General features: G+C 51.3%; 3 protein-coding genes across 8 annotated transcripts; 2 read left to right on the forward strand and 1 right to left on the reverse strand.

Moving 5' to 3' along the window:
• The first annotated feature begins 9,057 nt into the window (after positions 1–9,057).
• On the forward strand, positions 9,058–154,264 carry PRKCZ (protein kinase C zeta). Of its 4 annotated transcripts, none has more exons than XM_049877647.1 (18): positions 9,059–9,397; positions 16,302–16,423; positions 18,408–18,497; positions 20,150–20,200; positions 102,674–102,759; positions 106,540–106,671; positions 109,983–110,064; positions 111,282–111,334; positions 113,592–113,780; positions 118,704–118,801; positions 137,896–137,982; positions 138,859–138,994; positions 139,154–139,241; positions 140,731–140,850; positions 141,645–141,724; positions 142,337–142,426; positions 152,669–152,784; positions 153,373–154,260. In XM_049877647.1, the coding sequence occupies exons 1-18, from the start codon at positions 9,327–9,329 to the stop codon at positions 153,458–153,460; spliced, it is 1,779 nt and encodes a 592-aa protein (XP_049733604.1). In that variant the 5' UTR covers positions 9,059–9,326; the 3' UTR covers positions 153,461–154,260. The 4 variants fall into 4 exon arrangements, with proteins under 4 accessions (XP_049733607.1, XP_049733604.1, XP_049733605.1 ...); XM_049877649.1 differs by lacking the exon at positions 9,059–9,397 and adding an exon at positions 11,541–11,898; XM_049877650.1 differs by lacking the exon at positions 153,373–154,260 and having other exon boundaries at positions 9,058–9,397; positions 152,595–152,734.
• A 1,601-nt stretch (positions 154,265–155,865) lies between these two features.
• On the reverse strand, positions 155,866–163,178 carry FAAP20 (FA core complex associated protein 20). Of its 2 annotated transcripts, none has more exons than XM_049877652.1 (4): positions 162,750–163,178; positions 162,237–162,381; positions 161,728–162,029; positions 155,866–157,272 (listed from the first exon to the last, which is right to left on the reverse strand). In XM_049877652.1, the coding sequence occupies exons 1-4, from the start codon at positions 162,821–162,823 to the stop codon at positions 157,200–157,202; spliced, it is 594 nt and encodes a 197-aa protein (XP_049733609.1). In that variant the 5' UTR covers positions 162,824–163,178; the 3' UTR covers positions 155,866–157,199. The 2 variants fall into 2 exon arrangements, with proteins under 2 accessions (XP_049733609.1, XP_049733608.1); XM_049877651.1 differs by having other exon boundaries at positions 162,237–162,402; positions 162,750–163,167.
• Positions 163,179–195,509: 32,331 nt separating this feature from the next.
• On the forward strand, positions 195,510–283,214 carry SKI (SKI proto-oncogene). 2 transcript variants are annotated; one of them, XM_049877653.1, is made up of 7 exons: positions 195,510–196,549; positions 275,167–275,292; positions 275,399–275,514; positions 276,418–276,686; positions 277,069–277,376; positions 279,007–279,237; positions 279,580–283,214. In XM_049877653.1, exons 1-7 carry the CDS (start codon positions 195,575–195,577, stop codon positions 279,766–279,768), a joined length of 2,214 nt encoding a protein of 737 aa, XP_049733610.1. In that variant the 5' UTR covers positions 195,510–195,574; the 3' UTR covers positions 279,769–283,214. The 2 variants fall into 2 exon arrangements, with proteins under 2 accessions (XP_049733610.1, XP_049733611.1); XM_049877654.1 differs by having other exon boundaries at positions 276,418–276,680.
• The last annotated feature ends 767 nt before the right edge of the window (positions 283,215–283,981 follow it).

Below are 283,981 nucleotides of genomic sequence, written 5' to 3' on the forward strand. Positions count from 1 at the left end.
GCCCCCAGCCCAGCCCCCTCTCAGCCCCAACACAGCAACTCTGCCTCTGGCTCCCCTACCTCTGCCTGACGTGGCCTCTGCTAGCACCTCCCACAGTGCAGGCACACTGAGTTAGAACACATCACAGGTACACACACACAGATATACAGACACACATAGATACACACAGACACACACACAAAGAACTTGCACACAGACACATGGATACCCACAGACATACACGTAGACACACATACACACCTACACACGCACAGACACATGCAGAACAGACAGACACAGACACACATAGACAGGCACACACAGAGCAAGCACACCATGCACACACACAGAGAACTTGCAGACAGACACGTACACAGCTACATGCAGACACACACAGAAATACACACACAGATACCGCAGAACACACAGATATGCATGTGCACATGCGCGCGCACACACACACACACAGACTGAATCTGTCTGAATCCAATCAGGAGACAGAAGCCACACAGCAATGTAAACATATTACATATTAACATTTAATATTATTACTGTTACGAATAGCATTAATTAATATATTAGTGAATATTATTACTATAGGGAAAATATTTAATTATTCCACTGTGATAAGAGTGACTATAGGTAGAAGAAAACACTGGTGGTGCCCTGGGCTGAGTGAAGGTGCCCATGGAAGGACACACTTAGGTGGGCCCTCTGCAGCCTGGGGCTCAGGCCTCGATGGTGAAGGCTTGGCCCGCTGGATGGCAAAGATGTTGGCTGGGTTGTCTGGGCCAGAGCTGGTGCAGCCAGTGGACAAGCAGATGCAGCTTGCTGGGTGCAGATGGGGGCTTGGAGCTTGTGTATCTGGATTGGGAGGTGATCACCAGGCAGGTAGTAGAGGGTCCCTGTGTTGTGGGCAGTGGCTGGGCAGAGCACCCCCAAATGTCCTCATGCCCACACTTGAACCGGCCACCTGCCAATGCTGGAGTCAGCAAGTGGAGCCCTTGCTCCTGCAGTGTCCCCTCAGTGCCCTCTACTGGGAAAGCTGAGCACCACGCTCACTGTAAACCAGAGCTGCCTGATAACCTCCAGCATCAGTGGGAGGGGACCAGGGATACGCTCAGCACCCCACAGCACACAGGATACCCCCACCACACAGTGCACAGGATGCTGGGGTTGTGCTCAGCACTCTACAGTGCACAGGACGCCCCCTCACATAGTCATCGGCCCCACTGTCAACAGTGCTGAGCCTGAGCAACCCTGGCTTGGAGGAATTCCATCTATTAGCCAGATATTGAATGGTGAACTTGGAACTGTGAGGTAATAACTTTGTAACTGGTACACAGACATGCACAAATACACACAGACATACAACCAAATACAGGGACGCACATGGACATATGTCTGCACTCGTACACACATAGACGGTTACCTGTTGCCATCAAGTCGATTATGACTCATAGTGACCCTATAGGACAGAGTCGAACTGCCCCATAGGGTTTCCAAGGAGTAGCTAGTGGATTCGAACTGCTGACCTTTTGGTTAGCAGCCAATGCTAACCACTGTGCCACACACGTGTATATATACATACAGGCATAGACACATGTACATGGACACACACAATACACTGAACAGACATACAGATACACAGACATATGGTCACACACACAGGCATTATGACATAGGCACAGACACACAGACATGTACATAGACATGTGCCCCCAGACACAGAGAGACACAGCCACACGTCTCTCCTCTCACCCTAGGCAGAACCTAGTTCAGCTGGGATGGAGAGGCCCTTTCTGACGCTTCTGTGGCCATGGCACCACTCCCCCTTAGGATGAGGACCAGCCTTGTCAACATGGCCCACGGGGCCCTGGGCTCTGCTTCCAGAAGCTTCTACAGCCTTGCCAGTTGCACCCCCTCCCTGCTGCCTTTCCCTTTCTCAGATCACCCTACTCCCTGGGGTCACAGGGCCTTTGCACAGTCATCCCTTATGCCTCCCCTCCTCTTTAACGTTACAACACACTTCCTCAGGGCCCACTGCCACCCACAGCCAGCCTCTTTCTGGGGACTTTCTGGACTTTCCTACCGTGGGCAGACCTGCTCTCTCCTTCCCATATTCAGCAGACCTGCCGTTTTGGACAGTGGTCTGTCTCGCCTTGACTCCCCCCACCTCCCAGGATGGAGGTTCCATGAAAGGCTACTGTGTGGTGACTCATTGCTGTATTCCCAGCACTCTGTATAGTGCCTGGCATGATATACAGGCATACCTTGGAGATATTTCAGGTTTTATTCCAGACGACCGCTATGGAGAAAATATCGCAGTACAGTGAATCACACAAATTTTTTGGTTTCCCAGTGCATATAAAAGTTATGGTTACACTATACTGTAGACCATTAAGTGTGCAATGGCGAAAGAACAGTGTACATACCTTAATTTAAAAATGCTTTATTGCTAAAAAATGCTAACCATCACCCAAGGCTTCAGGGAGTCATAATGTTTTTGCTGGTGGAGGGTCTTTCCTCGATATCGATGGCTGGTGACTGACCGGTGGTGGTTGCTGAAGGCTGGGGTGGCTGTGGCAATTCCTTAAAATAAGACAACAATGAAGTTTGCCTCATTGATTGATTCTTCCTTTCATGAAAGATTTCTGTGTAGCAAGCGGCACTGTTTGATAGCATTTTATCTACAGGAGAACTTCTTCTGGAGTCACTCCTCTCAAACCCTGCCATTGCTTTACCAACCATGTTTATGTACTGTTCTAAATCCTTTGTTGTCGTTGCAACAATATTTATAACATCTTCCCCAGGAGCAGATTCCATTTCAAGAAACTACTTTCTTTGCTCATCCATAAGGAGCAACTCCTTATCTGTTCAAATTTTATTACGAGGTTGCAGCAATTCAGTCACGTCTTCAGGCTCCACTTCTAATTCTAGTGCTCTTGCTATTTCCACCACATCAGCAGTTACTTCCTCCATGGAAGTTTTGAACCCCTCAAAGTCATCCATGAGGTTTGGAATCAACCTCTTCCAAACTCTTGTTGATGCTGATATTTTGACCTCCTCCCATGAACCATGAATGTTTTTAATGGCATCTCCAGAGGTTTTCAGTTTACTTTGCCCAGATCCATCAGAGGAATCACTATCTACGGCCACTATAGCCTTATAAAATGTATTTAAGCCCTTGATCCATGGGCTGCAGAATGGATGTCGTGTTAGCAGACATGAAAACAACATTAATCTCCTTGTATGTCTCCATCAGAGCTCTTGGGTGATCGGGTACATTGTCAATGGGCAGTAATAATTTGAAAGGAGTATTTTTTCCTGAGCAGTAGGTCTCAGCAGTGGGCTTAAAATATTCAGTAAACCATGTTGTAAACAGATGTGCTGTCATCCAGGCTTTGTTGTCCCACTTATAGAGCACAGGCAGAGTAGATTTAGCACAATTTGTAAGGGCCCTAGGATTTGCAGAACGATAAATGAGCATTGGCTTCAACTTAAAGTCACCAGCTGCATTAATCCCTGACATGAGAGTCAGCCTGTCCTTTGAAGCTTCAAAGTCAGGCGTTGACTTCTCTCTGGCTATGAAAGTCCTAGATGACATCTTCTTCCAATACAAGGCTGTTCTGTCTACACTGAAAACCCGTTGTTTAGTGCAGCCGTCTCCGTCAGTTACCTTCGCTAGATCTTCCGGATAACTTGCTGGAGCTTCTACGTCAGCACTTACTGCTTTTCATCTTGTACTTTTCTGTTATGGAGATGGTGTCTTTCCTTAAACCTCAGGAACCAACCTCTGCTGGCTTCAAACTTTCTTCCGCAGCTTCCTTACCTCTTTCAGCCTTCACAGAACTGAAGAGAGTTAGGGTCTTGCTCTGGATTAGGCTTTGGCTTAACGGAATGTTGTGGCTGGTTTTCTCTTCTATCCAGACCACTAAAACCTTCTGCATATCAGCAATAAGGCTGTTTTGCTTTCTTATTGTTCCCTGTGTTCACTGGACTAGCACTTTCAATTTCCTTCAAGAACTTTTCCTTTGCATTCCCAACTTGGCTAACTGGCACAAGAGGCCTAGCTTTCAATCTGTCTTGGCTTTTTACATGCGTTCCTCACTAAGCTTAATCATTTCTAGCTTTTGATTTAAAGGGAGAGACGTGAGACTCTTCCTTTTACTTGAACGCTCAGAGGCCATTGTAGGGCTGTTAATTTGCCAAGTTTCAATATTGTTGTGTGTCAGGGAACAGGGAAGCCCAAGGAGAGAAAGAGAGATGGAGGAATGGGTGGTCGGTGCATACAACATTTATTAAGTTTGCCATCTTATATGGGTAAGCTTCGTGCCCCCCCCAAACAATTACAATAGTAACATCAAAGATCACAGATTGTAGATCACCACAACAGAGATAAAAATAATGAAAAAGTTGGAAACATTGTGAGAATTACCAAAATGTGACACAGAGACATGAAGTGAGCACATGCTGTTGGAAAAATGGTACTGATTGGCTTGCTCAACACAGGGTTGCCACAAACCTGGAATTTGTAAAAAATATAGTATCTGCGAAGCTCAATAAAGTAAAGTGCAACAAAACGAGGTACGCTTGTGCACAGATACACACACATGCACACACAGATGCTCCAGTACACACAGGTACACACATGTACACACATGCACACACAGATACTCCAGTACACACACGTACACACAGATACTCCAGTACACACAGGTACACACATGCACACACAGATACTCCAATACACACAGGTACACACATGTATACACAGATAGTCCAGTACACACAGGTACACACATGCACACAGAGATACTCCAGTACACACATGCACATGCACACATAGGTACTCCAACACACACAGGTACACACATCACACAGAGATGCTCCAACACACACACATACACACACAGACACTCACACACATACACACACATATCTGGCCTTGACGGCAATGGTGAAAGTCAGCCTGCTGGGTAGAGATGTTTGCTGAGTCGCCTGGGCCAGAACTGATGTATACCCTGGAGAAGCAGATGCAGCTCACTCAGCTGTGGGAGGGACAGGGGAGCAAATGATAAGCAGAGGGAGGCCTGGAGTGTGTCGGGGTTGGGGGCGGAGGGAACCAAAATAAACATTAGCCAAATGAATGAATGAGTGCAGTGAATGTTTGTTATACCAACTCAGTTTCTCCAAACTACATGGTCCGTGATAAAGAAGGGAAACATCTGCTCCCCCATCTCGTCCCACAGCTGCGTGTGCCAAGGCCTGTTGGCAAGTGTTCTATGCTCTTCCTGTGACCCTTGGGTCAGCCCACACCTGGAGGGATAACATGCCTGACCCCAGTGGCTCAGCAAGCCCTCTTCCTGGACAGTCTGCACCATGAGCTGGCCCAGTGTAGGTCCACCAGCCTCAGTGAGAAAGGTGGCTCTGGAAACCAGGCATTGGGGTCATGGAGAGGTCCCTGGTCCCCACAGGCCTGTCTGCTGAGTCACCTGGAGCATAAACACTGTGTGCATTCTCTCATCTAAAGAATCTCCAAGTCCTTTGAAAGGATCATCACCCGGCCCTTTACAAAAGAAAATCAGATGGTGACCAATACCACCTTCCACAGCCACACTCCCAGGGGCTGGCCAAGGCCCTGTGTCCTCTGCCGCCACCAGGGCTCTCCACTTCAGTGCAGCACCCTTCTGCAGGTGGACTTGGGGAACGCCGGGGCTGGAACCAGGCCTGGCTGGCCTCCTGAGGGGGCGGGGCCAAGGGGCTTCCCACCTCTCTGCTCTTCAGTGCTGTTGAGGTTTTATACCAAGCCTGTGTTACTTCCATAATCAGTTAAAAAAGTATTTTTTTTTTCTATTTGGAGCTAACAGGTGTTCCAAACCAAAACCAGACCCACTGCTGTCCAGTTGATTCCAACATAGCAACGCTATAGGACAGAGCAGAGCTGCCCCATAGAGTTTCCAAGGTGTGTCTGGTGGATTTGAACTGCCGACATTTCGGTTAGCAGCTGTAGCACTTAACCACTATGCCACTCGGGTTTCCAACAGGTGTTAGTGATTACAAAATATGACGTCTTTGTGGGAAACTTGGGAACTGCAGAAATGTCTGGAGGAGAAAATGACCCTCCCGGATCCTCCCCAGGGCTCTGCATTCGACCTGCCTGCGCCTCCTTTGGGGGTTCATCTCAACTTTCCATCCCAGGAGGCTGCGTCCTCTACACCCGTTTTTACTCCGCAGTCTTCGCCTCCCTGCAGATGTGATCTTCTCATCGCTGACTGCCTGCACCGCCCTGGGGGCAGAGAAGGGGCGGGGGCCGAGGAGTGGCAGGTTCCCCCTCCAGGACCTGGCCAGGCCTGGGCGCACAGGGGCTCGGTTTCGTGACACGGGTACACTGGGTGCGGTGAGGCGGGGTGCGAGGACTGTAACCTGTCTCCTCCCCATCGACCCTCTCGGGTAGGTCACCCCTCCTGAGGGTCACACTCAGGGTTCCCTTTGGGTGGAAATGGCTCTAGTCGGCTACCCTCTCCCTCCCCAGCCCTGGGGCCTGAGGTCCTAGGAGGCCTACCAGGTTCCAGCATTCAGGAGGACCCGTTTACCTACTCATTCATGCATCTGTTCATTCCACTGCTTGTCAGATGTCTGCGGAGATGGCAGGGGATCCAGAGGGGTCCCAGGCGAACAGAGCCCCACCCTCAGCTGACACCCGAGGAGAGTGGTTGGTGAACGTGGAAGCAGATACCCTGTGAGGCTTCGCCATGGCGCCGCTTGCAGGAACCCTGAAGCCCCTGGGCTGGACACCTACTGGTCTGTCCGTCTGCCTGGGGCCCTAATGGGTGTGGGCCAAAGGCTCGGCACTGGGGGGCCCGGGGAAACTCCCCAGGGCTCACCCTCCCTCCCTGGAGTGGGATGACAGGACGGTTTGGCCTGCTGAGGAAAGCAGATGTCAGATACCGCCCCCAGGAAGAAATGTCTAGGGATGGGCGGGCAAACGACCCCAGCAAACCCCCAGCCCCACCCCGCCGGAGCCTGTGGGACCACTGACTGGATCTAACCCCAGCTGGGGGCTGGACATGGCCAGAGGGCAGCAGAGGAAGAGGGCTAGCTAGGAGTGTGTGTGGAGGGGGGGAGGGGCTACAGTCAGCAAGCCCTGGAAGAGGGGAAGGTACCTCCCAGTGAGGCCTCCCACCTGGAATAGGCTCCTGACCCCCTCTCCCCTCCCCTAACCCCGCAGAGCACAGCCACTTCAGGGTCACTAACGGTCCGTCAACCTCCCACTGTGGCACCCAGCTGGGGGCTCCACGGATCTGAACCCTCCCCATGGTGCCCAGGTCAGGCAGCTTCTATCCTCCTCTAGCTTTGTCCCATGAGGATGGGGGCTGGCAGTGGCCCAGGAGCCACCTTCCAGGACAGAGTTCCCATCTGGAGGTCTCACCCCAGCTACGGCTTCCTATTGGTAAACGCCTTCTGGGAAAGGTATGGCCTTTGGGTTTGGGTGGGGCCTTGGGAGGGCGTGTCCAAGAACTAGAATGGAGGGGGCCTACCTGCCTGCAGTGGGAGGTGAGCCTCAGGCCAGGGCTTCTCCCTGACCTCTCTACCCTCCTTCCTTGCCTGGGCAAGCTTTGTTCCAGTGTCCCTGAGGCAGGAAGCCAGAGGCCTGCACGGAAGCTGGGCTTACTGACCCCTCCTGGCTGGGCACCCTTCACTGGTGCACTCAGCTGATTCCCCTCTCATGACGGCCTCTGCACCCTTTCACCCCCAACCTACAGGGATGGAGCTCAGTGCGCCCAGCTGAGAAGACCGGAGGAGGGGGGACATTAGGAAGAGACTCAAATTACCTGTGGGTTTTGGCCTTGTAGGGGTGCTCCTGGCAGAGGGAACTGCCACTGCAAAGGCCCTGAGGTGGGGCAGCAAGGAGGCTGGAGTGGAGTAAGTCACGATGAGGTGGGGGAGATGAGCGTCTGGATACTGTAGGGCATGGTAGGGAGGGGGCACATAAAGAGGTGGCTTTTCCTCCCAGTGTGATGGGAACCAGGTGGGGGGGGCTTGAATATGAGATGGACACAGCCTGATTTATGTTTTAAGAGGGTTCTGATGCTACCATGTGGAGAACTGACTGGGGTGGGGGGAGGGGTGGGGCATGGGACGAAGTCCGAGGCTCCTGCAATAATCCAGGCAAAGGTGCGGCTTGGACCAGGTGGTAGCAATGGAGGTGATGGGCAGTGTCTGGATTCTGGAAATATTTTGCAGATGGCGTGATGAGGGATGTAAGAGGCAAGAGTATCAGGTGTTTGACATAGTCTGGAGTTCAGGAGAGCGCTGAAACCTTGCAATGGTATTTGGGGTTTTTTTTAAGCCTACGGGGCAGTTCCACTGTGTCCTACTGGGTTGCTACGAATCGGAATCGACTGTAGGGCATATAACAAGAAGCCTATACGAGAAGCTGCAGGGCCCGAGAAGAGTCCGAGATCAGGCACCGTTCACGAGCTGAAGACCAGGAGGAGCGAGAGGAAGAGCAGCAGGAGCGGTGGGAAGGTAGGGTTTCTAGAAGGGACCTGTTGGAAAAAAAAAGCCTGAGAATTGACCACTGCGTTTAAAACATGTCACCGGCGCACCGCTCCCCGCTGCTCCTTAGACCGGCGGCAACACCCGGGGGGTCCTGAGGCTTGCTAACCCCGACTGCTGGAGTTTCGATTCCATAGGTCTGGACGGGGCTCGAGAACTTGCATTTCCAACAAGTTCCCGGAGGCGCCCGTTTCCCGGAGGAGCCTGGCGCCGAGGGGGCTCTCAGGCCCCTCCAGCCCGGCCCCCAGTCTCACGTTGCCGGGCAGAGCCGGGCCACGCGTGCTCCCATTGGCCGCAGGTGGGGCCGCGCCCCGCCCGACAGGTAGTCCGTCCTGCGCCGCGGCGATTGGGCCGCGGCCGCGGAATCCCCCGAGGATTGGCTCAGGTGGCCGCCCGCCGGCGCCCTCATTGGCCGCAGGTGCCACCGCCCCCGCCCCGGGACGACCGCGCCCCGCCGATTGGTCGCCGGCTCGGTCTCGGGTCGGCCATGTTCGGACCCCCGCCCCCGTGGGCCCCTGACGCCCGCACTTCGTGCGCGCTGCCGCTCGGCCGCGCGCCTCCGCCCGGCCGCGCCCCCATCCCCGCCCCGCGCCCAAGTTCCAGCAGAGTTGGCTGGGCCAGCGTCCGTCGGCGGCGCGTCCCTTCGTCCCGCGCCGCGCACTCCCTTCCGCGTTCCGCCGCTGGCCACACCTGGCACTGCTGCGCCCCCGGCCAGGTGCGCCCCCAGCCATGGCCCGAGCGCCCGCACCACCCGAGGCGCGGCCCTGACGGCCGTCGGGAGCGCCATGCCGAGCCGGACCGGCGCCAACATGGACGGGAGCGGCTGCCGTGTCCGCCTGAAGGCGCACTATAGCGGGTGAGTTCGCGCCCCGACGGCTGGAGGAGTCGGAGCGCGAGCGGGCGGCGGTCGGGGCGCGGAGACCGCCGGAGAAGCCCCTGCCGACCCCGGGCCGGGAGCTGCGGCCGCGATGCGGGAGGACAGCGAGGCCCTTCGGTCCCAGGTGCATCCCGGGAGGTCCCGACGGGCAGCGCCGAGAGGCGGCCCCGGGAGCTCTGGAACGTCACCCGCGGGAGCCTAGCGGACAGGGCGGGGTTGGCCTGGCTCCGGATGGCGGAGCCCGGCTAGAGAGCGCTGCTGGGCGAAGGCGGGTCCCTGGCCGCCCCGGGTCCGCGCCGTGCCGGCGCCGCGCTCCAGCACTTGGGCTTTACCGACTCGTACTGGCCGGAGGACCCCGCGGGGCGAGTGCAGGGGCGGGGGAAGCTGGCGTTGCTGGGAGTCTGGCAACCTGGCCACATTGCTGTTGACATTTCCAGTGGAAATTTGGCTATGGACATTAGCCTACAAACCTTTAAGGGCTAAAATTTTTATAGAATTGTGAACACTTCTGGAAGTTTAAAAAAGATCGCGATTTTCTAAACTTCTCCATAGTTTACGGGACAGCTCAGTTAAAAAAAAAAAAAAAGTGTAATACGGCCGGTGAAGACAGGTGCAGCGAGCGTGCAGATGAGTGCGAGAACCGAGGGACCCTGGCGGGCCGAGGCGCGGTCTGTTGGGGGCCTTTCCAGCAGACAAGACTTTCGCGTCTTCGTCCGCCTGGGACGGCCTGGACTCGACCTGGGTCTCTGAAATGGGACTAGTGGGCGCCTCACAGAGGTCGGTGACCGAGCGCGGGTCAAAGGGCTGCCCCTGGCGCTGGGCAGCCCCTGGCGGAGTGAAGAGGCATTGTGCCCAGATTGCCGGGCTCCGTGGCATGGCAAATGGATCCCACCGCCGCCTTCCGCGCGGCGGGGACACCGGGTGAGGGAGGAGTGGGCGCATTGGATCTGTCTCCAGGAGCCCGGAGCTCGAACCTGGGAGCTCCCGGAGGTGCTTCTCCATGTCGGGAGGGAAGTGGAGCCAAGCCGAGGGCCGGCCTTGCCCAAGTCGGTGAACCTGGTAGTCCGGCTTTAGCAGCTTCCCTTTGCTTCAGGGCGGTGGCAGCAGGTTCAGGCCATGGAGGCCTGGGAGCGAGGGGTGGCTTCTTCCCGAGGCCGGGCCCCGTCCTGGGTAGCCCTTTGGGGGTCCGTGATTCCCGCACCTGGAGAAGGGCCTGCCGACTCCTGACCTTGAGCGCAGCCTCTTCTGGTCTCTAGTCAGGTCCCGAGGGCGAGTTGGCCCCAGGTTTGCTGTCCAGACTCCGTGGTCTTCATCTCTTCTCTGAGGCCACTTGCTAACCCCCGTCTCTTCTGCTGGCCTCAGCCTGGGCACCTGAAAGTTTGTGGGAGGGGCGTTGGTGGCTACAGAGCAAGAAGGAAGTTTTCTTGGGGAGGGCCTGGCCCAGTAGCTCCCTGAGAGGTCAGAAGGTGCTGTCATCTGACCCCAGAGAGTGGGGGCTGATTAAAATGTCGAAGTTCTGGCCCTGGGACTTGTCCAGCGTCCTGGCTCTCCTGGTTCTTAAGCTCTCTGTTGAATGTCTCATCAGAGGTCCGAGAGGCTGCCCCTTCCCAGCGAGAAAACCAAACCCAGCATGGAGTAGATTCTGACTCATAATGACCCTATAGAAGGACACAGACAGAAGGATCCCGCAGATCTAGCAACAAGTAACATTTTTAAAAATTAGCGGGAGCAGAGGGTTGACCCAGCGCACCATGATGAGAACACATCCACTCCGGAGCTGCCCCTCCACCATGGGGCATGCAAGACCTTGAGTCTTTCGTCAGGACCAGTTCAGCTGGCACAGAGATGAGACACAGGCACCCAAGTAGTCCTGGGCAGAGTTGGAGGGCAGTGCCCCAGGGATTTCTCAGCTGAGTGCTGCAGCAGCTCCTGCCCACCCCATCCCAGCGCTTCAGGCCCCTGGGGAGCGCTTTGGTTTCTAAGCACCCTGTAATGAGACCTGCTGACTCCAGTTTCAAGGCTGAGAAGGCCACGCCCCCTTCCTCTTCCTTCACCCCGTCCCCTCCCCCTCCCCTCCCCAGCCCCTTCTAGTTCCTCTCTCCACTCTCAAGCCCCTTCCTTCTCTCCTCTTCCCTCTCCTCTTCCTCATCCCCCCTTCATCTCCCTAAGTCCTCTCCTCCCTTCTCCCCTCTCTCCCTTTTCCCATTCTTCCTCTCGACTATCCTCCAGGTTCCCCCTCTCCCTTCCCTGTCCCTTTCTACCCACTTTCTTCTCCCTTCTCCTTTCTGCCTGAGGCCTTCCCCAATCCCAGCCACTTCAGCCCTCCCAGCACCTGCTTCTCCTAAAGCTTCTGCCTTGGTGTCTCTTTCTGGGGACTGGAAACTCTGAGACCTGGGGCACTGGGGATGGGGAGACCCGGTACCAGAGCTCAGCTACTGCAGTGTTCTGGAAAGTGCCCACCAAGATGAGGTGGCCACCAGGTGAGAGGCTGCCACTGGGATGGAGGTGTCCTGGGGACACTGCTGTGGGGCTCCACAGTCAGGAGCTGAGGATGGTACACCTCAGAGACGCTGGTCTTAAAAAAGGGAGTGTTTTTCAGCCATCCGCATGGTGATGGCCCCCCTGGGTACCCTCCAGAAGCTTGACCCCCCCTCCCCAGTTCCTTCAGCAGGGGGGTCCAGCGGTACCTGAAAGCTCAGAGAGTTTCCAGGTGATTATAGGCGCTTGCTGAGTTTAGGCCCTGCTCTGTTGGTTGGAGTTCCAGATCAAACTTGTTGGCTGTCGAGCAGATTCTGACTCATGGTGACCCCCTGTGTTACAGAGTTGAACGTAGGGTTTTCTTGGCTGTAATCTTAATGGAAGCAGATTGTCAGCCCTTTCTTCCGTGGTATTTGTGTGTTCCAGAGGCCTGTTTTTTTCTTGTTGTTTGCCATTTAGTCAATTTCAGCTCGTGGTGACCCCATGTGACAGAGTTGAACTGCCCTAAAGGGTTTCCTAGGTTGTAATCTTTACGGAAGTGGATCTTCAGGCCTTTCTCCTGCTAAAACCCAACCCAATCCCATTGCCGTCAAGTCTGACCCATAGCGACCCCATAGGACAGAGTAGAACCGCCCCACAGGGTTTCCAAGGAGTGCTGATGGATTCAAACTGCTGACTTTTGGTTAGCAGCCGTAGTCTAAGTAGTATAGGGTCATAGAGATGCTTGGTTGCTGGCTCTCTCCGGCTCAGGCTTTTATTCTAGAGCTTTTACTGAGACCCTCCTATGTATACAGCTCAGAGCTTGGTGCCCAGGCTGTTTGGGGCCTCGTCCTTCTCAGGGCCTGGGGGAGCCATGTGACCACGGACCCTTGGAGGGGCATGAGTGGGGGTTGTTGGCCATTGGACAGAGAAGCATTGGGCTTGGGGGGCAGAGGAAGTTGGAATTACCCCCAACTTGCCCTTGGTTGGTGTGGGGTAATGCCCCTTGGGGCTGGAAGGCAGAGCTGCTGCGCTGGGTGAGCAGGTTTGGGGGTGGAGGGAGTTAGCAGCCATGATGAACTTGAGAGGACCTTCTGACATCCCTGGAGAGATGTCCCAAGGTTACCAGAGAAGAAGGGGTCAGAGCAGGGGCCCCTTCAATTCTGGGGATCTGGGGCTGGGAGGTCTGGGGGGCAATCAACGGCTGCAGACATTCTAACGAGAAATGGGAGTGGTAGCTGCAGAGTGATGGGCTGGGGTTGGAATTTCCTTCCTGGAGAGGGTATGTGAGCAGGTGTGGGACTGCTGAGGGAGATGCTGATGGTCTGGGGAGGAGCTGCTGAGAGAGAAGCAGATGGTCTGGGGAGGGGGCTGCTGAGGAGAAGCTGATGGCTTGGGGAGGGGATTGCTGAGGAGAAGCTGATGGTCTGGGAAGGGGACTGCAGAGGAGAAGCTGATGCTAGAAGCCAGGCCCTAGGGGGTCCTCAGTGACCAGACCATGCCAAGAGGCCCTGTTGCATGCTTTTTGGGTATCAGTACTCTCCTAAGCAGTCTCGGAATTCCACAACAGCTCCCCAGAGGTAAGTGACCTGCCCTGGCCTCCCGGCCAGGGGGTGTGGAGAAGCTGGCCAGGGGGTGTGGAGAAGCTGGCCAGGGGGTGTGGAGAAGCCAGTGGAGGGTGTGTCAATGTGGACTTGGACTGTGAGGAAGTTCCCACAATGCTTTGGAGGACGAAAGTGACAGCTGGGAGGTGGTCAGGGTTTGGCCGAGGGAAGTTCTGTTATTGTCTATCTGGGCATGGGAAGTGGACTCACGTGGGCATGAGTCATACTGTGTACTCCTTTGCACTCTGTGGCCATGGTTTTAGGGTGAAATCGGGTGTGGTTGTTTTCTGGGAACAGTTGGGCATCTCGGTCACAGCACCATAGGTGGACAGTCAGGCTCAGTCAGGGTGGTGTGTTGTTGGGTAAGTGCAGTGGACAAATGGTGCCGGGGGAGCTGAGGGCATGTTGACAGATATAGAAAGGACAGCCCTAGGTGTAGGCTGGAGGAAGGGGGTGCGAGGATGGGAGGGGGTGAGGAAGTGGGAGGGTCAGTGGACTGGACATGGTAATGTGGCCGGAGCGTGCTTCCAGAAGGAAGGGCCAGAGGGTTGGTCATGTGCCCCGCTGATTGGATTCAGAGTTTGGATGTGATTGAGAGTGGTGATGGAGGTGTGGGGGGTGGGCAGGATGGATCCCAAATCATCAGGATTGGGTGACAGAGGAGTGGGCGGTGGTACAGGTTGGTGTCAGGGACCCCCACAGTGCCAGGGTTTTTACCAGAGCCATCCACCTGAGGAATTAGGGGAAGACAACACCTTTCACTGGGGCTGAGGGCTGTGAGGGAGGGGAGGTGGGGGGACCATTGCTGAGGATGACTGGCCTTAACTCCCAGAGGTTACAGAGGTAGGAGGCCTGGCTGACCTCAGGGTGACCCTCTCTGTGCCTTGGTTTCTTCATCTGTCCCTATTGTGAGGATTAGCTGAGTTAATCTCTGTAATGAGCTTAGAGCAGATGCTGGGGTCCCTGAGCAGAGGGTTGCTGGTTCTGGTGGGCAGAATTGGGCAGTGGGAGGACCCCCTCTCCTGGTGACGATGAGTGAGATCTCTGCCCTGGGCTGCTGTGCTGGGGCCTGTGGTAGGCGCTAGGCTGGCCACAGTCGTGGCTGTCCTAGTCTGTGTTCTCCTGAATGAAGACTTTCTTTGTAAGCACTTGTTGGGAGCCATAAAGTTGGTTCTGACTCGTAGTGACCCTGTGTACAGCAGAACGAAACACTGCCGGGTCCTGAGCCAACCTCACAGTCATTGTTGTTTACAGGCACTGGTGGGATGGAATACAGATAACCTCGATCAGAAAATCAGCCATGTTACCCTCAAGCAGAATTTGTGCTTGTGGAGTTTGGGGTGACTGGGAATCACTGTGCCGTCCCCAGCGTGTTAATTTCCTAGGACTGCCAGAACAAAGGACCACAACTGGGTGGGTTATGAGAATAGAAATATATTGTCTCACAGCTCTGGAGGCTGGGAGTCTGAGATGTGGTGTCTGCCTTGTCCATTCCTTCTGAGGCTCTGAAGGGAAATCTGTTCCTAGCTCTGTCCGAGCTCCTGGTGGCTCCAGGCATTGTAGCTGCATCTCCACATGGGGTCCTTCCTCTGTGTCTCGCCTCTCTTATAAGAACACCACTCAGATAGGATTGGGACCCACCCTGCTCCAGTACCCACCTCATGTTAACTGATAACATCTACGAAGACCTTATTTCCAAGCAGGGCCACATTCACAGGTCAGGACTTCAACATATTTCTTTGGGGGATACAGTTCAGTCCCTAACACCCAGCTGTTGAGGTTCGGTATCCCATGTTTGGGTGAAAAGCTATGTGATTACATCCTGTGACTGAGTTTCCAAAAAAGTGCCTGAAATTGTGTGGTTGCCACTTGGAGGGAGTGTGAGCAATCCCTCCAGAGTTTTAAAAAACCCAGCCTTCCATGATTGAATTCCTCAACTCCTCCCCCCAGTTTCCACTTCCTGTTCCTCCTCAAATTTCTCGCTTGCACAGATGACGCCTCATGTCACTGTTTGCAGTAGTGAGGTTTGGGGCGGCTTTCATCAGGTTTTTTTAAATCGATAATGCAGATGGTCTTGAACACTACCTGGCCCTTCTCCCCGGCTCCCTTTGGTGTAGAACTTGAATCTGATGCCTGGGCAGACGCCACTGCCCAGCTCTCCACTGGAGGGAGGGGCTTTCTGACCCAAGGATTTCCCTCTAGGAAACCCTGGTGGCATAGTGGTTAAGTGCTGCTGGCTGCTAACCAAGAGGTTGGCAGTTCAAATCTGCGAGGTGCTCCCTGGAAACTGTATCTGGCAGTTCTACTCTGTCCTGTAGGGTCGCTGTGAGTCAGAATCGACTCGACGGCAGTGGGTTGGCAACACAGAATTTTCTGTGCAATCTACACGTATTAATGCGGTGGATAGATATTTCATGTCTGTACAAGGAAATACAGGGTGGTAATTTTAAAAAACCATGGTCAGTGGTTTTATTTTGTAACATGCTCTTTGGGGGAAAAATTTCATTTCATTTATTTAATCCATAAAAAAAATTACCGGTTGCTGTTGAGTTGATTCCAACTCATGACAACCCCATGTGTGTCAGAGCAGAACTGTGCTCCACAGGGTTTTCAATAGCTGATTTTTCAGAAGTAGGTTGTCAGGCCTTTCTTCCAAAGCACCTCTGTGTGGATGCGAACCTCCAACCTTTCGGTTAGCAGCTGACCTCGTTCACCATTTGCACCACCCAGTTCTTTGATCAATAACCTGATCAATCCATAATGAGTATTGCACTTGGTTTAGTTCTCCCTGTGGTGAAACGTATGGTGTCCTTTCTGCCCAGGGACATTCTGATCACCAGCCTGGACGCAGCTACCACCTTCGAAGAGCTCTGTGAGGACGTACGGGAGATGTGCCGCCTGCACCAGGGCCAGCCGCTCACCCTCAAGTGGGTCGACGATGAAGGTAGCCCTGCAGCTGCCCCCTCCCTTCCCATCCCCCACCATCGTCAGCCTTCATCAGAGTGGCTGTCCGTGCGGAGTTTGAAAACCATGGAGTTTGACTTGTGCGGACAGCTTCTCCCCAGCAGGGACCATTGGAAATGATTTCCTGGAGGGAGATGGGTTGCTGGTGATTACATTGAAGCTGGGTGTTGGGGCAGGGTTGTGCTGATGGGGTGTCCATCGGCCTGGGGAACCTTGGTCCTGAGCACCAGGAAGAGCGCTACAGGGGTCTCCCAGCCCCACCTGGGTGGATCCTTTCCCTCCTCACCTGACCTTCCTTCCTCATATTCTGTTTTTTTCCAGTGGGTGATTGGGAAGCGGGGGCTCTTCATTTTCTCAGGAAACATGGGGAGGGAGGGCGAACACAGCCAGGGCCCAGTGAGGTCTCTCTCTCCCCGCCTCTGTCTTTCTCTTTTTCTCTCCCTTTCTCCTGGCTCGGTGTTTCTTTTTTTTTTTTTTCCTCTCTCTCTCCCTCTCTTATCCTCACTATCCCTCTGTCTTGATCTCTTTCCTTCTCTCTCTCTCCCTCCCTCTCTTGCTCATTCACACACACAGACACACAGACACACAGACACACACTCTCTCTCTCTCTCACACACACACACACACACACGGACACACTACTATAGTTGGAAAGGTGGTGGCTCCAGGGCCTGGGAGAGACATCTGTGGTGCTGGCTTATTTATTGGGACTGGTTCAGCAAGATGCTGGTGCTCTGTGGCCCAGAGGCCCACAGAATACCTCACTGCTGTCATGTCATTTTAACCCATGTACCCTCTGGCAGGCTGCAGAGACTTGGTTTTGAAATCAGAGCCTTTCATTTCTTTCCCTTCCAAAAGCTACATTGATATGTATTTTTAATAGGATAAGAACTGGCCCCATCCATCTTCAAAGAAAAAAAGTATTTCCTTCTTTCTCACATAGAGCACTGCTGTCCTCTTATGGTGAATGTCTGCCCTGGCAGGAACGCCCATCCCCCAGGGCAGGGGGTGGGTGTCTGCATTTCACAGGCTGACAGGGGACTGGGGGTGGGGGTGGGGGTGTGGCCTCTTGGGAATGTCGTCCTGGGCAGTCAGAGCTCCTGTCACCCTAGAACATGAACTTTGCTGATCTAAATGGGATTCCTGAGGCTGAGATGTTGACATAGGGCTGGAGGGGCTCAGGGTCAGGGATGGAGGTTCGTGTTCTCCAAGCAGGGCTGGCAAACAAACGTCCTAGGCAGCCAGGTGCTGGAGCAAGTCCAGCAGGGACCCCCTCTCCCACACAGCTGTGGCTAGTAGTCAAAGACATGCTGGAGCCTCAGTGCTTCTCGGGGAGGATGGACAGACTGGCCTGGCATTTTCCTCATGGTGAGCAGGTGGGGTGGGCATCATAGCCATCACACAGAGCCACTCTCCACACAGGGGTGCTTCTTCTCCAGCTGTATGTTGCATGGCTCCATATCTGTAAATAGGCACAGGAGCGCACATTTACATAAATTGATATAAAGTAATGGTCTTCTCAATATCCATCTTTCAACAAAGTGTCAGGCACCTCAGCCCCTCCTGCCTCCTCTTTCTGTTGCAAGTAGACACCTGTGGTGTTGTTTCTAGACACTTCGACCTTCCTGTCTAGTGAGAGAGCCCTTTTTCTCCTGTCTAAGACTGATTGGAGGAGAATGTTCTAGTATTGTTGGCTATGTGGGCCAGCAACACAGCATTTCTGGGCCCCCCATGGCAGTATTCCCAGGGTCCTGGGTGGACTCACCTCCCTCTTGGGGCCGACTGCCTGTGATAGGGACCTCAGGCTGGGTGACATGCGGGGCTGGACGGGCTGCTCTAGGACCTGCCTGTAAACTCTGGGTGGCTGGCCTGAGCCGGGAGACTTTGCCCGCCTGAGCTCACTGTGATGCAACAGCATGGCGGCGCTTCTTGGCAGCCTCAGCAATGTCTCCTGCCCCGCCCAGGTGACCCCTGCACTGTGTCCTCCCAGATGGAGCTGGAGGAGGCCTTCCGCCTGTCCTGTCAGCGCAGGGACGAAGGGCTCATCATTCATGGTGAGTGACCGCCTGGCAGGGAAGGGTCACCCATGTCTGCCCCCTGTGGCCTGTGGAGGTGGGAGCCTGGGTGGGCAGGGGGCAGAGGGACCCTCCATGGCCATAGATGGGCAGCTTTGTCGGGGCACCTGGGGCCTGGAGGCCACACAGAGGAGATCGTGGTTTAAAATGTTGTGAAGCCAGAGAATTTGAACATGTTGACTCCAGTGCCATTTGGTTTTGTTTTTTCTCTAAGATTTTATTGACCTAAATAAAAATTACTCTTACTGGGAAAGAGTCCATATGACTGGGTACAGCAGAGGTGGCTTCTCACAGGACGCAGAAGCATACCCTTCGTTCTGATCCTGGCTCCTCATGGCTATCCTCTTTGGGAGCTGGGACCTGCTTGGGTTGGCAGGATCAGCCTTTCTGTACCTTTCACTGGCTCACAGCTCATCTGTTTGGCACATGTGCTGGTGGGTGGGGGAGCGATGGGCAGCCCAAACGAGTTTGTGTCCCATCCTGATTCCCCTCCGGGCTTTCTTCAGGTCTACGGTGTTCGTTGGTTTTTTAAGCTCTGAGTTGGTTTATAAAATGGATGATGGGAAAGGTAAACCGTGATCCCAGGTGGAATCTTCAAACTGTGGTTTTCAAACTGTGGTTTTCAAACTGGGTCCCCAAATGCTTTTCGGTTCTACAGGGTGTCTTGGGGCCTGACAGAGTCTGGTTCTGGTGGCGTCGGCTCTTTGCCAGGGCTGGACTCAGACCACCACCCAGCAGCAAACCATCCCATTTCCTGTCAAATCAGTCACTGTCCCTGACACTGGGCCAGTGGTTAAAATACAAAATTTTTGGCATGCTTAATGAAAATGAGGTTTTTTTCCCTTATTTTCTTTTTTATCGTAGTAAGTATATATGTAACAGATCATTTGCCGTATCAACATTTTTCATGTGTACAATTCAGCGACACGATCTGTTTCTCATATTCGTCAACCATTGCCATTATCCATTACCAAATCTTCCCATCACCCTTACCAGAAGCTCAGTGGTAAAATGAAGTTTTTAAAGTAAAGCCGGCCACAGTGTGCTGTAGTTACTGTGACGATCAGCACACTGGTTTTGCCTCTCCATTTTGAAGGCTCTGATGCTTTAAAAATCCCCTTTATTTTCTAGACTAAGAAAAAATTTGTTGTAGCTAAAAGTTTTAATATTTTTGTAGCTTCTATTTTACTAATTTATTGTGGAAGCTCAGGGTATATTTTATAACATTTAATTTTGAACTTGGTCTTGAGTCTAAAGAAATTGAATCTAATGTGGCTTTTAAAAATTCTTTTTTCAACGTAATTGCAGTTCTTTCCTGATTTTTGTATTCATTTATTCTTAGTACAAGTCAGTTTGATAACTTTGTTATCGTGACTCCTCCAATTGCTTTTCCCCTGAAGTTTTTAGTGTATTTTGGAGTCTTATAAAATGCAATTTGGCATGCACAGATGATCTGCTTGGGTTTCTGACACACTACCTTAGTGAGTATCTCCCAAGAGTGGTTCTCACTGGCACCATAGAGCTTCATATGAACGTGTTTCTGGTCGACCTCACGGAAAGTGGGCTTGTGATGAGAGACTGGGCGCCCACCGGCCACTGCACTGGTACTAACTCCCTTCCTTTGTGCGCAGTGTTCCCGAGCATCCCTGAGGAGCCCGGCATGCCCTGCCCAGGAGAAGACAGTGAGTACCTCGGCGTTCCTACCCTCGTATGTTGTGTGCTGTGGGATTGGGCTAGCCGCTGCTTGTGTTGAGGAGATGAGATGGTGCTTCCTGCAGAACGTGACTTGGGGGCCTGGGCCCTGTGGGAAGTCAGAGTCTTTGAGTGGATAGGCCCTCAGTGGGGTTCCCTGGGCCAGGGCCCTGGTCCTTTTCCTGTGCATGTCTGTTCTGGTTGCTGAGCCCCTGCATCGGGGGAGGGGACTGGCCTGGTTAGTTGGTGGCTGTCTTAGTCATCTAGTGCGCTGTAACAGAAATACCACAGGTAGATGGGTTTAACAAAGAGAAGTTTATTTCCTCACAGTAAAAAAAAAGTAGGCTAAAAGTCCAAATTCAGGGCCTAAGCTCCAGGGGTGGGCTCTCTTTCTGTCGGCCTTCTCATCAGCCTTCCCCTGGTCTAGGAGCCTCTCTGCGCAGGGACCCCGGGGCCAAAGGAGGTGCTCTGGTCCCAGCACTGCATCCTTGGTGGCATGAGGTCTGCCTGTCTCTCTACTGGCTTCTGTCTTTTATATCTCAAAAGGGATTGCCTCAAGACACAATCCAATCCTGCCTAACACAGCTGCTGCCCATCCCCCCTTATTAACATCAAAGAGGCAGGATTTACAACATATAGGAAAATCACGCAATACCCAGAATTGCGGCCCAGTCAAATTGATACATACATTTTTGGGGGGACATAATTCAATCCATGACAGTGGCATAACGAAAACCCAGGAAATGCCCTGATCCCTCTCCTCCAGAACAAAAGGCCCAGGCTGGAAGTGCTGGATGCCCCTCGAGTCATCCTGCCCCAGCTTCTGGTCCCCCCCAGACCTGGTCGTCTGTAGTCAGTGACCACAGCCCTTTCCTCAGTCCATACAGGTGCCCCCAGGGTGGGGTGGGATGATAGTGTCTCTTCTGTTTCTATGGTGGTCCCTTGGCAAGAGATGGAGCGAAATGAGTCCAGCCAGGTGCAGTGGGGTCAGAAGCTTTGAGGTCAGAGAATTTCTGACCTGGCTTCTGACTGTATCCCAGAGGCCCCTGGATCATGGGCTTTTGGTGGAGAGAGCAGTTGTGCCCCGTGCCATCCTCCAGGGCAGAGCACCGAGCCTCACATCAACCAGCCAGACACTGCTTGGCCTCTGACCTCGGTGCTGTAAGGCTCCATCTGGTGGGCAGGGAGTCCTGGGACTGTGATGGCCACTTGCTTGGTACGGGGACTTGGCTCAGTCCCTCTTCTCAGCAGGAGCTCCCTAACTTGGCTCTCGGGTGGGCTTTTGGCTCCTAGTCTGCCCCTCTGCCCGGCTGAGGTGCTGCCACTGGAAGCCAGGTTTGGGGCAGAGTGAGCCTGAACTGCTCACTGGACGCCTGGTGAAGATGCTGCGTGGGCAGATGGGTGTGGGTCTTGGATTTGGGGGAGAAGTTGGGGCTGAAGATGTTGCTTCGGTAGCCCTTGGCATAGAGGTGGCCGTCGAAGCCCCGAGATTTTACATACTCTTGCAGAAAGAGTACCTGATGATCAGTGGCCCGGCCTAGGGTCCCCAAAGTGAATGGGCAACCAGGACGGAGTGTTCAGTGAGGCCACAGAACTATCTGGAGAACGTGGAATCCTGGGTGGGAGCAGTGGGGGTGCCCTGGGGCTGCGGGGAGGAGATGTAGAGGTGGCTGTGATGAGGGTGGGAGAGGGATTAGGTGCAGGGGAGCACTAACCCTTTGGCCCTGGTGTGCCTTCTCAGTGCCAGGGGCTGCCGGGGTGGGGAGGGGGCGCAGCAGGAGCCCCAGTCCTGGTGGGAAGACTGATCGCATGCAGGATAGATAAGTAAAACACGCACCATCAGTGATGACAGATACGGCCTTGGGGGAAGGGTTGGATTTGGTGCCAGGAAGGTGCGTTGGGAAGGCTCAAAGTGGGGGGGGTAAGAACTTTCTGGATCAGGCATGTCCAAGCTGCCCCAGGCGCTTGGGTGTGAGTTGTGCTTTGAATGCAGGTGGCTTGGGAATGTCAGGATTTGGGGCTGGGGGTTTGTTTATAAGGTGGGTCCTGCAGGGGGTGCCATGGAGAGGTGGGTGGGGCCAGGCAGGTGCTGGGCTGGAGGGGAAGCTGATCCCTGTCCCAGGGAGCATGCAGGTGCCCCCAGGCAGCAGAGAGGAGCTGGATGGGGATGGCCTCAAAGTCAGTTGGGTTTCAGGGTCCTCATCCCTCCAGGGCTGCCCCTTCCAGTGACATTCCTGTGTGAGGAGCTGCCTGGGTTTGCAGAGCCGAGGTAGGGGACATGCCTGCTGTTCTAGGAGCCGCCCTCGAGATCCCCGAGTCCCAAGGAGAGGGACGGGCCCCTAGAAGGGCATTGCTGTGCTCTGACAGCTCACATGTCCTTGTGGACACGGAAGGAGATGAGACAATCTCCCCGGTAAGTGTGGTGCCCCTCTACTGCACTCTGTGTCCCTGACATGCTGAGGTCATGGAGGGACACCTGGACAGCCCTTTGGCTGCAGTGACCCCATGTCTGTGTCTCTTTGCCTCACCTTGCGCCTGGAACTGCATACCCCAGAAATGTTGCCTGCCAGCCACGCAACCAGTGGCTTCTGAGCCTCAATCTCTGGTGCCGGCATCCAGGGCTGGGCGCTCACTGCCATCTGCTTGGCCGGGCCTGGCTGTGTCACCTAGTGTCCCAGTTTGCACTCACTGTCTGCAATCTCCCTCCTCCTGCTCTGTGCCTGTGGGTTGGTGGCCACGCCTACCTGTGTCTCAGACCCACACCCAACCTCACATGCAGCTGGCCACCTATGAGGTTCAGACTCTGCAGAGAAGGAGTGGGCCATGAGAGATCACAGGATGCCCCATGAGGGGTCTCTGCCAGAGGGCAAGCACCAAACGTGTGGGTGAGGCATGTGGGTGAGGTGAAAGCACCGGGCAGGAATTCGAAGAATGTGGGTGGGCCTGGAGAAGGATTGTCTGTCCTAGAGTGACCACTCAATGTTGTGGAGAACATTCCACCAGACGGTAAGAGACGGGGGTTGGGGGTGCTTGGCAGGTGTTTCTCTACCTGCTCCTCATGGGGGTCCCCGCCATGAACTAACGTGCTAGGCAGGATGGTGCTCGAGGGTGAGGGAGGGTGCATGAGTGTCCCTGGGCTGCGGCAGCAAAGTGCCACAAAGCAAGCTGCTTAAAATGACAGAAATTTATCGTCAATACATTCGCAGGTTGTGAGTTCGAATTCAGGGTGTTGGCAGGGCTGTGCTCTCTCCAAGGCTCTGGGGAAAGTCCTTTCTCTTCTCTGCAGGCTCTGGTAGTCCCAGGCCTTCCTTGGCTTGCAGCTGCAGCGTAACCCCATCATCACATGGCTGTCTTCCCTCTGTCTGTCTCTTCTCCCCTTTCATAGGACACCACTCAGATGGGATTAGGACCCACCCTCTTCCAGTGTGACCTCATCTTAAGTAATAACGTCTGCCAAGATCTAATTTTCAAACAAGGTCACAGAGATTAGGAATTCAACATTGAATTTTTGGGAGACATGATTTCCCCGATACCAGTTGGTCTCACTGAGCTGGAATCTCTTGTGCAACTCTTGCAGGGCTGGCCAAGCTCCTGGGGCTGCTTCTCTGATAGTTTATGTTTTTGTTTTATTGTAATGCTAATTGTAGACACGTTAATTATAATGACGGTCTTCTGGCCTCTTCTGGGACTGGGTGGGCCTCTGTGTTTATGATTCCTATGGCCTCATCAGTACTGCCCATTGTGCAGGGCTGGGGCAGGGGTAGAAACTGGCAGCGCGTACTTGGCACAGGGTGGTTGAGATGGGACTCAGTGGTGAGTTGTTAATGAGACATCGTTTTTGAGGGCGCTTACCTGCTGGCCCTGTATTGGTGCCTGAGGGGCTGGGCCTGGCCTGGCAGCGTGTGCTGGGAGCGGGCAAGGAGGAGCACAGAGGGCCTTTGTGGCCGGTGAGCTCATGGGTGCCCAGCCCTCGGGCCTTACTGGCTGCTGTGTCTCTCCTCTGTGCATTGTCCATTCATGGCCTGCCTGTCCGAGCTGGCCGCTCTTCACCCCACTCTGATAGTGCTGCGAGATTGTCTCTCAGGCTGCTCCTCTTTCACGAGGCTACTTGTGCCTCTTGTTACATAGAGATGCTAACGTTTAATTTTTGCATGTTCAAATCCATAGGTATTTTCTTTCCTGCTCCCCAAATGGTGACATTGCTTTGTCCACCTGGAGCCTCCAGCTGTGCTGGGGTGATTTTGGCCCTGGCTGGCTGCACCCCATCACGGGGTCTGTGCTGGCCATGGCTCCTTCCTCGGTCTCAGGTGGACACAGTGAGGCCCCAATATCTAGCAAATCCGTCTCCTGGCTCTGTTTCCTTGGCCGTGGGCCCTCTCAGTCAGAGCAGTTTCACCTGTGAAATGTGTGAATGTCATACCTGGGCAGGGGGAGGTAGAGGCAGGGTCCATGCTGTATGCGGGTCTCCACACCTCAGACAGCAGCCCTTCCAGCAGGTGTTCCTGGTGACCAACGCAGATGAGTGAGAAAGGGCACAGATCTTACTGCCCAGCATGACTACTGCTGACCATGACAATGGGGCCCCACCTTGGGCCATCTCTGGGGCCATGTAGGCTGATTGCCCTCAAGGACTCATTCTGTCTTTGACCTCCCCTCACCAGGTGGCCCCACTGCTGCCATCCCCACCCCACAGACAGGAGCTAGGGTGGGCTTCTGTGAGCACTGAGCCCAGGGCGAGGGCAGAAATCCCTGAGCCTTCCCCCTCCTTGGGCTCAATTGTCCCCTGGTACTCAGGGGTCTCAAGAGGCACCCAGCTGAGGAGAGGAGGCCTGGGGAGGCTGGTGACTAGGCAGGGACTAGGTAGGTCATCGGGGAGTGGAGTCTGTACCCCGACCTGGGCTGGTGGCCCTTCTCAGCAAGTCTCTTATGCATAATCTCCTGAGAGGAGTGGTTTGGCTCCTCTGGTACTTTTCGTGGAATCTGTCCCAGGAAATGCTCTCTGGGTGGGGTCCCTGTGGCTCTCTTGTGGGGAAGCCTCATGTGGGGGGCTGTGGAGCTGTGTGCAGGGCTGGGGTGGTGAGGGACTCTGGTGGGAGGGGGGTTCCTTGGGTCCCACTTGGGTGCTACACAGTCCTGGGGAGCTGCCCTCTCCTGATGAGGGTTGCTGGGGGAGTATGGGGAAGGAGCAAGGAGGCCCTGCCCTGTTGGAGGCTGACAGTGGGCCCTGGTTGGCTGGGCTGTGGTCGCTCTTACCTGCCTGTCTGGAGCTCCCCCTTCTTTGGGTCTCCAAGCTCTTACTCTCCAGGAATGTTAGGTGTGGGGAAAAGCTCTTTTCTCTGTTGTCACCCCTGCATCTATACTCTGGGACAATCTTCTCTTAGACTCTAGCAGAGAGAGACTTTCCATGGCCTAGGATGGCTCTCTGGGCCTGGCTGTGACAAACAAGCACTGGCCTTTGAGGGAGGGGGGAGGGGAAGACTGGTGCTCTGTCGCCTGGGGCAGACACTCCGAGGGCCTGTACCCATGTTGGGAGGGAGACTGCAGTGACACAGGGGAGCCGGAGTTGGAGGAGCCCCAGTAAGTTCCCCGAAAAGCAGGGACTGAGTTGGGGCTGGTGGGAGAGAATCATTGGCTATAGGGGCGAACATGGTTGGAGGAGAAGGGGTATCCTGGGCCTGGGGCCATGGGGAGGAGAGAGGGGCCTTGGAGCCGCGGGGCCATCTGGCCACAGAGTCTCACGTTGAACAATAGCAAGATGCCCAGGCTCATCCCCCAGCAAACCCATTTCTTGGCCCCCCAGACTGCTTGTCACCCTGCCCACCTGTCCCCACCTCCCCAAGCTTCACACTCACACCCACACCTGTCTGCCTGCTGGCTTGAGGTCTGTCCCCTCTGTTTCTAAGCTGAAGCTTTGTGCACACACCTCTGCCATTGACTGGAGCATGGTTCAGAGCAGAGCCTGGTGGAAGCGGCCCTGCCCGGGACGGCTCTCAGGCACCTCCACATGGCTGCACTCTGGGTCCGGTGTTCCATGGGGCCCTGGCCACCTAGATGGCCTTGTGTAGACACGTGTGTGTTAGTGAGATGGCAGGAGTGGGGAGAGTGAGATGGCAGAGGGCCCTGGGTGCACCAGGCTGCTCATCCAGATCTCAGCTGCATGACTTTGGGCAGGTGGGGAAGCACCTCGTACACTAGTTTCCCCCTTGTAAAAAGGAGCTCTAGTAGTACCCACCTCATGGAACTGCTGAGGAGTGGTGGAGATTAGTGGGCTTCTGGGTTGCGCTGAGGGCCAGGTAAGCCCAGCTTGCCAGCTCCCCTGCCAGCCAGCCAGCTGTCCGCTGTGGGACAGGGAAGCCAGCTTCGCTCAGGCTGCGTGGTGAACTCTGGGCCCATGAGTCCAGCTGGGCCCTTGGCGGTTGAGGAGTGTTGGGGAATGGCCCCTAGGCATGTGAGGGGTCCCCTCAACCACCAATCCCATCATAGGCTTCTTCTTTGGTATTCGTAGGTATGTCTATTGTTTTATTAAACATGGTTTTTTTTCAGCTTTGTTTCAAATTATTTGTAACAAACTGGAAGATCTAGTTTCCTGGCTAAAGTAGACTTCCAGTCAGTTAGCATCTGCCTGTTCAGCTTGCATTTTCTGCTTCTGCAGAACGGGATGTTTTGGAGTGGACTGGAAGACAGGAGCTGGCCGAAGGACAATGTCCTGATGTAAGCAAAATGTGTCTGGATTTTTGCTTGAATCCAGGGCAAATTCGCGTTTCTCATCGAAGCCCAGCATAGATATGGTGGTCCAGTTATTTTCTGAATTTACAGTCTTTTTCAGGAGCTGGCAAATACTTTTTGAAAAGGGCCTGGTAGTAAAAATTTTTAACTTTGCAGGCTATGTGGTCTCTGTTGAAATTGCCCAGCTCTGCCACTGTAACACGAGGGCAGCCGTGGACAGTATGTAAAGGAACTTGTGTGGCTGTGTGCCAATAAAACTTTATTCATGGGCACTGAAATTTGATTTTTGTGTCCTTTCCACGTGTCATGAGATATTGTTCTTTAATTTTACTCTGCCATCTTAAAAATGTAACTTCCATCCTTAGCTGGCTGCCCAGTGGCATGGAAGCAAGTGGTGGGCTGACTTGGTCAAGTGCTGTGGTGCGTCCGCCCCCGTGTCCAGGAGATTTTGGAGGACCTTCTATAGGAATGATGAGTTTGGGTGTTACGTTGAAATGTTTTCTGCTTGTGAACTGCCTTCGGGTGGTCTATGGGCAGCCTTGGGGGAGACCCACTGCCCTGGGAGAATGGAACTTTGGCCACATGGCCAGTGAGAGAAGGACCCAGAATCTGAACCTACGCCCTCGCACCCATGCCCTGAATGTGAATAAATAGAGGTTAGAGAACCTGGTGCTGTTTATAACTGACGAAGGAGGGAGGCCTTTCTCCTGCGTCTGCCCCCCAGTGTGGTGATTATTGATCAGAGCATGTTTGTTGGAGGAGTGGGGGATAGATGTTTCCTGTAACTTCTGATTCCAGATCCGACCCCTTGCGCTTGCCCGTGCTGGGTAGGGTCAGGCCCAGCCCCCAGGGACCCCCAGAGAATTCTGCAGAAGGAACAGGCTCAGGCCGGGCAGCTGTGTTCTCCCATGTTTTTCAGAATTTGAGGGAAGTGCCCAACTCTTCTTTCAGCTGACAATTCTTGGGTGCCTGGGTCTGGTGGAGGCTCCAGGTGAGGTTGGGGGATCAACCTGGGCCTACTTGGAAGACCAGCCTCACTGCACCGCATGGGACAGTGGACAGTAGCGAGGCCTGCGCGTTGGGGTTGGTGGACGCTTCTTCTCTCATTGGAGATACCATGCATGGGGTGGGTCCTGAGTTAATTGAGCTCCCCATGAGTTGAAACCCTTCCAGCAAGCTTAGTTTTCTCTATTCCTGCCCTTCCTTGTGCCGTTTGTGTGACTGATGGGGCAAGGCCCTGAAGGGGCCACCTGGTCAAGGGGTGGCTGATTCTGTGACCTGGCCCTCCATTCCCACAGTCTCCTTCTTTTCTCTTCCCTTCTCTACCCACTCTCAGCCCCCGGTAGACACAGGCAGGGCCCCTTGCCCATGTGGTGGTCCTGTGCCCCTGCCTCCAGCCCTGGGGGTGGGCTGGGTTTCCCTGACTTAGCTTGGCTGTGTGTGGAATTTGCATGTCAAAGCCTGGCTGAGGCTGGGGCTCTTGGCTGCTGTTCCTGGTCCTCCTTTAATGCGGAGATGCTTGTTTTTGTGTGACGTCAGCTCCTCACATCCATGCCGTGTTTTCGTTTGTGCCTCAGCTGCCGGCTGCACTTCCCTGGGGAGCCGGGTACCACCCGAGCCTGGAGACATGCGGAGGCAGGGGTGTGAGAGGCGGGGGACCGGCCGGCCAGCCTGCCAGTAGACCCGCTCCCATTGTGGGGCCCGGCGCGGACGGCATCAGCGCGGTCGCGGGAGGAAGATGCCGCCCCGCGCGCCCCCTGCTCCGTGAGCATAAAGGGCTCTGAGCTGAGCAGGAGGCAGGAAGGGAAAACCCGGTGAGTAGCTGCCTAGATGGATCTCCTGCGCCTGGAGGGCCGCCCGTGTCCACCGGGTCGTGTGCAGGCGGCAGCGCGAGTCGCATCTGGCTCTGCCCGTGGATGCTGCAGCGCAGATGCCGCCGCCAGCGGCCAGGGACACGGCCTGGCGCCCAGCAGTGCCGAGAGGCACGGAGCAGGCGTTGTGTCCACTGGGGGCAGGTTTTTGGGAAGAGACACCGGGAGCATGCTGAGGGAGTGAGGTGGCCGGTGCAGTGGATTCAGGGGGGCCATGTACCCCCCCAAAACGGACGGTATGTGTGGGGCCTGCAGGGGTGCGGCATAATGTGGCCCAGAGAGGGCCCCCTGCCCTCCTTGATACCAGGCCTCCGAGAGCCTGCGGTGGTCGGCTGCTATGGCTGATGTCCTCACGGGGGCTGCTGAGAGTGCGCGTGCATATTGCATCTTGCTTTTCAGCCTGCATTGCTGCAGGTGGGCGCCGTGGTCTTGGACACGGCTGGCTCTTGGGCACCTGCCGTGACAGCTGGTACCTGTTCCCATAGACTGAGCCCGTCTGGAGGTGTTGCTCCGCCTTTGTAGCCTGGGGATTGAAGGGGCTTTTCATCCTACCCCATTGGCCCTGTCTTTGCATGGGCGACTGTGTCACGTTGGAGCTTGGCCGGCAGGGTGATGTGCAAGGCTCCTGCCATTGCAGCCTCTCCCAGCCATCAGAACCAAGCACGGCCCTGGAGCTCCATGTTCTGCTCTGAAATGGGACAGCATTTGACGGGGACACTGGAATGTGGGTGCTCTCCTGACGTCCATTTTGCACGGCCTTTTTATAAATACAAAAACAAAAACAAGCAGGTCCCATGACGGCGGGCCGGCGGGGGCCGTGCGGCCTGGCGGCAGGATTCTCCTCGTTGGTATGGGATTGGTGGTGATGGTGGGGCCCTTCTGAGCAAGAGCAGCCCCTCCCCCAGGAGTGGAAGGAGCCATCACAGCTACAGGGACCGCTCTGTGAACTCAGCACTGGTCGTAGGGGTAGCTTACTTGTATGGGATCCTTGAATTAGCAAAATGATGGATGAGTGGACAAGGAGGAATGGAGCCCAAGGTGCCTGTCCACATATGTGTGCTCACAAGGAGAAATTAGCTGTGTCATAGTTTCTTTGGAAGGTCTGGGCACCAGGGCCTCTGTCTTTTCCTGGGGCCATGTGCTGGGGGGGCATGGCTGATGCCAAGCTCCCAAATGCAAAGAGGCTGCCTGGGAGCCTGCATTGTGATCAGGACCAGGACTTGGGCATCTGCTGGTAGATTCCAGCCCTGTCCTCAGTAGGGCTTGAGCAGAGTCATGAATAGAGGGCAGATTGGAGGAGCGAACCCCTCCTCCCCCCTGCAAAAAAATCCAGTAGTGATTCCAGATGGGGCTGAGGCTGTGCTTCACTCGTGTTTGTCTTTTGGTCTAGCCTACATTGATTCGCCATACCTGGGTCTCAGCTGCATCAGCTGTCACTGAGGTGCCCTTCCCTGGCGCCTTCACAAAGTTCAGATCTGCTCACAGTTATGTAAGGGGTCGTGCGTGCTGTTTGCCAAAAATCGCTTCATCAGTTCCGACCTCCCAGACCCCTGGACCCTAAGGCCCCCGGGCTGGCCCCCTCCGTCAGAGTCGGCAGGCGTCCTAGGGCTTGGTGGGTCCAACTGAGCATGCCCCATGGGAGCTGCCTTGGGCTCTGAACTGCCTGCCGCCGTGGGCACTTATGGTTAAGAACCCACCAGCCAATGCCTGTGATTGGGTGGGGGTCGTCAAGGCTGCCTGGCTCAGTGGAGGGAGACACCCTGTTTCTGAAGCATCCCTCGTTTTCACTTCTTGTCCCCTTGAGCGCTTCTTGTCCAGGCGAGCGCTGTGTCTGGTCGGCTGAGTGTTTCTGATCCCCAAGAATAGCTGAACATGTCAGCAAGGACCATTCTTCCCAAAGCTCGTCCGGTTGGTGCTGTGAGTCAGACTGTAGACTCCGCTGTATGTTAGTAGGAGTGGGGTAGTGGTTGTTTCCTTTACTGATTTGAGCTGTCCTGAGGAGGCAGTGAGTGGGGAGGGTGGCCCTAGTCCCAGTAGGGAGAAACCTTCTTTACAAAGGTTTGATGTCTCCTTGGTGTTCACATCTGAGGAACAGAGGAAGTCCCTTTCTGTGCCTCCCTCTCATCTCTTGAGTTTAGAGTCTTGGGCCCTCATTGTGCCCTCACTGACTCCCTGCATTCTGCTCCATCTTGCTCCACCTCCTGCCACAGGTGTTAGCCCATGTCTTAGTCACTTAGTGCTGCTGTAACAGAAGTACCACACGTGGGGGCCTTTAAAGAACAGACATTTATTTTCTCGCAGTTCTTAGAGGCTAAAAGTCTAAATTCAGGGCACCAGCTTTAGGGGAAGGCTCTCCCTGGCTCTGGGGGGAAGGTCCTTGTGTCTTTCAGCTTCTGTGCTTCTATAGCCCGGGTGTTCCTTGGTTCCCTGGTGATCTTCATGTGACGTGTATCTTTCCTCATTTGTGCTTGGTTCTGTGTCTAATCTGCTCTTTTTGCAACTCAAAAGGGATTAGATTTAGGACCCACACCACACTAATATGGCCTTATTAACATAAAGAAAGCCCTACTTCCAAGTTGATGTTTTTAGGTGCCCTAGAGTCATTTCCCGTTCGTAGTGACCCTATGTACAACAGAAGAAACACTGCCTGGTCCTGCACTATCCACAGCAATCATTGCTGTACTTGAGCTCATCGTTGCAACCATTGTGTCAGTCCTTCTCATTGAGGATCTTCCTCTCTTCTGCTGACCCTCTACTTTACCAAGCATGATGTCCTTTTCCAGGGACTGGTCCCTCCTGGTAACATGCCCAAAGTATATAGGATTATATAAACAGGTATAGGGTTAGGGGTTAGGTTTTAACCATTTAGGGGTTAGGGAACCTTGTGGTGCAAGCAGTTTTTGATCAGCTGTTAACTGAAAGGTTGGTGGTTGGAACCCATCCAGTAGCCCTGTGGAAGAAAAGCTTGGTGATCTGCTTCTGTGAAGATAACAGCCAAGAAAATCCTATGGTAAAGTTTACTCTGAGTCGGGATGACTCGACAGCAGCTAACAACGGGTTAGGATTTTAACACCTATTCTTGGAGGACACAGTCTGTGCTGTTCTTGTTGCTCCTGGTAGGGTAGGCTGGTGGCAGTCAAGGCCACCCTGTCCCTCAGGCTCTGAGGTGGCCTCACACTCCCATTGCACCTCCCTGAGCTGCTCACCAGCTGCCTCTCACACCACTGTGACCCAGCTCCCAGCCCAGGGGCCTGGCACGAAGCACGCCCTTTACAACGTTTGTTGCTTCTTATTGAAGGGGCAGAAAAGGCTCTGTCTAGATAAGCCATTGAGCCAATTATCCGTCCAGTGTTTCATTTGTTTTTGGTAATAAAGTTATGGCTGTTATTCATGCGGAAACAGCACAGTGGAACCCCCACGGCAAACTTGAACATGGTGTTTATTTTTAGGACTATCCTACATACGTAGAGTAGGGCACCTCGTTTGTGGTCGGCTGCTTCTTCTGCTCACATCTCGGAGAACTCCAGGCTGCCCTGGCCCAGTTCTGGCCCTCTGCCCCCAAGGCAGCCCAGCTTTTGAGCCGGTGGCTGTGTCAGCCCCAAGAAAGCTTCCAAATCAGAAGAGGTGGGAAGGTCAAGTTGATGACAAACAAAATTCTTTCTTAGTAGTTATTCTAAAGGTGTCACAACCGTGGGCTGGTGTGGTGATACAGGGGAGGGGGGATGTCTTGTCTTCATTTTAACCAGTTGTCGAGCTGACCCTGACTCATGGTGATCCCATGCGTGTCAGAGTAGAACTGTGCTCCATAGGGTTTTCAATGGCAGATCTTTTGGAAATGGATCACCAGAATTTTCTTTTGATGGGCCTCTGAGTGGGTTCCAACCTCCAGCCTTTCAGTTAGCAGCCAAACGTGTTCAGCATATGCACACCCAGCATATGCACACCCACTCCGGCTTCATTTAAGCCCAGGCTAATTTATTAGGTGCACAAGAGAGTTTACACGCAATGCCAGAGGGCGGAGGGGTTCCTGGCTGTACATTTTATTGTTTAATTTGGTGGTCTGAATGAGTCTGATCTTTTGAAAGTTTGTTGTTTCAATGTCTTTTTTTGTGCGAAGTTAGAAAAAAGTTGATTTTGAAGCAGGAGGAATAGCCGTGCATCTGGGGAGGTGGTAGAGGGTCCTCCAGGCTGTAGAGCTAGGCTGGCCGGCACCCTCCGCGGTCCTGGACGCGAGGTTCTGGACTATTCCCTTAACGCTGCACTTCCGTTTACTTCCCTGCCTAATGGGACAGTTATAAGAATCAAGTGAGACAGTATTGAGCATAGACAGGCTGGGCCTGGTGCCTTGTCTGTGGTCACAAAGTCACGTTGCTATTACTGCTAAGGGCTTGTTTATAACATTTGCATTTTATATTATTTTTATGTCTTAGATTTAATTTCGAGTTTTATTTCTAATTTAAAGCACTGAATAAATAGCTGCATGCCCTCATCCCTACTCACGTTCCCTGGAGAGCCTCATTTTCAACTTTTAGCGATTTCTTCTTGTACTTATTTCCAAAGTTCCAAATAATACATTTATACTGTTTAGGAGATTACCTGTTCACCTCTTTCTCTGGAGCTTTACCAGTTCATCTCACTTCCCTCTTTCATTCTCCATAGGGTTATATCACCGTTTATTGTTGGATCATTGAGTCTTTACATCATCATGGATTAGATAAGTTGTCATGTATTTCTTTTCTTGTGGAACTTTTGGTTTTCCTTGGAGTTAATACTTGTCTTGATTTTCTTTCTCAGAGTTTTCTAGCAGCTCTGTCTCAAATTCACCCTGCTTTTTCTACCAGAGGGGCAGCCCTCTCTTTGGTGCCTGCAGCCATAGCCCTCCTAGTGTACCCTAGGCCAGTTGCACAACATGTTTTGGGACCTTACTTTGCCTGTATTCTCTGCCCGGTTTCCCTGTCTTCCTCTTCCTTGGCTTATCCCCTGGTTAAGATCTCCTCCAGAGGCTTTCTGAGAAAGAGGACTTACGAGGTAAATGTCTTGAGATCTTGTTTGAAAATGTTTTTACTCTAGCATCACATTCAGTGATAGTTTAGCTAGGTATAGAATTCTGTATTAGAAATAATTTTCCCATCGTATTTTGAAGGAAATGCTCCATTGTCTTCCGGCTCCCAGTGTGATTGAGAAGTTGGATGTTATTTTGATTTAGTTTGTGGGTTTTGGTGTATGTGTTTCTCTTAAAATTTTTCAGGATCTCTTTTTAAGTGTTCTTCAGCGTTCTCAAAGTTTCATGATGATGTGAGACCTTTTTTGTCTGTCGTGTGGGGCACATTCAATGTGAAAACGGAAGGCATTCTGGTGTCAGAATCAGTTATTAAGTTATTTCTTTGAGAATTTACTCTTTTATCTTTCTCTAGAGCTACCGTTGATAATTTGTTGGATCTCTTGATTGATCCATTAGATTTTTGTTTTTCTATTTTCCATTTCTTTTAATTTTATTTTAATTTCCAAGAGATTTTTTTCTTTTAAAATATTTTAAGTTTGAAGTAATGTCATGCTTACAGAACAGTTGCAAAAGTAGTACAAAGAACATTTTTCCTGAACTTGAATACTTTAGTGTGTAATTCCTACAAACAAGGACATTCACCTACATAATCGTAATACGATCATTAAAATAAGGGAACTAACATTGATACATTACTACCATCTAACTCTCAGATGCCATTCAACTTTTGACAATCAAATGTTTGTTATTGCAAAAAGAATTGGATCACCTTTTGGATTTAGTTGTCACATCTCTCTAGTTTCCTTCACTCAAAACAGCTCCTCAGTGTTTTCTTTGATTTTCATAACTTTGACACTTTTGAATATTACAGGCTGATTATTTTGTAGAATGTTCCTCAATTTGGGTTTTTTTGATGTCTCCTTTTGATTAGATTCAGGTTATGCATTTTTGGCAGGAATACCACAGGAGCGATTCCCTCTTCTTCTCCTTGTATCCAGTCACATAGTATAAGATTTCAATTTGACCCATTATTGGTGATGTTCACTTTGAACACTGAATGAGGTAGCATCTATCAGGATTTTCCATTGTAAAATGACTTTTTTTCCTTTTGTAATAAATAAGCATTTTGTGTGGAGATACTCTGAAACTATATACACTTCTCATTCCTTTTCAAACCTTCTCCCACTAGCTTTAACATCTATTGATTTTTTTTCCTTTACTAAAAGGCAAGAACTTTGTCTTTTAAAAAAAATTTTTTTTTTTTTTTACTTTAGATGAAGGTTTACAGAGCAAGCTAGTTTCTCATTAGACAATACACCTATTGTTTTGTGACATTGGTTGCCTACCCCACAACATGCCAAAAACTCTTTTTTGTTACCTGAAGCTTTCTTTTTAAAATATAGCATCTTTCTCTCATTTCATAGGTATACTGTTACACCATTTCTGTGCTGTTATTTATTAATCGTGGTTGAGAAGCACTTTCGGGTAATAAGTTATCGATCACTTTTATGGTTTTAAGGTTTTGTGTATGTTAACTCATTTTAATCCTGATAGCACCCTGTGAGGAACATACTATTATTTTCTCCATTTTGTGGATGAGGTACCTGAGGTACAGAGAGGTCAAGTAGTTTTCCCAGATCACACAGCTTGTACGTGGTAGAGCCAGGACTCAGACCCAGCAGGCTGACCCCAGAGTCTATGCTTTTTGCCGCAATGCAAGGCAGCAGACCACAGGATGAGCTAGGGCTAGAAGCCACAATTCCTTGGTTGGACCCCAGCTCTGCCACTTACCTGCTTAGCAACCTTGGACTCTCATCTACCCTGTACCTCCATCCCTGATAAATTGGGAGTGATGACGATAGACTTGACTGCTTGGGTTTTTGTGAGGGCTAAATAAGTAAACAAAGCACTTAGACCCAGCACCCAGAGTTAGCTAGTGGTGATAGCAGGCATATTGTAAGATAATTGATACAACGATATTGTTGATAGGTGATTGTTTCTTCTCCTTCCTTCCTTCTTCTTCCTTTTCTCTTCCATCTTCTTTCTTCTGTTTTCTTCTTTCCTCCTCCTCCTCCCCCTTGTGCCTCCCCTCCTCTTTTTCTTTTCCTCCCTCCTTTCTCCTCATCTTCCTGTTGCTCTTTCCGCCGAGTTTCTTTTTTCCAGTTTGTTTTGACCTCGGAGGCTTTTCTAGCCACCCAGTGACCCTTGGTTGTCCGCCCACATTGATGTGTGAGGTACCACGGAGTTGGTGGTAGACATCACAGTGTGGTGGTCTTTTCCCTGGGATCCCCCAGTGGGGTGGGGGTGTCTCATCATTGGGTAACTAGATGACTGCCTTCTCTCCCATCCCAGCCCGTTCTTCTGCCAGTTGCTTTGGGCGAGGGGGGGGTCCTGGAGGTTGACCCGTCCTTCAGAGATTTGGAGATAACGCCAAGCGTACCCACTTCCCTGGCATGTGGAGCCTCCATCTCCTGGGCCTTTCCAGGGTTCCGCCTTGCTTGGTTGACTGGACGCCTCTGGGCCTCCTGCTTTCCAGCTTCCAGCATGTGTTGCTTCCCCCTGCTCCCTTTTCTCTCCTGCTGTGGGCTTATCCATGGTTTTTCTTCCTCTTACTGTGACCTTGGGAGAGACTGTAGGTGAATAGTAGTGTCAATGGTGCTGTGTTTACCTGGGAGCCATCTAGGTTATATTCTCCTGAGGCTACATCATGCAGGCAAACTGGCATCTGGAAAGGTCTTTGGGGATGGACATGGGCATTCATGGATGCCATGTGAATCAGCCCATTCACAGACCCTGATCATGAGGGGACAGCGGGGGGCAGCCTGAGGGGACAGGGCTGAGGGAGATGGAACCACAGGAGATGGAGCAGCGGTTTAAAGGTGATGGGCCTGGCGTTTTTTTTCTTTTGTTCTTGCTCTTCTCATCTCTCTGCGTGACTCACCCACAGCTGGTAGTCAATTTTGAAGGCATATGGTCACACATAGCTGTTGGTTCCCTTACTTTCCTGATTTCAGTGGTGTTTTAAGAAGAAACGTCACCAGTAAAGCCAGGTTGGGCCAGCTCTGCTGCTTCTTAGGTTTACTAGGTGGAGATTTTTTTTTTTAATAGACTTTATTTTTTAAGGATAGTTTTAGATTTATAGAAGAGTTGAGAAGATAGTACAGAGAGTTCCTATTAACGCAATGCTCAACTTCTCCTGTTATTAGCATCTTACCTTACTATGGTACATTTGTTAAAATTAATGGACCAATGCTAATATGTTATTATTATTATTATTTATTTTTTGCTGCTGTTGAGAATATATACAGCGGAATATACACCAATTCAGTAGTTTCTATGTGTATGATTCAGTGACATTGATTACATTCTTCAAGCTGTGCAGCCATTCTCACCCTCCTTTTCTGAGTTGTTCCTTCCCCCATTAACATAAATTCACTGCCCCCTAAGTTTCCTGTTAATCCTTCAAGTTGCTGTTGTCAATTTGATCCCGTACAGATAGCTCTTAAAAGAGCACACTGCTCAAGGCAGACATTCTGTATTGGTTAAACTATACTATTGTTTGGTTTTAAGAAGACTTCAAGGGATATTTTTGGTTTAAGGTTTAAAGATTATCTCAGGGCAGTAGTTTCAGGGATTTATCCAGCCTCTATGGCTCCAGAAAGTCTGGATTTCATGAGAATTTGAAATCTGTTCTGCATTTTCCCTCTTTTGATCAGGATTCTTCTATAGACTCTTTGATCAAAATGTTAAGTATTGGTAGTGGGGCACCATCAAGTTCTTCCGATCTCATGGCAGAAGAGGTAGTTGTTCATGAAGGCAATTAGACACATTATATTTTCACCTCCTATTCCTAACGTGCTTCCTCTGTTGCTCAGGTGAATAGAAACCAATTATTGTGGTTTGGTGGCTGCTTGCAAACTTTTAAGACCCCAGGCACTTCTCAGTGAAATAGGAGTTAAAACAGAAGCACTAAACACATTATCAGGCCAATTAACTGGGATGTCCCATGAAACCATGGCCCTAAACCTCCAAACCAAGGAACCAAATCCTGTGAAGTGTTTGTGCATAAGCAGCCTCAGCAGCTACTTTTGTTGTTGTAAATATATCTATCACACAATTTTTGCCAATTCAGCTTTTTACAGGTATATAATTTATTGACAACAATTACATTAATTGGCTGTGCAACCCCGCCCTTAATGCGATTTTTCCATCACTTATTAAAAAAAAAAAAATTTTTTTTTTTTTTTTGTAAACCAAAACTCAGTACTCCATAAGCAACAACCTTCCCCTTCTCCCCTCCCACCCACTCCTGGTAGCCAGAAGAAATTTTGGTCTTTATACAGTTGCCTATTCTTGTCTTTTTATATAGGTGAGATCATGCAATATTTGTCCTTTTTTGATTGACTTATTTCACTCATCATAATTTCTCCAAGCTCCATCCACATGGTAGCATGTATCAAGACTTCGTTTCTCTTTTTGGCTGAGTAGTAATCCATTGTATGTTTGTACCACATTTTGTTTATCTGATTATCCGTTGATGGGGATTTAAGTTGTTTCTACGTTTTGGCTATTGTGAATAGTGCTGCACTTAACATTGGTGTACATATGTCTGTTCGTGTCGCTGCTTTCAAGCCTTTTGGGTGGATACCAAGGAGTAGAATTGCTGGGTCACTGATACATTATTATTAACTAAAGTCTGTACTTTATTCACATTTCTTTCATTTTCTCCCAATATTTTTTTTCTGCCCCAGAATCCCATCTAGGGTGGTACATGACATTTAGTCATCATGTGTCCTTGTTGTTAGCTACTGTCCGAGTAGGCCCGTATGCACAATGGAATGAAACACTGCCTGCACCATCCCCATGACTGGTTGTCGATTGGACCATTGTGATCCATAGGGTTTTTGTAGGTGATTTTTGGAAGCAGATGACCAGACCTTTCTTCCTTGCATGTGTGCCTAGGTTTCTATTCCTCAGACTTGCCTTGTTTTGTTGATCTTGACAGTTTTGAAGAGGACTGGTCAGGTATTTTGTAGAATGTCCCTCAATTGGGTTGTGTCTGATATTTTTCTCATGGTTAGACTGGGATTGTGGGTTTTTAGGAGGAATTCCACAGAGGTGAAGTGCCCTTTTCGTCATATCATATCATGGGTACATACTGTCAACATGACTTATCACTGCTGATGTTGACCTTGGTCACCTGGCTATTTGTCAGGTTTCTCAATTGTAAAGTTGCTCTTTTCTCTCCCCTTTCCACAGTATGCTTTTTGGAAGGAAGTCATTGTACGCCACCCACACACACCATTGTGCAGAATGATGTTTCACATCCTCGAGGGTGGAATATCTACATAAATTATTTGGAATTTTTCTGCTTGGGAGGTTTGTCTCCCATTTGTTTATTCAATCTTTTTTTTTTTTTTTTTAATGTCAGTATAGACTCATTGATATTTATTCTATAGTTTGGGTTATAATCCAGTATTGTTCATTTTGTTGGTCAAGTTGTTTGACCATTGGAAGCCCTTTCAGTTGGCTCCTGTGTCCCTTTGCTGTACCCCTATTGTTGTGTTTATATATTTATACTTTTTTTTTTGAGCACTTTCTCATTCTCTGACACTACAAGCTGTGCCAGGCTCATCTGGTACTTCCCAGCCCAGCCCCAGCACCATATTTCTCCAGTAAACCTGGTTTCTGTGACTGGAGAAGGTGTTAGAAGCCAATATCTGGGTTCCAGGTGTACTCATTGCTACTGGGGTATTGGGTCAGAGTTTTGCTGTTTACTTTGAAAAACCGTAGGGCTTTGGGTTAGTATTGGATTTTTTTTTTTAAATCTTAGAAAGAACATCATTTTGCCTTATAGAATCAGAGTCACAAAGCCTGGTCAGAGGTCTGCAGTACCAGAAGCCCCTGAGTCTTTTTCCTTCCAGGCATTGTCGTCGTCATCGTCATTGTAGACTACACTAGGCCAGGCATCTGCTCACGCCTCTCCCTGAGATGCTGCCATCTCTGGGACCTCCAGTCCCCTCTACCTCCTGTCAGTTCCTCTCTCCCTAGCCCACCTCTAAACACGCCAGGACCCCAGCTCCATCCTCAGCCAGCATCCCAGGAGACCCCGTCCTATCCCAAGTGCTGGCTCTAAGTTTATACTTCAGCTCAGACGTCTCCTCCAACTTCACTTCATTCACACAGGGCTCTTGACCTCCACTCCACCCACACCTGCCCATTCCCATGATGCCCCATGTCAGTAAAGGCTCCCTGGCCCACCAGCTGCTCAGTGGGGAACTGGGGAGCCATCCCTGAACCCCGTCTTCTTTCTACTCATGTCCGTCTTGTTGAGGCTGACCCTTTATCACTCCTGCTGAAACTTGAGAGCCCTCACCGTGCCTCAGCTGGTGTCTGCCTGAACACCTGCCCCCTTCTGCCACCCAGCCCTCATGGCCAGCACTCCAGAAAGCAGTCAGTGGTGTAAATCAGTCACGTGAGGCCCCTGCCTAAGCCCCCTACTACACTCAGGCCAGATCAGAGCTCCGTGCTCAGCCCTGTCTCCTGGGCTACAGCACTGGCTGCCTCTCCTTCCCCCCACACCAGGCTTGTCCCAGCTCAGGGTTGGTCTCATTTGCTGCCTCATGCCTGCAAAAGAGATGCCTGAAAAACATGTGTCACTTGCATCAGACAAGCATGGACTGGTGCACAGAGGCCAAGAGGGGTGGTGTGCGACCAAGGCCCAAGGATGCTGCTGTGTTGGTGGAGGCGGGGAGGGACTTGAAGGTGTGACTAGGGTCAGGGAGCGGGTCCCTGACTTTGGGAGGCTCAGAAGCACAGAGGCCACAGTGACGATGGCTTTTCCCCTGCGTGCTGAATTGCTGGAAACAGAGCCTCAAGTGGGAGGGGCTGGGGGTGGCAGGTGCTAATGCGTCAGTCGGAGGCATCCTGGGAGTGGGTGGTGGCAGAAGTCAGCCCCATTCAGGGCATGGGTAGGCCCCACTGTCTGAGTATGGCAGCTCTTCCTATAAGGCCGGGAGGGTGTTTAGCCGCTCAGTCGCTCATCTGGAAGCATTTACTGGCATCTTTGGCATGCCAGGCCCTGAGTGTGGCAGGGGGGCTCTAGAGTCAGGGGGCACCCTTGTTCATAGGGAGCTGGGTGGTAAGAAGAGTTACAGGGGACCTGGGGGGATGTAGTACAGGTGGGACTAGGGAAAAATGAGCAGGATGGAGGCTGGGCCTGGAATGGTATCCAGGCAGGGAACAGCGTATCTTAGTGCAGAGGTCAGGAAGCATCGAGGTGCAGGCTCTGCAGGGGATTTTCCTTCAGCTGGAGTGGAGGGCTTGGGGATAGTCAGCAGGGTAGAAGAGGCAGCAGGCCTCCTGGTCCAACTGGGTTGGTCCAACGGGGACAGTGGCCTGAGGTACCAGGCAGAGTGGGTGCCCTGGTCACTTACCCCAGGAGTGGAGGAAGATTTGCTCAGGAGTGGTATGGTCAGATGTGTGTGTATAGGGGGTAGTGCTGTGGGATGGCAGAAGCGAAGTGGATGTGGTCAGGTAGCGTGAGGTGGACGGGCTTTTGCTGTATCCTGGAGCAGGAATGAGGGCCAGACCCCAGCAGGCAGGGGTGGTGCTGAGGATCACAGGTGGGAGGGCGGGGCAGGAGGTATTAGAAACTTGGAGGGAAGAGGAAGGGTGGAAGGAAGTAGGAGAAGGGGCATGTCCCACCTGTGCTGTGTGTCCCTTCCCTGCCCTAGAGACATGTGTCTGAGGAGACAGAGGAGAGCCCCTGCTCCACCATGGAACCCTGCTTGGAACTTCATGAGGTGTGGAGGGGCTAGAGGCCACCTGAGAGGCCATTCCAGGTGTACTTGGTCAATTGTGTTTTTCAGACTGCTCTTCAATGTCTGGCTGAGCAAAAAGGAATAAATCTAGTAATACTTCACTTACCTTGGCCAATAAAGAAAATAGATTCATCTGAAAACTATAATTAATCACTTTGTGAACGTAAGATTAATTAAGACTCCTTAGAGACTGGGTCTGTGGTATACACAGTGGTGTGCTGATAAATCGTCAACACCTGGCTCTCTGAGGCAGGAAAGCTCTTAACTTGTAGCTTTTGCCTATTCCCCTGGTGTAAATACTCCCACCATGGCCAATTCCAGCTACTTGCGTAACAGCACTGAAGGCAGAGTTAGATGGAGTCACACACAGCTGGCTCTTGCAACGGGTACTAACCACCTCCATGCCCCTGGAGATGAAGTTCTTCCATTGGAGAAGGAAGCCAGGGAGGGTCGTGAGGCTGGGCTCTGTTTGATTGATGCCTGAGTGTCTGTGCTCGTGTCTGTCACACCTGCACAGAAATTATCTTTCCCTTATCAGCTGTGCTATGCATCCATGAAGTGTGATAGCAGTAAGCAGGTGAGCAGCAGTCAGCAGTGATGAGTCAAGTGATGGGCAGCCGTTAGGACAAAGCCTGTGGAAGGGCCAGCGATGGCATGTCCACCTTCTTGTGGGTGGTTCCCTTTTCTGCCTGCTCCCTTTGCTTCTGCAGTAGCCCTCCTTCCCTTCTCAGTCTTTGCTTTCCTCTCTTCTCCTCATATCTTAATATGAAGTTACATTTGAAGGTTGTCATACTATTGAGATAAGTTGTGAACTCCTTATTCCTGATTCTCAAAGACATGCATCTAACCTTTTATATCTTTTGTTATTGTTCCAACACATAGCGACCTTATGATTAACAGAGTGAAACACTGCCTGATCCACGCCATCCTCACAATCGTGATTTGAGCCCATAGTTGCAGCCACTGTGTCAGTCCATCTCATGGAGGGTCTCCCTCTTTTTCACTGATCTTTCCTGGTGACATGTCGAAAGTAACTGAGCTGAAGTCTCACCTTCCTTGTGTCTAAAGAGCATTCTGGCTGTACTTCCTCCAGGACTGGTTTGTTTTTCTGGCAGTCTGTGGTGTATTCAGTATTCTTGGACAACACCACAATTCAAATGCATTAATTCTTCTTCAGTCTTCCTTTTTCATTGCCCAGCTTTTGCATACATATGAAGCAACTGAAAAGACCATACTTTGGGTCTAGCTTGCCTAAAAGCCTTTGGGTCTTGGTGTGGACTGTGTGTGGGCTGCTCCTTTGAAAGTGGAGTGATGTTAAGGAGGAAAGTGGGGTGGTGGTGGGGAAAGGTGTTGCCTGGATGGTGCAGACCAGTAACTCTCTCAGTCCATCTCCCAAGTCCACTGGAGGCCCTAGACTGGCTGGCTGAACCAGTCTCAGGACCCCCTTACACTAGTAAAAATTATTGAGGGCCTCAAAGAGCTTTTGTGTATGTGGGCTAGCTCAACCAATATTTACTGTGTTTGATATTAAAAATGAGAATAACTAATAGTTAAATACAGTAATAAGCCCATTACATGTTGACATAAATAACACATTTTAAAATAAAATATTTAAAAAAACTAAGACAATAAAGAGGTTTTTGCAAATCTCTTTATTGTCTGGCTTAATATAAGACAACTGGATCCTCACATCTGCTTTTGTGTCCCATCTGCTGAGTATGTTGTGTTTTGGTTGAAGTATATGAAATGCATTTGACATCACTTGAATATGTATTTGGAGAAGAGAGGAGTATTTTAATAGCCTTTCCAGATAAACATTACTATTCTTCTTTGATACTACACCAAAACTCAACAAGTGAAGGTTTCCTAAAGGGCAGGGGCAATGTGGCATTGGAAAACATCAGTGAAATTTTTGTGCTCTTACATTAAAATCTGTTGGTCTGTTTGGCTTTTTTTTTTTTTTTTAATTTTTGTTGTGCTTTAAGTAAGTGAAAGTTTACAAATCAAGTCAGTCTCTCATACAAAAATTTATGTACACCTTGATATATACTCCTAGTTGCTCTCTCCCTAATGAGACAGCACACTCCTTCCCTCCACTCTCTATTTTCATGTCCATTTGGCCAGCTTCTGACCCCCTCTGCCCTCTCATCTCCCATCCAGACAGTAGCTGCCCACATAGTCTCATCTGTCTACTTGATCCAAGAAGCTCACTTTTTCTGTCCCAAAGTTCAGCCCAATCCCTGTCTGAAGAGTTGGCTTTGGGAACGGTTCCTGTCTTGGGCTAACAGAAGGCCTGGGGACCATGACCTACCGGGTCCTTCTAGTCTCAGTCAGACCATTAAGTCTGGTCTTTTTACAAGAATTTGAGGTCTGCATCCCACTGCTCTCCTGCTCCCTCAAGGGTTCTCTGTTGTGTTCCCTGTCAGGGCAGTCATCAGTTGTACTCCGGTGCCAACTAGTTCTTCTGGTCTCTGGCTGATGTAGTCTCTGCTTTATGTGGTCCTTTCTGTCTCTTCGGCCCATAATTACCTTGTGTCTTTGGTGTTCTTCATTCTGTCTGGCTTTTGAATAGACCTGTTTTGTGATGTGATTTTGTAACATCACACGTTGGTCATTTGGAAAATATCTATTCACTGAGTTATGCTGACCTTTCAAAAGTACAGTGGAAATTCCCCAGCACCGTTATGGAGAGTGAGAGTGAGGAAAGCAAACACCGTCTCATTATGATTAGGAAAAATAGTTTATACTGTACTTGGCTTTCCTGCAGAGGACCTCCATGGTCTTAGCCAGTTACCTCCACCCCATCCTAGGACAGACACATTCATGGCAACACACTCAGGGTCCTGTCCGTGGTCACCCCTGCCCTGCTGGATGGGGCGCTTAGGGCAGCCCACCTCATGACTGCCTTAGGCGTTGTCTCTTCTCCCAGTTCGTCAAACGATGCCCCCTAATGTGGTCTGTAAACCACCTATAACAGCAAGCACTCCTGTGCTCCCCCATAGGGACACAGCCCGAAGTCACCCAAGCTCCTGCATCCTAGATCTGTCAGGAGGATGCTTAAAATTACTTATCATTCTGAACCCACAGTCTCCAGGTGCCATGCCAGTCAAGCTACTGAGAGTTGGGCATGCCATACTCCGTTGCCACGTAGAGGTCAGATGTAGGATCAGGTAGGTGCTAAAGGCTGGACAAGTTTCATAGGTAAGCTCTTTGCACCCCAAAAGAACTGGCATGAGTCTGCTGCCAGCTCTCTCCCCACCCTCCCCTGTGGTTCCATGGGGTAGGGGTGGTGTGGGGTTCCTCTCTCAGGTGGGCAGGGGGGTTGAGTGTTCAGAAGGTTCTTGGTGTGTTGGAGCGAGTTTTGAGGGTAGGCATCTGTGGCATGGTAAGGAACAGCATGGCAGGAGGGTAGGAACAGACTCACAGAGAGTCATCAGAGAGGTGTGAAGGACAGGAGGGCTTTGGAAGAGGCACCCTGAGGCCCACCACATTATTTCCTGTTCCTTATTTTTGGCTGCCCATTGCTCACAGATCTGCCACGATTCCATGCCATTAAATTATCCTTCACCGGATGATGTTTTGTTCTAACAAATTTATCAGTAGCATTTCCAAAAATTCTCTATGTTTATTTCAAGGCAAGACAGGGACATGGAATGGTATTCAATATCACAGCTTCAGTGACTTTTATGAGCTGTATCACACAGTCACTGCATGGAGTGTGGAATGAAGCAGGTGATACATAGAAAGCCCAATAATAGGCAGCAAGGCACCTCTTGCAGCAGGGACTTGGCACGATGTATTTTCAAATCTTCGTAACAGCCTTCCTGATACACCCTCTGAAGAGCTGGCCATCTTACTTGTGGCCTAGCTGACCAGAGATGAACTGGACAGTAAACTCAGGCTGTTCTGGTGCCAAAGCCCAAACGCTTTGTGACTGAACCCTATGACCTCTTCTTTGCCAAACTGTAGTTTTATTTACGTATTTTCAAAATCCTTTGTTACCTGGAGATGCCTGCTCTAAGCCAATGCTGCACGATAAAATCGGAGGGATTTGCAGATCCACAGAACGCAAGTGAGCACTGCTGGAGGAGGTTCCCAGTCCAGCTCCCTCCCTTTAAGGTGATCTGAATATTCAGTGATGCTGTTTGCCAGACTTGAGTATTACTATCGTGGTGATAAAGCAGTGTATTCCTTTCCTAGTGCTGCCCTAACAAATTACCACACGTTGGGTGGCTTAAAACAACAGAATTTTATTTCTCTCACAGTTCTGTAGTCTGGAAGCCTGAAATCAAGGTGTCCGCAGGGCCATGCTCCCCCTGAAGGCTGTAGGGGAGGATCGTTCCTTGCCTCTTCTGGCTTCTGATGGTTGCACGGGATCCTTGGCCTGTGGCTGCATCACTTTAATCTCTCCCTTTGTCATCTGTCTTCTTTTGTATCTAAGGACACTTGTCATAGGATTTTAGGCTAATATGTTCAGCTGCTAACCAAAGGGCTTGGAGATTCGGCCCCCACCCCGACCCCCGCCCAGTGTCATCGTGGAAGAAAGCCTTGACGATCTACTTCTTAAAGATCAGTTATGGAAAACCCTAAGGAGCACAGTTCTGTTCTCACACGTGTGGGATTGCCATGTGGTGGAGGTAATTCCATGGCAACTGGTTTTTCATTGGATAATTCATGATGATCTCATCTCAGGATCCTTAACTTACATTTGCAAAGACCTTTTTTTTCTTTTTTTTTAACAGATAAGGTCACATTCACAGGCTCTAGGGATTGGAATGTGGACACCTTTTTTTTGTGGAGGGAAAGGGCACCATCCAGCCCACTATAAGTGGTAAATCCTGTTTCTTTCATTCCCTTTACATCTGTCATCCTGCGTAGTCCTTCTCCCTACCCCCTTAAAAAAATTTTTTTAATACCAATGTAGACTCGAGGATTTCCTAAAAATTGAGTTTGTTATAATCTATTTCTGTCACGATTCATTTTATGGGTCAAATTCTTTCAAATTTGTCCAGTAGGAGCCTCTTTACTCTGATTCCTGTGTAGTTTTGATATTTTCCTGCTAGAGTTGGAACATTTCCTTATTTTTTGGCACATTAGATTCCATGATCATCCCCGTTCAGCCTGAAATGGGCATTTCTCCAAGGAACCTTGCTTCCTTTTGGTGGTGAAGGGTCTTTAGAAACCAAGATCTGGGTGCTGGATGTGCCCACTGCTCCTAGGATGTCATTGCTGTAGGCCCTTTGGTGAACAGAGCTGGAAAATGTGTGGGGTTTTGAATCTTAGTTTGTGCTGATGACTCTGATTTCTAACCCAAGACGTCAAGGCTGTCTGCTTCTTCCCCTGCTTCTTATTTGCACCTCCTTTCTCACATTGAGCATCTGGGCTCCCCCAGCATCAGTCTATCTACGAATTTGTACTGACCTAGAAGGCAGGCAAGACAGTTTCAGGACTGCTGCATCAGTAACCAAATCAATTAAATACAGATGGAGATTGCTTTGTGTTTCCTTTGTCCCTAGAATATACCCAACAGTGGTTGTGTGGTCGGAGTGTGGTTTTCAAAAGTTCCTTGGATTTACTTGTTGTCTTCTGCCTGGTTATGTTATCAATGCCCTATTTAGTTAGGTTTTTTTTATCTCTGTTTGCATTCCTTGTTTTATTTTTGGATTGTGTAAAACCGTAACATGATTCAAAAATAAAAACTGCCTGAAAAGACTCCTGTCTGTATCCTTTCGATGGGGTTGCCATGAGTCAGAATTGATTCCATGACAATTAGCAACAACAACACTTTCAATCCCATATATTCAATTAAGTTAATATTTTGGTTTATATTTCCTGTGTTTCATTTTGTAAAAATAGTGATGTGTATATGTGTGCATTCTTGATCTTTTTTGTTGTGCATAGGGTTAGCCTGTTATATGTACTCTCCCATGCCTTACTTCCTTACTCTCATCTACTTTTAAACATAAAGGTTTCTGTAAGGAACAGGAAATAAAAGATGGATTTGGAACATCTCCCTGATGCCTTATAGAGTCTAAGCATGTTGACAGCTGAGAAAGTAGCCTTAACCATAGAGAGGACCACTGCATCATTCGTTGCCTTCGGTGTCTTGAGATACCAGTTGGTTCTTGGGGCTTACGTACCATGAACTGAACCTTGCTTGGAAGGATTTTTAATGATATCCTTAAGTTTGCATTAATTATTTTGATCATACCCCACGATGCAGAAAATGTTGGTGCCTTATTACCAAACAGAATGTAACAAGATAGTGGAGCAAGGTGTGTTATGGCATCTGTGATGGTTTGAATTGTGTCTTACAAAAAAGTGAGTTGAAGTTCTAACCCCTGTGCCTCTGAATGTGATCTTGTCTATGAATAGGGCTTCTCTTTTGTTGTCAGTTAATAGGTCGTATTGAAGTAGGGTAGTCCTAGCTGTAGTCTGTTCTGAGTGGTGTCTTATAAAAGGGAGAACAGACAAGGACACAGAGACACACACGGGGACGACACCATGTGAAGATGCATGTGTAAGCAGCAAAGCAACGCCAAGGATCACCGGCAGCCACCAGAAGCTGGGAGAGAGGCAGGGAAGAGTTCCTCTCTCAGAGCCCTCAGAAGGAATCAACCCGGCTTAGACCCTGATTTGGACTCCCAGCCTCCAGAACTGTGAGAAGATAAATTTCTGTTCCTGAAAGCCACCCCTTTGTGGTATTTTGTTGTGGCAGCCCCAGGAGACTAAGACAGCATCAACAAGATTTATTGTGAAAAGAATCCATGAGTAACTCAAAGGCAATGTTGTTTCCTTCTAAAACCAGTGTTTTGTTTCGTTTTTATGCAATTTTTTGCTCCTGTCTTTAGAGAGGAGTAGTTGTTTGGAATGACCTACTAATGAAAATCACCTGACTCCTAAAAACAGTGCCGGGAGCCCCTTTTCCATCAAGGCTACTCACAAGAGCTGACATTTGGTGCTGGTGCTGGCCTTAGATGGCTGGCCAGTTCTCTCCCCTGCCAGGTGTCTGTGTCCCAGGGAGGCCTGGGCCACCCTGAGCAGGGCAGCTCGACCCCAGCCAGACAGGCATGAGGGCCACTGCTTGGTGACTGGCACGTGCTGGGGGCCCAGAGACCCTTAAAAGCATCCTTTGTTCTAACAATTGCGGGGCCAGTTCTGAATAGCAGCTTTCTCCTTCTGCCGCAGTGGATGGCGGGATGGCCCTGGGTGAGGCGGCATCCTGAGCCCAGCACTGGTTCTGTGCTTCACACTGTCTCAGCTTAGACAGGTCCCTTCGCAGGTCCTGGCCTGGGCTCCACCTCTCACCTAGACGACACCCTCCCCCACTGCAGCCAGAAAGAACCTGCAGACATGAGCCACATCAAGACCCTGCAGTGGCCCCCGACCTCTTCCCTGTCCCTCACCCACTCTGCTCCCGCACATTCACCTTCTCTGTGGTCATCGGTCAAGGTAAACAGGCCCCTCACTGCCCTCAGCCTCCCTCTCCTGGACGTCTCAGGCCAGAGGCTATGTAGTGTCGTCCCCATCCTCCCTCATCCTCTGCCCCCCTCCTGTTCATTCCACTCCCCCCATCCTCCCCTGGAGTCTGTACTCAAAGGCCCCCCATTATGGCTATTGGGAATTGAATTGGGCTCCCCCAAAGTGGGTGTCAACTTAACTAGGCCATGATTACCCGTATTGTGTGGTTGTCTTCCATTTTGTGGTCTGATGTAATTATCCTATGTGTTGTAAATCCTAACCTCTATGATGTTAATGTGGCAGGATTAGAGGCAGTTATGTTAATGAGGCAGGATTCAACCTACAGGATTAGGTTATATCTTGAGTCAATCTCTTTTGAGATATAAAAGAGAAAAGCGAGCAGAGAGGAGAGGGACCTCATACCACCAAGAAAGAAGAGCCAGGAGTGGAGCATGTCTTTTGGACCCATGGTTCCTGCACTGAGAAACTCCTAGACCAGGGGACAATTGATGACAAGGACCTTCCCTTAGAGCCAGCAGAGAGAGGAAGCCTCCCGCTGGAGGTGACACCCTGAATTTGGACTTCCAGCCTCCTAGACTGTGAGAGAGTAAATTTCTGTTTGTTAAAGCTATCCACTTGTGGTATTTCTGTTATAGCAGCACTAGATAACTAAGACAATGGCTCACCTCCGTTTATTCTCTTCTTCTGGCACTCATGCCTTTGTCCCCTACCCTGAGTGTGGCCCCACAAGGGTGGGATATCTGCTTGGCTTTAGATGTGTCCCTTGGCCTTAGGTGTATGGATTCAGTTCCAGGCACACAGTGGGTGCCCCCCTGCCCATCTGCTTTGGTCTTGGGCGATCCTCAGGGATAAAATTGTGCCAGGGACTCAGTGGGTGCTTCCTGCCCATCTCTTTTGTTCTTAATGCTTCTCTGGGCTGGAATTGGTGCCAGGACCTGGTGAGCATTCCCTGTCCATCTGCTGGCCTTGCTGGAGTGAAGGAGCGTGATACATGGACGCCACATGGGGAGGCGAGTACCCCCTCCTCGTGTCACGGGATGACCCATCGTTCCAAGGTCCTGAATTCTCTGGACTCCCATCAGGGGTGGATGGAGGAACACCTCCCAGTGTCCTGTGGGCCCTTCCACCCTGTGTGGGATGTCGCATCCCCTGTCAGGTTGGGCTTTGAGCCTCAGGCCAGCCAGAGGCCAAGGTCACATGTGTGTGCTCGGTGCCTGGGGGAAGAGGGTCAAGGTCTTGAGAAGAGACTTGGGGGCTTGGGAAGGAGTTTAGGTGTCAGGAGACTCAAGGTGTTGGAGAGGGCCTTGGGGGCTCAGGAAGGGGCTTGGGAGCTCAGGAAGAATGTTGGGTCACTATGACTAGACTTGATGACAACATCACAGTGAAAACACTGACATTTGGTATTTAGAGTCGTTCTTCTGATTGTAAAAACAATGCATGTTGAAGACAGAAAACTGGAAACACACCAAAAAAGCTAGAAGGGAAAAATCGCTATTCATTGTTCTCCCTGCAGAGCATAGCAGTTTTAGTGTTGTGCTGATCTCAAGTGCTTATTAATTTCTTAGCGCACGTTAGGACAGTAGTAGTGACCTAGATGAGTTACAGTACAGTCCCTCCTGGTCACCGCCCAGTGGGTGGTGGCTCCATCATGTGGAGGTTCTGCCATCGGGTCACATTCACTACGGACTGGTCACCTGGGCCTCGGTTTCCCTGTTGCTCACCATGCTGGAGGAAGGTCCTGTGTGCCAGTCACGGTCTGCATTTTGTTTCCTAGTACACATTCCCAGAGCGGCAGTTACTCTGTCAGAGACTAAAAATGCCTTTTAATCATTTAAAAAATGTACAGTGAAATGAATCTCCAGAGGGAGCTTGCCCTCTGGAAAGCAAAATATCACAGGAGCCCCGAACCCACCACTCAGTTTAGGTGAACATGATGGGGGGACAGTGGCCCCTAGGTGCCCCACCCTGATCCTTCCTCTTGTCTTTATCTCCCCCGCCCCCGTTGCCCTAGAGAAAATGTTAGTCAGCTTCGACTCAAGGCGACCTTTTTATATAACAGAATGAAATGTTGCCTGGTCCTGTACCATCTTTGTGATCGTTGGTGAGTTTGAGTCCATTGTTGTGGCTGTTGTGTTAATTCATCTCATGGAGGGTCTCCCTGGTTTTTGCTGACCCCCTGCTTTATAAACCATGATGTCCTTCTCCAGTGATTGGTCTTTCCTGATGACGTGTCCATAGTGAGAAGCCAAAGTCTCGCTGTCCTTGTTTCTAAGGAGCATTCTGGTTGTATTTCTTTTAAGATGCAAGAAATTTCCATCGTGAAGTTTGTGCTCTTGTGTGAATTTTTTAACAGTGGCGTCGTAAGGCATTTGTTTCTCAGCCCTTCCGTTTTCCTTAAGGATCGTGGTTTCAGACTCTCCATGTCAGCGGTGGGACTGTGGCTGGGTTCCTGCAGTCTTCATCACCCCATGGCCTCCCCAGGTCCCGCCTGGCTCTCTGCTAAAGGACTTCTGAGTTACAGACCAGTGCAAGTGAGGCCGGTACAGTGCTCAACTTCTGCACCTGGCTCTGCCACCAGCCAGGGGACGGATTTAGCAAATTTGTCCGGACCTTTCTGAGACTGTTTCTTGATGCGTGTGTTTTGGGTTGGGAGGAGGGCTTAGGAGGAGGTGGTAGACAGAAGGGTTAGATATTAAAGGGTTAATTACTTACAGAATTTATTGTTGTTGTTGTTAGTTGCCATGGAGTGAATTTTGACTCATGGCAGTCCCGTGTGTGCAGAGAACTGCTCCATAGGGTTTTCAAGGCCATGACCTATTGGAAGCAGGTTGTCAGGCCTGTCTTCTGAGGCACTAAGTGAGTTTGAACCACCAACCTTTCAGCTAGTAGTAAAGGATGTAACTGTGCCACCCAGGGACTCCAATTACAGAATACACTTGGCGTTAATAGTGGGGAGGGGGGCGGGGGGAGGTCGGAAGGCTGGTATGTGGGGAGGGGAGGCTAGGTCCAGGTTTAGAGCTCTGATCCCAAAGGCCCATGGGCGCTGTGTTCCACCGGGTGGACAGACTGGGAGGAGGGGCTATGGAGAGCACTGAGGGAGTGAACAGGGACGCCCAGCAGGTGGAGGGGGCAGGGACAGGTTTGAGGTGGTGATGGTGTCGGGGAAGTTGTTTAGGATAGATTTCGGAGATGGCAGCAGGAAGTTGAGAGACCTATGTGGAAGTGTCGTGGGAGGATAGTGCATGGCTGAGAAACGGAGGAGTCGTGGAGCTTCTCTTTGCAAAACTGGAGTCTGGGCCTGGGCTGTGAGTGGGTGGGCAGGCAGGGACCTGGCCTTTGAGCTGGCAGGTGGGCAGGGGTGGGACCTCTGGGTGGCGGCTGTGTGGTTGAAGGTGATGTGGGGGAGAATGGAGGCAGCCCAGAAAGGTGTCACTTGGGCCTTGTGGCTCTGAGGTGTGTGGTGAAGCTGGGGGACTTGGACACTGTCCTTCTGAGGGAGGACTTGCGTTCCCTGGGCTTCAAGGTTGGTTGAAGAATATGCTTGTCTGTGGGAAATCGCCTGGAGGCCCTGCCAGCCTGCTGTCCTCCCTCACGTGGTCAGCAGAGGATCCATGTTAAGAACGCAGTTCTCCTGGCTGCATCACGGGGTGACCGTGGACACCTCCAGCCACAGACCCCAGCCTGGCACGTCTGTGGCCTGGGCCTTGATGATTCTGTTGATCCACGTAGGGTGTGGAGTCGGTTGTGGGCAGGGCTGTGCTGCTGAGAGCAGGGCTGCCCACTCTGTGTCTCGGGGTTGAGAGTCACCGACTGCAAAGCAACACCAGTTCTACCACTGCTGCTGCCAGAGGGGCCACAGGGGGACTGGGCAGGGCAGGCAGAGGGGGTCCCAGCAGCTGAGATTTGAGTACCACTGGCCTCGCGTGGCTTCTGTCTCAAGTGGATGTTCAGTATTCATGCCTGATTGTGGTGATGCCGGAGGTTGGCCCACCAAGCAGTGGCCACTCTGATGAGGTACCTGGGGCTCTTGGCTCAAGTTGGGCGGAATGTATAGAAGACCCTTGCATCTGTGTAGCCTGCGCTATCCAGACAGAGGCCCTGCTACCTGTGATGTCCAGTTTACTGCGGGCTAGAGTAGTAACATGGATGAGATTTAGTTTTGTTCTGAATTTATAATTCTTTAAAATACTGGAGCTCACAAAGTAGAATGTTCTTGAAAAACAAAAACGAAAAGCCTGTACACCAATGTTTGTTGCAGCGCTTTCCACGATAGCTAAAAGGTGTAAGCAACTGAAATGTCCATCCGTAGATGAATGGATAAACATAATGTGGTATATACATACAATGGAATATTACTCAGCTGTGAAGAGAGCCACAGTGGTCTCAAACAGAACAACAATTGTGAGGATGGTGCGGGACCAGGCAGTGTTTCGCTCTGTTTTACGTAGATAGGGTCACTGTGAATTGGAACCGACTCAACGGCACGTATCAACAACAAAGAGAAATGAAGCCCTGTTGGCGTGCCACAACGTGGGTGAACCTTGAAAATCTGCGGAGCTAAATAAGTCAGACACAAAAGGACAAATATTATATGGTCTTATTTATACGAAAGAAGCAGATATATAGAAACCAAAGATTATTAGTGGTTACCAGCGATGGGAAAGAAGCGGGAAGGGGAAGCTTTCGCTTAGGGGCTGTGACTTTGTGTTCATGGTGGCAGCATGATTTGGAAAAGGATAGCAAGAGTGGTTGTACAACTTGAAGACTGTAATCAGTGTTACTGAGTTGTACATGTAGAAATTATTCAGATGGTGTCTGATCTGTTATATATATTTTCACCACAATAAATAAATAAATTAAGTTGCTATAGAGCTGGTTCTGACTCATGGCAACCCCACGTGTGTCAGGGTAGAACTGTGCTCCACAGGATTTTCCATGGCTGCTTTTTGGACGTAGATCTCCAGGCCTGTCTTCCGAGATGCCCCTGGGTCGACTTGAACTGCTAACCTTTTAGTTAGTGGCTGGGCTTGTTAACTATTTGCACTACCCAGGGACTCCAGATTGTTCTTAACCAGCATCAGTCCTGTTCCCCATGGTCCCTGGGACAGTCTTGCCCATGGTAACGGCAGAAGCAGTGAGAGACAACCCGGCCATCGCTTTCCGAGAGTGCATTTGGTACAAGCACTGGAACGGAGACTTGCGGGGAGGATGCTCAGAACTGTGAAAACCACGCCAACCTTGGACAGTTGAAACCAAGACTTCACTCTCTTCTCTCCGGGGCCCCTCCTGCTCAAAGAGGGGGACTGAATTGGTGAAGGGCCCTGCGGGGTCATGTTCTGGCAGGTCTGTGGTCTTCATGGGCACCTGCCCCTTGATCTCCTCTCTTAGAGACTCAAACACCAGAAAACCACTGCGGCCACCCCAGTACTCACTGGTTTGTAGTGGACACTATATGATTCACCGTGGGAATACGCTGAATAGGAAGGCTCGGGCAGGGCACTGTTTGGCAAGCCACGTGGGGGCTCGTCGGTGCAGCTAGTGTCCCCCACAGGTGTTGCCAACCAGGAGGCGGCTCATCTGTGACGGGGCTGTCCCCACCACTGCTGGCTCCTCCCAGGACCCTGAGGGCCTGGGAATTGACTCCGGTCACTGGGGCAGAGCCCCATCCTGGGTGGTCTTGAAGAAAGAGAGCGTGCTTCCCAAGGAGGTCTATGTGCCCTTGGGAACAAAGCCTGTGTCTCCATTGTCTCTTCTTCCGCGCCCGAGCTCCAGGTGTGTTTGGGTTCATCAAAGCGCCCGAGCTCCAGGTGTGTTTGGGTTCATCGGAGCCAGTGCCGCCTGGCTTTTGAGGATTGCTTTAATCATCCCTGAAACAGAAACCAGCCCAGAGCAGACCTCGCGACTCAGGATTCTGGGGTCCCTGGCTGGTTTGGTTAATGCCAGGCTGCATGCCACGCTAACTGATTTTCAGCTTTCCCATTTGAGCCCGTTCATTACTGTGAGATAAGCAGGAGGCATCAGAAGGTGGCCGGTGGAGGGGCTTCATACAGACGCGCACAGGGATGGAGGCAATGGGGTTGTGGACGGTCATTTCCTCCTTTGTTGCTTTTTTTCATGTCCTTAACCAGATTATTTTTATTCCATAAAAATTTCATTGAGAAAGAAAGATACTTGTGTAGAGTCCAGGCCGTTGTACCATACGGTACTTGATAGCTTGCAAGAATGACCCCATGAGGCAGTCGTGGTTCAGTGGTAGACTTCTCACCTTTCATGCAGGAGACCCAGGTTCAGTTCCCAGCCAGTGCCCCTCATGCACAGCTACCACCTGTCTGTCAGTGAAGGTTTACGTGTTGCTATGATGCTGAGCAGGTTTCAGTGGAGCCTCCAGACTAAGACAGACTAGGAAGAAAGGCCTGGTGAATCTACTCCTGAAAATCAGCCACTAAAAACCGTATGAATCACAGTGGTCCAGTTCTCAACCAATCATGGTGCTGGCACAGGACCGGACAGCATTTTGTTCCCTTGTGCGTGGGTCACTATGAGTTGTGGGGGGACCAGCAATAACAACAACAGAAGGTAATGGATTAACTTCTTCCTTACTGACAGCGACATAAATGCAGCATAAGCAAGACAGAAGGGAGTGGCAGAAATTTTATTTTTACCCCAAAATGTTTTTTTCTTCTGTAGGACCTGGTTGGTGACACACTGCCCTGGGGACCCTGCTCCCTCTGGTGTCCAGCCTCTTTTGCATGTGCTTGGTCATTTCAAACATATCCTACTTCCCCCCACCCCCATGTTTCCTTTCGCGAGATGGGTCTCTTATGGGGATCAAGTGAGGCTGGGGGACCCTGGCTCTCTAGCTCTCTGTGTGCAGGGAGACAGCATGGCCCTGCAGATTTGTAGGAAAGTCTGTGCAAGAGAAGACCAAGTTCAGCACTAGGGAGGGAGGCAGTCAGGACCCACCCAGGCTCTCCCCTGTGCCCAGGGAAGGGACTGGAACCCTGCACAACCGGGAACACAGCTCAGCAAGGCCGTTCTGAAGGGGCTCCTTCTCCACTTGGCTCTGACCCCTCTTGGGACGTCACTGGGGATACAGCAAGCATAGGTCACAGGTATATTCAAAGGGTGTTCGTTTTCTTAGCTTTTTGATTCAGAAGAAAGTGTGGGGCCCAGTGGACGTGAGCTGTGTGGCACGTTTGGGAGGGAAACTTCACAGAGCTTGTGGTGTTCTTGGAAATGAGCAAAACAAGTATGATTTATTCATGAAGTTTAGCTCGTCAGTGTCTGTGCACAGGGAGCTTTTAAATTTAATTATTTTTAAGCATTAAAGGACAGTTTATCCCAGGCAGCTGGAGGCCCCAGTTTTTAAAACCAGCAGACTGAGTCTGAGGGAGGACTCAGGGCAGGGTCCAGCCACCCGCGTGCCTGAGGGAGGGCCCCAAGGGGCTGAGTAGGGACCCCGTGGGGTGTGGGAGGCTGAGGAGACTGTGAGGAGGCACCACCATGGGTGGGGTGGGAGGCAGGAGTCTGAATTTCAGCCCTTGCTAAAGGACTGAAAAAACACATTCCATATATTCCAGCGATGAGCTCGGGGTTCTGCACCTGACCTGCCTGCCTCACACGGGCTTGTGGAGAAAGACCACGTCCGATTGCCGGGGGTGAGAACCGGGGTCGGTGCTACTTCCATGACTCTGATTGTAGGAGCCGCACCTGGAGACCGAGGAGTGGAAACTGCATGCGCGGGAGTGATAGCAGTCTTTTGTTTGATGGGTTATTTTTATCAGATGTGCAAGAGAAAATGCAGTGCCTATTGGGGTGGGGGGGGCGCATCAGGAGAGGCTGCAGTTCCAGCCAAGGGACCATGCACTGCGGACAGGCTGTGGACAGGGTGTGCTTCCTGGCGCTCCATGTCCTCTAGCCGCCCCTTGGGTGCTTGCTTGGCCTGGCCTTGTTCACTGTATAGAGGAGCCGGCCCCTCCTGGAGCCTCCTGTGGGCCCAGGCGGATCAGACTACAATGGTGTAGGGATGAGACCCAGCTTTAGGGGATCCATGCCTTTTGTCTGGGGCTGGACCTTTCGGGGCTGACTGGCACCTACTCCACCCCTGCCCTGGCCGTGGGGACTGTCCCTAGAGTTCAGTGTCCCCATCATAGGCCAAAAGGGCTGATGCCTGGGAGCCCAAGTGGTCCAGTGGCAACAGAGGCGGATTCATTATCCGATGCAGCTGCTGTGAGCTGAGGGTTTGGGTGTCAGTGTCATCAAATAGACACCCTTCTTGCTCCATGACCCCAGAATGAGTCGCCTTTCTTCTCCTGGCCTCAGTTTCCTCCGATAGAAGATGTGGGTGCTTGGAGAACTTAATCAGCCCTGGGTGTTCAGGAGCATTAAATGCGACAACGCGTCAAAGCGCTGACACTATGCCTTACATGGCTGAGCGGGTAGACGGCGTCCCTGCAGAGAGAATGTGAACCTGTAGCTACTATGAACACAAGGGCCTGTGTGGCTCCCTCAAGGTGGTTCCTGAAGCCAGAAACGGCTCCTGGACCGCATTAGGACTCAGTGAACGAAGCACGACTCAGCAAGTGTGTCATGACTCAGTGAATGTTGATCCAGGCGTCTTCACGCTTCCAGATGTGATTCACTTGCTTGTCTCAAAAACTGTCCTCGGATCCTGGCTTCTCTGACAGAGACCACAGGGCCAGTCGGGGGGCTGCTTTGGGATGTTGGCCCAAGTCCCCTTGGACCTGCCCTCATCTCGGCATCCCATGTGGTGCTTGGGGAGGGGGCTGGGGGTGTGGCCCCCGTGAAGCTGAGTTCTCTCCCATGGCCCGTGAGATCAGGCTGCTTGCAGGGACAGGTGTGGCTGTGGTCAGCACAGGCATGGCATGCCAGGGGCCCTCCACACGAGGAATCCTCCATGCCATTACTTGCACTTGTGTTGTATTTCGCAGTGTGGGAAAGAATAATTGAACATTAATTAGTGGGTGTGTACGCGGCACTGGCCTGTGTAAGTTGTCACAACAGGCATGCCCAACAGGGCTGTACTGGGCATGACCTTTGGTGTCACCCAGTGGCATCTCAATTGTGATGGGCACCAGTGCTGCCTTGAAGAGTTCGGGGCAGTTGATGGTTCTGGATAGAGTTGCCTCTGATGCTCAGGCTGCCAGTTCTGAGTTCACGTTTCAGACCATTCCCTGTAGGGGCTGGGCCTTTGCCATGTGGGAACAGTCATCAGGACGCTGTGGACCACCAGGGCAGACCCTGGTTCTAGCTGAGTGACATTGGGAGGACTGACCTAGGACACGGGCGCCTGCACTGCTCAAGTTTGTGGCTCTGCTTGTCCGTCGCCGGTCGCTTTGCTCATGTCCAGGAGAGAGCAGCTTCTCTTCCTGCATTTTCACTAAGGTCAGAACTCTGCCTGGTGCCTCTTTGCTCCTCCTCATGGCCCCTGAGCCCACTGACTCTTTGCTGTAGAAGGGGGTGTGATTCCCTGACTAGCCTTGACCCCTGGTGCTGGGGTGGCCTCATACCTCCTCCCCCACTGCTGCTGGGCTGGGGCGGAGCATCAGGTAGATATTGGTGCAGAGGCGCAGAGCCCACCCAGTCAGGCAGAACCCCCATCTCACCCCCATTCAGGAGCCTGGTGGTCTTGGGAAAGAACCTGAACCCCATCCCATACATGAGAGAGGGGTTGGGGTTTCTGCCTCACGGGATCATGGAGACGACTCCCCGAGATTCTAGGTATAAAATCTCCACGTACCAAGCATGTAGTTGCCCAGGAAGGGCTGTGTTATTGTTACATTCTAGGGGTGACCCCAGGGAGCTGGGGACCAAAGCATCTTCCTGATTGTCTCTAGGGGACTTTGAGGTGCCCGGAATAGACAGAACTGATGGAAAACGTGTGTGTGTGGTGGTGGGGGGGGTCCTCCTTTCTGCTCCCAGAAGCAGGGTCCCAGGTGAGCCAGCGGGCTCAGCTCTGTGTGATGCAGGCCTCAGACCATCTCTCCAAACGTAGGGGATGCTTCTGTTGAAGACATACCTTTTTTTTTTTTTAATTTTTATTGTCCTTTAAGTGAAAGTTTACAAATCAAGTCAGTCTCTCATACAAAAACTTATATACACCTTGCTATATACCCCTAATTGCTCTCCCCCTGATGAAACAGCACACTCCTTCCCTCTACTCTCTCTTTTCGTGTCCATTCGGGCAGCTTCTGACCGCCTCTGCCCTCTCATCTTCCCTCCAGACAGGAGATGCCAACATAGTCTCATGTGTCTACTTGATCCAAGAAGCTCACTCTTTACTAGTATCATTGTATCATTTTCTATCCCATCATCCAGTCCAGTCCCTGTCTGAAGAGTTGGCTTTGGTAATGGTTCCTGTCTTGGGCTAACAGAAGTCTGGGAACCATGACCTCCAGGGTCCTTCTAGTGTCAGTCAGACCATTAAGACTGGTCTTTTTACGAGAATTTCAGGTCTGCATTCCACTGCTCTCCTGCTCCCTCAGGGGTTCTCTGTTGTGTTCCTTGTCAGGGCAGCCACCAGTTGTAGCCTGGCACCATGTAGTTCTTCTGGTCTCAGGCTGATATAGTCTCTGGTTTATGTGGTCCTTTCTGTCTCTTGGGCTCATAATTACCTTGTGAAGATACATTTTTCAACTTAAAGAAACAACAAACTCCTGGAAAATGTGAACGCCTGACATGCCGATTTTAACTTGGGCTACAACCCAGATGCAGCTTTGAGCTGGCCTCAGAACAGAGCAGCCCCAGAATCTTCTCCGAATGCATCTTTGAGCCCCAGGGCCCTGGCGGGATGGGTGTCGCAGGCCCTGATCTGTGTTTGCCAGGTAGACACGGTGTAACTGCGTGGGACCTGGGCTTCTGGAGGCTGTGAGGTCTCCCATGTGGGTACGATTGTGCTGGGTGGTGCTGCCTATCCCGGCCTCCATCAGGAGAGGCAGTGATGCAGCTTTGAAACCAACTCCCCAGCCCTGTGCTTTCCAGTTTTGTGTCACTTTAATTGAGGAATGTCTCAGAATTGCAGCAGGACCTATGGCAGACACAAAGATCTGGACTCCTGGCTGCAGCCTCTTCTCCATGGGAACCAGGGTTTTCACCTCTGTATCATCCAAGCAAAACGGGGAGGAGTGGTGCTGGGCCAGGATAGAAGCTGTAGCCACAGCTGCTGCTCCCTGTCTGGTTTTACCTTCCTTATGCACATGGCTTCCTCACCTCACACATGGGCCAAATTGTCAAGCTTTTACTGCATTAAACCTGACAGCATAGTGCACTGACCTGTGTTGTGATTTTGGGACTCGTGTGCAGTTCTATTGGAGAAGTTTACTGCTGGGCTCTGCAGCCACACAGATCTAAGTTTCTTCATACCTGTCATAGGCTGGGCAATGACACCCCCTCCTGAGTTGCTGGAGTATTAAATTTAGTGATAAATGTAACATGTGTAGTGTGATGCAGCTAGTGAGGGGTTTGTATTTTAGTGTTAAGATGACATTCTGAAAAGTGTCCCTCCCAGAACCGTGTCATTCATTCATTCACTCATCCATTGCACCCGCTCACCCACCTGCCCACCCACTCACTTACCCACCGACCCACCTACCCACCCACCCACCCCCCCATGCATCCACCCACCCCCCCATCCATCCACCTGTATACATCAGTGGTGCCCCCTGGCTGTGGGACCTGGGCTGGATGTTGGGAGAACAGCAATGCCTGAACCACACACCCTTCATCTCCCTTGTGAACCAGCAAACAGACAAAAACTCACGTGTACACAGATGGATCATTAGAGAAGTTCACATTGTGATTAATGTAAGCGCCACCCCTGGGGAGCCCAGACAGGAACACTGGCTGGTTAGGAGGCCACCCAGAGGGGTAACCTGTGAGGCAAGGCTCAGAGAACACGGTGGATGGCACCACGTGGTGGGTGGGCTTTGGAGGGAGTCACATCCCCTGCATAGGTGTGGAGGGGGAGGGGATGGTGGCCTTTTGGAGGGACAGGAAAACCTGTAGGGGTGGGGGACGAATGTGGGGATAGAGGGTGCTTGGGAGGCTCTGGTCAGGACTAGTTGTGTCTTTTGTGAGCGTTTACGGGGTTAATCCAATGAAACCTGGGTATGCCCTGTTTCCTGTTCCAGTTAAGTTGAACGTTTGGCTAAATCAGATCACTTCCAAGGAACAGAAAAACCTTGAAACATATTGTCAAATTAATGTGAGTCAGATGAGAGCACCTCTTTGGGGGAAAAGACAGATCAGGACACTGAGTGCTGTAGTCAGGAGCTGTATCCATTAGTCTGTAGCCTGAGGACCCCCTTGGAACCAGTGTCTTAAAACACTGAGTTATTTCTTGTTTTCTGAACCTTCACTTCCCATTGACTATTCACTGTCGTCAGCGTCTTCCACACATGTGCACTCCTGCCTGAAGGCAAATGGGGGATGTGGCTGACCCTTTACCCACAAATCCCTGCTGCCACCTTTCCCTTGGTTCAGTGCTGTTTTGCACTGGTGAGGTTGTTTTGCTAAAATTATTTCCAAAGCTACCACGTGGAAGAAACTCTACCACGTGGAAGAAACTCCACACAGGTGGCCATCTCCTGTAGCCAAGGATTCCGCGGACATGGCAAATTTTATGCTGGGTGGCATGCTTTGTCACCTGCTTGGTAGACAGTCACCAGCTGCAGATCAGACCCCTCATCTGTCCCCACCCCCTGACCTGGCCGTCCTGTCCTCCTGGTCACATCCCTAGTCTCCCAAGGCTGTGGGTCTGGTTTTGCTCCATGGCTCTGGCATTTAAGTGCCTTGTTGTCCCTGGGGACAACCTCATCAGGAGGCAGCTCCTTGTGGACAATGATGTCGGAGATGTGGGAGTCAGGTCCAACTCTGTCTCAGTCTCCTGGGGCTGCCTTAACAAAGTACCACAGAGGAGTGGCTTTAAAGACTGAAATGTATTGTCTCACAGTTCTGGACGCTAAAAGTCCAAGTCAGGGTGTCAGTCATGTTGCCTACACAGTGGCCACACTGGATAGTGGGCCAGAGAACTGGGTTCTGCAGAGGCCTCCTGGGGGGTAGGGGTTTATGTGGAGGGAGTTTTGGTCTTGCTAGAAATCCTGTTGAAGAAAGGTCCACGCTGTTGTTCGACAGTTATGCGTACAGGACTTTATAGCTTTCCTTTCTGGGGCGTGAGGGACCCGGCGCCATTTACCTCCTGAAGTCTGACCTCCTGTTGTTTTAGAAATGAGCAGTGCAGGCAGGGAGTAGTTACTTCATTTTGTGCAAAGAGGTTAAAGTGGTTCCACTTGGTTGGAAAATTAGAGGGAGCATACAGAGACGTCCCTTGGCTGGGACCCCTCTGCTGCCCTCTCTGCTCCCTGGGCTTTCTCCCTGACCTTGGGAAGGTCCCTCGATTGATATACAACACCCCCCCATCTGATTTAGTTGTAAGAACTCGGGGCTTTTACCCCAGTAAATCCTTAAACCCATTTAAAAGGCTTAATTTCGAGAAACAAGACCCTTTTGTGTGTTTAATTACTAAAGCTGTTTGAATCTCAAACATGATTTAAGAAATCTAAAAAATGTACCTGGGGGAGACCAGGTGGGTATCTTCCCTCCTCTGTCCTTCTAGTGGGACTGTGAATTCGGTGGTCCCCCTTCCTCTGCCTTCTCCCCTTTCTTGTTCTCAAATTCTGGGGATGACTTCCAGTGGGGAAAGTCCTGCTGCTAATGTTTGTTCTGTTGTTAGTCTGTATGTTTGTTTGATTCGTTCATTCATTCTAATTCTAGCTGAGCTACTGAGACCATGAGCCAGGCTAACTTCAGCCAAGTTTGGGCTGGGCCATTCACCGACTGTGGTGCCATTGCAAAGGATGGCATGCTCCCCATGCCTCAGTTTCCTTTTCCTGTAAAATGCAGGTGGTGTGAGCACCTGCCCTGTGGGGCTGGTATGAGGGTCTGGCGCCTGGCACTCATACTTTGGACCCCTCCCCTGCTGTGTACTCTTCCTTCCCTCAGTACAGGTCACTGCTGCCTACCTGCTTATTGACTGTGTGTATTCCTGGTCTCTTGGCTCCACTGAAATGGAAGCTCCAGGAAGGGAGACTTGTGCCTAGGGATGCAAGTCCAAACCTCAGCCCGGCCTGGGGATGCCTGCTGGAGAGATGGCTGGCTAATGTGAATGTGCGTGGTGCCTGTTTCCTATCAGCATTATCCTCGTGCCTGTTACGTTGTTACTCAGAGTTCAAGGATCCCATGGGGCTTAGAAACACAGGGCTGGCCTAGATTCCAGACTCTGCTGCTATTTTGCCAGCCTGGGGCCCTGTGTGTAAAATGGGGATGTAAACTCCGGCCTTCTAGGGGGCTTGTGAGTGAATGATTCAGTGTGTCCTCCAGCCTGGAGCAGCCTCCCTTACATTGTAGATACATAGTAGATATGTAGTAGAGATACATGGTTGACATCATAGATACATAGTAGAGTTATGTAGTTGACACATGGTATAGGCTCAGCATAGATACGTAGCAAATACACAGAGGTACATAGTATCAATATGGCATAGATACATAGCAGATACACAGTAGAGATACGTAAAGTCTTTGCCATTGAATAGATTCCAACTTAGAGAGACCCTGTAGGACAGAGTAGAACTGCCCCATAGCGTTTCCAAGGAGCAGCTAGTAGATTTGAACTGCTGATCTTTGGGCTAGCAGCCAAGCTCTTAACTATTGCTCCACCAGGGCTCCATGTGTGGGATACTGGGGCCCTTTTTAAAAGGGAGGATTTTGAATGAGGCTTTGAGAAAATAGTCCAGTTTCCTTTCCCTTCTCCCCTTTTTCCGTCTTACCACTCATGGAACAGTCACTTTTTATATCTGGTAGGTTGAGTATTATAACTTCTTGGGGGGTGAACCGTAATGTCAGGAGGGGCAGCCCAAGTGGGGAGAAGGGGAGGAGCCCAGCATTGGGAGAGATTTGACAGGGCTGGGTGAGGGGAGGGGTTCGGGAAGGATGAGGCTGGCTGGAGGATGGCTCCCACATGAACAGGTGATGGTGGTGTCACCGTCCCAGAGGGAGAAGCCTCCTCTTGGATTAGAAATGTCTACTGTTCACATAAGGCCCCTGGGTGGCACATACAGGTAAACGCTCAGATACTAACCAAAAGGTTGGAGGTTCAAGCCCACTCAGTGGTACCTCGAAAGAAAGGCCTGGCTGTCTACTTCCAAAAAAACAGACATTGAAAACCCCATGGAGCATAGTTCTCTGACACACATGGAGTCACCATGAATCAGAGTTGACTCGGTGTCAAGTGGTTCGGGTTTTGTTTTTCTGGTACCCTTTGCACGCAATCCCTGTGTGTCATTCAGTAGCACCCAGTAATTTTTATTCGGTAGAGAGATGACTAGTCTTGCTAACAGCAGCCCTGTGGTTCACCTCCGGCTTATTTGCACTAATCTGTGAAAGCCTCCAGTGTGAATTTCAGCTTCACAAGGCTGTTGCCACAGGGGTGCTCGGATGTACAACGTTCACAAGAAAAAGAACCTGTTCTCACCATGCCAGTTTATTATGAAATAAAACCATTTCTTATCAAAATGACATCGGATGTGTTTGCCATTGCATCCACACTGGCTGTCGTCATGGGCTTTGGCAAAGGTGCTCACAGGCAGAAGAGAGACCCCCCCTTGCATCCTAGCTGGCCCCTGGCCAGGGACTTGGGGCCTGCAGAGCACCAACACAGACATGACTCCCTAAGAGGAGCTGAGGATGTGGGTGAGCAGTGATGAGGGGCCTGGGGCTCACCTTCAGTAAGTCACAGGTGTCTCATTCTGGGCAGTCTGGGAACAGAAATAACTAGTTGCCATTTGGTCAAATCCCAGTTAGATCATTGTTTACAGACCCCCAAAAATGGATGGGGTGAGGCTGTCAGGAGGCTCCTGTGAGGGGGAGCAGGGCTGGCTGGGTCCCTCCAGGTTGTGCCTGGGAGCTGCTCAGGTGGGCAGTGACAGGTGATACTGGGAAGTTTGTATCTGGAGGTTTTGTCAGTCACAGGTTGAGGAACACCCGTGGGTTCCTGCTGGGTGGTCAGGGCCACCCATTGGGACAAGGCGGAGTCCCCATTGCTGGGGCAAGCCCCTCCCCAGCCTTGAGCATCCTTGGTGACCCCCTGGAATATACATGATTTACAGCAGTCTCAGGACCAGAGCAGGGTCTGGAATAAAGGCTCTTTGTGAATCACTCCGCGCATGGGCGGCTCCTGTTCTGCATTGGCTTTATTTGCATTTGGTTTGTTCTTGAGGCTTCATTACCTTTTCCTCCCACCTGTGCTTGAAGGGGAGCTCTGATGGCACAGTGGTTAAGAGCTATGGCTGCTAACTAGAAGGTTGGCGGTTCAAATCCACCAGCTGCTCCTTAGAAACTCTGTGAGACAGTTCTACTCTGTCCTATAGGGTTACTTTGAGCCGGAATCGACTTGATGGCAATGGGTTTGGTTTTGGTGCTTGAAGGGTGGTGGGAGATGGAGTGTGGTTGGGGGGCAGGTACTTCAGACCGCAATGGGGCACGAGTCCTCCTGGCTGATGAGATGTAAATGCAAGGCCCCCTACCCCTAAAGCTGGCACTACAGAAAGCAGGCTCGGAAACAAGAGGAGAGTGTGGCCCCAGCTCAGGTTTGAGGTCAGAGGAGAGATGAGTTCCTTGTGTGTTTTTTTTTTTTTCCTTAACTTTTTATTATGGAAAATTCTAAGGATCTATAAAAGTAGAGAGAATGGGTGTGTTGAAGCCTCATGTCCCTCTCCAGCTCTAGCAAAGGTCAGCTCCTGGCTGATCTGTACCTCAGCCCCTCATCCCCAAATCTCAGACGTCTTACTATCCAGAAACACTCCACCAAGTATCTCCAAAACACAAGGTACCACTGTCCCATCACAATAATAGTAATAATAACAATAACTCAGCACTAATTCCTTAATAGCACTAAATCGTTGTTAGTTTCTGTCACTTGGCTAAGACTCACGGCAATCCCATGTGTAGCAGAATGAAACAATGCCCAGTCCTGCTCCATCTTCACAATCATCGGTAGACTTAAGTTCATTGTTGCGGCCACTGTGTTTCTGAGTGCCTTCCAGCCTTGGGGGCTCACCTTCCAGCGCTATATCAGACAGTATCTCTTGTGCTCCATAGGGATTCCATTGACTAATTTTTGGAAGTAGACGGCCAGGTCTTTCTTCCTAGTCTGTCTTAGTCTGGAAGCTCCCCAGAAACCTGTCTACCATAGGTGACCCTGCTGGTATTTGAAATATTGGTGGCATAGCTTCCAGCATCATAGCAACACGCGAGCCACCAAAGTACGGCAAACTGACAGATGGGGATGGACTGAGCACCAGATAGGCAGCCAGTATTACAGTTTCCCCAACTGTCTCAATTAAAAATATAGTTTATGCTTTTGAATCAGAATTAAAGTAACGCCCAAACCTTACAATCGCTCATCTTTTTTTTTTTTTTTCCCTGAAAAAATGGTAGAGTCACAGGAAGCTGCAAGAATAGTGTGGAGTTCCCTGTCTCTTTCACCCAGGTTCCCCGATGGTTACATCTGTGTAACTAGCACAGCATCAAAACCAGAAGCTGGCATCGTGCATGCACAGTTCTGTCATTTTATCGTAGAAATAAGTTCCTGTGACCATCACCACAGTCAAGACACAGTATTCCACTGGCACCAAGCTCTCCCTTGTACCACCCCTTATAATCACACCTGGCCCTCCGCTCCCACCCTGCCCTGTCCACCCTTGATCTGCTCACCCATCTCCGTAATGTCGTTTTGAGAACTTTATATAAGTGGAATCGTGCAGTCGTGTGACCTTTGGGGTTGGCTTTTTTCCACACAGCATATTTCCCCGGAGATTCACAGGATGTTGTGCGTACCAGTAGTTCCTTCCTTTTCCTCGCTGAGTGCTATCCTGTGGTAGGGGGGCACAGCTGGGGTAACACTTGCTGTGGAGGGACACTGGATTGTAGAGACGCCCCCCCCCATGCCCTGTCCATGAAGGCGTGCACCGGTGCTTCTCTCCATCGGGCTCTTTTAGCCTACCAACACCTTGCAGACCACCCGAGCAGTGCGCTCCTTCACGGGCTAGGGTCTGGGTGGTCCCCAGGCTTTCCTGATGCAAAGAGTGCATGCCTGGGTCCCGTCCTGGAGTTCATCCTCACCTCTGGGTCCCCCAGTTTTGTCATAATGCACTTTGCGTTGTCCACGTTCATAACAGAGTCCCTGAGCGGTGCAAATGTTTAATGTGCTTGGCTGCTAACCAAAAGGTTGGCGGTTCGCGTCCACGCAGAGGCCCCTTGGAAGAAAATCCTGGCGAACTGCTTCCAAAAAACCAGCCATGGAAAGGCCTATGGAGCACAATTCTACTCGGACACATGTGGGGCTGCCATGAGTCAGAGTCGGCTCGATGGCAACTGGTCCTTGGTTTACATTCACAACGGTTTGAATGGACAGAGCCACATTGTTACTGGGGGAGCAGCGAGAGATGAGGCATGGGGTGAGGACACTCAGGGTAGGACGGGGTGTCCACAGATGTGAGGGCCCACCTGGGCAAGACCCTGTGCTGAACTCTCTGGGACCTCTGCAGCTGTTCTAACGAGGCACCAAGGGCTGCAGGTGAGTGAAGGACACACACACCACACATACTCTGCCCCCATCCACGTGGTGCAGTGTAGCATGTGCCGTGGAGGTCTTAGGATGTTCCCATGCCTCTCACGTGAGCAAGAATGGTCCTGGGTCCTGGTCTACCTGAATCTGCTGTCCTGATGAGGTGGGCTTGCTGCAGATCGCGGGAATGACTGCAGAGGAATCTCCCAGCCTTGTGTCCATGGATGGCTGTGAACTTCTCTGGAGCCATGTCACCAGGCCTCTAGATTAGTTTGTATGTTGGGCTAAGGAGGAAGCAGGCCTGGAGTCCCCAGGTAACAGTGAATGACAACTAGAGGTGTGCACCTGAGAGTCACAGCTACCATCACATTCGCTTGGAGGTGCACACCTGAGACATCACACCTGCCATATGCTTCCCTTCGGAGGTGGGCACCTGCGACATCACACCTGCCACCCTCCTCCGTTCGTGGGCATGCACCTTAGATGTCACACCCGCCTGGCTGCCTCCCTTGGGGCTGTGTACCTGAGACATCACACCTGGCACCCACCTCCCCTTGAGGTTGCAGGGTCGTGTTTTCTGTGGCTGCGGTGACAAATTACTACAAGCTTGATGGCTTCAAACCACACAGATTTGTTATCTTACAGCCTGGAGGCTCAAACGTCCAAAATGGGTCAGCAGGGCTAGTTCTTGCTGGAGGTTCTAGCGGATAATGTTTCCTGCACTTCCCAGCTTCCAGAGGCTGCCTGCATTCCTGGGCTCGTGGCCTCATCACTCCGACCTCTGCCTCCATGACCACATCTCCTCTGACCCTTGCCCCATGTGTATCAGAGTAGAACTGTGTTCTGTAGGGCTTTCAATGGCTGATTTTTCAGAAGTAAATCACCAGGTCTTTCTTCTGAGGTACCTCTGGGTGGACTCAAACTGCCAACCTTTTGGTTAGCAGCCAAGCGTATTAACTGTTTGCACCTCCAGGGACTCCTCTGTCTTATAAGGACCTGGATCACCTACCGGCTTAAGGTTCTGACATTAATTGCATCTGTGAAGTCCCTTTGGCCTTGTAGGGTGATCCATTCACAGGTCCCAGGATTGGGACATTGACATCTGGGGGCCGTTGTCCAGCCTCCCACAGGGTACCTCCAGGCTCACTGGTGTTGAGGTTCATGGTCCTTGCCCATGGGATCCTGCTTTCAGGGCAAGCAAGGGGATGCAGATGGGTAGTACAACCAAGAGCCCCTTGACCTTGTGGCTTCAGTTTCTCCCTCTGTAAAGTGGAGCCATGATACCACCTCTTTCTCTTTATTAGATTGTTTTGATGGTCAAATGTGATGATGTGAGCATTAAAGCATGTTGATTATAACCCTGGCCTCTGTAGACAACAGGCTGACCTGCAATCCCAGGATGAATCACTTGGGTAGCTGAATGATGCACCTCCCTCCCCACAGCCTGGGCTGCAGCCAGCACACTGAGGGCGTCCTGGAAGAAATAGGTCAGGAGCTGACCCCTGAAGCAGGGTTGTTTACCCAGGAAAGCAACAATTTTCCCCCTCACTGCTGTCACTTGGGCTGCCACTGCCCTGGATTCTGGGAACCCTCACTCTTCTCTTCCTATCACCTCCCAGAAGTCACCCTGCACCCCCATCCTGCATCTGGACCTTGTCCTGCCCCAGGCACTGTTGACTCACCCCCGTGGGTACCTCCTTCTGGACCACAGCCAGGGCACCTGAGCAGGTGGCCCCTGCCCTGCACGCACTTCAGCTCTGATACAAATGGGGTTGGAGCCCAAGGGGTCCCCAGAGCTTGGAGTCTGATGTGGTCTTCGTGCTAATGAGCAAACCGCTTGTCTTACTTACTTTGTGCTGCTGTAACAGAAATGCCACAAGTGGGTGGTTTTAACGAACAAATTTATATTATCACAGTTTATGAGGCTAGAAGTCCGAATTCAGGGTGCTGGCTCTAGAAGAAGGCTTTCTTTTTCTCGATTCTGGGGGAAGGTCCTTGTCTCTTTTCAGCTTCTGTTCCTTGGCTCCTTGGTGATCTCCATGTGGCATCTACCTTCCCCCATCTCTGCCTGCTTGCTTCCTTGCTTAATCTGCTCTTTTTATATCTCAAAAGAGTCGACTTTGATTTGACACCCTACATGAATACTGTCTCATTAACATAACAAAGGTAGCCCATTTCAAATGGGATTATAACTGCAGGTATAGGGGTTACGGTTTATAACACGTATTTTGGGGGGACACAATTCAGTTCATAACATCCCTCCATCTGAGCATGTGCTTTGTAATGTGACCTGCAAGGATTTCCCTTCTTGTTCCCGTCTACCTCCCTGTCCCTAAATAACATGCTTCTCCTGTGGTTTCTGGATTTTCCAGTTGCCATCCCCACTGTTTTGGGGCTTTAGAGGGGAGGCTCACACACCATTCCCACGTACCCCACCTTGTCTTTCCATTTGAGGACCAGACAGAAAAACAGGAGGTGAGGATGAGGTGTGGTTTGATAGTGGGGACGTGCCCACCTGCAGCGTTGAGCAGGCCCAGTCGCACAGAGGGATCAGAGGGAGTGGAGCATGAAGGTGGCAGGGCCAGGTAGCCTGAGACCCGGGGATCCCAGGACAAGCTTCCTCTCAGTCCTAAGTCTCTGAAGTTGGGGTACACCTTGCAGTTCCGTGTGTCCCAGTTTAACTGCTAGCACTTTTTTTTCTTCCTTACCAGTTGCCGTCCAATTGGCTCTGACTCACAGCGTTCCCCTATGTGTCAGAATAGAACTGTGCTCCATAGCTTCTTCGGTGGCTGATTTTGGGGAAGTAGATTGTCAGGCCTTTCTTCCAGGGTGCTTCTGGGTGGACTTCAGCTTCCAGCCTTTCAGTTAAATGATGGTATTTCTGACAGTTGATGGCATCTTAGACTCAATGAAGAATGTCAGGGAGGTGGGCTGGGGTCAGAGGGCAGAGGGGATGGCCAGGTGTGGGCGGGCGCAGGATTTAGACATGAAGATGGGGTGATTCTAAGGGTCCGTGATGTGGCCATAGAAGAAGGTCATCAATGTTGAGATAAAGAGAGAAGGGGACCCAGTGCCCCACGTCCTTGAGGAAGGGAAATGGTGGTGGAGTATGGCTGGAGGGGAGTGGGGAGGGTGGCCCACTGATCATCTGTGGCCTGGCAGTGGGGTGTCAGCAGGTGAGGGCTGCCCTGGGCTGGCTGTGGGGTGGAGGTGCGGCGCCATGTTGCATAATCGGGTTGTAAAAGGCCTGCAGGGAGGCTCCTGAACAGGGTTTTGCAGGGTGTGGTTCTGTTTGTCCGCGTGTGGGAGATGCTCAGAAGATAGCACTGTGCAGGGAGCTATGTGTGAGCCGTCCTCAGCCTTCCACGAGGGGGACATTTAGTACTTGGAGCGGCGTGGGAGGGTACAGAAACATAACACTCCGGGGCCACCTTGCCAGGGCTTTCTGAGAAAGGTAAGTTTGAAAGACGAGGGTGCCAGGATTGAGTTATTTATATTTTGTTGAGTGTGTACTTCCTGGGAATCTCTGTTGGATAAAAAAACATGATTAAAGCATCTGGTGAGTGAAGTGCTTGAGACAATGAAGTGCCTTATTTTGTTGGACAAAAAAAGAACCTGATGGAAGCTACCCTGGTGTCCATCAGCAGGTGAATGGAGAAACACAACACGGTCTGTCTATACCGTGGAGGATTATTCTCCCATAGAAAGGAATGACGTTCTGACACGTGCTACGACGTGGATGAACCTCGAAAACACACTGAGTGAAAGACGCCAGACACAAAAGGACAAATATTGCAGGATCCCACTTATATGAAATATCTAGATGCGGTAAATACAGAGACAGAAGGTCGATTAGTGGTTACTAGGGGCTGAGGGGAGGGGAGAAATAGGGAGTTACTGCTTACTGGGTACAGAGTTTCTGTTTGGGATGATGAAAATTATTTTGGAAATAGTGGTGATGGTTGTATATCATTGTGAATGTCGTTAGTGCCACTGAATTGTACATTTAAAAATGGTTAAACGGTAAATTCTGTCTGATGTGTATTTTGTCACAGTAAAAAAGAAAATATGAGGGGTATTCTTTTTAAAAGTAGATTTATTTGAAATGATTTACAAAATCAATATGTTTCAAAAGCAGGTTAACTGTTGAGTTTGGGCCACAAACGTTAAGCATGTAGAGCAAATAAAGAAAACAAAACAAAACAAAAAAATGTCGAGAATGTGATCCATGAAACCCTTGTTGGCCCGCCTTCTGGGAGGCTTTAGTTTCTCTTTACCGAGGGGATAGTAAGATCTGGTGTCTCCATTTTCAGATGCCTTTTTCTTTCTTCACTTTTTTTTTTTTTTAATTGAGGTAAAATACATGTTGTAAAATGTAGTCTGGGACATTCAACACGATGACATTTTATAAAGCAGGCAAACACCCCGTGTCTCCTCCTAGTTGATCAAAGAATAGGATGTCACCTAACCCCAGAGTCACCTTCACACCCCAGCTTGCCCTTCAGAGGTCAGTGCTCTTCAGCTCCTGTCACCACAGATGAGTTCTACCTGCTTCTGAACTTCATGTCTGGAACTTCTCGGGCGCTATGGGGCTCCCGTGGTGCCGATGTGGTCCCGGCTCAGTGGTTCCCACTGCTGTGTCCTGTTCTACTGTGAATTCACGGCTCTCTTATCTGCTCTCCTGGTGAGGGGCGTTGGTTGGGGCTGTTTCCAGGTTTGGACTTTTGTAAATGGTGCTGCTGTGAGCAACTACATGGGTGTTTTTTGGTGCAGACGTACTTCCTTTGGATCTACACCTGGGAGTGGGATGCGGGGCCATCGGGTACACGCAGCTTTGTATGTAAATCCGAAACCAAACCTGTTGGCATCGAGTTGACTCCAACTCTTAGTGACCTTATAGAACAGAGTAGAACTGCCCCGTAAGGTTTCCAAGGCTGTAACCTTCACGGAAGCAGAATGCCACATCTTTCTGCCATGGAGCAGCTGGTAGGTTTGAACTGCCCATCTTTCGAGTAGTAGCCAGTCACTTAACCACTGAGCAACCGGCCTCCTTGCTTTATGTGTACATGCAGCTTTATTGGGTTCTGCCAAGCACTTTTCCACAGGACTGGTACCAGTTTACACGGTGTCCAGCGTGTGAGAGGGGACTTCTCGTTCACGTCTGGCCAGCACACAGCATTATCAGAAGTTCTTAATTTTTGCAGAGTAGCAGATACAACATGGTCTCAAATTATGGTCTTGATTTGTGTTTCCCTCATTACCTATAAGGTTGGGGCATCTTCTCATGCTTATTGACTATTTAGGTACTCTCTTATGAAGTGCCTGTTCAGGTCTTCTGCCCGTTTTAAGAATTGGGTGGTTGAAAAACAAAATACTTAATTGGGCTCTTCACCTTTCTTTTTATTGGTTTGTTGCAGTCTAGTGTGTATTTTGGATGCTAGTCCTTTGATTATATATTACAGATATCTTCTCTCAGTGGCTTGCCTTTTCAGTCTTTTATGGTACTTTTGACAAACAGAAAATGCTCATTTTAATAAAATCTTGTTTTATAATTAGTCCTTTTTGTACCTGTTGAAGAAATTTTCCCTAACTCAGATCCTAGACATACTCCGTTATGCCGCATTCTGCATGTGGGAGGCCATTTTATGTATGGTGTGGGGTAGAGGTCTAGGTCATTATTTCCATATGTGTAAAGATCCAATTGGTCCAAGACTTTTTATTGAAAAGTCCGTGCTTCCCAACTGCATTTCAGGGGCACCCTTGTCATAAATGAGCTGGGCCCGTTTCTGGGCTCTCTTCTATTCCGTTGGTCCATGGTACCAATGTCACACACTCTCAGTTACTTCAGTTTTACAATAACTGTTAATAGCTTTTCCTCTAACTTTGTTCTTCTTCAAGATTATTTTGGCTATTCTTTTAATTTTTAAAAGTGAAAGTTTACAAATCAAGTCAATCTCTTATACAAAAATTTGTGTACACATTGCCATATACTCCTAGTTGCTCTCTCCCTAATGAGGCAGCACACTCCTTCACTCCACCCTGTATTCCCCGTGTGAGATGAGAAGGCCAGCTTCTGTGCCTTCTCATCTCACCTCCAGATAGGAGCTGCCCACATAGTTTCATGTGTCTACTTGAGCCAAGAAGCTTACTCCTCACCAGTATCATTTTCTATCTTATAGTCCAGTCCAGTCCCTATCTGAAGAGTTGGCTTTGGGAATGGTTCCAGTTTTGGGCTAACAGAAGGTCTGGGGACCATGACCTCTGGGGTCCTTCTAGTCTCAATCAGACCGTTAAGTCTGGTCTTTTATAAGAATTTGAGGTCTGCATCCCACTGCTCTCCTGCTCCATCAGGTATTCTCTGTTGTGTTCCTTGTCAGGGCAGTCATTGGTTGTAGCTGGGCACCATCTAGTTCTTCTGGTCTCAGGCTTGTGTAGTCTCTGCTTTATGTGGCCCTTTCTGCCTCTCGGGATCATAATTACCTTGTGTCTTTGGTGTTCTTCATTCTCCTTTGCTCCAGGTAGCTTGAGACCAATTGATGCATCTTAGATGGCCACTTGCTAGCATTTAAGATCCCAGACATATCTTGGCTATTCTTGACCCTTTATAGGCCCGTAAAAATTTTACAATTGGCTTATTAATTTCCAAAAACACTTGTTACAGTTGATGAGCCCCTGTTGTTGTTGTTGGTTGTCATTGAGTCACTTCGACTCGCCGGTACCCCACGTAACAGACTAGAACTGCTCCATAGTGTTATCTTGGCTGTGATCTTTATGGAAGCAGATTGCCAGGTCTTTCTCCTATGGAGCTGCTGGGTGGATTCAAACTGCCAGCCTTTCTGGTGCATTATTATTAACTTGAGTTCATAGTTTACATTAGGGTTTATTACTCTTTGTGTTATACAGTTCTGTGGGTTTTGATAAATATATATAATGTCATGTGTCCACCATTATAGTATCATACAGAATAGTTTCACTGCCCTAAAAATGCCCTGTGCTCCGCCTATTCATCACTTTCACTCCCCCAAGCCCCTGGCAGCCATTGATCTTTTCATTGTCCCTAGAGTTTTGCCTTTTCTAGAATGTCATACAGTTGGAATCACCCCCAAAACCAAACCCATTGCTGCTGAGTCCATCCTGACTCAAAGCAACCTTATAAGACAGAATAAAACTGCCCGGTAGGGTTTCCAAGGAGCAGCTGGTGGATTCAAACTTCCAACATTTATTTTGGTTAGTAGCCATAGCTCTTGACCACTATGCCACCATGGCTCCTGGAATCACCCAATACGTAGCTTTTTTCAACTGGCTTCTTTCCCTTGTTTCTGTCGTTGTGTACCGTCCAGTCGGTCTGACTCACAGTGACCCTATAGGACAGAATAGAACTACCCCATATGGTTTCCAAGGTGGTAATCTTTATGGAAGCAGACTGCCACATCTTTCTCCCGTGGAACGGCTGGTGGGTTCTAACCGCTGACCTTTTGGTCTAGCAGCCGAGTGTTTAACCACTGCGCTACCAGTACTCCTTTTTTTCATTTAACAATTTGCATTTAAGGTTCCTCCAGGTCTTTGGGTGGTTGACAGCTCGTTACTTTTTATCACTGAATAATACTGCATTGTATGGATGTATCAGTTTGTTTATACATTCACCTACTGGAGAATATCTTAACTGCTTCCAGTTTTGGCAGTTATGAATAAAGCGGCTATAAACACTCATATGCAGGTTTTGGTGTAGATGTAAATTTTCGACTCAGTTGCATGAGTACCTAGGAATGCAGTTGCTGGATCGTATGGTAAGACTATGTTTAGCTTTGTAAGAAACTGCCAGACTGTCTTTCAAAGTGTCCGTCCAGTCTGCGTTTCCACCAACAGTGAATGAGAGTTCCTGTTGCTCCATATCCTTGCCAGCGTTTGGTGTTGTCATTGTTACAGATTTTAGTCATCTTAATATGTGTGTCGGAGAAAGACCCGGCAATCTGCTCCTGTAAAGATTTCAGCCTGGGAAACCCTATGGTGCAGTTCTGGTCTGTCACATGAGGTGTCTGTGAGTTGGAATTGACTCAATGGCACACAGTAACAATTGGTGTGTAGTGGTAGCTCTTTGTTGTTTTAATTGCAATTCCCTAATGACATATAATATTGAGCATCTTTTTATATGCTTATTTGTCATTTTCTCGGCTGCTAACTGAAAGGTCAGTGATTCAAACCCATCTGCCTCAAAGACCTGGCGATCTCTTCCTTTAAAGATTACAGCATAGGAAGCCCCATGGGGCAGTTCTACTCTGTCTTTAAAGGTCACTATGAGTCAGAATAGACTTGATGGCACACAACAGCAACATAAGTCAGAATCCACTCAGTGGCATACAATCACACTATTCCGTTGTATGTGTATACCACATTTTGTTTATCCATCTGACAATGGACATTATGGTTGTTTCTCCCTTTTGGCTCTTGTGAATAGTGCCACAGCGAACATTGATATACAAGTTTCTGTTTGTGTCCCTGCTTTCACTTCTTCTGGGTATATAACTAGAAGTGGAATTGCTGGGTCGTATGGTAGTCTGTCAGTTTGTTGTACTGTGGGGGCTTGCGTGTTGTTGTGATGCTGGAAGGTATGCCACCAATATTCAGGTACCAGCAGGGTCACCCATGGAGGATAGGTTTCAACTGAACTTCCAGAATAAGACAGACTAGGAAGAAGGACCCGGAAGTCTACTTCTGAAAAGCATTAACCAGTGAAAACCTTGTGAATAGCAGCAGAACATTGATATAGTGTTGGAAGATGAGCCCCCCAGGTTGGAAGGCACTCAAAAGACGACTGGGGAAGAGCTGCTTTCTCAGAGTCAACCTTAATGACATGGATGGAGTAAAGCTTTCAGGACCTTCATTTGCTGGTGTGGCACTACTAAAAATGAGAAGAAACAGCTGCAAACATCTATTAATAGTTGGAACCTGGAATGTAGGAAGTATGAATCTAGGAAAATTGGAAATAATCAGAAATGAAATGGGACACATAAACATTGATATCCTAGGCATTAGTGAGCTGAAATGGACTGGTATTGGCCATTTTGAATCAGGCAATCACATAGTCTACTATGCTGGGAGTGACAACTCGAAGAGGAATGGTGTTGCGTTCATTGTCAAAAAAGAACATTTCAAGATCTATCCTGAAGTACAACGCTGTCAGTAATAGGATAATATCCATAGGCCTACAAGGAAGACCAGTTAATAGGACTGTTATTCAAATTTGTGTACCAACCACTAAGGCCACAGATGAAGAAATAGAAGATTTTTATCAGCTGCTGCAGTCTGAAATTGATCGAACATGCAATCAGGATGCATTGATAATTATTGGCGTTTGGAATGCGAAAGTTGGAAACAAGAAGGATCAGTAGTTGGAAAATATGGCCTTGGTGATAGTCTACTATGCTGGGAATGACAACTCGAAGAGAAATGGTGTTGCATTCATTGTGAAAAAGAATGTTTCAAGATCAATCCTGAAGTACAACGCTGTCAGTGATAGGATAATGTCCATACGCCTACAACGAAGACCAGTTAATATGACTGTTATTCAAATTTACGCAGCAACCACTAGGGCCAAAGATGAAGAAATAGAAGACTGATAATTACTGGCGATTGGAATGCGAAAGTTGGAAACAAAGAAGAAGGATCAGTAGCTGGAAAATACGGTCTTGGTGATAGAAATAATGCTGGAGATCAAATGATAGAATTTTGCAAGACCAACGACTTCTTCATTGCAAATACCTTCTTTCACCAGCATAAACGGTGACTGTACACATGGACCTCACCAGATGGAATGCACAGAATCAAATTGACTACATCTGTGGAAGGAGACAGTGGAAAAGCTCAATATTAACAGTCAGAACAAGGTCAGGGGCCAACTGCGAAACAGACCATCAATTGCTCATATGCAAGTTCAAGCTGAAACTGAGGAAAATCAGAGCAAGTCCACAAAAGCCAAAATATGACCTTGAGTGTATCCCACCTGAATTTAGAGACCATCTCAAGAATAGATTTGATGCATTGAACACTAGAGACCAAAGACTAGACGAGTTGTGGAATGACATCAAGGACATCATAACACGAGGAAAGCAAGAGGTCATTGAAAAGACAGGAAAGAAAGAAAAGACCAAGATGGGTGTCAGAGGAGACTCTGAAACTTGCTCATGAATGTTGAGCAGCTAAAGCAAAAGGAAGAAATAATGAAGTAAAAGAACTGAAGATTTCAAAGGGCGGCTTGAGAAGACAACGTAAAGTATTATAATGACATGTGCAAAGAGCTGGAGATAGAAAACCAAAGGGGAAGAACACCCTTGGCATTTCTCAAGCTGGAAGAACTGAAGAAAAAATTCAAGCCTTGAGTTGCAATAGTGAAGGATTCTATGGGGAAAATATTAAGCGATACAGGAAGTATCAAAAGAAGATGGAAGGAGTACATGGAGTCATTATACTGAAAAGAATTAGTCAATGGTCAACCATTTCAAGAGGTGGCGTATGATCAGGAACCAATGGTACGGGAAGAAGAAGGCCAAGCTGCTCTGAAGGCATTGGTGAAAAACAAGGCCCCAGGAATTGATGGAGTATCAACAGACGTTTCGACAACTGGATGCAGCGCTGGAGGTGCTCACTCCTCTATGCCAAGAAATATGGAAAACACATCTTGGCCAACTGATTGGAAGAGATCCATATTTATGCCTATTCCCAAGGAAGGCGATTCAACCAAATGTGAAAATTATAGAACAATATCATTAATATCACACACAAGTACAATTTTGCTGAAGATAATTCAAAAATGGCTGCAGGAGTATATCGACAGGGAACTGCCAGAAATTCAGGCCAGTTTCAGAAGAGGACCTGGAACAAAGGATATCATTGCTGATGTCAGATGGATCCTGGTTGAAAGCAGAGAATACCAGAAGGATGTTTACCTGTTTTTCGTTGACTATGCAAAGGCATTCAACTGTGTGAATTGTAACAAATTATGGATAACATTGCAAAGAATGGGAATTCCAGAACACTTAATTGTGCTCATGAGGAACCTTTACGTAGATCAAGAGGCAGTTGTTCAGACAACAAGGGGATAGTGATTGGTTTAAAGTCAGGAAAGGTGTGCGTCAGGGTTGTATTCTTTCACTATACCTATTCAATCTGTATGCTGAACAAATAGTCCGAGAAGCTGGACTATATGAAGAAGAACAGGGCATCAGGATTGGAGGAAGACTCATTAACAACCTGCGTTATGCAGATGACACAACCTTGCTTGCTGAAAGTGAAGAGGACTTGAAGCACTTACTAATGAAGATCAGAGACCACAGCCTTCAGTATGGATTACACCTCAACATAAAGAAAACAAAAATTCTCACAACTGGACCAATGAGCAACATCATGATAAACGGAGAAAAGACTGAAGTTGTCAAGGATTTCGTTTTACTTGGATCCACAGTCAACAGCCATGGAAGCGGCAGTCCAGAAATCAAATTACACATTGCTTTGGGTAAATCTGCTGCAAAGGACCTCTTTCAAGTGTTGAGGGGCAAAGATGTCACTTTGAAGGCTAAGGTTCCCCTGACCCAAACCATGGTATTTTCAATCACGTCATATGCGTGTGAAAGCTGGACAACGAATAAGGAAGACTGAAGAGGAATTGATGCCTTTGAATTGTGTCGGCGAAGAAGACTGAATATACCATGGACTGACTGCCAAAAGAACAAACAGAATCTGTCTTGGAAGAAGTGCAGCCAGAATGCTCCTTAGATGCAAGGACGGCGAGACTGCGTCTTATTTACTTTGGGTATGTTGTCAGGAAGGATCAGTCCTTGGAGAAGGACATCATGCTTGGCAAAGTACAGGTTCAGCAGAAAAGAGGAAGACCCTCAGCGGGGGTGAATTGACTCAGTGGCTGCAACAATGAGCTCAAGCATAACAACGTTTGTGAGGATGGAGCAGGATCGGGCAGTGTTTTGTTCTGTTGTGCGCAGGGTTGCTGTGGGCTGGAACCGACTCGACGGCACCTAACAACAAAAGCATGGTAGTTCTATGTGCAACCTTTTGAGGAACCACCGAACTATTTTCCACAGTAACTGTACCATTTTACGTTTCTACCGGCAGTGAAGAGGGTTCCAGTTTCTCCATAACCTCGCTAATACCTGTTGTTCTCCATGTCTTTGATCACTGCCATTCTGATGGGTTGAGGTAGTCTCTCACTGTGGTTTTGATTTACTTCTCTGTTTTTTTTTTAACGGCTGGGTGGCGTGAGTGGTTTATGATCGGCTGCTTAGTTATCTAGTGTTGCTGTAACAGAAATACCACAAGTGGTGACTTGAATAAACAAATTTATTTTTGCACCGTTTAGGAGGCTAGAAGTCTGAATTCAGAGTGTCGACTCTAGGGGAAGGTTTTCTTCTCTCTGTCAGGTCTGGAGGAAGGTCCTTGTCTCTTTGAGCTTCTGTTCCTGAATGATCTTCACAGGGCTTGGCATCTCTCTGTGCTTGTCTCTTTGAGCTTCTGTTCCTGAATGATCTTCACAGGGCTTGGCATCTCTCTTTCCCTGTCTCTACTTCTCTCATGCTTGTTTAATCTCTCTTCTGTCTCAAAAGAGATTAACTCAAGACACACCGTACACTAATAATCCTGCCTCATTAACATAACAAAGTCAGCCCATGGGATTATAACCCTAGAGGACAGAGTAGAACGGCCTCATAGAGTTTCTATGAGATTATAATTACAGGTATAAAAACCAAAAAACCAAACCCGCTGCTCTCAAGTCAATTCCAACTCACAGTGACCCTGTAGGACAGTAGAACTGCCCCATAGAGTTTCTAAGGAGCACCTGTGTGGATTTCAGCTGCCAGCCTTTTGGTTAGCAGCCGTAGCACTTAACCACTATGCCACCAGGGTTTCCAACCCCAAGTTTAGAGGTTAGGATTTACAACACTTATTTTGGGGGCACATAATTCAGTCCATAACAGCTGTTAACCTAAAGGTTGGATGTTTGAAGCCACCCAGCAGCTCTGCAGAAGAAACACCTGGCAAACTGCTTCCAGAAAGATAACAGCCAAGTAAACACCCTGGAGCAGTTCTGCTTTGTAACACATAGGGTCAGAATTGACTCGATTGCAAGGGGTTTGGGTTTTTTTTTTTTTTTTTGAAGATCTAGTGACACTGAGCATCTTGTGCTTATTGGCCATTTGAATATCCTCTTTGGTAAAATGTCTCTAAGTCGTTTGTCTATTTTTTAAAAATTGTCTTTGTGTCGTTAAGTTTTTTTTAATATACACTGAAACTTGTAAGAGCCGGAACTCAATGAGACTGCCTTGTTTTTCCAGGTATTGCAAGTTTTCTGTCTTTGACAGGGTGCAGTCTTACCACTTTTCTATCACCTGTTTTAGTGGAAAATATTTGAGTTTTCCTTCTCTGACAGGTTTCCGCCTTACACAGGTTTCAGCTTTCGCAGGTTTACTGAATTTTGGATATTAGATCCTTATCAGATGTATGGTTCCCAAAATTGTCTCCCAACCTGTAGGTTGTTTTTTCACTTTTTTGATCAAGTACTTTGATGAACAAAAATATTTAATTTTTTTGAGGTCCTATTTATCTATTTGGAAGCCCTGGCCGCATAGTGGTTAAGTGCTATGGCTGCTAACCAGCATGTCTGCAGTTCAGATCCACCAGGCACGCCTTGCAAACTCTATGGGGCAGTTCTACTCTGTTCTATAGCATCGCTATGAGTTGGAATTGACTCGACAGCAACAAGTTTGGTTTTGGTTTTTATTTGTCTTTTTTGCCTTTTGCTGCTTGTGCTTTTGTTGTCATATCTGATAATCAGTGAAAACTAGGCTCCAAAGTCATGCTCCTAAATTTTTTTCTAAGAATTTTATGGTTTTAGTTTTCACATTTTGGTCCTGGATCCATTTGGAATTGGTTTTCGTGTATGGTGTGAGTCATGGATCCTGATTCATTCTTCTGAATGTGGAGATCCAGTTTTCCCAAGACCCATTTTTGAAGAGACTGTTCCGTCCCCATTGAATGGTCTTAATATCTTTGTAGAAAATCAGTTGGTCGTAGATGTATGGATTTATTTCTGGACTCTCAATTATATTCCATTGGTCTATATGTCTATCATTATACCAGTACCAGGTTGTTTTGATTACTGTGACTTCATAGTATGTTTTGAAATCAGGAAGTGTGAGTCGTCCTGTTTTATTCTTCTTCTTCAAGATTGCTTTAGCTGTTTGGGATCCCTTGCCTTTCCACATAAATTTGAGGATTGGCTTTTCCATTTCTGCACAGAAGGCTGTTGGAATTTTGAACTTATAGATTGCTTTGGGCAGTATTGACATCTTAACTGTATTAAGCCTTCCATGAACACTGAAGGTTCTTCCATTTATTTAGACTTCTTTGACTTAGTAATGTTTTATAATTTTCTGTGTACAAGTCTTTCTCCTTCCTGGTTATATTTGTTCCTGGGTACTTTGTTCTTTTAGATGCTATTATAAATGGTAACGTTGCCTTAATTTCCATTTTAGCTTGCTCATTGCTCATGTGTAAAAATCCAACTGATTCGTGTGTGTTGTCATTATAAATTGCCACTTTGCCTGAGTTTATTTAATGGTTCTAATAGCTTTCTTGTGAATTTGTTGCAATTTTCTATGTATAGAATCATGTCATCTGCAAAAAGGGATTTTTACTTCTTCCTTCCCAATTTGGGTACCTTTTATTATTCTTTTTTCCTAGTCTAATTGCTTTGCTAGGACTTCCAGAACGATGCTGAATAGCAGTGGTGAGAGTGGGCATCCCTGTCTTGTTCCTGATCTTAATGGAAATGTTTTCTCCATTGAGTATGATCTTAGCTATGAATTTTTCATAAATGCCCTTTATTGAGGATTTTCGTCTATCTCGTTGAGTGTTAAAGCGTGTCAAGTTTTGTCAAATGCCTTTTCTGCATCGATTGAGATGATCATGTGGTTCTTTTCCTTTGGTCTATTAATGCGGTGTATTATCATGGTTGATTTTCTCATGTTGAACCACCTTTGCATTTATGGGATAAATCTCCCCTTGATCATGAGGTATAATCCTTTTAATATGCTTTTTTATCCCGATTACTAGTATTCTGTTGAGTATTTTTGTGTCTACACACATTAGACATAATGGCCTGTAGTTTTCTGGTAGTGCCTTTGTCTGGCTTTGGTATCAGGGTAATGCTTGCCTCATAGAATGAGTTAGGAAGTGTTTCCTCCTCTTCTATTTCTTGGAAAAGTTTAAGTACGATTGGAGTCACTTTTTCTATGAATGTTTGGTAGAATTCCTCAGTGATGCCATGTGGTCCAAGACTTTTCTTTGTTGAGAGGTTTTTAATACTGATTCAATCTCTTCGCTTGGTATGGGTCTGTTGAGATCCACTGCTTCTTCTTGAGTCATTGTAGGGAATTTATGTGTTTCAAAGAATTTGTCCATTTACTTTGAGTTATCTAATTTGTTGGCATACAGCTGTTCGTAGTATTCCCTTACAATCCTTTTTATTTCTGTAGGGTCAGTTGTAATGTCCCCACTTTTGTTACTAATTTTAGATACTTGCATCTTCTCTTTTATTTTGTAAGTTTAGCCAAAGGTTTGTCAATTTTATTGATCTTTTCAAGAAAAAACAACTTCTGGTTTCACTGAATCTCTCTGTTGCTCTATTCTATTCTCTATTTCATCTTGATCTTTATTATGTCCTTTCTCTGGTAGCTTTGTGCTTAGTTTGCTCTTCCTTTTCTAGGTCCTCAAGTTGTAGAGTTAGGCTGTTGATTTGGGATATTTCTTCCTTTTTAAAATGTAGGTATTTATTGCTATAAATTTCCCTCTGAGTACTGCCTTTGGTCCATCCCATAGGTTTTGGTGTGTTGTGTTTTCGTTCTCGTTTGACTCTTTAAGTATTTTTTTAAATTTCTCCCTTGATTGCTTCTTTGACCCATTGGTTGCTTAAACTCGTTGCTGTTGAGTTGATTCCGATTCATAGTGACCCTGTAGGACAGAGTAGAGCTGCCCCGTAGGATTTCCAAGGAGCAGCTGGTGGATTTGAACTGCCAACCTTTTGATTAGCAGCTGAGATCTTAACCGTGCCACCAGGGCTCACATTATTTGCTTAGTGGTGTGTCATTTAGTTTCCACATACTTGTGTATTTACCAGTTTTCTTCCTGCAGTTAATTTCTAATTTCACTGCATTGTGATTGGAAAAGATACTTTGTGTGATTTCAGTCTTTTTAAATTTATTGAGACTTGCTTTGAGTCCTAAAATATGGTCTATCCTACGTAATGATTCATGTACACTGGAGGAGAATTCTATTGTGCTGTTGTTGGGTTGAGTGTTCTATATGTCTGTTAGATCTACTTGGCTGTTGTTGTTGTTAGGTGCCATCAAGTCAGTTCCGACTCATAGCCGCCCTTTGTACAACAGAACGAAACACTGCCCAGTCTAGTGCGATGCTCACAGTTGCTGTTATGCTTGAGCGCATTGTTGCAGCCACCGTGTCAATCCATCTTCTTGGGGATCTTCCTCTTTTTACCGACCGTCTACTTTACAAAGCATGATGTCCTTCTCCAGAGGCTCATCCTTCCTGATAACACGTCTAAAGTATGTGAGATGTAGTCTCACCATCCTTCCTTCTAAGGAGCATTCTGGTTGTACTTCTTCCAAGACAGATTTGTTTATTCTTTTGGCAGTCCCTGGTATATTCGATATTCTTCACCAACGCCATAATTCAAAGGCATCAGTTCTTCTTCAGTCTTCCTTATTTATTATCCAACTTTCGCATGCATATAAGGCAATTGAAAACACCGTGGCGTGGGTCAGACACACCTTAGTCTTCAAAGTGACATCTTTGCTTTTTAACAGTTTAAAGAGGTCTTTTGCAGGAGATTTGCCCAATGCAATGCATCTTTTGATTTCTTCACTGCTGCTTCCATGGTGTTGATTGTGGATCCAAGTAAAATGAAATTCTTGACAACATCAATCTTTTCTCCATTTATCATGATGTTGCTTTTTGGTCTAGTTGTGAGGATTTTTGTTTTCTTTATGTTGAGGCGTAATCCATACTTTCCGCAAGTAAGGTTGTGTCATCTGTATAATGCAGGTTGTTAATGAGTCTTCCTCCAATCCTGATGCCCCGTTCTTCTCCATGTAGTGCAGCTTCTTGAATTATTTGCACAGCATACAGAATGAATAAGTATGGCAAAAGGATATGACCCTGATGCACACCTTTCCTGACTTGAAACCACGCAGTATCCCCTTGTTCTGTTTGAACAACTGCCTCTTGATCCATGTACAGGTTCCTCATGAGCACAACCAAGTGTTCTGGAATTCCCAATCTTTGCAATATTATCCAGCATTTGTTATGGTACACATGGTCAAATGCCTTAGCATAGTCAATAAAACACAGGTAAACATCCTTCTGGTATTCTCTGCTTTCAGCCAGGACCCATCTGACATCAGAAATCAGGAATCCCTGGTTCCATGTCCTTTTCTGAATCTGGCTTGAATTTCTGGCAGTTCCCAGTTGATATACTGCTACAGCCACTGTTGAATGATCTTGAGTAAAATTTTACTTACATTTGATGTTAATGATATTGTTCGATAATTTATGCATTCGGCTGGATAGCCTTACTTTGAAATAGGCATAAGTATGGATCTCTTCCAGTCTGTTAGCCAAGTAACTCTCTTCCAAATTTCTTGGCATAGATGAGTGAGCACTACCAGCTTTGCATCCGTTTGTTGAAACGTCTCAATTGGTATTCCATTAATTTCTGGAACCTTGTTTTTCACCAGTGCCTTTAGTGCAGCTTGGACTTCTTCCTTCAGTACCATTGGTTCCTAATCATATGCTACCTCCTGAAATGGTTGAACATCAACCAATTCTTTTTGGTATAGTGACTCTGTGTATTTCTTCCATCTTCTTTTGATGCTTCCTTCATAATTTAATATTTTCTTCATAGAATCCTTCAGTATTACAACTCAAGTCTTGATTTTTTTCTTCAGTTCTTCCAACTTGAGAAATGCCAAGCATATTCTTCCTTTTTTGGTTTTATATCTCCAAGTCTTTGCACATGTTATTATAATACTTTACTTTGTCTTCTTGAGCTGCTTTGAAATCTTCTGTTCAGCTCTTTTACTTCATTATTTATTCCATTTGCTATAGCTACTTGATGTTCAAGAGCAAGTTTCAGAGTCTCTTCTGACATCCGTTTTGGTCTTTCTTTCCTGTCTTTTTGCTTCCTTCATGTACGATGTCCTTGATGTCATTCCACAACTCGTCTAGTCTTCAGTCATTAGTGTTCAACGTGTCAAATCTATGTTTGAGATGGTCTCTAAATTCAGGTGGGATATACCCAAGGTTGTACTTTGGCTCTCGTGGACTTGTAATTTTCTTCAGCTTCGACTCGAACTTGCATATGAGCAATTGATGGTCTGTTCTCAAATTGGCCCATAGCCTTGTTCTGACTGATGATATCGCCTTGGTTGATAGTGTCTCATTCAAATGCCTGATTGTGTTTTTGATATCTATAGAATCTGTAGTGATTTTTATTTCTGCTTGTTTGTATTTTTCACTCCTTTTATCAGTCTTGCTAGGTATTTACCAATTTTATTTATTTTTTCAAATTGTTTTGTCTTTGTTGATTTTCTTTATTATATATTTGTTTCCTCTATCAGTGGTTTCTGCTCCTATCATTATTATTTTCTCCATCTGTACTCTCTGAGTTTAGTTTGCTCCTCTTTTTCTAGTCCCTGGAGATGTATTCTTAGATCATTCATTGTTCAGTCTTTCCTATCATGTATCTCTTTAAGCCTGTAATTCTCCCTATAAGCCCAAATTTAGCTGTATCCTACGCATCTAGATCTGTCGTATCATTTGGTTGAAAATATTTTAGTTTCCCTTACTTTCCTGCTCTGACCTATGGGTTCTTTAGAAGTATATTGTTTAATCTTCAAACGTTTGGAGATTATCTGGTTATCTTTTTTTTTTTACCTTAATTACACTGTGGTCAGAGAATATACTCTATAAGTTTCAATCTTCTTTTGAAATTGTGGAGACTTGTTTTATGGTCCAGTATATGACCTATTTTCATAAATGTTGCATGGGCACTCAAGAACAATGTATTTTACAGTTGTTGGTTGCAAGCATTCTGATTTAGGTAAGTCATGTTCAAATATTTTATATTCTTTTTTTTTCCTGCTGCTCTTCAGTTTTTGAGAGATGTGTTAAATATTTCCAAGTTTAATTGGAGATTTGTCTATTTCTGCTTTTAGTTTTGCTAGTTTTTCTTCATATATTTTGTGCTATATTAGGTGCATACAAATTCAGGATTATTATCTTTTTTTTTATTGTGTTTTAAGTGAAAGTTTATAATTCAAGTCAGCCTCTCATACAAAAACTTATACACACCTTGCTATGTAACACTAGCTGCTCTCCCCCTAATGTGACAGCGCACTCCCCCTCTCCACCCTGTATTTCCCGTGTCCATTGAACCAGTTCCTATTCCCCCACTGCCTTCTCATCTCTCCTCCAGGCAGGAACTGCCCACATAGTCTCATGTGTCTACTTGAGCCAAGAAGCTCACTCCTTACCAGTATCATTTTCTGTCTTGCAGTCCAGTCCAATTCCCGTCTGAAGAGTTGGCTTTGGGAATGGTTCCAATCTTGGGCTGAGGGCCCCAGGGGCCATGACCTCTGGGGTCCCTCCAGTCTCAGTCAGACCGTTAAGACTAGTCTTTTTACGAGAATTTGAGGTCTGCATCCCATTGTTCTCCTGCTTCATCAGGGATTCTCTGTTGTGTTCTCTGTCAGGGCAGTCATCAGTGGTGTCTCTTCCTATTGAATTGACACTTTCATCTTTATTATCATGGAATGTTGCTCTTAAGGATGAAAAGTATTATTAGCAATAAAGGCTGCTTTGTTTGATGTTAGTATAAGTATACCAACTTTTTGAGGGTTGAGGGGCCTTAGTATTTACAAGGTATTTTTTCCCGTTATTTTACTTCTAACTTTTCTGTATCATAATTTGGAAATGGCTCCTTATAAGCAGAAATTAGTTTTTGTTATTTTAATGTAGTCTGACAATCTGGGTCTTTTAATTGAAGCGTTTAGTCCATTTACATTTAATGTTGTACTGATGTAATACAGTTTAAATCTGTCATCTTAACTGTTGTTTTATACTTGTCCTGTCTCTACTTTTTTCACCTTCCTTTCTTGCTTTCTTTTGGTTTAATAAAGTGTTAATTATCCATTTTCCCCTCCTTTTATTAGCTTATTAAGTAGTGCTTCTTTAAAAATATCATCTTGATGCTACCTTAAAAATTATAAGACACATCCTTGGAATGCACCTTAAATTAATACTTTTGCCATTTCCCAGATAAGGCAAGATCCTTACAACACGTTAGTTCTATTTATCCATCTCAGCAATTTTATGCTATTGTTACCGTGTATTTCAATCCTACGTATATTTTAAACCCCACAAATCATTATTATGAGTATAGTCTTAAATTGTATTCATTCAGATTTACCCAAATATTTACCCTTTGATGTTTTTCATTTCATCCTGCATTTTCATGCTTGCATCTGAGGTCATTTTCCTTCTGCCTGAAATGTTCCCTTTAGTATTTCTTCTAGTGCAGATTTGCTGACAACTAATTATCTGGTTTTTGTGTGTGTGAAAATGTCTTTTACCTTCATTTTTGAAGGACATTTTAACTGGGTGTAGAATGCCAGGTATGTAGTAATTTTCTTTCAGCACTTTTAGTACATTGTCTTCTGATTTTGTCATTTTCTGTTGGAAAGTCACCTGTCAATCTCATTGTTATTCCCTTTAGGGTAAGGTTTCTCCTTTTTTCTCCTGGCTGCTTTTAAAATGATCTGTCCTTCAATTCAGCAATTTTTGTGCAAGAAGAGGGGAAATATTAAGTTATTAGCAGGTTTTAGAGCTTTTTAAATCTGGGTCTTGATATCTTTTGGAAAATATCAGCCCATATCTTTTCAAGTATTACCCTATTCTCTCTCTTTCTTTTTCCCAGGACTCTAAATCTCATACCTTTTCACAATATCTTTATGTCCTTTTATGCTTTTTCCTGTATTTTCTCATCCTTCTGTGCTTCAGTCCAGATCTTTTCTACTGATGTACCTTTTGTCCAATCTACTCTTGAATCTATCTTGTGAATTACTAATTTCAATTACTAGCATTAATTTCACTTCTAGAATTTCTATTTGATTCTTTTTACAGATCCAGTTTACTACTGAAGTTATTAATCCATCAATCTGTTTAAACATATTTTGAACATCTGAATTGCCTGTGAGTCTATTTCTATTGACTGTTCAACCGTATGGTCCTGTCTCTTGGCCTGTCTGGTAATTTCTGATTGAATGTCATATATTGCGTTTGAAAAAAGTATATGAGCTCTGAATGATATTATCTTCCTATGAAAGGATTTAATTTTATTCTGGCAGGTGGAGTGTGGCTGTGATGGTTAAGGCTGTGTGTCAACTTAGCTGGGCCATGATTCTCAGTGGTTTAGCAGTTATATAATAACGTAGTTTGGCAATTACGTAGTTTGGCATTTATATAATGATACAGTTGTCTTCCGTTTGCAATCTGATGTAATCATCCTCCATTTTGTGATTTGATGTGAACAGCCAGTCAGTTGAAAAGGGAGTATCCTTGAGGGGTGGTGGTGGCATGCACCCAGTATATATGGTTGTTCTGGCAAAGCTCATTCACTTGCTCAGGTTCCCGCATGCAGCTCATTATCATCTGACCTCCAATTCTTTGGACTTGAGCTGGTGGCCTGCCATATTACCTGCCGATCTTGGGTTTGTTGGCCCCCGCAGCTACGTGAGTCAGGAAGAGCCTCTAGCCTGATGCCCGACCCATGAACTTGGGACTTGGCAGCTTCTACAACTGCATGAGCCATTTCCTTGAGGTAAATTTCTCTCTCTCGTCCTAATATATAGGTATATAGGTATATAGGTATATAGGTATATAGGTATATAGGTATATAGGTATATAGGTATATAGGTATATAGGTATATAGGTATATAGGTATATAGGTATATAGGTATATAGGTATATAGGTATATAGGTATATAGGTATATAGGTATATAGGTATATAGGTATATAGGTATATATATATACTTTACCCTGGTTTGCTTCTCTAGAGAACCCAGCCTAAGACAGTGACCAAATCATCTTGATTCAGTCAAGGCTGGTCTATTTCTCATTTTCCCTTAATTCTAGGGTATATTTCTTTCAGTGGTCTTAACTGGGAAAGCCTGGGGGGTCTACCAGGATCTCAGTCCCCAGTTTTTGTCACCCCAGCGCCATGAGATGGTGAAAATCTCTGCTTAGCTGTTTTCTGCTTTTAGCAGCTACTTTCTGCTTGGTTTCTTGGCCTCTTGCCTCTACTATGTGCAGTTTAGGATTCAGCAAATGCCTCAAACAGAAGTTACACACTGATTGTCAGGTTCGTTTCATCACAGTTTCTTTTCCTTCTTGATTTCTTAGGTCTTGATAGTCCTGAACTTCAATTTTTGTCTCTCCAGCTTAGCATGATATGTATAACCTCCATGCACCCAAGGAATGAACAGTTGCTCTGAGAATAGGAGGAGGCTCTGATAAGGCCCTTACTTGTACATACTGGCTTCTCATCTCCTGACTTGCTTGGCTATTCTTTAGTGCCTCCAGAGCTGGTTTTGTTTTCCAGCTTTTATTGATCGTTCTTAGAAGGAAGGTGTCTTATTTTGCTAGAGCTTCCGTAAGAGAGATACCACATGTGAGTGGCTTTAAAGAACAGGAATTTATTTTCTAACAGTTGTAGAGGCTAAAAAGGAGCCTGGCGGCACAGTGGGTAAGTGCTCAGCTGCTAACTGAAAGATTGATCGTCGAACACACCAGTCTCTTCACTGAAGAAAGATGTGGCAGCCTGCTTCCATAAAGATTACAGTCTTGGAAACTCCATGGGGCAGTTCTACTCTGTCCTATAAGGTTGCTGTGAGTCAGCATCAACTCAACAGCAATGGATTTGGTTTGGTTTGAGGGTAGAGGCTAAAAGTCCAATCAGGGTCTCAGCTGTGCCAGTTCCTTCTGTGGGCCTCTCTGCCAGTTTCTGCTGTCCTTTGGCAATCCTTTGTGTTCCTTTGCTTAAAGATTGCTCCTCACATGGCACCTGTCTTCCCCTGTGTGTGTGTCTATGTGTATTCAGCTCTTTTTATGTCTCAGAAATGATTAGGTTTAGGACCCACCTTACACTGGCATCACCTCATTAACACAACAAAAGAAAAGCCGTATTTCCAAACAGGGTCATATTTGCAGGTATAGGGATTAGGACCTCAGCACATATTTTGGAGGATACAGTTCAGTCCATAACAGAGGGTTAGACTGATACTACCTCCTCCTTAATCCCCCCTGGTCATCTTTTCCTCCCATTTTACATTGTGGGGCACCTTTCCCTGGTTCTGAGCTGCTGCTTACCTCAGCAGCACCCCACTTAGTGCTCTGGATGCCTCCCAGTCACTGGCCTCCATCTGTGGCTATGGAATTTGGGATTCCCGGATCCCAGCTGAGGCCTTTGGGTCTGTTGGAGAGATTATTTCAGCAGCTTGGGGACGGTTTCTGAGGGTGGTTCTGTCACAACACAGAGGCGGGCCGTGAGGAGCTCAGAGCACTTTTTCCCCCCATTGAATCCATAAAGGAAACTTCCTACGTAGAAATGGCACCTGCTCAGTATTAATTTATTTGTAGCTGATTGTTTGGAAGTTGGCACATATTTTTCCATAGAAACAGTGTGAAAATACCAGTTATCTTCTCAACCATTTCATAAAAATGTCATTCATATCATGACAAATGGGTATCTTTGTAAGAAAAATTATTAGAAAGCAGAGCTTTTATAATGTAACCCTTCCCCCCTCAAAACATCTCAAGATTAATTTTCTTAATGGTTACTGGTAGTATTTGTGAAGGAGAAGGTTTGGGAATGAAGGGATGGCTTCTGACAGGCTTTGAGGTACCTGTGCTTCCTAGAAACCAGTGGCTGTGACCCTCATATCCCCGCTTTGGGCCCTGCCTGTGTGCTCAGCTGTGGTCATCACCATTCCCAATGGCTTCCAAGAAGCAGAAGACCTTCTTTTGTTTAAGCACTTTCTCATTGAAAGCATTCAGTAACCTGATTCTCAATATGTCCTTACTAGATGCTTGTTCATCTTCCATTGTATTCTTTGTGAAAGTAAATAAACTTCTGTGAACACAGGAGGAGGACAGATTATTTGAAAGAGGCTAAAACATGGGTAAAGCCACTGGCAGAGTTTTCGAGGCCTCCCATGGGGCCTGCCCTGTGAGCTGTGGGACCCTTTTCTCAGAGCCTCCTCCTGTAGGTCATGTCATACCACATCTGTCCACCAGAGGGCTGCAGGCCCTGGCACAGCCCCAGCTCCACACAGGATTTGTCCCTCCTGAAGTCACTCCACACACACAGGAAGTGCTTCCTCATTCCTTGGTTTCTTACCATTGTGTGGTTCCAACCCCACACCCTGCCCCAGGCTGCCATCTCCCACTCCACCCCTTGCTTTGCCCCCACCCCAGCTCACTCTACTCAGGTGGTTCCATGAGGTTCCCTGCAGCTCCAAGGTTCCACGTGAAGCGCCTTCCTCCCCAGTATGCACCCATCCACCCCGTGTCGCCTCCCCAGGACAGTCTGTATGGTCTCTGGCCCTAAATCCATTGTTTCTCTCCCCGGCCTAATCACCTCCTCCCATTTTGTTCTGCGCTTTGACCACCTGATTGGGACGTCAGTGTGTGATACAGGGACACTGCCTGCTCTGTCCTTGCCAACTCCCTTTTTTCCAGAGTGCTCTCCAGTTTAAACACTCACCGTGCTGATTGTCGTGGTTGGTCTGCTCCCTGGACAGGATCCTTTCTGCTCTCCGTGGTACCCAGTGCCGGGAGCAGCACCGTGGGAGAAGCCCTGCAGCATCCAGAACCAAGTAAATGACTGGGCAGCGCAGGTCTACGTGAGGACCCGCGGCCGTGACTGAAACCAGAGCCTCGTGTCCCATTCTGGCCAGTTCAGAGCATGCTCGTCTTATCTTTTCTTTTTACTTATCTGTTTGTGGTGTGATTGTGGCAAGAGCACATTTCCTGTGCACTGAGTGGTTGTGGGGAGAAGCCTCGGGAAAGCTCGCTGCCCCATGTGACCCAGAGCTGTGGTGGACACTGCCCCCCAGAGTCCACTTCCTTCTCAGCCACCCACTCCACCAGGGCTCTGATCCCACTGCATGGGGTCCCTGTGTCTTTTTTAAGGCCCGCCCTTGGTGTTTTATGTTACTTTTCACTTATCTTTAAAAAAGCATAACGTATTTTAAATCACATTTTAAACCAGGAAATAGATCAGTGGTTAAAATCAGAAGTCTGAGTTGGAGCCTAGTGGCTGGGACAGAGACCCCAGATGAGGGGGGGCTGTACCTCCAGCAGCCTGCCTTGGAGGCCTCAGAAGAGCTGCCCGCCCCCCAACTCTCATATCCCAGCCAAGGTGCCTGTCCCATCCCATCCTGCTCTTCGCTGCCACAGCCCCTCAGATGTGCCTCATGTGGGGGTGACGCAGTGGACAGTCTCATCCTGACAGCTCTCCTGGGCGCCCAGGTCTTCCCAATGCTCAACAAAGTCACTCTGAGGTGTCTGTGAGGTCAGAGGATGCACCTGGATGACACAGACGGTCGGTGCACTTTGGGGTATGCTTGAGGTCCCTCCAGGATCTCAGAGGGTTTCTTGTGACCATATGGGGACATCCCCCCCATTGCTGTGGGGCACTGCTCATGGTTGAGGGACAGGCTGGTCCATGCCCTAGGGCTCACCCAGGCCCCCCAGCAACAGCAAGCATATAACCCGGGAGCAAACTCCGCTTTTGGGGAGGTCATGTATTGGCTTGTAGTAGCATGGGAGCCTTTGGATGGAAGGCGCAGTTGGTATGGACAGGGATTCCTAGAATAAGTGTGCCGTGGACTGAACCAGCCCAGCTCCCGGACCGGCTGGACACCCACAAGGCAACAAGACAGATGAGATGTGTTGTGCCTCTGGTCACTCACCCCCACCCACCACACCTGTAATGCGTGCACGCACGCATACGTGTATATACACATGCACACATGTGCAGACATAAAACACTGTGTGCACACGCACATATTATGTACATGTGTACACACGTAGGTGCATACTACATACATGCACAACTTTCACATATGCATACATGCTCACGTACACACAGATACACATTTACACACACCCCTGTGTGCAGACCTGGACATCAGATGACAGGACATCCCAGCCCTGGAAGCACAGCGCTCTCCACTGTTGCTGTTCTTGGGTCAGATATCTGAGTGTCTGGAATGAGCGGCTGCCAAATGCATACAAGGGAGACCTGAGTGAGGGTGGCAGGTGGCCCTGCCTTCCAAGAGCTCAGTGGGGATCCCACCCTGGAGGCTGCACAGCCTGGAGATGACCACTGTCCACCCTCTTCTGCCTCGGGGGTGGCTGTACACCAGCTCTGCAACCAAGGGCCCCTCTCTGGCTGGCCTTTGAATAACTGCCCTGGAGACGGCATGGGGTCGGGGGTGGTCAGCTGCCACCCTCACCTGCTAGAAATTCTGCAACACCATAATTGTGTCCCAAGCCGGAGCTGAAAGCAGGGAGCCTAGTCCCTTTGTCTCATAGCCTTGTTGCTCTAAGCTTAGTTCTTTAACATGTGTTTCCTTGGCCTTGTCAGGGCTCTCAGGCACTCAATTGCCATGGAGACGGAGCTTGTTAGCATTCACATGGCTGTCTAATTATAGAATTTCAAAGCAGAACAGAGAACTTCTCTGAAGGTTGTCTGCACTCAGGTTGAAAGAGGAAAGAGAAGCGACCACACTTGGTGGGTGCTAATGGTTCCGTGTGTGTCCAACTGCTCCTGGGGGTCCACCTGTGTCCCCCCTGGAGGGATGCACAGAACAGTGCCGGGGGTGATAAAAAGTGCTCGCATCTACCCCCTGGGTAAGTGGGCATCAAACCCATGCTGACCCTGGAGCCCACGCCATCTACTTGGTGGGAGCCCGTCCTCAAACAGCAGTGGCCACACTGCCCACAGGTACATGAGAGTAGCTTTGAGGCCAGGTCCCAGGGCAGACTTAGCCAGCACCAGTGCTCTTGGGGACTTTCCCCAGGACTCTGCTTCCACCAGGCCCTGGTGGTGATCATGAATGACATTACACACAGTATCAGGTGCAGGGGCTTCCCCTGACCAGCCAGCGGAGAGAGGGCTAGGCCCCTGCCTGCTCCTGCTCTCTGAGGACGGCCCTTTCCCCTCTCTCTAATCCAGACTTGGCACTTCAGGTCAGGGCAGAGGCTGTTACCTCTCAGGCTGAATCCCAAATCTGAAGATGTCCAGAAGCTGGTGGCCAGTGGCCTGTGTGGGGAGGGGCTCCCTGGGTCCTGGCTGCAGACTCAGAAAGCCCCGGTGTGGCCCCAGAGCAGCCCCACACTCAGGGAACCTTCTCATGAAGTGTCCCAGGTATGGAAGTTTTCGGATTTGGGGTAGTTGCCGTTGTGGGAATGTTTTTGATTTTCAAAGAGGGTGCCAGCAGATGATTCAAAAGTAAAGGAGGCCACAACCCCAGCCTAATCGTGAGGAAAACACCAGACAGTCCCATTGAGGGGATCCTACAAACGCTCAACCAGACTTTAAAACTGTCATGGCCATCTGTCTTAGTTATCTAGAATTGCTGTAATAGAAATACAAGTGGGAGGCTTTAAAGAACAGAAAGGTATTTTCTCACAGTCCAGGAGGCTAGAAGTCTAAATTCAGGGCACTGGCTCTAGGGAAAGGCTATCTCTCTGTTGACTCTGGGAGATGATGTTTGTGTCAGCTTCTCTAGCCCCTGTGTTCCTCGGTTCCTTGGTGATCTCCACATGGCATCTGTCTTCCCATTGGCGCTTCTTGTCTGTGTCTATGGTGCTCTTTATGTCACTCACAAGTGATTAGGCTTAGGGCACATCTACACTGGTATGGCCTCGTAAACATAACAAAAAACCTTTGTTGCAGTCCAGTCAATTCTGACTCATAGCAGCCCTATAGGATAGAGTAGAACTGCACCATAGGGTTTCCAAGGAGCGGCTGGTGGATTCGAACTGCTGACCTTTTAGTTAGTAGCTATGTTCTTAACTGCTCTGCCACCAGGGCTCCAACATGATAAAGAAAACCCTATTTCTAAATTATAGGGTCTGGATTCCAGTACATACTTTGAGGGGGCACAGTTCAATCTGTAACACCATCCAAGACAAGAAAAGTCTGAGAAAACCTCACAGCCCAGAGGAGCCTAAGAAGACAGGACAACTAAAAGTCACCTGGGCTCCTGTGACAGAAAAGGACATTAGGGAAAAGTAAGGGATTTTACAGTATAGACTTTAGTTGATGATAACATTGCTTCTCTAAGTGTAACTAATATAGCATACTAATGTAAGATGCTAATAATAGGGGAACCAGGGCATGCGGACGTGGGAACTCTCTGTAGTATATTCTCCATTTTTCTATAAATCTAAAACTGTCCTAAGAAGTAAAGTCTATTAAAGAAAACTCAAGGAGAGCTATGACTTGTCTGGAATTCAGTTAATAGTATTGTCATCGTTGTGTCACTCACAGTGACCCCATGTGACAGAGTAGAAGTGCCCCATCAAGTTTTCTTGACTGTAATCTTTATAGAAGTAGATCACCACATCTTTCTCCTGCACAGCCGCTGAGTGGGTTCGAACTACCAACCTTTCAGTTAGCAACCGAATGCCTAACCATTGGGCCACCAGGGTGCTCTCAGTTGTGACAGACACATGTAGTTATATAAGATGGTAACACTAGGGGAACTGGGGTATATGGGAACTCTCTTTGCAAATTCCCTGTGAATCTAAAATTCCTCCAAAATAAAAAGTTTATTTCAAAAAAAAAAAAAAAGTTCAGGGTACCCTGCTGTGTCCCCTCACCCCATGGTTCCTGGGGTTCTCCTGGCCACTTTTCTCAGGCAGTGATGCGGGTGTGGGTCAGAAGTCCCAGGGCCCCCACCCTCCCATGCAGTCTCCCCTGGGACAAGGTCAGGGCTCACTGAAGGGCAGGCAGCTTGGGGTGCCAAGGTCCTATCCGGTGTTCCCACCTCCGGGGGGGTGGGGTTATCAGGTTATCAGTTGCCATCAAGTCAACTCCAACTCATGGCCACCCCATGAATGTCAGAGTAGAACTGTGCTCCATGGGAGTTTCTTTTTAATTATTATTTTATGTTTTGGTGAAAACATACTCAGCAAAACATAACACCAACAAGTTCTGCATGTACAATTCTGTGACATGGATTTCATTCCCCAAGTTATGCAACCATTCTCGATACCCTTTTCCAAATTATTCTACCACCTTTAAGATAGAACTCGCTGCCCCCTAAGCTTGTGATCTAACCTTTCCAGTTGCTGTTGTCAGTTTCATCCCATATAGATAGTTCTTTGAAAGGGCACCGTGCTCAAGGCAGACATTCTCTATACAGATCCACTGGCTGAGTTTTCAGAAGTAGATTGCCAGGCCTTTCCTTTGAGGCATCTCTGGATTGACTCAGAAACACCATGCCACCCAGAACTCCCTGTGTTGGGCCAGCTGGGTGAGACACGTCCTTCAGGCTCAGCTGCTTGTCCCTCAGGGCCCAGGGGCTGACGGGCCTTGCTGACATGGCCTCTCTCCTTGGACTTGCTACCACCTTAGTTCTTCTCTCTCCCTTCTTGCCCTTCCATGCCTGGGAGCAGTGCTGGCTCTATCCCCAAGACTCTGACTGGCCTCAGATGAGACACATGTTCTAGCTGCTGCAGTGAGACGGTGGGTGAGTGGCCAAAAGGGTGAGGGCGCTGCCTCTGAGCCACATAGGGAGCAGGGGGACTCCTTGGAGACTCAGAGCACTTGCGTTTCATTTTCTAAAATTTGATATGTTTTATTTGAAACAAAAATTTACCACCTGCTCCTTACCCCCTCGTACAAGAAAAATAATTTCACATTGAATCCTTAAAGTCATCAAAAATGTTCTTGCTTAAAGCGAAGAGGACTTGAAACACTTACTGATGAAGATCAAAGACTACAACCTTCAGTATGGATTACACCCCAACATAAAGAAAACAAAAATCCCCACACCTGGACCAGTAAGCAACGTCATGATAAATGGAGGAAAGACTGAAGTTGTCAAAGGTTTCATTTTACTTGGATCCACAGTCAACACCCGTGGAAGCAACGGTCAGGAAATCAATATGACAAACTGCATTGGGCAAACCTGCCCTTTAAAGACCTCTTTAAAGTGTTAAAAAAAAAAAAAAAAGTGACACTTTGAGGACCCAGGTGTGCCGAACCCAAGCTGTATTTTCAGTTGCCTCATATGCATGAGAAAGCTGGACAGTGAATAAAGAAGACCAAAGAAGAATTGATGCCTTTGAATTATGGCATTGGCAAAAAAATATTGAATATACCATGGACTGCCCAAAGAACAAACAAATCTGTCTTGGAAGAAGTACAACCAGAATGCTCCTTAAAGCAAGGATGGCGAGATTTCATCTCCCTTACTTTGGACATGTTATCAGGAGGGACTAATCCCTGGAGAAGGACATCATGCTTGGTAAAGTAGAGGGTCAGTGAAAAAAAGGAAGAACCTTAATGAGATGGATTGGCACAGAGGCTACAACAGTGGGCTCAAACATAAAGATTGTGAGGATGGCGCAGGACCAGGCAGTGTTTCGTTGTGTTGTACGTGGGTCACTATGAGTCTGAACCACCTCCGTGGCACCTAACAACAACGCCAAAAAATGCGACAGGATTATCTGGAGATGAGTCTAAGGAAGCTATTTGAAATTAGTTTGTAACCATATCCAGCTTTGTGGAACTCTGCTTTCTTCCTCTATGGTTTTGAATTGTTTGTTTCTTGCAGCATTTGTTACATACCAAGAACAGGTAACTTTAATACATTATAGAACATCTTGATACAGTGGACCTGCGGTGCCTGCATCAGTCTCCGAATTGTACATGTAAAAATGGTTGAAAATGGTAAATGTACAATAGATGTAGCACCACGACTAAAAAACAGTAAATTCACCCGTTGCTGCACTCATCCACCCACCCTGAATCTGAGATTGAGCATTCACTTATTAAAAAATGTCATCACATAGAAGGCCCCTGTGTGGCACAGTTTGCACTCAGCTGCTAACCAAGAGGTTGATGGTTTGAATCCACCCAGAGGCACCACGGAAGAAACAGGCCTAGCGACCTGCTTCCGTAAAGATTGTTGTTAGGTGCTGTTGAGTTGGTGCCAACTCTTAGCAACCCTGTGTACAACAGAACAAAATGTTGCCCAGTCTTGCGCCATTCTCACAATCATTGCTGTGTTTGAAGCCATTGTGGCAGCCGTTGTGTCAATCCACCTTGTTGAGGGTCTTCCTCTCTTTCGTTGACCTTCTACTTTACCAAGCATGATGTCCTTCTCCAGGAACTGGTCCCTCCTGGTAACATGTCCAAAATAAGTGAGACAAAGTCTTGCCATCTTTGCTTCTAAGGAGCATTCTGGCTGTACTTCTTCCAGGACAGATTTGTTTGTTCTTCTGGCAATCTATGGCGTAGTCAATCCATAATACAAATGCATCAGTTCTTCTTACCCAATGTAGCGATTCTACTCTGTGACACCTGGGTCTCATAAGTCACAAATCAACAACTGAAAACAAAAACGAATGTGATCACGTAAGTGTGTATTTTAAAATAATCTATATTGCTTATCTTTTAGCTTTGTAAAAATAACAATTTTATATCACCCTGGGATTTGTTTTCTGATGTTTCAAAGATGTGTTAGTGCTTCCGAGTGTAGCTGAAGCTGGTGTTTACAGCTGATTAATGTTCCGTTGTGTGGTCACACACCATGGTTTATTTATCCATTCTCTTGTCAACGGGCCTTGGGGTCTTTTTGAACATCTCGAATGTTCCCCGAGCCCATGTGGGAGACCTTCTCTTGGGCCTTGACGTAGGAGCAGTGGAATGGTTGGGGTACAGAGGAAGCAAATGCTTCTTCTTACAAATACTTCTTGTACCAATGCGGACCCTTCCAGGAGGATGAGTGATTTCCAGTTGCTCCGTATCCTTGACGATCTTTCTCAGAGATCCCTTTGTGCTGCTCCTGTGAGTGTAAAAGTATACCACAAGTGGTCTTGAAATTCTCTGGTAACTCACAAGGTTGAGCCTCATTTCAGATTTTCATTCACCGTCGTTATTTCTTCTGTGAAGGTCTGTTCTTACTTTTGTTCATATTTTCTTTGCTGTTTCCTTGTTGACTTACAGAAGTTATGTACATATCCTGAATTACACAGATGTCTTGACTAGTGTGCAGCTTGTTCTTCTCTCGTAATGGTCTCTGTTGATGGACATTAGGCCTGCCTTCAGTGAAGTCAGGTGAAATCATCTCCTCCTTTTTGGCTAGTGCTTTTTATGTCTTCAGATTTTTTTTTAACCCTGAGATTATTAAGATCGTCTATATTTTCTTATTGTTTTGCTCCTCATATTTAAGTACTTCCTTTTTGAAGGAGCCAGGTTTTTGTATGGTATGAGGCAGGGGTTGGTTTTTCTCACTATGGATAACCTTCCTGGTCACCTGTGAGGCCCCTCTGTCACATCGGTGCTTCACACCTGTGGGGGCTATGGTGGACTCTCTGTCTATCCCATTGGGTAGTGTCTTAGTTACCTAGTGCTGCTGTAACAAAAACCAAGTGAGTGGCTTTCAAGAACAAGGATTTATTGTTTCACAGTTTTGGACACCAGAAGCACAAATTAGGGCAATGGCTCTAGGGGAGAGTCCTTCCTTATTGGTAGCCCAGGAGTTCCTTGGCATTCTTGGAATCGATCTTCCCCTGTGTGTGTCTGTGTCTATTCTGCTCTTTTTGTAAGACACTTCTCAAAAGTGATTAGGTTTAGGGCCCACCCTACTCCAGTATGACCTCATTCACATAACAAAAGAAAACCCCTGTTCCCAAACAGGATCACATTCACAGGTACCAGGGTTAGAACTTCCACATAATTTTTTAGGAGAGAAAATTCACCCACAACTGTCCATTTGTCCATCCTGCTGCTGGCTCCCCATGAGTGAGGACCAGTTAGTGGAGGGTAGCCCTGTGCTTTGTGATATAGCCGATGGCTAGTAAGAGTGCATGGAGGATTGGACAGAGCGGGGGTTGCCATGTGTGTGCAGCACATCCACTTTAGCGGCCTGATGTGGCTACAGTCAAGCATTGATTCTGTCAACTGGTCTCAGTTTTGGCTCGTCCTGCTAGCTGTTGTCTCCAGTTGTAAATGCAGGAAGGTCAATTTAATGCCTCCTGAGGGAGGATCTTCCCTCCCATGCAGTAAAGATAAAGCAGCCCAGTGCATCCTCAGGTCACTGACAGCCCCAGCCAGAAGCCCGAGCTTCCTGGGGTGGTCGGGCAGGGGTGTCACACATGGGGTTGGCCAGGCAGGGACATGGGGGCCACATTAGCGCACAGTTAGGTAGGGGTGAGGGGGCCACGTGAGGGGACGGTCAGTGTTGTGAATGTTGGGAGAAGGGGCCTAAAGTGGGCTGGGTGTCGGGCAGGCAGGGGTGGCAAAAAGCTCCTGTGGTCACAGGCAGGTCTGCGTGGTGCGGGCTGCATGTGCTGCCCCTCCCAGGAGTGTTTGGATCCTACAGACCCCAGGCCCAAATTCGAAGCTGTGAACTTCTGAGGTTGGAGTGGGGGGAGATTGGGCTGCAGCCCACCTTGCATTTCTTGGGGCTCCTGCTTCTGGAAGGATCCGGTCAGCTTGGTCTCTTGTTTTGTAATAGCTGTGGCCTGCTCTCGGGCAGGTTCCAACCAGAGCTGGTAATTTGCTTGTTTTAAAAACATTTCGTTACAATTTCCACATTCGTGTACTCATGGCGCGTTCATTTCGCCCATGAAAGTGGCTTTTACAGCAGCGTTTTGTAAGAGCACAAAGCTTCCCTTTGTGTATTAGACCTCTACAGATTTTATTTTTACATGCCTCTGTCTCAGAGTGTTTGCAAGGAGCGAAGTGAGAAGCATGTTTAAGGGAGAAGAAAACCACAACTCTCGCCGTCAACGTCGTGCTAACATTTTTAATAAAAGGTATTCTTCCCTTCAAGTTGGAATTATTTAATGCATGTTGTGGAAATGACATCTTTGGTACCTTGCGACTTGAATGTTTGACTCGGCTCGTTTGCTTTACTTCTGCCCAAAGGTTTGTGAAATTAAAGGAAACTCGGCTGGGGTGTGCAGCCCGAAACCTGCCAGTGTCTTTGGTGCAGTGGCGTTGGTCAGCTCTGCGTTTTAACCTGACCATGGTCTCAGCACCGCACCCCTAATGGCCTCCTCGCACAGGCCTGTGTACATAGTCCCTAGCTTGCAGCTCAGTTGAAGTGTGTCCCTGTGTGGGAAAAGGGTCTGGTTTTCCTACAGCGGTCCAGAGGGAAGGCACATGGAAAGCAAAACAAACTGGAGGACAGGCAGGGCTGTGAGCGTGCTGGCCGAGCGCCGTCTTTCCCGGCAGATGCTGAGCGGCCCGCAGAGAGAGGCGTCCCTGGCCAGTCAGGGCCGTGTGGCTCTCCACCTCCGTCCCTGCACCTGGGCTGTGTCTCCGTGTCACACCTCTGTGACAAGATAATCGTGTGAGGAGAGGGAGTGGGTGCAGCCAGCTTGGAACACCATCCTCCTGGCCCTAAACCCACTAGGCTCCCAAAACCTGACCGTGGCCAGCTCCGGATGGAACAGCCTGTCCTCAGCGCACCTGGCCTGGTGGCCAAAATGCTATTTCTTTACACCTTTTTCATCTCCTTTCTAGAGTCCATCTACCGCCGCGGAGCCAGAAGATGGAGGAAGCTCTACCGCGCCAACGGCCATCTCTTCCAAGCCAAGCGCTTTAACAGGGTGAGTGCTGTGGGGACATCATCGTGGGGTTGCCACCATGGATGCAGTGCCACGATGGTGCTGCATGGCTGTTATTGTGGCTCTTATACTGCTTTTTACAAGCTGGGGAGATACTGCCTGCCTGAGCCACAGGCTCCTTTCCCTACGTACACATGGGGGTGGGGGGCAGAGGGGTGCTAGGCCTGGGTGGGCAGGGTCCCCGGCAGGGGGGTGGGAATGCTTTCTCCAACAGTGTGTGAGAGCCTTGCCCAGAGAGTTTGACTCCATTAAGTTTCCAGCCCAGATTGTTTTCAGGATTGGGGCCATGTGATGAAAGCTGTTGCTGCATCTCGGGAGCCCCCCTTTCATGCTGCACCATCAGGGCTCCCCACCTGCCTGCACCCAGGGGGGCTGCCCACTCAGCAAGTGATAGCAGATGCATGTTCTCAGCTGCAGGGAGGGTCCCTACAGCTGAGGGTCTCTGTGGACCAGGAAGCTCCAGACAGCCCTCCCACCCATGCCGCAGCCTGCACCCCTAGCCATCCCTCGCACACACACCCACCACCCTATCGCCCACTTAGTCTGTAGACATGTTAACTCAGTCCTGTCACCTCCTTATGATGGTTTTACGTTTTCTAGAAATCAGGTGATTTAGTAGATTTCCGATGACTCCATTTCAAAACGCAGGGTCGGGGGAGGGGCGGAGTTTGATACCTGGAGGTACTATAACTGTTGGGCCTGTCCCACAGTGCAGGGATGACACAGTGGACATGTCTGAGTGGGCCAGCCTGTCCTTGCCGCAGGACCGCATGGAACCTTGGCACTCCACTCCCCACCCTGTCCCCACGCCAGGGTAGGTGCTCCCTGGCCCAGTGGCTGAGACACACCCAGGGAGCCGTGTGTTCAAATCCCAGCCCTGCCTGTACTGGCCCTGTGCCTTGGGTATGGCCCTGCTTTATGCCCCAGTGTCCTTACCAGCAGAGTGGGGGTGACGGTGACATAATGGTCATGAGGAGTACATATCATGGCACCTGGGCCGTGTCCCCCAGGGCCATCCTGTGCCAGGCACAATGGCCACTCTTATGGTGTTTGCATCCACCACGCCCTCCCTGCCATAAGGTCCTCAAGTGGGTCCTCTGTCAGCCTGGAGTAGATGTTGTCCCTCCCTCATCCTGGCCTCAGGGCCATGCTGGACAGGTCTCAGGGCACTGAGCACCCTCCAGGGCTGGCCAGTGTGTTCTGTGCTGGCCTGCAGTGCGGACATGCCAGTGAGGCCCAGGGCATGCTCCTGAGTGACCATGAGGGATGTGGACAGCACTGGGCTCCTGGGCTCAGCGGACAATGCTCAGAAGGGCAAGTGTGGCCTGTGCCAGGAAGCCTAGAGGACTTCCTGGAGGAGATGGTGTCTTCATGCCCCACCTGGGAAGTCAGCATGAAGGAGGAGTGGGAGCCCCCAGGATACGGCCGAGCAGATGGGGCACAGAGGCTGTCAGAGCTCAGCTCCTCACCTCCCACCGCAGGGCTCCCCCATCTTTTGAAGAGATACACCTGCCCCGGCCTGGGCCCAGCACACAGCCTCCTGCTCTCAGATATATTCTAGATATTTCGTATCAGTGGGATTGTATGACATTTGGCCTTTTGTGCCTGGCTTCTGTCACTTGGCATCACGTTTCCAAGGATCATCTGTGTCGTAGCATGTATTGGCACTTCATTTCCCTTTATGGTGGAATAATATCCCATTGTATGGAGAGACCACATTTTACTCATCTGTTTATCCTTCGATGGACATTTGGGTTGTTGCCACCCTTTGGCTGTTGTGAGTAGTGCTGCAGTGAACATTGGTGGACACCTGTCTGTTTGGATCCCTGCTCTCAATTCTTTGGGGTATATACCCAAGAGTAGAATTGTTAGGTCATGTGATTATTCAATGTTGAATTTTTTGAGGAAGCACCAAACTGTTTTCCATGGTGGCTGTACCATTTTACCTTCCCACCAGCAATGGATGAGGGTTCCAGTTTCTCCCCAACCTTGCCAAAACTTGTTTTCTGTTTTTCTGGTAATAGCCGTATTATTGGGGGTGAAGTGGTATCTCATTGTAGTTTTAATTTTCATTTTCCTAATGATTAAGAGGGTCACTATGTGTTGGAAACCCTGGTGGCATAGTGGTTAAGTGTTAGGACTGCTAACCGAAGGGTCGGCAGTTTGAATCCACCAGGCGCTCCTTGGAAACTCTATGGGGCAGTTCTACTCTGTCCTATAGGGTCGCTATGAGTCGGAATTGACTCGACGGCACTGGGTTTGTTTTTTTTTTTGGTATGTGTTGGAACCGATTCCACAGCGCCTAACAACAACACAACAATGGCTAATAGGGAGCCCTGGTGACGCAGTGGTTAAAAGTTTGCTAACCAAAAGGTCGGCAGTTTGAATCCACCTGCCGCTCCTTGGAAACCCTATGGGACAGTTCTGCTCATTTAGCCATTTGTGTATCTTTTTGGTGCAATGTCTCTTAAGTCCTTTGCCCATTTTTTGATTGGGCTGTTTGTCTTTTTGTGGTTGAGTTGTATTTCTTTATGTATCCAGATATTAAATGCTTCTCACATATCTCATTGTTGTTGTTAGGTGCCATCGAGTCAGTTCTGACTCATAGCAATCCTATATACAACAGAACTAAACGCTTCCCAGTCCTGCGCCTGTGCCATCCTCACAATCGTGGCTATGCTTGAGACCATTGTTCCAGCCACTGTGTAAATCCATCTTGTTGAGGGTTTTCCTCTTTTTCACTGACCCTCTACTTTACCAAGCATGATGTCGTTCTCCAAGGATTGATCCCTCCTGATAACACATCCAAAGTATGTAAGATGGTTCCCAAATATTTTCTTCCATTCTGTAGGTTGTCTTCTTCACCAGTTGTGTTCCTTGTTCTTCTTCAAGAGTAATTTAGGACTCTCTTAAAAGAAAGAAATGTTTTAAAGATGTTTTTTAAAAGGCAAAAGCGGGCTAAACATGTAAATAAATTATGCCAGGAAAAATCCTAAAAGGGAAAGCCAGGCCGCTGGTGCCTTGCCCAGATGCAGGACGTGGCTGTTGAGGTGGCGCTGGACACACAGGTCACGACCCACAGTGGCGTCTGAAGACGTTCACCTTCATGCATTGTAAAAAATTGAAAAATTCATGAAAATTTGAAGCAATGTGATCATTGCCACTGATTTCAAATTGATTAGAATAAAATTTTAAAAAGATCGATCGTTTTAAATCTTGAAAAATAATGGTTTAAAAAAAAAACCATATACTTGAAACCTGCCCTCTAGCAATTCAGAATCATCACAAGTCAGAATGCCTGACAGAGACCATCGTTTTCTCCATGGTTGTCACTCAGATGAGATAGTCTGTATTGGCAGGGTTGGGTGAGGGTCTTTTCCCACGCCTTTCTCAACCAGACCTCACTCCACCCTGCACAAGACCCTGTGCTACTCAAAAGGCTGACAGGCAGAACCATGAGGGCAGGCTTCCCTGTCCCTGTATGCAAGGGGGCCTTGTCCACATGGGGCCTCAAGTGGCCCTGCCCCACAGGGCCTCCTCTGTGCCCTCAGAACAGGGTCCCAGCTCCCTGGTGCTGCCCCCTGAGTGGAGCCAAGAGGGGGCTCCTGAGCTGGTCTGGCCCTGGTGCTGGTATGACGAAGGGACAGTGCCAACTCTGACCCAGCTCTGTCATCTTTTGAGAAAATCGGTAGCTGGGTCCTTCAGGAAGCGTGGGCTCCCAGAGGGCAGAGCAGGGTGTGATGCTGTCCTTCTTGTATCTAGAGAGCATACTGCGGCCAGTGCAGCGAAAGGATATGGGGTCTCGGAAGGCAAGGCTACAAGTGTATCAACTGCAAACTCTTGGTCCATAAACGCTGCCACATCCTCGTCCCGCTGACCTGTGAAAAGCATATGGTGAGTCCTGCGGCCAGGGAGGGCAGTGCCTCACAAGGGGAATAGGAGGTCCTGATGGGAGAAATGGGACGTATCAGGGCACCTGGAGGGGGGTGGATGGGCGAGTGGAGAGTCCTGGCCAAGGGACGCGTTGGGGGTGCAGGTGCCTGAGGAAGTGGGTCAGGTGGGGAGTCCTGCCTCAAGCCCAGGGTCTGCAGGGCACCCCCGACCCCTCACCCTTTGTCCATGCTAACCCTGTGATCCTCAGTTCCTGCGTCTGTCAGAGAGGGGTCGTGGCATCCCCCTGCCACCAGGAACCTTGGGCAGGTCAGATAAGGGGAGGGGGAGCCTCTAGGCTGGAGAGTAAATAACCCAGGGTGGGGATCAGGGCAGTGGGCATCCCAGACTGGACCTTCTACTGAGCCCTGGTGCCCTGTGGGGGCCGTGAGTGTACCCCACTGTGCGGGAGTGTGGAGGACGCTTGCTGTGTCCCAGTCAGGAAGCAGCCCTGTGGCAGCCATCACAGAGGCAAAGCCGGGCTAGCTCTCCTGCTCTTGGGGTACCCCCCAACCCTGGTGCTTTCCCGCCTGAGCATCCCTGGGAAGCCAGTGTGTGCTTCTCATGGCAAGCCCATGGTAGTGGCAACAATACCTTCCACCCCCTGCCACCCCGGGTGTTTGGGGCACTGACAGACTTTCCTCACTGAGGGCTTAGGCTGCCCCCCACCTGCCTTTGCCCCCATCTGGCTATGTCACTGTAAACCCTGGCAGGAGGGCCCTGGGATGTAGTTTGAATTTTTACTGAGCTTCTAAGCCCTGCAGCCGCACCAGTGTGTGGTCAGCAGCTAAGGTTTGGGGTTCCGGGCTGCCGGGTGCAGTGGGGGTGTCAGGAGGGCTGATATGTCTGTGTCCTGCAGCAGTGAGGAGGAACAGCCCGTGGGGGTGTTGGGTGCCCTCTCTCCAATAGTGCAGGGCACAGGGACACAGTCCTGACACACATGGGGCTGGGGTGAATTGCTGGGCCCTTCTGGGAGGCTTTCCAGCCACGTGTACCAGACACCATGATGACGCATGCACCCTTTGACCCTGCATGGCCTTTAGCCCCAGAAAGTAAGAGCAGCCCCAAAGCTCAGGGAGTCCCAGGGCTGTGTAAGGGCTGCGTCTAGAACCCGGTCCTATACCAGCAGAGTGTCTGCATTGTGATGTCAGCATGGGGGTGGCCCTGGGTGGTGCTCAGTGTGTGGTTATTGACAAGACACATGATGTGGGTGGTGGGGGGAGCGGGGGCTAGGCAGTACTTGTGAAAGATTTCATTTTATAAAGCACCTTCCGGGAGGCCACCGCCCAAGGACTGAGTGGGCATCTGCCCAGAGCCACAGGTGACTTCCGTGACCTTTCTTTCGTACACAGTGCAGTGACAATGTGGTTATAGAAAAGGTGCGTGTACATGGGATGTGTACAGGGAGACCTCGCAGAGTAGTTATAGAAAAGATGTGTGTACATGGGACGTATACAGGGGAGACCATACAGTGTGGGTATAGAAAAGATGTGTGTACATGGGATGTGTATGGGGGAGACCGTGCAGTGTGGTCATAGAAATGATGTGTGTACGTGGGATGTGTATAGGGGAGACCGTGGAGAATGGTTGTAGAAATGATGTGTGTACCCGGGATGTGTACAGGGGAGACCGTGCAGAGTGGTTGTAGAAATGATGTGATTACATGGGATGTGTACAGGGTGACTGTGCAGTGTGCTTATAGAAATGGTATGTGGGATGTGTACGGAGGTGACTATGACGTGTGGTTATAGAATGGTATGTTTTCACAGGATATGTATCGTGCGGGGTGGTGTTAGAAATGGTGTGTTTACATGGGATGTGTACAGGGGTGACCGTGCAGCGTGGTATTAGAAATGGTGTGTTTTCACAGGATGCGTATGAGATGACCACGCGGTGTGGTGTTAGAAATGGTATGTTTTCATGGGATGTGTACGGGATGACCATGCAGTGTGGTGTTAGAAATGGTATGTTTTCATGGGATGTGTACGGGATGACCACGCAGTGTGGTGTTAGAAATGGTGTGTTTTCATGGGATGTGTACGGGATGACCACACAGTGTGGTGTTAGAAATGGTGTGTTTTCATGGGATGTGTACGGGATGACCACGCAGTGTGGTGTTAGAAATGGTATGTTTTCATGGGATGTGTACGGGATGACCACGCAGTGTGGTGTTAGAAATGGTATGTTTTCATGGGATGTGTACGGGATGACCATGCAGTGTGGTGTTAGAAATGGTATGTTTTCATGGGATGTGTACGGGATGACCACGCAGTGTGGTGTTAGAAATGGTATGTTTTCATGGGATGTGTATGGGATGACCATGCAGTGTGATGTTAGAAATAGCATATTTTCACAGGATGTGTACAGGAGTGACCATGCTGTGTGGTTATAGAATGGTATGTTTTCACGGGTTGTGTACAGGGGTAACTGTGTGGTGCGGTGTTAGACATGGTATGTTTACATGGGGTGTGTACGGGGTGACCGTGCCGTGTGGTTATAGAATGGTATGTTTACTTGGGGTGTGTACGGGGTGACCGTGCCGTGTGGTTATAGAATGGTATGTTTACTTGGGGTGTGTACGGGGTGACCGTGCCGTGTGGTTATAGAATGGTAGGTTTACACGGGGTGTGTACGGGGTGACCATGCCATGTTGTTATAGAATGGTATGTTTATATGGGGTGTGTACGGGGTGACCGTGCCGTGTGGTTATAGAATGGTAGGTTTACATGGGATGTGTACGGGGTGACCGTGCCATGTGGTTATAGAATGGTATGTTTACATGGGGTGTGTACGGGGTGACCGTGCCGTGTGGTTATAGAATGGTAGGTTTACATGGGGTGTGTACGGGGTGCCCGTGCCGTGTGGTTATAGAATGGTAGGTTTACATGGGGTGTGTACAGGGTGACCATGCCGTGTGGTTATAGAATGGTAGGTTTACGTGGGATGTATACGGGGTGACTGAGCCATGTGGTCATGGAATTGTATGTTTACATGGGATGTGTATGGGGTGACCATGTGGTGTGGTGTTAGAAATGGTATGTTGACATGGGATGTGCACAGGGGTGACTATGCCATGTGGTTATAGAATGGTATGTTGACACAGGATGTGTACAGGGGTAACTGTGTCGTGTAGTGTTAGAAATGGTATGTTTACGTGGGATATGTACAGGGGTGACTGTGCAGTGTGCTGTTAGAAATGGTGTGATTACACGGATGTGTCTAGCAGTCCCATGTTGGCATGCAGCGGGTGCTCTCACAGGCCTCTCTCCCCACAGGATTCTGTCATGCCTTCCCAGGAACCTCCAGTAGATGACAAGAACGACGACGTAGACCTGCCCTCCGAGGAGACTGATGGAAGTAGGGCTGCTACTGTCTTGCTTCTTTTCGTCTGGGGGCCACTTTTATTCCCTTCCTGACCATCATTTCTTCCAAATCCTGTCTGCTCCCCAAGGGTCCTTATGGACAGGCATGACGGCCTGGCCAGTGTGCTGGGGTCAGCGGTCCAGGACCACCCTCTTCTGAGTCTTCCCAGGCAGAGACGGCCAGTTGGGGCAGAATGGGCAGCAGGGGCAGCCTTCCCCGGAGTAGCCAGGCAGCGGCTTAGTGGGGCAGCACCGTGGGAGCCTGGGGGAGGTCCTCTCCCTCTGTGCAGACTTGGGGAGTTCTAGAAGCCCTCTTAGGAGGCCTACTACCTCACCTGGGTGTCTCCCCACAAACCTGCCACTGCCCAGAGCAGATGTCTGTGCCCAGAACCCCTGGTCCCCACTCTGTGGCATAGCAGTTACACGTTTTCTTGTGTTCTCCTGTGTTTTGGGGGCAGGGAGTTTTTTTTTTTTTTTCAGCATTAGGAAGCATTCAGAGAGATTTCAAACACCAGTTGGATTGATGACCCAACTGTTTCCACAACCCTGAAACATTCCGATGATGTGTGATAGCTCTAGCTCTGCTTTGGTAAACCTGAGCTCCTCGGCCCTTGGGAGCCTGTTACAGGTTAAATGAGATCACGGAACATAAAACACTTAGCACAGCATCTTACCCAAAGGAGACTCCAAATACACACCCACCCATCCATTTATCTGTCTATCCACTGGTCCATCTGTCCATCCATCCTTCTTTCTGACCATTCATCCATCCATCCACTCATCCATCCTTCTGTCCATCCATCCACTCATCCATCCATCTTTCTGTCCATCCATCTGTCTGTCCCACCCACCCACCCACCCACCCACCCCTTAGGAAAAAGATTGGAAGGCTAGACACCAAAATCTTATGACTGGAAAATTCTGAATAAGTCAAGATAAAAATCCCAGGGGAAACATATTACAAACTTATTCAGGCCCCACCCCCGCCAGATGTGGTGCCCAGGAACCTGCATTTTCCATTGGACTCTAGTTGAGTTGGATGAATTGAGGTTGGTATGCAGCCTTGTCCTGAGCACCAGTGGCTGGGCCTGGGCCACTTCATCCCTGCAGAGAGCCAGGCGTGGCCATCCGAGGCCTATGGAGTCCCTGTGTTCTCTGGCCATGTTCTTGACAATGCCAGTAACATCTGTTTTTTCTCCCTTTCTTTACTAGTTGCTTATATTTCTTCAACCCGGAAACATGACAACATTAAAGATGATTCTGAGGTGAGTGTATCGTATTTCCAATGTCGTTCTCATTTCTGGGGCAATGATGGACATGTAAAGATTGAGTAGGTAGGGTAGGGAGTTGTTGCTGATATTCCTAAATGAGACTGTGGTGTTCTGGACATCTAGGAGAAAAGCCTCACTCTTGGGCATTTCGGAGTGAAGTCTTTGTGGTCTTCCACATATTTAGCACAGAGGTCATCTCTGACAGAGGGACAGAGAGTAAGTGACTATGACAAGACATAAGCCATTGCACATCTTGATGGTGAGGATACGGTACTTATTGTATGATTCTTACAGAGATGCAGGCCTGGGGGCAGAGTGTCATTAGCTGGGTCTCTGTGCCCTTCTGCCCAATGGGAGGCCTGGTCTGAGTCAGGGGCAGTGGAACACTCTGAGCCTCAGGCTCCTCTTCTGTAAAGCTGGGGAACTAATCACACCTTCCTCTGGGCTGCTGTGCCATCAATGGGGTGTTGCTTCGAGCACATTCTTTATGAATCCCCCAGAGGCTACTGTCCCCAAAGGCAACTTGAGGTCCAATTCCTGGTGCTACCCTGATCCTGACTCGAAGGTCTTTGTGAATCTGGCTGTCTCCCTAGCACCCTCTACACCCAGACAGCAGAGTGGGCCCCAGGTCAGGCTCTTAAGCTGAGGTCTTGTGTCTCTACCAGCTTTGGCTGGTTGAGGACGCACGGTTCTATCGTCTTCCCAAGCAAGGAAAACAGAATAACACAAGCTACTGTTTTTAACCTCTTTCCCCCCAAAACCTGAAGAAACAGCTCCTCCTTGCAAAGGCCATTCCGAAAGTGACTGACAGATGTCACCCTCCAGGTCTCTAGATGTTTCTGGTTGGTCATTCTGTGTCTGCAGCGAGGCAGAAGCACTTAGGAACACAGAATCCATTTTGTTCCACAGAACAGTGCCACACAGCTCCCTCCTTCCCCCAGCATGGATATCCTTGCCAGAAACCACTCACAGGAGGGAAGCTTCTGTTCCTAATTGGATAGCCTTGCTCTTTCATTATGTATTTCTAATAATACTTGCTCTGGGGTTTGGCAGATCTTTGCAGACATTAGCAGGTTATGCTTTGTAATCCCCCCAGGGGGAGCCCGATGATGGGAAGACTGGCTCAGGCGCTGTGGTGATCCAGCCTAGATCTGGGCCCTGTGGCCATCTCTTTAGCGGTCCTGGGGCCCCAGGCATCTTGCACCACTCACGAGGACCACCTGTGGCTTGTGACCAGAGCCACATCTGTAGCAATGGTTTTCTGACCTCCTCGTCGTGGACCAGCTCCTTTTTCACCACCTTCGTGGCGTAGATCTGATCGTTCTTTTTCAACCGCCCCAAGAGCCACGTCTGTAGCTTTTGGGTTTCTAGCTCTTTCCTTCAGAAGCTCCACACTCTGTTATTCTTGTTAGCTGCTGTTGAGTCGACGCCAGCTCATAGTGACCTTACGTACAGCAGGACAAAACGTTGCCTAGTCCTCTGTCATTGTTGAGTCCATTATTATGTGCCTATTGTGTCAATCCAACTTACTAAGGACCTTCCTCACCCGCACTGGCCTTCCTTTTCACCAAACATGATGTCCTCCTCTAGTAGTTGATCCCTCCTGGTGGCACAGTGGTTAAGCACTCGGCGGCTACTGAAAGGTCTCCAGCCACTCCACGGTAGAAGGATGTGGCAGTCTGCTTCCATAAAAAGCATTTACAGCCTTGAAAACCCTATGGGGCAATTCTACGCTGTGTTATGGGTCACTGTGAGTCAGAATTGATTCCATGGCAACAGGTTTGGTTTTTTTTTTTTTTTTTGGTGACATGTCCAAAACAAGCAAGTCAGACAATGTTCTGTCATGATTCATAGGGTCTTCGTGGGCTAATTTTTGGAAGTAGATTGTCAGGCCTTTCTTCCTAGTCTGGAAGCTCTTCTGAAACGTGTCCACCATAGGTGACCCTGCTGGTATTTGAAATGCTAATGTCAGAAATTTCCAGCATCGTAGCAACATGTAAGCCACCACAGGACAACAAACTGACAGATGGGTGGTGGCCACACTATAGTTCTTCGTTTTTATTTCCTGAGTTGGATTGGAGGGTGGGGGCTTTAGTGCAGAGAGCCAACACTCTCTGAGTGAGGAGAGCTGCGGGCTGTGAGCCCTGTGACACGGGTGTCCTGGTTGATTGGAATGAATGAGGCATCATTCTCGGAATCTCGCCAAAGTTCCCTTTTATCCATTTCTTTTTTTTTCCCCACCCTCCCACAGGACCTTAAACCGGTTATTGATGGGATGGATGGAATCAAGATATCTCAGGGGCTTGGGCTGCAGGACTTCGACTTAATCAGAGTCATTGGGCGAGGGAGCTACGCCAAAGTCCTCTTGGTGCGATTGAAAAAGAACGATCAGATCTACGCCATGAAGGTGGTGAAAAAGGAGCTGGTCCATGATGATGAGGTCAGTCCCGTCACTCAGGGGCCCAGGAAACAAGTACTTCCCCAGCAGTGGGTGTATGCTGGGGAATTCCCATGCTTGAAGAAGTCATTTGAAGACCTCAACAAACACATGAACCCTTTGGATTTTAGTGAAATGGATTGGTGCAAGAACAGTGAAACTCTTAAATTTACTGAATGTTTGTATTGCAAAGTCAGAAGAGTTGAATTGGGAGAGCTTGACGCCACCATTGTTATCATGAAGTCCCTTTGGGCTAGGTGGGATCTGTGTCCTCAGGGTGGAGGGAAGAGTATGGCAGGAAGGACACCCAGAGGTGGTGGCCCTGTTTCTGTCCACGTGCAGCCCCTGCTGGGCTCAGCCACCTTTGCAAATCAACTTTGTAGAAGTGTTGGGACTGTGGTAGCTTCATGTGTTGAAACTTCTCAGGCCAGTATTTTTTGAAGTAGAAGTTAAGGTTATATGATCAATTGTTTATTTGTTGGAGCGTTAATTCTGGCTTCGTGTCCTTTTTTTTTTCTTTTAATTATGGTAAAATACACACAACATAGAACTTACCGTTTTAGCCACTTTAAAGTGTACAGTTCATACAGGAGAAGTCAGCACAACTGGACTAAACCAAAAGCAAAGAAGTTTCCTGAATACAACTGAATGCTTCGAAGCCCAGAGTAGCAGGGGCGGGGGTCTGGGGACCATAGTTTTAGGGGACATCTAGGTCAATTGGCATAATAAAATCTACTAAGAAAACATTCTGCATCCCACTTTAGTGAGTGGCATCTGGGGTCTTAAACACTATCAAGCGGCCATCTAAGATATTATCAGTTGGTCTCAGCCCACCTGGAGCAAAGGAGAATGAAGAGCACCAAAGACACAAGGTAATTATGGGTCCAAGAGACAGAAAGGGCCACGTAAATCAGAGACTACATCAGCCTGAGACCAGAAGAGCTAGATGGTGCCTGGCTGCCACCAATGACTGCACTTACAGAGAACACAACAGAGAACCCCTGAGGAGCAGGAGAGCAGTGGGATGTAGACCTCAAATTCTCATAAGAAGACCACACTTAACGGCCTGAGACTAGAGGGACCCTGGAGGTCACAGTCCCCAGACCTTCTCTTGGCCCAAGACTGGAAACATTCCCAAAGCCAACCCTTCAGACAGGGATTGGACTGGACTATGGGATAGAAAATGACACTAATGAGGAGTGAGCTTCTTGGATCAAGTAGACACGGGAGACTATGTAGGCAGCTCCTGTCTGGAGGGGAGATGAGAAGGCAGAGGGGGACAGAAGGTGGCTGAATGGACATGGGGAATGCAGGGTGGAGAGGAGTGTGCTGTCTCATTAGGGGGAGAGCAACTAGGAGTACATAGCAAGGTGTATACAAATTTTTGTATGAGAGACTAACTTGATTTGTGAACTTTTCACTTAAAGCACAATAAAAATTATTTAAAAAAAAGTTTTCACACAAGAAGAGATGAGAAGGGCAATCCTCTTACAAATAAAAAAAAAAGTGTACAATCCAGTGGTATTAAGTACATTCACAAGGTTGTACAACCATCAACACTGTCTAATTCCAGAACTTGTTCAGCATCCCAAGTGTAGTCCACATACCCATTAAGTAGTCGCTCCCTCCTTCACCTGCTTTCGCCTGCCCAGCTCCTAGAAACCACCAATCTACTTTCTGTCTCTATGGATTTATCTCTTCTGGACACTTCATATAAATGAGATCATGCAATCTGTGACTTTTTGCATCTGGCTTCTTTGACTTAGCCTGGTGCTTTCCAGGTTCATCTGTGTCATAGCATGATTCAGTACTTTACTTCTTTTTATGGCTGAATATATATGGATGGACTGCATTGTGTTTATCCATTCATCTGTTGATGGAAACTTGGGTTGTTTCTACCTTTTGGCTATTGTGGATAGTTCTGCAGTAAACATGGGTGTACATGAATCTGCTTGAGTCCCTGCTTTCACATCTCTTATGTATAGACCTGGGAGTGGAATTGCTGGGTCACATGATAATTCTATGTTTAACTTCTTGAAGAACTGCCAGATTGTTTTTCACAGTGGCTGCACCATTTTACATTCCCACCAGCAATGCACAAGGATTCCAGTTTCTCCACATCTACATCAACACTTGGTATCGTCTTTTTTGTTCTAGCAACTCCAGTAGGGGTGGAGTGATATCTCATTGTGGTTTTAACGTGCATTTCCCTCATGACTAATGACATTAAGCATCTTTCCATGCTTGTTGGCATCATGTACTTTTAATCTTGTTCTTTCACACCTGAAAGGAAGTCATATCTCTTAGGAACAAAGAAAAGATTGGTCTGTAGATAATAGTAACAGCTGGAGGTAGGGAGAACAGGTGGCAGGGCATGGTCAAGAGCTCTGTGGCCTGTTGTGAAGTTCGAGATGCCTGGTGGGGATGTGGAGGAGACGTTGGATGAGCAAGTCTGGAGCTCAGAGGGGCTGGAGGTCTTCAGCCCAGAAACATGGTATGTGTAGCCATTCCAGTGGATGGGATTTCCTGGGGAGAGAGAGAAGAGAGAAGAGTGCTGGGGACCAAGTCTAAGGAGGAAGGGAGAACAGGAAGAAGATCCATAGACAGTCTTTGACCCACTAGAGATGCTCCCTAAGAGTTTGCTAATTTAGTTCCCAGAACCTTCACAGGAGTAAAAAAAAAAATTTTTTTTTTTTCCACAGGAAGGCAGCATTAATGTAGACACATCCATTTCCCTCTCGATTTCCTCACCTATAATACAAGGGAGTTAACCTTGAAAGTTTGGAGTTGGCATAGAGCCAAAGCTGTGGAATTATCACGATCTGAAATTGACTTTTACTTTGCAGCATCTTACCATGATTCAGCATGAATTGAGAGGGAGACAGCCCTGAGGCCTGGAACTCGGGTTCTGTAAGTGGGTGTGGGCTTCCATCTCAGGCCTATCACTCCTTAGCTGTGGGACCTTGGGGAATCTGCTTACCCTCTCCACCATCAGTTTCCTCATTTCTTAAATGGAGATAGTGATACCAGTCTCCCAAAACTTTTGTGGGGATTACATGAAGCAGTGCGTGGACAGCTCCATAACCCATAGTTCAGCACGCAGCCAGAGCTGCTGGATTTGATGATGGTGGTGGAGTTGATGGTGGTGGTGGTAATGATGATGGATGATGGTGGTGGTGATAGATTATAATGGTAGCGGTGATGGTGATTGTCATGGACTGCATTATGTTCCCCCAAAAATGTGTGTATCAGTTTGGCCAGGCCATGATTCTCAGTATTGTGTGGTTGTCCTCCATATTGTGATTGTAATTTTATGTTAAAGAGGATTAGGGTGGGATCGTAATACCCTTACTAAGGGCCACATCCCTGATCCAGTGTAAAGGGAGTTTCTCTGGAGTGTAGACTGTACTACCTTTTATCTTACAAGAGATGAAAGGAAAGCAAGCAGAGATTTGGGGGACCTCATACCACCAAGAAAGCAGTGCCAGGAGCAGATCGCATCCTTTGGACCCGGGGTCCCTGCGCAAAGAAGCTCCTAGTCCGGGGGAAGATTGATAAGAAGGCTGGCAGAAAGAAAAAGTCTTCCCCTGGAGCTGACGCCTTGAGTCTGGACTTTAGCCTACCTTACCGTGAAGAAATAAATTTCTCTTTGTTAAAGCCATCCACTTGTGGTGTTTCTGTTATAGCAGCACTAGATGACTAAGACAGTGATGGATGGTGGTTGGTGGAGATGGTGATTGTGGTGGAGATAATTTTAATGGTGGTGGTGACAATGATTGAGATGGGCGATGGTGATGGATGATGGTGGAGATAGATAATGGTGGTGGTGATGATGGTGGCAGTAAAAATGGTAATGGATGTGGTGGTGATTGATTATGGTGACAGGGATGGTGATGGATGATGGCGGTGACTGATTATGATGGTGGTGGTGATGGTGTTGGTGTGGTAATGGTGGTGGTAGAGATTGGTAATGATGGTGATCGTGGTGATGGTGATGATAGGTTTTGGTGGTGGTAATAGGTTATGGTGGTGGAGATGGTGATGGATGATAGGTGTGAAAGATGATGGTGATGGTGGTGGTGGTAGAGATGAATTATGGTTGGTGGAGATGGTGGTGGTTGTGGAGTTGGTGATGGATGGTGATAATGGCAGTGGTGCATTTTTTTTTATTGTACTTAAGATGAAGATTTATAGAACAAACTAGTTTCTCATCAGTTAGTATGCACATTGTTGTATGACATTGGTTAACAACCCACGGCATGTCAACACTCTCCCTTCTCAACCCTGGGTTCCCTATTACCAGCTTTCCTGTTCCCTCCTGCCTTCAGTCTCTACCCCAGGGCTGGTGCGCCCCTTTAGTCTTGTTTTGTTCCATGGGCCTGTTCAATCTTTGGCTGAAGGGTGAACCTAAGGAGTGACCTCATTACTGAGCTGAAAGGGTGTCCAGGAGCCATACCCTCAGGGTTTCTCCAGTCTCTGTCAGGCCAGCAAGTCTGGTCTTTCTTTTTGAGTTAGAATTTTGTTCTACGTTTTTCTCCAGCTCTGTCCGAGACCGTCTATTGTGATCCCTGTCAGAGCAGTTAGTGGTGGTAACTGAGCACCATCTAGTTGTACTGGATTCAGTCTGGTGGAGGCTGTGGTCCATTAGCCCTTTGGACTAATCTTTCCCTTGTACCTTAGGTTTTCTTCATTCTTCCTTGTTCCCAAAGGGCTGAGACCAGTGGAGTATCCTAGATGGCCGCTCACAGGCTTTTAAGACCCCAGATGCTGCTCAGTGGTGGATTTCTTAACGGGAGTTTTCTTTTCCCCTTTTCATTGTCTTCCCACAAGCAGAGATGTAGCCTGTCCTCCATTACCTCGCCATCCTCCAGGATGCCTGTGAGGGTGTTCAGGAGCCTCATTAGCACTCCTTTGTTTCTATTTCAGGACATCGACTGGGTACAAACAGAGAAGCACGTGTTTGAGCAGGCATCCAGCAACCCCTTCTTGGTTGGCTTACATTCCTGCTTCCAAACAACAAGTCGGTAAGAAAAAAGGGTGTTTCTGGAATTCTGCAGGTTTCTGATTTGAACTGCATGGTGTTGAGTCTGGTATAAGATTTCACTTATCATCTGGAGGGTACTTCCCAGGTACGATCACAGGGCTTTTTGCTTCATCAAATTAGCTTCACTAGTGTCTTATTAAGTAAATTTCATACATCTGAACCTAAATTATTTAATTCCGTTGATGAAATGTTTACTGAAAGCTTTCTACTGAGTGCAGGTGTTAAGTTAGATGCTAGGGTTACCACAGTGAATGAAAGAGGTGAGGTTTCTTTGCTTATGGATCTTTCTGATTCATGGAATAAGTTAATAAATTGTAGCAGTTTCATTTACAAGCTTTACATATATTGGAATTCTATTGCTTTAAAAAAGTCTGAAAGACACGGGCCTAAGATATTCAACATATACACTGTTTGGGTTTTTTTTGTTTTTGTTTTGATTATTTGGCTTGGACTCACCCAATTTGTTTATTTGGAAAACGAGTGAATATGTTCTGTGCTTGGGGTCCTGAAGACCACCCCCAGATTCAACAATTCACTAGGAGGACTCCCCGGACTCAGCACATAGTCATACTCATGGTCAGGAGTTATTACAGTGAAAGGACACAGGAAGGTCAGCAAAGGGAAAAAGGCACGTGGGGCAAAGTCCAGGGAAGCCACACGAGGCTTCCAGAGTCCTCTCCCATGGGGTCACCCAGGCCGTGCTAAATCCTCCGGTACCGAGTTGTGACAACACATGCGAAGTGTCTACCAGGCGCTCATAGAGACTTAGTGCCCAGATTTTCATTGGGGACGGTCATGTAGACACCTCTGCCTGGCATGTACCAAAACTCCAGACCCCAGGAAGAGAGCAGGCCCTCAGCATGAACCACATGGCTTGTACAAACACTCTGGCACAGTGAGTCACCCTTGTCACTGAGGGGAATTTTACATCAGAGTAGGAACTGTTTACCACTCTAGTGCCCAGACACTGGCCAAGGCCAATCTTGCCAGTGGGCCTTTCATAAGGACAGTGGTCTCCAGCTACGATGCTAACTCTTCTGCACATTTCTTAGCTGTAAGTCAGACCAGCAATGCACACACTCCTACCTCTACCCTCAACTCTCTCCTGATCTTAAGTCCTCTGTTTCACCTGCACTGAATGGCCACCTGTCTTCCCAGAGCACCTGGAGTTAACTGGCCTTTTCTCACACTTGCGTACGCCATCTTGGTTAACGGCATTCCCTCCTTCCCAGCTGCCCACACTGAAGAACTGCAGTTATTCCCTCCCTGGCTCGCACTGATTCCTCCCTTTCCCTCCCACCTGAACCCCACCCATGGCCTCTTTGGAGTGTCTGGTCCCTGGGGCTTCCCACTCTGTCTGCTCCCCCACACTGGAACTAAGCCATCTTCCTAAAACACAGATCTGAAGGGTCTTTCTCCAGTTTCAAAAGCTCCTCTGATTAAGTCCCCAATTGTTTCTGGGATAAATCCAAGCTTCCTGTGCATGTGGATGGGGCCTTTTATGACCTGGTCCCAGCTTGCTTTTTCCAGCCTCACCCCATTTGCTCCTCTGCTCCACCCCAGGTAAAGCAAAGGGAAAAGGCAGGGAACTTGCGCAGCCTGTGTACAGCTATTCTGCTCAGCCCGCCTCGGCCCTTTCCACTGCCTCATGAAATCCTGCCCTTCCCTCACCTCCTCTCAGGACAGCTGGAAACTCCCAGCAGAGTCAATGGTTCCCTTTGTTGTGTCCCTTCACACTTCCTTCATGCTTCTGTTTCAGCATTAATCACAGTCTCTTATACTTATGGAATATGCCCGGGGAAAGGAACCATTTCCTTCCAACCCCCACATTTCCTAAAATAGTGAGATTCCAAAAAAGGCGGGGTTGTAAAATTTGATTTTAATATATAGACTTGAAGGGATGTAGAGGTGCAGTAGTTGAGCATTTCAAGTGGACCCCCATCTAAAGCTGCTTGAATGCAGAACTGCCTGCACCCAGGCCCCTAGGAATGTCCTCCCAGGTCACAAGTTCCCAGCTCCAGAAAACTAGGGCTTGTGGGGGGGAGGGGGATTCATCCTTTAGGTATTTGTGTGTGATCCCCACAGCATAACCACTTACTGTATTGCTTTTTTTATATATATATAATTTTTATTGTGCTTTAAGTGAAAGTTTACAGATCCAGTCAGTCTCTCACACAAAAACCCATATAACCTTGCTACATGTTTTGCTTTTTTTAAGTGATGTTTGGAAGGTTTGTTTACAGTAACATTCAACGTTCATACTTGGGCAGCCACATCCCCGGAAAAATTAATAAACATGTTTGTTTACCTTTTTTTTAATCATATCTGTCAGTGACCTCTAGATGCATGTGGCAGTTCATTGTTAGAATATCGTGTCTTTCCTAAGCTGTTCTTATGTGTACCTTATGTGTATATACTGGTGGTGCAGTGGTTAAGCGTTCAGCTGCTAACCAAAAGGCCCATAGTTCAAATCCACCAGCTGCTCCTTGGAAACCCTATGGGGAAGTTCTACTCTGTCCTAGAGGGTTGCTATGAGTCCATGGCAATGGTTTTTTTTTTTTTTTTTTTTAATTACGTATGTGCCTGTCTTCCCCACTAGATGCACACTCCTTAAAAGTAGACTGGACTAGGATTTTTTTACCCCTGGCATTTGGCTCATACCTAGCACTTAGTAGGCGGTAGTGGTGTTGAAGGATAATTAAAACAAAAAACAGTGAAATTGTGCCTCTCGTACAAATACGTAGTGAACATGTGTCACATTTTATGTAACTCATTAATTAACGAGGAAACTAGTAAGATGTTACAGCCAGTTCAAAGGAGAAGTCAGAATCCTGCACACGTGTAGGCAATCTAGAATGCAGAGGTGACTTCGCAAATAAATGCAAAACTGGCTGTGGGGGTGAGGATGGGAAATCCGTTGTCCTTCTGCCAGACAGACTTCACATGCTTTTCTGTGGACAAGAATCATTCGCATCGTTACCAAGTATCCACAACTGACAGAGTTGGAAAATGGCTCAAAGACAACAAAAGGCACGAAGCCCATAGAAGCAGAGACCCTAGGAGGGTGTAGGCCAGACAGCCTGGTTCCCACTGAAGGTGCCCTGACCTCCTTTCAATCCACTTCAAAGCCTCTCGAGGTTGTCCTGACAGCGACAGAGCAAAGGCTCGGGAGCCAACGGCTTGGACCCAAACCCCAGCCTTCCCACAGTGAACTATTTGACCTTGAAAAGGTTAACACCTATGTGCCTCAGTTTCCTCCTCCTGGAAGAAGGAGTAGCAGTAACGCCTACCTCATCAGGTCACGGGGGAATTAATGCGTTAAGGCATCTAAGTGCTTATGAAAGGCCTGGCTGGGGGTGAACCATTAACACACGTGAGCTGTAGCTGCTATGGCCTTTCCTTTTGTTAGTTCTGTTGTCTTTGAATAAATAAACCAGTTCCACTGAGTTTGGGTCCCTGGTGGGGATAACAACCAGCTGTTACTCAAAGCCATCACTGGGTGGCTGTTAAACTGTACCCAGAAATCATCACCAACTGCACTGGCGTTCGGCGAGCACCGGCCCCATGACGCAGGCTTGGAGGAAAGTCGTGAAATGCCACGAGGGGCCAGCGAGTCCTTGTAGTGGGAAACACTTAGCTGGCCAGCCCAAAGGGACTCAGGGAAGCCTGCCCCAGGACGCTGCCTTTTACAAAAGGCAGCTGTCCTTGGAGTGGGTGTGCTGCCGTTTTTGCCTCCTCGCCACGACTGCAGAAGGTAATTGCAGGTTTAATGAGACGTTCTCTGTGTTCATTGGTCCCACACTGAAGCCGCAGCCCTGAGGTTTTGCCACAGCGCCTTGCTAGGGGCCAGATGAATGTCACCGTGTTCTGACTTCACAGCAGGACCCAACACAACAGGAAACCAATTAAACTCATGAGCAGTCCTGGTGGTGTTCATTGGCAAGCTTGAATAGAAGTCTGATAAATAAAGAGCAAAGTTCCCACGTGAACTTGGCTATTAGGAAAGCCTCTCTGAACAGGGGGAAAAAAGAAAGGATTTCTTTCTTTTTTTTAATCATGGTAAATTATATAGAAGATTTGCCGTTTTCACCATTTTAAAGTGTATAATTCAGTGAAGTCAATTACGTCCACCACGTAGTGCAACCACCACCGCCATCTAGTTCCAAAGCTTTTTCATTACGAAGTTTCTTTCTTCTTCCCCAATCCGGTAAAGTCCAATTGCACCCACTGTGGTCAACCCAACCGCACCCTCTGGGTGGCCATGTGGAATCAATAATGGGTGTCCTGCATATAGACGGTGATGTCTAAGGAGGGGCAGGCTGCGAATGAGTGGCCCGGGGGAATTGTAAGAGAGGAGAAAAGTGTGTGAGACTGAGACTGGGGTGGAGGTGGGGATTAGAGAGGACAGATCTCGACCTGAGGGCCTCGTAGAAGGGACGTCACCGTAGGTAGGAGAGCAGCGTGAAGGACAGAAGTGGGATGTCTCAGCCAGAAGGAACCTGTTAGGAGGACAGTCTGCCATGGCTCCTGTGCTTGTCACCCAGGCTACCTAATCAGAATCTTGAGCCTGGAACATTCCCTGTGGAACTGAGCTGGGAACTGAGCCTCCCTCTGTCCTGGTTTCTTCTTCTTCTTATCCAGGAGACTCCATCCCTGTTTTGGGCCTAATGAGTACCTCTTTGTTCTGTATCATATGGCACCTGGCCAAGCCCACTACTATATCTGTTCCTGGTGGAGAGGGAACGAGGTCCTTCAACTACATCACAAGAGGGGTGCGTGCAGACCACCTCCCTGCATCAGCTGTGGGGAGTGACTCACTGGCCATGGGGGGCCGATGCCCACTACTGAAACAGACCTTGCTCTGTCTCTTCTCTGTGGGAGCAATTGCTGTTCTATCTAGTGGCTGTGTGTAAGTTGTGCTTTTGTTGGTGACCCTGAACCTTGGCTCAACAGAGAGGTGCATGTTGAGAATGTATGAGTTTCCTATGCCTGCTGCAACAAACTGGGTGGCTTATAACAGAAATGTATTCTTTCACAGTTCTGGAGGACAAAAGTCCAAAATCAAGGTGTTGACAGGGCCACACTCCGTCTAAACGCTCTAGGAAAGTATCCTTCCTTGCCTCTTCCAGCTTCTGGTAGCTGCCAGATTTCCTTGGCTTGTGGCAGTATCACCTCAAGGCCAGCATCTTCAAATCTCTCCGTGCTGTCTTCACATGGCTTTCTCTTCCACGTCAAATCTCCCTCTGTCTCGCACCATCTTCATGGTTGTCGGTGTGTTTGAGTCCATTGTTGTGCCTGTTGTGTCGTCCATCTCATGGAGGGTTTCCCTTGTTTTCTCTGACCCTATACCCAAATATGTCTTTTTCTAGTGATTGGTCTTTCCTGATGACGTATCCAAAGTAAGTGAGCCAAAGTCTCACCATCCTTGATTCTAAGGAGCACCCTGGCTGTATTTCTTCTAAGACTGATTTGTTTGTTCATCTGGCAGTTCATGGTATAGTCAGTGTTTTTTGCCAACACCACAGTTCAAACATATCAATTCTTCTGTCTTCCTTTTTCATTGTCCAGCTTTCATATGCATGTGAGGCGATTGAAAAGTCCATGACTTGGGTCAGGTGTACCTTAATCATCAAAGTGACATCTTTGCTTTTCAAAACTTCCAAGAAGTGTTTTGCTGCATATTGTCTGATGCAGCACATCCTTTGATTTCTTCACTGCTGCTACCATAGGCATTGATTGTCGATTCAAGTAGAATGAAATTGTTGGCAACTTCAATTTTTTCTCCATCTATCCTGGATGGTGTTTATTGGTCCACTTGTGAGGATTTTCATTTTCTTCACATTCAAGCCTAATCCATAGTAAAGGCTGTAATCTTTGATCTTCATCAGTAAGTGCTTCATGTCCTCTTCACTTTCAGCAAGCAAGGTTGTTCATTTGCATATTGCAGGTTGTTAGTGAGTCTTCCTCCAATCCTGATGCCTTGTTCTTCATATAGTCCAGCGTCTTGGATTATTTGCTCAGCGTACAGATTGAATAAGTATGATGAAAGGATACAACCTTTATGCACACCTTTCCTAATTTTAAACCACACAGTATCCCCTTGTTCTCTTTGAATGACTTCCTCTTGATCCATGCACAGGTTCCACATGAGCACAATTAAATGTTCTGGAACTCCCATTCTTTGTAATGTTATTCATAATTTGTTTGATTCACATAGTCAAATGCCTTTGTGTAGTCAGTAAGACACAGGTAAACATCTTTCTGGTGTGCTCTGCTTTCAGCCAAGATCCATCTGACATCAGCAATGATATATCCCCCATTCCGTGCCCTCTTCTGAATCCAGCTTGAACTTCTGACAGTTCCCTGTCGATGTATAAGGTGGAGTTGTTTTTTAATTATCTTCAGCAAAATTTTGCTAGCATCACAGCCATTTAAGCCCTGGGAAATTAGGGCCACCAGGGGTCTCTCCGTAAGGTGGGGATCTATTGGGTTAAGCCAGCTCAGAGGCTGTCAGCCAACATTCAGCTCCCAGGAGGGTGGGCAGTATAGGGTCACAATGTGAAGAATAGGTTGGGGTGTGAGGAATAGGAACACAGGGTTAGGAATAGGGTTGGGGTCTGAGGAATAGGGTCATGGAGTGAGGAACATGGTCAGACGTGAGGAATAGGGTCTCAGCATGAGGAGTAGGGTCAGGGGTATGAGGAACAGGGTTGGGGAGTGAGGAATAGGATCACAATGTGAGGAATAAGATCAGGGTATAAGGAATAGGGTCAGGGCAGCAGAAACCAGGCACTCATCTGCAGGTCTCCAGGGGTGTTCCAGTATGGGGGGGACAGGAGAGTGCATATTGCTGACACCAGGGAGCCCTCCCCTGCCCGACCAGCTAGTTCCCTGGGAGAGCAAGGCAGAACCAACAACCAGAGCAAGGGAACAAGGCAGTGTAGATTGGGGGCCCACGGGGAGGATACGGGGTGAGTAGAGTTGCAGGCCAGGGTCTCACCCTCAGAAGCCACCTGGGCACAGGTACAGTGGAGGGGGGGGGCGCAGTGAGGAGGTCAGAGGAAAACCAGGGTTCCATGGTGGCGACTTCTGGGGACTTGGAGGGATCAGCGCATCAGCAACCGGGGTGCAGGCTGCAAGGTTGGAGGCCAAGGGCCATGACCGTAGTGCAACCCTATCGACCAGGAAAGAGCAGGCACCATCCCCTGAGCACAAGTCACCGCACCCCCAAGGTGCAATAATTGTGCTTAACTGTCACCGGAGTCCCAGAGTAGAAGGAGCCAGAGGTGACTGACATGAGTTTGAGTGGCACACGGCATGTGGCTGCAGCCTTTGTTCTCCTGGCGGATGTGATGGTTCTGAGTCCACGTGGCTCATTGGGAGTGCCTAAAATGGCCAAAACACAACTCCAGACCCTGGTGTTTGCCAGGCAGGGCCACCCAGACCAGTGGCCAGGCCCAGCAATGCAGGTGTAGGGCCAGGTAGCTCCACCGGATGTGAGTTATGGCTCAGCCAGGAAATTTGAAAGAAGTTTTAGGGGGCTCGTTTTAGGCTTACTGGACCACACTGGGAGTCATCCCCAAGCTCTGAAGAGTGAAGGGCCCTCAGGGAGGGGGCCTTATCCACAGAGCATGGGGTGTGCAGTGCTGTGTCCTCCCACCCCGGCTGGCTCCTGGACCAGGAGAAGTGTTGGGGGAAGTGAGTGTGTTACCCAGGGCCCTCCCATGTGACTTGCTGAGCTTGGGCACAGAGGTGCATGGTGGCAGTCATGCCTTCCATGGGTAGTGTCCCAGGTCACATCATCGCCATGCGGTAGCCTTTGTGACTCACACCTGCCTGTCTGAGGAGGGTCCTGCTGACAGCGAGGGGGATGACCTGTGGGCTAGCCTTCCTCCAGCCAGACCAGCACGCCCTGTCCGTCTCTCCGAGCTCCTATTCTCCCTGGAACGGGTGAGGAGCCACAGAACTGGCCAGAGGGCTCTCTTTGTTAAGTAACTTTCAGGAACAGTTCTGAAGGTAAGGCTTTTGTCAACTATTAAATGACATCACATCAAAAGGACAAATATTCTATGATCTTACATGAAATGACAAGAATAGGAGACTGTATAGAGACCAAAGTGTGTTAGTGGTTACCAGGGGCAAGATGGCGATCATGAGGATGGCACGTGGTTGGGCAGTGTTCTGTTCTGTTGTACATAGGGCTGATATGAGTCAGAACTGACTCCATGGCACCTAACAACAACAGGGACAAGAGAGAGAGCCATTGTTTGGGAAGCAGTGAGTTTCTGTTTATGGCGATGGGAAATTTGGCATCACTTAGGTATGGTTGTACAACATGATTAATGTAATTGATATCAAGTTGCACACCTGAAAAAGGTTGAATTGGCAAATGTTGTATGATACATATTTTTGCAACAACAGAGAAGAGCAGCTGCTGAGGCTGCTTATGTGCAACCAAATACGGGATTTGTTTTCTTGGCTTGGAGGTTAAGTGTCATGGTTTCACGGGACACCCCAGTCAGTAGGCCTAATATTGTTTTTAGTGCATCTCTTCTCCTCCCTTAATGCACTTGGCTGCAAACTGAAAGGTTGGTGGTTTGAACTCACCAGCCGCTCCGTGGGAGGAAGATGCGGTAGTCTGCTTCCATAAAGATTACGGCCACGGAAACCTTCTGGGACAATTCTACTCGGTTCTGTAGTGTCATCATGAGACAGAATCGACTCTACAGCAACAGGTTTAGGTTTTTTGGGGTTTTTTTTTTTTTTTTGCTTTTGCTCTACCTCCTAGTTTGTTGCATAGTGCCTGGGGTCTTAAAAGCTTGCTAGTAGCCATCCAAGGTATAACAGTTGGTCTCTATTTGCCTGGAGCGGCAGAGGAAGGAGAGTTGGGAATCAGGGGAAGAAATGAAATGTGTGTCCAGTTGCCTCCATGATCAGCTGCCTCCTTTGCCATGAGGGACAGGAGGAACTGGATAGTTCCCAGCTACCATTATTGAACATTTTGATCAAAGAGTCTATAGAAGAATCCTCACCAAGAGGGGAAAGATCTGAAACAGAATTTTAAATTCTTATGGAATCCAGATTTTCTGGAGCCATTGAGGCTGGATGACCACCTGAAACTATTGCCCTGAGATAATCTTTAAACCTTAAACCAAAGGTTTATGTCCTGAAGACATCCTTACACCAGTGTTGTTGTTGTTGTTAGGTGCTGTTGAAGTTGGTTTCGACTCATAGCAACCCTGTGTACAACAGAACAAAACACTGTATACCATCCTCACAATCGTTGCTATGTTTCAACCCATTGTTTTAGCCACTGTGTCAATCCATCTCTTTGAGGGTCTTCCTCTTTTTCACTGACCCTCTACTTTACCAAGCATAATGTCCTTCTCCAGAGACTGATCCCACCTGATAACATTTCTAAAGTATGTGAGACAAAGTCTCATAATCCTTGCTTCTAAGGAGCATTCTGGCTTTACTTCTTCCAAGACGGATTTGTTCATTCTTCTGGCAGGCCATGGTACATTCAGCATTGTTTGAAACACCATAATTCAAAGGCATCAATTCTTTTCCGGTCTTCCTTATTCATTGTCCAGCTTTCACGTGTATATGAGGCGATTGAAAATATCATGGCTTGGGTCAGGCGCACCTTAGTCTTCGAAGTGACATCTTTGCTATTTAAGAGGTCTCTTGCAGACCATTCACCTAATGCAATACGTTGTTTGATTTTTTAACTGCCGCTTCCATGGGTGTTGATCGTGGTTCCAAGTAAAAACGAAATCCTTGACAACTTCAACGTCTGCCTTAAGCATGATGCTCTTTTACAGAATTACCTATATGTGATTAAATTAACAACAGCAACTTAAAAGGTTAGATGAGAAGTTTAAGGGGCAGTGAGTTTATGTTAATGGAGGTGGGATAATTTGGAGAAGCCTAGTGGGGATGGTTGCCCAACTCGAAGGATAGAATCAATGTCACTGAATTGCACGTGTAGAAGTTGCTGAGTTGGTATATGTTTTGCTGTGGATGTTTTCACCAAAAACAAAAAAAAATTTTTTTTTTACAATGACATCGTACCAGATAACAGCCTTTCTTTAACAACTTCATAAAATTTTAAAATGCAGAAAAGCACAAAGAAGGAAATAATTCTTGTCCATATTCCCATTGCCCCAAATCAACCAGTGAAACACCCATCCTTACATTTTTCCCTTTTACGGATTTGTCTTCCCACATGGACTTAGAATCTATTTGCCTAGGTCCAGAAAGAAAGAGAAACCAGTATTTTTATTGGGATTTGTTGCATTCACCAATTACCCCAGGGGAAACTGACATCTTATGATGTTGAAAAGGAACCCTGGTGGCGCAGTAGTTAAGCCCTTGGCTGCTGACCAAAGGTCAGCGATTTGAACCCACCAGCCGCTCCACAGGAGAAAGATGTGACAGTCTGCTTCCGTAAAGATTACAGCTTTGGAAACCCTATGGGGCAGTTCTGCTCTGACCTGTACCGTTGCTATGAGTCGGAATCGACTTGGCAGCAACGGGTTTTGGGTTATGATGTTGAATCTTCCTGCTCTAGGTCATGGTCCACCTTTTTGTTTGTTCACATCCTCTTTCAGGAGCCTTTTAACGTTTTCTTCATGCAGTTTTTCCACCTCCACGTTTAGTTTAGTCCTAAGTATTTTCTCTCTCGTTTTAATTATGAACGAGGTCCTTTTTTCCATCATAGCTTCTAACAACAAGCAAATTGGGTTCTACATAGTGACCTTATACCCATTGCCTCGTGAATGCTCTTTTCTGTAGGAGTTTTGTGTGATTTTCTTGGCTTTCAGGTATACGGTGATAGCATCTGCCAAAAGGAATAACGTCACCACCTCCTGCATTGGAATGCCTCTGTGGATTTCTTTCTCTAGTTCGAGGGCATTGGTCCTGCACACAGGGGTGGTGAAACCACTGGGGATGCTTGTAATGTTTTTGCACAGCATTGGGCCTGTAGGGGAAGCAGAACCAAACCCCTCTTGGTGTCTCAGACTGACGGCACTCAATTCCACAAAGGGCTGGAGAGGTGCTGGGAGAGCAGGAAACGGGGCTGGGCATAGCAGGAAGACGGAGTGAAGCATAGACCGGGGTCTCCACCAAGGACGTGGGGCAGCCACCACACTGGGTTCTGGATCTGTGAAGGGGATTCCAACCCTGCCTGAGCTACTGGGACCAAAATTGTCTCCTCTGTGAGGCTGCTGCAGCATTCCCTGGACAGCCCTGCCTCACTGGGGAGCTGGAGGAGAAGCTGTGTCTCTTCCCCCGTCATCCAGTCTCCTCCAGGCCAAGGAGCCTGAGGATGAAGTTCCCAGACTTCCGGCCTCTGCAGTTCAGAGAAGTCATAGGAAGCGGCGAGAGGCAGTGCAGTTCCGAGATAACGGGATAACCTGGTGGCACGTTTACATCTCTGGCTATTTTGCTAGAGTTTTTATCCTGGACATTGAATTCTTTCAAAGGTCCTTTCACCATTTATGGAGATGATTGTTGTGATTTTTACTCCTTAAAAACCCAGTTGCCATTGAGTCAGCTCCAACTCCTGGCAACCCATGTGTGTCAGAGTATAACTGCGCTTCACAGGGTTTTCAATGGCTGTGATCTTTCAGAAGTAGCCAAGCACTTAACCAGTTGTATCACCCACGGACTTTTTTTTTTTTTATTATTTCAGTGGACCTCTGAAAATAATGAATTGATCGCTGGTATCATATAATGTTATTATTTGATGTCGTTAGGTGCCGTCGAGTTAGTTCCGACTCATAGCAACCCTTTATACAATAGAACAAAACACTGCCCAGTCCTGTGCCATCCTCACAATTGTTATGCTTGAGCCCACTGTTGCAGCCACTGTGTCAGTCTATCTCATTCAAGGTCTTCTTCTCTTTCACTGACCCTCTAATTTACCAAGCATGATGTCCTTCTCCAGGGATTGGTCGCTCCTAATAACAGGTCCAAAGTACATGAGATGAAGTCTCGCCGTCTTTGCTTCTAAGGAACATTCTGGCTCTACTTCTTCCAAACAGATTTGTTTGTTCTTCTGGCAAAAAAAATTGTGGTAAATTCAATATTCTACACCAACACTATAATTCAAAGGCATCAGTTCTTCTTTGTTCTTCCTTATTCATTATCCAGTTTTCACATGTATATGAGATGATTGAAAATACAGTTCCTTAATGTTGAACTATCCTTGAATTCCTAGGAAAGACCATACTCAGTCTTGCTCCATTATTTTTAAGGTGCTTTTGAATTCAGTTTGTAATAGTTTACTTAGAATTTTTGCATTGATATTTGTATTGATAATTGACTGATCTGTGGTATCCCTTTTCTGTGCAGTCTCAACTGGATTTTGAAATTCCCCTTGTCTTTCCTCTGGGACATCTTAAATAGCATTGGGACTCTCTCAGTGAGATTTCCTGGGAGGCTGCCAGGTCTGGGCTGTGGTGGAGGGAAGCTGACTTTCCCTCCCCCCCATAGTTTTTGATGATGTTATGTTTACATTTTTTAGGCTTCTCACTCTCTTCTGGAACTGTGACCCACTGTTGTTTAGTGTCAGTTCCACACTTGGTGCACTTTATGGTGACTCCAGTCCTTTTAAACTGCTTTACCATCTTGAAGTCCCTGGTGGTGCAAACGTTCATGTGTTTGGCCATTAATCAAAAGGTTGGCAGTACAGGTCCAGCCAGAGACTCCTCAGAAGAAAGCCCTGGCAATCTATTTCTGAAAAATCAGCCATTGAAACCCTGTGGGGCACGGTTCCGCTCAGATACGCATGGGGTCACCATCAGTCAGGGACAACTCATGGCAGCTGGCTGGTACTCATTTTCCATCTTGGGCTCTTTTTTTTTTAATGTGCCGTAGTATTTCTTTTTAGTAGTATTTTTTTGTGTTTTAGGTGCAAGTTTACACAGTAAATTAGGTTCCCATTTAACAACTTTTATATCAATTGTTGTGTTACATTTTTCACAGTTTGTCAGCATTCTCATTATTTCCAGAACAGAACATTTGTTCTATGTCTGTCAATCTAGCTTTCCTGCCCCTCCTTGCCTTCTCATCTTTGCTGTAGTGTTACTGTTGACCATTTGGTCTTGTATGGTTGGCTATTTAAGGGAGCACTGGGCTCTTGATTTTGATCTCTTAATTTGCTGGGTTTCATCATCAGACAGTGTTTCCTGATGCTGGGCAGGGCGCAGGGCTTGCATTCATTGAGTTCTTTCACCTTTGAGAATGCCTGCCACTTTGCACTTGAACACCATCTTAGCCAGGTGTGGCATTCTTAGGGCACACTTGCCCTCAGGTGCTCACAGATATTTCGTGCCCGTGTTCCGGCCTCTATCCTCTGGGGAGAAATCGGAGGCCAGCTTGGTTCACTTTCCCTCTGGTGGGAGATTTCTTGGGACAGCATAAAACCCTTGTATAGGATCAGCTTTGTCAACAATCTTTCTTGGAGCTATAATCCTCGTCTAGCTCGTCCGCACTCACTGTGACTATTGCATGCTTTCCGTCAAGTCAGGGATTTGATTTTGGAATATTCCTGCTCTGGTGCTGGTTTCTGCTTTGGGTTTCTCTTCTGAAATGGTGACACTCCAGTCCTCCAGATCAGCCTCCTTTGCCTTGTCGTTCGTCATCTGTGTGTGAACTCCTACTTTACTATTTCGTTTTTCTTCTATCCTTGAGCTTTCTCTTCTTCCAGGCAGGGCTCCTTGTCTCCTGTCTGCTTCCCCTTCCTCCTTGAATGGGGGACATTCACCCATGTTGTCTGAAGTCAGATCTTATTTGACAGTAGCTGTGTGACCCTGGGGATGTTATTTAACTGTCCTTTGCCTCAATTCCCCCATCTGTAAAATAGGGAAAATGCGAGAACTTACCTCATGGCTGTTGGGTTGAATGAGTTACTACACGGATGTACTTAGAAGAGGGCCTGATGAGTGCTCTCAAGGCTATTATTTTTGTCACTGTTATTTTTTATACTGGGGTCAGCAAACTTTTTCTTAGAGGTGGTAAATACGTTTGGCTTTGCAAGCCAGCCATATGGTCTCTGTGGCAACCACTCAAATCCACCGTTGTGTGAAACCATCCGGGGACGATATGTAAAGAAATGTGCATGGCTCTGTTCCAATAAAACTTTATTTGCCGATATAAGCAGTGGGCTGAGCTAGGCCAACCCCTGGTTTATATTATTCTCGACCCCTATTATATCATACCAGCGAGTTTTTCCTCTGAGCTGAAGTATGGGGGCTGGGTCTTTTGTATTCTCCGAAGGGTGGCGTGGAGATGATGCACATGTAGCAGGCCGAAGCTAAGGAGGAAGCCAGAGGCCATTCTTTCCTTGAGGTTTTGGGGGTGTCTTCCTGCGCCAGGGTTTACCCCAGCCCATGGGGTGCAGCCCCTTCTTTGCCCCCCATCCCTGGAGCCCTCATGTCCGTCAGAGGGCTTGTTTCTCTCTGGGGTGACCGGGGCCACAGCAAGGTTAGGAGGGAAGCTGGACTAAACGGTTTTGCCTACTTCCTGGGTTTCCAGCTTTTGAAGTTGCTTCCGTTTGTTAATGGCCCTTCTGTGGTTAGTGCTGGTGAATTTATTTTATGTTGTTGTTGTTAGATGCTGTCGAGTCGATTCCAGCTCCTGGCGACCCTGTGACAGAGTCAGAGTGCCCTATAGGGTTTTTCTAGGCTGTGATCTTTATAGCACTAGATCACCAGGTCTTTCTCCTGTGGAGTTATTGGGTGGATTCAAACTGCTGACCTTTCTGTCAGTAGCCAAATGTTTAACCATTGCACCACGAGGGCTCCTTTTTTTGTGTGTGCCTATTTTGTTAGGTGTTTATTAGGTAGTATGTCATTAGGCATTATGTCTCTACCGCAATCACTGCTTCTTTCCCCTCAATGTGGGATGGACGTGTGGATGGGAGGGATGTAGGTGAGCTTGGCTGTGGGAGATTTCTGCAAGACAGCATCCCCCCACCCTGTGTGGTCCGTGTGGCCGCGCAACCACACATGCCATAGGTAAAGCCGTGTGTACCATGCCCGGGCCTGGCCTGGGAGCTCCTGTGCACGAGCCTCTGATGGGTGTACACCATCCCTGGTAGAGGCCCGAGATGGAAGGATCCCAGGCATATGATCACCTGTGGAAGGTGCTCCCCTAAGCCCCCACCTCACACCCTGCGTAAACACAAGCTGTGACTCTCGATCGTACTCCGCCTCTGATCGTGCTCTGTCTTGGATGCCAGTTGTTTTGTCAGAGCTGCCACTGTGACTCCCGTAGACTCTTCTTTAGGGCGCATCAGCACTGGACTGTGAGTAAGTGTTCAAAAGTTGTATTAAGGTTTTATCTGTAGACAAAACCCACGTTCTATTCTGTGCCCACATCCTTAGGTGTCCAGCTGCTTTAAAAGAGAAAAGAAATTCCTCGATGGTCTTGGGTCTTGATAAATTTTGCATTAAATTCATTAAATGAATTCCTTAATGAGCAGTGACCTCGCACTATAGGCAACAACTACAAGCTGACTGAATCTGTCTCACAGCTGGGAGCAAAGAAATGGCTCTCACTGGAATTCTCGAAATGGGCTTTTCTTGACAGAAAGGGAAAATGACTTCTCTAGGTTTTTTTAATAGCCCCTTAATTTTTTTCAGCTTCCTAAGGTGCTGTGTCAGTATTGTTTTTCTCCAGAATTAGTGTATTTCTGTATTTTCTCTGGAAATGGCATTGGTTCTCTGTCTGTCATTGAAGTCCATTGTCACTTAAAATGGAAGTGAGTTGGCCTGGGCCATGGTGTTTCCCAGGGCACACCAGGTGTGAGCGGGACCTCAACTTTGGAACTGGCCCGTTTCCTCCCGGGGTGACAGTCCAAAGGGAACAGGGCTCTTCAGGGTACAGAATTTCTGGTAACTGTGAGAAGTAGCAGTCCTGTGGTTTAAAGGCACCCTAAGAGTTATAAATACATACTTTTTTTTTTTTTTTTTTTATAACTTTTTGACTAATGTTTAGGTCTTAGGTATCTTCCAGGGTCAGACTGCCTTTACAGAACTTACCCCATGTGGTTGTTAGACAAATTAAATGAGCTAATACATGGATGTACTTAGAATAGTACTTGACACATAAGAGTGATATAAAAGCTATCATTTTTGTTGTTGTGATTGTGCCAGGGGTCGGCAAAATTTTTTTTAAAGGGCCAGACAGTAAATATTTTCAGCTTTTCAAGCCAGAGGTCTCTGTCCAACTACTCAGCTCTGCTGCTGTAGCACAGTAGCAGCCACAGACAATATGTACAGCAACGAGTGTGGCTGCGTTCCAATAAAACTTTATTTACAAAAACAGACAGCAGGCCGGTGGACAAGGTCAGTGTTACTAGAGAATTTCCAAGCATGTCCTTTGGTGGCCGGGGAGCTGAGTAGAGGCAGAATGAACCACCCCCAGCCCTCCAAACAAATATGCTGAGTGTGGCCTCAGGATGGTGCACCTGGCCCAGCCTGCAGTGTGGACACGCCTACTTCTCCACTTGCTATTCAGGATTTTGTTTCAGTTTCTGCAAAAAAAAAAAAAAAAAATTTTTTTTTAGGAATTGTTTCTTACCTGAATCTGAAATCAAAAACTTCATGGATAATATGCAGCAAGCCAGCGTACTTTGTATAAATCCATCTCTCCCCTCCCGAGGTTAATGCTGGCAGCTCAGGACAAGCCCCAGGTTGTCAAGAGATCCTGTAAGAACTAGAAAAATCCATAGATTTTCTTGACCCTTCCCTACTTTGCTCCCGACCCTCAGAGGAAAATTTTCCAGAGACAAATAATTCAGGGCATAAAAGGAGCCATTGACCTAAAAATCCACAAAGTGCCCTCAACGGTGCATTTCTGAAAAATGGTGCATGAGCTTAATATTTGAAAATTGAATCTTAATACAGTGTGGGAAGATCTTAATAAAGGAAATCACGAGATAGGCTGTTTGCAGACATGAAGGGCCCTACGTGGCTGTCTAGGTGACGTCACACAGCCCCGTGTCTCTAAATCACATGAGCATGTCTATGACGTCCAAATGCCACCTTAAGCCCTGACCTCTCCCCAGCCCCCACTGCCTCCACAACTTCTCCATTTGGAGGGATAGCTGGCACCTCAAATCCATTGTGGCCAAACAGAGCTCCAGGCCGTCCCCCAAACCCTACGGCTCCACATCTGCCTGGCATGGGAAATGGCTCCAGGTCCTGGGGCGTGCCAGCCCCTCCTTCCTTCCTACCCCATGTCCAGTCCACCAGCATTCTTGCTGGCTCTGCCTTCAGCACGACACCTGCTCCAGCCCTTTCTTGTGGTTACCACACCCAGTCCAAGCTGTTGACCTGTGCTCGCCCCTGGATATGGGGCATCTCCTCACACCTTCACCTGCCCTGCTTCTCCCTCCCATCAATTCACAGTGGCGGCCAGCACAGCCACACACCAGATGGTGTTGTTCCCCACATGGTGTCCCACCTGCTTACCTGGCTTCTCCCCTGTCTTAGTTATCGGGTGCTGTTATAACAAATCCCGTAAGTGGTGGCTTTAACCAACAGAAATGTATTTTCTCACCGTTTAGGAGGCTAGAAGTCTGGATTCAGGGCACTAGCTCTAGGGAAAGGTTCTCTCTGTGTTGTCTCTGGGGGAAGGTCCTTGTCTCTTCTGCTTCTGTCTCTTTGCTCCTTGGTGATCTCATGAGGTGTGGCATCTATCTTCCCCCCTCTGTGCTTGCTTGTTTCCTTAATCTGCTCTTTTCTATTTCCCAAGAGATTGATTTAAGACAACCTTACACCAATACTGCCACATTAACATAACAGAAAATCCATTCCCAAATTGAAAATGTGGTATAACCCATTGCCCTTGAGTTGATTTCGGCTCATAACGACCCTATAGGACTGAGTAGAACCGTCCCATAGAGGTTCCAAGGAGTGGCTGGTAGATTTGAACTGCAAACCTTTTGGTTAGCAGCTGGAGTTCTTAACCACTGTACCACCACGGCTCCGAGAATTTGGTATAGGGGTTAGGATTTACAATACATGTTTGTGGGGGCAGAATTCAATCCATAACATCCCCTGATGCATGGATCCACCCCTCCACACACCTGCACTGGCCCCGCTCTGCCTCAGGGTGTCCCCAGCTCTGGGCTCCTCCCTCCTACACCCCAGTCACTCAGACCTTTGCTCTGTTGTCTGCTCGGAGGGTTCTTCCTGGTCACCCGTCCACTGTTGAGGCTCTGGCCCCTCACCTGGCTTTATTTCTTAACCTTTCTCTCCATGAGGCAGGGACTGTACATTGCTCATGCCTGCCCTCAGCCCCAAGACAGACCTGGCACTGTAGGAGCTCAAATAACTGTTTGACAGATGAAAGGAAGGAGTGAATGAAAGGTTTTCTCTTTCCCAAATCCAAGTTTGACTGTGTTGAGGTGTTAAGTTGGAATGGAGCTTTCTCTGCGGATGGGCAGTGTCTGGCCTCCAGATGATGAAGAACGGTCACTGGGCTTCCCCCCAAGAAGGCCCTTGCAGACTCCGGAGTGGGGCACAGCCTGGCCTCGGCCTTACTTTTTGGTCTGGGTGCTTTTCCTTACTGATTCTGGGAGCCAGCAGGTGCCCCGGGGTCGCCTGTTGTTCTCGGCCACCCAGGAGAAAAGCATACAAAGCAGATGGCCAGCAGTCAGGAGAGCCGCACACCGGAGGAGACACGTCAGCAGCAAACACAGCTTTGCTTTAACTTAAAAGTAAACTTCCTGGCAGCTTTTCAGCTTATAAACCAAAACCAAACCTGTTGCCTTTGAGTCAGCTCCGACTCAGGGCAACCCCATGTGGGTCAGAGTACAACTGTGTGCCATAGGGTTTTCAATGGCCGATTTTTCAGAAGCAGGTTGCCATGTCTTTTTTCTGAGGTGCCTCTGAGTGGGTTCAAACCTCCAACCTTTCAGTTAACAGCCGTTTGCACCACCCAGGGACGCCTTTCAGCTTACAGTGGGTTCTTTATGTTCAATTTCCGTATCGAGTGTATTCCGATGCCTGCCACCGCGTGAGTTCAGCCTTTAGCTGTGCCTTCTCTCCTGCTCAGGTTGTTCCTGGTCATCGAGTACGTCAACGGCGGGGACCTCATGTTCCACATGCAGAGGCAGCGGAAGCTTCCGGAGGAGCATGCCAGGTGGGGCACCATGTTGGGGAGGGGGCAGGTGGGCCAAGTCTGCTCTTGGGGGGTCAGTGGTGAGTTCAGTAGAAGGAGATGGAGTTTGGGGGGAAAGTGGCAGAGGGCACTGCCTTTTCCTGCAGGGTGGCACATTGTTGTAAGATTTGGGGGGGTCTTCTGACTTCAGGGCCCAGCAACAGCCCGCCACATCCTGCCCCACAAGGCAAGCTGCCTCCTACAGGAGAAATCGGTGTTTCATGGGAGTTTTTCATTTGTTTTATTTTGTTTTTGCAATTGTGCTATCTTGGTTCTTTCTTTTTCCCTGTTGCCAAAATGGGGGGATGTAGGCCTTCTCAGCTTGCATGAGTGGTGGTGGGTTGGGGCCAGCACAGGGGTGGCGGTGTGGGGGCATGAAGCCCTATGTGCTCAGCACCAAGAGACCACTGCTGTGTCTTGTGAGGAGATGCTAAATGATGTGTGCCCCTTCTTACTCAACTCTGGTGTCGGCTGGCCCCCCCCTCTCGCAGCCTTGGGACCCACGGGATCAGACCCCAGGATGCATCGGGAGCCTCACTCAACTCCATCATTCTTGTTTTCTCTCTTCCTAATTTCTTCACTTTAAAAAAAAAAAAAAGAAAGAAGAGAAAAACTGGTTTTGTGAGTCCCCTTAGAGCCCTTTGGGGAAAGGCAGGTGGTAATAAGAACAGCCATTCCTCACCTTAAAGTCCGTCTCGCTGGTGGAGGGACCCACTGGGTCACCTTGTAAGGAGATGGGGGTCCACAACGGCCCATCCCAGGTCACTGTGTGTGTGAGTCCCCATCCCGGCCAGCCACATAGCCTCCCTGCTGACGGGCCGCCCTCCCTGCTGACGGGACACCCCCGCCCGCCCCCAGGTTCTACGCCGCTGAGATCTGCATCGCCCTAAACTTCCTGCACGAGAGGGGGATCATCTACCGGGACCTGAAGCTGGACAACGTGCTGCTGGATGCTGACGGGCACATCAAGCTGACCGACTACGGCATGTGCAAGGTGAGCCCCTGACCCCCACCTCCCGTGGCCTGCCATTGTTATGTTGTGCTCAGGGTTCTCATCCTTCAGCCACCCAAGGCAGCTTGTCTCAGTTGTCCCGTGCTGGCACTCCCTGCGGGTCCACACGGCCCCTCTTGGTCACTAGCTCTGTCCCCACAGGAAGGCCTGGGCCCCGGCGACACCACAAGCACCTTCTGCGGGACCCCGAATTACATCGCCCCGGAAATCCTGCGGGGAGAGGAGTATGGTGAGTCTGGAATTGTGGGGGCGGTTCCTGCCAGACACATACCAGCTTGTCTGCCAGGCCTGCGTGGTCCTCAGAGGGCAAGAAGGGCTCCACCCCCTGGATGCTCTGCTCTCCTGTGTGACATGGCCATGGAGCAGACTGGGAGGCTGGAGGGGGCCCTGCCTGAGCCGACCCCGCCAAAGGCATAGGGTCAGATATAAGAGGTCTGCGGGCCAGAGGCAGAATGCAGAGCCCAGCCCCAGACAGGGACTCTGCATGTGACAGAGCAGCATCTCAACTTAGCGAGGGCAGGTGGGCTGCTGGATGGCGCTAGGACAGCTGTGTCTACAGGCAAAGCTGAAATCAGGGTCTCCTGGTCCCCTACACACTAGAATACATTCCAGACAGTCATCATTTGAGTATTAAAAAAAAAAAAATACACATAGAAGATACAGGAAAGTGTTTGTGTAATCTTAGTGATAGAGGTTTTTCAAGCTTAGTTAAAACCAGGAGCTAGAAAGGAAACCTGACAGATTTGATCCATTGTAAATGTCTGGTCAGAGATGCCACCAGCAAAGATACAAGGCCAGATAACAGCCTTGGCAAACTGTGTAACATCAGACAGAGGGTGAATGGCCTCAAGATGAAAACAGCTTTGCCACCAAGTATGAAAAAGGTAGGGGCAGTGGAGGTTCAGTGGTAGAATTCTCGCCTTTATATGAGAAACCCTGGTGGCGTAGTGGTTAAGTGCTAGACAGTTCAAATCCACCAGGTGCTCCTTGAAAACCCTGTAGGGCAGTCTTACTCTGTCCAATAGGGTCACTGTGAGTCCTAATTGACTCAACGGCAGTGGGTTTGGTTTTTGGTTTATACAAGAAACCTGGGTTTGATTCCTGGCCAATGCATCTTACGTGTAGCCACCACCCGTCTATCACTGGAGGCTTGTGTGTTGCTATGATGCTGAACTGTTTCAGTGGAGCTTCCTGACTAAGATGGACTAGGAAGAGAGGCCTGGGGGCCTACTTCCAAAAATTAGCCAGTGAAAACGCTATGGAGCACAGTGGTCCCGTCAGCAACCCGTCATGAGGATGGTACAGGACCTGGTGGTGTCTCATTCCATTGTGCATGGAGTCGCCATGAGTCAGGGCTGACTTCACAGCAGCTAACAATAGCAACATAACTATATATAAGGCGTTGGTGGTTCAGTGGTAGAATTCCAACTTTCCTAACAACAAGAAAAAGGCTGGCACCCACCAGAACAGGGGGCTGAGAATCAGCCAGGCCACGCTGGAGAAGAGGCACTCCTTCCATTTCTGAAAACACAGGAAACCTCAGCATTGGCCAAAGAAATGTAAAATTCCCACTCCCACGTGTTTTGCTACTACCTGTGCTTGGTTAAAAAACCCACGTTGACCTGGATGTATCTCAGCCAACAAGCCAGCAGCAGGGTGCTCTCGGCTGGCTCCTAGGTGTGACTGACCACTTGGCATGACCAGCACACTCCCCGCAGGGTTCAGCGTGGACTGGTGGGCCCTCGGTGTGCTGATGTTCGAGATGATGGCTGGGCGGTCCCCCTTTGACATCATCACCGATAACCCCGACATGAACACGGAGGACTACCTTTTCCAAGGTGCGTCGCCCCCCAGCATGGCTGACGGGCCCAGTGCAGCCCCGGTCATGCACATAGCTTCCTCCCTGCATCTTAGATGTTTCTTCACATTTCAAAGGTGTAGGTGGAAGGGTCCGGAACCTGCCTCCCAGACTGGGACCTACAGTGCTCGGAAAAGCGTACCTGTGCTCTTTAATTCATAAACACTCAGGCGCGGCCACACCCCTAGCTCCTCAGACATGCTCTTAGAAAGGCAGGGCCATCAACTGGGGCCAGCCACAGGCGGGGTGACAAGCACAGCATCTCAGCCCTCAGATCTGCTTTGATTGAGCCCCAGTCCCTCTGCCCTGGTCAGGCCTGCACTCTGAAGTGGCAGACCCCCTTCCGAGCCCACATCTGGGCTCTGTCCACCCAGAATGCCCCCCTTCCCAGCCCACATCCCAGCTGTGTCCACCTGGAAGCCTGAAAGGTCCCTGGGTGATGCTGTGGCCCAGAGCACGGCGGTCCCACAGGCACTGTCTGGTGGCCAAAGAGCAGAAGGCGAGTGGGGCGGACCTCACCTGCGCGTGTTTAAATCCAGCGCAGGTGGTTCGTTTTATACACAGTCATGAAAAAAGTACTCAGGGAGGCCACAGGTGTGGACTTGTAGGCCTTGGCACGTTAAAGAGCTCTCTAGGTGCAAGCAGGGCTCGGGGGTGACCCTGAGAGTTCAGGAAGCCATGAGACCACTGAGCGGACTGCTGGGCTTGTCTGTGGGCAGGGGAGAATCAGGGCACAGTGGGGGATCACTTTTTCACGCCCCCGAACCCCCGCAGTGATCCTGGAGAAGCCCATTCGGATCCCCCGCTTCCTCTCCGTCAAAGCTTCCCATGTCCTCAAAGGATTTTTAAACAAGGTATGATGCCCTGGAGCCACTGGGACAAAGCATGCATGCACATGTGTGTATCTGAGTGCGTCTGCGTGTCTGTGTGCATTGTGTGTGTTTGTGCCTGTGTGTATGTCTATGTGCATCTGTGTGTGTGTGTCTGCATCTGTGTGCCTGTGTGTCTCTGTGTATCTGCATGCCTGTGCGTGTATATGTGTGCGTCTGCGTGTGGCGTCACCATGGCCCTAGCCCTTCATCTTTACGGTGAACGGGTGTTGTGAGGCACAGGGGTTCTTCCCGCTATTGGGTGTTTAATGTTGCCCAGGTTATATGTCAAATGTGTGGGTTTGAAGCTCTGCTTCATTTTGTGAGCTCTGCATTCTATGAAGTGCCCATTTCCACTCATACCTCAGAAAATAAAAGAGATGGTGCTGGAGGGAAATCTCATGAGAGCCCAGCATGCGGAGAGAACCGTTAGCGTGGGGAAGGGAACAGCTGATGTTCAGCGGGATGGTTGGAGCTGCTTGTCCAGGGCACTCTAGATCCCTTCATAGAGAGTGGGGTCCCTTGTTGAACGAGGGCTGCCAGTCAGATCGTGTCCACCCTTGCTGCTGATTTGCCCTTGTTTGAACTCTGACCCAGGACCCCAAAGAGAGGCTCGGCTGCCGGCCCCAGACGGGATTCTCGGACATCAAGTCTCACGCCTTCTTCCGCAGCATCGACTGGGACCTGGTAAAGGCAGCACCGGGCCATTAACTCCCAAGTGGTGAACAGGACGTGGGTCTTCATGGTGGGGGCGGGGTGCATGAGATGGGAGGCTTGTGAGCCAGGGGACACGTGAGCCAGGGTTCCTCTGAACCAGGACACCCATATGAGTGTGGGGGGTACCAACAGGCTGGGTGCAGAGGAGCCCTGGGAGGGGCAGCAGCTCCCCCTATGGTGAGGATCCAGCCTCGTGCAGCAAGATGAACTGAAGGGCTTGTGGTGGGTCCACTCCAGGGTCCCAGAGGGCAGAGAAAGGAAGAAGAGAATGAGGGCGCCCTCCAGGGTCCCAGAGGACAGAGGAGAGGTAGGTGGAAGGGAGTGGGGGCACCTTCCAGGGCCCCAGACACCAGAGGAAAGAGGAAGAGAGTGGGGGCACCCTCCAGGGCCCCAGAGGGCAGAGGAGAGGCAGAAGGGGGTAGTTTGGAACACAGACTTGAGCCCAGAATAAGGAGACCAAGGATGGTGGAGTCAGCCCAGTGGTGGTGCTCTTGGTGATTTCTGCCCCTAGGGATCCAGGGGGACTCCTGGGCCCCGAGGAACGCTGTCTTTGATTTCATGGTCGGTTTCAAAAGTCTGCTATTGTCAGTCATAGCCTGTCACCCATCACATGATGTGGCCAAAAAGCAGCCTTGTGGCATCACCCATTTTGCCTTCAGTGTGACAGCTCCCAGCATTACAAGAAAATTTGAACCAATTTTTATCAGAATATATAAACGTTTACAGAGTTACTGGGATAGAATCTATCCATGTAGGCTTGTGTGAGGACAAAAAGATTGGCTAGAGAGCTAAGTAAATTTTTGAAATTTAGCTTCAGTGAGAACAGAAGGAAGTCCGGCTTTGAGGAAGGGGAGTGTTTGCCCAGATCCTGACAGGGTCACATTCTTGTTCAGATGGTGTTCCTCTGTGGGTCTGTGGGACTCAAAAGTAGGGTGGGATGGGGTCCCTAGCCTGTCCTGTCCAGCAGGAACTTTTCCATGGCCCAGCCAAATATTTTAGGATGACAGCCTGGCATCCCTCCTGCAGTTGTTATTGTTGGTAGTTGCCATCGAGTCAGCTCTTACTCCTGGTGACCCCATGCACAACAGGACAAAATGTCCATTGTTGCAGCCACTATATATTATGAGTACCTTCCAACCTAGGAAGCTCTTCTTCCAGCACTATGCCAGACAGTGTTCTGTTGTGATCTCATCCACAGGGTTTTCACTGGCTGATTTCAAAAGTAGATCGCCAGGCCTTTCTTCCTAGTCTTGTCTTAGTCTGGAAGTTCCACTGAAACCTATCCACCATGGGTGACCCTGCTGGTATTTGAAATACCAGTGGCATAGCTTCCAGCATCACAGCATCATGCAAGCTGCTGACAGATGGGTGAGGGATATACACATGTACATTTATATATGAGCCCATGTGGGGCGCCCAGCCAAGGCAGCTCCTTGTGGTGGTGTCTGGCCTGTCCTTCTGGGGGTTCTTGAGGACCAGCGGTCTGCCAGTCAAACCAGTGGGCTGCACGAAGCTTGCATGCTGTGCTCATACGCTTTGGACTTCAACAAGGTGAGGACGTGTTCCACCTGAGTGTCTCTCTCTGGTTTAGCAGAGCTGCTGAGTCCTTTAATGCAGTACCAGCCCCTTGCTGGGATGGCTAGCCTCCCTCGGGGCCCAGTGAGCACAGGTAGGCCTTGTGGGGGCTTCCCCACAGGGCCCTGGTCACTGGGTATCTGCTCGGCGCCTGTGTGTCCTCATGATGTCCCAGCGACTTGTGGGCCTAGGCTCTTTCCATTGGCTACCGGATGTAGCACTTAAAAAATCACCCATGTACGTAATTTTGAGGGCAGGTCCTATTGTTTACCACAAAGGATTTTTTGCATCTACCAGGACCTGGGTCATGGTAACCCAGCATTGCCCCAGCCTCTCCCCCAGAACCCCATAAGGTGAGGCTGGTTTGTTTCTACCATTCTCCACCTCTGGTATCCTCAGCTGGATTGGGCCTCCGGGCTAGACAGCCAGGTCCTCCCAGCTCCATGCCTGGTGTGTATTTCCTCACCGCCCCACTAGGAGGGCGTCTTCACGTTCTTTCCAGATTTCTGTCCTCAGTGGCAGGCAAGTCTGAGTTACCACTGCCACCTCTGTGCCTGGGACTGAAGTCGGCAGCACCGTTAAAATCGCAGCACAGAGGTGAACCAACTAGAGAACAAATCCCTGCAGGGCCACCCCAGGCTTTGGGGAGTGTCATCATAGGGTGTGGTGGGTTCCAGCCAGACATTTGCCCCCTGGGCGACTTTACACGTGGACACAGTGAGGCTCCTAGGTGGACAGGGGGCGTGGTGGCTCTTCCCAGGGCTACCACGACCACCCATTGTCCACTCCCCCCACCCCAGTACAACCCTGGTCACCTCCACTTTCGTTTTAAATCATTCATGTTTTGGAGTTTTTTTTTTTTTTTTTTTAACTTTATTTAATAGTGTTATTGAGATCTAATTCACATACAATTCACTCATTTAAAGTGAAAATTCAGTAGCATTTTAGTATACTCACCTGTTGTGCAACCATCTCCACTATCTGTTTCCAGAACATTCTCATCATCCCAGAAAGAAACCCTGCACCCATTAGCAGTCACTCCCTATTCCCCCTGCCCCAGCCCCTGGCAGCCACTCATCTACTTTCTGTTGTCTGCATGCGTTCGCGTGTTCTAGGAAGGAAATCATGCAACATGTGATCCTTTGTGACTGGCTTCTTTCACTCAGCATGATGTTTTCAGGCTTCGCCCATGTTGTAACACGCACCAGAACTTCATTCCTTTTTATGGATGGATAATATTCCATTGCATGGACTGGCCACATTTGTTTTTCGATTCGTCCGTTGATGGACACTTGGGTTGTTTCCACCTTTTGGCTATTGTGAATCATGCTGCCATGAACACGGGTGTACTCATATTTGCTTGAGTCCCTGCTTTCCAGTCTCATGGGTGCATATCTAGGAGTGGAATTGCTGGGTCACGGGAAAATGTTTTCTACAGCAGCTGCTCCCGCTGAGGGTCTGTGGGTACTGCTTCCCCGCTGCTTGTCACCCCAGCCCCCCACGCCCCTGCAGTGGACACAGCTCTGGGCTGCCCCTAGGTGAGCGTTCTGCTCACTGTGGGATGGGGCAAGAACATGTATGGCCTGTGCGTGTTTCTTCCAGATGTCTCCTTCAGGTAGCCTTTCCAGCTGGGACGGGGCTGGGAACACAAAGCCATCCTCCTTGAATCTCCGAGGGCAGAACTTGGGCAAAAGTTCTTCCCTCCTGCCCTGTTCTCCCTCTGCCCACCTACCGGCCCAGGACTGCTGTGCTCAGCGAGGGCCTAGCAGGTGTCTTGTGGGGATGGGTGGGGCCACGCGCCTGCCTGCAGCCCTTCAGGGTGTTGCAGCATAGCGAAGCCATCTGCTGTCAATTGGAGGGAGGGACATGGGGCAGAGCCTTCTGCATGTCCCCCAGCCATGGGCACGGTGGGGGTGCGCCTGTGGTATCAGGCAAAGGCCAGGAGAGCCCCGAGGTGCTAAACCACACTGTAACGTGAGCCTCTGGACCCTCACTGACAGAGGCCACGGTTCATGGCAGAGGTGGTGTGTTTGGGGGACCTGGCAGCCTCTGGGGCCCTGGATCCAGGTGCAGGGCCTGGACCCACAGGTGGGTGGAAAGCACCTCCTACATGAGGACCCAGGTTGTCCTCTGCTATCTCTGCCACAGCGGCTGCCTGTCCTGGGAGGGTGGGGAGGAGGGGGGTTGTGCCTGGCAGGGCCGGGCAGAGCCAGGCTGGAGGGGGCCCATCTGAGTCCATGAAATTTTGCTTCATCCCTGAGGACTCGTAATCGAGAGTCTGAGTAACAGGGTGTTTGAGGCGGAGAAGGTGCTCCGAGGTACCTCAGAACTGCTCTTCCTGAGAACTTGGTGGCGGTGGGAGCAGGGGGCATCGGCCAGCACTTCCAGCTCCTCCTCCATGCTGGGGGTTTCTGGGCTCTGTCTGCACCTCTTGTTGGGCCTCTGAGGGCTCAGAAACCACCCCTGCCCTCTGCTTCTTGGCCTGGCACCCACCCCCTCCTGCAGCCACCAGTGCACTCTGGGAAGGGTAGTGTCCAGTGAAGGGCCACCCCTTGCTGACGTGGTGGGCCAGCCCAGGTGGGGTCTTCACAGGGTCTACCTCCCTGGGGTCTCCTTCATGGGGGGTCATTGTGCTTGGTGACCAAGGGGCTTGTCAGGGGCCTCCCCTTCAGCCCATCCTGAAGTAGTGCAGGGCTGGTGCTCGATCGTCCTCTACCACCCTTCTTGGCCCTGAATCTGTACCTGGAAGGCGCCTCTGTTTGGCCATTAATGAAAAGGCCCTCAGGACATTGCTGGGCATGGCCCCCATCCCCAGGGGAAGCCACAAATGAGCAACGAGTTACTGTGAAGGAAATGGTCCAGGAGGAGAAGCCCCTGGTTTTCCAAGGTGAGGCCAGCCAGGCTGTCCCGAAAGCCACCCGCTGCCAGGGTCTTTGTCCACCTGAGGCCTGGACGCCCAGGACATGCCAGGCTTCCACAAATCGTTGTAGAATTCATGAGTGAAAGACACGTGTCGTGAGTCTCAGGAGTCTGGGTTTTGAAGTGATGCATTTTTTTTAACGTGATTCCTATATCCTGCCCGCCTCAGTCCCCTCGTGCTGCTGTACCACAAACACCACGAGTGCTTTTCAAACTTTCAAACAAATTGATTTTCTCACAGTTCTGGAGGCTAGAAGTCCAAATCAGGGTCTCGGCCATGTCACTTCCTTCCTTGTTGGTAGCCCTGGGGGTTCCTTGTTTCTTTGGTGATCCTCACATAGTGTTTGTCTTCCCCCGTGTGTGTCTGCTTCTCACCTTCTCTTTTATAACTCAGAAGTGATTAGGTTTAGGATCCACCCTACACTGGTATGACCTCAACTGATTGACTATATTACATTAGATTGCGTTATGGAAGGTGATTATGGATGTAATGCTGGAAACGTGTACTCACATATGCCAGGAAATTTGGAAGACAGCTACCTGGCCAACTGACTTGAAGAGATCCATATTTGTGCCCATTCCAAAGAAAGGTGATCCAAGTGAACGCAGGAATTATCAAACAATATCATTAATATCACACACAAGTAAAACATGCGAGATAATTCAAAAACGGGTGCAGCAGTACATCAACAGGGAACAATCAGAAATTCAAGCCAGATTCAGAAGAGGATGTGGAACCAGGGATATCATTGCTTATGTTAGATGGATCTTAGCTGAAAGTATAGAATACCAGAAAGATGTTTACTTGTGTTTTATTGTCTACACAAAGGCATTCAACTGTGTGGCTCATAACAAATTATGGATAACATTTCGAAGAATGGGAATTCTGGAACACTTAATTGTGCTTATGTGGAACCCGTACATAAACCAAGAAGCAGTTGTTCGAACAGAACAAGGGGATATTGTGTGGTTTAAAATCAGGAAAGGGGTGCGTCAGGGTTGTATCATTTCACTATACTTATTCAGTCTTTATGCTGAGCAAATAACCCAAGAAGCTAGACTATATGAAGAACGCAGCATCATGACTGGAGGAAGACTCATAAACAACCTTAGATATGCAGGTGACACAATGGTGCTTGCTAAAAGTGAAAACGTCTTGAAGCACTTACTGATGAAGATCAAAGACTACAGCCTTCAATATGGATTACCCCTCAACATAAAGCAAAAATCCTCATGACTGGACCAATAAGCAACATCATGATAAATGGAAAAAACACTGAAATTGTCAAGGACTTCATTTTACTTAGATTCACAATCAGCACCCAGGAATCAGCAGTCAAGAAATCAAACAACGTATTGCATTGGGCAAATCCGTTGCAAAAGACTTCTTTAAAGTGTTAAAAAGCAAAGATGTCACTTTTACGACTAAGGTGTGCCTGACCCAAGCCGTGGTATTTTCAGTGACCTCGTATGGATGCAAAAGCTGTATAGTGAATAAGGAAGACTGAGGAAGAGCTGATGCATTTGAATTATGGTGTTGGTGAAGAATACTGAATATACCATGGACTGCCAGAAGAACGAACAAATCTGTCTGGGAAGAAGTACAGCCAGAATGCTCCTTAGAAGCAAGGATGGTGAGACTTCATCTCACATACTTTGGACATGTTGTCAGTATGGACCAGTCCCTGGAGAAGGACATCATGCTAGGTAGAGGTCAGCGACTGCAACAGTGGGCTCAAACATAGCAACAATTGTGAGGATGGCACAGGACTGGGCAGTGTTTCTGTTGTACATAGGGTCACTATGAGTCGGAAGTGACTTGATGGCACCTAACAACAGCAACAACACAGAAGGTGATTATATGTTACATTACATTGCATTGCATTATGGAAGGTAGTCTGCTCTACCCGAGGCCAGGTGATCTAATCCCATGTAACTACTTCATAGCAGCAACTAGACTAGGGTTAGGCCAAACCACAGGGAACCACAGTCTAGCCACATTGACATAGAATTAACCATCACACCACCACCGTATGAGCTGGGTGAGGTGGGTTGTCTAGTCACCACCTGTTATGTGTTGAAATGTGTCCCCCCAAAATGTGTCAACCAGTGTTGTGTGATTGTCCACCATTTTGTCATCTGATGGGATTTTCGTATGTTTTGTAAATCCTACCTCTATGATGTTAATGAGGCAAGATTCGAGATAGTTACATTAATGAGGCAGGACTCAATCTACAATATTAGGTTGAATCTCGAGTCAATCTCTTTTGAGATATAAAAGAAATAAGTGAGCAAAGAGACAGAGGGCCCTCCTACCACCAAGAATGAAGAACTAGGAGGGGAGCAGGTCCTTTGGACCTGGGGTCCCTGTGCTGAGAAGCTCCTAGATTGATGACAAGGACTTGCCCCAGAGCCAACACAAAGAAAAAGCCTTACCCTTGAGCCAGCACCCTGAACTCGGACTTATAGCCTCCTAAACTGTGAGAGAATAAACTTCTCTTTGTTAAAGCCATCCACTTGTGGTATTTCCATTATAGCAGCACTATATAACTAAGACACCACCTGTCATCAAACTAGGAAGTCCAAGTTGTTGGCAGGTTCTGCGTTGACTGACCCCCTTACAGATTAAACATACGTGTAGTAGGAAACTGTTTTCCTCCAGGAGACCTCCTTGACGCAAGCTGCAGTGTGACCGTGCCTCAGACAAAACCAAGCCAGTTTGGGTAGATCCCAGTGTGCAGGTCAACAGGACGGCTCAGTGCTCTGAGCACAAAGGCTCCAGGGAGAAAATGCTTTGTGTCGTGGACCTCTGGAATGTTCTCAGTTAACCCAGTGGAGGAGGCATACACATTCTAAGAAGTTCAGTACAGGACTTTGTAAGGGTTGGGGACCCTCCCCCCTAGTAGGCACCCTCAGGCTGGGTCCTCACTCATCAGTCCTCCACATTCTGGAGTTAGCACTGCTGCTAGATGTCTGGAGAGCCAAACCAGTTCTTCTCCAGCCCAGGGGGATTTTAGAAGTGGCACTGTTACCTTCCCCGAGGCTGCCTGCATCCCTGCCTCTTCCTGGGTCCCTTATTGCTGCAAGTCCTGTTAGAAGAGTCCAGATCAATAGGGAAGGATATCAGGGCAACCCCCAGGTGGATGGTGGGAAATTCCTTGGCCAAGTGAATCTGGAGGATGGATTGGGAGGGCCGGGGGTTGGGTGAGGAGGGAGGCAGGAGACCCCAGGTCAGAACTGAGCATGTATGGTTTTGTTTTCCTGAAGCACATTTGATCTTGACGTTCCCTTGAGACTTCCATGTAGACACAGTAGGCAGCAACCATGTGAACAGGAGTCAGTATAGGACAGCAGGCCAGGGCACAGATCCTGTAGCCAGACAGCCAGGCTAAGTCCCAGCTCTGCCACTGATGAACTGTGTGGCCATGGGCAAACTCCTTGACCTCTCTGCGCCTTGGGATTCCTTGTCTGTAAAATGGGGATGGTGATGATGGTAATGATGGGAGTGGTGGTGATGATGTCAGTGGTGGCGGTGACAATGTTATTGGTGGTGATGCCGATGGTGATGATGGCCGTGGTGACGAAGGTGATGGTGGTGATGATGGCAGTGATGTGATGATATCGATGGTAATGGTGATGGTGGTGTACTGGTGATATTAACGGAGGTGACAGTAGTGGTGGTGGTAGTGATAGTGATATGATGGAAACCACCTCAAAGTTGTCATGAGGAATGAATTAGATAGTATAGGTAAAACCCTGAGACCAGCCCTCAGTAAGTGTTCACTGCAGGCGTCATCATCATGGTGAGCACGTTTGGAGAAATGAGATGTAAATGTGGAGTCCTGGCTTCCCAGGCATGAGTGAGACCAACCAGAGATGGTTCAGAGTGAGAGAGATGTGGACTGGGGACCAGGGTGGCTCTGGAGGACCAGCTGGGCAGAGGAGGGGGAACTCAGGCGCATGGGGAGGTCCTAGAGCTAGGGGAGGGGGCAGTCCCAAGGTGGACAGCAGCAAGTGGATGAAAACCCTGCTCGGGCTCCAACAGACCTTCGTCACCCGCACGGCACCAATCTGGACCTGGGCAGTCTTGAAGTGTCAATCAGCTGCTCCAGCCCAACTCTTTCCCCACCTTTGCTCAGCCATGCTTGGCAAGTTGCCCATCATCTGGGGGCTCCTCTGGCCCCAAGATGGAGCCACACTCCTGGCAGACAAGGGCTTGAAAGGACTGCTTCTTCCCCATTTATTAGTGAGAATGCCTTTTCCAGAAGCCCCCCGGACTTGGCGTCGTGGCTTTCAGCTTGAATTATCCCCCACAGGGGGACATGGCTGTGCTGGACCATCACTGGCAGGGGAATGAGGCTACCGCAGACTGTGTAGCATTATCCTTGGTCACCCTCTGGGGCAGGGTCAGGTGCCCCAGCCTTCCTGAAGGACATACTGCCCGTCAGGTTCTGTGGGCTTGGAGAGGTGGGGAGGATGTTGGGTCACTGCCAGCAGTGTCCACCCTGAGCCTGGAGCAAATCAGGAGGATGGTGGATATTACCGTTCCCTTCACCAAATCCATGAGCAGAATACTTCCCAGTTCTCCAGTCCTAATTGAGTTTGTGCTGTTAGGATTGGTATCTAGACTCCAAGTCCCAAAATAGGGAGAAGGGGATTGTCCGCTCAGGCAGGCTGGTGTCTCATTTTTGTTGTGGCTGGTGCTCTCCTGTCTGGCAGGTTGTCCCCTTGTGGCATCAGACCAGCTCTGCTGTCACGGGTGTGGCTGCAGCCCCAAGAGTCCCCCCAGGAGCAGGCAGTCTCACCTACACCCTACATACCTGGAGGGGACCCTACCCACTTGGGATACCAGGGTTATCTGTGGCATGAGTTAAGCAGCTCTGAGTGGGAAGGTGGGGCTGAGGTTTGCTCCTTGCCTGTATGCCTCCCCTCCCAGCCTCACATGGTCTGATGTGGGAGGGATGTCCCTGCTGGCACCTGGATGGCAGCTCCCCACCGCAGGGACTGGTATTCCACCAACTGCTACATCGCAGTTCTTGGGAGAATCATGGGTCTTTGCTGTTCCCTAACGTGTCATCCATGGGTGGAGTGGGCACGTGATTCTCCCCCACAGCACCGTTTCAGCCCTGGAAGCATGTCCACAACCAGGGTCTCAAGCAGCCCCCTCTCCTGTGCAGCATGCATTAACTGCCAAGGAGCACCAGGGTTGGAAACTTGGTATCTAAAGAGTCAAGAACTGGTTCCCTGACAGCTTGGAAGGGGAGCGGGTCGTACAGATGGGGGGATCATCTGGCTGCCTGCAAGTGCCAGCACGTGGGTGGGTGAGGGCGAGGTTGTCCTACCCAGGAACTTAATGACAAAGGTTTCTAGGATGTTAGGAAGGAAAGAGAAAAAATCCAACCAACCATGGCCAATTCTGGTGAGGTGGCCGCTGAAGGTGGCTGAGGCCCGAGGTCAGGGAGGTGCCGCAGGGGCAGTCAGGGTCCTCTTCTCCAGCCAGCCTTTTGGCTTATTTTCAGCTCAAGCAGAATTTTTTTGACTTTGGATAGTTTCGCCTCGATTTTGTGATTTAAGATAAAATGCATGTTGTCATTCAAGTACTAAGCGTATTTAACCATTGAGTGTCTTCCTATTTCATTTTGAGGTTTGCATGCACACAAAGACTAAATCCAGCAGATTACAGCCCTGATCAGACGTTTTTCGTGTTGTTTTTCCAAGCTGGAGAAGAAGCAGGCCCTCCCTCCGTTCCAGCCACAGATCACGGATGACTATGGCCTCGACAACTTCGACACGCAGTTCACCAGCGAGCCAGTGCAGCTCACCCCGGACGACGAGTAAGTCCTGCTGGAAGGGCCCAGGAGGGCCAGGGCTCCCCCTGCTGAGCTGACAGGCAGGGCGACAGTGACCCCAAGGTGGTGGCCCCCGGGCATCCGGTGTGTCACTCTTGGCCGAAGTCCGTATCTTTTAATTTCCTACTTTGGATGGCACAACTGTCAGTCGCTTGGCTGGTAACCAAAAGGTCAGCAGTTTGAACCCACCAGCAGCTCCGAGGGAGAAAAGACGTGGCAGTCTGCTCTCTCAACTATTATAGCCAAGGAAATCCTATGAGGCAGTTCTACTCTGTCCTATAAACCCGTTGCCCCCAAGTTGATTCCGACTCATAGCAACCCTACAGGACAGAATAGAACGCCCTGTAGGGTTTCCACGGAGCTGCTGGTAGATTCGAACTGCCGACCTTTTGGTTAGTAGGCGAGCTCTTAACCACCGTGCCACCAGGGCTTCACTCTGTCATAAAGGGTCACTCAAAGTCTAAACTGATTCTGCAGCACCCGACAGCAACTGTGGGTTGGGCATGAGGGATCTTGTACGAGGGGCAGAAGCTCAGGGAAGCGCTGATTTCTCTTTCTCTCCTTTGCCCAAAGGGACGTCATCAAGAGGATCGACCAGTCCGAGTTTGAAGGCTTCGAGTACATCAACCCCTTACTGCTCTCCACTGAGGAGTCCGTGTGAGGGGGTGGCGGCCCTGCCGGGGACATACTGTGTGAATGACCCTTGAACTTTATCCTTAACCACAGCATATGCATGCCGGGCTGGGCGCAAGGCTTGGAGTGCGGCCAGGGAGGGACACGCACCGCCAGGGCCGCGGAGAGAGGCGTCTGTGGGCGCCTGCCTTTGAGAGAACACTCTTGGCACCTGGGCCTGACAGGCCGGCTCTGTGCGGACAGAATCTGCTTCTTGTGCCTGTGTGACACAGTGGAGCTGCCGTTCCTGTGTGCAGGGGGAGGCTGCCCTGCGATTCTGAAGGTGCACACTTTCTAGAAACAGAACTCGGTGCGCCGACGGCTCTTCCAGGAGGGCGAGCGTGTAATGTCCCGGGGAATAAAGTGTACCTATGATGTCCAAGTTTCCTTCCGATGCCTTTTTTCCCCAGTGGCACGTGCAGGGCGCCCCGACGCTACCCCCCACACACAGAGGAGCTGTGCTCGGCGCACAATCAGATAAGAGGTGGGGGGACAGGAGTCTAAGTGCCTAAAGGGACACGCCGCGATGGAGAATTTGTACAAACTCGGAACATTTTCTAAGTCCCGGTAAGTTCCCGTTGTTAATATTTAACAAGTATTTTCGTACGGCGCATGTCACTCACCTGAAGTTACCCTTCACCAGATGGGCACCAATGGCCTCAGCTGGCACACTGGACTGTGACGGTAAAATTGGATCCTAGAGATTTTAAGCACGTGGCTTACCAAAGCACCCGTAGACCAAAAAGAAAATCGAAAACTAAATCTGCACAAAATACATTTCTGAAAACACGGAGCAGTGTCTACGTGATGTCTTGTGTTATGCGTGAGAACTGCGGGGGATATTTTTATCAGGGGTAATACAGTATTCAGAATCAGAAGGTTTGAAAGGATGTCTGTATGATGGGCCCTAGGAGTCCCTGGGTGGCACAAATGGTGAACCCACTCAGCTACTGAGAGGTTGAGGTTCACGTCCACCCAGGGGCACCTCAGAAGAAAGGCCTGGCGATCTACTTCCCAAAAATCAGCCATTGGCAACCCCACGGAGAGAAGTTCTACCCTTGACACACATGGGGTCACCGTGAGTCAAAGTCAGTTCAGTGGCACCTGGGTATTTGGGGCCCCAGCTTAGGGTCAGACAGTTAAGTCTAGACACTCACAGATACCCCATTTTCCTAGCAGAGCTCACCACCTGCTTCTATGACCTGCCGAGGTCATGGGTCACTCAGCCACCTTCTTCCATGAGGGGCAGCTTGCAAAGGCAAACCATGGGGGTCTCTAAAAAAGGAGGTCTCTGTGTTTGGATTTATTAAAAGTTTCTAACACGTCTGCTGTGGCAACAGCTGCCTTTTAAACCCCTCGCTGTCCAGGTATATGGGAAGGGACCGAGTCTCCATCTGACCAAGCCCCAAGCCCCTCCCTGAGGCCTGTGTAGCACGCGGCCACACACCGGGCCACTCCACCCGACTCTGGGGCTGGTAGAGGGTGTGCTGGGCAAGGAGCAGAGAGACCCTGTGCCAACGCATCCCTGTGTGGCCTCTCCACAGCCAGACACTCACACGCAGGCTTCTCAGGATATGGTGCCACAGCCCTGCGGTGCTAGGACAGGAGTGCCAAAACACTGATGTACCAGCGGCCCCTGTCCCCACGCCACCCCAGCCACACCTGGGTGTGCAGGGGCCTGGATGCCCCATGTGAGCTGGAGCAGCTTCTATCCATCCGTGGGGGTGTGACGCAGCCAGTGCATCCCTCAACCCACAAGATGCCGTAGAAGGCTGAACTCAGGGGCTACAACACAGGTCAAAGAGGAGTGTCACAGGGTCACTGCCCAGCTAGTGTTCAGTGGACGGTCGCCCAGCCAGACAGCTGTGTGAACTGGCTCTGTCACATTAACTCCGAACAGAGCAGCTGGGATGTGCTGATGTCAACTTGCGGAGACAGACAGACTGCCTCACACAAGCCCCAGCATGTGGGTCATTCTGCTGTGCTGGGTACAGTGACACTACTTTGTGCAAATACATAGTGCCCTTGACTTGTTAAGATATATGGCACTTACGCACAGTGTCACCATGTTGCCAAACAGCTCACTGGTTACCTGTGTGGTTGTTTGTGTCCAAAATGTACAGGTAACGTTCTGTTCATGACGAAGGGGAAATCTTTGTATACATAAATTGTTTTATAAATTATAGAAGCAGAAGGATGTGACTGCAGTGGTTTGGGAGAAAAAGAAACCGTGCTGCAGCGTGGGTCTTTTGAAATATTCCCGAGGACTGTGGTGACAGCGACGGCAAGGCTGTAGACGCATTCATGCGGTTTGTACAATGACTGGGCAGAGCCCATCACCGGCCGGCTTCCTCCTGTGGATGATACACTTCCCTTCCACGGCCAAGGCCGTTCATGTTCTTGCACATCCATTAAAGTCTTTGATGAAAATGCTGATGTTGTTATTATTTTCATTAAAATAACAAAGTAGGTGTGTATGAGTCTCCCAGGGCTGCTGTAACAAAATACCACAAAGTGTGTGGCTGATAAGAACATAAATTCATTCTTCCACAGTTCTGGAAGCAGGTAGTCCAAATTCACGGTGTTGGCAGGACCATGTTCTCTCAGAAGGCTCTAGGGGAGGACCTTTGTCTCTGCTGGCTTCTGGGGCCCCAGGTAGTCCTTGGCTGCATCACTCTGGTCTCACCTACCCTCTTCCCTGTATCTCTTATCTTCTACAAAGACCCCACTCAATGGGATTAGAACCCACCCTACTCCAGTTTGACCTTATGCTAACTGATGACATATTCCAAGACCCTATTTCATGTTCACAGGTACCAGGGATGAGGACTTCAATGTATATTTGGGAGGGACACAATTCAACCCATAACAATGTGTTTCCAGAAAGCAAAGTTTCTTGCAGCCATTTTTGAAAGGAAAACAGATTTTCCCACGTTAATCCAGGCTGTCCACATTATGTCTCTTCTGCTTCTGCCATTTTGCCCCCGACACAGCTCTCTGGCTGCTGTGGTGGAAAGGAGGGTGTCAGGATGCTGAACTGGGCACCAAAGCCCAGCTGAATAGCACTCGAAGGAAAAGTCTCCAGATGCCCCTTCCTGTGGGCACCGAGCCTGGGCAGCGCGCAGCAGCCGTGTGCTTTGGCCAACTAGCTGTCTAGCACAGTGGCCACCTGGGGGGTCCACCTGGGGCTCCCTCCTCTCCTCATGTCCTGAAAACTGCCCGTCAGTGACTAGGCCTCACAGCATCACAGCAGGGAAGGGTTTTGTACCTTTTCTAAATGTCTGGGATTACATAACATCCAGCTGAGTCCACGTTAGAGAATTCAAACATCACTCGATCCCTCGATCAGGTTGATTGTCCATAAAAGGGGCTGACAGAGGGACAAACACCCACGTTTCCACTGCCAAAGGCTCTGCCACTTACCCGCCTGGGAGCGCACACCTGTGCAGGCCAGTTCTACTGATTTTCCGACTGACTTACACGCATGTTAGAAGAGAAAAAGGAACCAAAAGTTTTTGTCTCAACACAAAGGTGCTACAGACTAGCTTCCAGTGCAACATCTTTAATGTGGATGTTCCGGTGTGGAGGTGATGCAGTCACGGTGGGGCAGGGGCCAAGGCCCCAGGCAGTATGCAGGCCATGCCGGCTTGGCAGGGCCAATGAAGGGCCGGAATGGGGTAAGTGGCCGACCCCTGGTGGGCCGTGCTGAGCACCGACTGGTGTCAATATCACCACGCCATGTCATCTGTGCTCTCCGCCAAGCACTGAGCCAGGTGGGCATCGATGTCCAGCTGGGACAGCCTACAAGGGGCGGGGACACAGGTCACTCACCTCCACAGAGCCCTTGGACTGCAGGGCTCACAGCACAAAAGTACTAACAACTGCTCATTCCCAGCCAGATGGAAAGGGCCACCTCTCTGGCCAGGATACAACTTGGCACTACAAAATATAAAATCACTTTTGTTCTTGGTGCTTTAGAAAAAACCACCTAGGGGATTTCCTAAGTAACTGACAGCCCCTGAAGGTTTATTAGGCCCTGGTCTGGCTAGGGAGCCTCCCCGGTAACTGACAACACGAGGATTGGTTTGTAAAAGCCCTGGAATATAGAGGTTCAGGGGCTTCCTGGTTAACAAGAGCCGGGGGGATAGCACATCCCCTAGGACAGGGAAGCCCTGTGCTGAAAAGCCCCCAGACCTGGCTGAGAGCTGTGGTAGTTGAGAAACAGACAGCAACACCAGCTGAGAAGCAGCAGGAGCACCAGCCAAAGAGCCTCGAAGCCCAGCGCATCTCCCACCACCCCAACCCCAGCCAGAGCTCTCCCGCTGCCGTGGCCTCTATGAGAGAGTCAGGATGCTGAGCTGGGCGCCAAAGCCCAGCTGAACTGCACCTGAAGGAAGCTTGTCTGCTCTGAGAGCTGTCCTGGCTGACGAAGGGTGGGATGTGCTCTCCACTTGGGGACCCTTCCAGACCTTGCCTGTGTACCTCTTCCTGATGCGGATTCTGGTTGTATCCTGTGACTCCAGAGTTGTATTCTTTTACCCTAATGAGTTGTATCCTTTCTACCTTACAACCGTAAACCATATGCATGACCGTAAGTATAGTCCGTGAGCTCCAAGACAGCGAATTACAGAACACAGCAGAGAAGGGGGGGGGCAGCTGGCATTAGAAATCATGCAGAAGTTGGAAGACGTGGCTACACTCGACCTCCACCTCCTAGGAACCAGTTTTGTGCTGATGCTTATTCACGAAATTATCCACTTAGGCACCTTCATGCCCTTGTACTGACGTAAGTCGGCAATAGCACGAATGGCCTGCGGGAGACGTAACTTGGCAGGAGCAAGAACAGGGCCTGGGGAGAGAGGTGGCCGTCTGTGGCCACTCCCAGGGCTTCAAGGTACTGCACGGACCTCACCAGCCCACGAATGGCCTTTTCCAAATTGTTGCTGCTTTTGAATCTTTCTCTGAGTCAAATATTTTCACAGAGTGGCCCCGGACACGTATCATAGGGTTATGAGACACATTCTCAGCCTCCCCCAGACTTCCTGCATGCAGGGCAGGGGCCGGGCTGGCACTGGCATCCTGAGTCTGAACAAAGTCTCCAGGACCCTGGTGCTGCTGCCACTTGAGAACCAGGTGGCTGGAAGCAGGGGCCATGCCTCTCCTGACTATCTCAGGTTCAGCACCCCCAGAGTACTCTGCACGCTCCATACTAAACTCCCAGGGACTTCCGACAGCCTCTGCTCTCACGTCCAGGCGGGTCCCAAAGTCTTCAGGGCACCACCTCCCCCCGCACCACCCTATTCCCGCTCCACTCGGCCAACCTGAACCACTTCCCTGCCTCAGCTTTTGGCTCCTGGGTGTGTGCAGCCCACAGCGGCACATCAGGCCTCTCCCAGACACTGTCGACTGTCTGCCCCCCAGCCCCAACAACAGGTCTCAGATGCTGCTCCCAGCCCACAGGCTCTGACCAGGCACCTGGGTTCCTCCAGCCACCAGACTCACCCCTCACCTTTGGGAACAGTGAGTCAGAGATGCCTTCTGGAGCCATCAAGGCATTTCATAAAAATGCCTCCAGACCTGAAGACCTCCTGCTGACTGCCCCATGGCCACGGCCTCAGTTCTGCCCACCATCCACCCCCGGTGTCCTCTTCCACCTTTCAGACCCACCAGGCCTTCACCTGCGCTTGGCGATATCCCTGGTCGACCAGTGAGGTCGCCTGCCTGAACGGAATGGCCTTTTCCTCTGACCAGTTTTGGACCCAGCATCGCCCCCTCCTCCCACCTCACTATAGGAGTCTCTGTCCCTAAAAACTTTCCCCAGGCGTAACTAAAAGCAAACTTTGTTTAAGATATGGGTTCTGGAACAACCACCACCAGCTGCCGTCAAGTTAATACCACCAGTTTCAGTTACTGCATCTGGCTGCTAGACTGGCCCCTCTCAAAGCCTCCTTGAGGCTCAAGGTCCCTGCTCAGGGGTCTGGGCTGCCTGGCTGCCTCGGCCCAGTGGTCACCAGCTGTCAGAGTCCCAGAGCACCCACAGTTGCCCCAGTAATGTAGGACTCGGTCGTTTCCCTGTCCTCACCAGAGACGATGTCATCTCGCTCAGGTGTCTGCCTCCTGGCTGAAGTACGCTCTCTTGCTTACAATCTAACGAAAGAACATGCTAGAAGCATTCCAGACACACTGAAACGTGGACCTAATTTCACCAACACCCACTGTGAAAAACTCAGGCACTCTGCCAAGCCATTTAAACAACGGTTGAAAATTCTCAAAAACAGGAGCATTTTCTAACTTCCCTGTCTTGAGTCTTTTTTTAGATGATCTAGAAACGCAAGGGATACAAAGACAAAGAGGCCCCCCTAGAGTACGGAGGAGGGGCTGGGGTGGCCTTGATGGTATCCGGAATCTCGGGCGCTTCTGCTAAGGAAATCAACCTCCTCAAGAGCCTTCACCCGTGTCTTCTGTGTCTGGCTTTCCTAATTAGTAAGGATCAAGAAGATCTCACTGTTTTAAAAGACATTCACTGCTGAGTCAGGATCAGTAAGTGAGTTAGTACTCCCAGCTTACAACAATCTCAAAACGCCAGTGTAAGAAGGAAGTGTGGACAATGACACACTGGATTTGAAAGCATTTTTGCAGTCTCTAGTACTGTTCCAGGCTCAGGAGTCCCTGGGTGGTGCAAATAGTTAAGCACTTGGTTGCTCATAAGTTGGAAGTTCGAGTCAACAAAGGCATGCCTCAGAAGAAAGGCCTGGTGACCTACTTCTGAAAAATCAAACACTGAGACCCCCACAGAGCACAGTTCTGCTCTGACACACACGGGGTTGCCACGAGTCAAGAGTCAACTTCATGGCAACTGGTTTTGGTTCCAGGCTCAGGAAGTTCCTAGAAGCACTTAGGGGAAGGCTCACCTGCAGCGAAAATGTTCCATCGGGTGCTTACCAACCCTTCTGCCAAACCCACCTCGTAGGCTTCACCTACACAGGGCCCACCTGGGACAGCCACGCACCCAGATCAGGAACCAACCCTCTCGTCTCCCCAGCCCCCTGAGCTGCTTGGGCGCCATCACCTCCACACCACATCCAACTGTTGCAGGCTACATTGCCGAGTAGAGTTTAAAATAGAAAACTCACCAATTCATATTCTACAAAGACTAAATAACGACATCCCTCAAATAGCATAGTGTGAATCAAACCATACCTGCCAAGCACAGCGTACCTGCTGAAAGCTTACGCAAGCTTCACCTACATAGTTGGCTTGGGGCTCACTCCAACACCAGGCCTTTCCGGGCTTGGTTCTGATAAAATTTTACCGATTGGGGGAGCCCAGACATTTGATTTTAGGGTATGTGTCTACCTCTCTGAATAAAAGCATCTAAAGAAGTTTTTGTACCGAGTTTGTGCTATATGTTTTCATAACTGGTTTGATCTGTGCTTTGTACTTTGCGGCTAACTCTGCAATCTATCCCCTTCATCCTGTTTTTGATACAGCTGTTTTCGATTCTCCAAGACCAAGACAGAGCAAGTCACTTCAGCACACTCTCCCAGCCCGTTAAACCTGGAGCAGTTGGTTGCCTGAAGCCTGCTCTTCTTTAGACCACTAGGAGTTGGAATCCACTCGAAGGCAAAGGGTTTCTTTTTTTAAAAGCTGCTTATTCCTGCTGTCCTGACCCCACAGCCTCGCACCAGGGGGCTGAGATTCCAGTGAGAAGGACCCCACAGGTAACTGACCTGGCCCAGCAAGACATGTAACCCCCAGGCTGGGCAGTTTGGGCTTAATTTCTAAGCAAAATTAGGTTCCATTCCCCTTGCTTAGAAGCAAGACATAAAGATATCTTGGGATTCTAAGAGAAAAAAAGGCTTCTCCAGACACCACAACCAGGTCCTTATTTTTGAAGTCTACAGCAGACCCACAGTGGGTTCTGCTCACCAGCTCGGGCCTGGCATGGCCCTGGAGACACCCTGGGCTGGGGTCCTGGGCTCAACCAAGTGGAGAAGATGCTGCCTGCCTACTAAGTAGAGTCGGTGTGGCCCTAAATCTGCCGCCGATCCTGCTGTGTCCCAGAAGGTGGACAAGCAGGTGGACTCCCAATCCAGTAACCTGGGAAAGGCCAGGCAGAGTGCACACCCAGTTTGTGCATAAAGTGTGAGTTTACAAGGGCTAACAGTGCTCTTGACCTTTTGAAAATGGCTGTGGTTTCCAAACAGGGTTGGGGTCCCTGAGACTGTGGTGGAAGGCAAACGGTGGGCCACTCACCTGGGGCTGAACTCTGCCTGGCACATGGGGCAGCACACCAGGGCTGGTGCCTCCTCCACCGACAGTGGCTTCTCCTCCACCAACGGCCGTTCCTTGGCAAGGGGGGTTACCTGGGGCTCAGGCTTGGGGCATCGGGATGGGGACCTGGTGGGGGACCCCGGGCCTCCCCCGGTCCCATGGAGCACACGGTAGGAGCAGGCGCCACGCCTAGGAACTGGCGGGAAGGGCGTCCAGGAAAAGTCCCTGCCTCCGACGGTGAAGACCTCAACAGCTGCCGCGTGCTCGGGATGGCGCCTGGGCTCCTGCAAGAAAGGCATGGTCAGGGTGGGCCAGACTGGTGACCCGCCCAGAGACCTGATGTGGGTCCCCAGCCCACCCTCAACCAGCGGAACCACGCGCCCCGACGGAGCCAGCGTTCCCGAAAGCCATGGTATTGCCACTCTGGGCCCTGGTTGGCAGCAGGGCACCGGGTATGGCTCTCCCCACCCGCATGGAGCCCTGGGGCGCACCTGGCGCGGAAAGGCGGGCAGCGGTGGGGGCGCTGTGGCCAGGTCCACGTCTGGGAATACGGTGCGCAGCAGCTCAGCCCAGGGCTCAGCGCTCTCGCTCCTGCTCCCGGTCTCCTGCAGAAACCAGGGGCGGCCGCCGGGGGGTCTGGGGACAGAGGCGGGGGCTCTGCGCGGGGAAGGGCGACAAGGCAGGGAGGCTCAGAACTGGGAGAAGGAGGCAGCAAGGGGGAGGGGACTCAGCGAGGGTAGGGTATGAAACGGGAAGGGGCTCAGTGCAGTGCGGGTAGGACCGCAACGGGTGTGACCACAGGGGAGGGTTGCGGGAGAACGCGGGGAGTGGCCCCGGAGACTCAGGGGCGAGGGGCGGCACGAGGCGAGGTGACTCCGCGCTGGCGGAAGGGGCGACACCCGGGGTGGGAAGCTCGCGGAGCCGGGTAGAAGGGGGACGTCAAGTTCGGCCCGGGACCTCGGCGCCCGAGAACCCGGCCCGCGGGCCGCCCCACACGGCCTCACCCGGCCTCCGAGGGCGGCCTCCGGCGTCTCAACTTCAGCCGCGGCCTGTTCCCGCCGCCCGTGTCCGCCGCCATCCACCCCGGGCGCTCCGTGCGCCCTGGCCCCTTATGCCGCGTCCGGCGGAAGTGAGGCGGCCCGCGACCCCGCCCTGCGCCCGGGACCCAGACCCCGGCTCCGCGCCCTGCACGCTGGACGCAGACTTCCGCCACGCGTCCTGGACAACGACCCCTACCCCTGCCCGGGCCTGAGACCCTAATGCCCAGCGTTTAAGCCGGGGGTGATCCCAGCTTTGTGACACTGTCGGAATGGAAAGTGGCCTGACCACGTCTTGTGGGGAAACTTCAGCTAGGGTTACTTCCTTCTCCGTTGCAGAGGAAGAAGACTACAGTGGGTAGAGGCCTCGCACATTCTCTGCTACCCCCAGTCACCCCAAAATCAACTTTTAGAGAATGCTGGACGGGCTTCCACTAGCCTCCCACCCCTCTGCCCCTAGCGACAGGCAGGGACAATGGGCAGGAAGTCACGTGGTGGGAGCCCCCACCAGCGGTCTAGCTGGCCAGCCCCTGGTGCGGGGGCGGGGCGGGGAATTTGGCCCCTCCCTGGCTCTTACTCTTCCTAGGCGCTCTCAGCCGCTGAGTGCCTCAGTTTACACCTCTGTGGGCGGGGCTGTTGGTGGAGACCCGACTCTTTCAGTAACTGGAGTGTTTAGACCCCTAGATGCCTGCAAGCAGAGAGTGGGCTCTGGGAGAAGTTGTTTTCTCACCAACACTAGGGAAGTGGGGATGCCTAACCAACAACGAAGTGAGGCAACAAAGTCCAGAGCCAGAGGCCAGCTGAGCCGCAGGGTCCTGGGCCAGGGCTCCCGGCCTGTGGACAGGCTGGGAATGGACAACTGGAGAGTCCTCCTCACTGCCTCCCATCAGGGTTGCAGGCACACCAGGTTCTGCCACTTGGTGGCAGCAAATGCTCAGGCACCCTCTGGGCCGTTCCCCAAGTCAGCGGGCAGCTGCCCTTGTTCCTCCAGGCCTGCCTCCCCAACAGCCATGGCTGCCCCTGCAGGAGGGAAGAAGGCTAGGGTCTGCACAGAGCCTCCTGGACTGAACCCCACGCCGGGGACTGCAGGGAGTGGGTGGTGAGCTGCTCCTCTCAGGGGCCAGGTGCTGGGACCTCGGTCATTCCTGCTCTGCCTGCCCCAGCCCCCTTGGGGCTCTGTTCACCTGCCCCCTCTGCGGTGGCTATTTCTACCCCCTCATCTGTGCTCGCAGGTTTCTCGGGCCTTGAACGCCTCTTCCCGGTACACTCCTACTCTCCTGCAAGCCCAGGCCTTGTTCGGGCCCCCTCCAGGTAGTCTCCCGGCCTGTTCCACTACAGGTGTTCGGTCTTTCTCTCACCAGCGGGATCATCTCTAGTCTCAGCTGGCCCAGGTGCAGAGTCACTTTATCAACAAACACTTCCTGAGCGCCCACCTCCACGGACTGTTCTCAATGCCAGAGACCCCTGGGAGGACAAGAGACAGGGCCACCACCGACAGCGGTAGAAGCAGACCCACAGCAGCAAATAGGTAGACAGACATCGTGGGCACTGTGAAGGGGTCATAGCGGAGCTGCATTTGGCAGGGTGGTCTTGGAGCCTCTGGAAGAGGTGGCCCTGGCCTTCAGAGATGGGCCACCCTGCTCCTGGAGAAGGAAGCCCAGGTGTGAGGGCTGCTGGTCCCCGTGGGCCCAGCCCATGTCTGGCACATTGCAGGTGCCAGAACACAGCACATGCCCCCAGCCTGCCTGTGTCTGGGGTGTGCACATGGATCCAGAAGGCCTGGCTCCTGAGGGACAGGCCTTAGGGACTTCCAGGAGGGTGTCGCCAGGGCAGGAGATAGGCCAGAGAGTGTGCTCAGCTCCAGGACAGTGTCCCCGACCCCTCCTCCTTTTCTCCCCATGGCTCTCCCCAGCTTAAAGGTCCTCTGCTCGGCCCCTCACCCTCCACTGGGTTCCCTCGGGTGGCCATGTGCTTGTGCCACCCTACCCGGCATGGGACCCAGAGCCAGCCTCGGGAGATGCATCCCAAGGCCTGGGCCCTTCTGCCCCCTGCCCTGTTCTGGGTCTGTTGGGCAGAGCTTAGGCGGTCCAGGCCCCTGGCCCCCAGAGACTGAGGAGCGGTCCTGTTTCCAGGGAAAAGACTTGTGGTGCTGGGCAGGGACACATGTGTGGGCACGTGTGCCAGGTCGTTGCTCCTGAGCAGGTGCCCCTCCAGGTAGGGAAACCCAAGACGCCCCAGGGAGCTTCCCTGGGGTCTTCAGCGTGCTGGCCACACAGCCTGGGAGGGGTTCCCGTATGGCCCAGCCCCTGGACGCCTGTGCCGCCCTGGGGCTGACCCAGAACCACTGAGTTCCCTAAAGAGCTCTGGCTCCTGTCAAGCGGCAAGGTTAGCTGACCCAGCTGGGGTCTTCATCCTGCAGGCCACCCAAGCCCCGTGGCTAGGCTCAGGCTTGGAGGCTGGGGGCACCTGCCCCACTTTGCTTTGGCCTTCCCACCCCGATTGGCCTCATTTCCCCCAGCCGCCCAGGGTGAGGGGCCCAAACCCTCGGAAGGCAGTGTGGTGGGGCAGGCAGCCTCGTGACCATGACAAACCGAGAGCCTGAAAGGCCCCACAGAGAATGGAGCTGGATGACCCCTGCCCTGGCGGCAAGCAGGTGCCAGCATTTGTCAGGAAGCCCTGCCCCCACCAATCCCCTTCCGCACCGCTGATTCCCCGACAGCTGCCGCCCGCCGGGGGGACAGGCCAGGCTCTGGCCCTTAGGAAGCAGAGCCGTGAGCGTCCAGTGCCACCAGCCCACCTTGCTGCAGCTGTCCCCGCATCATCCAAACAGCACGGATGGGGTGGGGCTGGAGCAAGTTTAAAAGTTGAACTTGACTATAAGGCTTATTTTTTCTGAGCCATCTGCTGTGGTGAGGGGGGTTTAGCTTTACTGAGAAATAATTTCTGATTGGGACTGACACGGGCTCCACGGAAACAGTCTTTTTTACGAGCCAAAATTCATGTCTGTTGTTGTTAGGTTCCCTCTAGTCGATTCCAACTCATAGTGACCCTGTGTACAACAGAACGAAAAACTGCCCAGTCCTGTGCCATCCTCACAATCTTTGTTATGCCTGAGCTCATTGTTGCAGCCACTGTGTCAGTCCATCCAGTTGATAGTCTTCCTCTTTTCGCTGACCCTCTGCTTCACCAAGCATGATGTCCTTCTCCAGGGACTGCTCTTTTCTGATAACATGTTCAAAGTAGGTGAGACAAAGTCTCGTCATCCTCGATTCTAAGGAGCATTCTAGCTGTACTTCTTCCAGGAGAGATTTGTTTGTTCTTTTGGCAGTACGTGGTATATTCAATATTCTTCGCCAACACTGTAATTCGAAGGCATCAATTCTTTTTCATTCTTATTCATTGTCCAGCTTTTGCAGGCATACGAGGCAATTGAAAACACCATGGCTTGGGTCAGGCGCCGTGTTCTCCAAGTGACTGCCAGAGAGTATCTCAGCATTTGGAGGAGGCACCCCAGGTTCTCATTCCAGCGGGCATGGGGTCTCAGCTAAGGCACACCGAGGGTGTGGGTGGCTGAGCCCCTGCACTGGCCTCACTGCTGCGGGTAAGACCTCCCCTGAGGCCGAGGTACTCTGTTCTGTCCTCAGCTTCATCTGCTCTCAGATGACCCATTTGTGGATGACAAACTAGAGCCCCTCCTCACACTCCAGAAATGGGGTGACTCCTGCTGGGCAGTGGGTTAGGGCCCCTTCCCTCCTGGCACCTTCCACTGCCAAGGAACAGGTGTCCTCAGGATGGCTGTGAATGGTCCCCTCGAGTCCCACTGGGGGCAAGTTCTTGCTTCTGACCAGTGCTGACTCCCGCCCCTGCCGGGATCCCGGACAACCTCTACTCCAGGGTAGTGGCCGGAACCACCAGGCCCAGCATATCTGTTAGCCAGCCTCAGCCCAAGCCAGCTGGTGTTATCCAAAACCCTCTGGCTTCCCCACACCCTTGCCTTAGTTTCTCCAGGGTCGGTCCGGCCCTGGGGACACCCTGCAGTTGGAGCACAAACCTGGCAGGCAGGCAGAGGGGCCCTGATGCCGATGGGTGCGCAGCAGCCCCAGGACGCAATAAGGCCTTACAGCTCCCAAATAAAACCTGCAGCCGTCAGGATGCTCTGGGTTCGTGGCTGCAGTGTCCCCAGCCATGTAGCACACTCGCTGCCCCGACACAGAGGGTGCTGCCAGAGCCGGGGGGCAGGGCCAACCCCTCCAATGAGGCCACACCTGCCAGCCCACATGGGCCAGGCAGGCGGACCTGCCTGGCGCCTTGTGGTGGCATTTGTGGGTGTGCGGGGTGCCATGAGACAGGCTGAATGGAACAGTTTCCCCGGCAACATCCCAGGGCCCATCAGCAGCTGAGCAGGCATGCGGGGCCCACACACTGTGTGTCACGTGCCTCCAGGGGCTTCTCTGCCACAGAAGGTCGTCCGTGGCCAAGAGTGCCCTGGCAATCGGCAGGCTACTGCCAGGGGCAGGGCACAGCCCTTGCCCCAAGAGCTAAGGTGCAACGGAAGGGTCAAGTGGGAGAGAGGGAGAGACTGGGCCCCATTTCTGAGCCCCACACCAGGCCACCACCTGTCTTGGCCAGTGGGCAGTAATCTCCATGCTGAGGTCCCCGCTGTGCCACCAGTCCCTCGTATTCACTGCTGTCCTTCAAACACTCTCCATGTACCTCACTCCATAGCTCTGCCCACAGCCTCTCTTTTCCTGGCCTGACTTTCTGACCTTCACCTCCCCGTCCAGCTCACCCAGCCACAGCGGCCTTTCCTGTCCCAGCTGCTACTGCGTCTCTGTCCTAGCCAGCCCCTCTGCCTAGCTCATCCCCCCATGGCAGCTCCTCCTGACCCCAGGCTGTGCTTGGGTATCTCCTCCTGAGAGAAGCCTTCCCAGATGTCTGAAGCCCCCAGCCTCTCTCTGTACCCTGTGGGCTCTGCTGCAGTACCTACAGGCATCAACACTCAGGGCTGGTCTGTCTGCTGCAGGGCGCTGGTCGGTCCAAGGGGACCCAGAGAGTGCCAGCACAGGGTACCCATCAGTAAATCTTGGGGCGGGGGGGGGGGCGTGCCTCCATCTCAGGTCCACTTGCTTTGGGAACATAAGTCAAGCGGAAACCTGTTTCCAGGGCCCCAGGCCTTTCGCAGCTGGCCCCACGCCAAGCTTCCCCAGGAAGCACCGAGCACGGTTTGGAGGAGGGAGTGGAGTATGGTCTCACCTTCCTCCCCCTTGGTCCTCTCCTGTCAACCACCCCCTAAGCTGAGTAAGCCGTGGTCCCATCATGGAAGCTCCAGCCTCCAAGATGAGAGCAGCCCCAAGGAAGACTGGTGGGCCACATCTGCGCATTTCCCGGGAATGGCTCAGAACATGTGGCACCTGGCCTGTAACATACCTCCCTATTCAGGCCCCTGCTGCGGCCATCTGCCCCTACCCAGGTGCAAATGCCATGGAAGCTGGGGTGTTCTTGGTGGCCACCACATGTGTGTGGGTGGCTGTGGACAGCTTGGCCCAGCACAGGCGCCCTAGTCAGCCTGGCACTCATCTTTCCACCCTTTGCAGCTCTGGGCTGGACGCTGCCCCTGGTGTACCTGGGATGGAGGTGGAACAGGTCCCTGGTTCTCTCACAACTGCACCAGGGTGGGGGCGGGGCCGGGCCTGAGGAGATGGGAGAAGCCAGCTGGAGCCGGTGGGCACCTCAAGCCTCAAGCCAGTGGGGTTCCCACAACCACGGTTGCTGACACCTGCCTCTTCACTCTGCACCCAACCCTGCAATGTGTGTTGCTGAGCCTGTTTGCAGATGGGTCAACTGAGGTCTAGGACCAGTCGTCCAATTGCTTCGGGCCTCATGATGGAGAGTGGCCAGGCAGGAGTGGAGTCAGGCCTTCTGCTACCATGCCTGAGCCAATGGAGGCCTTGCTGACCCAGCAGCACCTAGAGGCTGCATGCCCGGAACCAGGGCAGGGAAGGACATGCTGGCACTCTGAGTACTGGGAGCAGCTCTCCATGACTGACTGAGCCAGGGCTGGGCAGCCGGGTGGAAGGGGCCCTGCAACAAGGACTGTCCTACCCGCCTACGGCTCCCATGTCCAGCAGCCCCCTCCTCATTTCCTGCAGACAGTCTTCCCAAGCAGACCCCCAGTGAACCAGCCACCCACGACCGGGAGCACGGCCTGTGGGCCTGCCCACCAACTCTGGAGTTGGCGTGAGAGCCAGTGTCCCTCAGCCTGGGTGCCCGGCGCCGCGGGCCCTGCCAGCGTCCTCCACCGGTGTCAGGCCCTGGCTTGGTGCCGCAGCCTGGCACGCCCTGAATGGAATTGCAGGAATAAAGGCCGCCCTTGACTCTGGGCCGCCTCCTTTGAGGAATCTGTCCCCTGCTGGGACGTGCCCTGAGATAGTCAGTTCCCCCGAATAGCAGCTCCTCTTCTCCACGTGCAGAGAGAGTCTGACGTCAGGATGGGAGGGGGCCAGGAGAGTGCTACCCAGAGATGGGCCTTGTGGCCACAGGGCACCCTGGGGGACAGAGGGGAGCCCAAGACGCCTGCAGTGATGGGGGTGAAAGGACCCCTCCTGTCACCACCCCAGGAGTGGGTGGGCACATAGCAACTGGGATGGGCTGCCCCCAGGTGGGCGCTCAGCCCCAGCTGCTGCATCCCACTGCCCAGCTCTCGGAAGTAGCTGGTGACAGACCAGTGCTAAGTTTGCCAGTGATGCCGTGGAGCGGGGGGGCGGTCCATGGAAGCAGCCCTCAGCAGCTTCACTGGCTGTTCGTTCTCCTTTTGCAGTGTTCACCCATCCCCCAACTGCAGGCACGGCCTTCTGTTTGCCATAAGTTTTCCCTGGGATGCACCCAACCCAGCCTCCTCTGCCCTGCCCTCACCCTCTCGATTCCAGCCTCCCCGGCCTCTACCAGCCACCCCCCTGACTGCACTCCCTCCCTGAGTCACACAAAGCCCCTCTGTGTGGTCGGGGGGGCCCCCAGCCTGCCCAGGCCACCTCCCTCCCACCTCTGCCCCCCGCAAGCACAGGCAGGGGCGAGGTCTACCTTTCAGCTCAGGGCTGGGGCAGGGCACGACCTGGTGACCCGGTCTTACCTTGGCGGCTGTCATCTCCTCAGGTCCTGTGAGCTGGCCCATCCTGGCTGTCCATGTTGTGAATCCCAGTCGGAGCATGGCTAGCCCAGCACCATCCAATAGAAACAGACAGCGAGACACAGATATCCTTTTAACTTTATAGTAGCCACGTGCAAACAAGTAAAAAGATGCAGGCAAAATGAACTTTAATAAGATATTTTGTTTTCACCCAACACGTCCACAAGATTATTGCTTCAACATATAAGCAGCGAGTTGTTGTGCGTTCTCTTTTACATCGAGAACTTTGGGGTCTAGGGTGCTCTGTGCTTGGAGCACAGCTCACGTTGGATGGTTATGTTGGGGCTCCGGGGCTATGCAACGGCGAGGGGCCACATGTGGATGGGGCCATGTGTGAACTGGGCTGAGCTTGGGGACAGGCAGGATGTGAGGGTGGGGCTCACTAGAGGGTGTCATTGCCTCTCCCACTTTGTGAGTTCCCAGGATCCAAGCACCAAATCACCACAATGGTGATGCCAGGAGGGGCAGTAGGAACCCCCAGGCTTCCTCCCTCTGACCCTGCTCCAGCCTTCAGGGTTTCACCTGTCAGTGTACCTAGGCCCTAAGCCCAGGGAACGCTTCCCCCAGGAAAGGTGAGAGGGTCCTCCAGTCCTAGGTTTTCCCATTTCTCTCCAGCCGGGCCTGAGAGCTGAAGCTGGATGGAGCCGCCCAGGGCAGGAGCTGGGCCCCAAGTCTGTGTCCGAGGTGAAGCAGGGACCCCTGTATCTGAGGTGGGAGTGAGACCCTCTGCCTAAGGTGGATTGGGGCTCCATGTTTGTGTCCCAGGTGGAGCAGGGGCCCCGTGGCCGTATCCGAGGCAAGAGTGTGGTCCCCCCAATCCAGTTTTCATTAGTCGCGTGAGTGGAGCAAGCCTCTCCTTCCCCCCACACCCAGTGTCTCACTCTTCCCTATCCAGACCCCTTTCACTGATCTGTCTGGAATTTGAATAGAGGTTAATTTTTCTCTTGAGAAATAAATCATGAAGGAGGAAGAGAGGCTAAGGTAACACCCAGGCTGGGGGAAGTCAGGCCCAGGCCCCATCCCCAGACGAGGGAGAGGCCTAAAGGTGACTGTCCAAGGCTCTGGGGGACACCATGCGGGTTCCCTAGAGCAGCACCAGCCCCATGTCCCTAAGCCCCTACAGCTGCAGTTGGGTGCCAGGCTTTTAGGAGAAACACCCCACCTTGTCCAGGCCCCTGGCCAAGCCCACGAAGGCTTCACTGGACAGGTTGTGAATTCCAAGGCTAGAAGCCGGTTTGGGCTGTGATTCTAACTTCCAGGAGGACGTTCAGAATAAAACCGTTTAACTTTGGCGAAGAGTTGCTGAGCGCAGACCCAGGACTGGGAGACGGTCCATGCTGAGCATCTCCATCAGGTGTGTGCGACTTGGTGGGGAGGGAACTCTGGGAGCCCAGGTGTCCCCTCCCCTGCATGAGGCCCCCACCCTTTCCAGCTCCTAGGCTGCGGACCAGTCCCCAGAGTGGCCGTCCACTGAGGCCCACTCAGCCTGCTGAGCACTACCCAGGCCAGTGCCCACTTCCGTCCTTCCTGGAGGGCGATGATACTGACCCCCATCTCCCCGGAGAAGGGGCAGACTTTTCTGCCTGAAGGAGATTTAGAAAAAACCCAAAAGGTGAGGGCAGGGGTGCACTTTTCCTGGCAAAATAATCTTGGTGGAAAATACCTCTTTGAATGTGTCTGAATAGAGGTTTCAGGGCCCACTGTGAGGCTGCTGCCAGAACTGGGCAGGAGTGTGGGGGGGGGGTGGTGAGTGTGGAACCAGGTGATATGTACCTGACACAGGGTATAGCTGGAGGCCTGTCTCCTGGGTCTTTTGAAGTGGGACCCTTCTTTGTGACCCCCAGGGACCTTCTTGGGTCTGGATCAAGGATACCTGGCGCTGGCCACAGCTGGTCTCCTCTTTTGATGGGTGAGAGGCCCAAGCCCAGTAGGGGTGTGGGCTCTCCCCAGCTGTCCAGGTGTTAAGATAGAAGCAAAGAGCTCAGAGATCCAACCTCAGCTGCTGTCTTTTTCTCTCTGAGCTCAGCATGACACCTGCCCACCCCAGCACCAGGCCTCCCTCTCTCATCACACATCCCAGGAACACATCCCTGTGCCTGGCCTGTGTCCACTGCCAGAGGTAGCTGGTGAAGCAGCCATGGCCCACCGACTGGCCACGGGGTGGCCATGAGGGAAAGGAGCCCCTGCCCAGTGAGAGGACGAGTGGCCAAGCCTGTGGGCACCAACCTTGACCAGGGGACTGGGTGCTGTGGCAGGGGTAAATGTTGCCGCCTCCTGCGTTTGGGAAGAGACCCCCATCTAGGCTCCAGCCATGCACCCAGGCTGGGCCCTCACACTCAGCTCCTGCCCTCTGGGTTTTTCCACCTCAGTTGAGACCTGTTCTTGAGCTCCAGTGAGGCCATTCTGCCCACAACCCTAAGTGTCAAGGTCTTTGTCCCAGAGCTGGGTCTCATGGCTCCTCCAGACCTGGCGTGGTTCCCACAGGGGAAACCGAGGCTTGGGGGCTCAGTTACATGCCAGTGTGTATCTGTCAGCCTGTCAGTCTCAGAGCTTCCACTCCTGGGTACAGCGGTCTGTAGCTTGGGCCCAAGTGCTTGGGGGTCCAGGGCCTGGGGTGCACAGGGCCCAAGGCACTGAGGTCTGCTGACGTCTGGCCCCAGCCCTGCCTCCTGGAGGACACTGGTCCCTCAGGCCTGACTCCTGCCCTCCTTTCTTCCTCTTAGCTTTTCCCTCTCTCCCTCTTTCCCTCCCTCCCTTCCCCCCCTTCTCTCCTCTCCTGGCAAGCCGACTGCAATCCAAACTTGTTGTTAACTCTCCCCTACAGTTGTCAGCCAGCCCATCCAAGTTAAATATTACTCATGGGGAGGGGAGCCGCTGGGCAGCGCAGTCCGGGTGACCCAGCTGCTGGAAGGGTGGCGCAGCAAATATCGGCCTTCATATGTGAATGGCCCTTCCTGCTCAGCCCCAGGGCAGCTGGTGGACTTGGGGCGAGGGGAAACCACCTGGGCACCCATGTCCTAGCCTCCTGGTGCACTTTGACATCATCAGTGCGCCTCTTTACTTGACCCCACAATGTGGAAGGGAGGGCAGGGTGGGCAGGGCCCTGGGCAGCGGGTCCCTGGGCAGGGGTGGGGCGGGGATGCCAGAGCTAGGGCTTGAGGGGCCTGGGCCAGGCCAGCCAAGGGGAAGGCCCTTGGCTGGTCACCTCATCCTCCTCGCCCCGCCATGCCAGGCTGGGGGCGGGACTGGGAACAAAATGTTCGGAAAAATAGCCTCATCCGTTTCAAATCGATTCATCGTATCTAGCCCTGAGTTTTCCTCAGAGGGAGGCAAAGGGGCGGGAGGGCTGTTTGTCCGCTTGGTGCACCTCCCCCTCCCAGAGAAGCCCCCACCTGCCCACCCCACAGCTGCTCCACTCCTCCTGAAAGTGAAGAGCTGTGGCTTTGGGGTCGTCCCAGCCTCAAAGCAGCGGCTACCCCAGCCTAGGGGCCTGGGAGAGCGAAGCTGGGGGTGAGCTTCTGGCCCGTGTAGCTGCCCAACTCTGGCTGCCCCCACCCACCTCTGCACAGTGCCCTGTCCTCCCTGCCTCCGTGTGGGCCTGCTGGGACCCAAGTATGTGCCTGCCTCAGGACCTTTGCACCTGCTGGTCCCCCCAGTCTGGAAAGCTCTTTGGTGTGCTCAATCCCTCACACATTTTAGGGCTTTGTTCAAATGGGCTTTAGCAGGGATTCCCCAGACTCAGCATGCTGACCCTTTTCAAAGCGCTCACCCGCCCCATAGAAGAACCAAACCAAACCAAACCCATTGCCGTCGAGTTGATTCTGACTCACAACGATCCTATAGGACAGAGTAGAACTGTCCCATAGGGTTTCCAATGCTGTAACCTTTAGGAAAGCAGACTGCCACATCTTTCTCCTGAGGAATGACCGGTGGATTCTAACCACTGACCTTTTGGTTAGCAGTGGAACACTTAACCTCTGTGCCACCAGGGCTCCTTACCATAGAACACAGTAGAATTATATTCCCTCGTGGTCTCCTGCAAAGTGGCCAGCCTGAAAATGAGGATTCTGTATTTGTCATCTCAGGGTCCTAGCACTTCAAGCAGTGCTGTCCACTGAAGGCCCTCAACAAACCAGGGTGAAATAAACTGATTCCATGTTCATGGCAGGTTCAGGGTCTCTCACCCATGGGCCACTAGGTCTGCCCAGGGCAGGAGTGAATGGAGGTGCACCAGGTCTGGGGGAGCTGCTTGTGGGCGCCAGTAGAAAGCAAGTGCCCACTTCTCCCAGGACTGCAGCCTCTTGTCTGTGCTGCCGTCCCCACGATCCTCACCGGGGCCTTGCTGCCTCCCTTCCACCTCCTCACTGGGACCCTCGTGGCCTTGCTTTCACCCCCTCACTGTCTGACAGCCCCCTGGAACCCCTGACCCCCCTCCTACTCCCTCCCTCCCCTTCAGTGCTCCCTGTAGCCTTCCTTCCATCCCCTTACTAACAGTCCCCCAGGACCCCAAGGTCTCCCTTCTACCCCCTCACTATCTGACAGCCCCCAGGACCTGAGGTCACCTGCCCACACTTCTTCTAGATACAGCAGATTCTCAGTGAAAAATCCACTTTCACTTTGGAGAGTCGAGCGGCCAGCCAGGCACCCAGACACGCAAGGTGCCTCTGTCTTGCTGGGCCCTGAGGCCTGGCCATAGGACACCACGCTTAACCCAGTTGCAGCCATAGCCCCAGCCCAGCATCCCCTTCAGACACTGCCTTAGGAGACAGAGAGGCTCCTGAGAGGCAGGTCCCAGGAGTCTCTGCCATGTGAGAACGCGTCTGTGTGAGGCGCTGCAGATGGCTGCCCCACTGCCTCCTCGTGCTCAGGCCTGTGGGCGTGCCTGCTGGTGTCGGATGGGCGAGTTGGAACTTCGTCCCTAAGGCCCAGCAGGAGGCAGGAATGTGGGCCTTGGGCCCCTTCCTCCAGTCCTGTTTCTGGAAGTGAAAGAGACAGTGGCCAGTCGGGGACTAACTCATGTCCGCTAAGTGTCTATTGTCCCATCTGGACACTGGCAAGACAGAGCTTGGCCCTTCCCCTTGGCCCTACTCCTCACAACCCCACCCCCCGCCACTGCCTACTCCCCTCTCCTTCAGCCCTAGGCTCTGCTCTCCTGCCTATCTGCACCCCGTAGTGCCTGCTTTTGGGGCTGAGGCTGAGTGGTGTAGGCCTGGGGTTTTTTAAGTCACTGGCCCTGTTGGGGAACCCCAGTACCCTCCAGGCAAAGTGGAGGGTCTTGAAAGCCCAGAGCTGTGGGGCTGGCTCCTCAGGGTTCCTTAGGGCTCTTGGGCAAGGAAGAGCACCTCCAGGCCCCCTCGAGCGGTGTGGGGCTTCTGAGTAGGATTTGCCCATCCTGCAGGGCACCCCAAGACTTCCTGGTAGTTTTGGCCAATGTCTACATATACTTCAAAGAAAAAGCCCTGGGTGGGGTGCTTTTCCAGGGTTGGAGAGCCCAGGGGGCAGGCAGGTAAGGCTGGTGGTTGTCCAGGCCCTGAGTGCCCTGTCCTCAGTGTGGGCTGAGGGCCGATGGAAGGCTAGGCAAGGCAGGGCCAGCCCAGGCCACTGTGACCCAGACAGGGACATGGCCCAGTGACAAATGCAAGAGACCAGGCCCCATGTTGGGGCCTCCCCCACCTCAGCCTCCCATCTAGGACAGAGAGCATGGACGTGGGCCCTGCAGAGACAGCCATGCCGGTCAGACCTGCACCAGTCGCCCCCTGCCTGAGGGCAGCAGCCCTGTGCTTGGAGGTTGAGAACCCACTGAAGGGGCTCTTTGCAGACCAGGCCATCACCTTGAAGCCTCTGCTGCCCCCTGCCCTGCCACGGCCATTGCCTTTCTTGGGGGCAAGCACCTGGTATGGGGGCTTCTCAGACTGGGCAGGCTGTGGCCTGGCATCACCTGCCCTTCTTCCCCAGCTGCCAGGGCTGGTTGCTGCAGGGGTGGCTGCCAAAGGGGAGCAGCATAGACCTGGGGAGGGGGGGCGCTGGCTAAACTCCCTGGACCTATCCCCCGCCCCCCCCCAAGGCTTCAGCAGAGCCACCAGGAGGGCCAGGAAGGACAGATAACGCCCACTGAAAGCCCTGACAAATGGGCAAGGTCGGAGCCAGCCTGAGGGTCCTGGGGTCTTAGCTGAAGGGGTGAGGGGCACTGGGGGATCAATGGGGGCTGGGGGTGGGTGGGGGGAGCCCTGCAGCCTCTGGCCCCAGGCAGTAGCAGCAGCAGGCTTCCAGAGGCCTGGGCGGCAGGAAAGGGGAAGGTGACGTAATAGCCGCCTGGAATCTGCTGTTTGGAGGCGTCGCCATGGAGACCGGAAGGCTCAGGGTGGGTAAAAATAGCAAACCAAAGAGGGTGTAAGTTCCAAGAACCCAGTCTCTGAAAAGAAAGGAGCACATGTTCTCATTTCTCGGGAGGCAGGGCCCAGGATCGGGGTCCATGGGGGCCGCACAGAGCTCCTGGCCCTTTACAGCCCTGGCCTATGGGTCCGTGGGTCCCCCGCCGCACCGGGAGCCTTGTTCTAGAGAGTGTGGGGCTTGTGACTGGCTCCCAGCAGGAGACGCTGGAAGTTGCCCAAACAAGCTCCTTCTTTCCCCTCTCTCTCCCTCTCTCCTTCTCTCTCTCTCTCCTCTCTCTCCCACTCTCTCTCCCCCTCTTTTCTTTTCTCTCCCTCTTTCCTTTCTCTCTCCTCCTCTCCCCCTCCTTCTTCCTCCCTCTCTCTTTTAGACACTGCCACAGGCACTGGGTGTTTAGCACATCACAGGTAGCCCAGCCTTGAGCCCGCCCTCTCCTCCCTCAGAGAGAGGCGAGGCCTTGGCCTGGAAGTACACTAGCTGCCCAGGCCCCTTCTAGCCGGAAGCCCGGCCTCACTGCTCTTTTCTTGCCTGTTTTTGGAGCAGAGAAGGCCTCTCAGGAGAAAGGCTGACATGGACAGTCCTCTTAGCCCCACTGCCCTCCTCCTCCTCTGGAGGGGCTGGTTTGCCACGAAGACAGGGATTTTCCTTCCAGGGAAGAAGAGCCCCTTTCTGCTCCTGGGGCCTGGACCCCCAAGAGAGGGCTTGGCCCCAGAATTACCCCGCCCCGCGATCTAGTCCACTGCAGCCCCTGTGGTCCCAGCTGCTTCCCACCACACCCCCACCCCCAGCCTGGGGTGAGGGGATGCTGTCCCTCCCTGCACCCATGGGGATGGGGGGCAGGGAGCTCAGCTACCCCGGACAGGTGCCTAACGGGGGGCTCTGTTCTGGCCAAAGTAGAACCTAGTCACTTGTTCTTGCCCAGATTGGGACATTTCCGGAATGACCCTGCACAACTCTTCTGGGCCTTTCCAAACCTACTGAGGGGCGACTGTGGGACTCGGGGCCTGGGGGGTGCCCATTGAGGCGGCCCCATCCCGAGAGGAGAGAAAAATCCACCCTAAAAGGTAACTGTCATCCACAGCAGCAAATGTGTCCCTGGTAAAACCCCTCCTCCTCTGGGCCCGAGGTCAGGTGGCAGTCTCACCCATCTGGGGAGAGCTTCAGTCTCCCCTCTTTTGCAGCCACCCTTGTCCTCAGGGTGACAGGGTTCTGGTACCTGTTGGGGGGAGTAGCCTGGCAAAGGTGGGTGGGTGAGGGCCGTATGGGGGCCAGAGGTCTGGCTGTTACACCCGGCACCCTTCGGCACGCAGAGGTTGGAGGCTCTTGCTAGTTATGGGGAAATGGTGCCCCATGTGCTGAGAGCTGAGTCCCCCAAGAACTAGCTCACACGCCTTATGTAACAAGTGAGCTCACCCGCAGGCCTGCCAGCAACGCGGCGCGAGCGCAAGGGGCTTGCGCAAAGACAAGCGTGGCTGAGATTTACGAGGAGCCCGCACAGATCGGAGGATAAGGGCTGGCCGGCAGCTGGAGGGCAAGCAGGCGTAGGCATGGGCCATGGGCTTCCTCCCAGGGCTGGTGAGAGGAGGTCGAGCCTGGGGTGCAGGCGGGCGGGGCTGTGCTGGTTGCTCACTGAGCCGGCCGGCGGCCACAGCCAGAGCCCACCCTGCTTCCCCACCATGCCTGGGCCAGTGGGACCGTGACACTAGGGCAAGGAGCTCCTCTAGGTCACCCAAAGACCCTCCTGGGAGCAGCTCTGGGAGCCTGGTGGGGGGTAGGCGATTGGAGCCCCTCTGTCCCCAACACCCGGCTGCCCTCCCGCCCCTTCATGTCCTTGACTCACTCAGTCAGCCCTGTACCTGGCCCCGAGGGTGCCTGTCCTCCCCCTCCTCTCTCTTTCCTATGGGTGCTCCAGCCCCACTCAAAGCTCCTCAGAGTTCCCACCCATCTTCCCAACCCCCACATCCTCTTCCCTCATGGGCATACCCAGTGTCCCTACTCGCCTCCCAGCCCCCGTGCACCCTGTCCCCTCATGGGCATACAGTGTCCCTACTCACCTCCCCTGTCCCCTCAGGGTTGCACGTGGCATCCCCAGGGTGGTGCTGAGGGCTGGGGACAAGGCAGGTCATCTTCCAGGGCCAGCTCAGCCCGCCCCCTCTTCCAGAGGAGGTTAACCCAGGTGCCAGAGGAACAGGGGCTGCAGGAGACTACAGGAGCTGCCAGGGAGTTCTTGGGCCTGGTGAGCAGGCGACGGCCTTACGGCCATGCCCTTCAACAACTGAAGGGCATCTCCTGCTGTGCAATCGCCACCAGGGGCTTGGCCTGGGCACCGCACGTGCCTCAGGAAGCCTCGGCCTGTCCTCGGGAAGGGCGGGGAAGGGCCTCGATGACACCATATGAGAAAGACACAGCCACCACTAGGGGCTGAAAGGCAGAAAGAGGGAGGCCAGGATGGTGGAGTGCAGGGTGGGGTGCAGGGCGGCAAACATGGCCAGGGGTAGCTGAGTGCAGGGTAGGGTACAGGGTGGTGAGCATGGTCAGGGGCTGGCTGCAGGGCCAGGAGGCTTCTCGGGGAGGTGGACTCTGTTCCAAAGGCTCAGGAGGCCCGAGTGTCAGGAGGCAAGTGGACAGGGGTGAGGACTGAACACTGCCCAGGGTGGCGGGTGGGGTGAGGACAAGCTGGGAGCCAGGACATGTGGTTGGGAGAGCAGAGAACAGAGAGGTGGCTGAAGGGGCCGTGGGCTCCCTGGAGGGGAGATGGGCTAACGCTGGTGGGAGAGCAGATGTGGGGAGGTGGGTAGGGACACTCTCAAGGCAGGGAGGGAGGAGAGGTTGGAGCCCATGACCAGGAGCCTCGTTCCCTCCATGTAATGGAAGGGTGGCATTGGGCCTCACCTGGCTGCTGGAGGTCAAAGCTGGTGGGTCTGGAGGCAGGGTCACATGGAAGAGCCCCTTCCTGGCCCTCTCAGCCATCTGGGGTCACTGGCATGGCCCTCCGAGCAGCCCCTCACCCATGGCCTGCAGTGGGGCTCGGGCTCACCTGAGCTCCACCCTGTGGCAGTCTACAGCCTGGGCAGATTTAGGATGACAGTGCCACTTCCCTCAGTACCAGAGGGCAAAATTGGTGCCCATGAGACCTGCACAGCCCCCACGTTGCCTGCAGCCCTGGGCTCCTCTTATGATGTACCACATTACACTCCTGTTACCGCGGGACCCCAGCTTCGGTCCAGGAGGACCAGGGAGGGGACACCTCTAGAAGCACACTGCCTCTCAGAAGGTGCCAGGCAAGGCCCATTGTGCCGCCCCCATGGTGGCCCCAGCCCTGGGTAGGGGCACTCAGCAAAAAGTCAGCTGGGCACAGGAATGGCAGAGGATCCTGGAAGACCCGTTACACCTAACTCTGGCCTGAGTCCCAGACCCTCTCTGCTGCCAGCACCCATGTGTCAACAGGGACCTGTTTGACTAAGTTGAGGGCTGGCCTGAGGAGGACTGGGCTGTGGCAGTGGTTCCAGGCCTGGCAAGGTGCTTCAGGGACCAAGGCGCCCTGTGATCAGTGGGGCGTGGCTGGAGCCACAGATGGGACATGGCTGGCACATTGTGCATTCTGGAGCAGCACGGGATGCTCCAGGGAGCAGGACCTGGCGGGCAGGTGGGCCGCAGGGCAGGGACGCCCACGCACAGGTCCTCACTGTGGCTTAGCCTCTCCAGGCTGGCCCTTTGCTGAGCATCTGGCGGTGTGCAGAGGCTGAGGACATGCCCCCAGAGCTAGGCCACGTGGCTGGTCAGGATGGCCCAGCAAGGCTGCCAGCAGAGGAAATCCTCCTGCCATGGCACCCTCAGCCTTGACGGCCGTATGTCTCTAACCAGTGTCTGGGTGGGGGTGTCTGGCTCCTGCAGGGGAAGGGGTCCGAGAACCGGCCTTGTCCCCTAGCCTGAACCAGGCCCCTGCCCACCCTAGGAGTGGGCCCAGAGGTGGGGTCAGGCAACTATCCGTCTCCTGGGACTGTTCAATGCCTGCCCAGGCCCCAGTGGTGCCCTATCTGGCAGCTGAGGCCACCCAGGTTGGCAGTAGGGTGGGCAGGCGGGCACCCCTACTTGACATGAAAAAAAGGGTCCCACTTTTCTCTTCTGCTGCCTCCAGAAAGACCAAGGTGGCTCCTAGGAAGGGGCAGGCCTTGTGGGGGTGCTGACAGCCATGGGAGATGGGCAGAGTTGGGGCATGGCATCAGGGAGAAGGAGAGGTGGTAGCCCCCCCTGCAGCGTGTTGGCTCACCCCTCGCTCCCAGGGCGGGGTACCAAAAGCAGAGCATGTACTCTTCAGGCCAGGTATCACAGATGCCACCTCAGTTTAACCCACCAGACAGGTCTTGCCCTGTGTGCCGGATGCTGGGACCCACAGAAGACCCAAAGCAGGCTCTGGTCCCAGGACCCCACAGAAGGTTCCATCAGAGTCAGTCCCTCCTGGCCAAAATGGTCCAGAAAGAAACAACAGGGGAGGCCAGCAAAAGCAAGAGCAGCATCTTTGGAAGACTAGAATATGCCAATGATCAGTGTGAAGAAAATTAAAAAGGCCTTTCATTTCCTCATTTGGCTGAAACCACTTTCTTGTTTTCTAATAGCTGAACCAAGGGCTATAAGAGCCTAAGTACCATTTAGTTGCATCCTGAAGCTTTGATTGACAGCATTTTCACTATCATTCAATTTTAAACATTTTGTGATTTCCATTTTGATTCTTTCTTTAATTGGTGATTTGTTCAAAATGTGTTTTAGTGTCCCAAACTATGGTGTGTTTTGGTGGGAATATGAGCTTGTTTTGTTATTTTTTTTAGTTTAGAGTTCTGGTGTATTTATTTTAACTCTTACCAAAGAAATACAGATGCATAGACAAAAGGAATAAAAAGAACCCAAAAGGCTAAGACAGTTCCATAAATCTGTGAGACTCACTGGCCCCCTCTTACATCCCCTTTGGTCCAGTGTCCTGGTTATCAGCCACTCTCAGTTCTTATTTATCTCCATATTTCTAAGCAATATGCTCATGCTGCTCTTCTTGGTTTACTGATGTTAGACACTGTGAGCTGTTTCTGGCACCCCCCCCCCATTCCTACTTTCTTTCTTACCTTTTCCCTAATGAGTGATTTTATAATTTTTGCTTAAGTCATTGGCTTGCGCTATTATGACTGTGTAAATATTGTTCACTGCTGAGCCAAGTGGTGAACTCTGCTTAGTTTCCTCTTTGTTTTTCCTGGAGTTAATATTTGCCTAGCTTTATTTTCCCATTCGAGTTTTCTCTGTGTTTGTATTTAATTCCTCCTACGTCTTCTCAATGCAGTTTTTTATCCAGTCAAATTCACCCCTGCGGTGTGATGGATCACTTTTTTGTGGCCTTTCTAGCCGTGGTCTTGTACCTCCCACCCAAGTGACTGGGCAGGACTATGCAATAGAGTAATTGTGGCCCACCAAAAGGATTGGTCAGTTTTGCCAACCTGCTGGGCTTAAAATGAGCCACCCCAGAGGTGAGAAAGAGAGGATCCTACCGCCACCAAGAAAGAACAGCCAGGAGCAGAGATCACATCCTTTGGACCCGGGATCCTTGTGCTGAGCACTCCTGGAACCAGGAAAGAGAGAGAGCAAGCTATAACCCTGAAGACAGAGAGAAGTGGTGGCAGGAGAGACCAGCAGGAGACCAGGCAATGGGCTTCCCAGCCCATGCAGCAGGAAAGCTGACTGCCTGGGGTGCCTATGGGGACTTGGACTTATTGGCAGGGGCTAAAAGAAATTTGTAACACTTGCCAAAGCAGGGGATAGGCCTAGGGCCAGAGAGGTGTGTGCCTGCGAGCATAGCTGAAAAGACGCTGTCCTGATGGAAGAATTGTATGCTCAGTGTTCTTGAACCCGATTTGTAACCTGTTACATCCCTAATACACCATAACCATTAGTATTGTCTGTGAGCTCTGTGTGGCCATTGCAATGAATTATCAAACCAGCAGAGAAGCAGAGAGCGCAGTGGGAGAGACAGTTGATGTCAGAATTGGTAAAGATGGTAGAGAGAGGAAGCATGTCTGACCTCTGCCTCATAGGAATCAGCCTTGGGCTGTTGATCTTGATTCTCCTTTCCCCTTGTAAAGCGAGAGGTCAGACTCTGCCCCCATGCCGTTTTTACAACCCTGTATTTCATGGTTTCCGTGTTTTCGTAGAGCCTACCGACCTCCTGCCTGATCTAGGCTGGTTGCTCTATGGGTTCTACACTCAGGCTGGTGGGCAAAATTTTCTGCCTCCCATTCATTGACTAGTCAGTCTGTCATCATGACGGAAGCCCAGTTTCAGATCCCATGTCGCAAAGGGCCTGTTGCTTTCTGCTCCATCTGACACTGGCTCAAACCTCAATCCTCAGTGGATGTGAGGTCAGCCTAAGCCTTATGTCATCTGCTTGGTCTCCACTCTAGCTCACCACTGCAGCTTGCACTCCAGCTTTGTTTCAGTCCTGCAGAGCACCCTTCTTTGTGCGTGTGTTAGTGTGCATTGGTGTGCATGTGACTGTGTGTGTGTGTGCGTGTGTATGTAGCTATATATGCATGTGGATGTGTGTGTAAGCGTATGTGAGTGTGTTTAATGTGCTAGATTTTTTTTTAAGTTATGATAAATTACTTACAGCAAAATTTGCCATTTGAGCCATTTTCAAGTGTACAATTCAGTGGCATTAATTACATACTCATTTAGTTGTACACAGGGTCGCTAGGAGTTGAAACCACCTCGATGGCACCTAACAACAATTATACTCACAATGTTGTACAAACATCACCACCATCTATTTCCAAAACTTTTTCATCAACCCAAACAGAAACTCAGTGATGACTCCCCCCATTCCCCGCTTCCTCTCCAAGCCCCTGGTAACCTCTAACCTACTTTGGTCTCTATGCATTTGCCTATTCTAGATATTTCATGTAAGTGGGATCATATTTGTCCTTTCGTGCCTGGCTTATTTCACTCAGTGTAAGATTTTCAAGGTTCTTCTCTGCCTTTCACTGACCATTTTAAAGCATAATTATCTTGTCCAGCATGGATTTTGCTTGGACTAGGAAGGGGATCTTCTGGCATCAGTCTCTGCCATCTTGGCTGAAGTTGTAGCAGATGCTGTTGGTGTCCTGCCTGTGTCCCCTCAAGTCTTGCCCTCACAGTTCCCAATGGCGGGACTTTCAACAGCCTCGCCTGGAGCCCATCTGCCAGCCAGCTCAAGCTCAGCAGGGCAGAACAGGGAAGCCATGCCTCCTGCCCATCAGGTTTTTTAAAAATGCATTTTGTATTTTGAAACAGATTCAAAATTTCAGGAAAGTTGCCATAGTACCGGAACTTCTTTTTCTCCTGGAGAATTTGAAAGCAAATTGCTGACATGATGCTCTACCACACCCTCCAAACAGGGGCATTCTTGTATACACCCCACCACCACGATCAAAGTCAGGAGATAGCATGGATACAGATAGATAACTCCCATCTAGTCCTCAGACTCCAGCCATGTCTTTTCAGGTATCCCAATAATCTCCCTCATGGCAAAGAGATCCAGTCCAGGGTCACACGTTGCACTGAGTTGTTGTATCTATTTAGTCTCCTTCATTTGGAACATTCCTCAGTTTTTCCTTGTCTTTCATGATCCTGACATGAAGATTACAGGCTGATTGTTTTGTAGAATGCCCCTTAATGTGGGTTCATCTGAGGTTTCCTCATGGTGAGATGTAGCTTCTACATCTTTGCCAGGAAAGCTACAGAAGTGACATGTCCTTCTCATTCCATCCTGTCCAATGGTGTAGGATTTTGATTTTTCCAATCAGCAATGATGTTCACTCTGATTACTCAATTAAGGTGGTGACTAACAGGCTCCTTCACAGGGAACTTGCTTTTTCTCATTGTGATGAATAAACATTTTGTGTGGAGATACCTGAAAACTATGCAAATAGTCCAATTTCTCATTAAACTTTCAATTCATGCTCTTAGCTATATTTGAATGGACTCATGGTTTCCTATTTTATACTGTGGCTATAACTGGTTGCTATCATCATCTCTGATTTGGCCAGAGAAAGCCTTTCAAACTGGCTTCTGTGTCCTTTTGACACAACCCTGTCATCCTTGGTGGCCTTCCTCCCTTCCTTCTCTCATGCTAAGATGCCCCAGGCTCATCTCATATGTGCTCTGCCCCAACCCTGGGGTCAGCCACTTCTCCAAGGAGCCTGACTCCTTTAGTGGGGAATGGAATTAGAAGCCAAGGTCTGAGTTCTCAATGTGCTCGTTGCTGTTGGGGTGTCACGCTCAGTGGACAGGGCTAGGGATTACACTTGTGTTTATACAAATGCATGTTTACATGTATTTTTTCTGTATTTGTTCATAAATATTGAAATACATGAGTTCATACAGATATTGCTCATTCCAATCCAACACCACAGGGTTTTTCCCTTTCTACATTTTAAATTTTCCAACAGTAGAAACCTGGCTCTTGTTACCCTTAATGCATTTAATTTATGTATTTGGTCTATCCTCCATATGTAATCAACCTTCCATTGTTACTACTCTATGTGGATGCCCTACTCCCCACTTGGGCTCTGACATCTTAATGCAAGGCTGCCTCCTGGGGAATGACTCTGAGGCACACATTCCACACTGACTCCCAGAATTCCCCAGCAGGATTAAGGTCCAGGTGCCCTCAGGGTAACTAGCTTTGTAAGGAACCCCTTACTTGTTGCCTTGCATTCCATCCCTCTGGGCCCCCTACTGGTGTTTCCTGGAAACAAATCCAAAATAAACTTAGTTGTCAGGTGCTGTGGAGTCGATTTAGACTCAGAGCAACCTTATGTATCACAGAACAAAACTGCCCGGTCCTGAGCCATCCTCACCATTGTCACTATGTTTGAGCCCATTGTTGCAGCCACTGTGTCAATCCATCTCAAGGAGAGTCTCCTTCTTTTTAACTGACCCTCCGCTTTACCAAGTAGGATGTCCTTTCACTGACCCTCTACTTTACCAGTGTTGCGATCATGTGATTGGTTCCTCCTGATAATATGTCCAAAGTAAGTGAAACAAAGTCTTGCCATCCTCGCTTCTAAAAAGCAATCTGGCTGTGCTTCTTCCCAGACAGATTTGTTTGCTCTTCTGGCAGTCCATGGTATATTCAACATTCTTAGCCAGCACCATAATTCAAATATGTCAATTCTTCTTCTTTTTCATTGTCCAGCTTTTGCATGCATATGTTGTTGTTGTTCGGTGCTGTGGAGTTGGTTCTGACTCATAGCAACCCCATGTACAACAGAATGAAACACTGCCCAGTCCTGTGCCATCCTCACAATCATTTCTGTGTCTGAGCCCATTGTTGGCAGCCACTGTGTCAACCCATCTTATTGAAGGTCTTCCACTTTTTCACTGACCCACTATTCTACCAAGCACAATGCCCTTCTCCAGGGACTGGTTCCTCCTGAGAACATGTCCAAAGTAGGTGAGATGAAATCTTCTGGCAGTCTGTGGTATATTCAATATTTTTAGCGAACACCATAATCCAAAGGCAACAACTCTTCTTCAGTCTTCCTATTCATTGCGCATCTTTCCAGTGCATATGAGGCAATTGAAAATACCATGGCTTAGGTCAGGTGCACCTTAGTCCTCAAAGTGACACTTTTGTTTTTTAGCACTTTTAGGAAGTCTTTTGCAGCAGATTTGCCCAATGCAACACATTGTTTCATTTCTTGACTGCTGATTCCACAGGCAATGATTATGGATCCAAGTAAAATGAAATCCTTGACAACCTCAATCTTTTCTCCATTTATTATGATGTGGCTTATTGGTCCAGTTGTGAAGATTTTTGTTTTCTTTATGTTTAGGCGTAATCCCTACTGAAGGCTATCTATCGTCTTTGATCTTCATCAGTAAGTGCTTCAAGTCCTCTTCCCTTTCAGCAAGCAAGGTTGTGTCATCTCTTTAATGCAGGTTGTTAATGAGTCTTCGCCCAATCCTGATACCCCATTCTTCCTCATATGGTCCAGCTTCTAGGATTATTTGTTCTGCATAAAGATCGAATAAGTATGGTGAAAGAATACAGCTCTGACACATACTTTTCCTTACTTTAAACCACACAGTATCCCCTTGTTCTGCTTGAATGACCACTTCTTGGTCTAGGTACAGTTTCCTCATGAGCACAATTAAGTGTCCTGGAATTCCCATTCTTCACAATTTTGTCTATAATTTGTTATGATCCACACAGTCAAATGTCTTTGCATAGTCAATAAAAGACTAGTAAACATCTTTCTGGTATTCTCTGCTTTCAGCCAAGATCCATCTGACATCCGCAATGACATACCTTGTTCCACATCCTCTTCTGAATCTGGCTTGAACTTCTGGCAGTTCTTTGCTGATGTACCATTGCAACTGCTTTTGAATGATCTTCAGCAAAATTTTACTTGTGTATGATATTAAATGATATTGTTCGATAATTTCTGCATTCTGCTGGGTCATCTTTTTTTTGGAATGGGCACAAATATGGATCTCTTCCAGTCAGTTAGCCAGGAAGCTGTCTTCCAAATTTCTTGACATAGACCAGTGAGCACCGCCAGCGCTGCATCCATTTGTTGAAACATCTCAATTGGTACTCCGTCAATTCCTGGAGCCTTGTTTTTTTGCCATTCCCTTCAGTGCAGCTTGGACTTTTTCCTTCAGTATCATAGGTTTTTAATCATTTGCTACCTCCTGAAATGGTTGAATGTCAACCAGTTCTTTTTGGTACAGTGACTCTGTGTGTTCCTTCCATCAGCTTTTGATGCTTCCTGGGTCATTCAATATTTCCCCATAGAATTCTTAAATGTTGCAACTCCAGGTTTGAATTTTTTCTTCAGTTCTTTCAGCTTGAGAAATGCTGAGCGCGTTCTTCTCTTTGGTTTTCTAACTCCAGGTCTTTGGACATTTCATTACAATACTTTACTTTGTCTTCCCGAGCCGCCCTTTGAAATCTTCTGTTCAGCTCTTTTGCTTCACCATTTCTTCCTTTTACTTTAGCTACTCGAAGTTCAAGAGCAAGTTTCAGAGTCTCTTCTGACATCCATTTTGCTCTTTTCTTTCTTTCCTATCTTTTTAATGACCTCTTGCTTCCTTCATGTATAATGTCTTTAATGTCGTTCCACAACTTGCCTGGTCTTTGGTTATTAGCGTTCAATGCATCAAATCTATCGAGATGGTCTCTAAATTCAGATGGGATATACTCAAGGTCTTATTTTGGCTCTTGTGTACTTGTTCTAATTTTCTTCAACTTGAACTTGAACTTGCATATGAGCAATTGATGGCCTGTTCTGAAGTCGGTCCCTGGCCTTGTTCTGACTGATGATATTGAGCTTCTCCATCGTCTTTTTCCACAGATGTAGTTGATTTGATTCCTGTATATTCCATCTGGTGAGGTCCTTGTGTATCGTTGCTATTACGTTGTTGAAAAAAGGTATTTGCGATGAAGAAGTTGTTGATCTTACAAAATTCTATTATTGCCATCTCTGGAGTCATTTCTATTACCAAGGCCATATTTTCCAACCACCAATCCTTCTTTCTTTCCATCTTTTGCCTTCCTATCACCGGTAATTATCAACGCATCTTGATTGCATGTTTGATCAATTTCAGACTGCAGAAGTAGGTAAAATCTTCAATTTCTTCATCTTTGGTGTTAGTGGTTGGTGTGTAAGTTTGAAAAATAGTTGTATTAACAAGTCTTCCTTGTAGGCGTATGGATATTGTCCTATCACTGATCGTGTTGTACTTCAGGACAGATCTTCAAATATTCTTTTTGACAATGAATGTGATGCCATTCCTCTTCAATTTGTCATTCCTGGCATAGTAGACCATATGCGTATGAGGTAATTTAATATACCGTGGCTTGGGTAAGGCACATCTTAGTCATCAAAGTGAAATCTTTGCTTTTTAACACTTAGAAGAGGTTTTTGGCTGCAGATTTTCCCAACGCAACACATCATTTAATTTCTTGACCTGTGCTTCCATGAACGCTGATTGATAATCCAGGTATTAAAATTAAATGAAATCCTTGACAACTTCAATGGTTTATCATGATGCTGCTTATTGGTCCAGTTGTGAAGATTTTTGTTTTCTTTATGTTGAGGTGTAATCCATACTGAAGCCTGTAGTCTTTGGTCTTCATCAGTAAGTGCTTCAAGTCCTCTTCACCTTCAGCAAACATAATTCCAGCATTACACTGACAGGGAACAGGAAAAAATTCAAGGTGGATTCCAAAAAGGACGTAGAATGAAGAATATCATTGCTGATGTCCGATGGCTGAAAGCAGAGAATACCAGAAAAATGTTTACTAGTGTGTTATGGACTATGCAAAGTCATTTGACTGTGTGAATCATAACAAATTATAGATAACATTGTGCAGAATGGGAATTCCAGAACACTTAATTGTGTCCATGTGTAACTAGTATATACATCAAGAGGCAGTTGTTCGAACAGAACAAGGGGATACTCCATGGTTTAAAGTCAGGAAAGGTGTGTGTCAGAGTTGTATCCTTTCACCATACTATTCAATCTGTATGCTGAGCAAATCGAGACACTGGACTGGATGAAGAAGAATATGGCAGCAGAATTGGAGGAAGACTCATAAACAACCTGTGATATGCAGACAACACAAATTTGCTTGCTGAAAGTGAAGAGGGCTTGAAGCACTTACCGATTAATTGAATAATTTCTGTTATAATGATCAGCACAAAGCTGGTTTCTATGAGGTGGTGGTCCCAAATGTCCCAAATGTCCCACTTTTCCAAATTACTGTACCACTCCATCATCTCTAATATCAACTACTCTTCATTGCCTCAGTACTCTCCCTCCTGACTTTGGGTCCTGTAACTCACTGCAATGTCTCACAGAACTCAGGAAGCGTATAATGAAAAGGCTGACGCATTTGTGGAGGCTGCCAAGTCCCAAATTCTTGGGTCAGGCATAGGCTTCCCCCGACTCACTTGGCCCCTGGGCCAAGAAACCCAAACCGGCAGGCCAGGTGACAGACTGCTGGCTCACAAGGCTGTGGAAGCTGGCGAATCAGGTCAGATGATAGGCCGCTGGCCCATGGGGCTATGGAAACTGGCGAATCCCAGAATCAGCAGGTCAGACGGCAGCCACGGGTTTAAGTCCTAAGAACTGGAGGTCAGATAGTGACAAGCTGAACAGGTTCCAGATGCAGAGAGAGAGAGAGCCCCACCAGAGCACCTACATATATACACTGGATACAGGTCACATCCCAGGGTAGGGCGTGACCTAAGTAAGGGCCAGACTTGTGTCACGTCCTCCTGCAAGGCTGACTCAAGATACATCCCACACTAAACCTGCCTCATTAACATATAGAGGTTCGGATTTATAACACATAACATGGAGGATAATTAGTATAATTACATCAGATCACAAGACAGAGGATAGCCACACAAAACTGGGAGTCATGGCCTAGCCAAGCCGACACATAAGCCCAAGCATCACAGGTTCCATATACCTTACTTGCATAGTCCCACTCAATCATTGTGTGTGAGTCACAAAGACTATGGGTAGAAGGGCCATATTAAGTAATTCATCACACCACACTGATGAAGATCAAAGACTACAGTCAAATAAACTACTCGCACTCAAATCTTTGTCTCAGGGGCTGCTTTTGATAGAACCCAAACTAAGGCAAAAGTGTTCTCTAAATTTCTATCAAGCTCATGTTGAGTAATTTTTTTTTTTTTTAATTTAAGGTTTTAAAACAGTCACATAGTACTTCTCTGACAATGACAATTTATATCTGGCTGATGTAGAGTTTTTCCTTCTGCTTGCCAAGGAATAGGGAGTAGGGTAGGAGCGGGAGGAGGGCCCACCAGGGGCACGTTCTCTTCCTTGGAGTTTCTCAGCGGGGCCTGGCGATCTTCCCCTCACAGTGTATTTTACCAGCTGGGCCCCTGAGTCCCTCCAAGCTAAGGGGCGACCCTTTCACTGACTGCATCCAGTCAAGCCACTGTCATCTATTACTGGGATGATGGCAACAGTTTATCTCCCTGCTCCCTCTCTGCCTCTTTCTCCCCACCCCACCCTGAAGCCTGAGGAATCTTACAAAAGTGAGTAATGCCACTCACCTCCCTAAAACCTACAGAAGGCTTCCTGCAATGGTGGGATCAAATCCCTGTCCCTTGGGTCCTGTTATGAATTGAATTGTGTCCCCCCAAGTATGTGTTAAAATTCTTACCCCTGTATCTGCAAATATGACCCTGTTTGGGAACAGAGGTGCTCTGGTGGCGCAGTGGTTAAGCATTTGGTTGCTAACCAAAGGTTGGCAGTTTGAATCCACCAGCCACTCCTTGGAAATCCTCTGGGGCAGTTTGACTCTGTCCTATAGGGTCTGTGATTCGGAATCCACTCTAAGGCAATGGGTTTGGTTTTGGGAACAGAGATCTTTCTTTTATGTTAATGAGATCATACCAGAGTAGGGTGGGTCCCAAATCCAACCCCTTCTGAGCTCTAAAAGGAGCAGAACGGACACAGAGAGACATACAAGGGGAAGACAGATGCCAAGGAACAGCAAGGAATGCCAAGGATTGCCAAGGATCACCAACATAAACTACGAGAGGCCCACAGACGTTGACAGGGCAGAGACCCTGATTTGGACTTTTAGTCTTCAGAACTGTGAGATGATAAAGTCCTGTTCTATAAAGCTGTCCATGTGTGGCATTTCTGTTACGGCAGCGCTAGGGATTAAGGCAGGTCCATTTTCTCCTTGCCTGCCTAGAACTTCAGACACGCAGGCTGCTGTTCTTTGAATGTGCTAAGCTCCTTCCCATGTTAGGGCCTCTGAGCCTGCTAGTCCCTCAGTCAGGGTGCTGTTCAGCCTGATATCCACATTGCTGGGTCCTTATCACAGGCTGAGATTCAAGGCCAGTTCCCCAGGAGGCGCAGCAGGTCCCAGCCTCTGCCTGCACCTGGGGCATCTGGGCAGGTGCATGTCCACCTGCTGCCTCTGAGACCAGCTAGACCCGTGGTCTAACCCCTGTGAGAATGTCAACAGGGGTACTTAGTTCAGGGCCGGGTCAGCTGGGGAGCCTTCTAGAGCCAGGAGGTGCAGGAATGGAAGCACAGACTCTGTGGGTGTCATGATGTGGGTCCACGGGGACAGGGAAACGGGCTCTATGCTCTCCACAGGGCACAGCCTTGCTTTGTGAAGATGCTCAGCAGGCAGGGAGCATGGGCAGCTTGGTGGCCCTTGGGTGGCCAGGCTGACCTGCTGCCATCTCCTACTCCCCCCTAGCCAGAGGTCTGGTGCTCACGGAAGGCCAGGGGGCCTGGCTTGTGGTACAGGGGTGGTGGGCAGAAGTGGGTGACTGCCTAGAGTAGTGGCTGGGAGGTCGGAGGGAGTAAGGCCAGCAGGTGGGAGTGCCCACTGGACTTACGGAAGAGGTAGGGTCAGGCTGGCACTGTCTAAGCTACTTTCACGCTGGGTGGGATAGGGTGGGCTAGGGGCTCTGGAAACTCCAGGATCCTGGGTGGAGGAGGCCTCCAACCCTCACTGAGGGAGAAGGCAGCTTCAGGGGCCCTTCACCCTTCACTGTACCCCCACTGCATCCCACCACCCCTCCCATAAATAGCATCTTCATCCGTACCTGTACCTCCAATACACCCACGACCCCATTACCAGTACCTTCACCCCTCACCTGTACACCCCCCCATACCATCACCCCTGCCATTACTAGACCTTCAACCTCATTTGTACCCCCACCGCACCCCCATCACCAGCACCTTCACCCCTCATCTGTACCCCCATACCCCCATCACCAGCGCCTTCACCCCTCACCTGTACCCCCACTGCACCCATCACCAGTGCCTTCACCCCTCACCTATACCCCCACTGCGCCCCCATCATCAGTGCCTTCACCCCTCACCTGTACCCCCACTGTGCCCCCCATCACCAGCGACTTCATCCCTCACCTGTACCCCCACTGCACCCCCCATCACCAGTGCCTTCATCCCCCCTGCACACCCATGTGGCTTAACTATGGGGTCCATAGCTTTGGCAAAGGGGCAGCTCCTCACACCTGTGCTTCCTTCCTGGGGTGCTGCAAAGCCAGAGGGATAGAGGGAAGCGGGAAGGGGAAGTTAGGGCTGTGGGCCCCTATCCCAGGTTCCCTGTCTACAGGGCCCCTCTGGGAAGAGCTTTGACTTGATGGGAAGCCCCTCCCGAACTGATCTGTGGGGTCTCTAACCACTTCCTTTGATCGTCACTGAGTTGTATGGACTTCAAATCCAGATGGAAGCACATGACTCTTGAAATTTCACAAAATCATCTCCACGAAAAGTCCCTTTTCTTTGCCTCTGAACGCCTCTTGTAAGGAAACCATCCTCTTACCTATTTTTCTCGTGTGTGGGCATACAAAGAAACCAAGTGGCACAGGGCTGCTGAGGGCTGGAGCAGGGGAAGTGGACAAGAAGAGTGGAGGGATGGCGGGATGGCGATGACAAGGAGAGACAGTCCATTAAGACACAGGCAAGGGCAGGAAGATGGTCTGGTTTCCAAACACGAGCTCTGCACGTGAATCTTAAGCCACTGCCTTGGGCGTCTACTTGTGTCTACATGTGCACTGGTGTGGGTCACCTGCCTGTCCTACCTACTCCCCAGACCCTGGCCTCAGGTGCACAGAGGTATCTTCAGGAGCACTGGTTCCGGGCCAGTTCTGGCCTCTGTGAGAAGTGAGAGCAGTTGGTCACAAACTGAAAGGCACCCAGGCTGAAGTGGATGTTGCCCTATCACCTCTGCCCAGCACCGTGGGTGTCCCTCATGCATGTGCCATAGCCCAGGCTAGCATGGGCACCCCCATCCTCTGGAGAAAGACACATCACCGCCCAGCTGGGCTGGACTGTCCTGCTCTTCAACTGAGCATGGCCAGAGCCATCATCCCCTGACTTCAAGTCCCCACCACCCAAGCCTCTGCTGCACGCTGCCTTCTCAGTGGCTACTCCAGCAGCCTGTCTGACTTTGGGGCCCCTAGGCTTCTCCCCCATGACAGGACCAGTGTGGGGAGGGACGGACAGCGGATCTCACTCTGGCCTGGTGGCTGCATAAACAAAAGCTTGGCCCCAGAGGCTAAGTTCCTGAGAAGCCCCTGGAGGCCTGGCTGGTGGGCACTTCCATCTTGGGGATGAAGCCGCTGCCCCATGGAGCAGGGAGAGGCCTGTGCTGGGATACCTGGCAGGTGTTGTGTGGTATCTGTGTTGTGTCAGGGGACTCCCAGGTCTTGTAGTGTGGTGTCCCAACCACACGAGGGGAACCAGGTCATGCGGTGTGGTATCCCCACCATGTGTGGGGACCTCGGCTCATGTTGTGTGGTGTCTGTGCTGTGTGTGGAGACTTCCAGGTTCTACTGCATAGTCCCCATCATGTGTGTGGGGACCCTAGGGTGTGTTGTGTGGTGTATCTGGCATTGTGTGGAGACCCCGGGTCATACTGAGTGAATTCCCTGTCATGTGTGGGGACCACGGGTTATATTGTGTGGAGTCGTTGTTGTGTGTTGAGACCCCTGGGTCGTGTTAAGTGGCACCCCTTTCATGTGAGAGGACTCCGAGTCATGTTGTGTGGTGCCCCGTTTTGTGCGGAACCCTGGGTGGGGTGCACGGAGTCCCTGTCCTGTATAAGGACACAGGGTGTTACGTAGCATCTGTGTTGTGTGAGGGGACCGCAGGGTCGTGTTGCGTGGCGTCCTCGTCACGTGAGGGGGCCCCAGGTCCTGTTGTACAGCGTCTCCGTCGCGTGCAGGGAGCCGGGTGAGGTACTTGGCATCCCCTTCACGTGTGGAGCCTGCGGGCTTGCGGTGGAGGCCGCGCGGATCCGTCCCGCCCGCCCCTCAGCGAGTCTGCGGTTGTGCCAGGCGCCGAGCGTGGCGACCCAGGAGGCGGCGGCGGCGGCAGTACGGACGCCTTCCCACAGGAGCAGGAAGCGGCTTCGGCCGGAAGGGGTGCCCCCAAGGCGCGGCCGCCGCCTCCGCCAGGCGGCCTCCGGGCGGGCGGGCCAAACGCGGCCGAGGGGAACCGAGCGGGGCCGAGCGGGGCCGGGCGGTGCCGAGGGCAGCCGAGAGGGGCCGAGTGGGACCGGGAGGGACCGAACGGGGCCGAGCGGGGCCGAGGAGAGCCGAGAGGCGGCGAGCGGAGCAGGGCGGGGCCGAGTCCCGGGCGGCGGGCGGGGCGGGGGTAGCGCGTGTTCCTGGAAGAGCCGGCCTGGGGAATTGGTCACATTCTTGGCGGCGATTCGGGGCCGCGGCCGACGCACAGCAACAAACAGCGGCGGGGCGGGGCGGGGCGGGGGCCGGGCCTGCGCGGGGCGGGCCTGCGCGGGGCGGGGCCTGCGCGGCGGCATTAGCTCAGCGCCGGGCGCGCAGTCCCTGCCTGAACGCGGAGCCGGGAGGATGTTCGCTGTGTGCTTGCAGCTCCGCGCCGCCGCCTCAGCCGCCTCCGCCGCCTCTGCCGCCACCTCTGCCGCCGCCGCGCTCTGAGGGCCCGGCCGAGAGGCGCCTCCGCCGCCCGGAAGCAGCGCGCGGCGGGCGGGCGGGCGGGCCGCGGGCCTCGGGTGGGCGGCGGCGGGGTGGGGGCGGGCCGGGCCGGGCCGGGGAGGCCGGCGGCGGGCGCGACGCGGCCGGCCAGCGCCGCCGGGACGAACCGGGCGGGCGCCGCGCGGGGGGAGGAGCGGGGCGGCGGCGCGCCGCGCGAGGACGGGCCGGCGGGCCCCGCGCCCCCGCTCCTCCCGGGCCCCTCGGCCTCTGCCGCCGCGGCGATTCGCGCCTCGCGGCGGCGGCACCTGCCCGCGCGCCCCCTGCGAGCCCCGGGCCCGCGAGCGTTGGCGTTGGCGTTGGCGGCGCGCGCCGGGGCATGCCCCGCGCCTAGAGCCCGGGGGGCGCGCGGGGGGCGCGCGGGGGGCCCGGGCGGCGGCGGCGGGCGCGGCGCGGGGCGCGTGGATGTGGCTCCGGGCCCGGGCGGCGGCGGGCTGCAGCGGCGGGACCCCTTCGCCCCGCCCGCGTTCCCCTTCGCGCCCCCGGGCGAGGCCGAGGCCGCCGCAGCCGTGATCGGCCGGGAGCCGGCGGCGGGGGGCGGCCGGGGCCGGGGCCGCGGGCGCCGCCGGGGGGCGCGGGGCGGCGGCGGCGGCCGCGGGGGCCCGGGCGCGCGGGAGCGGGAGCGGCCCGGTGAGCCGGAGCGCACCATGGAGGCGGCGGCAGGCAGCCGTGGGGGCTTCCAGCCGCACCCTGGGCTGCAGAAGACGTTGGAGCAGTTCCACTTGAGCTCCATGAGCTCGCTGGGCGGTCCGGCCGCCTTCTCGGCGCGCTGGGCGCAGGAGGTGTACAAGAAGGAGAGCGCAAAGGAGGCTGGCGCGGCCGCGGTGCAGGCAGCGGTGCAGGCGGCCGCCGAACCGCCGCCCGTGCTGCACCTGCCAGCCATCCAGCCACCGCCTCCGGTGCTGCCCGGGCCCTTCTTTATGCCGTCGGACCGCTCCACCGAGCGTTGCGAGACCGTGCTGGAGGGCGAGACCATCTCGTGCTTCGTGGTGGGCGGTGAGAAGCGCCTGTGCCTGCCGCAGATCCTCAATTCGGTGCTGCGGGACTTCTCGTTGCAGCAGATCAATTCGGTGTGCGACGAGCTGCACATCTACTGCTCGCGCTGCACGGCGGACCAGCTGGAGATCCTCAAAGTCATGGGCATCCTGCCCTTCTCGGCGCCCTCGTGCGGGCTCATCACCAAGACGGACGCCGAGCGCCTGTGCAACGCGCTGCTCTATGGTGGCGCCTTTCCGCCACCCTGCAAGAAGGAGCTGCCCGGCCCCGGCGCGCTGGCGCTGGGTTTGGAGCTCAGCGAGCGCAGCTTTAGGGTGTACCACGAGTGCTTCGGCAAGTGCAAGGGGCTGCTGGTGCCCGAGCTCTACAGCAGCCCGAGTGCCGCCTGCATCCAGTGCCTCGACTGCCGCCTCATGTACCCGCCGCACAAGTTCGTGGTGCACTCGCACAAGGCGCTTGAGAACCGGACTTGCCACTGGGGCTTCGACTCGGCCAACTGGCGGGCCTACATCCTGCTGAGCCAGGACTACACGGGCAAGGAGGAGCAGGCGCGCCTGGGCCGCTGCCTGGACGACGTCAAGGAGAAGTTCGACTACGGCAACAAGTACAAGCGGCGGGTGCCCCGGGTGAGTGCTTGGTCTTTGTCTTTGGGCTGCGGGCGGGGACCTCCGGGCGGCCAGGCTCCGGCCATGCCCACTACTCCCTGCGGCTCAGGGTCGGTTTGGTTTTAATTAAACGAGGGAGAGCATCAGACTCCAGTCGACAGAGTGGGCAGGCCCAGAGTGGGCCTGGGAGCAAGGCCTTGGCCTGGTGTGGGGGCCATGCGGTAGCAGGACTGGGCAGGCAGGAGAGCCCAGCCAGGGACCGCCCGGATAGGAAGAGTGGCTGAAACGAGAGGCTGCTATGGGACAGGGAGGCCCTACAACTCCAGGAGGAAGGCTGGCGGGCCGGGAGTTAGGTTGGGGCAGCTGGGGAGATGGGGTGCTGGCGGAGGTGAGGACGAAGGCTTTCCCAGACCACCCGCAGGGGCGCTCTCCCCCTGGCCTTAGCAATCAGTGTCGAAGTTGGGAGAATAGTTGGTGCCCAGCGTCCCTTAGTTTGGAATCTTGGGAAACAGACATAAAAATAAAGCCAGGTGTCCGGCAGGGTGGCAGGCGGCCGAGACTCAGTGACTCCAGACTTGTGCCCTGGTCTCCACGGGCTGCCAGTGTGCACCCCTAGACCCTGGCTTGGGGCCTAGTCGCCGGCACCAGTGGCGGCCTGGGACACCCAGCTGTGTGTCCAGCATCGCATAAACCAGGGCTTGATTTGTTTTGGATTCGCCCCACTCAGTTCTCGCCCTTCTTTCTGAAATGCTAAAGGCGCGGCGCCACCAGCCCAGCCTGCTGTGTGCCAGCCTGGGTCCGTGAGATCTGGCTGCCACTCCAGGGCACCGGACTCGACCGTTGGGGTCTGTGCGACTTCTCAGTCACCCCTTTCCCAGCGCGTGCAACTTTCCTCTTCAATATCCAGGCTTGTTAAATTGCACACACAGAATGCCGTTCCAGCCAGCTATTCTTGGGAGGCCTAATTAATTCAGCTATTGCATCAAACTTTTTTTTCTGAATCTGTGAATAGATGCCCCAGACCGGTTTTCTCTGGGCGCCCCTCCAGTGGAGTGTCAGAGCCGCAAGAAGGAGGGGCCGTGGGGGTGAGGCTGTCGCCTCTGCTCAGAGGGGCTGCAGTTCTCGTGCGTGTGTGTGTGTGTGTGCCCTCACACAAGTGCATTGCATACGTATGTGTGAGTGTGAGTGTGTGCCTGTGTGTGCCCTTACTGGAATTTCTGCTGTTGGTTTGGCCAGCATGGATGTGGCAGGGGTCTGGAGCCCTCTGGGGTCAGGGCAGTTTGGGAGGAAGGGTCAGATGGCAACTTAGGGAAGGGTTGCCGTGAGGAGTGCAGAACGAGCTGAGTGGGCCATCGGCTCCCTTCATTTGGGTCGGTGTAATGGACACCCTGGTGACCTGGAGGCCTTTGTGCTGTGGCCAGCGTGGCCTCTGAGGCAGCCAGGTGTGCCACTGATTGTGTGTTCTGGTCGGCGCGGTGTGAGTGCATGCAGCCGGGTAATTTTTAGGCCACTTATCTTTAGAGCTGGCGAGGAGGATCCTGCCTGGTAGGGTGTGTCTGTGTTTGCATTTTTGTGAGACTCCAGGCTGTGTGTGTTTGTGGTCTTTCTGTTTCCTGGGCATTGCCGGGCGGCGTTTGTGAGCAGGGCCTCTGTCATAGCTGCAGTCCTGGACCCAGGTGCCCTGTAGCCTGGCACCACTGCAGTGTGCCCTAGATCGTGGACACCCGTGTCCTCAGGCTCAGGGAGGGCCTGGCTCTCCATCCACACGCCCAACCCTACTCACAGTCACAGGGACAAGGGCTGGGACATGCTGTCACGCTCCGGCCCTTTCAGCAGAGTACTTCAGAGCTGTCCTTTCTCCTTTTCCGCTCTCTTCCCAGTGTACCTCTGGAATCGCGTTTCCTGAAGAAAAACAAAAATCCCCAAGTGGTAATGCAGATGTTGTTGAAGGGGTTGGGGCCTCTAGTCATGGGTGGCAGAATTGACCTCAGCCAGGGGTCTGGTGTGCCTCTTTCCAGACTGTGACTTTGTCAAGCCCCAGTGCCCACACTCAGGACGCTTGGCTTGGGCTCGGTGGGGCCTTCAGCTCTGGCTTCCTCCTTGTCTGTCCCCTTTATCCCTTGGCCCTGCCACCCTGGAGCTCGTGGGCGCTGCACGTCTTCATGACCTCGCCCCTGCCCGCTCCCTTTTCCCGTGACTTTGTATTTAGAGCTGTGGAGTGTGTGGTCCCCTGCCCAGAGTGGCCATGCTCTTGTCTGTTGACACTCCTGGGACCACCTAGGAAGTGGGCCTGGTCTGCAGGGTGGAGTGAGGACCCAGCTGCCCAGAGCCCACTTACTCTGGAAGGTGCTGGAGGACTCCTGCCTGAGTCTGCCCTGGGGTGCAGTGGGGGACCCCTGCCTGGGTCTGCTCTACCTCTGGCTCCAGCTGCTCCTCCCACTTGCCTCTTTGCAGCCTATTTATGGAGTGTGTTTGGATTTTCTCACTTCCTCTGTCCCTTATTTTAATATTTTTGATTTCCCGAGGAGGAGGACAACCAGAAGGAACAAAGAACGCATTGTAGCTATTCCTTGCTGGGGTACCACTCCTGGCAGCGCCTCCGGATTCTAGGAGAATCCGAGTGGGCTGGTAGTGCTTCCGGGTGCTGTTGCTTTTGGTGTGGGCCCGGCCTGAGTCTTCCCCAGCTCCTCTCTGCACAGGCACAGAGCTGGCCAACCCTTCCCAGCCTTGAGCCAGCGGGGAGGAAGGTGGGTGATTTTCCTAGTCTCCCTGAGCAGGCGACAGTGTCTGTGCATCCGGCTTTGCCGTCAGCCCAGGCGGTGGCAGAGTCGTGGTTCCTGTGGTTGCCCCAGCGGGGAGCTTGGCACAGGGCGGGGCGCCAGGCAGTGCTCCGGAAACCGTGGTGGTGGAAGATGTCCAGGTCCCCAGCCTGTCAGCAGTGCTGTGACGAGGTGACCAAGTTTGTTTTTTCCATGGGATGCCACCAATGTCAAGAGCAGTCTGGGGGAGAGAAGGAAGCACCCACCACCCTTGGTGCTGGGCTGCTCTTGTGTCACTTTATGGTGGGGACGGGTGTGCAGCTGCTTGGGGCCCTGGTGAGGCCCAGGGCCTCAGGGGAGACTGCACCGCCCCCTGACTGCTGGCCCTCTGGTGGGTTTCCTATCATGAGCAGGCTGGCTTCGGAACCACCCAGTCTGGTCTCTCATCCTGACCATCCTCGCAGCCTTGAGCGAGTTGCTCAACCTCTTTTTGCCTCAGTTTCCTCCCATGTAGAACGCAGCAAGTGGAAAAATCGGTGATATTCTGTTCATCTTGGGTGTTTGTGTGTTGGATGTCACAGGTGGAGGGTGGACATGTCATTTTGCTGCTAGAAGCATGAGGCAGAAAGCTGGAAGCGACTGTGCCCTACGCACCCCGTCCCATTTCTCCTGCCCCCTTGGCTCTCTTCCTTTCTCTCGGGTCTGTCACCGAGCTAAATTGAACTAAATTTTGAGCAGCGTAGATTGCTGTCAGTCAGTCAGAAGGGAGACAGCTTTACCCCAACAGCGGAGTTCCTGCTGCCAGCTTGGCCCGCCGCCTGGGACTCGGCTCCCTGTCCCGCAGGGCTTCTTGCTGGGCAGCCAGCTGCTTCCCCTTCAGCCAGTGACAAGGTGGCATGGGCCCTCACGAGGGCCCAAAATGGAGTCTGCTTGTTGCTGCTGCTTGTTCTTAGGAATGTTTTCTTGACAGTCTAAATTCCCAGAGAGGAATTCTCGTGGTTTTAGTTTACCGTAAATAAGCCCTTCAGATACCCGGGTTCTTGGGAATAATGATTGAGGGGAGCCCTTTATGTAAAATTGCTGTTGCTTGTGTGGGTTGGAAGGTGTTTGGGGATTCCTTGTCCCTCGGTCAGTGAGAGTGGCTACAGCTGGGTCTGTCAGAATAGCGAATGTTGAGGTGATGTACCGTGTCATCGGGTGACATCTTCCTTGGTCGGAGGGCAGCGTTTTCTCGGAGTCAGACACCTGTGATGAGAACTGAGTCTCAAGGTCCACCCTGGGAAATGGCGAAGGCTTTGAGGTGTAGAGGCATAGGGGCCAAGCGGAGAGGCCTAGGTTCACGAGCCCTTCTCTGACTATGCTGCGTCTTGCTCTTTTAAACTGAGGTTGCCACCGAAAAGCTTGATGGGAATTGCTGGGGTTGACTTTGACGCATTGCTCCGAGAACATCCTTGAAGATTTTGTATTTGTTAATACTTCTAATGTTTTTCTTCTTTATTTTGATTAGTAGGTTTGTTAACTTTTTTTGTGGTTACCTTAAAATTTACTCCTATCTTTCTCAGTTTGAACCAGTCTATTATTACTTGGTATTGCCTTGCCTTCGTCTCCACTAGAAAGTATTCTATCAGGTGTGGGGGACATCAGGTGTGGGGGAACTAGAGGCACGTCTGTAACGTCGTCCACTTGGCCTCCTTTTGTTTTTAGCTGTCAGAGTTGATGGTGACCCTTTGTACAACAGAGCAATATACTGTCCAGTCCTGAGCCATTTTCATAGAGCGGTGTGTTTGCTCCACGTGTGTCTCGCTGTAGGTTTCCGTGGGGTTGAACAGTGATTCCCCCAGTTCTAGAGACGTGGAGAGAGGTGGTTTGAGTGCCCTGTTGGGTGTTGATCTGAGGTCTGGCTCCTGGGTGAGCCCTCTGCCCCCAGTGCAGAAGGATGGGGTCTCTGGGTCTGACTGAAGGTCATGAGGTAAGGGACAACAAAATGTAGGGCAGCAGGATCTCCTTTGACTGGGAAAGTGGCAGCTTGCATGTGCCTCGAGATAGCCAGTTGGTACAAGAATGATGACAGAGTGTGCCCCATAGTGCCACTTGGTGCCCATCCCACAGTTCCTGCCTTGGTACCCCCCTCAGCCTGGCCAGCTCACTCCTATAGGCTCCTTTGGTTTGTCCCTGTGGTAACATAGCTATGTCTGAATTTCTCTCTGGCACAGCCCATCTTCACGTCCCTCTATCTGCTGGTTGTTCTCCAAGCTTCTAAGACCCCTCCTGGGGAGCTGGAGCAGGTCTCTTGCCCTCCTTGCATTTCCTCCTGGTATAGGCACCTTGCCGAGGGGCAGCAGGGCCATTGAGTGACCTGCACCTCTGTCCCCTGCCACCCCTGGGAGCCCCTGGTCAGTCTAGAGCGCTGAAGAATCAGGTCATTGACTCGTGGCGTCTTGGTTTCCCCACCTCCCCCGCCAGTCTGTGTCATGTCTGTCTGCAGCGTTGAGCAAGGGCAGACAGGATATCGGCGTGAGGAAGTGTGGGCCAGACGAGCCCTGCCTGGAGCTGGCGTGGGGGCAGCCCCGCCAGGTTCGTGCCGCACTGCCCCGCAGCCCTGCTCCCGCGGGAGTTTCCCGTCCAGTGTCTGGGCAGCAGGCAGGCAAGATGAGGAGGACGAGGTGGAGGTGCTTCTGGGGCCCTGCGCCCTGTTCCCTGGCAGGAGGTGTCCACTGCCCGGCCATGCCGCGGCCTCTCTGTGGCCTGGAGGCTGTTACACAAGCAGTAATAATGTGTCTCTTTCTAAGGATTGCGAAAGTTTGGGGAGGGTTTCTCCACTGGAAGAATTATGCAAGTTTCAACTGAAATGTTTTTTAAAAGTTTCTTTGTTTTGAGTCAAAATACAGAGACTGCATTTTTTTCCTGAGGTATGTGAAAGCCGAAAAAGAAGGAGAAGAAAACCCTGGCTTTTCGCTTGAGGGCTCTTCCCCTCCTGACTCCGACTGGCTGCCAGGGAGCGGGAACGAGGATCTCTTCAGATGAATTGCTTAGTTCAGATGAGATCATGGGATTGGAAAATGGCTTGAAGACAGCACTGTTTTTTATGTCGTGGCTCCTGACTACACGTATCTTATTGGTTGACTCAGGATGTTTTTGGGTGTATCAGAGAAACGGGAAGAGGAGACGAAAGAGGTCATTTCCGGGAGGTGTGACTGGGGGCAGGCGGGGTCTCTGTCAGTGTCCATGGCAGTGGAGGCTGGTGTGGTGCCTTGGGTCCTGTCCAGGGTCGGCCACCCTGCCCACCTGGGTAGGATGTGCCATCTGATCTGGTGGGGTGCCTCTGTTGGCTAGGTGCAGCGCCGGCCACCTTGGTGGCTGTTCAGGTTGAATAAGGTTGTGCTCAGGAAGCATCTAGCATGTTCCAGGTATGGGTACATGATAGCGCTTGGTGCTGCATTTCTGTGAGTGAAGGAGATGTTTCTAGAACAAATTTGCCAGAGGAGTATGGTAGCCTGTGCAGTTGTTGGGGTGTGTAGCATGTGGTACTTCCTTGTGAGGCAGCCCTTAACTAGTGGGGTGGGTGGGGCACTGGTTCTAGACCCCAAGAACTGAGGGGGTGGGGTGACCAGGGGTGCCCCAGCTCCAGGACTACAGCTAACACAAATGACCAGGACTTTTGGGTGGGATTTAAATGTGGCTGGGGGGATGATAGTAAAATCTGAGGGTGCCCCTGAAATCACACCCCCTGAGGGGACGTGGGGGCACCCTGGCACCCGATCCCCACAGGAGCGTGTCACTCGTGCTGCTCTGGCCTCAGCCTGAGGTTCTGGTTCCTGTGAGCCATCCTCCCGCCTGTGCTGGGTGGGAATAAGGAGGGTTACAGACAAGCTTCAGACTGGAAAGCCACTTGTCGAGCCTGGGAACAGCCTGGGCCTGTCTTGGTATTTGGCCTTTTTGTCTTCTCTGATCTATGTCTTTGACTCACAAAGATTTAAAGAATTCTGTTGACCCATAACTTCCAGGCACAGACCATCATTTAGAAAACCTGGTGTGGCCTGCTGGGTGCTGCTGCCCTGGCCGAGTCCCCCCGGGAGCCTCTCTCGGACAGCCCTGAGTCCTATGAGCAGCCCGGCCTGCCTTGGCCTCACGGGGGCTTGGCCCCACTCAGGACCCTCAGTTCCTGGGCCCTGAGCATACACTCTTGAGTGACCCATTGGACATGCAATGCCCTCCTTTGTCCAGGCTTATCTATAGCTGTATCTTTTTTTTTTTAAATTTAGCTTGCAAAAAATTATTGTGAAAACATACACAACAAAACATACGCTGTTTCAGCAGTTTCTACATGTACAATTTGGTCACATTAATTACATTCTTCAGGTTGTGTAATCGTTATCACTGCTCTTTTCTAAATCATTCCATTGCCACGAACATAAACGCAATACCTCCTGAGAAAAACTTCCCCTTTCCCCGTCCCTCCCACGCCTAAAAAAAATCTATTGCTCATAGCAACCCTGTAGGATAAGATAGAACTGCCTCATAGCCTTTCCAAGGCTGTAAATCTTTACGGAAGCAGACTGCCACATTATTCTCCCATGGAGTGGCTGGTGGGTTTGAACTGCTGACCTTTCGGTTAGCAGCCAAGCGCTTAACCACTGTGCCACCAGTGCTCCTCCTCCTACCCAGGTAACTACTGATAATTGCTATCTGTTTTCTTATTTCACGTGAGTGAGAGCATACGGTATTTGTCCTTTTGCAACTGAAGTGTTTTGCTCAGCACGATGTTCTCAAGGCCCACCCATGTTGTGGCGTGCATCAAGACTTGGTTTCTCTTTGTGGCTGAGTAGTATTCCATCGTGTGTACGTACGACATTGTACGGTAGCTGCTCTTAGTGGGTGGGAAAGGGAGAATTGAAAGAGCTTTTCAGAGGCGGGGTTGAGGTACTGTTTAGGTCAGGATGGGGCTCCCTTGGGCCCCCCACTTTACCCAGGGCTCCGGGAGGCTGATTCAAGGGGATGATATTTCTGTGTCTTTGGAAAATGGCTCCTTCTCAACCATCGCCAGTGGTCCCTGTGTCCTGTGGGCCCAGGTCCAGCAGCGTGGCTGTGGACAGACTTGTGGTGGGCTACCCGGCCAGCCTGCAGCTCTAGCTGCCCAGCCCGGGCCCCCAGCACATCAGTTGTTGCGGTTCCCTGGGTGGCCGGCTTTTGCAGGCCTGTGTTCTGTGCCCTGTGTGTGCCGGTGCAGGGCCCCAATGCCGTGAAACATACCAGCATTGCACCCTTGCAGACCCCTGTGTTAATGGTGCTGGTGCCTTTTCCACCTCCTCCCTTGCTGTGCCCACCCACGTGGCTGTGGCGGTGCCCGCAGACCCTCTGTGCCTCCCCAGGCCGAGGTGGAGCCAGGGTGTGAGGGAGTGGCTTGCATGCTGGGTGGTTTGCTCTGAGACTGAGTCGAGGTCATTGGTGAGAAGGGTTGGTTTGCCGCACTGCTCTGGTATGTCCCCATCGGCCTCTCTCTTGGGCGGGACCGGCACTCAGTAATCGTGGAGGAGGCGGGTGTCCTTCTCACCTGGCAGGTGAGGGGGAAGCTGTAGATTCCCTGGGTGGCAGGGTCCACGCTGTGGTCATGTGCCCGCATGGACCAGCAGGAGCCAAACAAGTGGTTGTATAAGGGCGGATACAGAGCCTGTCAGGGAGGTTGAGGCAGAGGAGCTGGAGGGGGGTGTTGACGAGGTGGTTGTACAGCAGGATCGCCTTGCTTGTGCAGCCATGGTTGACCCCTGGCACCTCACCCCCCCGCCCCCGCTACGGGAGCTCAGATGCCCAGTGGCTGTGCTGTGCTGGGGGTGCAGTACCTGGCTGCAGTGGGGCGGGGGCTGTGGGGAAAGCTGGCCCCTCTGGGGAGGGGGCCCTGGGTGGGGGCCTACCTGGGACCTCCTCCTCAAGTCTCAACCTCGCACTGCAGACCTGCCCCCTCCCTGAGACACCCCCCTCCACCGTCCCCTTGAGTGGATGGAGTCTTGAGCTGCAGGGGAACGTGCCCAGGGTCCTGTGGGGGGGGGGAGCTGCCCCAACTGGCCTTCCTTGAGCTTTCTCACCCAGTCTGTTCCTCCAGCACACCTGCTGCCTTCCCCACTTCCCGGCTTCAGAACTGTGTTGCCCAAACCATTAAAAAAAATTATACTCCCAAGTTGAATGATATGCAAATGTAGTCAATTAAGCGAGGGGATTTTAATTAGCAGTTTAAGTTCATGTGTGAAGTGCCTTGCCTTAATTACTTGACAGTTTTGTTGTAAATTTGCTAAGTTTTTTTTTGCAGAACTATCAAAACTGTGATTTTTTTTTTTTTTTAACATCCTTGTCTGCAGTGAGTGTCGCCCGCTCGCCTGACCCTCATGTGCCTTGTCTCCACTGAGGAGGCTCTTTACACTGTGACAACGTGGGAGACCTCGCGACTGCCTCTCACTGCCACGCCATACACGGTGTCCCCAGAGCGCAAGCCGCACGGCATCCCCAGAGCGTGCGCTGGGCAGGGACCCGTGCTGCTGTGCTCACGGAGAACCTTCCCAGTTGGGTTCTGGCGGCTGAAGTGGGATGGAGGTCAGGAAGTCCTGACTGGGTTCGGCCTCCGAGGACCAGCGATCACAGTGTTCGACCCTGGGACATTGTGCCTGCTGGTGGAGACTGGCGCCCAGCAAGGGCCCAGGACGCACAGGGAAGGGGGGGACCTAGGAGGATTGAGTGGACCGTGAAGGGAAGGTGTAATAAGACAGCCGGCACTTTTAGGTCCAGCGGAGGCCGGGTGATGTGATGTTGGGAGGAGACCTCCATGGTGAGGGGCCGGCGGTGCTAGCTGGCAGCTGGACTGGATGCCTGTGCCCCTGTGGCCTGCTGCTGACTTTGGGGTCACAGGCAACGCTGTGTGCGGGCGGCAACATCCTAATCTCAGATCCCTTCCTGACCATGAAAAGCCTTACCACCTGCTTCCTGGGAACCAGCAGGCACGTCCCATGGTGCTGGGGCTGGCGACCGGCTTTGGTTCTAGTCATTGCCCACCAATGCCGTTTCTGACTGCCAAGCGTGGCTTGCTCAGATGGCCCCATCCACCTGCTTCCCATGAAGCTCAGGCCTGGGGAGGCTGGGGGTTGCTCTTACAGTCAGGCCTGTGCTGGAATCCCCTCCTGGTTGGGGGATAATTGGCTTTAATTTGCTTGCAGCTGCTGTGCCTTGGGTATGGGGGTTGGTTTCTCTGTGGTTTTTAGTGCCCCTGCCCCGTTTAATAACTACACTTGAGGTTGATGTCTCTAGGGAGATAAGTTTTTTATTTTCTCATTTAAAGATTTCTTTGGTGACTTAAACTGTTTCTCAGTAAAGAGCTGGACCACGTTCTCTGGGGAGTCTTGGTGACAGATTCTTGTGTCCTGGTCCCCTTTTTGAGGCTGGGTTCAGGACCTGGCAGGTGACATGGCACAAGAATATTGTGCTATCCCGAGGCTCCACAAGCCTGGGCTTCTGGGATTTTGGTGGGCTCAGAGACACAGGAGCGCGTAAGGAGCTTGAGCGAGGGAGATAGGAGGGGCCTGGAAGAGGCTACAGTGTGGGTGGTGGCTAGTTGGCGGTGGTCTGGGACCTGGGCCTGGGTCAGGGGTGGCTGCGGAGCTTTCCTGGGTCCTTGGGCCTGCGTTGGTGATGATGGGCATGAGGCCTCGGTCATAGTGGGTTTGAGGCCCGGTCAGTGGCAGGCTGCAGAGCTTCCCCAGGTCTGCACGGGGGATGGTGGGTTTGAGGCACAGGTCAGTGGGGTCTGTAGCTGCTTCCATGGTGGGAGGGGGCAGTCCAAATTGAGCCCGTGGGTGGCCCTGAGAACTGCGAGAAAGGGCTGGTGATAACCAGCTTGGTCAGAATATGTTGTGGGTACCAGGCTTCCAGAGATGAATGGTGGCAGGTAGAGGCCTATTTCCCACAGGAAGACTCCACCTTGGAGGCACATCCAGTGGGGATGGCACCTGGTGGAGATGCTTGGGGAGCAGGCCTGGGAGGGCCGCAGTGGAGGAGAATGAGTAAGCTGTGAAGGGCAGGCGTTATTCAGCCCAGGTAACGGCATGGTGTACGGGACAACTCAGGGCTAGGTGGGAAGGCAGCGTAACGACAGCAGATGACTTTAAGTTGAGTGACGACGGGCGATGCAGCGTTAGGAGGAGACCCTGACTGTGCAGGCCATGCCTCTTCACCACCCCGCAGCCGGGTCCTGTGCTGCTCTGGTCACTGAAGACTGCTTTGCGGTAGTAGTTGGGGGTGCACAGTGTCCTTTTTTTGTGTGTGTGTCAGGTAAAAAGTCAGGAAGATAACACAACTATTTTACTGAAAATGCCTTCCACACTCTTCTACCTGCCATTGGGGGCTCCTTCCTGCTCCTCCAGGGCTCGTGGTCCCCTCCTCAGGCTTCCGAACCTCTTGCTTTTACCCAGAACTTGTGGAGCACCCAAGGGGTCAGGGCAGATGTCCCCACTGTTCCCAGACCCTAAGAGGTCCCAGGCGCTGGGCTGAGGCTGGTGCAGGTGACAGGAGAGCCATCTTGGCTGGTGGTTAGACACGGGGTCCCGGGCGGGGGGGTTTGTAAAATCTCCACAGCCGCCCGGCTTGGTTGCGGGAGCATATGGGAGCTGAAAACCAGGACAGGGAAGGCTGTGATGGGGAAGACAGATGGACCCGTTTTCTTTTCAGTTAAGCAGGCAGCACTACTGGTTTTTATGGAAATCTTGTGGCACCCGGGCCCGCTTCCTCGCGACCACCTGTGTTGGCATTTCCTTCTAGCATTTTCCCCAGTGTGCTTTGTGGAAAAGGCCTGTTCTTACGGCAGAGGTAGATGTTGCAGGAGTGGGCAGCTGCACCAGTCTCATCCCTGCTCCAGCTGTGCCCACCAACCTGGCTTCAATTCTACCTGCATCCTCCGTCTGGGCCTCGTCCCCACCATCCCGGCCTTGTCCCTTCCACCCTGGCCTGGTCCCCCTGTGGCCCTTGGAAGCCTGTCATTTCAGTGGTGGTATTTCAGTGTGTGTTTCTGGAAGATAAAGAGCCTTCTGAAAAGCCATAAAGTCCTATTAGATCGTCTCAAAAATGAACAGTAGTTAATACCACTAAATATCCCATCAGCGTTCCCATCTCCAACTGTCTCAAATGTCTTCACTTTTTAAAAAGTTAAAACCATTTTTTTTAACAGTTTGTTTCAGGAGCTAAGTGGTCACAGGCTGCGTCTTTTACGGGGAGGTTTTGCCTCCCTGCCTTTCTGCTGGCAGCTCATCCGCTGGAGCGCTCAGGTGGCAAGTCCTGTGATGGTCCCTGCAGTCTGGCCCTGTGCCCCCGGCCCCATGGTGTCGTGTCAGAGTGCTTCTCTGTCCCCTGTAAATTGCTCGTGGGATCCAGAGGCCCCATCAGAGTGATGCTAGATTTTTTTGTTTTGGCCAAATGGCTCCTAGGGATGCTCTCCCCAAGAGGCACCCCACCGCCTGTCTGTCTGTCTCTCCTTTTTTCTCTATGCCCCTGTCTCTCTCTTTGTCTCTCTCTGTGTCTCCGTTTCTCTCCACGCGTCTCTGTCTATCCCTATCTTTCTATCTCCATCTGTCTCTTTCTGATGTTGGTAGCTGCGGGTGGGCCATGCCCAGACTCCCCAGGTCATTAGAGTTGGCAAAGTGATGGTATTGATGTCTCAGTCCCTCTTCACTTGGGAATTCTGGAATTCCGCTCTCTGACCCTTCCACTTGGCTCCGTGTCGTCACACAGGTGCAGGCGCATAGATGGAGCAGGCTTCCCCTTGCATCCACCGTGGGGAGCAGAAAGATGGGTATTCTTGTTAGTATCATTATGAGCTCATGGATTTAAGCATGCCTGTGGACTTCTTAAAGTACTCTTTTATATGGAAATTGCCAGGCTTACCCCCCAGATAGACTGGTTTAATGCACCCCTGTGAGCCCATCACCCAGCTTCCACAATTACCCACATTTCAGTAATTTAGTTTCCTCTAATCGCCCCCCTCTTTTGTGAGGGGCTGTAATGTTTGAAAGTAAATCCCAGGCATCATCTTATCTTATCTTTAAGTGTTTCAGTGTTTCTGTCTAACGGATTAGGACTTTAGAAAAGTCATAACCACAGTGCCGTTAAAGTACCCAACAAAATCAACAAGAATTCCTTGATGTCGATGAGCACCCAGGCAGCATTCAGATTCCAGGTCGTCTCAGAAGTTGTGCACTGTGGTTGCTTTGTTCCAGTCAGGATCCAGGGTCAGCTGGATGGGGACCACCGTCATGTGTGCTTTCTATGTGCATTTGTCTGGGTGTACATGTGGTATTGTGTGACTTTGGGGTCGGTATGCATCCTGGTGCAATGTTGCCTGTGGTTGACTGGTCCTCTGTGTGTGTGTTTGGGTGTGTGTGTGTTATCCTGTAGCCTCAAGGTCATTTTGTGTGCTTGCCCAGTGTTGCAGCTGGTTGTGGTGTCTTCTCTGTGTGTTTGAGTGTGTGTGGTGTTTGGTGTTGTGTGGCCTTGGGGCCAGTCTTTGTGCTGGCGCAGTCTCGCTTGTGGTTGATACATTCTCTGTGCATGTTTGTCTTGGTGTGCGTGTGTTTGTTTCAGTGTGCGTGTGTTTGTCTCGGTGTACGTGTGTTGTATGGTCTCAGGTAGGTCTGCATGCCAGCTCAGCGTTGCAGCAGTGCCACCTTCTCTTGCTGAGACAGGCTGCGTGGTGGTGTGAAGAGTAGAGCTGCTGGTGCTTCACCTTGCCAAGGGGAAGGCCAGCCTCGTCTCCTGGAACGGGTCCCATGACCACCTCATAGAGCCACAAGGACCACGCTGCACCCGCTGTGAGTGAATTTATGGATCATTGTAAACTCTGTGACTATTTCCCCCATGCATACGTAATCAGAAAAGCAATTAGCGTGAGCTCATCTAGGAAGTCTAGAAAAGCAGAGAGAAGTACACAGCGTGAGCAGTCCCCTGGGGTCCCGCTATAGCTGAACTCCGGCAACATTGAGGGATGAGGTACATGGTCTTATGATCTGGTTCTTGCTGAACACGGTATCAGAATATTTTTCTCTGTAATTGGGTTTTCTATAGAAATGTCATTTTAATTTTTATTTTTTTAAGGAATAAACTGAAGGCACATGATAAAAAAAGTTCTAATAGTACAGCAGGGTATAAAAGGAAAATACGAAGCCTGTAGGTGTAGCACCTGACGTCGTTCAGGATATACATGCCCCCGGGCCTGGGCGCTTTTGGGCAGCCGCGTGGCATTTCTGACTGTTCCATGGTGTTGGGGTTCTGAGTTTATTTAACGTCTGGGGCATATGCCATCGCTTATTATCACAAACGATGCTCAGGGAGTAACTTCATCCAGGTGTCCTGCTCGCAGCTTCAGTGCAGCACACCTAATGGTACCAGGTCCCCACCCGTTTCCCACTGCCAGCACGGAAGGCAGTGTGCTCTGGGGCCCCTTCCCCATCTCAGCTCCCTTACCCCCATCTCTGTGTCTGAGCAGCAGAACAGTCAGAAGCTTATAGTGGGCTGGCCCGTTGTGTCTGGCTTCCGTCGTGGGGGTCCTCCAGCACTCCGGTACGCTCACTGTCAGTGCTGTGGGACTCCCTTCTCGTGACACACTTGCGTGTGCACCTGGTCTCGTCCTGGTGGGCATGCAGGTTTCTGAGGATGGGCGTTCTTGGTGCGTGCACAGGCCTGGAGCACGGGCTTCAGAGTGAACTGACTGGATCAGAGGTTGCATTGATCATGCCAGGCTTTTTTTGAAATAGTCGTGCCAGTTTGCAGTCCCCACATGAGGACAGCAGCGCCTGTGTCCCCTTCTCCCTGACTCTTGCTGTAAGCACATCATCATGTGTGCACGTGATCTGGTGTGGGCTGAGTTTCTTGTATAAAATGTGGCGGTCCCAAGGGGATGCGCACTGGCCTTTGGCTGCTGGTAACCCTTTCATTTATTCATGTATGTGCACACATGTACAGGCACACACATAAATACGCAAATGTATGAACATACGTACACACCAACACGTGCACATAGGCATACATACGTGGAAAGACATATACATATATGTACCAATACAGATGTGTGCATGTATATGCACAGAAAGACATGTATATACATAGATACATGGGCCTATATGTGCACACGTACACGTATACATACATATACACAAGGGAAGACGTACATACGTGTATGTATGCGTACGTATATACAGGTATATACGTTTATATACGTGTACATATAGGCACATATGCATACATACATTGATGATGTGCATGCATGCACACACACAATGTATGTATTTTTGCATTTTAAATCACGTGCGCTAAACATGTTGGTGCTTAAACTTCTGCATGCTGTGAACCCTTTCCTTAGGAGACCCTGAGATTCCCAAAAGACAGGCCATTTTTAGGGGCTCTTCTCTTGATTTTCATCATTAAACCCACTGCCGTTGAGTCCATTCCGACTCATAGTGACCGTATGGGACAGAGTAGAACTGCCCCATAGAGTTTCCAAGGAGCGCCTGGTGGATTTGAACCGCCAACCTTTTGGTTAGTAGCCGTAGCGCTTTACCGCTATGCCACCCCTGTTTCAGAATTGACTCGATGGAAGTGGGTTTGGTTTTTTTCTATGGATTTTATACGTTACCACGTTCCTTCTATGAATGGTGGGCTGGTTCCCACTCCCACAGACAGCTAAGAAGCTGTCCCTCCATCCTCACAACCTGAAGACATCACATTGTCATGCTTTCTATTTGGTCACTTGCCTCATGCCTGAGTTTAATCAATTGTCCTGTATTTTGTCTCACGCACACACATGGTTTATTGCCCTGCGTTATTAGGATGGAGGCTGCCATTGGGGGGCCTGAGCGCTGGAGCACTGTCTTCTGAGGGAAGGCGGCCATCTGCCTTGGTGCCGGGCATGGGCATGTGCAATCTGTGTGTTCTCAGCCTCCCACTGGGCAGGGGCGCTCCTGCCTGCTCCCCTCAGTGCTGCTCGGTTCTTGCAGCCACCAGCATCACTTGGGGCAGGAGGGACCCCAGGGCCAAGGACTGAGTCTTGTCCTCAGGAGAGAGCCCTGAGGTGGAAGGGAACAGCCTGGGCATATGGCAGCAGGCGGACCTGGATGGGGTGTAGTTCTATTACAGAGCACCTACCGGGTGCCTAGCCCATAGTGGGCAGGAGGTGGGACATGCGTAGGCCACAGGGTCCACGGTTGGGGTGTGTGCATGTGTGCGCGCACGTGAGTGGACATCCAGGGCCTGGGTAGATGGCCAGGCCTCAGCCTGGGGTGGAGGAAGGGCACAGAGGGCGTCAGGCCCGAGGGTAGGCGGGCTCCTCGGCCTCGGGCTCCAGCCCGGCACACAGAACCCTCTTTCTTCTCAAGTACACCCGTCTGTGGCCTGCCAGTTTGTGGAGAAAGTTCTTTAAAAACACAGGGTATAGTCACTGAGAGTGACACTTCTCACCACATAGAGGTCTAAATTCCTTCCTCTGTAATCTCTACTCTGCATGGGTGGCATGTCGGACCCACAGCAGGGTGGCCGTTCTCTTGGCGTCGACACTGGGCAAGAGGACCCTGGCTGCTTGGGGCCACAGCACAGTCTGGCCTGAGCCCTGGTTGGCAGGACCTCGGGCTCAGGGCAGAGAGAAGCTGATGGCTCCCCCAAGATGTCCCCCAGGAAGGAAGTGGTGTGGCCTGCATTGCAGGGTACGTGCGAGGGTCAGGGCGGCCCAGGGAGCAAGCTCAGCACATGGTGTCGGGGTCCTGTTTCTGCCCCATGGCCAGGCCGCGTCAACGTCACCGTCACTGTCACTGTCACCGCCACCGCCACCAGTGCTGCGTCTGCCTCCTCCCTTCTAGCCCTTGATGATGTTTCTGGCTCAGCGAGGATTGTTTCAGACACAGTTCACTCAGTTGTTGCAGGTGTCGTGGTTAAGACACACGTGTGCCCACTCTCGGGTGAGATTTGGGTCAGTTGCGTCGCTTGTCAGCTCCCACAGTTCTCGGGTGGTCTTCCGTGACAGGTTGCCCGAGAGAATGCCTGTCCTTTCTGGCGCGGGTCTGTGGTGAACGCCCTGACCTGGGCCATGTGCGAGTGACCACGGGTGGTGGGTTTGGTTTTCAGTTTGGTTTTTGAGACTTAAGAAGGCACATTTTTAGTGGCCTCGAGTTGGGTGTCTGGCCCTTCCCCAGAGCCCTAACGAGCCTGGCTGGGCTGCCTCTTTGGCATCACCCAGGGGTGGCTTCCCTCCCTGGGGCCTGGGTGGTCACCTCTGCAGGGCCAAGGGGCCTGACCCTGGGGCTGCACTGACTGAGCCGATGTTGTCTACCCCCTGTGGGTGCTTCCCTTCATAGTTCTAGCCCATCCTGGCCGCCCCTCCAAGGAGAAGGCCTGGACCCCAGGGGCGGACGCCAGGCGGGGTGACTGCTTTTGTCTGGCTTTGTCTTAAGCTGTTGAATATTAATGCAGGGTCTGGGGGCAGGGCGGCCCACCGGGTGGCTCTTGAATGGAGGGTCCTCTCTCTTTGTCTTGCAAATACCCCATCCCACTGCCTGCCTGTGGGGGTGACGCCACCGCAGGGGGGATTCAAAAGGCTAATGTTGGGGATGATGGGTAGGCCTTTGTGCGGGCTGGCTGCAGTCTGGCTCTGGCTCTTTGTGCTCAGGGGTTGAGAGAGAAGTCACTGGAAAATCTCACAGAGGCAACTCATGCGCTTCACCTGCTGCGGTTCTGCCTGTGCACGAGTCGAGGTCACTGTGACCGGATTTGCTTTTTCACCTGCCTCCGCCCCCGTCTTCTCTGTGCAGTTAGGAGTCGGTCAAGTAGGAGTTTGGGAGATGTGAGAGACAGTGATGTTCAGTGGTTAGAGGCAGGGACTCTTCAAACTAGACTGCTGGTGTCCTCGTTCAGCTGCCCCCTGGTCTGTGACCTCACCTCTGTGGGTCCTGATGCTCTTCTGAAATTGGGGGGAGGGGGCAAGAGCACCTTCCCTGCATTAGTGAGCATGGACCCAGCACTATGCCACACTGCGGGGCAACTTTATGACTTTGGCCATTCTGTCCCCCGTCTCTTTCGAAAAGCTGAGGCTGTCCTTTGAGTGGGCAGGCTAGGCCTTTGTGCAGGCGGTGAGCCATGGCTTCCACATAGCCCACTGGCTGGCTGGTTAGCTGACAGACACCAGCAGGGGCATCCAGGCAGCTGGCTGTGGCCCACAGGTCCTGCTGAACTGGGTCAACAGGGCCCCACCTCAACCACGACATGCTGGAGCCGTCACCTTCCTGGAAGCTTCGTGGGTGCGGCTGAGGGTGCCTCTGGGCCCCAGGGTCCTCGTCCACACAGATGCCTGGCGGACGGGAGGTGTATGGGAAAGGGCTGTGGTGGGATCAGATCTTTGCTGACAGGTGGGCCCCAAAAAGCAAGTCAGTAGCGGAGACTACTCCGAGTGCTTCCATGGGTTTTACCGGAGGGCTGGGGCATTTCAGCAGTGAGGCTCGTGGGGTGCAGCGTCACAATTTCTAACTTCACAAACCCTGGTGCTTCTTCACCCTCAGCCCATGATCTAAATGGAATGAAACTGACCACAGGGACGATTCTTGTTAGAAGTGAGGTTTTTCAGAAAATGAAAGGGTAAATGCCGTGTGTGGAGAGAGAGCCAGCTTAGCCACCTGCTTTCCTTCCCAGCACAGTGCGTGGAGGTGAACCGTCAGGTGAGTGCACCTGGAGTTGACCAAGGCAGTGTCCAGGCTGTCCATCCACAGCCACGTGTTGGTCCACATAACCCAGAATTGAGACTCAAGGCTTGGCGCCATTCAGACAGTGGGTGCCCATCTGTGAGGCAGTGGGTGTTGTCCAGCTGGTGCTTGTTTGGATGCGCTTGGCTGCATGTTTGAGAAAAGCCACCAAACGTGGCTGAACTGTTAAGGGTGTCATTATCCCTCATGACCCGGAGCTCAGACATGGGGACTGACCAGCCAGCCCCCTCATGCCACATTCTGCTGGCCACCTTGAGGCTTGCAGATGTCCCATTTCCATGGCCTCCTGTCGTGAGAAGGCTGCTGTGGCCCTGGACAGCACCACCCCCCATGCAGCTGATGGAGGAGCAGGAAACGGGCCTGTTTGCGGTCCTGAGGCCTTTCCTTTTGTCTCATTGTGGTTAATTGCCATCAAGTCGGTTGCAACCCCACGTACAACAGAATGAAACATTGCCTGGTCCTTCATCATCCTCAGGATTGCCGGCATGTTCGAGTCTGTTATTGCAGCTAATGTGCCAATCCATCTCACGGAGGGTCTCCCTCACTTTCTCTGGTCCTCTCCTTCACCAAACACAATGTCCTCCTCCAACAATTGATCCCTCCCAATAATGTGTCCAAAGCAAGGGAGTTGGACAGTGTTTTTATGATCTATAAGGTTTTACGTGGCTAATTTTTGAACGCAGATTGCCAGGCCTTTCTTCCTAGTCTCTTAGTCTAGAAGTTCTGCTAAAGCCAAGGGTGAGTGACCTTGCTGGTATTTGAAATACTGGTGGCATAGCTTCCAGCATCACAGCAACATGCAAGCCACCACAGATGACAAACCGACAGGTGGAGGTCCTTCTGTTTTGAAACTTTCTATTTTGAAAACTCTTCAAACCAACAGTGAAGCTGCAAGAATAATGCATGAACCCCTTATTCACTGAGATTCACCTTTGTGAACATTTTGCCATATTGGCTTTCTCTCTCCATGTTGTTTTTTTTATTAATTTTGTTATTTCTTGTTGGTCATTCGAGAGAAAGTTTCAGTCAGCAGGTCCCCCCATATCCTTTGGGGTGGATTCCCTAAAACAAGGGTATCCTGGTGTTTGGTCATAGTGCAGGGACTACGCCTGGGAGGCTGACCACTGCAGAGCCCACAGACAGCTGACGACCAGGCCCTGTCTAGGGTCATGCTTGCTGTTGAGCTGACTTCCCTCTTGGCCTCATTTGACCTGGGTCAGGGATGGTTCCCCCACCCATCCTCTGTCCTCCTCAGCCTGGCGCTGTTGAAGAAAATGAGCCAGGCACCTGGTAGGAGAGGCCTGGACTTGGGTTTGCCTACCATGTCTGATGTTGTGTTGGGAGGCACTGGGCAGATGCTGGCTGGGACTGGTGTTGAGTCAGAGGGCAGTAGACAGATGTCACCCAGGTCTGGTGTTAGGTCAGGGGCTGCTGGGTAGATGTCAGCTGGGTGTGGTGTTCGGTCGGGGGTGCTAGGCTGATGCCAGCTGAGTCAGGTTTGGTTCAGAGGGTGCTGGGCAGATGCCAGCTGGGTCTGATGTTGGTTCAGAGGGTGCTGGGCAAACATCAGCCAGGCACCGTGTCCTCCTTGGTCTGCCCACCTGCCCCATCTCTGAGGACATGCCCTTGGGTCACCTGGGGAGGTACTGCTCACTCTCCCTCTGTAATTAGTGAGTAGTAACCTGTGGGAGGCCTTCAGATGTGTGAATGTTTGCCAGAACTTTCCCTGTGGGCCCAGCGTCCATGGACCGTTCTCCCTGGCCCAGTTCCTGCCACAGTGACACTACCACTCCATCCAGCACACTGGAATGCACACTGTCCTTTGTCTGGAATGTTCTTCCATGCTTTGCACACCTCCTTACCCCTCCCTCCAGGCCCGTGTGGCCCCGGTGAGTGGGGCTGCAGAACGCCAGGCCGTCCGTGGCGTCCTTTAGAAGCCTGTCTCTCTGGTTTGGTTTGGGGGAAGATGGGAAACTTCTCTTTTCTATCTAGTTTTAAAACAAGCCCTATCACGCCTTACATTGCTGAAAGTCCTATGAAGGCCAGGATGGGCCGGTGCATTTTTACCTGCTACAAGGAAGGCGGGAGAGTTTGGGTGGTGTGGGTATTGTCCCGAGACAGGGCTTGGCCTGGCCTGACTGCCGGCCGGCCATCTGGGCCATGCAGGGATGGCCAGGTGCTCGAGCAGGTGCCCTTGGCAGAGGGAAGGCTGCAGGTGTCCTGAGCTCTTGGTGCCTCTGCGCTCCACATCCTGGGGAGCCGGGGCCCTCAGTCCCATCGGGCATGCGTGCGGGTCCCAAGTGTAGGTGGTTTTTGAAACCTGCGAGGGCCGTCCGTAGCTGAGCTGTGGGATTGAACCGAAACGTCACACGCAGAGTAGCACATTTGAGAAGCAGTGACGCTGTGTTGAGTGCCTGAGAGAGGGCAGAGTGTGAAGAAATGAACAGCCATATGACATGGCCACGCACTGCCAGCTAGCAGGCCTTTCCAGCATGTTTCTCAGGTCTCCAGAGGGCCAGGCCGGTATCCCCACTGTGGCTGGCATTTAGCTCTTCCAGAAGCGTGTTCTGATGGTTTCAACTCATTAGAAGGTTGGGAGCACTTGGCATTCCAAGGGACTTGCTCGATGGCAATAGGTGTTTCATGGCATGGTGGGTTAAATTCGTGCTAGCTGCCACATGGGAGACAGCAACCCATGTGCTTCACCTGCTCCATACCCAGAGCCCCTGTGGGCTGAGACTTCTCTGACCCTGACTCCATACTAACAGCAGTGGGTGGTTTGGGAACATGGGCCCCATAGGTCATTGTTCGGCTTCATCCTCAAGGCAGCTCCTGAAGCTGCTGTCTTCCTGTCATGTTTGTTTGACGGCTCCCTTTACTGCTGCCTGAGGCTACCACGCCAGGGAGGTGTAGCGAGGCATGGGCTGGCAGGGTGAGCTGTCACCGGGGAGAAGACCTGGGCACACACATTACTGTTCTCAGACAGGGGAGTATATAAAACACTGTCCTCCTACACACACCCTGTTGTCCTGTCCCTTCAGGCGCACCCCAGCAGGAGGTTGCCCGCCTCACCAGCACCTCACTTTTGTTCCCGAGGACACATTTTCAGCATGTACGCGTGGCCGTGTGCCTCAGGACTAACAGCTAGAAATGGTGCAGCTGGGCAAGATGCGACATTTGGGAAGGACGAGAAGATGAGAAGCTGGCTAGCGCTTCCCTGTGGGCACTGTGTGCCTACCTGTTTGGTGGGCAGCATGCCTGAGGTCCCACAGGGTTAGTGGTGGGCTGGATTAGGAGCCAGGCAGGTATGAAACCACCCAGTGCAGATGCTACCTCCCAACCCGCTGGGGGACCTCTGGGCTGTTGAGTAGGTGCCTACCCTCCCCCGCCCCGGTGAGGGTGTTAGGTGCTGTGCTAGGGGTACGGTGGGGGTGATACCAACACCCACCCCAAAAAAGAAAACCCACAGGCTGTGAGAAGGTAGCGAGGAAGGAGGAGGAGGAGAAAGAGAAAGGAGGGAGGAGGAAGAGGAGGGTGGGACGGGCAGGACAGGCGTTGGTAAGGGTTTAACACTGATGGTCACTGCAGTGTTGGACTACACCTGTTTCCACAGAACACTCGCTGCCTGCAAAGGAGGCTTTGTTCTTCTAGACACTTTTCTCACGTGAGGAAAAACTCAGATGCAGCAGGGTTAGCACCTCTGTGTAGTGTCATTCCATGACCTGCAGTGTCAGTCCATCATGGGCGTTCAGAATTGCTCTGTGGGTGACTTAGGCAGCAATTTAAGTCTTTTCTTCAGCAGCCTTTGTCACATGGCCACAGCCTCGGGAGCGTGAGGATGGATGGCGGGAGGAGACGGTGCCACCCTGCTCCTCAGGTGGAAGGAGGGGCCTTTCCTGAGGTGCTGAGGGCGCAGACACTTGGAGGGGATGCTGGCGATGGGGATCCCGTGAGCTGCCTTGCGGACTGTAGGACAGTGGTTCAAACCCGGATGCAAGTCATGAGCACGTTGGAGTCTTGCTGCAGGCTTTCAGCAGTTGTGAGTCACAGTGTGGCTCTTCATTCCCTCACATCCTGTATTTTGGCTGCCGCTGGCAGGTTCATTGTGACAATGGGGTGGATCCAGTGGGCAGTCTTGCTTCCCTGAGGCTGCTTAATAAGCATAGGAGTTGTGTGTTCATCTCCTGACGTTGATTTTAAGAAGTCTAGAAGGTCTGATGTATAGATTGGGTCCATAACGCAATTGGATATGTCCCTCGTGCTCTGACGTGCTCTGGGCGGGTCTTCTACTGTTAGAAATGGCGTTTCTGCTCATCTGGGCTGTGAGCCTGATGACGAGGTGGTCACCTAGTATTGGGTTCTGGTGGGAAGGAGCCGACTAGAGTGTTCCTTTTAACTTTCATTTTTATTCAAGCAATCCATGGACATGGTCTAAAGTCAAAAAATGCTGAAAGGCTAACAACAAAAACCGGGAGCTTCCGTTCTGTCTGCCCTCCCCTCTTTGCCATGGGCAGCTACTTCCCATTCTTAGCTGTGTATTCTTCTGCTGACCTCCACATGCCCAAGTCACATCTACCCTGCTGCTGCTGCTGCCCCCCAGTTGTGTTGATGTATTTTTATCTGTTTTTAAGTCCACTGTTGTGATGATCATTATGGTTCCGTGACTGTGTACACACTGAGCCAGTGTCGTGTACTCTTCTGCTTCCTCTTTGAATCCTTTGTTTTCCCGGAGTTAGTCATTGCCTTACTTTTTGTTCACTTGCTTGGGTTTCTTTGACTCTCTGGCTGCTCCACCTCCACTTGAATGACTCTACCACGCCTCTCGGCACCATTTGCCATGTGGCCTAGCTTCCAGACCATCTGCTGGTTCCCTTTTCTCCGAAGCTACCTGGCCTTCTGCTCCCAGCCACTGCTCCAAGTCTTGTGGTGTGTATCACCTGGGTATTCCTTGGCTGTCACTCTGGGTATCTTTGTGCTTCTTTTTGGTGGCGGGGCTCAAACCTTTCTTGGTTTGCTGCCTCACCTAGGTGAACTACATCATGTGTCCTGAGAAAGGGTGAATGAAAGGTCAATGCCTTTAATGTTGTATGGCTGAAAGTTTAATGTTTCTACTCTCATGTTTGTTTGGCCGGGAGTGTAAGTCTCAGTTGAAAATATCCTCTCAGAATTCTGATGGTGTTGCCCTGTGCTGTTTGGCTCCCAGTGTTTCTGTGAAGGCGTCTGATGCCATGCTGACTCAGGCCTTTGCACGTGACCTGCTTCCTTCCAAGGGAGGCGTTAAGGACTTTAACTTGGTATTCTGAAACATCACCGTCATATGCCTTGGTGGGTGAGTCTTCTCTGGGTCCTGTGCTGGGCCCTCTTTGCCATGGGATCCCTGCCCTTCAGTTTTGGGGACTAGGCCAATTTCTTTGATGTTTATCTCATTTCTCCTGGTTGAGTGTCGGTCCTCTTGGGTGACTGATCCTCTAATTTCTTATCCCCACCCCCCCATCTTCTGTCTCTCTCTTAGTTAACTGAGTACTTGCAACGTCTGTGATTTCATTTTGAATTTCCAAGACGGACTTTTTTGTTCTTTGTTTCTTTCGTAAAAGCTTTCACCTGTTCTTGTTTTGTGGCTACCATATCTTGACTCTTGTCTCTGGGGGATATTAATGAGGTTTCCTTTGAATTCCCTTTTTGTGGTTCGTTTTGGACTTTGACTCTTGTGGAGCAGTTTCCCCCATGTTGGTGATTCTTGGCTGGCTGATCATGCCAAACCAGTGGATAGCAGCAGGCGTGGAGGGGATGTCGCCCAGTGGCCTTCACTGAGGGGCTGTTCTCGGAGTGCTCTGGCCTTTGTCCCCAGGATCCTCCCATCCCTGCATGGAGCGGTGTGTATGTGCGTGTGGAGGGGTACCTGGAAGTCCAGCTAACTGTTCCTTATACAGACCTTCAGATGTGTCCCTGTTTATGCTCCCAAGAAACCCTCTCTCCGCCTCCCATGGTAGCTGGCGCCATCGCACCCCTCTTTGTTAGGCGTGGTTTCCCCTGTGTCTTCCTCTGCAGCTGCCTGGCCCCAGCCGCCTCCTTGCAGCTGCAGTCCACCCTCCTAACGCTCAAGGTTGAGACTGTCCCTCCTTCTCTGAAGAGCAGGATCTGAGTATGTTTCTTGTTCTGCCTGTTGTTGGGGGTTGATTTTTGAAGGGAGAGCAGGGGTGGATGAGGTCTTACTCTTCCATCTTGAAACTGGTGTTCTCTCCTCATGATGCTTTTTGATTGCTATACCTTCTGGAGATGTGTCTCTGGATTTGCAGAGGTTTTTAGGTAAGTGTTGGCAAGCATTGAGGAAGGGTGTAGTTAAAGAGCTGCTTTAAAAAGCAAAACACAATACCAATTATTGGTGTCTTTAACCAGAAGGGATCCTCAGACAACGAGGATTTATTTTCTCTGAATGTCATATTTATTTCAAGCTAATGTGTGTGTACTTGCACATATGTGTACATACAAGATTCACGGTCCTTGAAGGTTTTATGTTCTGTGTCTATGGCATAGCACAGTCTTGATTGATGTTCGGAGGAATGACTTGGCTACCACAATCCTAAGATTCTGGCCTCTCAAAGCATGATTATATTCTAAATTCTGTGTGGTATAATGCAGAGTCAAGGAGGAACGTAAGCTAAGACATTTTAGAATCGTGTAAAACAGGCTGAAACGCTTTGGTGGTCAGGAGACGAAAAGAACCAGCCAGAGCAATCTAGTGATAGCCTTTTACTTTCTGTTTTCTAGTTTTGCTCTTTAAAAAATTTTCTGTGAGTGTCCTTGCTCAATGAACTTAATATGTTTTCAAAGCCACCCAAAGGTTCTAATGCCTTTTATGGAGGTTGCGGTTTTGGCCTATTAAATGTTTACCTCACGTTTGCTCATTCTTGGCTTTGGATCAGCCCATCACTCTGGTGGTTTTCTAGATCAGCAGTTCTTAAACCTGAGCTTTGGAATTATGGGGTGGGTGTCTTACAAGACGTTTCTGGGCCCCAGCCCCAGAGTTTCTGACTCCTCGATTTGAGGTGGGACTTGAGAATTTGCCTTTCTAACAAGCTCCCTGTGATGCTGCTGCTGCTGCCGCCGCCATTCTGGGGACTCTACTCAGAGAACCCCTGACCTAGTGAACTATGAACCCAGGCCAAACCCAGTTCCCTGCCTGCTTTTGTAAATAAAGTTTTATTGGAACACATAGCCCACGAGGCCCATTGCATACACTTCTCTACGCTGCTTTTGTGCTACATTAGCAGAGGAGAGCTGTTGTGAGTGAGACCATCTGGCCTACAAAGTTGAAAATATTTACAGTTTGACCCTCACAGAAAATGTTTGCCAGTCTCTGATCTAGAGGAAGAAATGAGTGTAATGCAGTGATGCGTGACTCCTGCAGATTTTTTGGGGACTGAAAAGTGTATACTGTAGGCTCAACCATAGAAGAAATGGTGGCCTGAGGCCACTAGTTTACATTGGTTACTGACCTGTGGAGATTGCTTAAAGCTATAGAATAAGGCGCAGTTTGGGTAATTTCTATATAGTTATGGTTTAAACAGCTTTACTGAGGAATAATTAACATGTAATAAACTGCACATATTTAAGATGTACAGTATGATTACTTTTGAAATATGCATACACGTGTGAGCCCACCATCACAATCAAGATAATGAACACATCCATCACCCAAGAGTATCCTGGGGTCTTTTGTGGCCCCTCCCTCCTTCCCTCCCACTACCTCTCATCCTCAGCAGCCACTGATCACTTCCTGTCACTGTCGATAAGTTGGCACTTTTGGATGTTTATATGAATGGAATTGCACGGCGTGCTATCTTCTTGGCTTGGTTCTTTCACTTAGCATTATCGCCTTGAGATTTATCTCTGCTGTTGTATGTGTGCATTATTCGTTCTGTTGTACTGCTCAGCAGCATTCCGTTCTGTGGATATACCACAATTTGTTTATCCATTGATCTGTTGGTGAACATTTGGATTGTTTCCAGGTTTATTATAAGTAAAGCTGCTCTATTCGTGTACACGGTTTTGTAAGGGCATGTAAGTTTTATGGCCTTGGATAGATACCTAAAAGTGGGATGGCTGGGTCATGTGTTGTTGTGTATGTTTAACTTCTTAAGAAACTTCCTACTCCTTCCTCCTCTCAGCCCTGGTTGTTGGTTGTGTGCCGTTGAGTCGATTTTGACTCGTCCAAAAAAAAAAAAAAAACCAAACCCACTGCCACTGAGTCAATTCCGACTCATAGCGACCCTATAGGACAGAGTAGAACTCTGCCCCATAGACTTTCCAAGGAGCGCCCTGGTGGTTCGAACTGCTGACCTTTTGGTTAGCAGCCATAGTACTTAACCACCACACCACCAAGGGTTTCCCTTCTGACTCATAGTGACCCTATATGACAGAGTGGAACACCCCATAGGGTTTCCTAGGCTGTAATCTCTGCAGGAGCAGATCTCCGGGTCTTTTCTCCTGTGGAGCTACGGATGAGTTTGAATCGCCAGCCTTTTGGTTAGCAGCTGAACACTTAACCATTATGCCACCAGGGCCCCTCAGCCCCTGGAAGCTATTAACCTGCTTTCTGTGTCTAGATTTGCTCATTCTGGACGTTTCATATAAATAGGATCATGCAGTATGTGGCCTTTGGTGTCTGGCTTCTTTCACTTAGCATAATATATTCAGGTTCATTTATGTTGTAGCATATGACAGTATTTCATTCTTTCTATAGATTAATAATATTCCATTGTATGGATATACCACATTTTGTTGATTCATTCATCTGAAGATGGATGTGTGGGGTTGTTTCATCTTCTGACTATTGTGAATAGAGTTGCTATGAATATTTGTGTACAAGTTTTTGTTTGAGTACATGTTTTCACTTCTTTTGAATACCTAGGAGTGGAATTGCTGGATCATATGGCAGTTTTCCCCCATGTGCCTGTCAGTTCGTCCTACTGTGCTGTGTGTTGCTGTGATGCTGGGAGCTATGCCACCGGTATTCAAATACGGCAGGGTCACTCAACCATGGCAGACAGGTTTCAGCTGAGCTTCCAGACTAAGGTAGACTGGGAAGAAGGAACCAGCGCTCTACTTCTGAAAAGCATTAGCCAGTGAAAACCTGATGAATAGCAGCAGAACACTGTCTGATATAGTGCTGGGAGATGAGCCCCCCAGGTGGGAAGGCACTCAAAGTATGACTGGGGAAGAGCTGCCTCCTCAAAGTCGACCTTAATGACATGGATGGCATCAAGCCTTTGGGACCATCATTTACTGATGTGGCACTACTCGAAATGAGAAGAAACAGCTGCAAATGTTCATTAATAATTGGAACCCGGAATGTACGAAGTATGAATCTAAGAAAATTATCAAAAATGAAATGGAATACGTAAGCATCAGTATCCTAGGTATTAGTGAGCTGAAATGGACTGGTATTGGTCAGTTTGAATCAGACAATCATATGGTCTACTATGCTGTGAATGACAGCTTGGAGAAGCATGGCGTTGCATTCATCCTCAAAAAAGAACATTTCAAGATCTATCCCAAAATATAGCACTGTCAATGATAGGATAATATCCATATACCTACAAGGAAGACCAGTTAGTACGACTGTTATTCAAATTTACACACCAACCACTAAAGCCAAAGATGAAGAATTTGAAGATTTTTACCAACTTCTGCAGTCTAAAAATTGATTGAACATGCAATCAGGATGCACTGATAATTACTGGTGATTGGAATGCGAAAGTTGGAAACGAAGAAGGATCAGTAGTTGGAAAATCTGGCCTTGGTGATAGAAATGGTGCTGGAAATCACATGATTGAATTTTGCAAGACCAACTACTTCTTCATTGCAAATACCTTTTTTCACCAACATAAACAGTGACTATACACATGGAACTCACCAGGTGGAATACACAGGAATCAAATCGACTACATCTGTGGAAAAAGACGATGGAAAAGCTCGATATCATCAGTCAGAACAAGGCCAGGGGGCGACTGTGAATCAGGCCATCAATTACTCATATGCAAGTTCAAGTTGAAACTGAAGAAAATTAGAACGTTTCAAGGAGAGCCAAAGTATGACCTTGAGTATATCCCACCTGAATTTAGAGACCATCTCAAGAATACATATGACATGTTGAACACTAATGACTGAAGACCAGATGAGTTGTGGAAGGACATCATACATGTAGAAAGCAAGAGGTCATTAAAAAGACAGGAGAAAAAAGACCTAAATGCATGTCAGAAGAGACTCTGAAACTTGCTCTTGGACGTCGAGTAGCCAAAGCAAAAGGAAAAAATGATGACATAAAAGAGCTCAACAGAAGATTTCAGAGGGTGGCTCGAGAAGACAAAGCATTATGATGACATGTGCGAAGACCTGGAGATAGAAAACCAAAAGGGAAGAACACACTCAGCATTTCTCAAAGTGAAAGAACTGAAGAAAAAATTCAAGCCTCAAGTTCCAATACTAGGGGGAAAATATTAAAAGACGCAGGAAGCATCGGAAGAAGATGGTAGGAATACACAGAGTCACTATACCAGAAAGAATTAGTTGACATTCAACCATTTCAGGAGGTAACATATGATAAGGAACAGGAACCAATGGTAATGAAGGAAGAAGTCCAAGCTGCAGTGAAGGCATTGGCAAAAAACAAGGCTCCAGAATTGACGAAATACAAATTGAGATGTTTCAACAAATGGATGCAGCACTGGGAGTGCTCACTCGTCTATGCCAAGACATTTGGAAGACAGCTACCTGGCCAACCAGCTGGAAGAGATCCATATTTGTGCCTATTCCCAAGAAAGGTGATCCAACCGAATGTGGAAATTATTGAAAAGTATCATTAATATCACATGCCAGCAAAATTTTGCTGAAGATCATTCAAAAGTGGCTGCAGCAGTATATCGACAGGGAACTGCCAGAAACTCAAACCAGATTTAGAAGAAGACGTGGAATCAGGTATTTCTCACTTCTGATGTCAGGTAGATCCTGCCTGAAAGCAGAGAATACCAGAAAGATATTTACCTGTTTTATTTACTATGCTAAGGCGTTCAACTTTGTGGGTCATAAATTATGGATAACATTGAGGAGAATGGGAATTCTGGAACACTTAATTGTGCTCATGAGGAATCTGTACATGGACCAAGAGGAAGTCATTCAAACAGAACAAGGGGATACTGCGTGGTTTAAAGTCAGAAAAGGTGTGCGTCAGGGTTGTATCCTGTCACCATACCTGTTCAATCTGTATGCTGAGCAAATAGTCTGAGAAGCTGGAGTATACGAAGAAGAACCGGGGCATCAGGATTGGAGGAAGACTCATTAATGACCTGCATTAAACAGATGACACAACCTTGCTTGCTGAAAGTGAAAAGGACCTGAAACACTTACTGATGAAGATCGAAGACCACAGCTTTCAGGATGGATGACACTTTGACATAAAGAAAACAAAAATCCTCACAACTGGACCAGTTAGCAACATCATAATAATTGGAGAAAAGATCGAGATTGTCAAGGATTTCATTTTACTTGGATCCATAATCAACACCCATGGAAACAGCAGTCAAGAAATCAAAAGACATTGCATTGGGCAAGTCGGCTGCAAGAGATCTCTGTAAAATGTTAAAAAGCAAAGATGTCACCTTGAAGACTAAGGTGCGCCTTGTCCGGAGCCATGGTATTTTCAGTTGCCTCCTATGCATGTGAAAGCTGGACAATGAATAAGGAAGACTGAAGAAGAATTGACACTTCCGAATTGTGGTGCTGGCGAAGAATATTGAATATACCACGGACTGTCAGAAGAATGAACAAATCTGTCTTGAAAGAAGTACAACCAGAACGCTCCTTGGAAGCAAGGATGTAGAGATTGTACCTCACATACTTTGGACATGTTGTCAGGAGGGATCAGTCCCTGGAGAAGGACATCATGCTTGGTAAAATAGAGGGTCAGCAAAAAGGAAGAAGATTCAGTGAGATGGATTCAGTGGCTGCAACAGTGGGCTCAAGCATAGCAACAGTTGTGAGGATGGTGCAAGATGGGGCAGTGTTTCGTTCTGTCGTGCATAGGGTTGCTATGAGTCGGAACCGACCTGACGGCACCTAACAATATGGTAGTTCTGTGTTTAACTTTTTGAAGAACGGCAAAACTGTATTTCCACAGCAGCTGTACCATTTTACATTCCTGTCAGCACTGTAAAAGAGTTCCAATTTCTCTGCACCCTCTGCAGCACTTGTTACTTTCCTTATTATTATTACTATTTTTGCTATAATCATCCTAGTGGGTGTAAGGGGTATTTTGTTGTGGTTTGGTTTCTATTTCCCTAATCACAAATGACACTGAGCATCTTTCCATGTGCTTTGGTCATTTGTATATCTTGTTTGAAGGAATGTCTGTTAAAGTCTTTTGCTCATTTTTTAATTGGCTGTTGTAGAATTTTAAGAGTTCTTTATATATTTTTGATATGAGGCCCTTAGCGTAATTTTATTTGTGAATGTTTCTCTAAGTCTGTGGGTTGTCTTTTCATTCTCTTGAGGGTATTCTTTGACGCACAGAAGTTTTTAATTTTCATGAAGTCCAATTTGTCTTTTTTTTTTTTTTGCTTGTGTGCTTTTGGGGAAGCCCTGGTATCATAGCGGTTAAGTGCTATGGCTACTAACCAAAAAGGTCAGCAGTTCACATCCAGCAGGTGCTCCTTGGAAACTCTGTGGGGCAGTTCTACTCTGTCCTATAGGGTTGCTATGAGTCAGAATCGACTTGACGGCAATGGGTTTTGTGCTTTTGGTGTCATATTTAAGAAACCATTGTCAAATCCAAGGTCATAAAGACTTGCTCCTATTTTTTTTCTAAGAGTTTTATTTAATTTAGGTCTTTGATCCATTTTGAGTTAATTTTTATATATGATGTGAGAGGTCAGGGTCCAACTTCATCCTTTTGTGCAAATCCAGTTGTCCTAGCACCATTTGTTGAAGAGACTGTTTTTTCCCCCATCGAATGGTCTTGGCACTCTTGTCAAAAATCATTTGACCATAGATGTATGGATTTATTTCTGGGCTCTCAATTTTGTTTTATTGATTTTTATGTCGGTTCTTGGGTTCCTTTCGTTTTTGAAAGAAATTTCACTGGGTGTGGAGTTCTAGGTTGGTTGACAGTTTTTCCTTTGAGTGCTTTAAAGACGTTACTTCACTGTCTTCTTGCTTGCATTGTTTCCAAGGAGAGCTCTGCTGTTGCCCTTCATTCCTTTGTTCATATCTTATCTTTCCTCCCCTCCCTCTCTGACCACTTTTAATATTTTTTCTTTATCTCTAGTTTTGAGCAATTTGATTATGATATGCCTTATTTTAGATTTTTTGTTGTTTTTTGTTTTTGATGTTGCTTGTCTTTGAGGTTTGTTGAGTTTCTTGGGATTATAGTTTTCAGTGAATTTGGAAAATTTTGGCCACTATTTCTTCAGAGGTTTTTTCTGCCCTCCTACCTCCTTTGGGGACTCCAGTTACCTGTATATTAGGCTGTTTGAAGTAGTCCCCCAGTTCATGGACATTGTTTTCAGTCTCTGGGATTCTTTTCTTTGTCTCATTTTAGATAGTTATATTGCTCTGCATTCAAGTCCATTAGCCTTCTCTTCTGCAATGTCCAATCTGCCATTAATCCCATCCCGTGTATTTTTAATCCCAGATATTATAGTTTTTATCTCTAGAAGTTTGATTTTAGACTTTATTTTATCATCTGTGTCTCTCTTTTTGGAGCCCTGGTGGCGCAGTGGTTAAGAGCTATGGCTGCTAACCAAAAGGTTGGCAGTTTGAATCCACCAGTCACTTCTTGGAAACCATATGGGCAGTTCTGCTCTCTCTTTCGGGGTCGGTATGAGTTAGAATCGACTTGATGACAACAGGTTTGGTTTGGTGTCTTTGTCTTTTTGTTAAACTCTAACACGTAGAATGCAGTTATAATAACTTTTCACATCCTCTGAGAATTTTTGTATCTGTGTCAGTTGTGGTCAGCTTCAATTGATTGATTGTCCTCCTTGTTATGGTTCATATTTTCCTGCTTCTTTGCATACGTGGTCATCTTTGTAAATTTTACTTCTTTGGGGATGTTTGTCTAGTCCTGTAAATCTTGAGCTTTGTTCTGGGATACACGTTACTTGGCCACAGTTTGATACTTTCAGGTCTTGCTTTTATGGTTTGTTAGGTGGGTATTGAGGAGTGCACTGTTTAGAACTAATTAATCCCTGTTACTAAGGCCAGACCCTTCTAAGTGTTCTACGTGCTCTAGCGAAGAGAAAAAAAAAAAAAATTGCTGCTGACCTTTTGGTTAGTAGCCGCAGCTCTTAACCACTATGCCTGAATTCTGAGTTTTCCCGGCCTGGCTTGGTGGGAGGGAGTACCGTTCCTGGCCCTGTGTGTGCCCCAGGCTCTGCCCTCTCTAACCCTATCAGAGGGTCTGTCTCCGAACCTCTTGTGGCTCCCTTACTCACCTGCACTGAACTGTGCTCTGGTTGAATATGTGAGGGGAACCCCCCTGCACATCTGGGGTCCTCTCTGTCTGCAGCTCTCCTGTCTTCCCCTCTGCCCTTTGAACTCTAGCTGCATTGGTCTCGTTGGTCTCTCAGTTGCACCTCCCGAGCCCAGAGACTCTAGGGCACCTTTTGGGTCCCCTCTCTACACCCCTACTCACCTTAATAGTTTCCCGTGTGTTGGAAATTCCTGCCTTTGCTGCCTGATGACCTCTGTCTTGTAAATCATCATCTGGCAATTTTTTTCTAGGTGTTTTGGTTGTTTCAGTTGGGAGGGTAATCTGGTCCCCCTGACTCCAGGGTCTCTGAGTCCTCATCTCAAAGCGGTTGGACACACCCAAGATCCCTTTAACCTCTTTGGCCTCAATCCTGAAATCTGCCTGTGGAGCCTTCCCTCTCCCAAGGCAGAATCCTTTGGGTTTTGTTTGCTTTTGATATGAAAAAAAGTCACTCCTCCATAGAAACCCTGGTAGCGCAGTGGTTAAGTGCTCGCCTGCTAACTGAAAGGTTGGTGGTTCAAACCCACCAGCTGTTCCATGGGAGAAAGATGTGGGAATCCACTTCCATAAAGATTTACAGCCTTGAAAACCCTATGGGGTTGTTCTGCCCTGTCCTGTAGGGTCGCTATGAGTTGGAATCGACTGAGTCGGAGGTGGGTGGACGCCCCACATGCAGCTGTTCTAGAACTGAATCCTACAGAGCAGAAGTAGCGAGAGACTTTTAAATGGAAAGCCTGTGGGGGTGGTCTTACCTTAGGAAGGAAGGTGAGTGAATCCAGCTTGGTGACAGAAGGTTTTAAAAAACCTCCGAGTTATGCTGACTGGCACGTCCATTGTGAGTGGATGTGTTTTCCTTCTGCAGTGATTTTGGCTGCATTAAATTCGTTTTGTTAACGTCTTCATTACTGCCTTTTCAGTTTTAGTTGGAATTGATGATGAACAAAGTGTTGTGATTTTGACTATTCAGACTGCAGCGGCGCAGAGCCCTGTGCTGCTGGTGTTCTTAACGAGCCTGGTGTCCCTGCAGCTCTTGTAACATCTGCAAACAGGGTGAGCGCACGGTCGAGGAGCAGGCCGTTGGGGAGGGGGTTTCTCAGTGCCACTCAAAATGTTCTTGAACAGAGATAAAATGGGACTTTTTGGTTTGTTTGCAAAATTTTCTGGGTGGTCTGATGCCTCTGAGAAGTTGGGAGCGAGCACGTCTGTAGCCCTGTTGAGAATTCATCCATGACCGTCCAGGATTCCAGCGTGAGAACAGACTGTATGCTCTCCTGTGGAGGGTTGTTGGGGGACAGACCTCTTTATACTTAACTATCCCAGTCAGGCTGGTGCGGAAAGCATGGCTGATAGCTTTGGGGTTTGGCCAGGCCTGAGGTTCCTGTGGAAACCCTGGTGGCATAGTGGCTAAGTGCTACAACTGCTAACTAAACGGTCGGCAGTTCGAATCCGCCAGGCGCCCCTTGGAAACTATGGGGCAGTTCTACTCTGTCCTGTAGGGACGCTATGAGTCGGAATCAACTCAACGGCAGCGGGTGGTGGTGGTGGTGGTGAGGGTCCTACCGTGTTCTCTTGAGACATCACGGGTGGGGGGCAGGAGCTCTAGGGACCGCTCAGGCCAGGAGGTCGTGCTCTGTTCTCACCTGAAGTAGCAGGAGCACAGGAGACATTTGTTCTGCAGAGGAGAGCACCTGTGCAGCTTCTGATGCACGCAGCCCTGGCTTCTGATCTGTGGGCCTAGGGCTTCAGAAGAATGAAACCAAACATGGCATCAGGGTTGGAGGAAGACTCATTAACCTACGATATGAAGATGAACAACCTTGCTTGCTGAAAGTGAAGAGGGCTTGAAGCACTTACTGGTGAAGATCAGAGACTACAGGCTGCAGTATGGATTACACCGCAACATAAAGAAAACAAAAATCCTTACAACTGTGTCAGTAAGCAACATCATAATAAACAGAGAAAAGATAGAAGTTGTCAGGGATTTCATATTACGTAGATCAACAATCAACGCCCATGGAAGCAGCAGTCAAGAAATGAGATGACATTGCATTGGGCAACTTGTTGCAAAAGACCTGTCTAAAGTAGCTGGAAAGTGAAGATGTCACTTTGAGGACTAAGGTGCACCTGACCCGTAAGCCATGGTGTTTTTGGTTGCCTCATATACATACGAAAGCTGGACGATGAATAAGGAAGACCAAAGAAGAATCAATGCTTTTGAATTATGGTGTTGGCGAAGAGTATTGAATATACCACAGACTGCCAAAAGACTGAACAAATCCGTTTTGGAAGAAGCACAGCCAAAATGCTCCTTAGATGCAAGGATGGAAAGACTTCGTCTCACATACTTTGGACATGTTATCAGGAGGGGTCAGTCCCTGGAGAAGGGCATCATGCTTGGTAAAGTAGAGGGTCAGCGAAGAAGAGGAAGACCCTCAACTAGATGGATTGACACGGTGGCTGCAACAGTGGGCTCAAGCATAACAACGATCATGAGGATGGTGCAGGGCTGGGCAGCGTTTCGTTCTGTTGTACACAGGGTCGCTATGAGCCAGAAGCGACTCAGTGGCACCTAAGAACAACAACAACAGCAGTCTTTCTCCCAGATTTCCCCCAGAGGAAGACGGTCAATGAGATGGATTGACACAGTGGCTGTAACAGTGGACTCAAGCGTAACAAGGATTGTGATTTGTTCTGTGTACAGCAGTTGCTGTGAGTTGGAACTGACTCAGCAGTACCTAACAACAACAACAGGGCTTCAGGTAATGCGGCTGCAATGGTGGGCAGCGCCTGTCTGGGCGTCCTGGGACAGCTCTGGAGGGCAGAGCTCCCCTGGGTGTCCTGAGGCGACTATGGTCGCAGCATTTGCCTGAGCATCCTGAGATATGCCCGGTTGTTTCAGGGACTTTCTGCTTCCAGACCAGTGACGACAGATCTATGTTGTGTTGACGCAGGCCTGGCTCATAAGTAGGCTCTCCAAATGACCAGGAGCATACCATGTATCCTGCCAGACTTGGTGGAAGGCTCACGTTTTGATAAAGATTCAAAGCTGGAATTAGAGTCCACTTCCAGTGGAAGGCTGGAGATCTTACTGTCTTTTTTCTTTTAGCCATCCTAGTGGACGTGAGGTGGTCTCTCATTGTGGTTTTGATTTGCATTTCCTTAGTGACTAATGAGGAGCCCTGGTGGCATAGTGGTTAAGAGCTTGGCTGCTAACCAAAAGGTCAGCAGTTCAAACCTACCAGCTACTGCTCAGAAACCCTACGGGGCAGGTCTGCTTTGTCCTATAGGGTCACTATGAGTCAGAACCGACTCGACGGCATGTAACAACAGTGACTTATGACGTGTGGAGCATCTTTTTATGTGCTTGTTGGCCATGCATGTATCTTCTTTGGAGAAATGTCTATTCAAGTCCTTCCTCATTTTTTCATTGGTTCGTTTGAGTTTCTGTAGTTGAGTTGTAGAAGTTCTTTATTATATAGTCTGGATATTAAACTCTTACCAGATCTGTGGTTCCCAAAATTAATTTTTCCGTTTTATGGGTTTTGTCTTTACTTTCTTGATCAAGTCCTTCGATGCATGAAATTTAAAATTTTAACAGTCAGGTTTATCTGTTATATCTTTTGTTGCTCATGCTTTTAGTATCGTGTCTAAGAATCCACTGCCAAAAACAAGGTCTTGTTTCTTCTAAGAGTTTTATGGTTTTCGTTCTTAACATCTATGTCATTGATGGATTTTGAGTTAATTTTTGTATATGGTGTGAGGTAGGGGTCCAATTTTGTTCTTCTGCGTGTGGAGATTTAGTTGTCCCAGCACTATTTATTGAAGAGACTGTTGTTTTCCCATTGCATAGAATTGGCATCCTTGTTGAAAATCGATTTCATATTGATGTGTAGGTTTATTCCGGACCCTTGAATTTACCCAAAGGTACCTTGGAAGAAAGGCCTGGCAGTCTACTTCTGAAGGATCACAACCATGGAAAATCCTATGGAGCACAGAGTTACTTTGTAACACACGGGGTTGCCATCAGTCAGATTGAACTTGACAGCAACTGGTTTGGTTTTTGGTTTTGATCTATATGTCTTGCCTTATACCAGTACCACACTGATTTGGTTATTGTAGCTTTGTAGTATGTTTTCTTATCAGGAAGTGTGAAATCTCCTACTTTGTTCTTGTTTCTTAAGATTGTTTTGGCCCTTTGGGGGCCCCTTGCAGTTTTGTAAGAATTTGAGGATTGATTTTTCCATTTATGCAAAAGAGGTTGTTGGAAGTTTGGATAGGGATCGTGTTGACTATATAGATCACTTTAGGGAGTATTGCCATCTTAACAAAAGGAAGTCTTCTGATCCATGAACACAGGATGCCTTTCTGTTTATTTAGATCTGTAATTTCTTTCAGCAGTGTTTTGTAGTTTTCAGTGTACAAGTCTTTTGCCTTCCTGGTTAAATTTATTCTTAGATATTTCGATGTTAATTGTTTTGGATGTTATTGAAAATGGATTTTTTTTTTTAATTTCCTCTTCGGATTGCTCATTGTTGATATACAGAAACACAGCTGATTTCTGTGTGTTGAACTTGCACCCTGAGACTTTGCTGAATTCATTTTATTAACTCTACTAGCTTTTTCGTGGATTCTTTGGGTTTTCTGTATATAGGATCATGTTGTGTGTGAATAGAGATAGTTTTACTGCTTTCTCTCTGATTTGGATGCCTTTTTTTTTGGCCTAATTGTTCTGGCCAGGACTACCGGTACACTGTTAAATAGCAGTGCTGAAAGTGGACATCCTTGCCTTGTTCCCGATCTTAGTGTTTCAGTCTTTCACCATCGAGTGTGATATCAGCTGTAGGTCCTTCATAAAGGGACTTCATCAAAGTGTTGAGGAATTTCCCTTCTATTGCTAGTTTGCTGAGTGTTTTTATCATGAAAACAGTGTTGGATTTTGTCAGATGCCTTCTCTGTGTCGATCGAGGTGATCATGTGGTTCTTTCTCCTCGTTCTATTAATGTGACATATTACATTGATTGATTTTCTTATGTTGACCCACCCTTACATACTTGGGATAAATCCCACTTGATCGGGGTGTATAATTTTTGTAGTATACTGTTGGATTTGTTTTCTGGTATTTTGTTGAGGATTTTTGCATCTGTATTCATAAGGGATATGTGTAGTTTTTTTTTTTTTTGCCCTTGCAATGTCTTTATCTGCTTCTGGTATCAGGGTAACAGTGGCCATAGAATGAGTTAGGAAATGTATGCTTTTCTATTTTGGGGGAGAGTTTGAGCAGGATTGGTGTCAGTTCTTCTTTAAATGTTTGGTAGAATCCTCCAGTGAAGACATCTGGTCCTGGGCTTTTCTTGTTGGGAGGTTTTTGATTACTGATTCAATCTCTTCCCTTGTTGCAGGTCTGTTGAGATTTTCTATTTCTTCTTGAGTCAATTTAGGTAGTTTATGTGTTTCTAGGAAATTGTCCATTTCATCTAGGTTATCTAGTTTGTTGTTGGCCTGAACTGCATTTTGATTTGATTTTTTATAACAAGATTTGTTCTCTGAGGGTGTTCTATCTCATTTGCCATCGTGACAAGATAGGTGTGGTTTCCTGTCTTGCTCTGGCTGTAAAGGGCGGCAGAACCGAGGTGACAGGGTCTTTGTGTGCAGATGTCGAGGAGGAGGCGCATGGATAGAGGGAGGTCACGGCCTGCCATTTGGGCAGAGGATTTACGGCCCTGCCTCTGCCTGGGCTGGTGGGGGAGGCGGGCTGTGTTGAGGAGCGGGAGGGCGGTGTGTGGGGGATGGCTCGGAGGACATGGGAAGCAGCACAGCAGTCTCCCCCTCCCCGTGCATGTGGGGAAGTGGGGCCGGAGCCCACGGCGCTGACCTTTCAGGACCCTGAGGCCGCAGTCCCTGGTTTTACTTGGGGACCCACCTACCCATCATGACAGTAGCACACTCAGTTGTGGTGTAGAGGTTAGAAGTTCCTGCCATGGTGGGTGTGGGCACAGATGTGGTGTGGTGACTTGAAGCAGACACGTCTGACACGTGGGTCTGTCTGGGGAGCCTGTGTGACTGTCATTCAGGTGCCTTTGGATAGGCATGTCCCTTCACAGTGCTCTTCAGTGGGATTAAGGAGGCCTCTTGAACCATGAAGTGTGACAGGGCTGCTGGGTGGGGGATCACTGGGCACCAAGGAGGGGCCCGTGTGGGACTAGAGCCTGAACAGGCTCTGAGGAGGGGGGCCTGATGTGGTTCAAGTGTGGGGAGGGTCCCTGTGAGTGGCATGTGGAAATGGATGGTGGAGGCAGGGGCGCATGAGGTTCTGAAGGTGGGGCAACAGGAGCCCAGGTAGGGAGTGGGCCTGAGGAGTTAGGAGGGGACTTGAACTTATGGCTCCAGATCCCTGTCACTGGAAAGTGGAGATATGGGCGTGGGCAAGTGAGCAGAGGTGCTGCCTGGACAGGTGAGGAGGCCGGGTGCCTTCATCCCCACAGTGGTTCTCTGCTGGTTGTGGCTGATGAAAGAAGGGCCCCGGACCCTGGCTTTTTCCAAGACCCTGAGCCGTGCCTGCTGTGCGCAGGTGCCAAGACATGGCCGTGCAGCAGCTGAGCTGTGCACGATGACCAAAGGCTTCACATGACTTTAGTGCTGACTTGAGAGAGGAAGGAGGCACCAGGTGTGTGGTTGGAATGCAAGGTGGCTGGGATGCTGAGGGGGGACACATTTGTGCCATCCAAGGTATCCTTCCTTAGCTGCCTGCAAAATGAGTGAATGCGTTACCTGAATCCATGTTATAGTCTAAGTTTTCCTTGTTTATAGAACGAGGTGCTAACGGCATCTACTCTGAGGCTGTGACTGGACACTTCACCATCCCAGATATGGGGCAGCTGGGGGCGGGTGGAACACGTCCTGGGTGAGCTGAGCACTCCTGAGCATGTTGGCCACCTCCTCCCTTGTACCGCCAGGCACAGAAGAGGGCCTGATGGGCTCTTTAGTGAAAATGAGCAACAAGGAGCAGCTACCTGGTGGCTTAGTGCAGTTCCTTTCTCCAGCTTCTTCCCCTGCCTTTGAGCTGGATGCAGACGCCAGGGAGGGACAGCTGTGGCAGGACAGGTGGGCCAAGGGGTGGGCGGGTGGCTCCGTGATGCACTGTACACTGCAGATGGGTCTGTGTCCTCTGATCATGGTGTCCAGACGCGCTACCCAAGCTGTCCTCCCTCAGGTCGCGGCTCTGCGCAGGGGCATACTTGTTGCCAGGGTGCTGGCTTTCCCAGCACGTCTCTGCTCCCCGGAGGGGCCACTGTGGCCACAGGGAGGCGTGGGCACCGCTGTGTGCCAGAGAGACCATGCCAGTGGCCGTCCGGTTAAGATTTAGTCTGGTTCCGGTGAATTTGCGGGTGTCACCAGGGCACCCTTTGGTCCTTGCTCCTGCAGTTGTGGTCTCTTGGGACTCTCAGAGTGGGCCCTGCTGGGAAGGGCTGCTTGAATGCAGCCCTGTGCCAGGGGCCTGGGTGTCGACCCCATGACCCCTTGGGTCTGTGCTGGGCCTGATGGCGCGGCGGGGGTGTGGCTGCAGGTCCTGGGCTTTGTCCCCATTTACGAGAGGTCGGGCTGCCCCAGTGGGTGATGGGCGCCTGCGGTCACTGGCTGCCATCTGGCAATTGTAAAACGGGCAATACACATTTTTGCGGGGGAGGGGCAGAAACAGGCGCAGACAGTGTCGAGGCTGCCCCTCCCCCGCGTCTGTGCCGAAGGTGAAAAGTTCAGAGGCTGCTTTCTCAGAGAGCCAGGAGGCCGGGTGCAGGCCATAAACGAATGTCTGAGGACCCCACCACCCCTTTCTTTTGGTTCCATAGATTCTGGGGGGATGCAGGGCAGATGCGATTGTCTTCCAGCTGGACCGAGATAGGGATGGGCCTGTGAGGGTAGACAGACAGACAAGTTCATCTGAGCCCCCCGCCTTGCTCCCAGCCCCCAAATGAGCCGTTGCCCATGAGGCCGTCCCACGCCCGGGGCTCCCAGGACACGAGAGAAAGGGATGTGCGGTGGGCCCAGACCTGATGGGGCTGTGGTGACCACTGAGGTGGGAGAGACCTCAGGGCTGTGGGGATGGTGCAGCACCCTCTCAGTTCTCAGCCTGGGTGTCACCCATGGGCATGTGGGCGTGTGCCAGCCTGGGTGTTGGGGTCTGGTGGGCCCCTGGGCTCCAGTATGGGTAATGGGGGTACTCATTCAATGCTTTCCCAGGGCAGGTGGAGGACAGCCTCCGAAGGGGTATGGGAGGAGATGGTCCTGCCCGGCCTGGCCCCTCCGCCTCCTCTCCCGCCCAGGCCCTGCAAAGATGCTGGGTCAGGAGGTCACTCCGACTCTTTATTGCTGTCCCTTGCATTCTCACGCCCCCACGCCCCTGCGCTCGGACGGGTCAGCCTGGGCTCTGCATGGTCAGGCCTCTCAGGAAGCAGTACACGGAGGGTCTGAGCTGAGGGCCATCAAGGTTCAAGGCTTTCACAGCTAAAAAAAGGGTTCTAAGACCAAACAGTAGCACAGGTACTCTCCAGGTTTGGGGCTGATGGAGCCTGAGCCCCTCCAGACTGTGCTGCCACCTCACACAACAGTGAGGAGCAGGGTGCAGTGGTCTGCAGGGATTCAGTGCTCTGCTCCCAGTGGGACAAGGGGTGTGCCTGTGGTCTGAGGGCTCAGTGCCATAACTCAGGCAGGATATGGGGCAGCCCTGTGGTCTGGGGTTCAGCACTGTACTTTAGGCAGGACACAGGGTGCCCCTGTGTTCTGGGGGCCCAGTGTTGCCCTCAGGTAGACATGGGGCGTCCCTGTGGTCTGGGGGCTCAGTGTCATACCTTAGGCAGGATATGGGGCATCCCGTGGTCTAGGGGCTCAGTGCTGCATCTCCTGCAGGACATGGGGTGGCCCTGTTGATGGCGGGGGCCTCATGGCTGACATAGGGTGATTGCAGTGACCTGGGCCACGCAGGCAGCCAATTGGCAGGGGTGTAAGGGGGCGTGTGGTGGGATGGGGCCCCTTCCCTGGCTGTGCCCTAACAAGCCACACAGAGGCGGTTGTACTTGAGGCCTGGGGAAACTTCTGTGACGTTCTTTTCTTAATAACAGAGGGCGAATTGATGAATATTTCAGGCAGCCTGTTTGTTTTGTACTTGGTGCAAACAACCCTTAAATTAAATATAACCATATCGTTTAAATACTGTCCTGGATGCGATGATATGTTTTATCCAAACCAAAACTCTCCTATTGCTGTTTTAGCTTTTTGCCTCTTGTATGTTCCAATCTAATTTCTCTCTCCCTCCCTTTTTTTTTTTTTTTTTTTTTTGCATGTGCCGACATTGTTTCTCTGGACGCTGGAGCAGGTAAGACCCATTTCTGCTCTTATGACGCTTGTTGGTGGTGGCCGTGGAGTCAATCCTGACTCCTGGTGACCCCATGTGTACAGAGTAGAGCTGCTCCGTGGGGTTTTCAGGGTGGTGAGCGAATGCGCTGCACTCTGGCCAGAGCTCCCCGTGACCCCTGCGACCCCCAGTTCTCCAGGCGCCCAGATGTTGGCAGTGTGCTTCTTCCTGGGGAGGGTCATGGGCTGAGGCCTTAAATCAGGAGCATCATCCGGCAGGAGTAAAAACAATCAGCGACTGACGAGCACCTGAAAACACAGGCGCCTCACCCGCCACAGAGACATCTGTTGTGCCAGCGCCCGGCTGCGAGAGCCCACATGTCCTGGGCTCGCTCTCCCAGGCGGGTTCTGAGGCCATTTGGTGGTTTGTCTTGGTCACAGGTTGAGGAGGTCTGGTGGCTGGTTGCGTCCCGGGCTCTGGGTGGAAGCAGCGCTTGCTGCATTAACCCCGGGAGACCTCAGCACTCCTCCAGACCTGCCTCTCACCACCGTGCCTCTGCCTTCACCACTTTTAAGTAGCTTCTTGGAAACATCAGCAGAGAGTAGTTGGTGTATCCTAGGATGTCCTGGATGGCCTATAGTGAAGGGGGCCTGCTGAGCACACGGGAGTGGGGAGAGGGACCTTGTTTCTTTGGTGAAGGCGCAGGCATGCAGTTTCTCATCTCCAGATCCTTCTCAGGGCTGTGATGTGGGGGCCAGGCGTAGTGCTGGGGGCCAGGTACAGGGGAAGCAGGAGGGCCAAGGGCTATTCCCATCCTCCGCCTGTGGGGTAATCAAGGTCTCAGCCGCCCCTTGGGACATGTGACCTGGTGGCCTCGCATGGCACCCTCTCACTCTCCTTGTACACTTGCTCCTGGGTGTACTGGCCACTTCCTGGAATGTCGCTGGATCTAGGGCATACTGGGATGTTCCCTGGGTGCCTTCCCCACAGTCCCCAACTCCTCACTGTAGGTATTGGGGGGCAGGCTTGATGGCCCTTAGAGGCATGGACGTTGGTTTGTGGTCTGGCACCAGGTGGAGTGGTCCATATGGTGGTCTGTCAGTCCATGTGTCCTGACCCAGGGGCCACTGGACAGGCTGGCTGAGTGGCGCAAAACCAGGTTTAGTCAGTCAGGCCTGCTCCTGACTTGGGCTCCAGTTCTGGGTAGTGATCTCGTTAGGCCACCACAGTTAGTAGGTAGGTTATATCTGGTAGTGCCCATGTTAGGGTGCTTGGGGGGCTGTGCAAGATAGTAGCAGTGTACAGACCTCCCCTCGAGTCCTTGGCTCTCCCACATCTTGATGGCCCACCCAAGCCTGGCCTGCAGGCGGCACTATCCCCTGAGTACCTGTGGTCTGAGTCTCACAACTGCCCCTCCATGAGTGGGGCTGGCTCTCTTTGGGGAGTGGGCTTGAACAGGTGTTCTTCTCCTCCTGCTGAGGCGGCAGGAGGCTCTCTTGCCTCCAGGGACCTGCCATGGCCTCTGGGCTGCCTTCCTTGGCCCCATGGACAGGGAGTGGGGGAACACCAGTCCCTAAGGCAGGCCAATCTGTGGAAGGCGGGTGGTGAAAGACCCAAGTAGGAGCGAACACAGAAAGTTAAAGTGTGTGTGCTGGTGACAGGGAATCCCTCCTGGTCCTCGGTCCGGTGGCCTGGCCCAGCACTGGCAAACCTAGCTGGATCGGGGCCTCTGGGGGTTTCTCTATGCAGAGTCTGCTGCACGCGCCAGTCGTGCCCTCTTGTCTGTGTGCCGACCGTGGCCGCATCTTGGGCATTTTCCCATGTCATTGAAACTCTGAAATTAGGTTTCTAACTGCCAGGAAGCCAGCATGTGAGACACCATCCCATCACTGGTTTTCGTAGTACGCTGCCTCAGAGCCTGCTTCTATGCACGGTGCCTATGACTCCTCGCTTCATCCCAGCCCTGAGGCTGGGCTGTAGTGCTTGGTCTCTGGTGAGGATGTGGGGACATGGGGCAACATGGCATTCCCACTGACATGTTCCCATGCTCTGGCCGCAGCCTGGCAGCCCCACTCTCCTCAAGGGCCATCCTCCCTGAGAAATGCCGTAATGAGCATGTCAGTGCACATGTGTTTAAGTTTCTGTGGTTTCTCTGATCTGATGTGTCCCCAACCTGGCCTCGGGCTTCATGGTGTCTGTGGCTTTTGCCAGGGTGACCACTGTCCCCGAGTGCGAGGGTAGGGAGGCATCCGTCTGTCACACCTTTACCTGCTCAGGGCAGCATAGCTTCTAAAAAGTGCCTCCAGGCAGATGGGTGGAGAAACTAACACCCTTTGATTAACTTTTTTTAGTGACAAGGCTGAGCTGCTTTTTCTTTTGGGGCTTCTGTTCACACTCTTTGCCCATTTTCCCATTTTTATTAAGTAGATACCAACCTTTTTTTTTTTTTAGCCTTTTGTCAGTCTTCTTCGTCAATACTTCTTTCCAGCATGCTCCTGACCTTTTCCTGGTCTTGGGTGCCTTTGGTGGGACAGCAGGGAGGCACCTTCTGGGGGCTGATGAGAGGGGCTGCGTAGTGTCGCTGCCTCAGATGATGAGGCTGTGCCCCACCTGACCCCACCCCCCACCCTCATGACGGCAGTAACATACCCTGCAAGTGCCCCAATTCCCCTTTCCCCCATTCTGCTTGATCTGGGGGGAGGGGCCGCCTTGGTTTCAGTCGTGGGAAGTTTGAGCAAGAAGCAGGGGTCAGACTTGTCCCTGGTTCGGGAAGCAGGCCGACTATACTAATGCACTTTCTGGCCACCAAGCAGGCCCCAGACCTGCCCGTCAAACAGTGCCACTTCCTTCCTGTCCTTTGTCCGTTCTTACCTGGTGTGGGGGCCCAGAGGCGTGCTGGTCCGTTGGCTGTGCATGCATCCTGTAGACGTGTGCTCACCGCCATTGGAGCACATGGATGCAGAGGAGAAGGGTGGTCGGGCTCATCGTGAAGGGCACAAGGAGCGTGTCCGTGGGGGTTGTCTGTGCACCCTCACTTCAGCATGGCCGTGGCGTGGTGGCCCAAGGAGCAGGGGCCAGAGTGAGAGTGAAGGCAAGAAAGGGTTGGACTGAGTCATGCCCGAGAGGAATGCCGGCTTGTGTGCTGTAGAGCCAGGACTGGATAGCACCTCACTTTGTTGTATGTGGGGTCGTTGTACATTGGAGCCGACTCCACGGCAACAGACAGGGTCCTGGCTGTTCTCACTCTGGGCCTCTGCAGTGACGTTTAAGGGAAATGACAGCAGTGTTTGAAGGGCAGGTGAAGACTCTTGCCCTCACCTCTCCTCTTTCCCTGACTGGCGGAGCTCTGGGAGATGGGCTCTCTGACCTGGCCGAGCACCCCCTTCCTGCAGGCTGCCTGGCCCTCTGCCACCCCTCTGTCTCACTGTCAGGCCCTGCACCTGCATCTGTGGCTTTGGGGGCCCTCTGGGGAAGCGTGGGGGATGGGCCGTTTTTTTCCTTTCTGTCCTTCCCTCTTCCTGAAGTCCCATCATCCCAGCCGTTTGTCCTTCTGTTGTATGTGTTTGTTTTGAATAGATAAATCCTTCACATTGCCGGAACTTCTAATGTATTCAGGGGTTCCTTCCGGTTCTTCCCAGGGAGTTTTTGCAGCTGCAGCAGCGCTGTGTGACGCCCTTTATGTGACACAGACAGGCACGCGCCTCACTCTGCGCCTGCTTTGCGCATGGGTGCTCCATATGGATTTGGTCCCAGTGTGGTTCTGGGTTCCACATTCCGTGTGGTGGCCACACGTTCTGCTTGTGGACAGCAGCGCCAGGCTGTTAGATACTGTTGCTGGCAATCCTGGTGACCACTGGCTATGTGTGCCTGTCGGCTCACGCATGGGCCGTTGTCCACAGACTCCTAGAAGTAGGGCTCAAAGTTGGAGGATGCGCTCACTGCTGGGTGTGGTCCATCAGTGGGACTTCAAGGGGCCTCTGGGATGTGGCCATGGTGCTGGGTTGGGGGCCAGGGGTGGCCAGTAACATGCGGTGGGGGCCCTTCTCAGGAACGGCTGGAGAACTGCTGACATGCCGCCGAGAAGCTGAGCAGTGGTGGCGCCCTCGCGGCTACGCGCTCAGCCCACATCCATTTTTAATCACTTCCTGTGGCTGGCATGTGATGCCGCCGGCCAGGCTCCTCTGAGCCGTGAGTCCCTGGACAGTGGTGCCTAGCCTCCTGGCTGCTGGCGGAGCATGCTCTTGGGTTCCGGGGGCGAGAAGACATCTCGGTGGTTTGGGCGTCACCTCCCCTTTAGGCTCTGGGACTGCCTCTCCAGGTGCCTGCCTGGCCACGTGTGGGATCTCCCTGCCAACAACCTGTGCCCTGCCATGGCTGCTTGGGGTCGGGGCTGGCACCAAAGGCTCCACGGCTGGAAGAGCTCGCCGGGGGCCTGTCTGTGAGGACTAGATTCAGAGCTTGATTGGAACCCAGTTGTTGGGGTGCCCTAGTGGGAATTCCAGGCACCCTTGGGAAGGTAAACCTCATGGCCTGAGCAGACGCACCCAGTCCCAGGGCTGGCTCTTTCTTCCATGTGTGTCTTTTATCGCAGAGCCTTCGCGAATCTGTTGGACTATACCCTTTGTTTTCATTCAGTCGTGAGACTCCACTTTGGTTTTCCCTGAGTGAGGAAGCTTTTGGCACTTTGGGTTGCAGCAGGGAGGTGGGCCATACAGCGGCCTGTCTTGGGGGGCATGGCCTGGGAGGAGGCAGGGACAGGGTGGGGTGGGCATGGAGGACTGTCCCCATGTCCAGGGCCCTGCCACGCTGGGCTTGTAGTTTTACATGACTCAGGGTCTGTATTCTTTGCCAGATGGGGCGTGTCTGCCAGCATCGGCAGAGGTCCTGTCAGGATTCACACACAGCTCTGCCCTTTGTCTGAGGCCCCTGAGCCAGGCAGGAGGGGAGAGGTTGAGGGGGATTTTCCGTGAACACACTTCTGTGCCTTTAAGTGCCCACCGGAAGCCTGCAGCAGAGCCCCCACCACAGGCTCTCAGCCCCTGCCTCTGTCGGGGGGCTCTTGGCCAGGCCTTGCCACCTTCCCCCGCCCCGAACACCCTGGCCCCCGGCCAGGCCCTCCCCACCCGGCCCCCCGTTCTCCTGCGCAGGAATTTTTACAGGCCCCACGTGCCTGGGAGGAAACTGGGGCTGGGTTCTGCGGGGAGAAACCTCTCGGGGTGTCTGTAATTTTTTCAGGGCTGTTGAGACACGCAGACCAGTGAGTTTGTTGTACTCTGTCAAGCTTTCTTTTCATCTGGCCTTTGCTCTGGACCTCATGTTTCAAGCTCTACTCTTCCTCTGATTTAAATAAAACACCCACGGATTTCTTCCCTGCCGACCCCACCAGCACAGCTGGGCTGTGGTTCTATTTTCTGACCTGGCATGTTGTGGGCATCTCCCCATGGGGACTCGCCTGGCCACATGTCTCCTGGCCTGCACCTCCCATCTGCCTGTGCAGGTCACCTGGAACCCCAGGACTCCTTGCAGATGCTAATGGTGGCCTCTCCAAGGAGGCATCTGGCAGACTTTTGGGCAACATGGAAATCCAGGTTTGCTCTGGAGTTTTTCTGAAGTTTAGCTGTTGTGATCATCGGTCATTTTGGTGCAAGGTGCTCATCTCCAAAGGAAGGGCTTGGACTAGAGATGGAAGAAGGAGGGTGGCCCTGGGTGGGCAGGCTGACCCCAGAGGGGGTCGGGGGCAGCAGCACACATGGCGCCTGTACTCTCCCAGCCCATGGCCGCCTGGCGGCCACCTGCTCCTGCAGCCCCTCGGGGGAGGGCTGAGCTAAGGGTGCCCTGAAGGCACTGCCCCCAGGGACCCCCCTGCCCAGCCTGTCTGAGTGTTTATAGAGCTCAGGAAACCCTCACTGAGAGCATGGAAATAGCTTTGTGCAGATAGAGTGTGAAGCCTCGCATGTGGAAACAGCTGGCGGTGCTGACGGAACCATCATGCTCTGGGCGGCTGGGCATGTGTGCTGCGTCGACCTCACGGGGTGCCCTGTGTGCTGGACGCCCCTGTCTGCATCACGGTGCTTTCCAGGGACATGGAGGCTATTGGTCTCCTTGGTCAGACTCAGCCTGGCCAGGAATGTGTCTGGGATTGTAGACATCTCTGAAGGTTGGCTACTGTACTTTGTGATTGTTAAATTCCTTGTTGTTCTATTTTAATAACTCAAAAACACTGCTGATTTTACTTGGAAAAGGTGGAATGTCTCTTCTCTATAGAGCTCATGTCCTGGCGTCGTATTCAGGAGCCCCAGCTTCCGAAGTTTTTCTCTTTGGCCTGGAATTCAGGGGTTCTTGGGCGTCTAGAGCCCTGAGTGCAGTTGCAATGACCGTGAAGAGTATTCAGTAGAGCCTTTGGTGGGGACGGGATGTTGAGGTGCTAGAAAAACAGGGGGGCCTTCTGTGAGACACTGGGCTGGGGACCTGCAGGAGACACCAGCGAGACCAAGGGCTTAGTGGCCAGGGACCCTCCAGATGGCCCTCGGCCCGTATGGAGTGACTTCTGATGGGGGCTGGACAGGAAATTGAGGCGCAACCCCTCCCCTAGCAGTGTGCTGGAGCGCCTGAGCCTGTGAGAGGTGGGAGGGCTTGGAGGAAGCTGCCCTGGCGAACTGGTGGAAAGTACTTTGTGTGCAAAGAGGCCATTTTAAACTTCCTGAACCTTACAGCTTCTCAGAACTCATGACTTCTTTTGCTGTCTTAGCACATGTATGTCACTGAGCTCCTTTGGGTTCTTAACTGTAGATTGTTTCTATTCAGGACTGTGTTTGGCTGCATAAGACAGTGACACACGAGTACAGACACATGCACACACACACAGTGGTGGCTTCTGTGTGACTGGCATTTGTTCCCCTGTGTGAGGACATCTGGAGGCTGGCACTCCAGGTCAGGGTGACAGCAGACCATCATTAGGAACCCATGCCTCTCCCAGCTTTCTGTCTCTTGCTTAGCTTCCTGCCTCATGGCCTAAGGTAGCAGCATGAGCCCAAGCCTTCGCTTCCACATTCCAGTTGGTGGGGAGGGGCACCCTGGTTTTGTGCCACCTGACAGAATGTAGTCATGGTACTGCACCTCATGCACAGGGGGCTGGAAATAAGACCTGGGTGACGTGGCGGCGTGCCTGGCCAGACCTTTGCTGACTTTACTACGAGGCATACTGCCAAGCGGCTCAAGCGGGGAGTGACTGTTGAGGCCAGTGGCAGTCTCTTCACCGATCCTTAAAATTGATTGAGGACAGTGCACACCATGTAGACGTCACTCCACATTCACATGTCTGCCAGGGCCTCTGTGCACCAGCATCGGTAGGTAACCTGCCTGACAGCGGGTGCACTACACTTTCAGGGCGTTGAACGTTGAGATCTTAGAGGCCGAGCTGGTCTCCTCACCCATGGGTGCAGGCCTCTCTGGGCACTTCGGGTGTCCTGTGAGGAGACGGGGTACTAGGGCTGAGTGGAAACTCAGGGCGCCGAGCTGAGGGCTTGTAAGCCCAGTGAGCCAGAGCAAACTAGGGTTTCCATGTTGCTCAAAAGTCTGCCAACTGCCTCCTTGGAGAGGCCACCATTAGCATTTGGACTGCCACAGCACCAAGGCTCAGAGCAGTGGTTTCAGCAACAGGCACACGGCTGGACCGCAGGTTGGCCTGGCTGGGTGTGTGGCAGGGTTATTAGGAAAGGTCTCCAGTCATTCTGGGTCCTTCCATCCATGCCCCTCCTCCCTGCTGACAGCATCCTAGTGTCCAGAGAACAGAGGGAAGGGAGGCCCTGGAGGCCCCAGAATGCAAGTGAGGCCAGCCCCGACTCTGGTGTGGAGACACGCCGTGTTCCAGCCAGTCCCAGTGGGTTTCCTGTCACATGTAGTGGAATGTTCCTGGTGGTTTCAGGTGTGCATTGGCCAGCCTCAGCGTAGGGAGAAGCCATCACAGGCCTTTCCTGGGAACCTGGCACTGCTGGAGGGGCAGCTCTTAGCTGGAGTGCAGGGTCCTGGACCTGGAAATGGCCGCCTGACCCCAAAGAGAAGGTTGGGCCTGGAGTCCCACATGGCCTCCCTCTGACTGTGCCCTGCACCGTGGCTGGGTGCCAGAACCAACAGAAAACCTCAGTGTTTCCACAACAGCCCCACCAGAGGGGACAGTGATGCCATGTTTCAACCCCACCAGGGCCTTGGAGCCCCACTCACTGGCACAGCCGCAGGAGAATCAGTTAGGAGAGGCTGTCCCCACGGTGGACATGAGACAGTGGTGAAGTGAGCCTCCGACCCACAGTAGTCGAGGAAGGCAGGTCCCATATGACTCCAGATGGCGTGGTCCTGCTTCCTCGAGGAGCCTGTGTGGGAATGGCACATGCGATACAGCTGGGAGGGGTGTGGGCTCTGCTGTGGGCAGGTGGAGGCAGGCCACCAGGTTAGCACAGCAATGCTGATCACGTCTCGTTCTATGGTTGGTAGTGGGCTCACAGGTGCTTCCTATGTTGTGCTTCATTACATTTATATGTTGCATTGTTTTGTGTGGTTCAAATATTATAATAAAAAGTGAGACAATGAAAATCAACTTTTTAAAAAATTTGTAAAAATCGGTACAATGTCTGGCAAATTCCCAACTTGTGTGTGTGTGTGTAACTTACAAGTTTACACTGCCTGGAACGTAAAGGCCTAGAGTGACCAGAACGACATGGGACGCCCCTGAATGGCAGACTCTCTGAGGGCAGGACTTGTGGTGACCCAGCATGGTCTGGGAGGGGCGGACACACAGACCCTTTGGCCAAGGAGAGAGCCCAATGTAGATCTCACAGGTACTCCGTACCATCAACAACGCTGTTGGATGGACGGCTTGGTAGGTGGAAACGACACAGCATGTAGACAAGCAGGACTCAGGGTGGAAGACCCAGATGGCAGTGAACATGTGACCAATTGCCTGGCCATGTGGGCTTCTCCCCTTCTCCAGTCAACAAAGCTAGTCAGATCTCCAGGCCAGGTAGTAAAGGCGAGGCTGCAGAGCAGCAGGGGCGGGGTGTAGGTGACCGCGCCACACTGAAGAGCAGTTTGGTAGCTCCAGGAAGCTGGATGGGCTTGTGGCCGAGAGCCTGCTACCTGGTGTGAGGCCCACACTGCAGTGTTTCAGTGGTGTGGAGAGTGGGCGGGAGACTTCCATGCTTGTCCCTGGGGCTAGAAAGGCTCTCATGTTCAGCTCAAAAGGACCTGAGTGCCCGGCACCTAGGTGACCCTCATGAAAATCCTGAACATACGGGAAAAAGAGAATCATCTTCCTACTTCCAGAGATAAGCACAGTATAAACGGGCCTTCTCAGCAAACAGTACCAGGTGCCATTGAGCAGCAGCACAGTGTGTCTGTGAGGTTCCTGAGGAGAAATTACCTTGAGCCGAGAGCTCTTCTCCCAGCCAAACCTGCTAGCATTCAAGTGAGGGAGCGAAGTAAAGGAATTCCCAGACGTTCTTTTTCCAGGCAGATGCTAATAGCAATAAAACAAGTATGACATTGTTAAAACCAGACAAGGAGCACTAACTTCAAGAGGTGTTAGGTAGAGAGCAAGGAACATTTCATCTGGATGTAAGTCACTGTCCGCCATAAAGGTACACAAAGTTGGGAATTTGCCAGAAATTGTCATATACTTTATGTACTTAATAGCATAGCTTTGAAATGTAAAAAGCAAAAATGGTGAGAGACACCAGGGAAGTGGACAAATTTGCCTTCACAGCAGGAGTCTCTTGCTTCTTTCACCCATTGTTGATGGACTTGGGAGGGTGGAGATAAAGCATTTCCATAACAGTGTTAATGAGGTTAATTTTACGATTACTGTCAGTAGTCATGGAAGGCTTTGCCAAAGGTGAGGCCACAAAGGAAATTGCAATTGAAAAAGCAGAAGTTGTACAGGCCAATTCACTGTTGATAATAAACACATTTAGAAATTAAAGCAAGAAGAACAGCACCATTGGAAAAAAAGTCTTCACTTGAAAAAGTTTTAAGCAAACTTTTAACTAACATGGCTAAAGAGAAAACCAGAGTTCACGTTTCAAATTGCTTAGATAGTACTGCTACAACTTGAGATATGGTCAAAGTGATACTAAGAGGTCAATTTATAGCCTCTTATATGCCCCTCCTCTGCCCCACTCAGTTAAGTGCTTGCTTGACTGTTAACTGAAAGGTTGGAGGTTCGAGTCCACCCAGAGGTGCCTTAGAAGAAAGGCCTGGTGAACTACTTCCAAAAAATCAAGTCACTGAAAACCCTGTGGAGCCTGGTTCTACCCTGACACACTTCAGCTCCCCAGGAGTCGGGGTTAACTTGAGGACGCCTGGTGGTGGACTTGATTGTTTTCCACAGTGCTCATGAGCAGCCAGCCCGCTGTGTTCCTGGTTTTGCAGTGTGTTGTCCCCCCTCCCCCACGCACACACACTAGAATGTAAGCTCCCTGAGGGCCAACATGTGGCGGTCACATTTGGCACCTGTGCAACGAGCAGGTCCCTTGCCTGGTACCTCTGTGCTGGAGTGACGTGTCCTGGATGGGCCTGAGCCTGGAATCCCCAGAGGTCTGGCCCTCTCTGCATGCTGCAGCCTTCAGGACCTGAGAACTTTGCTCATATGTTAACTGTTTGCAGTTCTGTGAAAACTGGTGATCTCACCATCCTCTCCCAGCCTGGGGCCTCCTCAGGGGCTCTCGGAATCTACTAAGATGGGTGGAGTGGGCCTTGCTCTCTTCCTAGTCCCTCTCGGAGTCGGGCAGCCTGGTGAGCCCAGCCTGTAGCCTCCATAGCAGGAGAGCGGCCAATTCTGGGGGCTGCAGGAGAAGGGTGCGAGGAGACCTGAGCTGGGTGGGATTCTGGAGATGGTCTCCTGACCACCGTTCGGCCTTTTGATCTCTGCTTGGCCCTCTGCCCTCAGCCCAGTGACTCTGCCACGGGCACCCCATTCTCCTGTCCCCACTCCCCGCCCTTCCCCCGCAGCTCGGGAACCAGGCCGCCCTCTCTGGCTCCTCTCCTCCCTGCTTGCCAAGAATGTGGGGAAACTGGGGGGAGGGGACGCAGGAAATGCCTCCTTCTCTCCAACGACAGCTCCAGCTGCGTGCGGGGGAGGGGCGGCAGTGGAAAGTTGTCCCGCTGCCAAGGCAGCGTCCGCAGCAGACAGAGGGCCTTTCTGCCCGTTGTGGGCTGCTGGGGACGTCCTGCAAGGGGCCAGGGGCGTGACCTCGACCTCTGACCTGCAGGCAGGTCCCCTCCCTGTGAGATGAGACGTCCCTCAGCCTTGTGGAAAGGGAACCCGTTAAAGGCTGATTAAGTAGGGATCGCCCCCCCCCCCCCCGCAGGCCATGCATGTTCTCCAGCCGTTTCTGAGAAACGTTTAGTCAGAGGGTGTTTAGCCATGGATGTGAGTTTAACTTTCTCAATAAACCTTTCACCCAGCCGCACTCTGCAAAGGCCCCTTGGCGGCACCCTGAGGCCCCAGGAGCTAGCGGGGAGGGACTTCCTTCCAAAAGAGAAGGAGAGAGCCACCCATCTCCACGCCAAGGGCAGGGTCTGCCCCTAGGAGAATCCGGAGCCTGCAGGAAGCCCAGCCTGTTTACATGCACCCTCAGGAGTGTGAGCCCCTTCAGGATGATCTCAGAGACCCTCCAGGTCCCCTTGCCTCCCTCAGTGGTTTGCCAGCATCTTCCTGTGTGCAGCTGCCTGCCGGGAGGCCCAAGGGGAAAGGGTGCTTCTGAAGTCAAGCTGGGGTGTTTCAGACTCACTCGCAACTCCACATGCATACTTTGTCCCATTGAAAGCACCTTTTAAAAGGCCACCTTAACCCAGACAACACTGAGAAGGCTGGCTGTGCTATAGAAATGAGACCCTGATCTTCCTCACTAGAATGTCTGAGGAAGAGAAAGAGGGCACAGAGTGGCTGTGGGGTGGGCAGAGGCCCAGGCCAGGGACCCAGGGGCCCAGCACTGAAGATGGTAGCTGTCTCTCCCGGCAGGTTGGGTACCTTGTAGCCGTGGAAGCCCTTGCTTTCTTGAACCCCAGGCCTGCCCCCTTAATTCCAGGACCTGTGTGGATGGGGTGCTGGTCACCTCTCACCTCCCAATAGGAGAGAGGCAAGGAAGAGACATGGCCAGTGTTGGTGGCAGGGCTCCAGCCCCTACCCCAGGAGGGGCCTTTGTAGCTCTTGGGAAATTCCTCTCCCTCCCAGGCTGCCCTTGGTTCACAAAGGGAGTCCCTCAAGAGGTGGCCACAGCTTCTGAGGCCCCAGGTGCTGGCCATCTGAGGGGACAGACAGACACTGGGCTGGGGTTGGGTACTAGCAAATGAGGTCTCCTCCTAGGTCCCATGTCCTGCCAGGCTATACTCACTAGTGCCCACCCAAGGCCAGTGAGTGGTGCAACCACCTTAAGCAGGGCCTTGGTGCCTGGCTCTGGTCAGATGACTTTGGTGAGGCCTGTTCATGCCCTGAGCTGCCTCTTGAATGCCAGAGAGGAGCCGTGGGGTTTTAGGTGAGACCCAAATCACCTCCATTCACCTCTCCTATGAGTTACAGGATGGACCTACAGGGCACTGCCCTTTCTGGTGGTGGGAGATAGAGAGCCCATCGTTTGGTGTCAGCCACGTGAGAACAGTGTGTGGCTCAGGGACATCAGTGGTGTGTGTGAGCTGTGCAGGGTCATGGAGAATGGGGAATGTTCCCATCACTGCAATTGAAGGAGCACCTCCTGGGAGAATGTCCCCATTGCAGCAGTTGCTGCAGTCCCAGGGGTTCTTCCTTGTCCTGTGGGGAGTGATCCCAGGATGCCACAACCGGCTGGCTTGTCCTGTTCTCAGTTGTCTGCTGCTCAGAGGCCACTGTTGTTTCATCTCCATTTCACAGGTAGCAGAACAACTTGGTGTGGGGCCTTGGTGTACATCCCATAGCCAGCAGGGACAGGGCTGGACCTGACCCTGGTGTACAGGTCCTATTTGGCCTACCTTGCGATACTGACGCACATGCCGCCCTCTGCCCCAGCTTAGTGCCCCTTGTTCCTGTGGTCCTATGTCAGCCTCTGAGGCTTGGTCCTGTGCAGTCGGGCAGGTCAGTGGAAATGCACGTGTGTCTTTTGGTCAATAGGGCCTCCATGGCCTGAGCCTTCTGTTACCCCATGCCTGGCGGCCTGTAGAGGCATCCACTGTGATTTTTGACACATTCCAGCTAAAGTGTAGTAGCTAGGCTGAGCACCTGCCTCCCCTGCCAATGTCAGCTGTCTCAGGGTCCCTCCATGCTGGCCCCTCGCCGTGATGCACAGCCAGGCCCCCAACATAGGCAAATCCTGCTGCGGCTGCCCCCTGGGCTCAACAGGGCTGCCCCCCACTGTGGGGTTAAGCATTGGTTGCCTTCTTGGGGCCACCTGCTTGCTGCCAGCCTGGGGTGGCATCAGACTCTTCCTCATGCCCCAGACAGGGTACAGAGGTGAACCTCGGCCTGAGACTCCTCAGAGCGCCTCATTTGTGTGGTTAGACAGCAGTGAGGAGATAGCACATGATACTTCTGAGGAGTGTCTCGGGAAGGGGTGGATTTATCAGTCTACTGAGGAGAGTTCTGTGTCGTCTCGGGTGGTTCTGGTGACCTGCCCTCTGTGTGTGCTGGCCAGTTTCTCAACCCAGGCTGTGTCCCCATCTGTAGAGTGCTGATTCTACTGTGCTCCTGGGTTTGGGGTGGTGAGTGAGCCCTGTTTTCAGCCAGGGAGCTGGCCGCACTGGTGGCAGCTTGGGCCCCCCACGTTCTCGTCTGTGGTGGGACCAACCCTATTCTGGGTATCGCCCAGTCTCGTCACACCCAATGCCTGTGTCTTGTCACCCCTGCATGGGGCCTCCAGGGCCCTCATCCCAGGAGAGGGGCCAGCACACCTGCAGGGCCTGGAGTCCTAGGACACAATGGCTGTGGTGGGGACCGCTGGGCTACCTTTCATTGGAGGTGGGGAGCCCAGCCTCCTCAGCCCGGAAGCCGCCTGCACGGGGGCAGGGCTGCCCAGGCAGAGTGCCCGTCTCCTCTCCACCCCCCTTCTCCTCCCCGCAGCCTGCTTGTCGGCCTCTGCCCGGCCCAGCATAGTGTTGTGTCGGTTTCTATGGTGAGGGAACAACAAGTGGCCCGCCAGGGCGGGGGCGGCGGGGGTGGCTGGGGAAGCAAAATAGAAACGCAGAGCTCAGTGTTCCCGGCCGGCGGTGCGGCCGCCCCACGTCTGCCAGGAGCCCTCGCGCAGAGCCCCCACCCTGCCTGGTGAGGGGGCAGTGACTGGGGCCACACACACTGCCAACTGTCCACATTTTGCCCACTTTGCATTGGGTACTGTGTGGCGACATCCTTCCACTGTGTGCTGCGTGGCCCTTCTGGGCACAGGCAGAGGTGCCACTTCAGAGGTGGAGGTGCAGGCTTCCAGGGCTGCAGCACATCTAAGTCTTGGGGTCCAGGCCTGCCAGCCCTACCCCTCTCTCTCCCTGCCCCACCCTGGCCAAGGGCACTGAGACTCCTCTCAGCCCCTCACATTGTGCCCCCGCTGACCAGGGGCTGGCGGGTGAGGCCCCCGCGTGTCAGGTTCGAGGCTGCAGAGACTATGGAGGATCCTTCAGCGTTTCAGGGGGGGAGGGTCTCCTGCTGACCCCAGACCCGATGCCCCATGTTCCACCCCAAGGTGGTTGCCCATCCCACCTTGTCCTAAGGCCTCTGTCCTTCTAGTGCCCGGGCGAGGCAGCCAGCAGACATCCTTGCTGGGGGTGGTTGTGGACGCTCACTGACTTCACAGGATCTAAACGTGGAGCCACACAGGAGGTGAAGGATAGTGTTCTCACACCTGGCACGGCCAGCCTGCCAGGACACCGTCTGCACACTGACATTTCTTTTTTGCCACTGTGTCGTGGAAAACTGAACTCTAAGGTGAATTGTGTTTGTGTTTTAAGAGAAAGGCTATAGTGCAATCCTTCCGTGTATGGTGGGCATAGAGGTAGCGGTGGCCTAGGAGCTGATCCCATGAGCTCCCCGTGCGTGCCTCTTCTCTGGTCATCTCGATGCCATGGCATCCGGCCTGGCCCCCTGAGGATGCACATCAGGCTGGTGCAGGTGTGCCTGTGAGCTTGTCAGATTGAAGCCCTGGTGTTAGGGTCACCTGCCTTTTCCTTGGACCTTGGGAACAGTTCGCACGGAGGAGGGCCTGGTGGCTGTGTGGAATCAGAAGGCACTTGTGTCTGCCGTGAGCACCTGCTGTGTGTGCCACCCCTGTGTGACTCAGGCGGGAGCGATAGCAAGCCCACCCCAGCCTGCAACCCAGAGGTCCAGGTATGGACGTGGGCTCAGGGCAGGAGTGCGAGGCCCCAGTCTCTCTTGGCCAGGCCCAGCCTGCGGGACTTGCCCAAGAACAGTCTTGGATGTGGCACACTCTCGCAGCACTTCTCAGGAGGCCAGTGAGATCCCCAGGCTTCACCCAACCCTGATTTTACTGGTATCCCTACCCTGGAGCACCTTTCCAGGATGGCCCACAGGCAGGACCATGTGGAGGTCCAAGGCCCAACCCCTTAGCACAGGGCCTGGATAGATAGACTTGAGTTATGGAAGATTCAGGAGCAGAGAGGCGGAGCAGAGCCAACGGGCGCCAGCCAGGCTGGCCTGAGGCCCTCTTGGGTAGGGGCTGGCGCCCAGGGTGTTGCACCACACTCATGTGAGGGGCTCAAGACCCAGACCGGCCCTGTGGGCTCAGTGTCCACAGGCCGGCAGGGCCAGACACTGACATTGAAGCGTGTGCCACCGTGCCATCCCCATGAGAGCCTCTGTGTATCTGGAAGTTTCCGGGGCAAGCTAGCTCCTTCTCTGGGCTCTCCTCAAGTTCCCTCCCAGCCTCACGTTACGACTGGACGGCTCTTGATGAAGTTACCACTGGAATCTTACACACACACGGTCACCGTACTTTCAAAGTTTTGCTTCCATGGCGGGTGGCATGGCATTTTTGCTGCTGGAATATTTATTGTGACTGTCGCTACACAGAGCTGTAGCCACATGTCTGATTCCTTGGGCCAGCAGCATAGAGGCCAGGGGGACACCTGGCTGTGTATCCCCTCAGGCGCCTTCTCACCCAGGGCCGACCTCCTCCAGTGTCCCCCGTCACAGGAGCAGTGTCCTGTGGCTGTGTTTTGGGCTTCTGAAGGCCAAGGCCTGTGGGTTGTCTGAGCAGGTTGTGGGGACAGCGGCCGCCTGTGGCATGTGAGGTGGTGGTGTTGAGAACTGTGGATGTCAACCCAGCGGGCAGGGTGGTTAGCAGAGAGACATCTCAGGGCATCTGGGGCTGTGATGTGTGCGTGACCCTTTGGTCCGGCTGAGGTCCCCGGCATTGCAGGGGTGTATGGCAAGGCCCACTTTGGGGGCTGTACTGAGGCTCCAGGGCCTAAGGGCAGGGCCCCAGCTCCAGGCCCTGTTCCACAGGACCTGTGTCGAAATGTGTTATCAGCAACACACACCCTCTTTTCTGTGAGCAGATTGTGCGTGTTATGAATATGCATCAAACAGACCTTTTTTGTAAAAAAGTTGTGGTAAAAATATAGACATAACAGCATTTGCCAATTCAACGTTTTTACATGTATAGTTCACGGTCACTGATGACATCAGTCATGTTGTGCAACCGCCACCAGAACCTGTTAACAAATTTTCCGTCTCCACTAACGGATACGCAGCGCTTCCTAAACAGTGTCCCGCTGGCAGCCACTAATAAACTTCTGTCTCTGCCCGTTTGCTTATTGCAGATTTTTCCTATAAGTGGGACCATATGATGTTGGTTTTTTTGCCATTGACTGACATCACTCAGTGTGATGTTTTCGAGGTTCATCCATGTTGTGACGTGTATCAGGACTTCATTTTTCTTTACGGTTGAGTAATATTCTATTGCATGGTGATACCACGTATTGTTTATCTACTTACCAGTTGATGGACATTTAGGCTGTTTCTATCTGAATGTGAATAACACTGTAGTGAACACCGATGCACACGTATCTGAGTCCCTACTTTCAGGTCTCTTGGATGTATACCCAGGAATGGGATTGTTGGACCATAAGGAATGAAAGAAGGATGTAATGACTATTTATTTCATAATTTTAACCTTTTTTGCTCTTTCTGAAAGATGGTGCCTTAGTGATCCAGCGTGCTATGACAGAAATATCACAAATGGGTGGCTTTAACAAACAAATTTATTTTCTCACAGTTTAGGAGGCTAGAGGTCCGAATTCAGGGCTCTGGCTCCAGGGGAAGGCTTTCTCTCTGTCACCTCTAGGGGAAGGTCCTTGTCCTGTTTCCTCGGAGATCTCCATGTGGCTTGGAATCTGTCTTTCCCCATCTTTGCTCTCTTGTTTGTTTCATCCGTTTTCATCTTAAAAGAGACTGACTTAAGACACATCATACACTAATTAATACTGCCTTACTGATGTAACAGAACCCATTCCCAAATGGGCTTATGACCACAGGTACAGGGGTTAGGATTTGTAGTAATACATACTTTGGGGGGACACCATTCAATCCCTAACATTATTTTATGCTCTAGAGTTTTCTCGAGCATCATGGCAGGGCCTGCAGTGCAGTGGGTTGATGTCTGGTCTCAAGTCTGGCGCGTTGCAGTGCACTGAGGTGGCACATGGAGCTGGCGAGCGGGGACACGTCTCCATGCCGGGTTCTGAGCATCCACTGCGTTGAGCAGGCCTCTGTCGAAACCACTCCAGGAAGCTCCCATCCTCCCTGGCCACGCCAGCTGTTGGGACACACGTTTGAAAGGTGTTAACAGATAAGCTCAAAACTCACTGAAACTCTTCCTTTGGAACACTTTATTTATTTTCTTTTTTTAAAATTATGCTTTAAGTGAAAGTATACAATTCAAGTCAGTTTCTAATACAAAATCTTATATACATATTGTTATGTGACCCTAGTTGCTCTCCCTACAGTGTGACACCACACTCCTTCTCTCCACCCTGTGTTCCCTGTGACAGTTCAACCAGCTCCTGTCCCCCTCTGCCTTCTCACCTTGACTCCAGACAGGAGCTGTCTACATAGTCAATGTGTCTACTTGAGCTAAGAAGCACACTCCTCGTCAGTGTCATTTGAGGTCTTATAAAAACCAAAAAAACCAAACCCAGTGCCTTCGAGTCGATTCCGATTCATAGCGACCCTATAGGACAGAGTAGAACTGCCCCATAGAATTTCTAAGAAGCACCTGGTGGATTCGAACTGCCGACCCTTTAGTTAGCAGCCGTAGCACTTAACCAGTACGCCACCAGGGTTTCCTGATGTCTTATAGTCCAGTCTAATCTTTGCCTGAAGAGTTGGCTTTGGGAATGGTTTTAGTTTTGGGCAAACAGAGAGCCTGGGGGTCCCGACCTCTGTGGTCTCCTTTTAAGTCTGGTCTTTTTACTAGAATTTGAGGTCTGCATCCCGCTTTTCTCCTGCTCCATCAGGAATTCTCTGTTGTGTTCCCTATCAGGGCAGTCGTTAGTGGTAGCCAGGCATCATCTAGTTCTTCTGGTCTCAGGCTGATGGAGTCTCTTGTTTATATGGCTCTTTCTGTCTCTCGGGTTTATATTTTCCTTGTGTTTTTGGTGTTCTTCATTCTCCTTTGTTCCAGGGGGGTTGAGACCAATTGATGTATCTTAGATGGCTGCTTGCTAACTTTTAAGACCCCAGACGCCATTCACCAAAGTGGGATGCAGAACGTTTTCTTTATACACTTTTGTTATGCCAGTTGACCTAGATGTCCCCTGAAACCATGGTTCCCAGACCCCCAGACCCCCGTCCCTTCTACTCTGTCCCTCAGTGTGTTTGGTTGTATTCAGGAAACCTCTTAGCTTTTGGTTTAGTCCAGTCGTGCTGACTTCCCCTGTATTGTGTGTTGTCCTTCCCTTCACCTAAAATATTCTTGTCTATAAAATATTCTTGTCTACTATCTAATTAGGGAACGCTTTTATTTTTTAACGTGGTAGAAGATTGTTTCCCAGCCCTGGGGCCATGTGAGTGATTGTGTGCCTCGTGCCCTGCCTGGGTGACTTGGGTGCCTTGCCTGACACAGTGTGGGGAAAGTAGGCGGCTGTTCCCTCCAGGGCACTGCAGGCTCACAGGTGCCCATCCACACAGCACAGGCCACTCGTTGAGAATACCTGTTGTTTCATTTAAAAATAATCTAAGCTCATCTTTAAGTTTGGCTGCTCTTGTGTTAAGTAGTCTGCCCTGACTTTTAATCGGGGTTATGTGTGTGGTAGGGGGTCTCTATGGCCACTCCCTAAACTCAGTGATACGCTGGGTGGAGCCACCACTGGGGTTCAGTACTGGCTCACCTCCAGCTCATTGGGCTGGGCCACGGACCATGTGCCGGAAGTGAACTAGGCCCTGTGTGTGCCCTGACAGCCCCCAGCATCCCCACCACAGGGTCCATGCACTGGATGAGAGTCAGTGGGGTCCAGGGATGGTGTACAACTCACAGGCCCAGTGTGAAATGAAGACGTGGCCTTTGCTCAAAAAAGCAGGAAAAACGTCCTGGCAAAGGGCATTAAAGCTTAAACCCTTTTCTTCAGCCTCTCTCCACTTGCCATGCCATTTTTTATTTGTTGTGTAATGTTCGAAATGAAGGAAAATTAGAAGCTTAAATCACTAGCATAAATTTGACCGTTCATCTTTACATTGTGCAATGCCATTTCTAAATGCAAATACAAGGGCGTCTCTAACTCGTACGTGGAATCACCGCGATTGCACAACTTGTGTTTTGCAGCTCGTGTGTGCACATGTTCTTAAGAGAACAGTGGAAACAGCACAAAACAGACTCAGCTGTTTCCCTTCTTGGTACGCACGGTCTCTGACCCTGCCCTAGGCTCGCTGGTGAGTGAGGCAGGACAGATGGGACAGTGCGGCAGGGCTGTGCTATTCCTTTCCTTCTGCTTTTGTCCTCGGAGTCAGCAGCAACTGTCCAGGGAGTGACATGGTAGAGGGTGTGTAGCCCCTGCTCTGCTAGGTTCTGGGACACATTCGTGTGTTCTTCTGGCTTTTGAAGTATGCGGTGCTGTCAGCACCACCAGCCCAGCCACGACATGCACCTCACCGTGTGTTTGTTTAAGAGTCTTCTGTGTGCAAATGGGGGCCCGGGTGGTGGGCACCCACATTGTACGAGCATCCTCTGCCCTGAATGTATCATGGCAGGACCTGGGATCAGAGTAAAAGTGTGCAGGGTTTCTGATGGCGGCAGCCAAATATGTTACAGTTGCCGGTCATTCACCCGGGGAGGCCTTGTTTTTAGGTTAAAAAATAAACGGGCGGAGGGTCTAGTTTCTCCCCAGACTGGCAGCTGAGCTCCTGAGCACCTGGTGCAGGCCCCTCAAGCTGCCAGCTCTGGAGGGTTGTGTGGGCTGCACCCAGACCCATTTCCCACCTTCCCCCTCTTGCCCCCACCACCCCTTGGGGGAGTGCTGGTGTGAGGGCACCCACTGGGCTGGCTCTACAGGGTCCACGCTCCAAGGCTTGTCTTGGGCTCTCAGTCCTGCACCCCCGGAGCTCTGGTGGGCTCCTTGCTCTGAGGACATGGGCGGAAGTGTCTTTCCCTGCGGACAGCCACTCTGTGATATTTCTGTTGAGATCTGAGGGTGGGAAAGTGCCATCTCTGGACAGGGAAAATGCCGATTTGGGGAGAGGTGGAAATTTCCAAATTTGGGCTGCTTAGATGCCCACGTGGCATTGTCATTGGGGTGCTCCTCACCTGGGGTGGCAGCGCCTGTCCTCTGCCATAAGGTAGGTGCAGCTCCCCAGGGTTTGCCCCCTGTGGTGGGTGGAGCTGTGGTGGACAGAGGGTGAGTCGGCCCTCATCCCTACCTGATCTCCTGTGGCTCCCATGCAGTGAATGCCTGTGCACGATGCTAACGAACAGCTGTCCTCTCCCTGGGCATGGGACACACTAGTCAGGGACCATCCGGCCCACCTGTCCTTCCTCCACCCCCAGACACATCTGTAAAAGTGGACCTTCTAAATTCTGCAGCTCAGTTTTATTTTGCGGTTAGAAGCCACGGCATTCTTGATGGGAGTTCTTGGAGAATGATTCTTTTCAAAGGCTGATGACGACACTCTCAGCAGTCCGTTTCTTTCAGTGTGTGCGTGTGTGTGGCTGTGAGAGCACGTGTGTGTTTGTGAGCATATGTGTCCATGTGAGTACGTGCTTGTGAGTGCATGTCTGCACATGTGTGTCTGTGTGAGTGCCTGTGTCTGTGCGTGTGTCTTCGTGAGCCTTTGTCTGTCTGTATATGTGTCTATGTGAGTGTTTTCCGTAGAGGCATGTTCTGCAGAGCGGAGGTTGGGGTCAGTGCCGCAGCTTCTCTGGGGTTGCTGACCGAGGGCCTGCCCAGCTCGGGTATGGTGGTCCCTCAGCACTCCAAGGTGGCAGTGGGCGTTTCTAGCATCAGAGTTCTTCCTTCTTTGCTCCCCTCTCAACATAAACAAAACAACAACACAAGCCTGTATGTCGGCTGCATGGCCCTGCACACACCACCCATCACAGAGTTTCGGGGGTGCCCCCTTGGAAGGACCCCCATCGTGGGCCTCACTGGGTGTGCAGCTACATGCTTCCTTGGCCCGTCAGGAGCCCTTGGTCTGGGGAGCCTCCTGCTTGCCGGAAGCTACTCTTGTCACCTTCTCAGCTTCCAGAAAATCCCAAGTACCCCCCGCCCCCATACACACCAGCTCGCTGCTGCCCAGGCCCTCTCCTCAACTCCCGTAATTGAGCTGCTATGCATAATTCATCACATAGCACTGAACTGTGGGGCTTTGTACATGGGAAGAGGAACGTGAACAAACAGGAGGCCTTGCTTTGCATGGGGACTCAGCACGCACTAGCTTGTGGCCCTCCAGCCCAGTTGTGCACCTGTGAGCATGGTGGCAGGAAGATGGCACATGCCCGGGCACTGCATCCGCAGCTCGACCTCATGGAAGTGCTCACACTTGGGGCCGTGATCCCTGTTGTCAGGACAGTACCCTCAGGGAAACCAAGGCTTGGAGTGGTGGCTTGAGCCTCTACCAGGTGGGGTAGGGCCTAGGCATTCCCCAGTTGGGCTTGGGACTGCCACAGCCACCATGGGGACCCTATGAAGCTTGGCCACTAGCTTTGGCCTTGGGCACCGGCAGCAGTGGGTACCCCTCCAGCCGGGTCCCCAGGACCCTGTACCTGCAGCTTCTATCCTCTGGGACTAAACATGGGCGTCAGAGCCAGGAACTCTGCTCTCTGCTGAGGCCCGAGGGACAGCGCCTCTGAGGAGAGAGAACACCGGGTTACGGGAAGGCAATGTGTGTGCCGGAGGCCATGGACACCTGAGCCTGCTCTGTGTCTGCTGCACAAGGCCCTGGTTTGGGTGCATCTGAGACTTCAGAATGATCTGGTCCAGTCCCTTGGCCAGTGCTAGCCTGAGGTTCTTTGATGGCAGAGAAGCCTCCAGAGTACCTGATCCCTGCCCCCACAACTGCCCCTCCGCAGCCTTTCTCCAGGGCCTGGGGCGGAGGATGGTCCTTCTACTCCACCTGTGTAAGGCCTCTGCAGGCTGCTGGGGGTGGAGGAACTCTCCCTGGATCCCTGCCTGATGTGTCTCCCCCTCCCCCTGTGCACACATGTACATGCACATGTGCACACATCACGAGGACAGAGGCCTCTGTGCCCACAGATTTGTCCTGGCACCTGCACAGGGATCCAGTGGCCATTGTAAATCAGGGTGTTTCCTTTGACCCTGGGGGGGTGGGGGGCTGTGAGTAGGTGGGAGGGAGGCCTGTGATTCTGAGGAGGGGAGGGTGGAGCCATGCATCTAGGTGGGTGGGGAACCATTTAACCAGGGGCTAAAGGGCCAGACTCTAAGGGCCACTGCAGACCTTCCTGGGAAGGCCCTGCCTGGCACCTTCACCAAGGAGTGCTGGCCTGGCATGTCTCCAGAGGGTCCCCAGCCTCCTGCACTGAGCGGGAGTTGGGAGAAAGCAGGGCCTGGTGGAGTAGGAAGGGGTGAGAAGCAGCCTTTCTAGGCTGGTCCTAGAGGTGGGGCCGATGGGATGTCCAGAGAGACGGGGCTGGGGATGGCTTCGAGGGTCTCGGCTAGAGTGGCCAGCAGCCTGGAGGTGAGCAGGCACAGGTGGCCTCCAGCCGCTCATCGGGTGTCTGCCCCAATATGATGCATATGTGCTGCCCAAGAGCATGCCACCACTGTCCCAAGACAGTGCTGTTCTCACGACACAGCTGCTTCCAGTGCTTCATGTTCTTGATGTTTCCAGCTACCTATGATGAGCAAACAAAGGCTATTTCCTCTGGACAGTGGAGGAGAGAGCCTTAAGTCAGTCCAGCTAGGCTCAGGTCGTGGGTACAGGGAACACGGCAGGCTTGGTGGGCATGGGGGTTACTGGGGCTCTGGCCCACTGGAAGGTCCTCATGAGCACACTCCTGCCCTCCTACCCCCCACTCCCATGCATGTGGCTGCACTTCGGCCAGAGGTTGGGCTACCCAGTGCCAGGCCCAGGCACTCGGGTGCAGCACTGGGAGCCCGTCCTAGCTGATGGTCCGAATCTGTTTTAGCGTTCACATTGTATAGAGGGGTTTGGGTCTGTGAAGTGGGACTTATGGTGTTGAAGACCTGCCACCGGAAGGCTAGAGGGGTGCTCCCTGCCCCCCTTATCCTCCCCTCCCCATACCCTTTCCCCCACCACCAGCTCTTCTCTAAGGGGCTCCCCTGCTGCTCCCCTGATCTTCTCCCTGAGGAGGCATGCCGTGGGGCAAGGGCTCCATGTTGTCTGTATCGGAGGGCAACATCACGGCACCATCCCCCTCACCTGCTGTTCCTATAGAATGTTCTCTTTTGATGAAGCCTGTTCTCGGTGAGCTGGCCTTCCAGGAACAGTGACCACAGCATCCTGTGCTGCCGCCTGTGCCGTCCCCTCCTCCCCGCGCTTCCTCCTGTTCCGTTGTCATCAGCACACACCACAGCCGCACATACAGTGGATGGGATGCTGTGAACATGGCGGGAGGCAGTGTCCGCTGGGCGTGGCTCTGAGGCTCTGGGAAGCCCCTCCCTAGCAGACACATCACTGAGGGTTAAATAAGCCTCAGAACAAACCCACAGGCTCTCAGCACAGCCCGTTGTTCTAAGTTCGGTCTCTGAGGTCTTGGAGGGTGACCAATGAGTGCTGCCCGCAGAGGGCAAGAATGGCTGCGTTTACCCCACATGCACATGGGGAACTCCCACTTTTTGTCTAAATCTGAAAGTGAGGTGTTGCCAGGGTGTTTGGGTAGGATGGGACCAGTGTGGGCCTCTGGTGAGGAGACCAGGTGAAGAGGGGCATGGGGTCGCACCCAGCCCTGCTGCTCTGAGGATGAAATGTGCCGGCGGCATAGACTGGGTTGCTTGGGGAAGCAAGATGCCTATACCTAGGGGTGTGCCTGGTCCCCACAGTGAGATGCAGCCACGGGGCTGTGGTGTTTGGTGTGGTGGTGATATCTGAGCTGTATGATGGTGGCCGTGGCTATGGCGTGTGGCTATGGCCATTGTACGTGTGTAGATGGCAGCAGTGCATGGTGGCGATGACAACCATGGCTGTGGTACATGGTGGTGATGGAGGTGGTATGTGGCTATGGCCGTGGTGCTTGGTGGTGGCCATGAAGGGCACATGGCTGGGTTCCTGGGGAAGGAACGAACCAAGCAGCTGGCACAGTGAGGGTCCTGGACGCAGAGGATGTGTCAGTGTTTGTCAGGCAAAGTGTCACCGTGTGTGGGGCTGGTTCATGTCGGGTGGAAGACATGGGGCTGGGGCTACTCAGCTCCATTTCCTTAGAAAAGATTCAAGTGATTCCTGTCCGCAGAGTGGAAGGAACAGAAATGGTGACCTATTTAAATTTTAAAAAAAGAAATCAAAGTGAATTGTTAACATCTGCTTTCTCTTCATTTCGGGTTTGGGGTTGTCTTGCGCATTTAATCTGCTTCTCATGCACCACAATCATCAGAAAATAGGTTAATTTAAGCATGATATGGAACTTGAATTATCATGTGTAAAATATTAATGGTGTGTATAAAAATAGCCTGGCAGTTTCTAGAACTGTAAAATCTGCAGAAATGGCCCACGGTGCAAACCTGAGCCAACTCTGACACGGTGGTTCCTGTGGGCAGGCGTCCAGGGACTTACCTGTGGGGACAGTGGGTGGTTTTTGTGGGGCTTTGTCACAGGACGCCCAGTGCCCCAGGGGCCTCTTGTCACAGCTGGAGGACAGCGTGGACTGGGCTGCTCGGGGAAACACGTCTCGGCCACATCTTGCTTGCAGCCTGGGGGTGTGCCTGGTCGCCGCTGTGAGACGCAGCCATGGGGCTTGGCTCCCGGATGCATGTCGAGGGCCGTAGCCTAGTCTGTGCTCGGGGCTGCACCTGGACATGGAGAGGACTGCCCAGGGCTGGTGTCAAGGGAGCGCCGGTGGTGGTGGGCAAAGGGCAGTGTTTGCAGGCCTTGACTCCTGTCCCTCCGAGTGATACGGGGGGAGGGGCAGCTGGGCCCTTGCCATCCGTGCAGTTTTGAGAGCCCAGAGGGCTGCTCTCCCCACTCGGACCTCCTGCAGAGGGGCTTGCCGCCCATGGAAGGGCCCCTTTTGGAGACATATGCCATTTTGGGCTACCCTGTGAGCAGCTGGCTTGGTCCAGATCTCTGTCCTCCAGTGCGGTCTATGACACCCTCACCCAAGGGCAGGAGGAAGGAAGAGCCTTTCCCAGCGCTGTTTGCCCCACACCAGAGGGCCCTCTGCCCGAGTACACAGGGCTCTGATGAGTGAAGGGGGTTGCTGGCACGTCCTGAGGGCCCTTGTCCATTCCAGAGACACACTGGCCACTGCCCAGGGCCTGGGATGGGGGGGACGCAGGGTGGTCTGCAGGAGGGCAGCTCCTTCACAGGAAGTAGAGGTGCCATGTGTTCTCCCAGGCTCTTGCCTGCGGTGTGTTGGCACCCAGCTTGGGTGCATCACAGGGCAGTGGCAACAGGCGGCTTCCAGGCCCCCAGGGCGTCTGCCTGTTTACTTGTGGGCACACCTGCACTAGCAGCAGTGGGAATGTAGCACTCTCCCCGTGCTCTGTCTCGTGCTCTGTCAGATGTGAAGTTGGCTGGTCCTGATGGGGCAGGAGACTTGAGCCTGGCTTGAATCTGCACATTTAAGTTGTAGCCTTGGGCCTGGTGCCCTGAAGGGAGGATGGTTTTCCACTGGCCCGGCAGTGATGAGAAGGCAGGGGCCTCATGCCCACACGTGTGCTGCGTGGCGCGTGTGCTCCAAATCAGTCATGCTTTAACTTACTGGTCTCAGCACCCAGAGCACTTCTGTCTCTTGCCTGCCGCCTCTTCAGATGCCCACATTAGAAATAAATAAAAGTGGAGATTTGTAGCGCACAGGGTCATAAGCCCACACCCCTTTGGCCTTTGCATGCAGTGGTGTTGTCACACTTCACGTGGCCTCTTCATCCCCATTGTATGTGTCTGAGAGGACGAGGACAGAGCAGGCAGCCGTGAACTGTCAGACCTCCATCCAGAAGGTCACACCGCTGTCTGGGACCCACTGTTCTAGACCGAACTTGAATAAGAGACCTGTCACGGATGCGCCGTCACAGATGAGCCATCTGCTTCTCCTAGCTGCGGACTTGCTTCGTGGCCCCTTTCACCTCCTGCCCACTGTCTCTCCTTCTGGGGCGCTTGGACCTTCTCTTCTTCTGGTCACGCCCATACGTTCATCTCACTGTCCTTTGTATGGACCGGGCAGTGTTTCAGTGTGTTGTGCGCAGGGTTGCCATGAGCCCGAGCTGACCCCATGACGACAACAATCCCCAGCACTGAGTTTGGATAACTTCTTTGAGAACTGTTCGTGTTCTGGAGGGTGTTTTTCAGAGCTGCCTGGTGGTTATGTTATTCTTGTCTCCCTTCTTTGTGTGTTCACTCATTTTGAACAGATGCATGTCGTGGTTTTCATTGGTTACTGTTGAACGAAGCTGGATGCTCCACTTTGCTCTCTTTTTCGTGGTGGCTCTCTCTTTGTGTGTGGTGGCCCCTGAACCCTGTGAGCAACCCCAGGTGGGGGCCTCAGTGGTCTCTGCTCCAGCTCCAGCCTGTCCTCCCCCTGCACAGCGGACCCCCGGGGCACCCGCGTTGGCAGGCTACCCTGGTCTTTAGTCCCTTTGGTTCCCTTTCCGTGTTTGGCCCAAGGTGTTTCGTATTTTCTTGTGAGCTTCGCCTCTTGCTGAGAGGACGTTGCTTTGTCCCACACACGGTCCTGAAGCAGGGAAGCCTCCAGTGACCTCCATGGACAGCGTGGTGCTGGGAAGCTCTCCCCAGCGGGAAGCTCTCAGCAGACAAGCTTCCTCCTTCCCGGACGTCAGGCGCCTGTCCTGCCCGGCCCGGCCCTGAACCATCGCAGCCAGGCTTAATCTGGAGCGGAAGAGTTTTGAGTTTGGATGTTTCTTGAATGATTGATGTTCCTATGAAAAGTTTTTATCTCTGTGGTTTGGCGATTCCTCATTGACAAATCACAGCCCAGCACCCTGTGACCACTGTGGCCTGAGTCTGTGAGCTGTGGGGGAGCCTCCCGGTGTGGCTTCAGTGCACTCTCAGGCCCGGCCAGCAGGTGCCAGTGCGATTTGTTCCAGCCTGGGGATTGCTGCCAGTCAGCGAGCACGATCAAGTGATCAGGCTCACGATGGCAACATGCCATGAGGGCCCTGCTGTGTCTGCCAGGTTATCCCCATCAGAGCAGCCGCAGGGCTCCTGGAGGGGGCCTGTGCCCAGCCGTTCCCTGGACCCCACTTGGCACAAGACGAAGACCCCCTGCCCTGAGCTTGTTCGGAGGACTTGTCTGTTGAGTCCTTGTGTCTGGGTGCAGCCCTGCCCTTCATTCCTGTGACCTTGGCTAAGGCCACATGGTTGCGTCCTGATCAGCTGGCACTTGGCCTGCAGGTCCACTGAGGAGGAACCCCCCAACCCCCGCCGGCACAGAGCATTCCCCGCTGGCTCAGAGCAGTCTCTGGTGCAGTTTCTCGCCCCACACCAGCTGTTTCATGACAGCACTCATCCACTCTCCTAGAGCCTCTGAGCTCCAAGGTGGCATAGGCCGCTGGCCTGCCAGTCACCTGGTGCTAATGGTGGGCATAGTTGGAGCTGGCCCTCTGTGGGCTGGGCTGGGAGCTATCCCACCCAGTGTGCCTGACGCTCAGTGGAGGCCTCACTGCTTTTCCATTCACATCCTACTTCTGGGGAGGAGAGGCCACTGCTACCTGTGGAGCCCCTCTGAGACTGGGGGTTGTTCCTGGGCTGACCCGGAGCCTGCTACGCCCTGTGCTAGACAGCGTGTTTTGGTCAGATTTGACCGGAGCTCGGGAAACCCTGGTGGCGTAAATGCTAACCAAAAGGGCGGTAGTTTGAATCTGCCAGGTGCTCCTTGGAAACCCTGTGGGGCAGTTCAGCTCTGTCCTGTAGGGTTGCTGTGAGTCAGAATCGACTCAATGGTAATGGGTTTTGTTTTGTTTTGTTGCCGGGCCCTGCACTGGCTTCTGTGTCGGCTTCTCCCCAGGTGTCTACACTGCGCCTTGCCGTGAGTCTGGGCGACCATGAATCTAACCAAAGATTCATCCTTTTACTGTGGTAAAAATACACATGACAAAACACATGCCATCTCAACAGTCTCTACACGTACAGTTCAGTGACGTTGGTTACATTCTTCGAGTTGTGCAGCCATTCTTTTTCCAAATCCTTCCACCACCATGAACGTAAAGTCACTGCCTCCTAAGCAAAAACTCCCTGTTTCCCCATCCTTCCCACCCCTGGTAACCACTAATTTTTCATTTTTATCTATTTGCTTATCTCATGTAAGGAAGGTCATACAGTCTTTGTCCTTTTGCAGCTGACTGACTGCACGATGCTCTCAGGGTTCATCCGTGTTGTGGCGTGCACCAGGACTGCGTTTCTCTGTACGGCTGAGTGTATGCCATTGTGTGGATGCGCCACGTTGTGTTTGTCCATCATCTGTTGATGGACGGTTTGGTTGTTTCCACCTTTGGGCTATTGTGAAAAGTGCTGCAGTGAACATTGGTGGACAGGTTTCTGTTTGTGCTCCTTGTGTTGCTAGGATTGGGATTGCTGAATCATATGGTAGTTCTTTGTGAGGAACCTCCAAACTGTTTTCTACAGTGGCTGTACCATTTTACATTCCCACAAGTGGTGAATGAGGGTTCCAGTTTCTCCGCAACCTCATCAACTTGTTGTTTTCCTTTTTTTTTTTTTCCCCAATCGTTGCTATTCTAATAGGGGTGAGGTGGTATCTCATTGTGGATTTTGATTTGCATCTCTCTGATGGTTAATGAGAAATCTTGGTAGCACAGTGGTTAAGTGCTACAGCTGCTAACCAAAAGGTTGGCAGTTCAGATCCACCAGGCGCTCTTTGGAAGCTCTGGGGGGCAGTTCTACTCTGTCCTATAGGGTCGCTATGAGTCGGAATCGACTCAGTGGCAACGGGTGTGTGTGTTTTAATGGCTAATGAGAGGAGCCTTGGTGACCCAATGGTTAAATGCTCAGCTGGTAACTGAGAGGTTACTGGTTTGAACCCACCAGCCGCTCCATGGAAGAAAGATGTGGCAGCCTGCTACCATAGATTCACAGCCTTGGAAGCCCTATGGGGGCAGTTCTGCTCTGTCCTGTACGGTCATTATGGGTCGGAATTGACACCACAGCAGTGGATTTGGGCTTTTGGTTAATGGCTAATAACGTTGAGCATCTCTTCATGTGCTTGTTAGCCATTTGAATATCTTCTTTGGTGAACTGTGTGTGTTCAAGTCCTTTGCTTATTTTTTTGATTGGATTGTTTGTCTTTTTGGTATTAAGTTATGGAAAGTTTTTTTTTTATTATTTATTTTGGATATTAGACCCATATTGGGTATATGATCGCCCAAAATTTTCTCTGAATTAGTAGGTTGTCTTTCTACTTTTTTGATAAAGTTTTTTGATAAACAAAAGTATTTATTGTGGGGTCCCATCTATCTTTTTTGTCTTTTGCTGCTTATCTTTTATTATCATATCTGATAACCTGTCGTTAAAAACTAGGTCCCACAGCCTTGCCCCTACATTTTCTTCTAAGAATTTTATGGTTTTAGTTTTCACATTTAGGTTCTTGATAAACATTTTTAATTTTTTTTGTATATGGTGTGAGGCATAGATCCTGGTTAATTCTTCTACATGTGGAAATTCAGTTCTCTTAGCACCTTTTATTGAAAAGACTCTTACTTTGCCCATTGAATGGACTTAGCACCCTTGTTGAAAATCAGTGTATGGATTTATTTCTGGACTCACAATTCTATTTCTTTGGTCCAAATATCTGTTACTATACTGTGCCAGGCTGTTTTAATTACTGTAGCTTTGTAATATGTTTTGAAATCAGGAGGCAGAGTCCTCCTCCTTTATTCTTCTTCTTTAAGATTGATTTAGCTATTCACTGTCCCTTGCCCTTCCACATGAATTTGAAGATTGGCTTTTCCGTTTCTGCAAAGATGGCTGTTGGAATTTTGATTGGGATTGCACTGAATTTATAAATTGCTTTGCAATCTTAACTATAGTAAGCTTTCCAGTCTTTGAACACAGAATGTCCTTCCGGTTATTTAGGTCTTCTCTTTTTATTTTAGTAATATAGTTTTCTGTGTACAAGTCTTTCACCTTCCTGGTTAAATTTATTTCTAGTTACTTTATTCTCTTAGATGCTGTTGTAAATGGTAATATTTCCATAATTTCCTTATCCACTTGCTCACTGCTGATGTAGTAATACACTTTTTAATAACAGCTTTATTGAGATGTAATACACATGCAGTGAAATTCACTGTTTTAAAGTGAACAGCTCAGTGGTTTTAGTACTTCACCAGGTTGTACAACCATCTCCACTCCTTAGTTCCAGAACGTTTTCATTCCGCCAAGCAGAAACCCTGCACACACTAAGCAATAACTCCCATTCCCCCTCCCCCAGCACCTGGTAACCACTGATCTGCTTTCTGTCTCTAAGGATTCACCTGTTCTGGACATTTCGTGTCAATGGAGTCGTACAATATGTAGTCTTTTGTGTCTCAGCGTAATGTTTTCAAGGCTCACCCATGTTGTGACATGTGTCAGAGCTTCCTTTCTCTTTATGACTGAGTAACGTTCTATTGTGTGGATGGACTACATGTTAATGCATGGACATTTGGGCAGTTTTCACCTTTTGGCTGTTGTGAATCATGAACATACATGTACAAGTTTTTGTTTCAACACCTGTCTTGAGTTCTTCCAGGTTCATACCTAGGAATGGAATTGCTGGGTCATAGGGTAATTCTTTGTTTAACTTTTTGAGGAACCACTAAACTGTCGCCTACAGCTACCCTACCACTTTATATTCCTCTCAGCAATGCATAAAGGCTCCAGTTTCTCTACCTTCTCGCCAATGCTTGTTAACATTCATGTTTTTGATCATAACTGTTGTAGGGGGCATGAAGTGGTATCTTGTTGTGGTTTTGATTTGCATTTCCCTGATGACTAATGATGGTGAACATCTTTTCACGTGTTTGCTGGCCATTTGTGTATCTTCTTTGGGAAAACGTCTGTTCAAGTCCTTCACCCATTTTTTTTCTTTTTAATTTTTATTGTGCTTTAAATGAAAGTTTACAAATCAAGTCCGTCTCTCATAAAAAAAATTTATACACACCTTGCTATATACTCCTCATTGCTCTCCCCTTAATGAGACAACACACTCCTTCCCTCCACTCTCTCTTTTCTTGTCCATTCAGCCAGCTTCTGACCCCCTCTGCCCTCTCATCTCCCCTTCAGACAGGAGCTGCCCACACAGTCTCATGTGTCTACTTGATCCAAGAAGCTCACTCTTCACCGGTATCATTTTCTATCCCATAGTCTAGTCCAATCCCTGTCTGAAGGGTTGGCTTTGGTAATGGTTCCTGTCTTGGGCTAACAGAAGGCCTGGGGACCATAACCTCTGGGGTCCTTCTAGTCTCAGTCAGACCATTAAGTCTGGTCTCTTTATGAGAATTTAGGGTCTGCATCCCACTGCTCTTGTGCTCCCTCGGGCTTTCCATTGTGCTCCCTGTCAGGGCCCTCATCGGTTGTAGCTGGGCACCATCTAGCTCTTCTGGTCTCAGGCCGATGCAGTCTCTGGTTTATGTGGTCCTTTCTGTCTCTTGGGCTCATAATTACCTTGTGTCTTTGGTGTTCTTCATTCTCCTTTGTTCCAGGTGGGTTGAGACCCATTGATGCATCTTCGATGGGCGCTTGCTAACGCTTGAGACCCCCAGAAGCCACTCTCCAAAGTGGGATGCAGAATGTTTTTTTAATAGATTTTATTATGCCAATTGACTTAGATGTCCCCTAAAACCATAGTTCCCAAACCCCCACCCCAGCTACACTGGCCTTCGAAGCGTTCAGTTTATTCAGGAAACTTCTTTGCTTTTGGTTTAGTCCAGCTGTGCTGACCTCCCCTGTATTGTGTGTTCTCCTTCCCTTCACCCAAAATAATTCCTATCCACTATCTAACCAGTGAAAACCCTTCTCCCTCCCTCCTTCCCTCCCCCTCTCATAACCATCAGAGAATATTTTCTTCCCTGTTTAAACTATTTCTTCAGTTATTATAATAAATAGTGGTCTTATATAATATTTGTCCTTTTGGAACTGACTAATTTCACTTAGCATACTGCCTTCCAGATTCCTTCATGTTATGAAATGTTTCACAGATTCATCATTGCTCTTTATCGATGCATAGTATTTCATTGACCTTCACCCATTTTTTTTATAATTTTTATTGAGCTTTAAGTGAACGTTTACAAATCAAGTCAATCTGTCACATGTAAGCTTATATACATCTTACTCCATACTCCCACTTACTCTCCCCCAATGAGTCAGCCCGCTCCCTCCTTCCCTTCACCCATTTTTAAGTCAGGTTGTCCTCTTGTTGATTGTAAGAGATCTTTATATACTCTAGACACAGCCCCTTACCAGACATGTGATTGAAGATGTTTTTTCCAAGCCTGTGGGTGGTCTCACTCTCTCGATGGTATGCCCGTAAAGTTGGAATGGGGCGCTTCATGTTGACCTGGTGGGACTGGTGCCCCCTTGGCCTTTGTTTGTTTCCAAAAACGCAGCTGCCATGTAGGGGTGCTGATGATATTCCCAGTAACCTCTTTGGACAGGGACATCACAGCGTTTCCGAGAAGGTGCTGGCCAGGTGTGCTCTGAGCATCTTGCCCGGGCTGTGGCACTGGGTATGCTGGGTGACAGCAGTGGGGGGCTCTGGTTGCTTACCTCCACCTCACTGCACTGCCTCTGGTTGAGGACGTCGTATGGGGAGTCGCCCAGGGCTCGCCTCTCCAGCTCCTCCACCTTTCAACTAGCAACAGCCAGTGCCCATGTCTCCCAGAGTGGCTTTCACATCTTCGGCCTACTGTGGGTTCGTGGGCGGTGGGCCATGTTCTGTGGGATGTGAGCTGTGGACTGTGGGCCGTGGGGTATGGGCTGTTTGTTGTGGGACATGGATTGTGGGCTGTGGGACGTGGCCACGTGCTGTGGGACATAGGCTGTGGGATGTGGGCCATGTGTTGTGGGACGTGGTCGTGGGCTGTGGGACATGGTCCATGGGCTGTGGGATCTGGGCTGTATACTGTGAGACATGGTCCGTGGGATGTGGGCCATGGGCTGTGGGACATGTTCTGGGGGTCAGCAGCCAGTGCTACCAAAGGGGATGTGACACCTGCTGGTGTCATGGCCGGGGGGCAGAAGTGGCCTCGGCAGGCCCCATCCCATTTACTGTGATGGGGAGGGGTGCACTTGAAGCCAGGCAGGTGGCTCCATGCCATACATCTTTGATTTCTTGACTGTGGCTTCCATAGGCATTGATTGTTGATCCAGGCAGAATGAAATTGTTGACAACTTCAATGTTTTCTGCATGTATCATGATGATGTTCATCAGCCCAGTTATAAGGATTTTCGTTTTCTTCACGTTCATGTGTAATTCATACTGAAGGCTGTAGTCCTTAACCTTCATCAGTAAGTGCTTCTTGTCTTCATTTTCAGCAAGCAAGGTGTGTCATCTGCAGGTTGTTAATGAGTCTTCTTCCAATCTTGATGCTACATTCTTCATCATATTGTCTGGCTTTTCGGATTATTCAGCATACAGATTGAATGAGTAAGGTGGAAGACTACAACCCTGTTGCAGGCACACCTTTTCTAATTTTAAACCGTACAGTATCCCCTTGTTCTGTTCACGTGACTGTCTCTTGGTCTGTGTCCAGATTCCACGTGAGCACAAAGTGTTCTGAAATTCCCGTTCTTTGTAATGTTATGAATAATGTAATAGAAAACACTAGGTATGTGTGCTCTGGGTATTGGGAGCCTCCGGGACCACCTTTCTCCAGAGTTGACAAGGGACAAGTCTGCAGTGCCCAGTGCCTTGCCTCCCGGGGGTGGGGGTATTCCCCGAACAAGAGATGCCTTGCCATGTGACTCAGAGCTCAGGCCTACCCCATCCCCAGACTTGCCTCGCCTGCCTAAGGGACCTGCGCCTGCCCTGCGCCCCAGCCACAGGTGTGCTGGGCCCTGTTAGTCTGACACTCCCCACCCAGGAAGCCGCGCTCTGAGGTTTCCTAGCCGTGTCAGACGGCGCCGGGCTGTGGCTTTTCCCTGGGCAGGAACTCAGCCTCGTCTTCATGCCCTAGTTCAGTGTTTGCTCAGACAGGAAGCCCCACCCTGCGCAGTGTCACCGGCTCTGAACTCGCCGGGGCTGTCGCGCCCAAACAGTACAGGGAGGGGCTCCTGCCTGGGCCACTGTGAGAGCCCTTGGGAGACTGGTGCACAGAGGGTGTTTCAGTCGTCTTTCTTTCTGGGTGATTGATCACTCCAGGCCTTTGAGGAAGTCTCTGTGGCTGAGTCTTCAGGTGCCTCAGATACTTTTCCCAGGGCAGGAGGACGCTAGGCATGTGGACCTTGACTCCCAGCGCAGGGTTCCCGGTCATGCTTCCCTTGTTGGGAGCGGCCACTGCCTCTTCAGGACAAAGGCCTCACGGCCCCCACCCCCAACTCTGGCCAGAGACAAGCGGCTCCTGGAGTGGCGTTCTGAGGACATGACTTCTGCCCCTCATGCCAGCCCTGCCCTGTCTGGCTTCATGGGGTGCTGGGCCTTGCCCCTCGGCCCCTACCCGAGGCCTTGTTCAGAGATGACCCCCCAGGGGGCAGGATCCTGCCTGAGCCCCGACCAGGTCAAGTTCTGTGTCCCCGAGATGAGAAGAGCTGCCTCGAGTGGGTGTAGGCGAAAGGGTCCATCCACACTGCCCTCCCTCCTGTGCTGACCAGGGCTCAGGTGGCAGAGCCCCCAAGGTCAGCTTGGGGCAGTGACTGGGTCGTCCTGTAAAAGGCACCTTTTCATGGTCTCCAAATGGCTTGTTTTGTGTTGCGGTGGCCCAGACCCCAGCATGGCTGTGCCTGCTGCCCTGGGGCACCCCGGTATCCTCTATCACCCTCCACCCCGTGCCAGGGCGGCAGGGCACATCCTTGGGCTAACAGGACACATGCCCCACACTTCAGCCCGGGTGCCCTGTCTGGGAGCTCTGAGCTCCCCCGAGGCTGCCAGCTGCCAGAAGGGGATCCGCCCCCCTTCCAAAGACTGCCCCCTGTGAGTGTGTTTTACAGACTTCCTGCAGTTCTGAGCCTTTGGGGTTACAGGGAGCTATTCCCTGAGACCCCGCTGAGCATCTGCTCAGGCTGCAGGCACGCTGCCCTTCACAGCCAGGGTCCCTCTGGTGTGGGAGCCTGGCTCACGGGTTGGGCACAGCCGCTGGCAGAACCCACATGGGGTTGGCACTCTACCCAGAACCCATTGCAGCTGCGAGGGTGAGGTCATCAGCCCTGGTCGTGACAGCAGTGCCACAGAGCCTGCTCTGTTGGTGATTGGCGGCTCCTCCTGGGGAGATGGCAGTGTCGTGCTTACCTTCATGTGTGCTGTGCACAGCCTCCTGGCCCTTAGTCTCGGCTCACCCCCTTGGTGCCCCCCAGGCCAGGCTCTTGGGGTCACTCCTGGACCCTCAGTGGCCAGAGGTGGTGCAGCCCAACAGCAAGGCACAGCCATGGGGCTGGTGGGGACCCTGCCCCTTGGTCCCAGAGGTGTCAGCGTGGTTTTCTCTGTTGCCCACAGGTGTCCTCTGAACCCCCGGCCTCCATAAGACCCAAGGCAGATGACACCTCCTCCCAGTCCCCCGCTGCCGCAGAGAAGGACAAACAATCCAGCTGGCTTCGGACCCTGGCTGGTTCCTCCAATAAGGTGCTATTGTGGGACCTCCCCACATACTCCCTGGGTCAGGGGGTCCTTGAGTGGGAGCTCCCACTCTGCCCGCGGCCCCGCTCCTCACACAACACTCCTTCTGCAGAGCCTGGGCTGTGTGCATCCACGCCAACGCCTCTCTGCCTTCCGACCCTGGTCCCCTGCCGTATCCACCAGCGACAAGGAGCTCCCCCCTCACCTCCCGGCACTGATTCGAGACAGGTGAGTGCCACCGACTCCGCATCCGGCTGTGACGCCCCACCCTCAACAGTGATGTGCCAAGTGAGATGTTTTCTTTACTGAGCAGAGAAACATGGCTGTCTTAGATTTGATGACTGAATCATGTTTTCTAAATAAGCGGGGTTGTAAGGGGGCTCATCTGCACCTACCTGGTGCCCCTTGCATACTTTCACTCCAAACCGGAGCACTCTTCAGAAAGTGCTCGTGCAAAATCACACATGCTTACAGAGGATTTCCGACCTGGAGTCCTTGCCCAGCCCCCGCCCCCCCCGAGGTACACGGAGGTGTGTTCCCTGACATCAGCAGCCACTGTGACTGGGCTCCCCTCATCGTCTGTTGAGACGTCTTCTGCAGCCCTCTCTCTGCTGAGTCCCTGTAGTGACGGTGGCAATGCAGCTGCTCTGTGAGGAGGGCTTGTCCTGGCAGCCTGATTTCAGCCGGCTCTACTTTTTAGGCCTCACAGAGGCTGCTTTTGAGCACCCATGCACACACAGGTATCTGTGGGCTAGGTGCCCAGATGCCCCCAAAGTGTGGGTCCTTTGACACCTGGGGAACCCTTCCCTGGGCCTTCCTGCAGGGCTGTGGGAGGGGCCGTGCCTCTACTTGGTGCAGGCCAGCCTTGGACCTGGCAGCCACCACTGGTATCCCCGCTGCGCTGGGAGCCTGTGGGTCTTGGTCCTTGGAAGTCTGACATTCAGATGTCCAAGGCGAGCATGTCTGCGACGGGCTTGCAATGGGTGGGTGGCCCTGAGGCCCAGATGCTGCCCACTCTGGTGACCTGGGGCTGCAGAGCAGGTGCTGTAGGGCCCAGGGCTGGACGCATGTGTGCTGGGAGGGTCCGGCGGTGGGGAAACACAGTGCCCCAATACCTGCCGATCTCTTCAGCTTCTACTCCTACAAGAGCTTCGAGACAGCCGTGGCCCCCAATGTGGCCCTCGCTCCGCCAGCCCAGCAGAAGGTTGTGACTAGCCCGCCATGTGCCACTGTCGTCTCCCGGGCTGCCGAGCCCCTCTCCGTGTCCATCCAGCCACGGAAGCGGAAGCTGGCTGAGGAGAACCCCGTGGTCCCCGAGACCTTGGTGCCTCTTGCTGCCCCAGAGGAGGACAAGGACTCTGAGGCCGAGGTCGAAGTTGAATGCAGAGAGGAATGTAAGTGTGAGTGGAGTTTTCTCTTTTACACCAAACTTGGGTGTGGGGCAGGCCTGGGGCCCCTCAGGTGGGAATGCGGTAGGGCGTGGGGCCCCTTGGCTGGGCGTGGGAGCATTTGGGGCCCCTCAGGTGGGTGTGGTGTTGCATGGGGCCCCTCACTGTGGGCATGGCTCTGGGGTTGTCAGCACGGGCTCTGCCCAGGCAGTTAGGGTGTGGGGCATGTGCCCCCCACCATCGTGTGTACCCCCTTTGGCACAGAGCGCCACACGATTTCATGTGTGGCTGCGACACAGCCCCAGCCCTGACTCAGGAGCGTGTTGTGATTTCGGATGATGTACCGTGCTTTGGAGTACGCTCTAAGTGTTGGGTTTATTGTTTCTTTCTGCAGTCACCTCCTCCCTGTCTTCGCTCTCGTCCCCGTCCTTTACCTCGTCCAGCTCCGCCAAGGACCTGAGCTCCCCCAGCGTTCATGCCCCGCCCACTGCCAGCGCCGCCGCTCTGGACGCTGTGGCCCACGCTGCCGAGGCCCCGGGTGGCGGGCTAGAGGCGGAGCTGGAGCACCTGCGGCAGGCGCTGGAGAGCGGCCTGGACACCAAGGAAGCCAAAGAGAAGTTCCTGCACGAGGTGGTGAGGATGCGTGTGCGGCAGGAGGAGAAGTTGAGCGCCGCCCTGCAGGCCAAGCGCAGCCTTCACCAGGTACGGCCTCCTCATCTGTCCAAACCCCCAGGGGCCACGGCCCTGGTGTGGGGGCCCCTCTGATGTCCGATGGCCTCTCAGGGAGGCCCCAGTGCTGGCCCCTTGATGAGTCACGTGCCCTGCTCAGTGCTGCATGATGACGCGGCCTGCTGCTCTGCATAGTGAGCTGGGCTATTTTTAGTGGAGGGAGTTAGGAGCAGCTGCACCCAAGACAATTTCACACTCTGTGTGCCAGAAGTGGGTACACACATGCCCCACCAGCAGGGCCTGTTGTCTGCAAAAGGCGTTTTAGTTGACGTGGACCTGGAGCTCTGTGTTCTAGAGGGGGTCTGCCACAGCACCCTGAGTGGGGAGCACGTGGGCAGGTCCCGGCGGTCTCCGTGCAGCCCACTGAGGGCAGAGAGGGCTACGGGCACACTTGTGCTCAGCTCCGCATGCACAACTCCACACTCACCTCCACACACACCCTGCACACAACTCCACATGCACCTCCACACACGTGCCCTGCACCCACCTTCACAAATAACAGCCCAAATACACCTCCACACATTTGGCCCACATCCACCTCCACGAACATGCCCTGCACATGCCCTGCGTGCACCTCTGCACATGGCCTGCGCCCACCTTCATGCAAGCACCTCCATGCGCACGCCCCACACACACATGAATTCAACCCTCCGCATAGTTGCACACACGCACATGCCCTCACCCCACATCGGTGCTCCCCTCAGTCCATGCTCCCCACTCCTCCCATATGCACCCCACGTTTCCAGTTTCTTGGCCACTCCGTTGCCTTGCTGTTTCCCACACGGTGGGTTCTGGATGGTTCCAGGCAGAGTGGCTGCTGTCTGTTGAAGAGGGTGTTGGAGCACACTGCTTCCCCCACTCCCCAGCACCGTCCTGAGCTGCAGTATCAGCTCCCGCTCTGGCCCTTTGCATCTGTCCTGTTTCTTTTCTGACACAAGCAAGGTAGTGGGGCCTGGTGGGTGGGCTCACAGCAAGCCCTGGGTGGTGTCTGCAGACCCCAGAGTGCAGGGGAGAGCACGGGCAGCCTCAGGGGGCTGAGGGAACACCTCATCGGGCACTGTGGCATCAGGGCAGGACTGGCAGCTCAGGGACAGCTTCGCAAGCAGCAGCCTCTTGCCCTGCGCAGCCTCGCGCGGCCCTGCTATCCCCTGGACTTTAGGGCATGAACATAGCTGTCTGGGTATGTTTCAGCCTCACGCTCAGAGTCTGCTTGGTGGGGTGGTTTCCAGGGGGATGTGGGGCAGGGCTCAGGGAGGCAGCATCCCCATCTGGCTGCACCGACAGCTGGCCCTCGGTGCCCCATGGCCGAGCCCTGTGTTGACAGAAGCCAGTGAGCGTGATTGGCTGCCCACTCTGGCCTCGGCGGGGGGCATTACTCTGCCTCTGCCCAGCAGGGTGCCGAGGGGGCTCGGTGGCACCACTGGACCTGAGAAAGAACTATTGGAGCAGACGACCCCATTGTGTGGGATGTCTTTGGAGGGCCAGGGAGATGAAAACCACCAGAGGGGCTGCTGGGCAGGGGGTGTGGCGGCTGCAGATGAGTAGCAGGGTCAGGGAGGTGGTGTGGTCCCCAGCACCCTGACCAGCCTGCATTCTGCCCCAGGAGCTGGAGTTCCTGCGTGTGGCCAAGAAGGAGAAGCTACGGGAGGCCACAGAAGCGAAGCGCAACCTACGGAAGGAGATCGAGCGGCTGCGGGCTGAGAACGAGAAGAAAATGAAGGAGGCCAATGAGTCGCGTGTGCGTCTCAAGCGTGAGCTGGAGCAGGCACGGCAGGTCCGGGTGTGTGACAAAGGCTGTGAGGCTGGCCGCCTACGTGCCAAGTACTCAGCGCAGGTACGAAAGGGAGGAGATGGAGTGAGCTGGGGTGCCTGGTCACACGGAGTCACAGTGAGCCACAGTGCACTTGAGGCCTTTCCTCCCAGGCATGGGAACGGTGCCCCCGGAGTGCCCAGAGGCTGCCCCATCCAGCAAACCAAATTGGTCTTGCAATGACAAAACAGGCCTGGGCCCTGCCACCATGGGGCTTCCCCTCGAGGGCTCCCAGACCCTGGTTGTTGACTCATCTCCTTGTCAGAGGTGTGCCTGACCCTGGGGTGCAGAGGGCAGGGTGGGGGTGGCTCCTGGAGTGGGGGGCAGCAGGGTGCTGCTCTGTGCTGACGCAGCATCTCCCCACAGATTGAAGACCTGCAGGTGAAGCTGCAGCACGCGGAGGCGGACCGGGAGCAGCTTCGCGCCGACCTGCTACGGGAACGCGAGGCCCGTGAGCACCTGGAAAAGGTGGTGAAGGAGCTGCAGGAGCAGCTGTGGCCCCGGCCACGTGGTGAGGCAGCGGGAAGTGAGAGCACGGCTGAGCTGGAGCCGTAGGGACCCCTCTGCCACGCTGCGCGTGCAGGATGGCACGTGTCGGGACAGGCGGGTGCTCAGCGCCGTGGCCGAGGAGGCACCACAGGCCTGCGTCCACACCCCCTCGGCTCACACAGCACAACGTCTTACTGTGCCTATAACCAAGCGAGTGTTTCTAACCACATACTTTTGGAATCCACTGCAGAATTTTCTACTGGCCAATTCAAGGGAGCAAGCTGGCCTCTGGCCCCGCTGGCGACACCGGGCACCGCGGCGGCGGCTCCAGGCAGCCCTCTGCTTGCTAGGACATTTTAACATTTACACTTTTGTTATAAGCTATTTAAAACCAATAGACTTGATATTCAGAGAAATCAACACGTTTTTTAATGACTGACTTTTGAAAGCCCCACCAACACTCGACGCCCCACCTGAAGACCCGCTAAGGAAGCCTGGGGCGGAGCCACACAGCCCGCCCGGCCCTGGGAAGCCATCGCAGCTCATCCCGCCCCCACGGCCAGCAAGGAGGACACCGCAGGGATTTTCTTCAGAGTCTATTTTTTAAGTGACAAGGACCCGGTTTTCCTGCAGCATCAGGAAGCCTGAGGAGAGCGCCGTGCGAGAGAGATGAGCTGCAAAACACTGCCCGCCTTACTAACGTCTGCCCTGGTCCCGCACCGTCACCGTGGCCATCCGCACGCGTGTCCGGAACGCGCACCGAGGGGCAGAGCCCATGGAGGGCGTCGAGTCCCCCGCACACCCACGCCCCCCACAAAGCAGCATCGGCCTCGCATCCGGCATGCTGGGGTGACAGTGCCACCCGCCCATGCCTGCCATCGTGACCACAGTGCCCCCTCAGTTCAGCAGACATGGCTCCTCTGAGGTGGGATCGCGGCCACACATCGGAACAAATGCAGCGTCACTTCATTTCTTTTTGTCCGTCCGTCTGTTCATTTAAACATACTTAGAACTGCACTTTGTCAAGAATCTTCCCTTCTCTTTTTACTTCCCCGTCCACTGAGGTTTTTCCTTTGAAAACATTGCAAGCCAATTTATAGAGCAGTTCCAACCCTGAGTGCTGCAGTGCTTAGAAATCCCCTCTGGTGCTTGGTTGAACAAGGGAATCACAAGAAAACGAAAATGCAAAAACTGAACTTCGGGGGGTGGTCTGTGCCTTCCAGCATCTTGTACAGCGAACCCTGACTCGTGTCTTTTTACCCCCAAAATACCCACCCTCGGTATCGATCGAATCTGCCACACCCTCAAAATCAGTTACTTGCATTTATTCCAAATACTCTCGTTTACTCTCAACTGTTTATGCAAATTGTATGAGGTTTCTGACACCCAAGCTTGAAAAGTGAGTTCCCCGTAGACAAGAGGCGGCTTCCCATCCTGAAATCCTGGTATTTATTTACAGAAGAGATCTTACAGGAATTCTCTGCTCGAGTCCGTTCTCACAGGGCGGCAGGTGCGAGTGTGACAGCGGGTGGAGGCCGCGTGCGTGGCTACCAGACAGCCACGAGGAGTCGCCGCCACAGCTGGCAGCAAGAAGCCAGGAGCAGAGACTGCCAAACCCCCAGCGTTTAGGTGACAGGATCGTCTGCAGGGTCTTGGCCCTTGGTTTACTGCGGGGGCTCGGGCCTGGCCCGCCCCCTTCTAAAGTGCAATGCAAAAGGGACATCACATATATGCAGCGTTTGTTTGGAAACTTTTTCTTTTTTACTCTTGTTTTTCTTTTGCAGTTATTAAATCTGTATGCATGGAATTTTAAACCTCTGCCACACGTATATCCATCGATGGGCATTATTACTGTGTCATGTAAAGGGTCGGTTTTGTTACGCAACACGCAGACGCTGTTCTCCACCCTCTTTTTCCAGATTTGTGTTTTTTTCCGTCATTTCTTCAAGGGAAACTAAATGATTTAGTTGGAGCAAAGCTTTACGCGTGTCAGCGTGCTTCTGTGTGGCTGGGCCGTGTTGCCGAGTGAAAACCGTGGTGAGATCCGGGGACCCCACACAGGGTCCCCTCCATTGGGCCTGCCGCCGCCTTGCTCTGAGTCTGTCAGCCCAGGAGAGAGTAAACTTTCCAGAGTTGTATGTGTGTCTGCTACGCAGGGTGAAGCCTCTTCCTCCCCTTGCCTGTCCCCTCTGGCCACCTGCATGTCTTGGCCACTGAGCCCCTGTTCCACTAGCCCAGCAAGGTCCTGGACTTCAGAAAGCGTGAACCGGAACCACCAGCGTGTCCCAAAGGGCCTGGCGGGCATAGCCCCGGCCAGGCCTAGCAGTCCACTGCGCTGCTGTCCGGGACCCCCCTTCCCTCCCCACAGCTCCTCCCTTATCTCTTCCCATGGGTCCCCATCCCAGGGACGTGCAGACGGGGAGCCTAGCCCGCCCAGTACTGGGGTGGCAGGCACAGGACATGGCACCAGGCCACAGGCCTACCTGTACCACCACTTTTTGTTTCCTGCCGCCCTGGCCACCTCTAGGTGGGACCCTCTCCCAGGGGAGGCTGGGGGGACGCCGGGGCGTCCCGCCAACTCAGGGCCTAGCAGGGTGCTGGCTGTGGCTCGGCTACAGGGGCTGCGCTGGTTTAGGACACCCCCGGGTGCCCCAGGGCTCCCGTTAGCACAGCTGCCTTTAGTGTCTTTTCAGAAGAAGGGAGAAGAGGCATCTATCTTGTGGGCTGTTGACTCTCCCTCCCAGTATGTAAAACCCATTATCTAAATACTTGTGTATTCAGCCTCATTACCTGTTATTTCTATACTGAAAGAAGAGTTTTAACAAAGGGAAAAACCAACAGCAATAACATATCTACGGAGCAGCTAACTCGTCCACGTAATACCCTGCTTTTCCTACAGAACTAGCCAGTGTAAAGACAATTAACGTGTAAATACCTTTTTTCCTTTTACACCGTTGTATCATACGTGTATATGGTGGCTCCTTTTACAGAAACTTTTTCTTATCTGGTAGTCGTCTTGTTTTCTGAGTTGTTTTTAACTAAGGAAAGAAACAAAAAACAAACAAAAAAAATGCTTGTCTGCTAGAGGGAAGAAGAAGCCCCTTGCCAGTCCTCCACTGACTGGTGCCCCGTCCCCACCCGGCTCACGAGGAGCCGAGCTGAAGGGGGTGTGTGCAATACACCCTCCACTGCAGCCCCCTGCGCCTCAGCCGTGCGTGTTTTCTGAGTGAGGTTCGGTCCCCCTGCCCCCACCCTTACAGTCCACAGGGTTGAGGGAGGCAGTTTGTTCTTGCTTTAAGTCGATTACAGAAAAAGACCACCTCGACCTTCCTAACCGCCAGGAGTACCCTGCGTCCCACCCCGTGTCCCCCATGCTGCTGCTAATGACAATATTACGACTTACTCTACTATTCGAGAACTATTTTTATGTAATTAATGTATGCTTTCTTGTTTATAAATGCCTGATTTAAAAAGAAAAAAAGAAACCGCTTGGCATATTTAACTACTCCTGTGTACTTGTTAGTCCTTCGGTCCTGCCTCCCGCCGCCCTTTGGCACAGACTGCAGTAAAGGACTTGAGAGCGTCAGGCGGCCCGCTCATGCCCCCAAGCCCCCTCCTGTGGACAGCTGAGTGGCGGGCTCTTGTCCCCCTCCTCTTACGGTCGTGTCGGGGTCCCCGAGCACTGAGCACAGGGAGGGGAGCTAAAGGATTCTGTTGGCTGGCCACACTGTTGGTTTTTGGTCTCCGGATGGTCTCCTGCAGGCCACCTGACAGGCAGTCCCTGACTGGGGGGCCCTATCAGCCCCTGGTTCACAAGAAGCTGCAGGAGGTGTGTGCAGCACTTTTTGTGGTCTGCTCTCCTGCCCGAGGGTCAGTGGGAACCCCAGTGCTGGGAGGGGGCCCCCCTGGGGGCCTGGGGGCAGCTGTGATTACAGCTTCCCCAGGGTGGGGCTGGCCTCCAGACAGACCCTGCCCCAGTTGACGGGGAAAATCCCTCTCTCCCTAGGTGCAGATCCCCATCCAGGTCCCGGCTTGGGGGTTAGAGGGGCACACAGGAGGTCCCCCAGCATCTCCCTCAGTCATGGCCCATCCACTTCTCTGAGCTCTCTCCCTGCCCTCCAGGCCCAGACCCTAACCCCCACCGGCTGCCCTTCAGGGTACCACCCAGAGCCAGGGACACAGGCTGCGCTGGGAGGAGTGGGTTAAGTGAGGGGGCTGAACCACCTCCAGGCTCCCTAGGGTCCTAAGTCAGACTGTGCAGTCCCACTCCTGCCTGGGA

This window comes from Elephas maximus, chromosome 3 (genome assembly GCF_024166365.1).
Source record: "Elephas maximus indicus isolate mEleMax1 chromosome 3, mEleMax1 primary haplotype, whole genome shotgun sequence".
Taxonomy (NCBI): Eukaryota; Metazoa; Chordata; class Mammalia; order Proboscidea; family Elephantidae; genus Elephas; species Elephas maximus.

Excerpts from the sequence above, each read along its gene's own strand:
- PRKCZ (XM_049877647.1), top strand. The coding sequence starts at position 9,327 with ATGCCGAGCCGGACCGGCGCCAACATGGACGGGAGCGGCTGCCGTGTC. Across the intron at positions 137,983-138,858 it reads CTTCCGGAGGAGCATGCCAG|GTTCTACGCCGCTGAGATCT; the intron begins GTGGGGCACCAT and ends GCCCGCCCCCAG. Across the intron at positions 141,725-142,336 it reads TCAAAGGATTTTTAAACAAG|GACCCCAAAGAGAGGCTCGG; the intron begins GTATGATGCCCT and ends ACTCTGACCCAG.
- FAAP20 (XM_049877651.1), bottom strand. The coding sequence starts at position 162,823 with ATGGCGGCGGACACGGGCGGCGGGAACAGGCCGCGGCTGAAGTTGAGA. Across the intron at positions 162,403-162,749 it reads AGGCCGCCCTCGGAGGCCGG|AGCCCCCGCCTCTGTCCCCA; the intron begins GTGAGGCCGTGT and ends TTCCCCGCGCAG. Across the intron at positions 162,030-162,236 it reads TGCCCGCCTTTCCGCGCCAG|GAGCCCAGGCGCCATCCCGA; the intron begins GTGCGCCCCAGG and ends CCTTTCTTGCAG.
- SKI (XM_049877653.1), top strand. The coding sequence starts at position 195,575 with ATGGAGGCGGCGGCAGGCAGCCGTGGGGGCTTCCAGCCGCACCCTGGG. Across the intron at positions 275,515-276,417 it reads CCGGCACTGATTCGAGACAG|CTTCTACTCCTACAAGAGCT; the intron begins GTGAGTGCCACC and ends CGATCTCTTCAG. Across the intron at positions 279,238-279,579 it reads GTGCCAAGTACTCAGCGCAG|ATTGAAGACCTGCAGGTGAA; the intron begins GTACGAAAGGGA and ends ATCTCCCCACAG.